The sequence below is a fragment of the Rhopilema esculentum genome, chromosome 9 (assembly GCF_057945365.1).
Source record: "Rhopilema esculentum isolate cy_ngs chromosome 9, ASM5794536v1, whole genome shotgun sequence".
NCBI lineage: Eukaryota > Metazoa > Cnidaria > Scyphozoa > Rhizostomeae > Rhizostomatidae > Rhopilema > Rhopilema esculentum.
This window is the reverse complement of record NC_142823.1, coordinates 5,005,021-5,273,233: the sequence shown is the minus strand read 5'-3', so window position 1 is coordinate 5,273,233 and position 268,213 is coordinate 5,005,021. Positions and strand designations below refer to the sequence as shown.

The 268,213-nt window shown below is 37.2% G+C and overlaps 21 protein-coding genes across 32 annotated transcripts; 9 read left to right on the top strand and 12 right to left on the bottom strand.

The window, feature by feature from the left end:
* Positions 1-3,439: 3,439 nt before the first annotated feature.
* Positions 3,440-15,871, bottom strand: LOC135689285 (protein phosphatase 1 regulatory subunit 42). Of its 2 annotated transcripts, none has more exons than XM_089109883.1 (6): positions 14,949-15,871; positions 13,295-13,461; positions 12,692-12,830; positions 11,930-12,164; positions 10,365-10,701; positions 3,440-5,564 (listed from the first exon to the last, which is right to left on the bottom strand). In XM_089109883.1, the coding sequence occupies exons 1-5, from the start codon at positions 15,078-15,080 to the stop codon at positions 10,379-10,381; spliced, it is 996 nt and encodes a 331-aa protein (XP_088966009.1). In that variant the 5' UTR covers positions 15,081-15,871; the 3' UTR covers positions 3,440-5,564; positions 10,365-10,378. The 2 variants fall into 2 exon arrangements, with proteins under 2 accessions (XP_088966009.1, XP_065062535.2); XM_065206463.2 differs by lacking the exon at positions 3,440-5,564 and adding an exon at positions 8,380-9,693 and having other exon boundaries at positions 14,949-15,870.
* A 1,220-nt stretch (positions 15,872-17,091) lies between these two features.
* Positions 17,092-22,647, top strand: LOC135688976 (uncharacterized). Its single transcript, XM_065206057.2, has 6 exons — positions 17,092-17,340; positions 19,098-19,316; positions 20,102-20,293; positions 20,573-20,791; positions 21,227-21,523; positions 22,189-22,647. The coding sequence occupies exons 1-6, from the start codon at positions 17,229-17,231 to the stop codon at positions 22,488-22,490; spliced, it is 1,341 nt and encodes a 446-aa protein (XP_065062129.2). The 5' UTR covers positions 17,092-17,228; the 3' UTR covers positions 22,491-22,647.
* Positions 22,648-23,308: 661 nt separating this feature from the next.
* On the bottom strand, positions 23,309-28,541 carry LOC135688978 (uncharacterized). The gene is made up of 4 exons (XM_065206060.2): positions 26,454-28,541; positions 25,575-25,676; positions 24,955-25,079; positions 23,309-23,795 (listed from the first exon to the last, which is right to left on the bottom strand). The coding sequence occupies exons 1-3, from the start codon at positions 26,660-26,662 to the stop codon at positions 24,962-24,964; spliced, it is 429 nt and encodes a 142-aa protein (XP_065062132.1). The 5' UTR covers positions 26,663-28,541; the 3' UTR covers positions 23,309-23,795; positions 24,955-24,961.
* Positions 28,542-28,687: 146 nt separating this feature from the next.
* On the bottom strand, positions 28,688-32,607 carry LOC135688977 (uncharacterized). Its single transcript, XM_065206059.2, has 2 exons — positions 32,452-32,607; positions 28,688-29,300 (listed from the first exon to the last, which is right to left on the bottom strand). The coding sequence occupies exons 1-2, from the start codon at positions 32,535-32,537 to the stop codon at positions 28,883-28,885; spliced, it is 504 nt and encodes a 167-aa protein (XP_065062131.2). The 5' UTR covers positions 32,538-32,607; the 3' UTR covers positions 28,688-28,882.
* A 17,950-nt stretch (positions 32,608-50,557) lies between these two features.
* On the top strand, positions 50,558-57,773 carry LOC135688970 (uncharacterized). The gene is made up of 4 exons (XM_089109878.1): positions 50,558-50,753; positions 53,109-53,306; positions 54,344-54,505; positions 56,699-57,773. The coding sequence occupies exons 1-4, from the start codon at positions 50,580-50,582 to the stop codon at positions 56,891-56,893; spliced, it is 729 nt and encodes a 242-aa protein (XP_088966004.1). The 5' UTR covers positions 50,558-50,579; the 3' UTR covers positions 56,894-57,773.
* Positions 57,774-58,142: 369 nt separating this feature from the next.
* On the bottom strand, positions 58,143-61,039 carry LOC135688974 (uncharacterized). The gene is made up of 5 exons (XM_065206054.2): positions 60,947-61,039; positions 60,142-60,227; positions 59,794-60,036; positions 59,018-59,047; positions 58,143-58,504 (listed from the first exon to the last, which is right to left on the bottom strand). The coding sequence occupies exons 2-5, from the start codon at positions 60,212-60,214 to the stop codon at positions 58,458-58,460; spliced, it is 393 nt and encodes a 130-aa protein (XP_065062126.2). The 5' UTR covers positions 60,215-60,227; positions 60,947-61,039; the 3' UTR covers positions 58,143-58,457.
* A 17,321-nt stretch (positions 61,040-78,360) lies between these two features.
* Positions 78,361-110,635, bottom strand: LOC135688971 (uncharacterized). 3 transcript variants are annotated; one of them, XR_016143989.1, is made up of 7 exons: positions 110,101-110,348; positions 108,818-108,972; positions 108,300-108,399; positions 106,885-107,020; positions 106,022-106,192; positions 83,034-83,170; positions 78,361-78,576 (listed from the first exon to the last, which is right to left on the bottom strand). XR_016143989.1 is itself a non-coding variant. In XM_065206048.2 (6 exons), exons 2-6 carry the CDS (start codon positions 108,928-108,930, stop codon positions 83,127-83,129), a joined length of 564 nt encoding a protein of 187 aa, XP_065062120.2. In that variant the 5' UTR covers positions 108,931-108,972; positions 110,398-110,635; the 3' UTR covers positions 83,034-83,126. The 3 variants fall into 3 exon arrangements, 2 of the variants coding, with proteins under 2 accessions (XP_065062120.2, XP_065062121.2); XM_065206048.2 differs by lacking the exons at positions 78,361-78,576; positions 110,101-110,348 and adding an exon at positions 110,398-110,635; XM_065206049.2 differs by lacking the exons at positions 78,361-78,576; positions 83,034-83,170 and adding an exon at positions 103,713-105,236 and having other exon boundaries at positions 110,101-110,345.
* On the top strand, positions 78,547-86,812 carry LOC135688965 (purine nucleoside phosphorylase LACC1). The gene is made up of 6 exons (XM_065206039.2): positions 78,547-78,845; positions 81,571-81,768; positions 82,910-83,257; positions 83,397-83,549; positions 84,260-84,561; positions 85,814-86,812. Exons 1-6 carry the CDS (start codon positions 78,672-78,674, stop codon positions 85,956-85,958), a joined length of 1,320 nt encoding a protein of 439 aa, XP_065062111.2. The 5' UTR covers positions 78,547-78,671; the 3' UTR covers positions 85,959-86,812.
* On the top strand, positions 91,750-103,467 carry LOC135688968 (uncharacterized). The gene is made up of 7 exons (XM_065206044.2): positions 91,750-91,885; positions 96,273-96,372; positions 97,107-97,299; positions 99,452-99,595; positions 101,149-101,307; positions 102,386-102,553; positions 103,169-103,467. Exons 2-7 carry the CDS (start codon positions 96,280-96,282, stop codon positions 103,357-103,359), a joined length of 948 nt encoding a protein of 315 aa, XP_065062116.2. The 5' UTR covers positions 91,750-91,885; positions 96,273-96,279; the 3' UTR covers positions 103,360-103,467.
* Positions 110,636-114,173: 3,538 nt separating the features above from the next.
* LOC135688962 (uncharacterized) lies at positions 114,174-123,217 on the bottom strand. 2 transcript variants are annotated; one of them, XM_065206036.2, is made up of 9 exons: positions 123,067-123,217; positions 121,365-121,764; positions 120,660-120,873; positions 120,114-120,542; positions 117,308-117,452; positions 116,644-116,712; positions 116,039-116,255; positions 115,199-115,298; positions 114,174-114,432 (listed from the first exon to the last, which is right to left on the bottom strand). In XM_065206036.2, the coding sequence occupies exons 2-9, from the start codon at positions 121,733-121,735 to the stop codon at positions 114,391-114,393; spliced, it is 1,587 nt and encodes a 528-aa protein (XP_065062108.1). In that variant the 5' UTR covers positions 121,736-121,764; positions 123,067-123,217; the 3' UTR covers positions 114,174-114,390. The 2 variants fall into 2 exon arrangements, with proteins under 2 accessions (XP_065062108.1, XP_065062109.1); XM_065206037.2 differs by lacking the exon at positions 115,199-115,298.
* Positions 123,218-125,456: 2,239 nt separating this feature from the next.
* LOC135688967 (uncharacterized) lies at positions 125,457-130,586 on the bottom strand. The gene is made up of 3 exons (XM_065206043.2): positions 130,390-130,586; positions 128,251-129,279; positions 125,457-125,775 (listed from the first exon to the last, which is right to left on the bottom strand). Exons 2-3 carry the CDS (start codon positions 129,250-129,252, stop codon positions 125,767-125,769), a joined length of 1,011 nt encoding a protein of 336 aa, XP_065062115.2. The 5' UTR covers positions 129,253-129,279; positions 130,390-130,586; the 3' UTR covers positions 125,457-125,766.
* A 3,651-nt stretch (positions 130,587-134,237) lies between these two features.
* Positions 134,238-139,352, top strand: LOC135688966 (uncharacterized). Its single transcript, XM_089109935.1, has 7 exons — positions 134,238-134,364; positions 134,654-134,836; positions 135,574-135,756; positions 136,404-136,586; positions 137,315-137,497; positions 138,529-138,702; positions 139,122-139,352. The coding sequence occupies exons 1-7, from the start codon at positions 134,248-134,250 to the stop codon at positions 139,275-139,277; spliced, it is 1,179 nt and encodes a 392-aa protein (XP_088966061.1). The 5' UTR covers positions 134,238-134,247; the 3' UTR covers positions 139,278-139,352.
* Positions 134,255-173,639, bottom strand: LOC135688973 (mitochondrial fission 1 protein). 4 transcript variants are annotated; one of them, XM_065206052.2, is made up of 6 exons: positions 173,541-173,639; positions 172,596-172,728; positions 166,959-167,029; positions 165,935-166,040; positions 165,190-165,318; positions 134,255-134,872 (listed from the first exon to the last, which is right to left on the bottom strand). In XM_065206052.2, the coding sequence occupies exons 1-5, from the start codon at positions 173,583-173,585 to the stop codon at positions 165,215-165,217; spliced, it is 459 nt and encodes a 152-aa protein (XP_065062124.2). In that variant the 5' UTR covers positions 173,586-173,639; the 3' UTR covers positions 134,255-134,872; positions 165,190-165,214. The 4 variants fall into 4 exon arrangements, with proteins under 4 accessions (XP_065062124.2, XP_065062125.2, XP_065062123.2 ...); XM_065206053.2 differs by having other exon boundaries at positions 134,255-134,869; XM_065206051.2 differs by lacking the exon at positions 134,255-134,872 and adding an exon at positions 162,764-163,708.
* Positions 139,274-162,615, bottom strand: LOC135688958 (uncharacterized). Of its 2 annotated transcripts, XM_089109934.1 has the most exons (6): positions 159,196-162,615; positions 148,154-148,226; positions 147,917-147,964; positions 146,527-146,909; positions 144,034-144,222; positions 139,274-143,038 (listed from the first exon to the last, which is right to left on the bottom strand). In XM_089109934.1, exons 4-6 carry the CDS (start codon positions 146,792-146,794, stop codon positions 141,690-141,692), a joined length of 1,806 nt encoding a protein of 601 aa, XP_088966060.1. In that variant the 5' UTR covers positions 146,795-146,909; positions 147,917-147,964; positions 148,154-148,226; positions 159,196-162,615; the 3' UTR covers positions 139,274-141,689. The 2 variants fall into 2 exon arrangements, with proteins under 2 accessions (XP_088966060.1, XP_065062100.2); XM_065206028.2 differs by lacking the exon at positions 148,154-148,226.
* A 1,119-nt stretch (positions 173,640-174,758) lies between the features above and the next one.
* LOC135688964 (uncharacterized) lies at positions 174,759-185,978 on the bottom strand. Its single transcript, XM_065206038.2, has 7 exons — positions 185,836-185,978; positions 184,683-184,878; positions 183,450-183,550; positions 181,443-182,228; positions 180,036-180,104; positions 179,049-179,135; positions 174,759-176,229 (listed from the first exon to the last, which is right to left on the bottom strand). The coding sequence occupies exons 2-7, from the start codon at positions 184,867-184,869 to the stop codon at positions 176,131-176,133; spliced, it is 1,329 nt and encodes a 442-aa protein (XP_065062110.2). The 5' UTR covers positions 184,870-184,878; positions 185,836-185,978; the 3' UTR covers positions 174,759-176,130.
* Positions 185,979-188,158: 2,180 nt separating this feature from the next.
* On the bottom strand, positions 188,159-198,759 carry LOC135688960 (uncharacterized). Its single transcript, XM_065206034.2, has 8 exons — positions 198,538-198,759; positions 194,990-195,230; positions 194,251-194,570; positions 193,167-193,400; positions 192,608-192,775; positions 191,840-192,154; positions 190,766-191,023; positions 188,159-189,458 (listed from the first exon to the last, which is right to left on the bottom strand). Exons 1-8 carry the CDS (start codon positions 198,590-198,592, stop codon positions 189,337-189,339), a joined length of 1,713 nt encoding a protein of 570 aa, XP_065062106.2. The 5' UTR covers positions 198,593-198,759; the 3' UTR covers positions 188,159-189,336.
* Positions 198,760-202,974: 4,215 nt separating this feature from the next.
* Positions 202,975-218,203, bottom strand: LOC135688961 (uncharacterized). Of its 2 annotated transcripts, XM_089110016.1 has the most exons (9): positions 218,005-218,203; positions 214,518-214,758; positions 211,503-211,525; positions 211,206-211,472; positions 210,121-210,354; positions 209,571-209,738; positions 206,664-206,978; positions 206,005-206,262; positions 202,975-205,604 (listed from the first exon to the last, which is right to left on the bottom strand). In XM_089110016.1, the coding sequence occupies exons 1-9, from the start codon at positions 218,057-218,059 to the stop codon at positions 205,483-205,485; spliced, it is 1,683 nt and encodes a 560-aa protein (XP_088966142.1). In that variant the 5' UTR covers positions 218,060-218,203; the 3' UTR covers positions 202,975-205,482. The 2 variants fall into 2 exon arrangements, with proteins under 2 accessions (XP_088966142.1, XP_065062107.2); XM_065206035.2 differs by having other exon boundaries at positions 202,976-205,604; positions 211,206-211,525; positions 218,005-218,202.
* Positions 218,204-221,889: 3,686 nt separating this feature from the next.
* LOC135689059 (ficolin-3) lies at positions 221,890-231,177 on the top strand. 3 transcript variants are annotated; one of them, XM_065206164.2, is made up of 4 exons: positions 221,890-222,341; positions 228,242-228,399; positions 229,850-230,139; positions 230,634-231,177. In XM_065206164.2, exons 1-4 carry the CDS (start codon positions 222,334-222,336, stop codon positions 230,955-230,957), a joined length of 780 nt encoding a protein of 259 aa, XP_065062236.2. In that variant the 5' UTR covers positions 221,890-222,333; the 3' UTR covers positions 230,958-231,177. The 3 variants fall into 3 exon arrangements, with proteins under 3 accessions (XP_065062236.2, XP_088966227.1, XP_065062233.2); XM_089110101.1 differs by having other exon boundaries at positions 221,892-222,341; positions 228,214-228,399; XM_065206161.2 differs by lacking the exon at positions 221,890-222,341 and having other exon boundaries at positions 228,009-228,399.
* A 5,668-nt stretch (positions 231,178-236,845) lies between these two features.
* Positions 236,846-239,991, top strand: LOC148959563 (ficolin-3-like). Its single transcript, XM_089110102.1, has 3 exons — positions 236,846-237,191; positions 238,642-238,931; positions 239,426-239,991. Exons 1-3 carry the CDS (start codon positions 236,954-236,956, stop codon positions 239,747-239,749), a joined length of 852 nt encoding a protein of 283 aa, XP_088966228.1. The 5' UTR covers positions 236,846-236,953; the 3' UTR covers positions 239,750-239,991.
* Positions 239,992-245,549: 5,558 nt separating this feature from the next.
* On the top strand, positions 245,550-248,668 carry LOC148959562 (ficolin-3-like). Its single transcript, XM_089110148.1, has 3 exons — positions 245,550-245,968; positions 247,411-247,700; positions 248,195-248,668. The coding sequence occupies exons 1-3, from the start codon at positions 245,731-245,733 to the stop codon at positions 248,516-248,518; spliced, it is 852 nt and encodes a 283-aa protein (XP_088966274.1). The 5' UTR covers positions 245,550-245,730; the 3' UTR covers positions 248,519-248,668.
* Positions 248,669-252,587: 3,919 nt separating this feature from the next.
* On the top strand, positions 252,588-267,462 carry LOC135688734 (DNA primase large subunit). The gene is made up of 18 exons (XM_065205696.2): positions 252,588-252,802; positions 253,237-253,355; positions 254,035-254,162; positions 254,482-254,529; positions 255,076-255,148; positions 255,494-255,589; positions 256,056-256,112; positions 256,518-256,598; positions 256,861-256,928; positions 258,029-258,107; positions 258,679-258,786; positions 259,542-259,616; positions 261,617-261,693; positions 262,456-262,505; positions 263,378-263,460; positions 265,451-265,519; positions 265,906-266,015; positions 267,315-267,462. Exons 1-18 carry the CDS (start codon positions 252,631-252,633, stop codon positions 267,460-267,462), a joined length of 1,641 nt encoding a protein of 546 aa, XP_065061768.2. The 5' UTR covers positions 252,588-252,630.
* The last annotated feature ends 751 nt before the right edge of the window (positions 267,463-268,213 follow it).

The window sequence follows — 268,213 nt, the reverse complement described above, 5'->3', positions numbered from 1 at the left end:
GAAATATTTTCAATAGCCTTTTTTTATAGCTATCTCTTCCTGTTCCCACCGGTGTGACGCTCTGTCTTATTCCAATTTTTTCACGATTGGCCGCAGCAAACCTTGAATTCAGCCTCAACTTGCTAATAATTTTGTAATAGAGGATACTTAGGACAATCAGGGCCACCAAACAGCTCACGGCAATTGTTATTGAAGCTAGTCTAGGTAAGCGGTAAAATGCACTCGGAAAGCCTGTCCCAAAGCCGATAATGACAGAAAATAGGCATTCAATGATAATTCTTCTCACCGTTTTTGATCTATTTCCTGTCCTGAAATCCAGCGGATGAACAACAGCATTGTATCTGTTATACGCCATTTCCACGTTTGCCACTTGCTGCAGCATTATCAAAGAGATTAGAAAAGAAATTAAAAACGGCTCCAAAAATTTCAGCTCATTCTCGTAAGAGAAAAAGATTTTTGTCGCATCTCGTGACAATAGTGCAACGGACGCTGCAAGGTTTATAAGTCCGAAATATGCAAGGACGATGTTCATCGAGCGGTTGAAAGACTTTCTTTTGAAGACAACCACAACCATGATAGTATTCAACACAACTGCAATTAAACCAAGAGTTAATATTGGTAATCTGCAAAGCGGAAAGTTTTGCATCATGATTCAGTTCAGTAGATGATACAATATCATAACAATTTAGCAACTAATTTGTGATAGCAAGATGATCAGATAAAATGACTCGCAACTGACATTATAGAAGTAAAAGTTAAAAGTGATGTCTTGGCCGTAACAGTATCTCGTTGTGTCTGTCAGATTGGGAAAACAAGACCACGTTAAAGCAAGTTGTTCACGTGGTTAGCGTCCTTACTTTTAAAGCAGATGGTAACAGTTTGAAATTCAGGCCCACATGGCAGTTAATAGGTATCCAATGGCAACACTGGGTGACAATGCCTGTCATTGTTTCCAGCAGCGTTACAGACTCTTGCTAATAAGGGATGTGTTCATCAACTTTTTCATAGTGTTCTAACAATCTTGAAAACGTTGAATGTGAAATGTTTGAATGTTGGCAAGCTCGAATGTTGGAATGTGTTTTCTAAAAACCTTGATAACTACATGCTGACAAGTACATTGATATTTAATTTGAATTAATCGATACTAGAAATTATCGTATAGGAAGGTGCTATAGTGCTAAGGCTAAATTTCTTCTATTCACATTCCAACATTCCAATATTCCAGCATTCCAACATTCCAGCATTCCAGCATTCCAGCATTCCAGCATTCAAACATTCCATGTTTTTGTAAAAGTAAGTACATCTTAAAAATGCAGCGTGTTTATAGATATTCATGGGTATCAGCTCTTTCACGTCATTATTGTCTATCAAATCAAGTCACGGCTTTGCTTACTTCCCTGTTGGCTAACCCACTGACAGTGTTATAATTCTTCGGATCTTCCTCCAAGATCAACGATTGGCCTTTTCCCTTGCAAATACAGTCTGTTGGGATATATGTTGACGACATGGTCATCTCCCTCTTTCCAACAAGCACTGATGACGTTTCTTTGATCTGTTTCTGCGTTTGGGGCTGAAGTACAGAATTAGAAAATTAACTTCAACAGAGCTGCAAGAACTGAAACGAAGAGCACACACGCTATCTTTGCTCTTTCTTTTAACCACGAGCTTGTCTAATGTAGCTTGCGTGCTGACTCTCCAAATTAGAGAAAATGTAAAGTCTGCGTAATGACGCTTCTTCTCTTGTCCTCAGAACCTTTACGAACTTCGTAGACACGTAGGGTTCTCGTCCCTTAATTCTACGTGTTAGATACGCCCACAAGGGCTCAAAGAAAATACGAGAGATATTTATCTAATAATTGAAGAGGACTGTATATATATTCAAAAACAACGAGAATCTTATAATCTAACAAAACTAACAAACAAAATCAGCAACGAATAATTAATGTAAGCGTCCAAGAATGTAAGAGAATCTTTATTCCGAATTTCTGTGAATATCACGATTCCATGAATAAACTGAAAGATTTCACCTGGTTTTGTGTCCTTGTACGGGAAACCTTTATCTTGAGAGTTCTTCTTAGAGTTTCTTCGAAAGGAGCGATTTCTTAGAGTTTCTTCGAAAAGAGCGATTTCTTAGAGTTCTTCGAAAGGAGCGATGGTTCTTTGAGAGTCGATTTCGAACGAGAGCGAGAGTTCATTCCTTTTTCTTACTAGGTGTTGACACCTACTTCCACCTTCCACAACAAAACAAAAAGCCCAGAAGAAAACAAACGACACTTCAAAAAATAAACAAAAGAAACAAAACGAGGTTGGGGGACATTTCCGCACAGAACCTCTGCAGAATCGTCTTTGTCTCCCAAAATGTTATCTTTGACATGACGGCTTCAAATTGAATTCTTGGTTTTTTCTTCACAAAAAAGCTGGCAAGGATACTAACAGAATAACGGTAACATGTCTCGCATAATCATACTGATTATTGACTCAACGGGCAAAGACATCCCAAAAGACATGCGACGAAAAAGTAATCGTTATGATTCGTTCCTTATAATCGTGGAAAGACATATCATTGGCTAAAAAGACAATGATATTTGGATAAGGCAATAGTCTTGCAAAATGAGAGGATTCGAGAAAATCTGCGCCGATGGCTTAACATTTCATCAAATTTGTAGAATCGTGACTGGAAAATATTTTAAAGTTTACCTGAGAGGGAGGGGGTAACTTCAATAGACTGAGGAGGGTTGTGCCATTTTGAAATATGAAAATACTCCCTAAAAGTTATAAATTATCCAAAAAAACCTACCCCAGAATTGAGATATGATGTGAAATGCATGCTCTTAATTTTAATTTAAGTTTGCAAAAATCCAACAACTCAATCAAGTGAATGAAAACATTTTATCTGTCTTAAAAAAAGATACCAAAAAATTTAAGGTCATGCTAAAATCAACCCCAAAATTGATAACCGCACCAAAATCCATACCCCAAAAATTTACTTTTGTTCTTGAAAAATGGTACCCCAAAAATGGCACACTATGTACGAGTGTACCAAAAATGGCATCCCCCCCTCCTCTGAGAAAATTTACCGAATTATTGAGAAACAAGATGGTGATTCCCTTCAGGTTTTATGACACTACGGAAAAGTAAATGCAATAAAACACAAAACAACATTTTGTATCACAAGTCAGTCTTGGGAGCACCACATCTATTGCATTAGTGGTTCCTCTTCTTCCACTTATGCTTCGTTTGGGCCATCATTTAGTTAGCAGTACAACTTTTGCTCCTTCTAGCTGGACGATCTCAAACGAGGCTAAAATGTTAGCGCCTAGCTTTGCTTTTCGTAACAGAGCTCAACTCGCTCGATAGCATATCACCAGGGTATCCAATATGTTTTCGTCACGGGAATCGTGACATGGTCGAAGACAGGTGGTAGGAGATAGGAGATTTAAATACGCCTCTTCGATAGTAAATTCTGATTAGTCTTTTGATAAAAATATTTCATCACCGCGGCAGATAAAATCTTCAATATAGATAGCTACCTCCCCTTTGATGATATATGCATTAAATAAATGAATCTTTCTAAAGTAAAATCACCTACAGTCTTTGTGCTTTCACGAAAACAAGATTTTGAGCGTCATCAAGACCTGATAATTGAACTTCTCATTTTCTTCCCATTTCGATATACGTTGATTGCCTCGTGACACCGATCCATATCGATTGGCTTCATCAAAATAGTTTGTCTCTTGATACATGTTAACTTAAAGGGTTTTGCAGTTATCATTCTTTGAGAGAGTTCTAGCTGTATTTCGAGGAACCACCTGCTCATATTCTGTTCTCAAGTTTTTCACGGTTTGAATCTTTTTTATTGAATATGTGCACTGTGTTACATTTAAGAGGGTTTGGCAAAATTTGAAAAGCGAGTGATGTAATTTCAGGTCAGAGTGTGTCGATTCAATTCAATTCTATCCAATTCAATATCAACATGCGTAAATTTGAAGCGGCAGCGACGTTGATCCAACTTTTTGTAATGTTCTATAAAAGATAGTTGAGAAGCCAGATCTAGTCCTCTCGATCAAATTTCAGAAAAATTTTTCCGCAAAATACCTTAGAGAAATCTTAAGTCAATTTTACGACGAGAATCGGACAAATATCTAAAAAAATTTTTTTGATCATTTGAAGGTATCGTACAATCCGCAACAAAATGAGGGCCCTCCTGCGAAATATATTTAGCTTACAAATATCCAAATGGCTATAACAAGTAACATCAAAAGGTTTAGAGATGACTTTTCACTAAAATATGCTCTTTTTCCTAAACATTATCAATAATTGCCAAAGCAGAAATTATCTATGTTGAAAGGAGAACCAGTGAAATATTTGCTTGAAAATATTGATAGGACTAACTATAAAAAAGTTTTACTAGGGACTGACTTGTGAATTACCGTTAAGACAAACTTCTTGGATGTCTACGACTATTCTTTGTCCTTCTTGATTTTAGAGAATAGGTGAAATGTCTCGGTCAGATATTTTTGGTGCTGCACAGGCCTAATGGCCAGAGGCCATTTTGTGGTATGTTGCAATAGTTTATTTTAAACATACATATTATATTTTCTTAACCAAAAGAATTAATAATAAAAAATAAGCAGTGTAACACACAAAATAGAATTTGGTTGAAATAGGGCTAAAGAATTATTACGCAAGTTGAAAACAAAAGGTGTTCTCTGCTATTGTTTTGTGAGTTTGTAAGTTCACTACAATAGCCCCCTCCTTAGAATGTGAGCGGAGCAAAACAGGCGATTCAAACTCGTTGAGTACTAATAACCAAAGCGGTCTGGGAAATGTACAAATTTTTATCCAACAGGTAGTGAGCAAAACAATGAGGTAAAAGAGATCTTACAGTCTTAGTTGCTCACTTTTCTAATCAAGGTTCAATTTTTGAGAAACATGTGTTGACTGGAGGGGCAACAAGGGTATTATCTTGGGGTATTATCATTACTGATACTGACTATCCTTTGCATCGTAACTATTAATCCTCAAGAAGATGAAGCAACTTGAAAAACATCAGTTCAACACGAATGGGATTTCTTGGCATTTCATTGACTTATCATAGAAATAGAAAATACGACTAAATGAATCAGGTGATTAAGTAGCTTGCCAATAAGTGATGTAATAATAGCAATTATAAAGTAAAATAACAGAAAAAAGGAGATTTGCAAGTGCGGAATCTTTGCAGGAGTGAAAACCAGGACAGTCTCTAGAAAAAGCACCAAATCTTCTATAGTCATGCAAGGGCTATCTCTCGCCTTCTGCCACCTAGAGTGGAGACTTTGAAGATTTAAATTTCCTCGAGGGAATGGAGCTCTGATTTTCATCATAAGGAAAAAGAGTAATTGCTTTGCCAATAACACACAATGAAGCATTTTTCATCTGTCTATCTGATTCACCAGGAGATGCTCCAGCCTGTTCATCTACCTCGGGTTTGTTTTCTTGTAAAATTAGGCCATCCTCGTACCGAACAAACTTAAAAGATTCGTGGACATCATCAAATGAGGGTGTATCATTCATTTCTTTGATTGCTGCAACGAGAGGTTCGCCAAGTTAGCAGTTGATTGCGATAACAGAAGTCGAAACATATCCTATAACTTCCCATTATACGTGATTTTTCATCCCAAGAAGTATGAAAAGACTATAGAGACTGAAATCATGTGCCTTGGAGCTATGTAGCAAATATTCGAAAAGACTCTACTCTAAGACTATTTACTTTTCTCCTACATTACACTTTTACACTTTTCATTTTAAACAATCTTTTGGTGGTACAAAACTTGTAAATGGCTTTGAAAAAAGCAAACATTTAGTAAACTAAAGCTTTTCGTCTGACACTCTTCAGAGTTTAAAACGTCAGAACATAGATCGAAAACTCTACGCTAAGAAATATATATACCCAGTTGTGGATCGAAATAGGCCAATCAGAAACACGAGCACATGACTGTAAAGGTTGACCAATCAGTGCCGCTTGCCTATTAGAATGTTACCAATGGAGTCCTAAGGTGAAAACGAACTCCTTTTGTCTACACAGTAGCGGTTTTTTCGTGCTTATGTAGATAGATTCTAAAACTGCTAGGTGGAACGACGATCGGGCTTTACCAATAATCCGAAACATGTCGCCATTATAGTTTTTTGCACAATCTGGGTTTTCTAGCAAATGCTGCCCGATAGCAGAATCGCAGGTTTTATTAGTAATTTTGGATTTGCAAGACCGAGGTGGCTGTTCTCTTTGGGGATGTGTTTTGTTTCTAATATTAGATGGAACGTGTTGTTTTATCCTATCCTCCAATCTTTGGGTGGTGCGTCCTACAGCCCAAAGCCGTATTTGTTCAAGATCTCTATTCAATTCATCAGCGCCAACAAGCTCGTTTTCAATCATTGAGAACAATGAAGTATCATCTGCAAAGAGTTTGACCTCACAATTTAGATTGTCACAGATATCATTTATATAAACCATAAAAAGAAAAGAGGACCAAGCAAAGACCCTTGGGGTACTCCTGCGACAACTCTTTGTTTCCGATTTGTTAAAAAATCCTTAATATGTGCGAGCATATCACCAGATACTCAATTGCATCTAAGTTTGTGGATAAGTCCTTCATGCCATACTTTATCGAATGTCATCGATAAGTCAAGGAATACTGCACGTGTTTCTTTACTTGGTATATCATCAAACGCGCAATAGATCTTATGTGTTTTGCTTAGCAATTGATTTATGGTGGAGTCACCAGGTGGAAAACCCGATTGGTTGGACGTTAATAACTGGTTTCACACAAATTATAGTAGATTACAACAAAAAGTTGTTTCTCAAATATCCTTCTTCATCAAAGAAATTGGACGATAGTTGTTCTTGCAGTGGCCACTTCCCTTTTTATGAATTGGACCAACATTTGCTTTCTTCCATGAAGAAGGATGGATTCCAGTCTCTAAGCCCTTTTCGAAAATCAGGCGGGTCAACGACTGCATCATCGCATAACTTAATCATAGCAACAGAAATGTCATCACACCCATGGGATTTACTGGAAACTTGAGCTCGAATGTGGTTTAATGCTTTTACCCTATTGATGTCAAAGTGCTGCAAAGTTTGGGCAGAACTTGCTACTAAACTGGGGAGTCTACTTGGTGTTCCTGCTGTACAACACTGTGCGGCAAAGTAGTCATTCAACTCAATTGCTTTTGTTTCAAAGCTCACCACAAAAAGCCCATTTTCAAGTAAAGGAGGAATAGTGGGAAGTTTTTTATTACCAGTTAGCCTGTTTAGTGAAGCCCATAATGTTTTAGTGCTAGTATAAAGGCCGGAGGGTTTACTTCCTAATTTTCGATAGTAATTTTCTTCAGGATTAGCAATTAATTTTGAAGTTGATTTACGAACTGCTTTTACGTTATCCCAGTTTTCTACCCTTCTACCTCTTTGCATTAACTTCTTATAAACTCTATACTTACGCTTAATTGTGTTTTCCACTTCATTTGATATCCAAGGTGGGTCTTTATCATGACTCAGGGTCACTTTATTGGGTGTGTTTTCTTTCTACTTCTACTTCTACATCGATACTGAGCAGGACCGAGTTTCGGTATAATGCTCAGAGTGCAAGAAATAAGTGTTGCAAAGACTTTGAACGTAGACTTTGTGACTACTAGTTGTGGGCGATTTCTGCGAAGGAGCAGAAATGAAAGGAGTTTTTTCAAAGGCCAGAGCTGCATGTCAAAACGACCTCTTCTGTGAAGGAGCAGAGATGAAAGGAGTTCTTCCAAGGGCCAGGGCTCCATGTCAGAACGAAGGCTTGAAGCAAGTCAAATTCGAAACAAGTTGTGAACGAAAACAAAATTATTTTGTTCATATCTTTCTTTTGATCGCGTCATCCTTGCTAGGTAGTAGCAAATCAATTCAATTTCCGGTCAGGAAATACAAATGTGGGTCGCTAAAGTGCAGACTAGTTAAAAATACATATAAATAACCAATAGGAGTTTTAAAAACCAATGAGTGATAATAAACCTACCTCTACTGTTCATGTATGTTTCATCCCAGCAGGGATCAAACGAACTAGTTTTCCTGATGAGAAAACACGACATTGCCTGACCCATTTTAAAAACTATCTCCGTCTTTCACTCGATCTTTCACATGTAATGTCTAAACAGTCCTAAAATTCGGCAGCAAATGCTTTGTAACGTCGAAACACAGCGCTAACTTGAATTCGATAAATGCGTTCGAAAATGCTATTGGCGACATCTAATCGAACTCGATAACAGGGAAGTTACGGCAACTGGTAACAAAACGAGCTCAAACTTAACTATCTCCAAAAATCTAAAGCCCAAAGGCTACAGGGAAGGCAAATACACAGAAAACAAGGATACAACGATTTATTTCCTCTTTTTCTACTAATTCAGTCGATTTCAGCCATAGCGTTTTCATGAATAAATGTTTAGGTGATTACAACAACATTTCACATTTACTATGTACATCTATTGACAAGCGAACATTTAAAATAATAATCTTCAGATTATGAAAAAAGGTATACCTTAATGCTATACTACCCAATAGCTCTAGAAGTTCAAACATACGGTGAAAACTCGAGGTGAAAACTTGCGGTGCAAACTCACAGTGCAAACTCATGATGCAAACTCACGGTACAAACTCTTACGGTGCAAATTCACTGTGCAAAGTCACTTTGAAAATTCGGGGTGCATAGCTTGTTAAAAACCTCAAGAGAAAAGACCTTTTGGGATATACTTTTTGCATATTTCGATGGCATTGGTTTGCGTTTAATATTTGGGAGAATCATTAAACGATGAGCTACGAAAGAGTTTAATATTTCACAAAAATTTAATTCACGGAACGGTGGGAGAAACATTCTTTCGTAGCAAACTTAGCTTTTTGAAGGATTGCGGCAAAAAGAATGTATTAGAGAAGAATTCACTATAAGAGACGATTTGACGTGTAAGCTTTCTCCTCCTGACTGATAATACATCTTGCGTCGTAAGTACGCGCCACAACATAGCAACAGCGAAGTGTTCACAATTTATGAAACTTTTTCGAAAAATTCGTCAGTTATACAGAGGTGACCATTTTCGGAAACTATATAGGGTATGAACCGTAGGAAAAATGAGAAGAAACAGTTTGAAATCAGTGGCTCTATATTACTATGGACTGATTTCATCACATAACTCCTGCAATGTGGGGAACGCTTTTATTCTGTAGTTGATGTATTTGATATAATTATGTACACTTGCTAGATGACTACATTTAACTGCTACAAAACCACCTTAGAAATTTAGATACAAGCAGGTCTTAAAGTGCTTTCAGAACGCTTGTTATCTTTCTAGGTAAAAAATCATTACACTTAGGCCGTTTGTCTCAATTTTGCCACTGTCTTCTTAGATATCTCCAATGTTCATAGGACAGTTTCACTGATTGATTTGAATGATAAAAACCACAATAAATTGAATTCTGTTTGCTCTTTTAAGATTACAAACGGTGCGATGCCGTAAACTATCCTCCATTAAAAAACCTACCGAGTTTTTTTATTAGCAAACTGGTTTCGATAAGCGATGGCTAATAGTTTATGCGTCCGGATTTGCATGGGAAAAGGCAATCCAATTCCTTTAGATTTTTGTGAAGTTCTTCTGCTTGAATTTGGAATTTGGAATTACCAGTTATCGTTGTCCCTTGAAACAAATATAACATATCTGTTGATATTTGGCTAATTGACAACCTGTTATACTTATAAATTCCTAGATTGCATTCAGTAGAGCATAATATGCTTTTTTACATTGTATTAGTCTTTGACTCATAAGCCAGTTGATGACAGGCTACAAAAAACTGACAAAGTACTCCCTGTCACTTCAGGTAGTGGAGTGCTATATGATATCAAAATACGGGAAATGTGTCTTTGGATTAGAGGAAGTACCTTTTCATTACTTTTGATGATACTCAACGAAATGAGTGAGTGTCAAAGAGCTAGATCCAGTTTGTCTGCCTACAGAGGCGAGAAGCAACAGTGCTATAAATCACTCCATCTGAGCAACACAAGTATGGTATATGGATAAAAGAAAACGCCATAAAAGGTGAAATAGAATGTAAATTTCAATGTAAATTTCAATGTAAATTTCAATGTCAATTTCAATGTAAATTTCAATGTAAATTTCAATGTCAATTTCAATGTCATGTCATGTCATGTCATGTCATGTCGTGTCATGAAATGACATGTTCCGTTCCTGCACGCTCTTTTGCTTAACATTCCTATATAGAAAAGGAAATATCATTTTAAAAAGATTAAGAATGACAATTTAACATTTTCGGTATGACGCAGACATACGATTTGACAAAAACTGCATACCTTTTATGCTAAATCTATCTTGCTGTCACTGTATCTGTGCCTAATGGTATACCCTTGCGCTCTGAAGCCTTTGCTAATAAGCTTGCAAATTGCTTGTTTTGCTTCGAATACGGACCTGGATGGCGGACAACAAATGACCCTTCAGTTGTAAGACCCTTGCTTTCCAAGGAGGCTTGCATTGTCAAACGTGGAAGGCCATGCTCTGTGTCGGCCACTCCATCAGCCTCAGAGTCATGCCTGCTTTCTTTCCGTTTTATTCTTTTCATATCTTTATTCGCTTGCCAGCTTTGTAAAAACAATCTCGTTGCCTCATTGACCTCTTTTCCATCAAGCATTACTAAGGAGAAAATATATCGTACACCAGCTTATGCTAAACACTGTTAATTGACAAATCTATTTATCAAAATATCTACTTACTTTCAAAGTTACATTAGCTTAATCTCATAAATCGAAAAATCGCTCATCCATTTATCAACAGCGGTAATTCTAACTACCACCGGTGCGATGAAAAAATTTGGCTAATTGTTCTACTCAGAATTACTTTGAAGATTTGTAATGTATTTATGCGAGAAACGTTGCAGACAGGGCCGGTATGCCAAGGCATTATATTACTTCTTTGAACATTAACTGTCGATAAATTGATCACAATACATCACGATTTATCTTTTAAATGACATAATCTTCGCCGTTTTCATAATTATATGCTTTATTGAAACGGGGGTCCACTTAACTGCAATTGCCAAATACCAAAGTGGCTTAATCCACCTGTCAATGAACTACTGACCAATCAACAAGCGTCTGAGAGGTATCATTTTACTTGATTGACAAGTTGTTAATTGAAACATGGCTTATAGATTCATTGCTAACAATGAGCCATTGCGCTACGCAAGCATCCCATAATGCATTTTTAGACAGTCTGAAATCAATTTTGGTTAATCCGTAGAAGTTTACTGCCATACACCAATTCGACTTACGACCTCGTTTTGGAAATTTCTCCAAACTTTTTTAAGTTCAGATTTGGTTTTATCGTCATAATTTTAGGCGGGATACCATTTTTCATATTGTTTGAGCTTGTATTTTAGATTTTACCAAGAAATGAAGTTTGGAAACTTGTAAGGGATTTGACCGCAAAAATCGTTTCGGGGGGCAACTTTACCCCCCTAGTCGCCAATCACGGTCAAATCTCTTATATAGTTTTTATCTTTATGTCGTCATAAAATCAATATCGTGAGCAATATCATAATGAAAACTTACAAGTAGACTAAAATCATTGCTGTCAATCCGAATCTGAGGTCAAAAATTTTGTACAAAAGAATTTTTCAAAATGAGGCCGTAAGTCGAATTGGTGTATTGTTTGGATCGTCGCCACGCTCGCAAAGGCCCATTGTTAGCAATGAGTCTTTAAGCAACTTTAAATATGTCTATGGCGTATAAATTGGCCAGATATTCAATTACGTATGCTTTATCCATAGATGGTTGTGGCGACACCTTTCATCCATGAATGTCGTGATACTAACAATGATAGAAGCACGCAGGCAAAAAAGATAAAAAGTTTCAAAACATACCCAGTCGTCGAGACATAAGGATGATTTTGTCTCGGTATTTTTTCTTGTGACAAAATGGATTTCCAGTAAGTTCCAGTTTCGACAGAGTAGGCCAGGATCGAACAGCACAAGAAAGGTCATAAAGATCTGTTAGGTTGTTATGAGATGCAAAGAACTGGGTTATTCTGCCAAGGGGTGAAAGTTCAGATACTTCAGTGAGGTTGTTTCCGGATACATTTAGTACTGTCAATGATTTCTAGGAAAACATTAAACTTATTAGTTAGGTCAAGTGAAACCACATTTCAAAAGGCTTCTGATAACATCAAGCTTCTAATAAATGTTTTCAAAATTGCTTATATGCCACTGAAGGAAAATTTTCAGTAGCAGAAAAGTGACATATAATTTCAATACAGGGAAAATAGTCTGTGTTTAAAAAAATTTATGTTGAGATCCAATAACTTGATCTCACAGCACACAAAAAACAAACTCAACATAATATTATATTTGTTTGGCCACCCAACTTAATTTTTCAGTGATTATAAGAGCATTTGCTGAATAATAAAAAATTTTCACAGGTTCATCAAAATTATCTATCCTTCTTTGCAATGTTGTGCATTGCTCTATGAAATGCTCTTAGTCATTTTTCCTTGTTACAACACAGCAACAAAAAAGCAACTCAATAAAAATGAAATAATTGAGTGAATCTGTGAATTACTACAGAATGGGTATACCACACAGAGGTGAGAAAATAAGCTGATTATAACAAAGTATCACAAGACTTACAGACAATGATTCAATTGTCCTTGGATCAAACAGCAATGATTCCCCAGGGGGCAAATGTTGGTTCTCTACATGAAGTTCTGATAAGCTTTCAACCTTTTCTAAGCCTTCAACAACTGATATTGAATTGCTTCCAAGGTACCTGCAAATAGATGATCACAGAAAGTAAAGGAATAGCACAAAAACACAGGAGTATATCATCCATTTCAAATTTCTAAAAAATTGGTTGGCTGTATACAACCTTCCGAGAAATTAGTGGAAAATAAATATATATATATTCAGCATAAATCCAAAACTTCATTTTGTTTCCTATACAACATAAAAATAGTTTTTCAAGATCAGTAAAATCTTTTAGTTGGATGACAAAAGCCATCTTACAGTGGGCATAATAGAAATAGAGTGTCTTTATGTATGACTTCATTGGCAAACTTTACTTTTAATTGTGATTCTCAACACCATACTTGCATGGAAGATCAACATATGTCAATGATCGTAGAATAAAAAATTTACATGTAATTGTCAATGTCACTACCCTATTGGTACTCTATTTGGATTATATGAAAATAATTAATTGAAGTGAGATTTAGAAACATTAATGCCACATACAATTTTGAAAGTCTCGTAAGCCCATTTAGGCCACTGATTCTGGTTAATTGGTTCTTCTGGAGATAAAGATGCGTAAGATTTGAGGTTGATGAAAGGTTCTTGATCAGCTTGATATTGTTATCATATAGATATAAAACACTGAGGTTTTTGCATACTTCAAGATTTACCTGTTGAAAAAAGGAAACATTGGGATTAATAGATCAAGCATTACTTTGAAGCACGTAACTGACAAAGCAAATAATATGTACAATCTATGTGACATAGTAATCACTATGTGTGCATTTATTTGTAAAATCTTAAGGTATTCATTCTAAAGTACCAAAAAACCTTTAGCTGTAGGATCACAGCTACATATATACATATTTCCACAACCACAACAAGCTTCATAGGATTGCAGTACCAATATACTAAAGTACACTGTAATATGAAGCAGTGAGTCGTGATATAAGGAAATGGTATACCAAGACCTGGGGTCAAATGATTTTTGAGGTGTAATACTATTAGTGGACCTACAATTGGTCAAATGAAGATTTCCCATACTGATATTGAAAACTTTCCATCAGTAGCCAGTTGTAAAGCCTGATTCCCACTGCCTCAAGAAGAAATAATGGAGAATGTCATATTATGACATGCGGAGTAGAGAAGGTGGATATATCAAACATAAAGGTGCATACTAGAGAAGATAGAAAAACTTAAATGGCAAAGAGAAGGCCATGAATAGGTACAAAGAAATAGGAAAAGAGAATAGCCAGAAGACCACAGCTAGGTAGGCCAAAATGAAGATAACAATAATATGACAGCACCCTTCTTGGTGGGCATCAATTGGATGAGAAAAGCATAAGATTCAAAGTTAAGGAGAGAGATGTGGTAAAATGCAAGCAATTTACCACTTATTCAACAGAAAGTAAATTGTGGACTCTTGTTCAATTGAACCTTTCTTAGAAAATTATGTTATAAAGAATCATGTTTTATTTAGCTTAAAATTTGATATTTTGACATAATTTGGTGGTTGCTATTGGTGAAGGTATCTTCATGTTTGATACCGCCTTCAGTTGACAATTTATTCAAGGGAGCCATTATTTGTTTCCCAACTGCAAGGTTTACAGTACGAGTCTTGGAAATTCTCCGGCCTTTCTACACATAAACTGTCTGAAAAAAATGAAAATAGTTCCTTGAGGGTTTGCTTATCTATTTCAAAAATTTGACAGGTGTTGTACATATTGACATGGTCTCTACAATTTTTACAAGCCACAATTTGTTTATTACCCAGATAACATACATTGTTTAGCTATTCTACAAACATTAGGTTTAACCTGTAAACTATACCTGTTGCCTAGATATGGTAGATTTATTTTTGGTAAAACTACAGCCCCCTGCCAACACTTCATCCCTTACAATTATAACAATAGGTCTACTTCACAGAACACAGGTGATAACATTATGGGTTGTATGTTCTATAAAGTATGCTATCTGAACCGCTCTCATATACCGGAATAATATTCTTGTAATGAACATTTCAAAAGAGACAATATTTCAGGCTATCAATGAGTTCCTAACCTATCATTTTTCAGATACATTCTAGCGAAGCCCAAACCGAATTCTGGCCTAAAGTTGAGCTACTGCTAAAGTTCGAATTCTACAAAATCATACTTACAATTTCATCGATATTTTTTTCTTGACAATATATGTGGGTTAATCTTCGCAAAAACTGGAAGTCGTTTTCATAGTTCTGCTTTTTTGAATGGCTTCCGTGACGAATAATCAGTTCAGAGGTTATTTTGACCATCTTTGCTGGTAGGGTTCATGTCACGTTAATACTCATGTTTATGTCCTCCATTGATTGTCATAGCGATTAACCATCTTACTTTGGTCTCGTTTCTGTCTGGCCTATGAAGTGAATAGAGAATAGACGCTTGATTAAGCGCGTCTTGTTTCTTGTTTCAAATCCAACGCATCGCGACGCGCCTTATTCGAGACATCTGGCAACGCGTCTTGCATGACATGAGCGCAAAACGCCTTTCTAAAATGTGAGGCGACTTTGGAATGCAACTTGAAGCGTCTTCTACGAAATGCAACGCAACGTTCCTTGCATCAAATGTGACGTGACACGAATTGCAGACAAAAATTTGCATTTTGCATTCTTAATGGTTCTGCAACTATGGAGTAATGAGACTAAGCGGACAGTTAAAGTTTTACAACCAGCCTATTAATAATTGCTATGAATTCGTAAATCCAAACATTTAGTAATGACAAGGCCATGTAATACCCGCTTTCATGGAGAATTTTGTCAACATTTTGCTTAAACTTAGATCCTTTGATTGTTAAAAACCCAGCTGTATAATTGGAACAGATCCATGCAATTATTTTATTTTATACTTCCCCCCTCTCAAGTACTTGATTATGGTATTGGGAAAAATCTACTATCTGTCCTGAGCACAAACACTCCCCCCCAGCCTTACTCTAGTGCAGGCGTTCCTTGGCGACGCGTCTTGTCAGATTTTTTTCATAAGATTGCAAATGTTATACGCCATTAAAGTTTTCGTGAAATGCTACAGAAAAACGCAGTAAATAATTCAAAAATCATTTTTAAGATTTCAAACGTACCTTTTCTTACATCTTAGATTGTTATAATTCAAATTTTTTATATATAGTCCCCTTTTAATTTTTTTATAAATAATCCCCTTATTAATAGACAATCTTTAGTACAACTTTAAACCTACACGTCTTCTTCATTTAAGTGGCATGGAAATAAGAAGCCAGTAACAACCCGATAATCATTTGTATTTCGATTTTAAACGCAAAAAAACCCCCATACCCTTGCAAAAATTGCTTCATTCAGGGAACATGCTCTAGGCTCGATCGATACAAGAGAAAAAATTTCTCACATCAGGTGTAAAGTCGGTTAAAACGTTGCATAGAGGGATCTAATTTCAGTAGGCAGTTTCCTGCTGGCATGAAATAGCTTAGGGATATATATTTAGCATTTCTATTTCTTCATTGTAAAAAGAATGCAAAATTGATTTTGTACTCTACTCTTGCATTGGCCGACGCTCATTACTTGTACTCTTCTCTTAATCTCTTAATACCCAATCAATACGATTTGAATGTTGGGTAGACACGAAGACTATCAAAGAGAAACGCAGCGAGGTATCTTGCTTAGACAGCATCAAGAACTTAGATAGTCTCAAAGTGCTGTGGCGAAGCCAGTCAAAAATAGTCGGTCCTGCCGCATGAACAGGGCCACGCCCTTATTAAATAGGAGACGCCCATGAACAAAAACACTTTTTGCAGATGTACAATCGTTTGAAAAAGTTAGGAAACAAAATATGCCACCAGAAAAGACTGTTTCCACTCAAACACCTACTGTATCATCAGTGGAAAACCTGATTACACAGAGGCACATCTTACATGGGGTGCAAAGAGGTGTGATACCCCTTCAGGTTTTATGATTTTCCCGGCCTCCACACACAACCCCGCAATTTTCGCCACTGCAGTTGAACCTCAAGATTGTTAGTTGGACCATAGCATCGATTGATGGTAGATTAAGCAGGAACAACATTTTCCTCATTGATAAATTTTACTTTTCTTGATTCTTTACCGTCAGGTCTGAGAGGTCAAAATGCATCATAGCAGACAGTAAAAGGAAGATTGCAAGCAAGGAAGTTATAGTTGCTTCGAACAAAAACATCTACGTCAAAATTTATCATATGTTATCGCTTGAAATGAACCAGTCCGACGGGTATGCATGATTTATGCACAGTAATTGTATTTGTGCATAATTCATTCAGATTGATTGACCCGTGGAGATCAGCAAGTAGCCCTTTCTTGAGCAAGTCTTTTATGCGCTTGGATTCGAGGCCGAAATTTGTTATCAATAAGATTTTAAAGGATATAAATAATGGAGCAAAAATAATGAAAACGAAGAGAATAAATTATGGAAGTTTTCCAAAATCTGTTAATCGTTTTCATGCTCATGTTAATCTTATTTGATTTGCAACTGCATGGATACCGCATTGGAAAACTGCGGGAAGGAGAATACTTCAAAGGTATGTTGATTTTACAGTTAGCGAGGAAACGAATCGACTGTGTTTATGGGACTTCGAGAGTGTTTATATGGTCTCTGATCGCTTGAAAAGCTTTTAAGAATCTTTGCTGTCACGCCGAAAACAAGCTAAATTCATTAAATTGTACAACCGTCACCAATTGTACAACTCATAAAAACAGCCCCTTTTAAGTTGAACTGCAGAATTCGTCTATTTAAAAGTAGAAAGTTGTTCCCGACTTTTTCTCATCCCATCATTGTTACCCTTAAGATAATCACGTGTTATTACAATGCTATTGCTTTTCATACTTGATTCGTTTTAACCGTTGGCCTTGACATAACTTATGCTAATGTATGACTGATTTGTCTTCTACGTGAGTAAATTGTTGCCAAAATCACAGGTGTATGGTGGTTCCAGGTGATTTGACTTATCCATAGTTATCTGTGTTATTCTATAATTCATACAACAGTATCATAAATTTATCTTCTATCAGTATCAACCTTTTTTTCAAATAGATATGGTAGATAGAATAGATTTCAGTGGGCTATAATATCATCAGCCAACTGTCATTTATATAGATTGAAACAAACCCAAGACAGAAATTGCACTGTAAGAGCCTGTGCAAAAAGAATGAAGTATATCGCTTAAAGAGAGTACAGTCTAATAAAAGGTGATACAGTTATCACAGATACAAATAGCTCTAGGTAGGTCTTGCCAGAAATGCAAAAGCGTCATAGCTTCAACAGCAAATGACATTGAATTTGCAAATCTTCTTGACGCCTGACCAAAGGTATCTGAAAACGATTTCCATTCGCTCAACAAATCTTAGAAGAGCAAACCAGCAATGAATTTGGCTTAGCGACTTTGATCATATTTAAATTAGTTTCCATGTCATGTTGTCAATGGTCATTTTGTAAATTTTTGTTTTAGGGATTAATAGAATAAGTGGAATAAAATAGAAGCTTCGAAAAATTGAGTTTGGTTCGCTCAAATTCAGCACGGCTCCTCCTGCTCGCATCTAACATGACGTTTTCTGCCTATAGTTCGCCGCTGACCTAAATCATGCACAGATTTGCATAGAGATCTGCTAAATGATTTTAATCACACTCAGAACCCCCCCCCCCCCCTTTGACGAAGAATCGATGGCACCATTTGCACTCATCACCTAAAAGACTTCAGTAAAATTTCTCTTTTTTCTTTGATTTCCCTTTTCAAGGGACTACACTGCCTAAGAACAAAGTGACACCACAAATTCACATTCTTTTACCCTTCCTGTGATTAACTCTCTCACAAAAGAATGGTTTATTATTCACAAGTATACACGTTTTCTAATTTATAAGAAACTTCAATCAGCACTAATGCTAAAAGCTTCTTAATTTGGCATCAAAATTTTGGAGTTTTAGTACTAAAAGCTTCTTAGTTGGTTTTTTATTTTGGGACCTAAAATTGTCTTATCGTTTCAAAGTCGAATATTTTTGGAAGAATATAAATGCAAATCGTCACGAAAAACCACGCAGGAAAAATCCAAAGTATATTTTCCAAAAAAACATTAACAGAAACAATTACCAGAAGGCTCTTTTTTTAAAAAAATTGAAATTTTAAAGTATCTTGATTTTTCTTGAACCTAAAAGTAAAGTCTTTTAAATTTTTTGGTATCCCAGTACTAGTTTCTCCTTATAAATAAAAAACGTGCATTTTACTCTAAAGACAGAACTCCGTGAAAAAAGTTTATGTCGACACAAAGTTTTAATCTCTTACAGACATAAAGCGTGATGAAATACCTGACCCACAATGGACAAGACAGGGAAATGGAAAAATGTACTCAATGACAGCAGCAAAAAATGGATTTTACGAAAACAGTGATATCTGTGAAAGTGCAGGGGGCTATCTAGCAACAGTGACAAACGTGGTTGATCAAGAGTCACTGAATGGCTTTATCAAGAAATCAAACTCCCCAAATGAACAGTTTTTCTGGATAGGTAAGTTTGTTGGTCTTTGTTATGCCTCCTTTTATCCATGGTATTCTTGTGTTGGGGGAGTGTTAAAAGCGATGTAAATGTCACGTTACTAAATGGGAAAAGTAGGTCACATCATTATGAATAAAAATCATGAAAGCGTTAACAGGGTACCTTCCAGTTGGTGACTTGAACAACGAGAACAAGCGACAAAAGGGTATTGGTGAGAACAGGACAGGAAAGAGAAAAGAGGAATTGGGTAACACACAACAAGGTTGTAGTGGTGGGGAGGAATAGTTGGGAGTAAGGGTAGGGGAGGATTACGACAGCTTATATTGGAAAAGATTGCTAGATTTCCATGACTATGGAGCCTAGAAAGGTATAACAGACAAAACATGCAGGGCCGTCGCTAAAGGAGGGGCGCGATACACAGAATCCGGTGGACACCTAACTTATCCTGTGGTTCTTCCTTCCTACACACCTGTAAAAACATTCCATTGCAAAATGAGGAATTTTTTGCCATCTTTAGGTGCTTTGTCGGCAAATTTTCAAGCCTGTCGTAAAAAAGGATGGCTCACCCAATTCATTAGCAAATGGGATCTTGAAATCCCCCTAAAGCAAGCACAATAGCTAGCGACGGCCCCGGAAGCATTTTCAATGTAATAAGCTGCCTTCATATCAATCTCTTATAATTCGCCCTCTTTATATCAAATGTAGAGAAATTCGCAACATTACAGCATTCTTAACAAGCTATTAAGTTCCAGCACGTTATTCCTACCCTTCTAAACATACGTCTGCATTTTTGTTAGGTCTTAATGTAGAAGGCTCAAACCAATGGATATGGCACAAAACCAAGCTACTTGTAATGAACTTCATGAACTGGTCACCAAGACAACCAGCAAATAACAATGCTTTGCAAGATTGTGGTGCAGCAGGACAGGACGGTACTTGGTTTTCAGTGGAATGTGACGAAAAGCATTTTGGGATTTGCGAAAAAGTCGGTGGGTGCATTTTTCGATATTTCGATGTTTAAAGCAAGTGAAGTATTTAATGCTGATGATGATAATGACTTATGACAATTGATAATGGTCGGTGATGATAATGATCATGATGAGATGATAATTAATCATCATCATCATCATAGCTGCTGTTTGGGGGATGGTGATTGTGTGTTGATGATTGTGATGCTCATTTTGGTTTTTGATTAATTATTAGTAGGATGATGCCAAATTCCCTTTTATAGTATTTGTCTTCCATAACGCTGGCGCAATGTTTTTCAGATCAGAAATCGGCGAATGCACTGACACCCACAACGAGACCAATCACTGATACTACCGCTTCTACAACTGCAAAGCCAAAGCCAGTAACAGCCTCTCCTAACGAGGCACCTGTCTCACAGGGAAATAAGCCTTCAAAGGAAATGAAAGAAGGGAGCTTTGAAAAGCACCCAAAGTTGGAGAAATCTGGAGAAGCTGAGAAAGAGAAATTCAATAACGGTGGTAAGTTTGGCATCTGATTTGGATGTTTGTTTTACATGTACTCAGACAGTCGTTTCTAATAAGGATGAGGGTGGGGGCGAAAATTGGAAATAGATTGGCTTGACAGAAATTCGTTACCATAGAGAGTGCGACCTTTCACTAGGAAAAAATCAATCGATGAATGAGTAAGTCAGCGTTTTACCATACCCTCGCCTGCATCGTTAAAGCAAATCGTTTCGTTACATGGCTTTCGAAATGTACAGTGGAAAGTTTTGTCTGATTTTAAGTTATGTCTTTCTCTTTACACCTTCAACTTGCATGCTTCATATCTTCCCTTGCCTTTCTTTTTAAACACGCACTTTCAAATCACCCACAAAATCTATTACAAAACATACATATGGTTGGTTAGAAAAGCCATCATTTTTCAAAGCGATTTCCACTATCTTCCTATTCCAGAACGTTGCAACCTGATAAAGTTTATTAACAATTACGGAAAGCCAGTGACCATCACGAGGAGTGTCAGAAGTCAGGAAAAGAAGCAATTTGTGATTGAAGGAAAGATGTACAAACTGAACACAGTGTTTCAAAAAGTACAGAATATCGTCCGGATGGAGCCCGTTGTTTATTCAGCAAAAGATGCTAAGAAGGATTCAAATCTTTTGCTGGACGGAAAAGACTCATTCACTTTAATGCCCGGAGATTGTGATGGCGAATTCGTTGAAGTCGAAATTTCTTCACCGGCAAAACCAGAAGGTAAAGTATGCCAAAATTTGGCTTTTCTAAGTAGGAACAGTAGAGAATATTGTTGACTTGGAAGGGGATGAAAATATAATACACTGCATGGCTATAAACAAGTTTTGGATACTATAGTCGGTTGACCCCCCCCCCCCCTTACTCCTTCCAATTAGTGAAGGCATGTGACCAAAACTGCAAATTAAACAACATGGTAAACTAAACAAGAAATAGAGGCGTTGGAATTTTTCAAAAGACATTGCCTCTGCGTAAGTGTACCAACAATCATAGCAAGATTATAGTTTTGGACAGAATATCAGCAAACATAAAATGCACTGTTTGTTTCTTTCTTCCTTTGCTTTTGATTTACATATGCCCTTTAAAAATACCTACCATCTTCAATTTCAAAGCTTTTGTGTACGTAAGTATTGCGTTAAGAACTTCCCACAATGGCAATGAAATCCTATATCGTATCTCAAATTATAGGCAAGCTCTATGACAACAAACATAATCCATTCTCTTTTGCATATAATATGAAATATATGCCAATGAATATCGAACGGAGTTTCATATGGAAAGGAAATATAAGAAAAAAAGTAAGAAAACTGCAATTAAGAGTTTCAACCCTGATAAAGATGGAAGGTAGCAAAATATCATTGTATAATCAAATTGCTTTGATCGTAAAGGGATAATATTACATGACAAAATGGAACATAAAGAAGACGAAAAAGTACCAAATGAAGAAAGTGGATTGAAAGAAGTAAAGCCTGCAACTGAAGTTCCCGACAAGAAGTCAACATGCAACGTCGAAACATTTGGGGGAAATTCTGAAAATTCCTGTTGTCACTTCCCCTTCAAATACGATGGAAGGATGTACCATGACTGCACATCAGTTAGAAAGAGGCATCTATGGTGTGGTACCACTAGAGACTACGACAGGGATGCACTATGGGGCTTTTGTTGTTTGGAGGGCGAATGCACGTCATAAAACTATCCTTCACACGAACAATCTAAACGAAACAAAACAAATTAATTCACATATATTTTACAAAGCACGATATATAGTTTAACTTGAAATTGTATATAGATGATATTTTTTAGTTTATAAAGAGCAGAATAAGTTGCATCATCAGCATAGTTAAAAATTTATTTCTCTTTCTTGGTATGATCCATTTATTATATCCAAGATATCCACGAATTTTATTGGATGGTAATTAAAATTAGATACAATTCAATAAGTTGTTTTACTTAGAAATAGAAAAAAACTCATGGGTGGTTTCAAAAAACAAATAGTATTTATGCATATTACCGGGGGTAGCAGAATCCACAAAACTGCTACTTTTCATCACATAATCTGGAAACATGTTTTATGTTCCCGTCAAATGAGCAGTTTTTTCATGACATGCCCAATAGCAGAAGGTAACCATAGATGTCATTTATTTGTGCAATAAAGAACTAATGTCTTTTTAAAACAGTACAAAAAGACAACCACAGCTTGTCAGAAATCAGCAGATATCTTTCGAATCCACTCCACATATTCGTCGAAACCCGACGTCTGCCAGAATCTCTACAACAACCAAAAGAATCAAAAATCCGTAATCCATGTACAAAAATACTGCCAATCCGTGAATCCGCAGACCCCTACACTTTCCCATTACAAAGATAGCTGTAATGTCTCCTCTCTTGTTGGCAAATGTCACGTCAGTAAACCAACATTTGATAGATCATGACAAAGACAATCATAGGACCTTGTGCTTGATTAGCAAACTTAAGTCCATATGCAATTTAGTCAATATGAAAACATCATTTATTCAATAACTTGTATGTCATAAAAAGTTAACCATATGTCCATCTTTACTATTCGCTAATTTCAATTCACATGGTAAACTTTAAGCCATTTTTCAAAAAACTTGACAAATGGAGCTTAAATCGGTAGTCCATAGAACTGCCTTATCAAGAAGAATCAAAGATACAGTGAAACCTCTAATAACAGTCACCTCTGTGCAAGACTACTTTCTGATCTGCAGCCAGTTGGTTTACTGTTACATTGTAAGCCAGTTGGATTATTTTATATAACTTTGAAACATATGTAATAAGTAAAGCAAGTGTATCATCGAGTCACTCTCAATGGAGAACATTGCTTTAATCACCCCCTATCCATAGTGGTCACCTCTAAGGGCCTGTTTACATGGAGACAAGCTTTCCGGGTAGCAGAGTTTCCTGGCAATACAGGCTCAATCAACTGCCAGTGTTTACATCTAGCTGGGAAACTTGAGCAGGCAGGATGAAATTTCTGCAAAAAAGGAAGTAATATGTGTTTGGCGCTATGCAAAGATGGGAAAAGAAAGTTTTGCATCAGGATGATTCCAGCAAAAATTTCCAAGAATTTGAAACCGATCTTGATGATAGAAAAAAACTTATGTTTTATTCTGCTGTTATTTCATCTGCAATGAATTTGTGCTCATTTTTGGTTTAATGAAAAGCAAATTATGATTTTTTAAAAAAGCCTTTTGCTGAAAAGAAACAAGACCATCAGAAAACTAAAGAGATACAAAAAATGCCAGATTGTTGAGAAAAATGCTACACATGGTACCAAACGTGCAGACAATTTTATCCTGCTTAGGCAGAAAACTCTGCAATTTACATTTACATGTTGGCCCGTAAACTCAGCTGGGCGCGATCCTGCCTCTGTTTCCATGTACAGAGGCCTTAAAACAACAGCCGCTAAGCTTGGTCATGAAAGATTTTGCTATTAAAGGTTCCACTGTATATGTAAAATAAATAACCTCTAGAAGTTAATTTGATTCTAATTATACTTCTAATTACAGTTGCTAAAAATTTCAAACATATTGCAAACATAATCCAATAGGGCTAACTGTCACTACAATAACCAATCAGTGGTGATTAGATGCATTGGGACAGAATAAGGTAAACAAGATTATGCATTATGTCTTTATTGCAAGGAATGATGCTTTATGACTCAGGAACATTTTTCAAAGATGTAAGAGGTATTTGATAGTTGGATATAACTCTTCTCAAACATAACTGATGCTAATATTGGGTTACTATATGAAATGATGTGGGAAAAGCAACGCAGGTACTATGGAGCTGGGAGCTATAGCATATAAAGAACTCTTAACTTGACCACCTCTTTTGATCTGGATTTAGCCCCCCCCCCCGCACACTTTTGTCAAGAGTATAACTTACCAACAAGATATATATGAAGAAAACCATAGGTACTATTTTGCAAACTGTTAGAATATCTACCATCTTTGCATGGGAAATAAGATTTCACATGTGATATTATTAAACTTTATCAAAAACATTAAACAAATAAAACCTGGAATTCCCACAAAGAAATAATTATGAATAGTAATAAGCCTAATCAAAAGCCCTATTGAATTTGAAGCAAATTAAAAAACAGTTAAGATTACTCTGAAAATTAAGGAAACCTGCATTCTATGTTTTTCTAACTCCATATTTTTTCTTCATTTCATCTAATTTCTTTTGTCTGCTTTGTCTTCGAACTTCAGCATCACCTCTGCTAGAGGGCCTGACCATGGGCTCCTCCATTGGTCTAAAAAATAAAGGCAAGTGTAGAAAAGGCAAGTGTAGAAAAGGACCTTGTTTTGACTCAGTTCTCATTATTTCCAATTCCAACAAATGGGATTTATCTTGAATAAATATTGAAAACAAATGGGTTTTAAATTGAACCAATATTGAAAACCTATCAAAGAATGTAGGTGTTAATTGATGAATCAGGGTAAAAAAAGAAAAGTAAAGGGACAGGTTTATTGGATGTAATCTGTTTATAATTGTTGATGGGACACAAAATAAACTGAAAAGTGGGAAAGTGCGCTGTGGGAGCACCAGGATGAAAAGGATCAGTGTGCATTATGCTATTCATTCATTAAAGAGTGCTTATAGCACTTCACATATTTGACAAGGAAAAATCCAGGAAATCACTGCAGGCAAATTTGAAGCAGTCTTCCAGTATTATTTTGTCAATTTAAAATCTGTCAAGCTATATATCTGTGAATGCTACACAAACTGAAATAAGCAAAACAATTACCTTGACACTTCACTTTGAGCTAATGGCTCATTGTCATCGTAAGATACTTCAGGTGGTGCCAGCTCTCCAACATACTTATCGTTTTCAAAGATGCCTTCAGTTCTAAAAGATCACAGGTTGGGATGAGCATTAATGAAAGCAAGGTGACTATTTCCTTTGTTTAGGATGAGTAAAGTCAACTATACCTATAATGGAAAAAATTAGTTTTACATACAGTGCGGTGAACCATTCGCATTATGATTTTGCTTTGCATTTTCATGTCCGTTCATTGTTCACACAGAATAACCATTGTTATACCAATTTTAATACTATTTGTTGTTTCCATGGATATGAGTTATTATTGATCATCTAGATGAACCAAATGTTAAAAATGCAGATTTTTTAAACTTTCATTCACTTTTGAAACAGCTTTTTACAAGACCTTGCATTGTGCTCATTCATTTTAGGGAATGCCTTCTATGAGGGGTACTTCAATCTTGCAAATAGCGTACAAGATTTTTCCTAAAAAAAGGATTTCTGGGGATTTTCATATAAAATAATAGGATTTTCACAAAAAAGGTGTACGAGATTTTATTGGAGTAATTTGCCCCTCGGCTTTCTATGTGCAAGCTTCACTAGAATAATCATTTGGCATCAGAATTTGGCATGCAGCAATTCAATGAATTTTCGCGCGCACCATCAGCCTAGGTTGAATTCCAAACATTGGAATTGAATGATTCGGCATAACTAGCCTATAATTCAATTTGCCTAATACAAGCAGCTATTTACGATGACAACACTATATACCATACATTGAAAGTTTGTACCAAACGTTAGAATCCCTTAGCAAAAATATCAACAAAATAACAACAAATATCACAAGTAAAGAAAAACACATACACTTCTCCGTTGCTAAAGGTATATTTTCCATAACCATGTTTTTTGTTTCTTTTCCACATTCCATCATAGGTATCTCCAGTGTCATAATAATACTGCCCTCTTCCATGCCTTTGCCCTAGGCAATTTCTTTCTCCAATATACTTACCAAACTCAATGTAATCATCTTCTCCTTCTGTCTTTTTCTCTTGCTTCGGACAGATACATCCCATGTTCTTCTAGAATTTTTTGAATTAGGCCAGTTCGGAAAACAGTTCTAAGTCCACATTTGCAATAGGAAAAGCTGTTAAAGTGTTTTCAGGTAAAGGATTTTACACGTCTAAGCAACTGCAGTGTCTTCAACAAATTTAAATTGTGTATTTTTTATGCTTACCAGTGAAAATTACCCCTTCAGTTGCAGCAAAATATTTTCGTTGAACATCATCCCTACTATGCGCATGCGTTCCTGTCAACAGTTCTCAGAACAAACTACTTCCTCTTTTCGATCAAAAATGGACTGGGAATAGTTCCGAAACGTGACGTCATATAAAATATTTACCCATATTTCCAAATTTTTAAAGGAACACCAAAATGTACCTCTACAATTGCAAAATCCTTTATATATGTTGAAAATTGACCGAAATAAAGCAAGCGAGATAACTAATGGATTGACCTACTTGACTTACATGACTTAGATGCATTATTCCGAGGTGATATTCGCACACTTTTCGTCAAAACATTTTCTCCATTTCTTTTACATCTTTTTCCAAAGTTCGGATCGGTTTTCCAGTATCCTCACCTATTTGGTCAACTAATCTTTTGGGAGGTCTTCCACGGGGGCGACGACTTGGAAAATTGTCTTGTATGACCGGTAAACACGGCTTTCACCTCTTCTTCTGATCACATGACCAATCCAGTTCAGCCTGCGTTTCTTCATCAGATTTAAGATGTCATTTTCCATACCAAGATTTCTTCTTAAAGTTTCACATTCGAAAAATTACATATAGAGGATTGGAAATTTGGTACTTGGCGACTCCACAGAGAAAATCAGTAAAGATACTGCGAATAAAATCACCATTCTTCAGCAATATCATGTGCATAACTTGCTATACGGGTTAGACAAACTCTAAGGCAAAAACGCAAGAAAATTTTACTAAAATCGAACGAGCTACTAAATTATTGCACTTCTACGAGGGTGACTTGTGGTCTTTTCGCAAACCCATAAAGACAATTTTACAAAATTCAGACTGGAAATGTCGGTTAATTTTTTCGCACAAAGATGGAAATTTTCATACAAAAAATAATCGCCAAAAGTGCTCTTCTAGCCTCCGTTTGTACTTTTTGCATATCGAAAACGAGTTTTATACAACATTGCAAATAGAAAGGCATAGTCTTGCACGAGCATACGAACGATATACTGAGGCACTGTCAATTGCCGGGGACTTGCTGTTCTAAAATTGAGGGGCCTAAAATTTTCGACCACATCCTAAAAATTGTAACTTTTCCTGACCACACCCATTACATAGTTGGAATACTTTAAATGTTTATCAATGCAACTGGTAGTTACTGTTTGAAAAGCAAAAAGCAGATCTTAAATCGTGTTAATGATCTTGTTAAAATATAATAATAGCGCCAACAAGAGCAAAAAGTATTAGCAGATGTATCAGAAACTTGATTGCACAAGATGACACAAAAATGGTCAACAGAAGTATGTGACTTGCTGATATTAGGAAATTAGCAAAAAATCCTTGGGTGTTACTTAAGTCGCACTTAAAACTTGATGGGCATGGCTTATGTGGCTAGGTTAGATTGATTAGGATGGAGGGGGAAACATGTTGTCCCCACTGTTGAAAAAAGCACGCGGATGAATGTTCTATCAAGCTACAATCTTGGACACAGCTGTTGAGACAAACCCCATAGCCCGTGTCGGATAGGGATGCATGTATAGTCCAATACTCACAACCGACCCCATTTAAGGTTGGCGTGTATGAACTTTAATAGCAGAGATATCAACATTAAAGTAGGGGAAAGGGAATTGAAATCTAAACAAAAACAGTCCAAACATTTAGCTGCTAAAATATTTTCTTAATGCAACCAGGACTAAAACGGGAATATAAAGTTATCTGACTTAATGCCTTGTGTGATTTCTCTTTGCACAATAATGGAAAGACTTCCGACGCTGTCTCTTGTCTCGCACAGTCTCTATATTTAATATTTTCAACAGCAATGAGAATGGAAATAAAAATTCAATACCGTAACAGTCAAGAATTTCAAGATTTCATTAGCATATTACAAGTTAAAGTTGTAGCTTTTTACATAGCAAATAAAGAAAACACACGGGGTAATTCATCATACATAATAATCTCCAAACAAGTTTTTGTTTGTAACGCAATGCAACACAAGATTTTTCGTACGAGATACTTTGCTGTTTATACTTTGGGTGCATCCTTCTGTTATCCATACATCATTTCAGCCATGGCAGACATTGGTTTTGGCAAAGACAAAACCTGTTCCAAATAGTCAGCCAAATCACTCGATTCAGTGTCGAAGTAATCCTCTGGACTGCAAGCAGACCCATTCCTAAACTCCATGCTACAGGATCTATGAATGGTTTTTCCTTTTATATTTGAGCCACCTGATTCTTCCAGATTTTTCTCCGGCTCTTTGTCAGTAGCAGAAGTTCTTTTGATGGTTCTCTTTTTAGATATTTCAGGTAACATTTTTACAGGTACTTTAAGCTTGCTCTCCTTTAGCAAAGATTTCGGTCCAGTTTTTCTTGTTTTATGTAAGGCGACGTCAACTAAATTTTCGCTTTTTAAAGGTCTAAGGTGATTTCTGCTTTCTCGTTTACATCCATTTTGGTGTCCTTTCCTAAAAAATAAAAAAAGTATTTCAAGTAAGTAAACACCTACTTGTTTTAATCAAATGGAGATCTAACTTAGAAAATTACAATACCTATACATATTGATGGTACCTAAAATAAAATTTGCGACAAGATTTAGAATGCGCAAAAGCCACGTGAGCAGATGTATATTCTAGAAATGGCTTGGATGGATCTCGCTAAGAATAGATAAAGAAACGCTTGGAAACAATAATGTACCACGTTAAAAGGAGGTATCTTCCTTTAATGATGATTGCTTCTGCAGAGCTCTCAAGTTCCCTTATATTTAAGTGGAATTATTTATAACAAAGATAAGAGAAATACTTATATAGTGGAAACTTTTTTTTTATACACAGCCTAAAAAGTACATTTTACAAGAACAGGATTACAAAGACGATGCCAATGGGAGCACGATGCCAATGGGAGCATAGCTGGTTCGATCAAAAGACAAAGAGGCTACAACTTGAAAAGAAGATAAAATTTGGACAAGATTTTGGTGTGGTCTTTAGTGCTGTTTCTACATTACTATACATTTAATGCTAAAAGATAGATAGAGAAGGATGAAATGCTAGATAAGCTAAACTATTGTGGTATTTTCTGGTGCTACAAGAAACGCTCTGATGTATGAATGAATTTTAGCGTTGGTTCCCAAATTATTTTATTTTCATTATGTGAAAATCTTGTGTCACCATACAACATAATATGCACAAGGGTTTGATTTGACAGGTTTGAAATGCTATTTAGTTGAAGTATCTCGTTAATCGAGCCAAGGAGATCACACCTTTGATCATCATATGCATGGCAATGCAGCAAGAAGTGTTCAGTATCCTCAATTCCGCCGTTAACTAGGCACATAGGATTGACTGTGTCCTGAAAGTTATGACTGAATTTGTGTGAATTTAGTTTACTGAGGCCTACGCGTAGCTGAGTGAGAATGGCATCATAACTTTCATAAAGAGGCTTAAGAGAGCAGAGCGGATAAGAGTAGATATTCTATTTTTGAATAAGCTGACTGTAGGCGATTCTCTGATCTCAGAGGCAAGGCTATTCCATTCTTGTAAACAATTTGGGTAGAAGCTTGACTGGAAGCACTCTTTGACTTGACTGAAAGGGTAAAATTTGTCAATACACAGGCACTGTTATCAATAAGGGGACTGTTTTGAAAATTAAAGAAAAATAAACTATTAATGTACACTGTAAAAGCCTAAAAATGTCCTTCAATTATGCCCTATAATAACCCTGTAGTGGGACCCTTTTGTGACTTCTGTTATGACTGTTGGAATGTGCAATGAAGCTTTATGCCTTTCATATCATTAATATGACTAACTTTTTACCATTTGAGGCAATTTTTACTAGCAATTGCAGTCCTTAACAAACCTCTGTTTATCTGGTTAAATATCATCATCAATTCATATTCTTTATTATATATACTCTGATTCTGGACAAAAATGAATGATTTTGATTGATGTTGTTTGAAGGCTTCCAGATTTCTTGCCAATTATCTGAGATTTATTTGTTAAAGGGAAATTTTCCCCTAGCTATTTAAGGGAAAACTTTATATTTCAATGCTTTATGCAAACGAGGATGGCTCAGTTGTTAGAAGCGCTGACTACAGACACAAGGGTCAGTGGTTCGAGTCCCTGACATGACCAAATTTTCACCCAGAGTGGGGAGAGTAGCCAGCTCTCTGTAACAACAACTACTGCATACCAGCCCGAGTTTAGCACCAAGAAAGCAAATCAACTTAGGTTATATATGTTCATAGTGTTTTCATGGTTCTTGGTGATTGTAAACAATTCAGAATTATAGAAATATACTCTCAACATGGCCTCTGAGGATTCTTGTCTTTACTTGACTCTATATTTTCTCACTTTCAAAGATATATTTTAGTTGATTATAGGCATTTTTGAAAGAATTTTTCCTCCGTTTGTACTATTCCGAGTTTCACCTAGACTTGCTAGATACTTACACTCTCTTACTATTCCATACTCCTCAGTTTTGTGTTGATAACAATCAGGTTCTTATCTTCAAGGAGAAAATATATCACTTTTTTGCACAAAGATGCACTAAGAAACTTCTGGCGGGAATTTTAAACATTATTTTTGAAAGCTACACCGTCAAATACATATATATCCAAAAAATGGTAGTTAACCAGTGAAAATCGTTCAGAATTTGCATTTGAAATTTTAATGACATCATACTCTTTTGTTATAGGTATTGTTCTAGGAAAGAAAAGGTTCAGGTGAAGTCTATATTCTGGCAATCTAATGTTTTACTTTACCTTGGATATTTTTTTGGGGTCATGCAAACCATGACAGCTCTGAAAATATATGATTTTCAACACCCCCTTCCCCAGTTACCAGTGTTTCACCAGCTTTTTGATCCCTTTCGGACTCTTGGATTAGAATGACTATCGAGACAGAGCTTTGGCTTACCCATTTTAATTTTACAAACAACTATATTATATATTTTTTACTAAATCTAATGAATAAAACTAATGTAGAGGTTACCTCACAGACAGTATATTATCTGAAACTTTATTAAACTTAAAATGAAAGCAAGTTTTTGTAGCTTTGTTTGTTATTCAAATTATTTAAGAATGTTCTACATGCATACATATACAAATACACACATGCATTACGGAATTTCCAACGGTAACATGCATATTCTTGTCAATAAACCCCTGTTTTTGGACATGCAGAATTCGAATATTCGACCAGAAAAAACCACCTGAGCCTTCTTGGTCATAAAATAGCCATTTAAAGGAAAAATTCTCCTGAACGGGAGAAAAGATGTGAGCTGCCAATGATTTGAATTCTCCCGAACAGGAGACATTTCTACCGAACGGGAGACTTCTACCGTTCGGGAGACAAAACGCTTCTATCCCTAGCTGATAAAACAGAAGGCAGTCAAAAAATAAAGTCTTTTTTAGCGCTCAACTGTTCATGAATGGAGGCCAATGAAGTTTAGATTATTAAAGAGTGTATGTGGGATGTAATGTAAAGAATAAAGTTACTGGCATCACAGTTTTGATTTCAATATCTTGCGACTGGTATGGGCCTATGGAGGGCTCGCCCTCACGTTGATGATAAAAGATCAGAAAAAAATGTTTTGTACTGAAAATATTGACAACAATAATACCTCTCTACTGCTTCAAATTTAAGATCTTTGATTTTCCCAAAGATTTCTTCGAAAGCTTCTTCAACTCCGCGCCCAGCTTCCATCATTCCTGCTTTGTTTTCAACTCATCCTACAAAAATCTGCGCCATCATTGTGTGACGTCATGAATGTGGTTGTCAGTTTCATAATGTGGTTGCGTTGCTGCTTCTTGTTCTGGGTTGTCATGGGAATTATGACAATAAAAACACTAGCATCCTATCCTTTGATTCTTTTTGCACCAAGTTGCGAATGCAGCAAAAGCATTATCATGTCATAGAATCGTATGTTGGATCCTACAAACGCTCAGTTTTTATCATAAAAAACTTGCTATAAAAAGAGAGAAACCCAAAAACGATGAAACCTTGATACTGGAAGCAATATTGTTGAATAATGCTATTTGAAACTAATTAGAAATCCCTAAAACAAAGAGCACAACAAAGTTTGGAAAAACGGACAGATTGACTTTTAGATTGATAAATATGGCTATAATAGCCTAAAATTTTCGAATAAGTCGAGTTCCGATGAGAAGCATGTAGGTCAAATCACCAGGGACGGATTTAAGCAACGATGATGGGGGGAGGGTGTTACGCACTAATTGGATTTTGGTGCCACACCCTTCAGGTCCAGTGGCGATTTTATGGGGGGGGCCAAGGGGGCCACGGCCCCCCAGAAATATTCTTTGCCCCTGGTTTTGCCCCTCCAGTTTTTTCAAAAGTTTCTATTAAAAATTCAATGTTTTCTGCCAAAGCTGTTCAATCGTTTTTTCATTTTGTTAGGGTTGCTCTCTTTACTTTCCTCAATGCTATCTTTATTGCATTTAACAAACTAGGGGCCCCGATAAGCGTTTTGGTTTGTAACCGAGGTGGACATTTAAAAAATTTGGGCTCCTTTCTAATAAGTTACCAAGTTAAAACCAAGTATTACCAAGAGTCATTACCAAAATGTTAGTGAAACCTCTGCTTGGATCAAAAGAAAGCTGAGTTTTTGCTTGCTTAGAACTGCAGTAATTTGTATAAGAGGTTCTAGGTCCCGACAACATGTTGTCCCTATTGGTGAAATGTGTGACATTGACACTAGAAACAATTTATCTAGCTTCACAATTTACAATTTATCTCTAATTTATCAATCTATATATTAATTAAAAATATTATGTTTGTTACTTAATTGTATGTTCATTTAATTTTGTAAACCGGCAGCCTATCGGTATATAAACAGTGCTGAATTCATATATATTAATTATATTCTTCCTTAAAAAAGTGTTTCCAAGTATTCTGTAGTTACCAAGAAAAACTTATTCTTGACAATCATTTAAATTCTATATTTGCTATATATTATCACGAAGATCCACCTTCTTGCGGTGGGGTGCGCAGGGTCAGCCCAATACCATCCCAGTATACCTTGGTAATCTACTATTGCTTATTGGAATTAGTATGACTTAAAATTCTGTGTAACAGAATGGATTGCTTGATCTCATGGAGGTTGGATATAAGACATACCTATTATGGAAAAATTTTACCAATCAACCTCATAAAGCTATTAGATTTTTATTTTATAGAAGTTTAGTTCTTCTGTTGAAAATCATGATCATGATGCATTATTGTTAAACAGATCAAACTCAGTAGAGTATCAGAACAAAGTTACTTTTAGTCAAATAACAAAAGGTCCCAAACCTTTAGGGGCCCCCAGCAACAATGCCGTACTTATCTATGGGGAGCTAAGAACCGGTACCTTGTAGCTAGCTAATTTGAGCCACCACGCCACTGCTTTACATTCTACTAGTTCCCAAAGTAGTAGCTAGCGTTGGCTCGTATAACTGAAAGTTTGGCCCCCGGTTAGCCCCCCCCCCCGATTTTTAAGGCTAGAATCGCCACTGCAGGTCACTGTAAAATTATGGAAACGTTTTTGTTACTACATATCACCAAAAAGTGATTTTTACCGAATGGAAGAAAATTTACCGAAGGACACAGGCATATTGGGTGGGATGTCGCACCCCCTATGCCCCCGCTAAATCCATCCCTACAAATCACACCTAATCGTCACTCAGCAATTTCAGTGTGTTAAAAATGTTTCTGCTCATATTTATTCTTATTTGTTCACATTACTAAAGATGCAAGATAATCAATGATATAGAAGCGCCTAAGGCGCTAGATGTCTAATTTGGGTCATGCTACGTATTGCCGAGTGAGGCAAATTTGTTAACTTTCGCCATTTTAAATAGTGGCAAAAAGCAAGCTGCAATAGGGTAGGGAAAATTGCTTGTTTTAATGAATGATTTTCTCGTGGCTCACAATTATTTCAGTGCCTTTTCTGATGCAGGTAGTTAGAGGAGATATAAATCAACAACACATAACAATTTTTTGGGGTTTTTAAAGAGAATTTTAAAAATTATGGTTCTTTTAGTTAACGCAGTTACTGGGGGAATATGGCAGTGGCTTGTCGTGTTTTTATGAGTTGAAAAAGTATGTGTTTGCAATTTTTATCTTCAAATAGATAAGAAAAACTTTTTAAGTCTATTACCTAATAATATAGACCATTTTAGATATATAATTCTTGAACTTTTCTGTCTGTCATTTAGAACCTAATATGGCATGAGTAGGACAAGGACAGTGCGAATGTTTTATATTTAATTTGTCAAATTGAATTTGTAGAAAAGAAATTTGATATGAATCAAATTTCTTTCCTCTTGGTAAGGCTAAATTAGAAATCTTTGTCGTGAAAGTGTACCCCCGAAGGTATTTTATAGGCCTAAAGATACGGGGAGGGACGCATTGTGTTGAAGAATAATTACAAGCAACGAGTGTGGTCAGGGGCGGTCTGGCCCGGGTGGCAAAGCGGCGATCGGCCCTGTGTACAAAAAATTTACGGGCCTTTCCGCGTTGGAGAAAATTTTTTAACTTAATGTCAAATACTCAATGCCCTAGACTGATTATATTGCGATTAAAGTCCCAATACATGCGCTTCAAACCACCCAAACCCTGGTTTCCGTTTTTTCAGCCATGTGTTCAATCTAACGTGTACCCTGGGTCCCAGAGCCACAAAATTTCGAGCGCGTAAACAGAATGCCAAGCAGAGAAGCGAAAGAACGTACTCTTATCTTCTATTTCCGCTCTCTAATTGTCAGAGACAGTGCTGTGGGAACGAAATTCATATTGGGGGGGGGGGGGCGGCTGCTCATTGTATTTATTTCCACTTAGTACACTGTTATACAGGACATAAGACTTAGGCTGCACTTATTGGGAGGGGGGCTTCAGTAAATGAAAATAACGTAACATTCAAAACAGGAAATTCAGAAGAGAGATGACAAGGGGTCGTCACTATCATCTGGTTACAGAGATCTGTATCAGGATTTAACAATGCTAAGAAGATTTGTTGACACAAAGAGGCAAAAGAGCGTTAAGAGCCTTTTTTCAAGATTTCAAGTTCATAGAATGTCAGAATTGCTGGCATTTGCAAATTGCTACCAGCAGCTTATCGATCAAGTGAAAACAACAACTGGTGGAAATAGAGACCCTGAAAACAGATGTTCTCAAGAAACAAGCTCTTAGAGAAGAAACATATGGAGAGGAAAACTGTGACTTTCAAGGTGGGGATTCACAAAGAGAGAAAGGACCCCAAAGTCGACATCGATACCCTTTATCAAAAGGGTAAAAGCTTGCCAACTATGCACACCCTGCGCATTCAAAACTTTGTACCGATGCTCATTTTTATTTTTTTATATATTTATATCTTTTATCATATATAACAATTCTATAAGAATATGAGCATCAAAACTGGTCAAAAATTGAGATCAAATTAGGAACAAGCTAAGGCTGAGTTACTGTTTAATGCAAATTTGAAGAACATTTTATCCCAAAACGAGGATTTTTAGCCATGTGTGGTTGCTTTTCGGTGAATATTCAATCTTGTCGTCAAATGAAGGCTGGCTCACTCACTTTGTTGGCAAATAATGCCTGAAAACCTCCCGAGAAGCTAGCAATCGCACCGCTTACACCCTATTAATTTAAGAGCAAATTAAGGACAATCCACCCTCGGATTTTTGTGAAAATTAAGAACAGTCAGCCTGAACCTAATTATTAGTGATTATTGAATACAACATGCACTAATAAAAAATTAGTAAAACAACATAATAATAAAATTAGTGAATACAACATGCACCTAGCAGCATACCCTTCCTTCTACAACGCGTATAAATGCTTGATGACACTTAGCTGCACCCAAGTTTCCTTTGACAGATTATTCAGCGCTACTAATAATTTCAAAAGAAGAGAAAACTTTCCACTTGATTACGAGCAAGTCATTGGCCAATTTGCTGATTCATTTGCACTTCTTCGAAAAGAGTTGAAACTCTGAGAATTTAAATAAGTTTTGATCTTGATTCTTAACTCTACATGGGATTTTAAAGCCTGTTTACACGAGAGGAAAGGTATGGATCCAATTGGGTCCGAATTTACGAATTAAAGTCGATATACTGCTGCTGTTTAGCGTATTGCTTTATTATCAATTTTTATTGAATCAATCGTATTCTAAGCCACATTGTTAGTGGGTTTTGGCTCAATTTTCCCCGCCACGCCCTAAACCGGGCCCTTAAGTTTTCTAGCCACCCTGCGATTTTGACGCCAGACCGCCCCTGGTTTCGAAGCTGCTTATATCTTGGCCATAGTGCTGGATCTCTCTCAGCCCGTCTCTTAATATGGTCTCTCGCACATCAAATTCTTGATGCTTGGAGAAATCCATGGTACATGTGCATGCCCCGTCTTAGCGGTCCTTTTTTTCAATGGGGCATGCACATCCAAGACAGCGAGAAAGAGATCGTAGAAATTGCTAGCCATCCTATTAGGGTCATCCGATCTACATGACATAGCCATCTCCCAGTCAATACTACGCAAGTCATTAAGGAAAGAGTCACGGTCATAATTTTTCAAACTGCGTGACTCTGTCTTAAATTTCACATCATTGACATGAACTCTAGCGTTTAATTTTCTAATACTGTATGTCATATAGTGGTCTGTAATACCGATTTTTACGACCGATACATTACAGAGGTTGTTGGATCTGTTTGAAGCAAGGTGATCTATTAACTAAAAAGTTTTATTAGGCTCTTTATCTTTATCTTAGTTAAGTTAAGACCCCGTTTACACTGTCCCGTGCAAATTTGGAACCGTGACAAAACTGTCGCGGATCGCCCTTCCGTTTACACTAGCACTGTGAAACCTTGACGATTTTGCTCTGCTATCCGGAACAGTTTTGACCCTGCTTGAAAGAGAACAAATTTTGTACCATCACGGTTCCGTTTTTGAACGGGACAGTGTAAACACCTATCCGAGATGATTTTATCACAGATTTACAAAGAGGTTTATTTGTATGGCTGTTTCAGGTAATCGAGGCTTTGATTGTGGCTTAACTACGTTGTCAAATTCTGAAGAAAACGAAACTCTGAAGAAAAGACGACCACAGAAAAGGCTTGTATTGTTTTCCAGTCCAAGCCTTGATTGGACTTTGCAGTTTTGTAGTCTAAAATAACACTGAAAATTAAAGCCACCTTGTCGCTCGTCCAAGTAAAGTACCATTAAATTAAGGTCGTACCGGTACCGTGTAAACGGAACCGCTAAACGGAACAATTTGGAACCGCGGCAGTGTAAACACTTGCGAACCGTAACGGTACAAAATTGTCCCGGGACAGTGTAAACGGGGTCTAAGTGAGCTTCTGCTAGATGCCCAAGGCATGATAGGGCAACTGATAAATTATTACTGAATGTTTTATCTTTGACAAGATCAATTTACGAAATTTACAGCAATGCTGACATCTACAGGAGATGTTTTGTTTTTGGTTCTGGGAATTTCGATTTGTTTTAACTTTTGATTAGAGAGTCTTTCCGGTGGTTATACGAGAATTACAATACATGAACTCTTTATCGAACTGACGAGGAAAATTCACATTTTTTGAACAAAGCAGGAATCTGGAATAGCCGCAAATAGACATTTTCGCATGATTAGGTAATATCTGAACGTTCCCATACCCAACTGCCAACGCATCGATAATCTTATCCAGATACAACCATTCTGAATGGAAAGAACATAGAATTGTACTCAGTTAATGCTTCAAAAGTGAGAACCATCTCAGCTATTCGATATCAGGCATTTGAAATAATTCGCATTAGTCATAAGTGAAGAAATTAATTTGCGCTGGTCATAAGTCTTGGTTAATCACAAGTCTTGGGCGTTTTTGAAGATTTCGGAAAACCATTCAATAAATTATACAATTACGAGAAGTTAGCAGAAACTGGTGGAAATTTGATACATCATTGGTGTAGTTTTTCTCAATTAAATGGTGGAGCTAAACTAAACTGTAAAATCTATGACGCCGAAACCACAACCAGGGCGAACTTTTTATGGAAACGTTCTTTTCAGAGGTCAATTGACGGTTTTAATCAATTTTAGTTCTGTGCGAATATTTATAAATATAACTCGAAGCAAGGGCGTAGCGGGAAATTTCGCCGTGTCCTGGTGGGCCGGTGGAGAAGGAAAACTGTGGATAATTTTTCGCAGGTAGAAAGGCCAAAATTTGGTGTATCCTACAAAGCAGTGAGAGATCAGGAGCGGTAAAAATGTAAGTGGAAAGAAACGTAACGTTCGGCAGAAAACCTTTCAAAATTGTTTTAGTGTTGACTCAATCCGGGCAGACTCACAATTGCGTTTGGAAACCAAGTTTAAACCCACTTTCCGTTTAGAATACAAATTGAACAGAATTTATCCTGGGTGAACTCAACACAGGTTGAACCCGGGTAGGTTTTGTAGTGTAAACCGGGCTTTCGATTGGAAATAATTTCACTTGCTTTCATTATTTAGCGTCGGAGTTCAAGTAAATTTTGTTCTACTTTTCCGAGCTATTTTGAACATTATTTCTTCCTTGTATTCCTATTGTAATTTTCTAAATGTATTATCAGTCATTCTATCAGTTCAATTTTGCGTAGACAGAATATGCTCAATGCATTCTAAACAACAGGTTACACCATTCAATCTTTTCCTCTCTTGGGTACAGTTATATTTTAGCTGCAAGTCAGCGCTGTGAATCATTTTTCTCTTATCGCAGTAGCTGCCTAAAAAATTCACCATATCTTTGAAACGCGTTCAGATTTGTAAGAGTTATTAGTTTCTATAGACTAAATTTTCTTGATTACTTAGATAAAACATGAATGAAAACTATGGACGAAAATTTGCATAAAAAGAAGCATAAATAAAGGAGATTCCTGGGAATTCGGAGCCTGGAGAAATCCCGAACTAGGCAGGCTTAAGAAGGTACCTTTCAGACTTGTTTTAGTGTTCCCAACTTTTTAAAAATAAAATTTTCGCAACTTTAGATCTGCAAAATTTTTTTAGAAAAAAGAAAATTATGCTTTTTTGCATTGCTCTACTTTTCAAATGAATGTACAGCGAGGAGCCAGGGGGAGCGTGAGAAGTGACGTCATTGGCAACATAATAGAGGGGTCTAGAGAGATGGTGACACAGGGGGGCAGGGGGCCTATAAATCTCTAAATTATAGGTGATATCATTCATGTATGACCCTGTCATGAATGTCAAATGCCTTGTCTTATAGGTACGCTGATTAACGAAGTTCCTATATTTAATTTTGGTTTTGTTGTTGCGAATGCTGTCGTTTTTATGTCTGATTTAACGTGCAGAAAACACGGAGCCAGCAAGAGACGATATTGCGTGACCGTTGCGTCTTGATGAATTTACTGACTGACTTAAATACAAGGCGTATACAAATAAAAACGAGGGGACGCTACAAATGTGTTGTTTATTACGTTACGTGGATACGAAGACAATGGGAAGTGTTAATGACAGAGACACAATGGAGGACATGATTACGTTTAGACAATGGTCACTACAGTCTACGCTATACTATCGAACCTTGTTTCAGCCTGGGTAGGGGGTTGAGTGAACCCAAGTAGCATTTTCTGTAGTGCGAACACAAAGTTACCTAGCCAAGGTTGATCTGGGATGATTTTGCCCGGGCAGGCTATGTTGACTCGGCCTATGTTGACTCGGCCTATGTTGACTCGGCCTATGTTGACTCGGCCTATGTTGACTCGGCCTATGTTGACTCGGCCTATGTTGACTCGGCCTATGTTGACTCGGCCTATGTTGACTCGGCCTATGTTGACTCGGCCTATGTTGACTCGGCCTATGTTGACTCGGCCTATGTTGACTCGGCCCGGGCTGACTCGGCCCGGGCTGACTCGGCCCGGGCTGACTCGGCCCGGGCTGACTCGGCCCGGGCTGACTCGGCCCGGGCTGACTCGGCCCGGGCTGACTCGGCCCGGGCTGACTCGGCCCGGGCTGACTCGGCCCGGGCTGACTCGGCCCGGGCTGACTCGGCCCGGGCTGACTCGGCCCGGGCTGACTCGGCCCGGGCTGACTCGGCCCGGGCTGACTCGGCCCGGGCTGACTCGGCCCGGGCTGACTCGGCCCGGGCTGACTCGGCCCGGGCTGACTCGGCCCGGGCTGACTCGGCCCGGGCTGACTCGGCCCGGGCTGACTCGGCCCGGGCTGACTCGGCCCGGGCTGACTCGGCCCGGGCTGACTCGGCCCGGGCTGACTCGGCCCGGGCTGACTCGGCCCGGGCTGACTCGGCCCGGGCTGACTCGGCCCGGGCTGACTCGGCCCGGGCTGACTCGGCCCGGGCTGACTCGGCCCGGGCTGACTCGGCCCGGGCTGACTCGGCCCGGGCTGACTCGGCCCGGGCTGACTCGGCCCGGGCTGACTCGGCCCGGGCTGACTCGGCCCGGGCTGACTCGGCCCGGGCTGACTCGGCCCGGGCTGACTCGGCCCGGGCTGACTCGGCCCGGGCTGACTCGGCCCGGGCTGACTCGGCCCGGGCTGACTCGGCCCGGGCTGACTCGGCCCGGGCTGACTCGGCCCGGGCTGACTCGGCCCGGGCTGACTCGGCCCGGGCTGACTCGGCCCGGGCTGACTCGGCCCGGGCTGACTCGGCCCGGGCTGACTCGGCCCGGGCTGACTCGGCCCGGGCTGACTCGGCCCGGGCTGACTCGGCCCGGGCTGACTCGGCCCGGGCTGACTCGGCCCGGGCTGACTCGGCCCGGGCTGACTCGGCCCGGGCTGACTCGGCCCGGGCTGACTCGGCCCGGGCTGACTCGGCCCGGGCTGACTCGGCCCGGGCTGACTCGGCCCGGGCTGACTCGGCCCGGGCTGACTCGGCCCGGGCTGACTCGGCCCGGGCTGACTCGGCCCGGGCTGACTCGGCCCGGGCTGACTCGGCCCGGGCTGACTCGGCCCGGGCTGACTCGGCCCGGGCTGACTCGGCCCGGGCTGACTCGGCCCGGGCTGACTCGGCCCGGGCTGACTCGGCCCGGGCTGACTCGGCCCGGGCTGACTCGGCCCGGGCTGACTCGGCCCGGGCTGACTCGGCCCGGGCTGACTCGGCCCGGGCTGACTCGGCCCGGGCTGACTCGGCCCGGGCTGACTCGGCCCGGGCTGACTCGGCCCGGGCTGACTCGGCCCGGGCTGACTCGGCCCGGGCTGACTCGGCCCGGGCTGACTCGGCCCGGGCTGACTCGGCCCGGGCTGACTCGGCCCGGGCTGACTCGGCCCGGGCTGACTCGGCCCGGGCTGACTCGGCCCGGGCTGACTCGGCCCGGGCTGACTCGGCCCGGGCTGACTCGGCCCGGGCTGACTCGGCCCGGGCTGACTCGGCCCGGGCTGACTCGGCCCGGGCTGACTCGGCCCGGGCTGACTCGGCCCGGGCTGACTCGGCCCGGGCTGACTCGGCCCGGGCTGACTCGGCCCGGGCTGACTCGGCCCGGGCTGACTCGGCCCGGGCTGACTCGGCCCGGGCTGACTCGGCCCGGGCTGACTCGGCCCGGGCTGACTCGGCCCGGGCTGACTCGGCCCGGGCTGACTCGGCCCGGGCTGACTCGGCCCGGGCTGACTCGGCCCGGGCTGACTCGGCCCGGGCTGACTCGGCCCGGGCTGACTCGGCCCGGGCTGACTCGGCCCGGGCTGACTCGGCCCGGGCTGACTCGGCCCGGGCTGACTCGGCCCGGGCTGACTCGGCCCGGGCTGACTCGGCCCGGGCTGACTCGGCCCGGGCTGACTCGGCCCGGGCTGACTCGGCCCGGGCTGACTCGGCCCGGGCTGACTCGGCCCGGGCTGACTCGGCGGTTTGAAATAATGTCTTGTTAATGCGAAAGAGGGTTGATCCCGGTTAACTTTTCTACTGCGCATGCGGAATAAGGTTGCGATTGGAAAAAAGTGCCAATTTTTCTGCTTCTTGTCGCACAGCTTGTGCTTTCTATCAGACTTAAGGTTACGGAAAACGTTTTCTAGACGAAACCATATCTCGATTTCTCCACTTTTTAGAGCCGAACTTTTAAGGCACACAATTATAACCATGTTTGAAACTAGCAGAAGTTTTGAAAATGCAAAAAATTCCATGTAAACGGAATTTTCCATAACTTTTTTATCAAAACTACTAGTTGAGGTCTGAAAATCTCTTGACTGGTTGAGCTGTTTATCGTTGCTTTGCGGTTGTGGACGCACGTCTTATTTACAATATCGCATAGCACATCCAGTATCCAATCTATGAGTGTTTTCATTCAAACAGGCTTATTCATCTTAAAGCTTCAAGTGACTTGACCCGGATTTCACTTTGGTTTACGAGTGTACCTTGCAAGTTCAATTAGTAAAATTCCGTTTTTTACGGACTTACAACTTGAAAATGGCTTTGAAAAAAGCAAACATTTAGTAAACTAAAGCTTTTCGTCTGACACTCTTCAGAGTTTAAAACATCAGAAATAGAACGAAAACTCTACGTTAGGAAATATATACACTCCCCTCACAAAAGTATTGCACCACCTCGAAGGAGGGAAAATGGCGCAAGAATTATCGAAAGCTATTGTTGTGCGAATTGATTGTGTTTAAGTGGCGAATGGGAGTGTGTCGGAAGTGAAACAACCACCAATCAAAACTTTAATCTTTTAAGAAAACTTTTTTTAAAATAACAGTTTCAAAACGTCTTTTAACAGTTTCAAGTTTTAATATTTTGACAGGAGCTATGAACTTTGAAACCGCTTTATGCCTTCTTGAATTGGTTGCATATAATTGGGCAACGTATTATTGTGGAATTTCATTACAAACTTGAAGAATTCTTTTAATTAACGATTTTTTTGTTCTTCAAGAACCTTTTAAATCATGGTTCGTAATGTTTTTGATACGAAGCCAAAAATTTTCAACGATGTACAAATCTGGACTTGAACGACGCCACGGAAAAGCTTGAAATCTTCTTGTTCGGAAATAAATCGTTGTAAAAATGGTTTTCCTTTACGCAGGTGAATTTTTATTTTATATTTGTGTAAGACCCACATAATTTTTTATTTGGAAGAATTTTGAGCTTCAAAACATTGCTCAGCGTCAAGTTGCATGTCTTTTACTGTACCTTGGTGTAAACATGGTGAAATAAAACAGACAAAATCGCTACCCCTGTAATGTCAATTTTTTTTATTAAGCCACTTCTCGGTTTATTGCTACTGAAGCACTCTTGAGAAACCTTTTTTGATTTATTGAAACTGTTGTGTGGCTGCATCTAACATGGTCAACAATTTTTCAAAAACTAAAGACCACTTCCCTGTAAAAATACTGTAGGGACTCGCATCTCATTTGACAAATTTTCTCCCTTCGGCGTAGTCTACACTTTTTCAAACAATAATGTTTTTGCGTAAAATTTACATTTCTAACTAAGTATTATATGGCCTCAGTAAAATTTGCAAACTTTTCCCGCCGAAATTTGCTATAAAATATGCCTATTTCACCCAATTCATGCATTCAAATGTTTTGCATTGTAAAAATATTGACAAAAAGTGCCGCCATTTTGAACAAGGTGGTGCAATACTTTTGTGAGGGGAGTGTATACCCAGTTGTGGATCGAAATAGGCCAATCAGAAACACAAGCACATGACTGTTGAGGTTGACCAATCAGTGCCGCTGGCCTATTGAGAATGTTACCAATAGAGTCCTAAGGTAAAAACGTACTCCTTACAACTCCTCTACATACAGGTACGAAAAAGCTATTTTGTAACCAAGGAACTAATCGAATGGCTCAAAAATTTTCACACGGCCAGGACAGATGTCGGGTAAGCAAAGTATGTCTCAAATTTGTTTAGCTGGGAATCAGTTTACTGCAAACTATGTCATAATTCAATTAAACTAGGGATTATACTTTAAAAAATTAACGAATTAATTAACCACGTTTCTAGCATAGCCTGTTATCAAATTAGTATATTTATGTCATAATTCATTCTTAAAATCTCATGCAATGTCTGACGGAATGGGGTTTTATATTGCAAGAAAAACGGGGGCTTGTCTCCCCGGAAAAATATTTTAAATCACGCCATTTGGAAATTCAGAAAATGCTGAAATTTAATGTTCTTTCTTTTCACAATTTGCTTTGGGAAGAGGATTCTTAGTCAAATTGACTGTATTTGAAACTCTGAAAGGGTGGCAAAAGATTTAGGTGTCAAATGATGTAAAGTGGTTTGCAGATTTTGAAAGTTAGACTAAAGCCCAAAGCCTAAAGCCATTTTTCAGTTAGCGCGACACTATCTTCTAAAATTTTACATAGAAAGCAACCTCCTTTCCAGCGTAGGAGACAAGATTATTTTCGATTAAACACACAATCTTCTGAAATTTAGCAAAATAATGACTTCATTCTCATCAAACGGTAATTTATGAATTTTTGAAAGTTTTAAAGCGTTTCTTTGAAAAAATAAAGAAGGGGTCTAGCTCCTACTAGCCTAGTATGATGCCCGTACAATTATGCGTAATTACGGTCAGGCATTGAACATGTGCTTATAAAACTATTGACTTTTCAGAAAAATATCTGACAACATCATTTGGAAAAATGGGTTCTAAGGGATTCTCATGCCGAGGGGCAAATCACTCCAAGAAAATCTCGTACACCTTTGGTGGAAATCATATTGTTTTATCTGAAAATCCTCGGAAATCCTTTTGTTTTAGGGAAAATCTCATACGCTATTTCCAAGAGTGAATTGCCCCTCGCCTCATGCCACCACTCATACCATAATTTTGCAGATTTATGGGCTCCTTCTGTATGAGAAAGACATGGTAAAAAACAAAAAGACTCTCTCAAGAAAAACACAGATATTATTCAATAATGAAAATTTTTTAAGTTTGAGGAAAGATTGGAATATTTTAATAAGTTATTTTCAAAACATACGGCCTCATCTTCCATTAATACTTGTAGGTTCATATTTTCCAGGCTCTTTCTGTAGAATTCCAGGTTTGAGGTGTTTCTGCCAAGTTCCAAACAAGGAGAGGGGGGTACGGCTGGTCATTAGTCAGGGGATAAAAAGCCCCGTTTGTCACTAGACACGATATTTGAATAAAGTTGAACAAAATTTCTTTTTAGTACAAAACGCAGGAGTTTTAGCGCTTCAAATACAAAATCAAGATGCTTTTGAGTTTTCAGTTGAAATGCAAGATTAAATTGCCTGTCACAGGACATCAATACTGCACATTTTTAAGAAATTTTCAATACTGCACATTTATAATCATTTTTTATAGGAAATTTTGTTGTTGTAATCAGTGCGAACCCCTGCAAACCCCAGGTATCTTAGCCATGCAAGTGTAGCGAGGAAATGGCCCGAATTTTGAACACGTGTATAGGCCATGACGGAGAAATCACAAACAGATAGACGATAATATACACAATCGATAATAACATTTCAAAACAGCAACAAAACAAACAGAAGCTACAAAGCCTGAAAAGAAACATAGTCATTTATCTCTTGTAAACGGAGTCACTATGTCATGTTTTGTCTGGACAGTAAAACAAAAAAGTTTTATTAGGCTCTTTATCTTTCTTTTAGTTAAGTTAAGACCCCGTTTACACTGTCCCGTGCAAATTTGGAGCCATGACAAAACTGTCGCGGTTCGCCCTTCCGTTTACACTAGCACTGTGGAACCGTGACGATTTTGCTCTGCTATCCGGAACAGTTTTGACTCTGCTTTGAAAGCGAACGAATTTTTGTACCGTCGCGGTTCCGTTTTTGAACGGGACAATGTAAACACCTATCCGAGACGATTTTGTCACGGATTCACAAAGAGGTCTTTTGTATGGCTGTTTCAGGTAATCGAGGCTTTGATTGTGGCGTAGCTACGTTGTCAAATTCTGAAGAAAAAACAATTCTGAAGAAAAGACGACCACAGAAAAGGCTTTTACTGTTTCCCAGTTCAAGCCTTGATTGGACTTTGCAGTTTTGTAGTCTAAAATAACACTGAAAATTAAAGCCACCTTGTCGTTCGTCCAAGTAAAGTACCATTAAATTAAGGTCGTACCGGTACAGTGTAAACGGAACCGCTAAACGGAAACATTTGGAACCGCGACAGTGTAAACAGTTGCGAACCGTAACGGTACAAAATTGTCCCGGGATAGTGTAAATGGGGTCTAAGTGGATTCTGCTAGATGTCCAGAGCATCAAAGAGCAACTGATAAATTATTACTGAATGTTTTATCTTCGACAAGATCAAATTACGAAATTTACAGCAATGCTGACATTTACAGGAGATGTTTTGTTTTTGGTTCTGGGAATTTCGATTTGTTTTAAGTTTTGATAAGAGAGTCTTTCCGGTGGTTATACGAGAATTACAATACATGAACTCAATATCGAACTGACGAGGAAAATTCACATTTTTTGAACAAAGCAGGAATCTGGAATAGCCGCAAAAAGACATTTTCACAAATCCCAAAATTCAATACTGCATATTTTGGAAATCAATACTCTACGTTTTTAAATTATTACTGAACAAAATGTGTAATACTGCACAAAATAGGCCCTAATAAACCAAAATAGGCCCTGGAAAGAGCATTATCATTCAAGAAAGGAACATGCACAAATTACATAACAAAATATAGGCATTACTGGAAAATCCTCTTTCCCCTAAATTATCATCTAATTTGCATTATTTATTGATCATTATGACCGTAAACATTTGTGTGAACCCCATCCCTCCATCTTTGATTAAGGTAATATGTGAACGTTCCCATACCCAACTGCCAACGCATCGATAATCTTATCCAGATACAACCATTCTGAATGGAAAGAACATATGATTGTATTCAGTTAATGCTTCAAAAGTGAGAACCATCTCAGCTATTCGATATCAGGCATTTGAAATAATTCGCATTAGTCATAAGTGAAGAAACTAATTTGTGCTGGTCATAAGTCTTGGTTAACCACAAGTCTTGGGCGTTTTTGAAGATTTGGGAAAACTATTCGATAAATTGTACAATTATGAAGAATTGGCAAAAAACTGGTGGAAATTTGATACATCATTGATACAGTTTTTCTCAATTTAATGATGAAGCTAACTAAGGCCCAGTTCATACGCCGCATTTCTGCCGCAGTGAATTAAAGTGACAAGGCTGAAAAAGTTCAAGTGTCAATTAAATGCGGCAGAAATACGGCGTCTGAAACCAAACAAGAATTTACTAATTTAATGCGGCACAAATGCCGCAGCTCTGCCGCATTTAAATATTAACTTCGGCAGAAATTCGGGTTGGTTTCAGACGCCGCATTCCTGCCGAAGCGAATTAGAGGAAATTTGTGATTAATCTTGATTTTGAATGATTGAAGAGTGATTAAATTACAACACGCATGCGTGTATACTTGTGGTGCCAAAATTCCATTAGTTTCCTTGTTGGTTGAAATGGCTGGGTTCCGAACAAAACTCCCATCGTTTTTACGTGGAAATCAAGAATTAGAGGATAGCGACAGCCTATCAGATCAAAGTTACCCAGAAGGCCAAATAGTTACAGAAAATCATGCTTTTATTCAGCTCCTCAATGTTATGGGGGAAATTTTTAGCAACAAAATTTCCCCAACGGCGCTCTACAATGATGCAAGAAACTTCGTTTACAATCTTGCAAACAGTGGATGTACCTAAACCCGTCAGTTCAGCAATGTTATGCAGATAGTCTCCTCTTGCAAGTCTGTAAAGACAAACAGCCAGACGTGCTGCCGGGGAAACAGGATTCTCTGCAGAAGTTTCTTTCTCCAAACCATCTTTAATTTTGCCAAGAATAAATGCGAAAGTGGCCTTTGTTGCTCTGAATTTTTTTTTAAAACGTGTACCACCAGAACAACTCCAAATATTCTCCCACCATCCATGGATCCTCTGTTTTCTCCTGCATGTTCGAAGTAAAGGCCTACAGAGATTCCGATTGTTTGTCATCAACAATATTATTTGAAACCACATCATTGATAGTAACTGCCGTCGACGCAAAATAGTCAGAAAAAAATGTTTCAAAATTCTTTCGACTAGTACGCTTTCTTCGACTTTTGGCACTCATGTTGTTTGTGAGGGCAAAAAGAATTTCTATGAATTTGTTTGTTGGCGCCATTTTTGGCCATTTTTGTTGTCAGGAAGAATAACGCACAGAAGCGCTGCGCAGGACATCAATCGCGTGGTCTGGGACCGCATTAAATGCGACGATTTTAATTCGGCGTCTGAAACAAAATCCTAATTTCGGAGAACTATTGCCGCACTACTGCCGCCTTTAATTGTATTTAATTCGCTGCGGCAGAAATGCGGCGTATGAACTGGGTCTGAGCTGTAAAACCTATGACGCCGAAACCATAACAACGGCGAACATTTTATGCAAACGTTCTTTCGAGAGGTCAATTGATGGTTGTAATCAATTTTAGTTAAGTTTTTTGAAAAATATAATTCGAAGCAAGGGCGTACCGGGAAATTTTGAAGTGTCCTGGTAGCAGTGTGACCAGACCTCAATTTTGGAATTATGCCAAATTTGTCATAAAATTATGCTAGATTTGCGAAAATTATGCTAAATTTCAAATCAAGGTAACCCTGCTTGAGAAAGAGGCATGCTCAGAATATCAAAAGTGGCCAGAGTTGCCTTTTGACCTTTTTGACCATTCCTCTAAAAGACAGTGTACTCAAAATTGCCATCTTTTGAACACAAAAAGACAATTTAGATCAATGGTTTTGACATCAAAATTTCTCAACCCCTTTTGCTGTCATAAATTGATTTGGCCGAAGAAGCAGAAGTTGTAGAATCTGGCAGCATGTTGCAAAAAACCACAAAAATGCAAAGGAAAATAAATTTTTGGCATAGATAACATTCAAATTTTTTTAGAATGATTTCAAAATTACAAAAAAAGAAACATGAAACAAAGTGAAAGAGAACAGACAATGCAAGATAAAATTAAGTGAAAGCTTTTGTAACATACAAAGCAAAATTTTGATTACACTATCACTCTCCACAAGTAGCAAAAATTCAGCTTTTTTGTGTACTGCATTTAGCTGGCTGAATTTGGCTGCCAACCAGAAAAAAAATTTGTTGCCAACCGTTACAAACATTTGGCTAAACCCTGAAAGTGGAAAGTCACACATTTTGGTGTAAAGTGTTTGCATTTGGTGGTGATAGACAACGGATCAATAGAAACAACAATCACAATTATGCCAAAGTTATTCTAGATTCCTAATTACGCTAGATTTTATTCTAAATGACAATTTTTGGCCAATATTATTCTAAAAGCATTATAGGGGTGGTGCGAGAAGTGGCGTCATTGGCAATATAATAGAGGGGTTCAGAGAGGTGGTGACACAGGGGGCAGGGGGCCTAAAAATCTTGAAATTATAGGTGATATCATTTATGTATGACCCTGTCGTGAATGTCAAATGTTTTGTCTACACTATACTATCGAACCTTGTTTCAGCCTGGGTAGGGGGTAGAGTGAACCCAAGTAATATTTTCTGTAGTGCGAACACAAAGTTACCTAGCCAAGGTTGATCTGGGCTGACTCGGCCCGGGCACACTCGGCCGGGGCTTACTCGGCCCGAGTATTGGTTTCTATAAAAAATTAGTGAATACAGCATGCACCTAGCAGCATACCCTTCCCTCTACAGCGCGTATAAATGCTTGATGAGACTTGGCTGCACCCAAGTTTCCTTTGAAAGATTATTCAGCGCTACCGACATCTCTATATCCATCGGCGCTTCTATATCACTGAAGATAATCATAATCCACGGAAGCGAGGTTGTTGCCAAAAATGGCGGAGGACGGAAGTTCGGGGTCGGCCTATGACCAAATTTGTTTTTCAGGGGAAAGTAACTGCCAACTATTCAGAGCACATTTTCTGAAACCTGATATGTGTACATCTTGCATGAAAGAGATTGGAAAACATACGAGAGATGCTGTGGAGTCGGAGGAAATTGTTCTTCGGGTAGGCTGGGAAGATGTTTTAATCTGTACGTTTATTAGGCGTTGTTGGCATAGAAGAAAACAGAAAGGGAAAAAAGTGAACTGCATTCTTTTAGTTTTATGAATCTGGGAGGCAAGCCCACTCTCAGAGAATGACTACATTGCCAAATACACCAGTTGTCAAGGGGAATGGGAAGCGAATCGTTCTATACAAGAGGGTATCAACCGAAATTTCTAATATACACTAAGCAGGGGCGGATACAGAACAAAAGTTGACGGTCGCGCATAAACACTACCCAGCAGGCGGTCTAGGGGGCCTCCCTCATGGTCAAGGGTAGAGCCCAGCCCCCGGAACCAGAGCAACTATAAAGCTCACAATGTTGATTATTGAAACCACTATAAATAAAAGGAATAATTACGCCTTTTTTCAAGATAGTCATCTTGATTTTTGGTCTAGAATATTATTTTCATGTCTTGTAAGCATTTACTTTCTAACTGCGATTGGTCCCGCTAAGCAAGACTAAGGAGCGGAAGTTGCATCACCAACGAGGTTTGCAGGCAGGAGTTTGAGGGTGGCGACGGGACTGGGGCCCTGAAACGTTCAAATTGTTCAGTCAAACATTTTTCCCTTTTAAAAAGTTTTCCAAATTTTCTAGCAAATCCAAACACACAGTTGAGACAAAATATCTTGAGATTCAGAAGTGTACACTTCCTGTGCACCTCTTCCGTATGGATAAAAAAATTGGGATTCTTCTCCTTCACAACTTTCAACCTCATCCACTTTCTTCTTTTGCCAGCAGTTGTGCGGCACAGTAATTTAACATAGTGTTTACAGACTTTTCATGCCGCACAAATATGTGAAAACTTGAACTTTGATTGGTGAGATTTGGTAAAATATTTGCATAACAAAGAGCCCTGCATATTTGTGCGGCACGGGCGACATGCCTAAAAATCATACTGTTTACGGTCTAGGATGGTCTTTCTATATTGAATCAAATTATGGCATTGTGTGTGAGATCTACCAAGGTTCGGTCCTGTGTTTACTGTGTAAAGAGAGGTGAATGTATTATCTGTAAGGAGAAATAAAAGATTTTGGTAAGCATGATTGCCTTATTGCAAATTGCAATAACTGAAAACTAAATTCTGAAAATCTGACGGTCTTCCGTGCGACCTGTGCGACACCCTGAATCCGCCCCTGACACTAGGGTATCTAAAGTACTGCACTGCACCACCTTGTTCAAAATGGCAGGACTTTTTGTCAACTTTTTGACAATACAAAACATTTGAATGCATTAATTGGGAGAAATAGGCGCATTTTTTAGCAAATTTCGGTGGGGAAAGTTTACAAATTTTGCTGGACCATAGAAAACTTAGTTAGAAAAGTATGAATTTCGCAAGAACATTTTTGTTTGTTAAAATGTAGACCAAGCCGAAAAGAGAAAAATTGTCAAATGAAAAGCAAGTCACTACAAAATATTTACGGGGAATTTGTCTTTAATTTTTGAAAAATGTTGACCATGTTAGATGCAGCCACACAACAGCTGTGAGAAAGCAACAAAGATTTCTCGAAAGTGTTGCAGTAGTAAAGAAACCAAGAATTGGGCAGTCAAAAAAATCGATATCAAGGGGGAGAGAATTTGTCTGTTTTTCATCCTACTGAGTTTACACCAAGGGACAAAAAGAGACATGAAACTCGATGCTGAGCAAGGTTTTGCAGCTCAAAGTCTGTCCAGGGCAAATATAATGATTGTTTTGCACAAATACAAAAGAAAAAGTTACCAGAATAAACAGAAACCATTTTTTTACAAAGATTTAATTCCATACAAAAGAAATTAAAGCTTTGGCCTAGCCAGAATCAAGTCCAATTTTTTACTTCACTAAAAAAGTTTGACTTCAAATGAAAAATGTTACAAACCATGATCCAAAAGATCATCCAAAACACAGAGAATCATTTATTATGAGAATTTTCCAGGCCTAATACAAAATTCCACAAGAATACGTTTTCCAAATATATGGCTCCATTTCAAGCAGGCTTTTAGGGTTTCAAAAGTTTGCAGCTACCCATCAAAACATTGAAACTGTTAAAAGATTGCTACTGTTATTTTTTAAACAAATGCTCTAAATAGATTGAAGTTTTGATTGGTTGATCATTCATGTGCCATTTCTCCTCCTTCAAGGTGGTGTAATACTTTTATTACCCTACTAGTGTATTTTGTGATTTATTAAGACCAAGGTAAGGATTGGTGCTAGTGCTAATGCTCAAGTTCAAGATGTAATCAAAGCACAGTAGCATTTTCAATTCAATTATATGTGGGTAAATTTATAACAATATTTTAGTTTTTTTAGGCCCGGAGTAGTTGATAATTTCCCTTTGCAGGCAGTAGAGCATACACAAAAAGGAACAATAACACCAACCTTAATATTAGAGAGTGATTCAGTTAGAAACCATGGTAAGTTATTTCTTGGAGGATTTAAAGCTGCAATAAATACTGAGTTTCTTAAGAAAGAGAACATAACACATGTGCTCAATGTTGCTGGCAAAGGACTTGGGATCATGTTTGGGCCTAAATATAGGGTAGGTGAAAATTTTTACTATCAAATAAAGCCTGATAAATCCTTAGTAAGAAAATTTCAAATTGTTGTAATTTTTCAGTTTCATTCTACTGTAAGTTGAAATGATGTGGCATCATATTTTTAGACACAATATCTCTTTTCACATCGAAAAGAAAAATTTATGCATTTCAAGGGAAATATATCACACAACTCTAAGAATTTGTTTCCTGGAGAAGATTTATCAGTTAATTTTTTGGTGCCCTATTCACAAGTTTGCCCCCTGTTCTTTTCTGGTGAAGGCATCCTTGTGTTTAAACATTAATTATAATTTAAAAACCAGACCAAAGTTTTAAGCCCGATTGATTATTTGCATTTAGTATTTCATTATAATCATTGATGTCTTCATGCTGTTCTGTTTAGTTAAAAATGTCATGGAGCTAGAAGCCTTTTCATTCTTAAATTGCTGAAACATTTTAGTTTTTGACTAGCTACTGTAGGGAAAGAAACTTATGTGGGGAAAACTTTAATATTTTTTGCATTTTGGCCTAAACTTCCTGAAACCACTTAAAATACAAATTTGGAAAAGTTCGTTCTTGCAAAATATCCAGAGAGGCTACCTAACCTCTTGAAATTTATTATGACAAATGGTTATTTTTACAAATTGTAATATTATTTTTTTTATTTTGTTGGTAGAAAGTAGAAGGAGAATTCAGTTAAATAGAAAAGTTATTGTTATATTGTTATTTTCAAAGCAAAATTAAAACGCAAAGCCCAAAAGTTTACGCTGCCAAAATATCATACTATTTTGCTTTTTGTGCAAAAGTTAATCCCAAAGATCTAAGGATTTTCTCAATTTGCAAAGCTTTGCCCCAGCTTCCCTTTAGGAAATTATTTATAGCTATCTACAAAATAGATTTTCATTTGCTTTTTTATCAAAATCTGCTGGAGAAATACAATGGAAAATCAACATTCATACTACTGTTAACCTAATATCCCTTTCTTGATAAGTGAGGGATGTTCTTTGAAAATACCAAAGCTATTATTTATTGAAATCTACAGGAAATTTCAAGAGAAATGAAAAAGAATCTGAATATAACTGGTCTTGATTTGGATTGGGAAGATTCTATGAAGTATCATATCACAGAAGAAGATTTTAAACAAGCTATTTGTTTCATTCACGAGGGAATGAAAAGTGGATCAGTGTTGGTACATTGTGCCCAGGTATGTTGTATGGATATCAAATGATTTATTATATGCAAGCGAATGCTTGGCACCAACCATTGAAAATATACGCAAACTACAATTCAATGACCGAGCCATGATACGGTGGATATGCAATGTGTAGTTGGAAGATCGCTCCAGCTCTGATTCCTTGCCAAAGAAACTAGGCATCGTTGACATCAGTGGCGGAAATTATGGGGGTTTGGGGGGCGGAATTTATGGGGGATTGCCCCCCATCAGCGATGTCGTTGGAAAATTCGGGCTTTCGTCGGATAATTGACAACCGTTTAATGCGTCAAAATTACTCCAAGAAATCGTTCTGAAAAGGAATTTTAAGCTAATCTAAGGGGCGTAATTGCCATATTTTCTGCTCGCTTCGCTCGCAGGTGATCTGCATTTCCCCTTTTTACCCTAGCGACCTCTATAACCTCTATGTGTCCTTTTTGCAGAATTTGAACATAGCTGATAAAATATTTGCCAGTAATAAATAACCAATCAAACAATATATGACCAAAATCAAACTGCTTATGAATTGTATATTCAATTTCAATTCCGTAAAGATTAGCCGAAATTTCCATCGGATTCTTCCGAATAAAAGTTATTTTCAAGCGTATTTCCCACTGACGAAAACAAGATGAAATGCATAAAATGAACGTACGACTTGTCAAAAGTGTAATCGGTCTACCTCCTTTATCATCAATTGTCTTAAGTGAGATATAGATTTTGATATCAAACTTCTTAAATGGGATTGTTCTTCTTGCTTCTTCATTACGGCGTGGTCAGCAAAGATTTCTAAAGGGTCCTAAAGGGTCCCGTCAAAAAATCATCTATTTTTATCAAAATGTGCAGTTTCTTTTAAATTAGACATAATCCAAGATTTTATCTTGTCGGAAATCGAAGGCCTTGACCCCCTCCCCCCCCCCCCAATATGAAAGCCTGAATTTCCGCCACTGGTTGACATAACATCAGCAGTCCGATACAACAGGTTGCGATGGTATGGACATGTTTTTACATAATGCAGGTAGCATCAGGCAAGTTGCAGACATGATAGTAAACGGTAGGCGTGGTCATGGTAGGCCAAAGAAAAACTGGGCTGACACCATACGTAATGACGGAAAGACATGGAAAATAACACGGAGCTCACAGATCGAAAAGTAATCATAAGTGAAAGCCCTCTAACCATGCAACAAACGTTATTTTTCATCCCTGTTTGGTGTACATTAAGAAGTTGTCAAACGTTATCCGGAAAATTGTAATGGTGCCCGTAGGAAACCCCTCTTTTAAGATGGAAGTAACAAGCGGAGTCATAGCATACTTTACGTCCGACACTCTTAAGAGTGTGAATAACGATTAATGATCAAAGGTAAGCAGAAATTTACATCCAGATGCAGATGCGGTTCCTTGTTTTTTAACCCATCTAGTCTCTCGCCCAGTTAACGAGTCAAAGAGTGAAAACGATCTCTTTCTGCCTACACATGAAAATTATAGGACATTGATGCCCTGAGGAGTGTCGGATGAAAGTACTTTAGTATGCTATGTTTCCGCCTGCCCGTGCTCTCACAAAATGTTGCCGTGCCAAAGGAATATTTGGTTGCACCCCTTTCTAATAGTAGTTGTCTACGAAATGGATTTTGTCTTGCGTATGTGCAGATTTGAAAAGCCATGTTAGTTTTTGTGTGCAGTTGTAAATATAAAATTCTATACTTTTTAAGTTAAATTAATAGAAAACCTGTAAAGGCAAACTTCCCTTTTGATTGAGACGAGCCAGCATCAACAAAAGAGGTTTATTTGCATGGCCAGGGCCGTCGAGAGCCACGCCGGGCCCAGGGGCAGTTCTAATGCTTCGGCCTCTTCCAACCCAAAGCAATAAACGTAAAATGCGTTTAATATGGAATTAAGATGCGCAAAGCTTTCTTTATCTACTTTAAATTTATACTTGTAAAGTATTGTTAAACTTTCCTATAAAATATATGATTTTCAATAAAAACAGTGTGCAAATAGAAACGATTTAATTACCAGCGGCTCCCTCTTCTCGTACGGCCCCAGAGGCAACTGCCCCCCTTCGCACCCTTTCTTAGTGGGCCTGGTCAAACACACGAGCCACCAAAGGAAATTTTTTTCTTTGAGCAAGCCTTAATTGCTATACACTTCATAATAACATTGTATTTATGCTACCAAGTACCTTTTTTCTAGGGCAAATCTCGATCTGGAGCTGCCGTTTCTTCGTACTTGATGGCTACGAGGAAAATGACAACAATTGAGTCGATAGAGTTTATCCAGCAAAAAAGGAAAATGGTGGATCCGAACCCAAATTTTCGGATCCTTCTTATTAAATTTGAAAAAAGTGAAACTCTTCAGGCTTTGCGGGAAGATTTCAGTATGCAGTGATTTAATCTGGATATTTGTCATATTTATGTATCTACTCACGCTTATATTCAAATAAAAAATCTTATATTCTACAAGTTTTAGCTCATATATTTTATATCGATTATGCAACGTAGTTTTAGTTCTTTTTGAGCAAATTAAAGGAAATTTTTGGTATACATTTAAGTAGCCGATATTTTTTAGAATTAACATAGCTATTTCCAATTCCAGTCCCTTGGATTAATTGTCAAGTTAAAAGTTCATTCGGTAAACCGATTTAAGACTATAGTTCATCATTTTCTGTAGATATTTTTAATGATGTAAAAGAAATTTTTTACTGTTTCGTGCTCAGAAATGAAAATCTTTATTAGCTTTTTCTGAAAAGAAAGTCACACAATTTGGCCCCTAAAGATTGAGATACCATCTTTACGCTTTGCCCTCCTAGTTTTTCCTTAAGTGTTCCATTAGAGAGCAATTACAGTCTGCAAAAACAACGAAGTGACATGATAACCTTAGTATAGTACGCAGCCTGGAAGCTATCGTTGACCATATCTAGCCGTTGTACCCAAAATCGGTATCCAGTTTAAATCTGCTGAAAAATCGGTGAGAGATATCCTCTATTTGCCGATGAAATACCCCTTTACATTTTAAGGGAGGTGCCATGCTCCCCAAGCTCCCCATAGATAATTACCAACAGCTGCTAACTGAAGGGCAGTGGAACAAGTTTTTCTAGAAACACGATCTTTTAAAGAAAAGAAGTTTTCAAAGCATTTGGCTGACTGAAGAACACCGTCAAACATCAATATGCGTTTTCTCGGGCACTGAAGAGCCTACCCTGGGTATGTAGAGCCCTGATTGGGGTTAACAGGAAACTAATGAAATTAATACCACTATATAATCAAGCCACTTTTGATCGATTTTTTGAAAGTATTGTTTATAACGATAATGCAGATAAAATTAAAATTAGAATGAAATCGATTGGCAAACAAGACGATTCTGATTGGTTTGTTTTTTGGAATTATATCTTCCTATTGGTTCGTATCTATCTGGTAGAAATGCATGGTCTGGGACTTGAATTTATGGATGTTTTTGGGAACGTGAAGGGTATGAAATTCTCGACTGACAATTAGCCAATAGTAATTTGTACTAAAAATGAAATAGCCAATAGTAATTTGTACTAAAATTGTAACACAACAAACAATTGAAACGCACAATTGAAACGCACATTTGAAACGCACCATTGATGTGCTATTTTCGATCTGAACCTGGATATAAATTTATTTTTGTTTCAAAATTGAACAAATGCATACTGCTATAATAGTGTATTTGTTAGTATCGACGAAAAGTTGACAAAACAGAAAGTAACAATTTTAATGCCATATTGGTGCAATAATAATATCAAATTGTAAAAGGGCTGTTACAAAGTCAACTAAGAGCTGGCCCAATTTCTTTCTATGGCTCAAAGACTACAAAGTTACTTTCAAATTCTTCTTCTGCGAATAATCTTTTTTCTTCGGGTGGCGAACCTTCTGCGTCTACTCGTGATTCTTGTGTTCCTTTGGCGGAAGCCTCTGCGTCTGCGTCAATCTTACAATCTGCGTCTACGTATAGGTCTACGTCCAAGTGTGGGGTGAGCTAAAAGAGGACCTTGAAATGTCACACGGAAATTGGTATAAATCGACATCGGTTGGTTCTTTTTTTAACACCAGGGTAACACTGGCATGTAGACCAAGGGAAAACTTTAATCGGCGCGGCCATTAAAATGGTAATAAGTCAGGCCCGTAGCCACTGGGGAGGCAATGCCCCCCCCCCCTAAAAAAAATTGCGAAAATTGTGTTTGAAGATCTTATAAGCGCAGCTTGATCTGACAGTATTTTGTAAGGCAGGTATAGAAAAAGCTATATTTCTTTCCATTGGCTCCTTTCAAAACAATTTTGAACTACGCAAGACTGAGCACTTTATCATGAGGAAATTTTTGCCATAATTTCTAGCCTACTTTTTTTATCAACTGTGCCAAACTTTGGTGCTTTGGCTGGTGTCATTGTTAATTAGGAGGTTTCATGGCAGGTTCTGGTGAATGAAAATGGATTATTGAAATAATCCGATCATTGAAGCAAATATTCAATTGTTGTGTAATAAAAAACATACCGCTAGTATCCTTTAGTTCAACTTCTTCTTCTAGAAAGAAAAGCACAAAAGATATAATTTCTTAGATATTATTTGTGACTTAATGAAATCACAGATAAACTACTTAAAAAAATTCTTGTACGTTGGTAAACGCCTGCGAAAATAGCCCATATCCATGCAAGCCCCAAAATAGATGACAAGGGCCTTCTTTAACGTACTAACTAGGGGGGGAGGGGTGGGGGCATTTCATCTGCAGACTCGGTGAATCTTTATTTTATAAACAATAGGCTACTGTCTTCCTCTTCATATAAACAAAGGCCTGTCCCTGCATCTAAATGCCCTTCGAGAAAACTATGAAGAAAGACTTTGCAGACGCATCAAATATTACATCAAGCAAAAGCTCGGCGGAATTTTGTACAGTATTGTAAATTTGGCAGATTTTCTTCATTGGTGTGAAAAGAGAGAGCCGGCTGAAAAAGACCACATATCATTATATCATGTTCTGATTTCTTTTCACCTTGTTTCTTTGTGTCTTACTTTAATAGTGATCGGTTATCGTAAGGGCACCTTATCTGATCACACGAATCAATCGCACGAAACTAAAATTGACTTATCAGTGTATAGCAGGGCAGACACGTCGGAACCAGGGGGGGGGGCTGGAGCCCCCCCAATAATTGTTAAACTGTAGTATGTTTCCTTTACAACAGTGTACTGAATGAGATGGAAAACAATGGGCAGCCCCCCCAATATGAATTTCGTTCCGACGGCACTGCAGGGTAAGGTGCATATACAATTACCGTCCATTTCAGCCCCAGGATTTGAGGCGTCACTTTCCTTCAACTCATGTTCTTCCTCAGAATCGGAGAAGCTATTGATGTTTTCTGCATGAGTATCACTCATTGAATCATATTCATCATGTGCCTCGGTTTCGTCCTCTGTCTCAGTTTCATCTTCTGCCTCGTTTACGGTATTTTCATTTAGATTTCCCTCTTCAAGATCGGCTTCTTGGACCTTTGCTTCCTTTGCTTCCACTTCAGTTACTGCAAGGTAAAGTAAAGAGTGTTTCATGCTCTGTCTATCTGGACCATATACTCCGATTAAAAAGAAAGAATTTCGCGATGTTTGTGATTGATAATATTTCTTACCAGTTTCATCTGCACCGAAGGCGAACGCAAAAGTGCCGAGGGCCACAAAAACAAGCAAAGGTACTGCACGCATTTTGGGAAACAATCTATAAAAAAAGTTTAAAGATTAACCAAAGTGAAACTATCATAAAAGAGAAAAGGAGCAGGAGTAGAGAAAAATATTCCCATAAATTATTAATTACGATTTTCTAATCAACTATACTTGAAATGAAATTCGAGTCCAGAAAGGTTCCAGACTGTAATCCGGAGGAAGGTTATTCAAAAATGTAATAGTTCTGTGGAAGGTCAATGAATAACTATCAAACCATACATAATTTTACTTCAATTCCATTTCTAATAAACTCTTGTTCAAAAGATATATAAAAAATTGGGGAAGTCAAAAGGGCAAAATTTCATCCCGATGAAGGTTAAGGCCTTTTCTGAACTCTGAATAAAATGTCCTTTTACAGGAGAGATCTTGGCAGAAACCGTCGCAGTTTATGTGGGCTCAGCGTATCTCACAAATGAACACGAAGGTTATAAGGGTCGGGGTATGGAAGAAGCTGCAACTCGAACATGCTACTAGGACAATGCAAAAGATGCTTCTTTACAGTCACACATGGTTTACAGTCACAAGTTTTCAAGCAACATTTGGTATGACTATAACCGGAGTCTACTGTACTTGTCTTTCGGTTAGAGTTGTTTGCAGGGCAGGCCCGTTCACCAGTTGCAATTTCAAACTATAAAGACTTGAATCAACACAAATTTCGATGAGATGGAATGTCAATCTAAAAAAAATAAGAAATAAATAACAGTGTAGACTTACCACTACCGTCGCCACACGAGCAGCGATCCAACTGAAATAAAGCGGAAGTTTTCCTGTATTTATACGTTTATAGAGAAATAAGCCGTGCATCTCAGTTCAAACCATTCTCAGCGAAAAAGACAGAAGAACCACTCAAGGGAATTTCGAAAAAAAAAAATTTTAGGTATGGTTGGTTTAGAATTTGTGACACTTGTGCCATTTCACGAGCGCCAATCTTCTTCAAGAAACACTTGAATTGAAAAGCAATTTATCCTTGAAGTAGTCTTAAGAGGATCGAAAGTGTTGATATGCATGCTGGTCAAGTCTTTTGTGGATAGCCACGTTTTGTTACTCTCCTGATACCGTGCATAAAATGTAAACAAGTTTAGCAAAAATTCTAATATTTTGAAGAGGAGCCAGTTGTTTGGTGGAGCCTTCACTATCATACCTACCCTTTTGGCTTTCCCCTTTTTTTCTTTTGAAAAACCACTCTTCTACATACTGAAACGTGTATTTTGGAAACAAATTGAATGCTCTGGTTAGGGCCAAATGAAGGCGGGTGCTATTTCTGCTGCAGCCTTGGGCCCGTTCCTAATGTACGCCCTGCTAAAAACAGACGAGAATTTTCCAGAAGCTGTAGACCCAACAGAAGCAACCCTTTGAACGAGCACCCCTTTCGAACGAGCACCCCCTTTGAATGTGCACCCTGTTCAAGTTGATTCCAGATCCCCCTAACGAATAAAACTAACGATTTACTTTGTGGAGTCTTGGAATTATTTGACTTACCTTACTTTAGTTTTAAATTTGCTGTTGCTGTACGAATTAAATCAAGTTTTTCGATGAATATTCATGTTATACAGCATCAACAAGTTTTCTTCATTTCTTAGTCATGGTTTTGCAAACCCCCTCACAATACAGTATCGGGAATCAATTTGAAGAAACGAAAAAATGAATTTCCGCCACTGACCTGAGAAAAGCCAAACCTAGCTAGGTATTAAACTGTCTAGAGTTCTAAATTTCTTATGTCGTCGTGGATCTGTAAAAAACGCTTTAATTTGATTACGTATTCTCCATGTTATCTTTCCTGAAGACAGTGCTTTTCCCTTTGGCCAACAAATGACAGTTCTGTTCTACGCAAGGCAAATCTTTTCAAGGGTCGCGGATTCCCAAAATATTCAAACTGCAGTACATCAGAATTAGTTAGACTCTCCTTTTTGCAGCTTCATGTCGTACCCGTAAATAGAAACGAATCGATAGAACATTGTGAGAGAGGATTGGTGCACAGTCGATATGGGTTTGCACCATGAATGAAGATACGTTCGCGTAGAAAGGCACCCTTTTCTACCATTCCCCCCGTGCCCTCCCTCGGCTTCGGGCTTGCTAAATGAAGAGGGTCTCTTTTTATCAGGCTGCAACCATTGTGGTTTTTCAGGTCTCTGCGATAAATACATTCTAGACGAAAGCATTGGAGTTGACGAAAAAATAGAAGAGCTAGAGATAGAGGTAGCTCATTCTTCTCTTGTCAATGTTCATCTTGACTGCGGACTGTGATGGCCCGAAGGAACAGGTCCACGTAGACTCTGAGAAAGCCCAGAGTTCTTTTCTTTGCCACAAATTGAATGCTTTTCTTGGTACTACAACCCTTTGCAGTGTGATGATTATCAAAAGGCCTACAATTTATCTTTGAATTTTCCGGACGTGACATAACATAACAATACTAAAGAATACTAAAGGGGACACCTTGGGCTCTGGCTCTTTACATTTTTACACTCTAGCTGCCAGAAACGAAACGATTATGCATAAAGTTTATATGATTTTGTATATAGTAATATTTATTGTACCATATCATATTTGTAGGCCGTATGTGAGACAGAAAACTTTGACTCTTCCGACTGTGAAAAGAAGTACAAAACGAAACGAGGATTAGCGCGCCACATTAGGGGAAAACATCCCTTACCCGGACAAGTGGATTTATGCTCAGAGAAACCCGAAATTCACCCATTGGAAATTCGAGTTTACATCAGGTAAGCTGCCAAGAAACTTTCATTGGATCGTTGTTTTACGAACCATTCGGCGACCTTCAGAATGAGAAACACCTCTGACGCCCTCAACACAAAAAAATTGTCTATTTCGTTTAAAAAATTCGAAAATACAAATGGGCTGTCTGAAACTCCCCTGCATATCAGTTACGTTAGCTGAATGATATTTCAAAGAGCACATTAAATGTTACACTGCCAAGGTATCCAGAGCAATTGGTCTTTTAAAGTATGCAAAAAGATTTCTTCCTGTAAATTCCTTGAAAACGCTTTACACTGGCATTGTTCAACCCAGGGCTGTACGAGAGGGGGAGGGGAGGGGGGGGGGGGGGTATGGGAGCTCAGTCTTCCTTATATTCTTTAATGGGCCAAAGTCATTTTCGTTTAGGAGTGCTTACCTTTGGAATAACCTAGATTGCGAAACTAAGAACGCAACATCTCTAGGAAAATTTACAACTTTCCTCTAAAACTTTTTGCTTTGCTGGCTTTGTTTTAATATCATACTTCGGGTTCTTAACTTCAGTATATATATGTGTATATAATAAATCTGACAAGTTTAACAAAATTATGTCAAAGAGTATCAAAAATTGCGAGGGCAGGGTGGGTTAGAAGTGGTTGGGCTAAGAAGTGAAGTAAACAATTGAAATTAAATGAATGAAACATGAAAACGGTCTCCCAGTAATAGCACGTCCCGTAAAGGTGGATGTGGAACTCACCTCCCCCTCAGGCGAAAGAGTGCTTTTGATTTTTAATTTCAAACACTGGGGGGGGGGGGGGGCAATGATCAGAATTTTACGGAATGTTTAAAGTGGAGTCTGTTGTAGTGTAGTGTTTCTCTTGCAAAGAAATGAAGACAAATTTCTCATTTCAGGTTTCTTTTAATGCAAAATTAAAACATACAAAATCGTTATCATTAAAGTAAAAGTTCAAAATGTGCAGTGTCTTTGCAATGTTCACGAACTTGTTTACTTTCCGTAACGGCGTCTTGTACAACGTCTACGGAAGGACCTTCTGCGGTAGAGAATACCGCGTCTACGGAAGATCCCAATCCTGCGCCTGCGGAAGATCCTGCGTCGTCGGTAGACAATCCTGCGCCTGCGGAAGATCCTGCGTCGTCGGTAGACAATCCTGCGTCTACGGAAGATCCTGCGCCTTCGGTAGACTACCCTTCGTCGACGGTAGATCCTGCGCCTTCGGTAGACTACCCTTCGTCGACGGTAGATCCTGCGTCGTCGGTAAACAATCCTTCGTCGACGGAAGATCCTGCGTCGTCGGTAGACAATCCTGCGCCTGCGGAAGATCCTGCGTCGTCGGTAGACAATCCTGCGTCTACGGAAGATCCTGCGCCTTCGGTAGACTACCCTTCGTCGACGGTAGATCCTGCGCCTTCGGTAGACTACCCTTCGTCGACGGAAGATCCTGCGTCGTCGGTAGACAATCCTGCGCCTGCGGAAGATCCTGCGTCGTCGGTAGACAATCCTGCGTCTACGGAAGATCCTGCGCCTTCGGTAGACTACCCTTCGTCGACGGTAGATCCTGCGCCTTCGGTAGACTACCCTTCGTCGACGGTAGATCCTGCGTCGTCGGTAAACAATCCTTCGTCGACGGAAGATCCTGCGCCTTCGGTAGACAATCCTGCGTCGACGGTAGATCCTGCGTCGTCGGTAAACAATCCTTCGTCGACGGTAGATTCTGCGCCTTCGGTAGACTACCCTTCGTCGACGGTAGATCCTGCGTCGTCGGTAAACAATCCTTCGTCGACGCAAGATCCTGCGCCTTCGGTAGACAATCCTGCGTCGACGGTAGATCCTGCGTCGTCGGTAAACAATCCTTCGTCGACGGTAGATCCTGCGCCTTCGGTAGACTACCCTTCGTCGACGGTAGATCCTGCGTCGTCGGTAAACAATCCTGCGTCTACGGTAGATCCTGCGTCGCCGACGGGACCGTCTTCGTCGACTGGCCCTTCTGCGCCTACCTGCAGGTGTGGGGTCAGCTAAAAAAGAATCTTAAAATGTCACACCAAAATTGGTATCAATCAAGATCGGTGGGCTGTGTAAAATTTTCAAAATCAGAGTCTGGTTCTGGTGAGTAAATATGTCTCTTAAGAAAACTGCAAAGGTGAAAAAGAACGGTTGCAAGATTCTCATGCAAGGGTGGCAAGATTGTCGAACAGACAAGATCACTGAAATAAGCATTCAGTTTCCGAGTAATAAAATACTTACCACTGGTGTCCTTTGCTTCCAATTCTCCTTCTTCTAAAAAGCAACACACAATTTATTGGCTTTATATTTTATATGTATAATTTATTGGCTTTGTTCTCGACTTTGTATGATATTATGTTATCAGGGGAGTGGCATGCTCCGACAGGACATGAATGGGGAATTAAAGCGTATCTTCCCTCCACTAGCTTACAGGTCCAGCCTGACCCGACTGGTACCACCTGGCAGGGTTCCCTAGCTCAGGGCTACGAGCGATGGCCAACGGCTAACTCGGCAGGAGACTGGCAAGGAGAGCGGATGAGCTACGACTCCAGGGGTCAACGGCTTCGGGCGGAAGAACTCCTGGAAAGAGGGATGGTGTCTCCTTAAAAACACTGTAGAGGTGGTTCTGGGGGCCCATCTCTACTATTAGCCCCTTAGTTTTATCTATGACCATGACAACAAACCAAAACTCAGATTTTGGGATAGTTGGAGGGTCATGGTAGCCAACCTTCTGATAGAAGTTGGCACCTGATGATGATGATGATGATGATATTTATTACGTCATGAAATCACAGACAAACCATTTAAAAAATATCTATTTTAGGTTGTTAAACGCCTGCGAAAATAGCCCTGCAAGCCGGAGAAAGAGAAACAGGGCCTTCTTTAATGACTACTATGAGTGAATGAACTACTCCCATTTCTGATTGCTTTAGGGAGGAAGTTTGTGCAATCGGGCCAAGTAAACAAATTGACAGTTGAAATATGATAAAACTGAACTTACCCTCCTGCTTTTCTTCCGGGCGTGAGGGATCACTCTCCATTACCTCGTTTTCGTCCTCAGAGTCGGAGTCATTTGCAGGGTCATCGTTGTCTTCCGTGTCGGTTTCATCATTTTCCTCAGCCTCGGTCTTTGCCTCACTTTCGGTAGCCTCCTTTGGATCTGCGTCTTTAGGATCAGCTTCAGTCACCTTAGTTTCCACTTTGGTAACTGCAAGGCAAAATAAAATGTCAGTTACTTGCTCCCTCTTTATTGTTTTGCGACGTTAAGAAAGGAAAGACAACGACTTAATCTTAAACAAATTAAAGAACTACTAACCAGTTTCTTCAGCGCCATTTGCAAATGCGGCGCAGCAAAAGGCCACAAGAACCAGCAAAGTTACTGCACGCATTTTGTGGAAAGATCTACAATCGAATTTAAAGAATTAGAATAAATATAAACAAATTCAATGAATAAAGATCAACAACGAGCATCAAGTCCCTAAAAATGCTGATAAATATACCCTTAACGAAGGAGGATCAAAGTCGCTAAAATACAAAATAAGAAAGTCAAAAGACAAAACATTCGCTGAAATTGAAAACAGATAAAAGAAACTTGAGGGAACCGTTGGGAATAAGAATATCTTCATCCGAAAATAATTTTGTTTAAAGCGATCGTTGAAGATTCAAGACGACAATCCTAATGCAGGGTGGGGCGGAGGGGCCATGGCCCCCAACTTTTTTGGTATGCAATAACATTTCCAAAGAGGCCCTGTTTTAAAGCATTTAATTCAAGTTCGACTTACAGAACTTGGCCCCCTCCACCTTGCAATTTGTGGTATGGGCCCTGTAATGGCTAGGATTTATGAGACTTTTCCGTTCTTGCCTTCGTTTACCTCATATACCTTAGTATCGTTTCTATGGCAACAAATAACAAACTTTGGTTGACCACCTTCAAATCCCATTGGTCTAACAATACAATGCTTTTATGTTATATTTGCAATCGGCAGCGCGGATCAAAGTGGCCGAATAAGCTTACAAAAGTTGCCTTTATACGTTACGGGTCACCTTTCTGTATACGGGAAGTTAAAAATCAAATTTATTCTCCGTGACGAAAAACAATAGAAAGACAATCCAACCGACAATAGAAAACAGCCATTGCGGTTGGATTTGACGAAGAAAAAACGGCTTTGGCACTTCATGGCATTTCAAGAATGGGTGTTTTGTTAAACATGATACGAGAGATCGATTGCCATCCGAACAAGCCGAAAATGGCTTGTGGCCAAGGGGCGGCAAAAGTGATTGGAATGAAACAGTTCTGCTTATTTAAATAAACTTATCTGGTCAAGTGACGAATAACGGTTTTAAATCAAAGTAACGATCAACGAAAACAGTGCTTCTTAAAGAAGACAGCTCGATTACCAAAACCGTGAGCAGTAGAGGTTCCTGTCGTCTTTTCGGTCCACAAATCCAAGTCAAAACTGGGTTGCCGTTAAGGAATTTGCTAATTTTTCCATACAACCAGTACACGTTAAGGGGAGGATTCGTTAACTCCTTTATATAAGAACACGAGCCTCAAAATTGGTCAAAAATTAAGAACAAATTAAGAACAAGCCGAGGCTGAGCTACTGTGAATTGCACTTTTGAACAACGTTTCATCTCAAAAACGAGGATTTTTTTAAATGTGGGTGCGTAAACACTTCTCTAGAGCGTAAAAGCTAGCAATCGCACTTCTAACACCCTATTAATTGAAGAAGAAATTAAGAACAATCCGGCCTCAGGTTTTCGAAAAAATAAAGAACAGTCAGCCTGAACTTAAATTCACTAGTTCTGAAAAAAGATAGCGTAACAAAGAACCTGGCAGGATGTGCAAGAGACCGATCTTGATTACCGTGGAACCTGATCTGAAAACATTATTACTGAAATCCTAGTAAGAATCCATAGCCAAAAACGCACCCATTGCTGGGACTTTAGAAAGCAAATGTGAAGTAGTCAAGAAGTAGAATAACACACTAACATACCTGTACTTCCACTAAAGTGCAGCAACACATCTGAAGTCTACCGCCCAGTCTATTTTATTTATACCATCAATGAGGAATAAATTCCAACCCACACAGTTTCTAATCATTGTCTAAAATTCTATACCACTTTTTCACAATGAGGGGATTACATACAGCAAGACAGTTAGACGATGCCCTTTGTGAAATTGCTTAGAAGACAGGATCTCAGGATCGGTATACAACAAATCAGGGGGTTAACGCTCCCCCGGAACTCTGCTCCTATCTTTTATTTCCGGGCTCGAGTTTATGCGGCTGTGGCTCGGGTGACCAGGGAAGCAGGCAAAAGTGCATATTCGGAAGGGGAGGAAAATGATTTGTTTTTAAATAGTTTTGCACAGCATAGCATGCAGCATCGACCCGTTTTTAATCCGTTTTTGATCCGTTCCCACTAAGTCGGGTTAAATTCATTCGGGGTGAAAAGTTGTAAGAGAAATCAGTATTTGTATCAATAATCCTTCAATTTCTATCATTGTAGGCCAATGGAAGCAACATCGACATTGAGTACTTTGGTTTTTGATTTTTGGCACCATCTCAATTCTTAAACGTTGCTGTTGTTGCAAGTAGATCAGAAGTTATCCGGGTTTCGGCGTTTCCATTAACTTGCGGGTGGGTCAAAAGATACCCGGGTAAAAACTGACCCACTCTGAGACACGTTTTCAAACTTTTCCGTTTTTCAAGTGGGTGCGCGAAAGAGCGCGTTGTATTAACTTTAAATATTGTTTGTTTTTTGAGTCTTTCAGTTTGGTTGCCTAGTAATTTATGTTATATGCTTTTGCACTTTTGACAATAACAAATAGACAGGGGAAACATCATTTTACGTTAGAGATTAATTAAGCACAATGCACTTACACGTATATTGATTGTAATGATTATTAACAAATTTTAATCATACTACAGGTTTTGTCGAGTGTTGATTTAGTTGGATTTGAGTAGGTATAATGTTTAGACGTATTAGAATTTAAGATAAGTGAAAAGAATTATAAAGATGACCTCGCTTGATTGTTGTGTTTCTGCACAGTAGTTGATTAGAACCAGCGGAAGATTTGCGACAGTCGGTTAGTGGGAACACAGAATAGAAAATACGCAGAAGGTGAACTCTACGTCGGCACCTTTGATATTTGCGTGCACAAATCTAGAACAAAGAAACAATAGCTTTGCGCCATAAACTCGTTTTGATTCAGAGGTCTGGAGGACGAATGGCGACCGGCTGGATTAGTTGCTGCGGTGATATAAAGAGTGAATAATGGCTTAAAATTTTACATTTCATTTCATCAATTTTGGAAATTATCTACAAAGGTTAGTATTCTTATTCATTTGAAAGCTAATTCCGGTTTCGCCCAATTTCAGGGCTCGTCAGTGCAGCTAGACGTAAGCCAGACTCAAGGTTTTGGTCTGCGCTGAGAATATAAAGTCACGTAATTTCTCTGCGCAAAAAATCACCAACAGTCTGGGAGGTAAAAAATGGCCAGTACAAATTTTGAATATGTGAAAACAACTAAAATGAATTTTTAGTGGTCAGCTGCAGACCGGACCTTTTTATTGGGATGAAGCAATTACTTATAATAGTGACAGTGTTCAACAAGTATCTCCATTGGTTTCAAGCGCGAAATTTTTATTTCATTAAATTTCCGAAAATAAAAATATTTGTAAATCAAGAAAAATACTTTTTCTGAGAGAGGGCATTTTCCTTTACTGCAGTACTTAGGGAAGCTGTCTACCGTATCCCTGGTAAGGGTGGCTAAAGAGGTAGTTCATGCTTGCCAAAGGCACAACCCCAAGGCTAGCAGATGGTGGAGGCACCTCATATCTCCTTGTTAGACTCATTGGTCTAACCTGCTACCAAAAAGAAGAGAGTGTATATGTACATAAATAATTCATTTTTTTGGAGAGCAAATGCAAAGTTCCAATGCCCTTTTATTTTGGCTAGCAAATGAGTCCTATTAGATAAATTATTTGCAAAGATTTTGAATAAATAGTTTTATAAAAATTTAGAAAGAATGTGTTTTAGAATACGCAAACAAAGAATTATCACATCAGTGGAAGGCAAGAGATGAATGGTTAAGAATGTTAATGACAATTCCTTGCTTGGTCAGAATCGAACTCCAGTTTACGGCATCAAAAGCAATTATGATCATTCCATTGAACAAAGCAACTCACACATATATAATATAAATCTACATTCATAAGGCAAAAGGTTGGCAAGAGGAAAATTATTTCCACAAGGATGCTACCCAATTGGAAGTACTGCTCTTGGTCAGAATCGAACTCCAGTTTACAGCATCAAAAGCAACCTTCTTTTGGTCAAATCGAACTCCAGTTTACAGCATCAAAAACAACCATGATCATTCCAATGAACCAAGAAACTCAATCATTTATAAATATCTACATTAATAGGTCAAAAGGCAGACAAGGGGGTAATTATTTCCACAAGGATGCTACCCAATTGGAAGTACTGCTCTTGGTCAGAATCGAACTCCAGTTTACAGCATCAAAAGCAACCTTCTTTTGGTCAGAATCAAACTCCAGTTTACAGCATCAAAAACAATCATGATCATTCCAATGAACCAAGAAACTCAATCATTTATAAATATCTACATTAATAGGTCAAAAGGCAGACAAGGGGGTATTATTTCCACAAGGATGCTACCCAATTGGAAGTACTGCTCTTGGTCAGAATCAAACTCCAGTTTACAGCATCAAAAGCAACCTTCTTTTGGTCAGAATCAAACTCCAGTTTACAGCATCAAAAGCAACCATGATCATTCTATTGAACTTAAACTTATCTGAATACATTGATATTGATTACAGGAGAACTGGACAGCTCCAAGCTCCAAAGCCATGTTACTTTCTTACTAAGTTAAACTGTTATATTATGAACAACCCATTTATACTAATTTTCAATCTAAAGATGCACCAGTTTAATGTATTTTCTATTCTTTCTCTTTGTTGCTACAAGTTCTCTGTTTATATACTTCAGACAATAATAGATCCTCATTCGAATAAAAAGTTCAATCAAAAATAACTTGTCAAAATTTTCACATGGAACATTCAGGTTTATGGTGGCGAGAATCTCTTTCAGCTCTTTTCCAATCCCAGATGTTTTCTTTATATTGCTGAAATATTCCATGAATGCATCTTCCAATTGCTTGGCATAGGCAAACATATCAGCAGATGGTACAACAAGTCCAGAAAATGTACTGCTAGACTCATAAGCCTTAAACATCATAAATACATTCTGGTTTTCCATTCCATTGTTATTTGAGAGAACAGAACATTTTTCGCATTTGTGCTTGCTGTATGCCTTGCGCAGCAAATAACCAGCAACATATGCCATAGCATTATCTTTGAAAAGTCTGTTTTCAACTTGCTCATTGCTGTAGTCAGTGGAAACAATTTTAAGTGGTTTTTCTACAACAGGAACCTCTGGGAGCTCTCTTATATCTGATAACTGTGCAAGGAGTTCATTTTCATCTTGCTCACAATTGGCAGCCGAGACTGTTAAAAGATTTGTGTGGAACAATTTACGATATGCACTTTTAAATTGGTTTGGGGTTGGATTGTCAGAATTCCCCCCTTGCTGCCTAATAGATCCAAAAAAATTTTCAAGGGGATCTTGGTTAAGCTGTCTTGTAACCAGGAAGGTGACATCATGCTCTTCATTTAATTTATGCCACAATTTTGAAATTGCTTTCAATGTAATGCACCAGCCTTTTAAACACCTTAATTTATTTGTATGGTCTTCTCCTGTTGCTCCATTAACTACTCTTATTGACTGTACAAATCTTATGCCATCTTCCATTTCTTTCAGGTGGGGAGAGGAAGCAGTTAAAGGCCGTCGAGATATTTTACTATCCCTGAAACTTAATGAGTTGCAACAATCAAAGATTGAATCAAATTTAGAAAGAACCTCTGCAGTACCCAAGGCTGTAGATGGCAATCCTTGAAGTGTAACATATGTAAATATCCCAGCAGAAACTGAATGGCTGAATACTTGTGCTGCCAGCTTTACTTTCATTTTTGCAAATTGTGCTGGATTGATATGCTTATCTGTCAACTTAGGGCTAGTTCTTATTGCAAGCTTCTTTTCTTTTTCATAGAATGATTTAACATCTGACCAAGAAGCAGTTTTTCCATCAAAAGTAAAATTGTATTTCAATAAATTGTTCCTTATTGACTTTAACAAATGAGGAGGATCAAAAATGGTAAAGTACTGTTTGCCATGCATTTCAAAATATGGCCTATCTACTGTGACTCCCATAGCATCATAGAAACTTGAAAAATTGGAGCCCTGATCACTTACCACACCAACAACGTTTAAACCAATTGATTCTAACTGCACAAGTGCCTCATCTACAATACTCTCTAATTTAGCACTGCTACAAGCCTCATTCACAAAGTAATATGCCACAGGCTGCTTCCAGTTTTCAAGAACACCACGGGCCATAAATACTAATGAGGAATTAGCAACAAGACTTGATGTCTTACCATCACCAAGAGTTTCAAATCCAATAATAGAGTCCTGAGCTACATTGTAAAAGAGATGGGACTTCAATGACATTTCATCCATGACCAGAGTGCAAATTCTAGCATTGTCAGACATAACTTGAACACGTTGTCTGAGAACATATAATGACTTTTCTGAAAAGCCAACATCTGAAGCAAATCTAGAGACAAGTTTGGTTAATGATGATTTTGAAGGTAAATTAAAAAGCTTAGCAAGAAATCTGTATGCCTTACCACTGATGTGATACAATGTTAAAGCCCAGGCTTTGAAAGCTTCATCATATCGTCTCCCTTTCTTTTTTTTCAAAGAGAGGGTCAGCTGTTTTTTAACAAAATCTAATAAGTTAGGGGAAATTACCCCTTCCAATAGTTGAAATGCCTTATTAACTTTTTGAAGCTTAGTCATTTTCTTTGGAGTTGTAGAACTGTTTTGAATAGAATTATTCAATACACAGATCTTACGCCTCTTTCTTTGTAGCAATTTTCTAAGGTTTTTTTTTCTTGGTGTGTACAAAGAAAGGTCAGCAGATGTTTGACATGACTTTTCTTGAATTGCTTCCATGCATGCATCAGTTGACTCAAGAGGAATTTCTTCTATTGTGGCTTCTTCCTTATCAACTAGGAAATGAATGGAAAACAATCAATGACAAACTGGATGGTTTCCATACAAAGCTTTAGTTTACAATTTTAAAAAGAACAAATACTCAGAAAATGATTCAAAGCATACCTGGAATAGATGTATCACCTTCAGGATTTGCTGAGACCCTACGTCTTTTCTTACTAACGGAGTCTGGAGATTTAAGGGAAAGTCACTAATTAGCCGTATTTTCAAACAATGTTTTTATTTATCAAAACAACTTCAGTATTTCATTCCAGGTCTGGCCTTCAACAAATCTAATTTTTAAGGTGGTAACTGAAAGAAAATTTCTGTATATTAAGATTATAAATCAATGTTTCTTTCTATTTATGTTCAAAAGAATTTACAATAGTCATAATTATTATGATACTACATGGATCTTGGTGGTAGATACCAACCCAACTCAAGGGGGTGTCACTGTAATTTTTTAATAATATTAACAGCAATCAACTTTCAAGTCTCCAAAAAAACTGAAATTCAGTAAGTGTCCCTCTTTGGGAACAATCCACCAATTGAATTGTAATAACTAGATTAAAATGAGAAAATGTAATACTCACAGTCAACTGGATCCGATCGTACCGTTCTTTTCCGCGTGGTAGTGAGAAGTGGTGGTGGGTTTGGTACATCGAATAGGGTTGGTTTTGCGTGTCTTGGTAGTCTTTTACGCTGATTTGTAAATTTGGGGAGGAGATCTGGCTCAAAATGAATGGAACAAATCGAGCAGTTTTTACTCAAGTACTCAGGAGTTTTCTTCATTAAGTCAGCTCGCCGACAATTCTGAAGCCATTCTCTGCAACTGATGAATAAAGTTTAAAAAATTCCTTTTTATTTTGGAAAGTACAAATCACGACAGAATAAAGGGAAATTCCTTTAAAAGTATTTTAAAAATCGATATACAATAAATAACCAGGTTAATAAACATAAGAAAGGAGAATATGCTACTGCTTACTTACCGAGAAGGATCGGACGGAAACCTGAAGAAATTCAGCTCCGGATGAGCAAAATTATTATTCTGACAATTGATGGCAGCGCAATGATACGATTTCTTCGAAGGTTTTTTTGCCGTGTCAGTCATATCGACGAGAGTATTTCGCAACGTGTACTACCTACAGTATGGACAACGTGAAAGAAAATTTTTCTAGTTTATTTAAACTCGATCTCAATCACAGCCTCATTCGCGCGCGCATCCCGTGAAGTTACCGGAGTTCACCTTCTGCGTATTTTCTATTCTGTGGTGGGAACTCGACGCAGAAGCGGAAAACTTTTAACCTGGATATGTTTTAACCCGGGCTAGTGGAAAGGCTGCATTAGGAAACTCAGCTCTATCTAAGCTTCAAAGTAAACAGTCAGCTGTCTATCCAAAGCTAAACAAATGGAAATTTCTATTTGTCATAAAATCACCAAAACCCTCCTTACAATCTTCAATTTCACTCAGCGAGCGCACTCCTACATTATTGTGCCTTATATATCAAATTTAGTTAAACGACATGTGACTTACAAGTGGCAGCGAATGGATGACATATGAAAGGACATTGGAATTGTTACATACAGCATTTGAGGGAGGGGGCACACATTCAAAAGGGGATTTTTTTAGACTGCTTTTTAGGGGGCACTCGACAATAATGTGGTTCATGGAGGGCTCGGTAGCCCAGCCAGGATTATTTTGATGTGTGAGTACATGTTGTACCGTTGTATGTGAACACTTTTGGATTCCTGCCACAAAGTTTCATATTGTTCTTTAACAGTGCTCTTTGCGTCCCTACAATAAAGCCACTGGTGCTTCTCTACTTTGGGAACCAGAGAAACAAAAAAAGCTTTAGCTGTTCAGTTCTTTACAGTTGATTTGAAGTTGTTTCTCTCTAGCATCCAAAGATAGACATCAATAAATCCTGATCCTTCCTCTCGATATAACCACGCCTATTTATTGCTACGCCTGGAAGTGCAGAGGACTGGATTGTCAAGGACTCGAACGCCAGACCCTTTGGACCTGTTTTTTTAAGATCAAACTTGTGAATTTCATATGTTAGGAATCTTGGAATTTTGAATGTAGATACATTTACATAATTAAAACTGAAAGGGTGGAGCAGACCAATCCAGTAATCGTTTTCTATCGTGAAGCCCTGTATCCACTGGATCTTAAATCGCACCAACACCGTTTATTTTCTTTTTGACGGCATTTTAGTTTAATTACATTATTTTTTACGGGCAAGGTGAATTTTCGGATGAGAAAATTGAAACGTTACAATCAGTACTGAGCCTACAGTTTTAAAAAGATAACATCCTGTACTGATCAGAAAAATTTAAAGTGGGAAATTTTCAAGAAACTACAAGTAGAAAGTTAGTTAAATGAAAAATTAAGAATCTTTCAGTACTAGAAATGTTCAACGTTTCTTCTAAAAAACGAATGTATGCTACGCTGCCCCTGCTGTCTGTAAACGTCTTATCATAAGTTGCTACGATAATGCTGCTGTGAAGGCGGAAAACATTACAGAAGCTGCTGCGGAAGAATTTGATCAAAGAAGAGTGTTTCATCTTACGAATCGGGCATATGCACTCGAATCACCCATTCCATTTGTGAAAATCGAAAGGACATTTGACCCTCTGAAAGCTGTTGAAACTTCCTTAAGTCAAAAACAAAGATGAAAGACTCAATTCCATGTGGCTTTTATATCGTTAAAGAGATATTATTGAAAAAATTGATCTGCAGCAAATTAGCTTTAAAAAATGGCAAAATAGAAAAAGAAGAATCACTGCTAATTGACTTTAAGGGATATCATTTTTTATCATTAAATATATATAATACTGGTTATGCTTGGATGTTGCTTTACTTACTACGACCAGTTTAAATGCTCGTGTTACATTAATCCAAACTCAGATTTTTACTTTATCGTCTTTAGTGTTTTTATACTTCAGGCTAATTAATATGAGTAAAATGATGGTTATAATAATGACACTAGAAATCTGTAATTAGGAATATTTCCAAATATTGATTCTGTAGGTACAGTAGATACAAATGTCGAAAAAAAAATACTCAAGTAAAGTTGGAATTTTCATCATTCTACGACCCCCCAAATTAGCGACTTGTTTTCGTCCCTGGGCCTTGCTCTACACAGAACAACGCTGTTTTCATCTAATATCAACCTACTCGTTTTCCTCAAATCACAGCAACAACATTGCTGTGTTGGGGAAAGGCCCAGAGGGGGGAGTACTCCCATTAAGGCCTGACAGTCGATTTGAGGGTCTTACCGAATGGCCCAGTTTTGATAATAACACAACGGCTTAGTTTAGCTTGCGATTTATTAAAAACAATGAACAAGTTTTTATCTTTCCCGAATCAACAACAGTCAATGATGAAGAAATTTGTCAAAGAAGGACCAGGAGCGTACAAAGAAATGGATGCTACCAATGATATAATGTTCGTCCTTTTGCTACCATTTTAGGCAAGGGGCAAATCACTCCAAGAAAATTTCGTAAACATTTTGTGAAAATCCTATTGTTTTATCTGAAAATCCTTGGAAATCCTTTTGTTTAAGGGAAAATCTCGTACGCTATTCGCAAGAGTGAATTGCCCCTCGATTTGAGGGTTACTGTCAGAAAACACTCCCATTTGAGGGTAATTTTTTAACACTTTAGCTCTTACCCTTATGGACCCCCTGCTAGGCCATAATGGGAGTAATCCTCCGGGGGAAGGGGCGAAAAACGAATGGAGTCTCACAATTTATGTGAATAACTTTTGGCTTGTTCGATTTTTATACCATAGTACCTTTATTGTTTACAGCATGCAAGATAATATTCTTTCGTTATTGAAAATTTAGAAAATAAACGCTTGACTAATGACAATTTATTTTGAATTGGTGAGCTCTGTCCGAAAACTGCTTGTTTTTTGTTGCTGGAGTGCCATTATTTTCTAACACATTTTCAAACCCAATTAGCATTTAATTATCCATCTGCTGCACAAGGTCATCGTTAGGTGACAGACGTTCAAAGACGAGGGATACTGGGCGGCAACATCAGAGAGATTCTAGGTATTGAATATTACACCTTGTAATACCGCTACTCCAAGCGCTAAGCCTCGCTCTTACCTGCCTCGTTTGCGCATTTCCTTCGCCCCATTCATCCACTCTCCCAGCGTTAGTCATACTTGTTTGTGCATACTCTTTTACGTCAACTTGCTGTTGGGAACGTGCACTCAACAGTTACGTAATTGCTGCGTTTGTAAGTAAACTAATGACCTTCGTAATTAGTAGCTAGTGTAGGACACGTGTTAGAGTAGATTGCTTGCTGCTCTATTGTCAGCTAATTAGAAGCTTCTAGAAAGTTCTAATGATCGCTGAGGTAGAACTTTTTAGCACGCGTCACGTAGAGTTTAGTCAGTTGCATGTTTCGCAGTGAACAAGTCGATAGAGTCTCAAAACAACACTTGCATCGCACTCTTTGTTGCATTGCGTATACTAGTAGGAACACTTTCACTAAGGAAACCCACCCTCTATTATAGTATTATTTTAAGAACTACACTACGGATTGACTCAGCTTATACATACGTATCTAGACACTTTCCTATTGTTTTTTTAGCTTGTTTTTCCTCTTATGTAGACACCTAAGATTAGCACATTTACATATTTTATTTGTACAAGGAACTAGTTTAACATATATATACATCGTTCTCTACGAATCCTGAGTTAGTTAAGAGTTAGAGCATTGTGAGCACGTACACTTCGCTCTTGTGAAAGGCTTAGTGGTACAAGTCGTACAACGATATACGTTTGAGAAAACTATATCTTTGTTTATTTGTTGTGTCATTCTGAAGTTTTGCCGAACATTTAGCTCGGAACCTGCCGTATTTAGGAACCAATTTACAACCTATTGTTTTTTCTTAGTTACATAATGATACGATATCAATGGATTGTTAGTTGCACCGTAAATCTTCAAATGGCTACCCCCGTAATACCCCTTCAAAATTAGCCTCACATTGGAAGTTCAATTTTTTAACACGCCCCCTTCGAATAAGCACCAATTCCCGAAGTAAAAGTTGCATATAGGCCCCCTCCCCGAATACTCCTACTCCCACCCTGGAAGCAAAAATTTTTATAAGCGACACTCTCAAAAAAGTCCCCAACACAGTAGCATGCCTCCTATACAGGCTACCATGAGGGGCTTATTCGAGATACAACAGAAAGGCACATTATGACTGATGTGACTGCATGGACGAAGTGACCGCCAAAAACATCGAAAAAAAACAATATTTTGGAACACTTTCTATTTTATAACTAACTATATGTAATCAAGCAAAATTGTTAATCGAATGAACTTGAAAATCATGAAATTAGTTTAAAATCTTTCACTTTTCTTGTCGCGACTGGACAGGATATATACAAACTAGTCAGAAGCTTTCACTTCTAGGAAATTGACAGCCTCGTTTTCACTTCCTAACAGCGGAAGTCTGAACCACAGACGGTGTCTAAAGATAGAGGAAACAGATAAAATCAAACTGGGTCGAACTGTGGAAGCAAAGTCTCAGAAGATAGAAGCTATTTTTCGATACATCGAGAGCAGATGGCAGAAGTTTACCATACATGTATAATAGTCCCTTGGACACTGCTTTGTTCAGGTTCAGATGAAGATGTCAACGAAGAACAAGATTTTGCTGCTGCAAAACAGAAGGCGGTGAAGTCCATCGAAGGTGTATTGTGCAGGCTGAAGGCGGATGTTACAAAGACACTCCTACTTGTAAGCATCCCTCATAAGGTGTTTTGAATGTTTAAGGTCCTGTGAGGCGTTTCGTTAGAAAACGGAAAAAGTGAAAGCCAAATTACTTCCTTCTTAGACACCCTTGGTCAGCAAAAACAAGAATGCAATGAACATACGGTTGTAAAAGAGGGGTCAGTGGTCGAGATAAATGCGTCTATAATCGGCCAGTCATTTTGAAATTTGAGTAAACCAGACAAATGCTACTGTGGAATAAGGAAAATACACGGGGGATTCCACTGACCCTATCATTTTCCTCTTCCGAATCAAAGGAGGCTACACTTCTTTGTTTGTGTAGTCATGAAAAGGGAAAAATGCCAAGGAAGCGAAAATGCTTCTGTTGACAGGATCGTGGACAGGAGCAATACAAAACAACAACAAAATACTACTTTAGAAGTGATCCTAAAAAACAGAGTGATAATAAATCAACTCATATTTTCAGCTGGTGTTAAGTGCTCCTTCTTTAAATCAAATCCTAACATTGGAAAACTATCTATTTTAGCTACTCTCTGAGATGGTGCAAACTACCAAATTTAGAATCAAAATTTTATATTTGACTTAAGGATGCAAGCACAAACTTTCCATCAAATATAAACACTAAATGTACCTATTATGAATATTTGTCTTTCTTTAAGAATAGCACAAATACTATTCAGCTCCAAGTTAAGAGGGCAAGTTGCTACAAAGGTTCAAGGTGTGAAACGATTTTGATTTGAGGGGCAATTGCTTAATTGAGAAATAATGCACCTAATTCTACCAAAAGGAAAAGGATTTATAGAGGGAGTCTCAGATACATAATAAAAGGTTTCCTCTAAAGATGTATCAGGTTCAAAAAAAGACCTGCCCCTTGCTTTGAATACGGCTCATAACATGCATGGAAAGAGGAAAGGAAGGCTCATCAAACTTGATTTTCAAATAATAAAGAGGGGTTGATGAAAGGAAAGTATAAAGGAAGTTTTTACTATGCCCCAGAACGCTTTCTGTAATGCTTTTTTTAGGTACTGTCTTTTCTCATAAATAGCCCTCGTGGCTTTGCCAAAATAATGATTTTCCTAAGGGTACATAATTTGAAATAATTTGTGTCGACTTTAGGCACAGAGCAGGGTAGTGAAACTCAAGGCTTGATGCTATCAGTATTCCCCTGAAACACATACAAAACCGCCTTGTCTTTTCAGCTTTCATTTCCTCTATTTCATTTCATTATTTCTACTTATAACTAGCCCAGTTTGTTATCTTGTTGAAAGCATTGCAATAATGCAGACTTTAATATTAAATTTTCTGTTTATGTATGATAGTTATGATGACCAAATTGGGTAGTTATGGCCATACATAAACATATGCTTGAATTGGGTTTTGTTCAATACATATAAATGTTTCTAATTTGGCCATGACTAATACAATGAAGTTTTGCCAATTAATCAAAGTGAGAAACTACAACCACCCACACATACATTATTTATTTGTCTTGGCAGCAGTATCACAAGTTTTAATGATGGCTGCCAACATGGTGCAATACCAGTGAATGAGTCATAGCATAAAAGGATTTTTAATTCTTTGAAATGTCTTTGTGTCACTACACAGTTCTTGACATCATAGCTAACATCAAAGGGAAAAACTCAATAATTTGGGTTACTGATCAAGAAAAATACAGATCCTAGACTTGGGAAAGAGTTTGAGTTAAGGAAAACTACTCCAGATGTTTAAGATATATAGATAAGATTTTTTAGTAACACAGCCTGTTGTTTTTTTGCTGCTAGGTTGAATCACTGCTAGACAAAACATATATCATTATTAATCTGAATAATGAAATAATAAGGAGAGATTGAAATGATTGTGAGTAATGAAATAATAAGGAGAGATACCACCATTTGTGACGTTACAAAAGCAAGAGGAAATAAGTGGATATGTCTTTGCCTCTAGAATTCGCTTGAAGTGGTCGCTGAGACATCAGTAATGGGATTTGGTTGGGGCTAGAGGGATTGAAGTTCTTCATACTTTCTTCCTGATCTTTTAAAAAGATTCTGGACATTTAGAGTAATCCCGTATTAGTTTGTTTGCTGGTTGCTAGAAATGCCAGGTATATCCCAGCACCCTTACTTTTCACCCTTCCCTGTCCCTGATTTGATTTACCTTGACCCTTTGTGTGCCGCTACCCATAGTATAACAATTGTATTATTATCACCTTAGGATAATCTCTACCAGTGCTGTTTAAGAAAAAAGTTACGCACTATATTTTTGACCAATTATTTTTACATAGCAAACTTATTCAACATTCATCAGAAAAATTACGTGCACAAAATTAAACAATGTCATCAATTTGCTGCAAGATCTCATATGGAAACGGCTTTAAAGCACATTATCTTCTATGAGCAGGAGGGGAGAGGGGGTTTGGACTGCTGCCCCCAAGAATGGAAAAGGTAGCAAAAATTGACAGCAAAGTTTTTTGAAGCAAAGTTATCAAATATTACTATATTTTGTCATTCGTATCCTTACGTTCTCAACAAACATTTCTATGTGTAGTAATGACGTCTGTTACGTATTGGACACAGGGGTAAAAGGATTAATTAGAATAAGCAAGCATGCGAGCACGTTAGATGCACATTAGAATTACAGATCTTGTTGTTATTCGAAGAGAGTATTTCTTTCCATATTACTACAACTCACAGTGTTTATACTATGTTTTTAATAAAATAAATCCGAATTTTAGGTGAGTGGCGAAATTACGACTGACCTCAATGCTGTTGCCAATAAATACAACTCCACAATAAAAGGAATGGAAAATACAGAATCTGTTGAAGATATTCTAATTGGCTCAAAGCAAATGATAGACGATTTGAGCGTTAGCACTGTCTATATGGTTATTCCGGATTCACATATGAACTACTGCAAGACAGTTTCGTCTTTTGTACGTACAGTATAGCATTTTTTGTTAATCTGATTTCCCTTGAAGAGGCCATAGAGTATGAGTACTTTGTAATAAGCGGCTTATGATTACTTCCATCTGAGAAAAAAACTTCATATCCAGGGGCGTCTACCCTGGAGGGGCTTCAGGGGCAGCTTCCAGGAGGGGCAGAGGGGGCAAGCAGTGCACTTGAATATTCACTCCTAAGAAAAGATCATAGAATTTCGTAGATAATTGATGTATAGTTTACCCACTCTCTTTATGTTAATTTTCATTAGAAATTCAAAAATATAAAGAAACTGAAGTGAACAATTAGATGATTTACTTTTGATTCTTGTGATTATTATTTTCCTTTTCACACTCTCAATGATTCTGCAATCATGGTGTATTGAGACAAAACGGACAACCAAAGTCTTAAAGCCAGCCCATTTATAATTTAAATGAAAAACATTGAAATGCTTGTTCTAGGTGAATAAAATCAGGAAGATCCCCCCACCTTTTAAAATGTTAACACTTCTATTCACATTTAAATTGTTACATGCTGTATTTTCGGACATTTCGTTACTTGTTAGAGAGACGAACAAGGACGGTCTTGGGCCGCGTAAGCAGGGCCTGGGTCGATTGGAAAACGTAATTTCTGCGCAATTTTTGCTTCTATCGCATTACTCGCACCGATTTACAGATATCCTGCGTTGCAGAGGCTAATTTACAGTGCACAAGAAGAATGTAGCTATTACAGGATATGATTTCAGGAAAACAAAATGATCTCAACATGAAAGCGGCAATAGGAAATTTTGCCTTGCGGAACTTCGCGATTGTGGTACATTATTAGGGTGCCCGCAAAACACGCTCAGAAAACAAAAGGTTAGGATTAGGTAATCGTCAACATATCGCCAGAAATTGTAATCCTTTGTTTCTTTTAAATTATTTATTTCACCTTGGTAATCGTTGATTCACAACAGCCATGATTTATGGATTTTTCTTGTCTTTTCCAACATCTACAGAGGCTGTGCCAAAGAGAGGTAGAGGGGGTAGAGGGCATGGGTCTACACTTTTCATTGCCCCTGCCCTTTATTGCTACTGAAATTGTGATGCTAAAACTGATTCGTTTTCTAAATAAATTCAGATCTCTTTTTTGTTGCAGATTTTCAACACGTTTACATACCAAGTTGGCTTTGAAGCCATAAACGTTGGGTTACCGACAGAAAGTAATGATAAAAACGAGGAATCAGTGTTGAAGAGCATCAGAGAAAAGCTAAAACTCCTACCCTCTAGCGATGGCCTGCCCTTGAAGACGCTGAAAACCATGTTAATACCAAACGATAGATTCTACCATGGTTATACAACCAGGACTGGCGGGGTTAGCACACACCCAACAATGCGGTCTCTGCCATTAGCAATGTCCCTACGAAAGAAAGATACAAGAGTATATATTGAGGAGAATCGGAGACGACTTGCAGAATCAGAGGGCTTCGACGTTCAAAAATTCGAGGTTAGTATATTTCTATTCAGTCCTGACGAAGGTCATTTGTGCCACCGGTCCAGAAAAGAGCCAAGCTGTTGAGAAAAGCTCTTTGTTGTTCTTCTCTCGGGTTTTCCCGCTTAAAAGATAAATGGTTTTGCTATTCTAGAGCGCAAGTGCGGTGCATGGAATTGATGTCTGGGTGATTGGAGATGAGCAACCTGAAAGCTATGACGCAATAGTTACCGATAAACCAGGATACACGATAGCAGCTCCTGGGGCTGATTGCCAGACACTCTTGTTCTGTGACCCCGTAAAGATGGTAAGTCGGCTGTTTATCTCATGTAACTATAATAAGGATTTGGCTCTTTATGCACAAGATATGTTAAACCAATTTCTTTAGGTAATCAACGATTCATAAAGCAAAGTAGTTATCCTCTGTTAATAGATTCAAGTAACTTATGGCAGAATTACATATGGCAGTTATTTGATAGTTGATCAAGGCAATGCAATCGGCTCAGACCTCAACAATAATCCTTTAAGGATGGTTCTATCTTTTTATCAAATCTGCACGGCAAGGTGCCTGTTTTGTTCATCAGTGGCTCAGTTTCCTGACCTAAATTCTTTTCAATAATCTAATCTTTTCTTCTTCTTTTTGCTTATATCCCCTTCATCTAAACGAGGTCCTGTTGAGGAATATTTGAACTTGGCCTCCTTCCCATGAGCCTATAAAGGCCGTTTGACAACAGCAGTGCCAGCCGCTGCGAAGTGCGGTTAAAGCCTTGCTCTGGGGGCCTAGCACAGGATAAAGTATTCGAGGCCACGCCCATTTCATACTCTAGAACCGCCTGTTAATTCCTAGTAGTCCTATTGAGCCAATTTCTGTTCATTTAGACACATTTCAGTGCCCCGACAAATAATTCTTGCTCAAAGAATTTGGTAGATCATATTTTGAGAAATGTGAGGAAGTTTCCCTATGTTGCAACACCCCTCCGGCCTTCCCAGTTAAAATAATTGTACAAACATCCCTAGGTTGTTGGTGCAGCGCATTCAGGCTGGAAAGGTACGATCGATAGAATCCAGCAGAATGTCGTGAGGGTAATGAAGGAAAGGTTTGGCTGCAAGCCATCTGACATTCTAGTCGCCATTGGTCCGTCCATTGGTGTTTGTTGCTACAATGTGGACGAGAATCGCGCAAAGGAATTCATAGATGGAGTTGCTGAAAGTGTTGTGCAAAGAAGAGAAGGCATACCTTACCTTGATCTATGGCAAGCAACAAAGATTTTGCTTGCAGAAGTTGGCGTGAAACCAGAAAATATTAACGGTGGAAACAGGTTTGATCAAATACATTCCAGTTTACAACTACTTCAGGCTTACCATAAGCATGACGTACTACTAACGTATCAAGTATAACGTAAAACAGTTGCGGAAATGGATCATTTTAAGTGGACCAGTAGTCAAAGAACGAAGCGGTGACTGGATCTTATTCTAGTCTTCGCTTTTCTTTTTCCACCTTACCCACCACAGAAGTAGCCTTTAGATCCTAAGACCCTAGAAGATCCTAACTTTAAGATTACACTCAAAATCTAAAATTTCCTGACAAATTTTAATCGGGAGGCTCTTGTCCCATTGCACCCCCAGAATTTAAGTCCCTTTGTGTGATTATGCAGAATACGTACCCTGGGTACCAGGGTCTCAGGAATCCGGGGATAAAGTATTGTAGAAAGCTGAGGTGGCAAATAATTTTATGTGGCTAGTTTCAAACTACATTTCTGAGACTGAGTAATGGAGACTCTGAAACCCAGGGTAGCAGTTTATGGAGCTTTAAATTAACGTAGGGATATACACTAGCCAAATTTGGTCAAGTGACGTTTTGATTATCTTTTCGCTGACTAGGTTTGTCGTTGATCGTTAAAAATAGGTGAATCCATTCGAAGTGATTAGCATCATTATGACTATTATTTTTATATGCATAATGCTTCAAAATGACCGTCACAAACTGAGGGACGTTAGGACGGTCTCCAAACGCTTCCCTGCATGCAGCCACTATGACAGACACCCAGTCGAATAGTAGCTACACGCAGGCTATCAAACATACGTTCCTATCAATGAGCATAAATACATCAGCAACCTGCTTAGAACTTAATATATGAAATTTGAAACTGGTTCACAGCACCAGAGCATGCCCACATTCGTCATCGCTTGCACATCACCCTTCATAATGTCGTATATAGTATACAATGCAACATAACGTATGATCTTTGAACCGAGCGGGGAATGGCCTATTCAAAAATCGGCAACGGCGTTGCAACAAGGCCCCGCTAAAGAAAAGAGCGGAGGGTCCACGCCGCACGCATTGCACTCGTTGTCATCAAGGCATATTGATGAGCTTTGAAAGTTAAGCTTCTCTCTCTATGGTCTTATCCACTTCTCTTTTCAAAGCATGGCTACTGCTTTTGTTCACCAACACATACATAATTGAGGCTACCAATGTAGTTTTATGTCAATATCATTTGAATCCACAACAAATTTTCAAAGAAAACAAGAAATAACAAACTAAGGTTATATAATGAATCATTATTTCAGAAACAATGCTGATGTGGATGGGCTTGGTTCCCAGAAGGTGACCCAGTGCACGTCATGTAACAAAGATAAATTCTTTTCGTACCGAAGAGATGGAGTGCTGTTCGGAAATCAAGTTGGATATATTGGCATCAAGATGAGAAGTTAAATATTGATAACAGGCTGTAATCAGTTTTTCAATGCACACAAGGGAAGAATTTTGCAATTAATCCTAATGATTCACAATTAATCTTTATAAAAGATTTTAAACGACTTTATTTGCCCATGAAAGACAATATAACAGGATACCAAAGAGGCTTTGGGGACAAGGGGACTGACCTCCAGGAACTAACTTGATGGATGCAAGCAAAGTTAAAGAAACGACTCAACCCTCCACCGGAAAAACCTCGACTACCCCCACATTCCAATAAGCCCCCTCCCTCGAAAAAGCTCCCATCCTTAAGTAAATTTCGTGAATAAGCCCCTGCCCTCCAATAAGCCCCCAGGGGCTGAGGTATTACCTCAACAGCAATAGGTTTATCCCAATTTATCTGTATTTTTTGGTATACTGTCCAGCCTTAAACAGAGGAAGAAAATTTACCCCGTTAATATTTTTGGCTGCTTCAAAATAAGCCACTACTTCCAACAAAGCTCTCCCTTCGAATAAGACTGTAATTGCCTTCCTTTAAATTTTTTCATGTATCTTTGAATGTCTTATGGAAATAATTAATTGAGAAGAAATTTAATGTGAAAAATAATCAATGTTTTTTGTCTTCATCCTGATGCTGTATTATATTTCCTTTATAATCGTGTAATGAATGGAAAGCAATACAAAGGCAGCCATCCCCCTACCCTGGGTACCAGACTCAGTACCCGGGGTACCATTCCCCAAATTGGAATTTCGTTCGGATGACACTAAGAAGTCTTCCTAGTTTATCCAGTAGTTGAGAGTTGAAGAAGATTATGCAAAAGAAAGTAATGGAACCGTTTCGCTATTTTGGCAGTTATCATTCTTTTTGGTTTTAGGATGAGATTCATTTTGCTTAAAATGATGGCTATGTCTTTTTTGCGACTGTTCTACTTATTGACAACGCAGCGAATTGACGCAGCGAAGCGACGCAACAAAATGTTGCTAAAAACAGTATTAAAAATTTGGCTAAATTTGACTTCTTTTCGGCATTAACAGCTCCTCCTAGTACAATGCAATAGACCTTTTCAATTAACCGCGTCGAAGGGAACTGGGTCTAGATTTGGGATAAAAAACCGAGCAAAGTTTGCTTCGTTTGCCTTGCCTAGCCTCTGTTTGTTAAGTCTGCAAGCAGGCTACGTTCGCAGACTACCCTAAGAAGTTGAAAATTTAAAAGTTCTAAAAATGGACTTTTGTGACGCCACCTCTTCGGAACTCTCTTTTCTTTCTACGATGAAGCAAAAAACATAGACGAAGTTTATTACTATTCGTCAACTATGGCCCTGAGTCGATAGCCCTTGTCTCTCAATGAATCAGACCTTTTTGATACGGTCCAACCATACCAGTTATTGCAATTTCATAGGACGAACATTGCAATTTCATAGCTTGATGACCTCCGTTTGCCCCTCCTATTGGATTGTCTGGTTTTGATTAAAGGCTTGTCGATAACGAAAGATCTTTTCAACTCTATATCGAAAGATCTGACAAGAATGAAAGAACGTCTGAGTGGATCAATGGGGTTGATGTGCGTGCATCCGTAATGATTTCGACCTTTTTGTATGGGCCAAAGTAGTGCAATTTACAGAAAGCATTAAAGCTGTCTGTACCCACAACCAGTACAAAAAGGTTCAAGTGCACTTAAGAATGCATGTTTTTTCAAGCCAATTAACCACGTCGTGAGGGCACAAAACGGTCTGATAATCGCACGTTTTTAGGCTTTCTAGAAGTGATATTTATTTTTCTATTGTTTTAATCATACTTAGTTTGTTCCTTCCTTCTTGAAAGCAACAGAAAACAATTCAAAATGCACTTATAGTTAGTATTCCAAAGATATGAGGCTTACTTTATATTCTCAGCATACATTACTCATCATATACTCTTTTTTATAAGAACCAGATAATCATTGCAGGGCTGTATCTACTATTGTTCAGCGGGGTTTCATGGCCCTCTCTTACAAATTAATGATTTCCTATCTTTTTTTCTTTCTAATGAACATTCCCTTTTGTTTCTATTGATCTCCAACAATGGTGCCCAATAGTTCTTTCCTACCCATAGCACTTTTTTACATTAATAAGCTTATAAAGCCTTAATTCAACATTTATTTTTAAACAAATACATGGTATCAATTATTTTTTAAGATCATTAAACATTAGTTTTGCACGAAAACTTTTGTAGAACGGTCGATATTCAGATAAAACCTCTCTGTTTTGGTTACTTCAGATTAATTTTTTAAAAACCATTCGTTTTTCATCCAATTTTTCATCTGAGACCATTTTGATCTTCCAATTTTTCTGACAAAGCGAGCTTTCGTGTTCTTATGAAGTGTACTCTTATAAAAAAGAATGTTGGTTATTGTATGATATACTCTCTACGCCGAGGGGTGTACTGAAATTAGCAAATCTTTACTTTAACATTCTGAGCAAGAGCCCCCCTTGTTATTATGATAGCACTACACCACTGCCTACGTCAATGCCTAAAAAGATGCTTAGCCCGATTGTGTAGTTTCTTTGTTGCACTCCTGGACTAAAAGAGGTTTTTTCAGTGTCTAAGCAACAGAAAGAAAATGTTATTAAAAAATCTTGCTGTAAACATCTGTGACAAAATCTTAAAAGATTGCTATTATCACCAGAGTCAAAAAACATTACGGTCGCACGGCCACTGACCGGAGGAAGGTCCACGAAAAACAATAGAAGCTCATATGACACACCCAAGCCACGCCCATTTTCTATTGTTTGTGAGGAAGGTTTGCCTTCTGGGATGTTTTTGTCTGGAGGAAGGTTAACAACTTTTCTGAACTCTGATTATCACCATTTCTTTTTGATGAAATTCAGAGCTGATGTCAATAATATTTTTATTGTCATAAACGTTGGTAAAAAACTTACACCTTATTTGAACTTTATGAAAACTTTTAAATGTTTTCGCAACCAACAGAAATCAAGAAAGCGACAGACAATCTTCAACAAAAAATGAATGAAGCTCTCACATTGCAGGGATTTCACGATTTGTGATGATATCAGATGGTCCCAGTTATTTACAGATTCCTATCAAATTTCATTATTGCACAAAACCCCCTTGTAATTTTCGATCTCGCCGCGCAGCAACTTGACTCTCGATTGGCGATTCCCCTTACAAATTTGCTTACAGTGCGAATATGCCATTTCAATAGAAATCGGAAAGAACGGGGAACTAATCCTCCGCATAATTATCTTCATTTCGTTTGAAAGCTGTTATGCTTAAAAGATATCGAGGCTTAAGAATCTCTGGAATTCTTGACCGAAAAACAACAAGTGTGTTGTGTATTACTTGTGAGACATAATTAATGATGCTAAAGAGTTTCTTGTCTCTCCTACTCACAGCCCTTTGAATGCCCAAGTCGATAATTATCTAGGTAAATGACAGCGACCAAACCATACTTCACCCACGGGTTGTTGACTCGAACAACTGAAGGCAAATTATTTGCTTTTGTACTCCCACAAGGAAAACTGATTGACACATTGCTTCCTTGTACCACTTGTTTTGACGATCGGATTTTTTCCAGCATTCGAATGAAAAATATGATACTCTAGCCTACTACACTCTTTTTTTGTAAGAACCAGTAAATTTAAGTTCAGGCTGACTGTTCTTAATTTCTTCCGAAATCTGAGGCTGGATTGTTCTTAATTTGTTCTTAAATTAAGAGGGTGTAAGCAGTGCAATTGCTAGCTATTTTGCTCTAGGGAGGTGTTCAGGCCTCATTTGCCAACAAAGAGAGCGAGACAACCTTCATTTGCCGAAAAGTTTAAACATTCGCCAAAAAAGGATAAAACTCCTCGTTTTACGTTGTTCAACGTTACGTTTTGCGTGAGATAAAACGTTGTTCAAAATTGCATTTTGCAGTAGCTCAGCCACAGCTTGTTCTTAATTTGTTCTTAACTTTTGCCCAATTTTGAGGCTAGTCTTCTTATAAAATTGTTTTTATAAAAAAGAGAGCATACAAACTTTTTTAAACACTTTACGAGAACACTCAAGCCCGCTTTGCCAGATATAAGAAAAAAATAAGAAAATGCCCAACTTAAGATGGAAAAAGAAAAAGCCTATGAAAAGAACAATATGAAAATTTCTCTCAAGTTAACAGCACAAAGCAGGGATTATCAGCTGGTCAAACGCGCTACGTAAATGCCATACAAGACTGTTTTACGTTGTTTTAAATAGGGGCCTAATTGGGAATTTCCCCACTAGTTTGTATGTCAAAAGATCCCCTGCCCTGTCTTGACAACAAGAGGGGAAATGGTTTTAAGGGGTCCGACGAAAATACGTTTGTAAGGAACCAGATACATATCTTAAAAACAAAATGTGCAGTAGAAGATTAAGTCGAAAGAGAAAAAATTATTTGACCTTCTATGAAATGTCTTTTATTCTGAAACAACCTCATCCCGAAATGAGAAGTCTCTCACCCAGTGGGCCTTTAACCTGGGTATAAGCCCATGGGCCTTTATGCTTAAATGGAGGGCTTAAATGCAGGATAATAGGGTAATACTGCAGAGAATTCAGTCATGTGACTTTTCAGAGTAAACACAACAAGCAGCAAGATAAAATAACAGTTCTATTATTTCATTTTGCTAGAAGGCATAGATTTGTTATGGATAGATAACAATTCTGATTATAAAGCAAATCAAAATATACAAATAAGGGTACGTTTTGTGCTGCAGTATCATGTGTTGGATTGTAAGAACAATAATATCTTTTATATTATTAGATGGCAAATTTATGTTGTTTAAAACCCCTCCCAAAAAGGAACTCTTTTTAGGGGATTACGTAATCCATTTGCCTTGTTTCACGCGACCACGTGTTTTTGAGAAGTGGATGGCCTAAGCCAAAAGATGAATTGAAAATTGATGGCGAAGTTTCTGAGTATTGCTTAAGCGCGTGTTTTATATATGCCCATTCCTGAAATAGGGCAAGGCAGGGGCGCCGAGATGGGGGGTGGTAGGGGCAAAAGGTCCGTGGCCCGTGCTCCGATGGGGCCCGTAATAAAGTAACAAAATCTATTTATAATGCAAAAAAGCTACAATTTCAGATACTAATACGGAATCAACGCCTGTAAGTTTATCACAGAGAAATGTCCACATGTCCTTGATTCATGTAAACAGTCTTTTTGCACATTCTTGTAAAAATCCTTAAAAAACCTTTTCAACAATTGTACCTACAAAGGGCGTTTCCCTTGATCTCCGGGAGCCTGAAGGGCGTGGCAACAGAAAATTTTCTCAAGGGGATCAGTTTTGTGCATCACTCCTGGGCCCGAGCTGCTTTTTGACGGCCCTGGGCCGTGGTAAGAGCACACGAGAATATATCTAAAGCTGAATTGGCCTAATAAAAGGCCCTTTAGGTTCCTCAGCATAAGGCCTAATTTTAGCTTACTTAGTCAGTACTGGGTGTTTTTATCTTACCGGCAGCCCAGGCCTGTGTTTCTTATAAAAGTTTTCATGGAAATAGGTATTTGACTTTCATCAGTGTGTCCCCTTCATTCATAACATGCAAATTTTTAAATAGACTTTGGAAAAATACGCAGTTTTACGTAGCTCAAGGTAACCAGATACATACATCGTCTTGTGCCAACGAACGACAAATGAGATCAACGTGGTTTTAAAGTAATTTCGATACTTTGTTTGGCAACCTGTCCATTTTTAACAAATTTGCAATAACTGGTATTGAAATGTCTACGTAGGTCAAAATTAAACGTTTATTATTCAACAAAATGGTACAAACTTTGATGAGCCTACTTATCAAAAGTCAATATTCTTGACATTTTGCGACTCTGAATCAAAAGTATAAAAGAATCCAAATAGACTCAGCAGCAACGGGTGCTGATGCTTCACTGAGCGATTGCGTCACATTGATCAACAGTTTGGTTGCTTGAAGATCATATCAAGGTAATGATGAAATTATGTCCTTTTGCATGTTCATCCAATAACGTTTGATTCTGTGCTCCAATGAATAATTTTACATAAAGGTGCTACTAGATCCAGAGTAAGTTCTAATTCATATGTTTTCTACATTCGGCCTCCTTATGTCTCGACAATAATTCGAGCATGCATTAATTCGAACAAATTTACTTTCTGCCGAAAGTTTGAATTATTGGCCAATGAATGTGCTTCAAAATCTTGACTAGATAAAAATCTTTATAATTACATACATGGTATACATTTTCAAGGTCCTCCATCCTTTATATACTGGGTGCAGGATGTAATATAGGGAAGCACTGTAGCAAGGCGCTTTTTCCAACCATTTAGGGACACTTGCTTGGGAAGTATTAAATATTTAATTATAAAAGGCTAGAGGGGCTATTTGAGGTATGCAGTCAACGCTTGGATTTATTACACCGGTTTAAATTTTGCGAACAATTGTTTCTCATAGGAAGGATTTGATCTCCTTTCGTTTTGGGGGTAAACTCGTACAGTCTAAAGACAAACCGGTTCTTGGAAATTACTAAACTGCGTGTAGAGAGGCAAAGTGGTGACGTCATAAAAATCTTTTACTTAAATTTTTAGATTTTGTACACACAACTTGAAAAAAATAATATATTTCAAAGTATGCAAAATTAGTTAGATCTGTTATGGGCTGCCTTAGAAAGGCCACCTGACTACAGGCTCCCCCCCCCTCCATAAAACCTAATTTGGTCCTGATTCTTAAATTTTATAAACCAGGCTACTACGCTCCTCCGCTTCACCGCTTAACGTACCAAGGGTCTAGCCAAGCAAAAATAACATTGATCCATTACCAAACTTACCGACAATAACATTAATCCATTAGTTAACTTCAAACCTTTAATCGGTCATATTTTAGGGAATCCGAAACAGATTTAATTGATTCTACCATATTTGGATATATTTCACCGAGTCCTTTTTGATTATGCGGTCAAATTGAAAAATAATTAAAATATATGTTTATGATAGCATTGCCAATCTTTCACTCGCTTCTGCGTATCAGTTTGCTTTTATCCATGATAATTTTACATTCATCTAAGTAAATATATCAGCTGTGTAAAAACAAATTTCCAATAAGCAAACAACACTGCAGCGAAACATCCCAAGAACAATGCAAAGGCCAAGAAGGACTTTGTGATTGAATTTCACCCAGTTGGACAGGCTTTTCGAGCGGTTTAAAAAGGAGGTTTGCGTGGGGTTTTTTGTCCTGTGTACACAGAAAAACGGCTTGCGAAAGTCGACCTAAATTAGAAACACTTGTTTGGATAACAGACTTAAAAGGCTGCCTTGCTGAGTATCTTCTTTACACATGCATGTTTACCTTTGAATCAAAACCTCTTTGAAATTTCCGCTTTTATAATACTCTGGGTACCAGAGCCGCAAAATTTAAAAAATAAGCAGCTCTCTCATTATTTTTTGCTGCCGTTAAATTTTTGCGGCTCTGGTACCCAGGGTACTTTTATAAGTTTATTAGCGCCCATCCACATTTCCACATTTCCCTTATCCATATTTCCATGTTTGCATAATTCCATATTTGCGTAATCCACTCTTTCAAAACATGAGAAAATGAATTATTCTCTAAGCATAACATCTACTAATACCAATATGTTGTCAAATATTTGTAGAGGATACAAGTTTAAGATGTCTCAATAATCTGAATAAAGAGTAAAAAAACAATTTGAACAATATACGATAGATTCTGAGATGATCTCTATTTACCAGTCTTTCAGAAACACACAGGGTTTGAAAATAGCACGGAAGGGCGGGAACATGTCATGCTAAAAAGCTTTTCAGCCGAAAATAGCCAGAGCATAAACGTCGGATAATGTCTAAAGGTAAGCTGCAATTGGTCAAAAAGGAACCAATTAAACGCGCTATTTTTCCTTTTAAGTCACCTTCGATCCACACCTCGATACAAATTTTTTCCCTCTCGAGTAACTTCGATTCACCCCTGCATACAAATTTTTTCCTCTTCCAAGGCACTTCGATTCACCCCTGTATACAATATTTTTCCTCTTCCAAGTCACTTCGATTCACCCCTGCATACAAATTTTTTCCTCTTCCAAGTCTCTTCGATTCACCCCTGTAAACAAATTTTTTCCTCTCGAGTTAATTCGATTCACCCCTGTATACAATATTTTTCCCTCTCGAGTTACTTCGACTCACCCTGTATACAAATTTTTTCCTCTTCCAAGTCACTTCGATTCACCCCTGTAAACAAATTTTTTCCTCTTCCAAGTCACTTCGATTCACCCCTGTAAACAAATTTTTTCCTCTTCCAAGTCACTTCGATTCACCCCTGTAAACAAATTTTTTCCTCTCGAGTTAATTCGATTCACCCCTGTATACAATATTTTTCCCTCTCGAGTTACTTCGACTCACCCTGTATACAAATTTTTTCCTCTTCCAAGTCACTTCGATTCACCCCTGTAAACAAATTTTTTCCTCTTCCAAGTCACTTCGATTCACCCCTGTAAACAAATTTTTTCCTCTCGAGTTAATTCGATTCACCCTTGTATACAATATTTTTCCCTCTCGAGTTACTTCGACTCACCCTGTATACAAATTTTTTCCTCTTCCAAGTCACTTCGATTCACCCCTGTAAACAAATTTTTTCCTCTTTCAAGTCACTTCGATTCACCCCTGTAAACAAATTTTTTCCTCTTCCAAGTCAATTCGATTCACCCCTGTAAACAAATTTTTTCCTCTCGAGTTAATTCGATTGACCCCTGTATACAATTTTTTTCCCTTTCGAGTCACCTTCGATCCACATCTGAGTATAAATTTTCCTTGGATTTTGTCCGACCTAAGACTCTGACGAGGGTCGGACGTAAAATACTTAACTATGACATTTTTCCGCCTTACGTGCTACCCATAGTTTCGCGCGTCTAGCAAGTATTACTGTTAATCGGAGTAATGAAATCGAAGATAATATAATAAGATTTGGTTTTTACAGCACTGAAGACGATCATGGATCAGAAAAGAGTCAATCTAAGTGTAACCTAAAATACATCTTTAAAGCTTTCATTTAATATAATAAGATTTGGTTCTTACAGTAGTTTTTACTGCTTTTTGTTTTAAGATATGTATATATATGGTTTATCAAATGAAAATAACTGTCTGCAGGTGCAGCATAAATAAAGCGACCCCTCAAGATTCTTTTTCCTTTGTGAAATAGAGGCACACCTTAGAGAGCAACAATAACTCTTCAAGGCCGTGTTACATGGAGCATTTGTCATTATATACTCGTCAGATATCAATATTATCAAAAAAGGTGGATATTTTCTGCGTAACTGATGCTTCTGCGATGCAGCATTGCAACACGTGCTTCTGCGTAATTATTGCATATATAGTGCTGCGAAGATGGAAAATAGATTATAGTCAACAAAAGAACATTCAACTTTAATGTTAAGCCCTGGTCAAACGATCCAACTTTTCACCCAACATTTCGCCTAACATTTTTCTTTTATGCTGGAATGTGACCCAACGATGGTGGTCAAACTACCAAGGCTTTATCTAATGAAAATCTGATGATAAAATCTGTAACCGGGATTTTATGAATAATAAAAAAATTATTTCCCAGCAAGTCTCCTTCGCAATATCACCATTGAAACGAGGCTTCATTGTAGCCAAATGACCCAATTCAGGACACCTTAGTTCGCTATTTAAGGACCACCGATTATATAACCATGATTTCAAGACTTCGCTCAAGTCCAACTTGTTTTCAAAAACTCCAAAAGTTCTTTGACTGAAGCATTTAACTCAGCTTTCCATAGTTAACGAGAAAAATCACGATCTTAATCTTGCTATTCTGTTTAACAATCTAGACATCATTGGACGAGACTTTCCTGCAGTCAAAAGATAGTGACCTCATTTCAGTTTCATTTCTAAGGACCCCGGATGCCTTTGTTACTGATAAGGAACCCTTAGACAACGGACAAAAATGTTGAACCAAAACTCTTTCCCTTTAACGGAAAACGAATTTCCAATGTTTTCGCTTTATCAACATTAACTGTTGTATTAATTGTCTGAATCTATTTATAATATGTATAGTATCTAAAATTCTTGCTTCGTCCCGGATGAAATAAATGAAAGGATAAACCGAACCGAACAAGAAATCAATTGGGAAGAAAAACAGTTAGTGGTTAATAAAAATTGATGTAGCTATATAGATACAAAAATCATAATTCACAGACTAAATTGCAGTGCTCAACTTTCTGTCAGTTGACAGGGAATATTCTTTTTGTACCACCGACAGAGGTCCAGTTTGGTGCTTACTAACTGACGGCCCTTTGCTTCTAACGTAGTAAATTAAAATAAATTTCAATTTTAGATACAACATGAACGCACTTGTTACAACACTTGCCATTGTTCTCATGGCCTGCGTTGCATCAAACGCCGTACCTGACTGCGGAGGAAATATTCCAATGCAAGTACGTGTGCTATTCTAACAGTAGTTTATTCTATAACTCGTATTATTGGAGGATTTATTATAGAAACAGTTCTAAAGCAAAACGAATGTAAAAGAGATTCAGATATACTTATTGAATGCATATAAGGTTTGGAGAATCAGAAGTGTCATGCATCTTTTGACTTTGAAAGTTTTTAAAATACTTTCGAAAAACCTGACATGAAAACTTTTATATGAAAAATATATATGGGTCGAATACATAATACAAATATGAGCTATAATAATAAACACTTTGGTTCTACACCCTTGGGGTTTTAACAAGTCAAGAAACGTTCAATGTTTTGAAACCTTCTTATAAAAAGTCATTTACTAACTAAATTTGAATCCCTTTTTAGAGTGCAGAGGGGGTGTGTCTTTTCAACCAAAAGACCAAACAATTAAACCAGACGTACATGATCATATATGTCACATCGAGAAACGAATTTCTGTGTCTAAACAGAAGCAATTTCTTAACTTTAATTTGAAATCAGAAATTGCATAATTAAGAAATTATGACGTGAAGAAAAGCACCCCTGTAAAGCACAAAGTTACCCGCAAGAATATCTTGAAAAGTTATCGGATTTTGATTTCACTGATTTTTTCACTGATTTTACAATTAAGATATTCACAGTATTACAACAATCAGTTTCATCAATGTATTCTACGTTTTAACAACTCTACATGATTAATCTCAAAACTTTATTTTCCACGCTCTAGTTATGCACCCAGTTGAAGAACATCGAAGATCGATTAGGCCATCTTGTTCTGAGCTCTACATCTTTAATAACAAGGGCCGTCGAAGATGCAGCGAACAGAAACGCTGTTTTGTTTTCAAAGACAGTTCAAATTTTAAGAAACGCGACGAAGAACAGACCGATGAACGAAACTGAATTCATGAAAATACTTAACGGTAAGTACAAAAACGTTAACGCTGCCTCCAAAAAGCATGTTTTCTAGGTCTATGTCCATTAGCGAGGGCTATTCTTCTGGACTCTATTCGATAATTCAGCAAAATACAATCTGTCTACATATGATCTTGCTTCTACAAGCAGCCCTCTACTAGCCTCTATCTCACTATTGCCTCATTTTAAAGGACGTCACAACGGCGAACAAGGCAAGTTGGAAGTTGTCAATACTGCATTGAAATACCAAATACGGTCCATTTGACGACAGCAAGAGCCATCAACACCCACACACAAAATATCATTTAATTTACCTCCTAAATCAACAAATTTTACAATTAAGAAAAATTTTCTATTTCTATTATCTCAAAATCTGTTATTTCGACTTTTCAGTTTTCAATAAACATCCTGCACTGCTGGAAGAGCCCAAGGGGTGCACTTCTTCTTTCTATTTCCTCTGCACGTGCATTTTGACGCTTTTGTCTGCTTCTAAATCTTGACTCCAAGGAAGCTATTGAAGATCGGCCTTCCCTGCTGTCTTATTCACAACATTTGTTTTCCAATTGGCGTTGTCTTTAGTAGGATTTGTTTTAACCTGGTGAATTTTGCTGACGAATGAGATATACACGTTATTTTTCTATAAGAAACTTGGATCAGCACTAAGCACTGACAATTTCTTAGTCTGGCATCCAAATTTTGGTGTTTTAGTACTCAAAGAATCTTAACTGCTTTCATATTTTCGGGACATATATTTCCTAATTGTTTTGAGGTTGAACATTTTGGAAGAATATAAAGGCACATTGTCACGAAAAAACGCATGCAGATCAAAATCCAAAGTATCTTTTCCAAAGAAAAATAAACAAAGTAAAAACTTTTGGACTGGAAATTTGGAAATTTTACAGTTCCTTAATTCTCCTTGATCCTAGTAATAAAGCTTCTTCAACTTTTAGACATCCTAGCAACATTTCTTATAAACCTTTTTCTTATCAATAAAAAACGTGTATTTATTTCAATACTACATGCATAGTATCGTTTCCTAATTGCTGCCTGATGATGGTATCCGGGCTGCAACTTCGAAGCGTCTTGTTCTTCACACTAAAGGCCGATTTCCATTTGACATTTTTTGTGCGCGCGGGTGTATCGCCCAAATCTGAGCATGCGTAGTTGAAATCAAGTGGTCCCGATTTTGCGTTCGCTGTGAGCGCCAGAGAGTTGATAGGGTTTCAACCTTTTTGTGCGCTCGGCCACTTGACAGCAGCACTTAGCTACGCATGCTCAGATTTATGCGCTACCCCGCGCACAACAAATGTCAAATGGAAGTCGGCTTCAAAGTAGTTCGGGCACTATAACAGGCGTTTGGAGACGACCCTGTATAGATCCGATCTGGACCGGATCGCTTTTAAATGGTTAAATCTGTTCCAGATCGGATCTTCCTTTATTGATTATTGTATGTTATAAACAATTTTCAAAATGCGCATGTGTGAAGCATGTGGATCGCATCTGGGCCCAATCCTGTGTAAACGTAATGCTATTTTACCTGATCTTATCCAAAACCCAGAGAAATTGAGAGCAAAGCTCAGAGAAGCAAAAGTTCTATTCTACGCACCAATCCGTTTTCTAAAAAGCAGATATCTATCGCAAAACATCATAATCAATAGGCTTTGTTTATATCTATATAAGTTGACTTTTAATTTTGTGCAAAAATTTATACTTGCATCTTGTAAAGAAACTCATGTTGCCTATCTTCAAGAATTCAAATCTGCATCATACGCTTCTATATGAGAACTTTTAATGTACAAAGCCAGGCCAAAAATTTTCTTGCCCACATTCTGTGAGCTAAAATTTTAGAACAGGGCCTCCTACGAAGGAGGCCGGGAGGCATGCCCCCCCCGCATTGTTGCAATACTCAAAATCTTTTGCTATGGGTGTTAAATTTTACTTTGTCACCCTCCACTTTCTGACTTGTGTCGGAGCCCATGTAGAAAAAATTGCATGTTTTGCAAAAAGATAAATAATTACCTTATTTTCAATAAAAAAGTTTGTCCTGCAAAATAACCGTCTCTTGCATTTTTCTATATATGTATCCCAGCGTGAAAAGAACTTTGACATTTATCATAACAATGAAAATATTAAATACTATCTTTTCTCTTTCTTGTAAAGACTTGCAAAAAACTTTTGAAGATGCAGAGAAAGCGAGAAGAAAAATTTCCTCTCAAGCAACCAAACACGTTGGAGATGCAGCAGAAGGATTTGTCGGCGTAGTGCAGAAGATTTTAAAGACGGCAGTTGATGAAGATCACAGCAGTAAGTATAAAAGATCAACAGTTGCAAAATATTTGGTGGGGGCTTTTGGCAAAAGACCATTCCAGTGTACTATGCATTTCTGCATGGGCTGAAACGCGTATCCGTTTTGCGACTTGCAGTGTAATGGTGGATGTGCAGGGCCTAGCTGCGAATGGCCTGAAGCGCATTTGCGTTAGACGGGACACATAGGTTTATATACCTCTCAAATAGAGACCAAGACATTGAGACGGAAAATTGAGCACATTCAGCCTCCGTGTTCTTAACTATAGGTTGAATCGCTCTGTATAAAAAGACTGAACTTCGATTCGTATTGATTACATGGATCTACAAAATTAGAATAAGGGGAACTTATAATGCTTTTGGTGTTTTTGTTAAAACTGAGAGATATAGTCTAATGACCATGGATTCAAACTTTTAATCTTTAAGTAATGAGATATCGAAAAATTTCCACCAGGGCCTTTAAATTGTTTGTTGTTACGTGAGAAGGAATATAAAACAAGGTTGGGGTAAATTACACACAAAAAGAACTGTTACATACGGTAATGGTAGTTGAACCTTATGATTCCAGCCAAACTTTTAACTCATCTATTTATAATAATGGCCATCAAAGAAAACAGGAATTGGGGCCACCGAGAGGTTTTGGAGACCCTGGGGTAGAACCAAAGACGAGTGGAGCGAGAAGGAAATGTTTGCGACCACGTCTTTCGGATTAGCTTGGAAAATTCCATAACATTTCTTGCAATGATTTTCTTGCAACCGTTAAAAACATTTACTATTTTTAGACACACTTTTGCTACGTTTGATTAATTCGTTTCTTTAAATGGAATTCAAAACTATATGACGCCCCCTAGACCTAGAGGCCCTGGGGCAACGTAATTTGAAACTTGCTATTCATCGATAACAAAAGTATCAATTATCTGGAAATGGGAGAGATAAATAACCAGTAAATTCGAAGGGCTTCTCGCGGTGAATGGGCCAGAACTGAGGTAATGCGGTAGTTTTGGAATTAATGTTATTTTAGGAGATACATTTAATCAAAGGCTAGGCCTGGATTGAAGTAAGTCTAGTTTTTCTCGAAAAAAGGCTACTTATACTTCATTTACACAATTCCAATTGGAAATTTACAAAATCCCAATTGCAAGAAAAATGTTATTTGGTAGGTTAAACAGTGAAAACCCGCATAAAAGAGAATAATTTTTCGGATCCGGCTGTAAAGCTTAGTATAAAAGGAAAATCCTTTAAAATAAGGCTGTTGAGTTTCTTAAAACCATTAGTTTTTGTGAGAAGAGGAAAATATCAGGACTATCAGGAGGAAAATATCCAGCTCTGGAAAGTAATGGCATTTACATAGTTAGACAGAAAGAAAATAGTTTTACAGAGCAGTGTTTGAATTCCAATAACTTGAAAGTTGGGGTGCTAAATAAGCACTTATAAGAAGCTGGAAGAAATTCAGCTTCTTATAATTATTTTTCATTGTGAAGATAGCCTCGATATAAATGGCGCTTAGCAGGAATTTTAGGATATCATTTTAAATTTAATTGTTTTTCTGATAGACTCTACAAAGTTCCAAGAAAAATTGAACAAAATGGTGAAAAGATCATTTGGAACCATAAAGTTTATTACTTTGAAGGCAGTAAACAGAGTTTATGATGGAAACATGCAGGCAGAACAACATGTTGTTCATGTTTTGAAGAAGCTGAAGTTCTCTCATGGTAGGATTGTTTTGCAAATTGAGAGCATAAATAATTAGCATTCATTGAAATCTTAGCTTGGCAAAGGTTTGATCAAATGAACTTGACCGATTTAGTCTCGACTGATTCTTCTTCACCTCCTTACTGAGTCGAGGCTTCCAACTCACTCTTGAACCAATAAATCAAGTTTATAGGTTTTTTTTACCAACACAAGCTTACACACCAGGTCTTAACAGAAAAGACTAAGCATTATTTGTAGCTAAAAAAGCCGTGTATCGAGGTCTTAAAGGAAGAGGCACAGCTGCCTTGATGCTTTGGGAAGGGTTAAAGAAGAAGGTCAGAGTTCGCTGAGCTCGTCTAGACGGATTTTCGACAACAGGGGTATTACTATGTGCAAACTTCATCAGCAATAGTCTATGCGTAATAATTCAATTCTTCGTGAAATTAGATTTAAGGATACAGCCTACAGTCTATCTGACCAGTGCTTTATCGAATACGAAAGATTTTAATAAGTATCGCTAGATAACAATTATTAGACTTCAGTTAATCACGTACATAAGAGTAAGGTTAATAAGAATATTGATGCTAAATATTACTGAAATGTCTAGATAAATCAAGAAAAATAGCAAGGCTCAGACATATATCTATCTGATTTCTGTCTAGGTAATTGTTGAACTTTACCCGAGTTTTTGGCGAAATTTCTGGAACTTATGTACTTCAAATTAATGACAATTAATACACGAAATAAGAATATTCCTAACGTTTTACCCTGGGTACCAGAGCCACAAAAATTCGAGCGCAGAAATAAAAGATAGGAGTGGAGAAGCGGAGGAGCGTCTATCCACCGAGGCTCCACTTGGCTTCTGTCTACGCGCTCGAAATTCTGTCTGTGGCACCCAGGGTAATAACGTTTGATTTTTCTCATCCTGTTTGTTTTACCTATCTTGAGGTATATTTCATGTGTATAGTAACAGGACCTGATGAACAGAATGTGTTTATATATCTGTATATGACCTGTTTTGAACATTTTATCCTGTAGAAACGATCGTTATTGTCAATAATTTGCAAAACATGCACATTAAGGCGTGTATCTTTTCAGCCAGCGAAGCACAGAGACTCGCAACCATCCTTGGCATTGCTCTAAACAGAAAACTGGCAGAAGAGGCGGAGCATGAAATCGAGACTGAGCTTGAAAGGACCACAAATGACCTTATCCAGCTTATCATCAAATCTGACAGTGGAATTTCCAAACGAGACTTCCAGCAATGTAAGGCTTTTTATCCTCTGTACGGAGAATGCTAGATGCATCTGAATGAAACCTCTATTTACGCAAATATCCCGATTCGGGACAACCCAAACCAAAGGACAAATAACTCTTTAACGAGATTAGTTTTAGCGTCTACTTTGCAATGATCTAAAGAAGTAGCCTGCAGGCATCAACCAAAAATCATATTCAAAAAATCTTCTTTACAGTCAATGTTTTGAGAAAGCAAGCCTTAAAACGGAGGACAGAAAGTTGCCTCCGAAATTTCTATTTTAGTGACAATGCTCAAAAGCAGATTCAGACAAAGGAGATCTCCCTACCCATGACAGTTTCCCCGGACTAAGTGTCCGCCATACGGAGGTTTCACTGATGTCACTCATAAAATTAAGGTGAAGAGGAAAAAACTGCCATTTTAAAACTCGAACGTAGAATTTGGCTGGTGCCTTGAAGTGCAAAGGTTCATTAGATCACGATAATATCAACAAACACGTTGGCATAGAATTATAGAGAACTTTTTAAGCATAAAGTCTACTGATAACTACAGAACTTTCTAACTGATCAACATGAACGCTACACAACAGACCAAACCACACTGATTACGTCATATTCATATTTCAGTTTGGACCTATGTGAAGAGCAAGTTGTCGGCATTATCGGGGCTGATGCTACTGAAAGTGAAAGAGGCAGTGGCGCGAATGGCACCCCAAATTTACAAGAAGATTGGAGAAATCGTGAATATTATCATAAACGAGGCTAAACGCGCTTTGGTGGAAATCGCTGGAGAAGTTGTCATGGTAACAGTGCCATGAAAAATCATTGGTTGGATTAGTGGACTGAATATCTACAGAAATCAATCCTTTGTAATCTAACAAAACATATGAGAAAACTATGGCTTTAAAGTGTTATATTCGATCAAATTAGTGTAATTTCTTACTGGGAGTCTTCTTATACATCAAAAAGTAACTTATTTATTTTTATTATTGCAACCAATAGAGGTTGGGATGCAAAAAGATCGTTAAATTGAAAGATCAGCTGCTTATTATAAGGTTTTATCTGCATGGGATCAATAGAAAGAAAGGCGAAATAGAGAAGGGTGACATAGAGAGCAGAACGCAATAGAGAAAGGGCTTGATAGAGACGGGGCTCAATAGAGATGAGGCTTAATAAAGAAGGGGTTGATAGAGACGGGGCTCAATAGAGATGGGGCTTTTTGATAAGCGAAATTTATAATTAATAACTAGATGTGAGCTTTTTTCTGGAAAGGTTACCTCAGCCACAAATTTTCAGTTATACTAATAGCATGAAGAAAATTGTATGACACATATCCACTTTTATAACAGCAACAAATGGGGGTCTGGATTTATAAACTTTCGTTTTGAAAGTGCATGATAAAACTATTTCATAAATAACAAATTGACTTTCTATTGAAGAAATTTGTGTTGCATGATACAGTAGGCCTACCACATTGCATTTTTAACGATGAAAGTTACGAAAATTGAGATTAAGGGAAGAGATACGCTCAGAAAAGGTAAATTTTCAGGCGATGTTTTTATAGACTAAATTCATACAGACACCACTATTATTATCACATGATACCACATGATCCAATAACTTTATGTGCATAACATCATATCTCATACTTCTAGTTCAAAATAACTTATTATAGAAAAAAACATATAAATGGAGAAGTTCAGTTTGTTTGAATATGTTTAACCTTAATTTAGATAAATAATATATTACCATACCTTTATATTACCCATTTTATATGAAAACTAATGAATAATCATTAATAGGTAGGCCTGACTTACAAGACAGAAAACTTGATATGAAATTTAACACCTCGAATCCCCTCCTTTCCCTTGTTAGCACTGTGTTATAAGCCTTTCTGACTTTCTCTAGAATAATTAACTTAAGACCTAAATTTTCTTGCAAACGCAGAACTCCTCTGACTGAAAACCAACTGCTAAAGTCCACATACAGACAACTGTCGTGTTTGTATTCCCCTAAATTACTTCAACCTTTCTTTTAAATTTTTGATGGCCTGGAATCTAGTTCAAACAGTTACGTCATATATGACCATTAAGTGACCAATAAGTTTCTATACAAATCGACTTTTGTATTTAAGATAAATTATAATATATCATATATGTTACATTATCTTTTTATTGAACTGTTTAGACGCTATGTACTAGACATTAAATTGCCTACAAAACATTCCAAAATAACTTGGAACTCTTATCAGAACACTTCGTAACTAGCGTTGAACGTCTGTTTTTCCTAAACAAAATTTTGCCACACTCGATCTTTTCTTTACGTTCTAATTACAAAAGACAGGAAGTTTATATCCACAAAGTTTCATAGCTATAGCATAAAATGATATTGTTTAATGACTGCTTCTACAGTCTCTTGCAGAAAATGGCTAAAAATGTTTATGGATTAATGACAAAAATTAGGCCATGTTTGACATGATCACAACCCGTTAATAAGTCCTCTGATGGTTCCTTTTAGTCCAGACCCCGCAGCTGTTTTAATTTCACTCAAATGCAGCCTTTCCCATGTAGCCGGATCAGTAGGGCCACTCCTTTTGGAACTTGGGATCAGTGAGTCATCTATATTCCATTAATCCGCCTTATATCTTGATTAGCCATGCTTTTATCCATTACGATCTATTTTAGTTCCATGGTATCTAAAAATGTATTTAAAAGATTTAAAATGTTATTGCATTGATTTAAAGTTCATATCATAACAACTTTACAGCTTAAGTAGGTATTTTTATTTATTGTTTAGGTTCGATCCATATTCATTCTTTAATACAATATTACTTTAAAACTTTAATATTTATTTGTTAAGTTAACACAGTAAAAAACTACTTTAACCATTTATCGTTTAATTTCTTTACTCTCACGTATTCCCTAATTATTGAGCATATAAACAACAAAAAGAAAAAAAAAATAATCAATTAAATTGTGGTAATTATAATAGATACAAATAACAAAATGATTGCAAAAGTTACACCCAAGTTTGAAAGATGTTGGAATTAGCTTACAGCCTCTTTTATGATGATGGAAGATATCCTCAAATCACATAATAAGAATTAGGCAGAAAGGTAACACTCTTCGGTTCCTTTATTGTTTTTGAAGCCTGAAGCACACAATAGAAGTTCTGAATTTCCTCTTAACCCCCATCTCAGTCAAGTCTTGTTCTGAGATAAAGCATGCACTAAGATTTTCAGGCTTCACCTGATGTGCAGGAGTCACCCTTCTAACATTAATCTCAAACAGACTAAATGATTGAACAGTTGACTCATAATCGCATCGAGCGTAAAATTCGGAGTAGCAACTTAGAACTGTCCTGTTCTATACACCAAAGGCGTGTATAGCTCTGCCTATACAGCAACGAGCACTTGATGAAAGGGCGGTAAACAGTAATTTTCAGAACATAGCTCCTTTATGATAAATTTGAAGCAAGTACCTTGATCAGGATTCTTGTTCTCTTTCTTCTTCTCTCTTTCTCTTTCGTTATTTGAGTTTATCAGATTCTGGATGGTTGCTGTCTTGTTCCAGTACATCTTTTCTTGTTGATCAATGATTGACTGCGTAAAATGCGGACCAGCTCCAGGTGGTATTTCGTGAGGCTCTACCTCTATAAAGATCAAATGTAAAATTTATTGAAAATTTCTCAAAACCTCCACCCTCGTAATGGTAATAAAAGATTCGAGCTATTAATTTTCAAAGACTTCAGTCCAAATAGTATCAATTTAGTAGCAAAGGGCCATTCAGGTTTTTAATGCCAAAAAAGTCCAGAAAACACATTTATAATATCTATATTTCAGAAGATATAAAGGGTTCTTGGTTAATGATAAGGGACAGTTCTTGGTTGTTTATTAAACTCATTCAACAGGGCAAATTTCCCTATCTCTTTTAACTTTGCTCTACTTTGCCTTCTACCTTACACTCAAATTATTTTCCTGTACCCTTAGTCCTCAAACTGACCACTGTCGTGTTTGTCTTGCCCCTAAATTACTTCAACCTCCCTTTAATAATTTTTGATGGCCTGGAATCTAGTTCAAACAGTTACGTCATATATGACCATTAAGTGACCAAAAAGTTTCTGAAACAAAGGCACTATAAAATAGGCCGTCCATCAAATTAATAATCAAATCCATTAATCAAATTCATAAATTACAAAAACCCAGTACACAGCAGGGGAATCAGCGTAAAAAAACTCCTGAAAAAGTGTACATACAGTCACTTTGCCATAAAAAGACAGCGGACATAATGCATTAAAGTATCTACTTGCTAAACCTAGACAAGCCATAATGTAAAGATACTTACGCATTTCCATGGCACCCTCTGGATCACCATTGCTGACACCCACTGGTTCATAAACATGGAACTCTTGAGGTACCCCATTTACATCATCGAACTGACGAATCATAGTTGATTGCGGATTGTGAAAATAGCAATAAACCTTTGGAAAGCAGGGAAATAAGTTACCCTTTATAAACCTTCCAAGTAAGATAGTAAATACTCTATTTACTTAATTAACACTGGAATAGAATAAACATCAAATTTTCCTAGTCTTAAAATGAACCCCATAGGCCTTTATTCCAGGTCTGGTGTTAGTTTGGGCATTTTTCTATTTCAAATAAAGCATTGAAAATAATATTCTATTGAGATTAAAAAAGGAAATTGACATTGATGTCTAAAATATTAACAGATCAACATCAAAGGGAAATAAGCAGAAGTAACAGAAAGATTTAAATTGGGGAAGTATTAGTCAATTACCATTGCCACAAATCATTACAATAATAATTTAAATATAACCTCAATAAAACATGATTTTGTGCTGTCATGTTATAACACCAAGCTTCAAGTAAACCCCAGACAAAAAAAATAAAATTTTGGAATAACTACTGGAGGCCTTTATTAGAGTAAATACAAATAACATTTAGATATATATTTAGATATAGAAATTTGTCTGTTGATATTTCCATAGAACAGTGCTCAATAGATTTGCACGTAGAGCATAATATAGCATAGAGTTGGAGAAAATAAAACTATATGTTTAATCTCTACAAGCTTTTCTTATGAATAACTCACTCTTCAGGAAATAAATATCTCCAAATCAAGATGAATATCTGCTGAAGTGTGAGCTATTTGTGAAATTGGTTTGTAAAGATTAGCCACTTAGAAAAGTAATGTCAAAAATTTAGTATTCTGCGACAGCCACTTGTTAGATATGGTGCCATGTGCTTGCATCCTTCCAACTGACATTCTATTCTGTGGATGTTGTCCCGTCATCAAGTGTGAGTCAGAATGTAACATTTTCATTGTTGTTCATTCTCTTGTTTGTTTGTTTTTCTTTGTTGGCTTTTCTTTCTTTGAATATTAACTTTAAATTGTAGGTGCTATCCTTGGAGGGTACTTCGATGACCTTGTGTCTATTCCCACCAGGATGGGCACAGTAGTTGTATCATGTAGTATTTAGAGTTTTTTTAAATGATATAAAAAAACTTCTTAGTTGAAAAGGAATTATCAATAAAAACAGGTTGTTATGAAACAAAGCTTCCCTGACTTTCTTTGAAGGGTGTAACCTTTTGTTTAACTCTTCACATGTGAATCACAAGATTTGATAGCCCAAGCGATGTTGTCAAAATTTGCTAATGGACCACTCATGAAGAATTGAATACTGACAAAACAGTACAAACAGCTATTGAATCTTATCTATTGAATCAAATTAGACTCACTTTAAAAATTTGATCCCCTATTTTTATGTCATAATAACCACTTGGTGAACTCTTGTCCCTTTCATAAATGTCTTGGCATTTTGCTGCAGGACCTTCATCACTGCAAAATGATCATATTTCATAATGTTGAAATATTTTGCACAAAATTATTAATATCAACCAAAAAATCAGATGATTATCAATTTAATTGACACTTGAAACAAAAAAATGACTTAAAATATATTTTAAAGTTAAATGTTATCAAAATCATTTTAAAGAGGTTTTCTTCATTTCTGCTTCCATGTAATATACCAACTTTTCTTGTAAAAAATCAGTTTAAATGATACATTTTTAGCCTTGCACATCAATCTATGTACTATGGTGAAAATTGAATTAGAATGTTACTTGAAGAAAATACAAGAATGAAAGGCTTTACCAAGTGCAAAAAGCTACAAACTTTTCAAAAATATACTTAAAGACAAAGGATCAATCATTTAATGAGATACAGATCTGATTTAATAGATTAGAAAAACATATACCTATTAGCATCTCTGGATTTTCTAACTTTTGAATTTTCAAAAGGTGCTGGGAGAACAACATTCACAAAAAGGCAGAGAGATAGTGTTATAAAGATCTTTGGAATTGTGGTCATCCTCTGTACTTAAACAAATCCAATGCAAGGGGACTGTGGTTCCTAAGAAGAAATGAAAGACAGATTTTAAAATCCAAGGAATCAGAGAAAATTAGAAGCCTTCTCTTCACACAAACTCAAACTCAAATGATGCTATCAACTAATCTTCATCAAAATCATTGAAAATACTAAATTATAACAAAATCAATATTAGTGAAGCCTTTTTTGCTAAGGATGCATGACTATTTGTAAACTTTAGCAGATTATGCAAGAAAAAATAAAATCAGTGGCATGACAGCTCACTATTAAGATAAATGCAAAGTCTTACAATATATATTGAAATCACAGCTAAAAAGAACTTAGAAATAGCAAGGCTAAGAAAACCAATAAAAATTGGAGAAGCAACATTTATTTTGTTATGGGACAAGAATAACTAAAAGGTGGACTCTGCACACACAGAAAATGTCATGAGAAAACCAAAGAGAGGAGAAAATCATGCATATTCTCAGTAAGGTAGTACTTTTTCTGAGAAAGAATAAACAAAAAAACCAACAATAGTTAATATGTTTTAAAGTTAGTTTTGTTTCGCAAGTTTCATCTACTGAAACACACTTCATGTAATTACTTTCAGATGAGATGTGTATAAAAGACAATCTCTCTGTGCATGGTATCCAAACATCAGAAAAATTTGAATCTATGAAAATAACCCCTTGTATTTTCACAAAGTATATGCAAGTCTGGAGGCTAAAAAGTAAATAGACTCTGGGTGATACACTGTGTAGTTTTGCTTTGGCCACAATAAGAATGAAATGAAACATAGGTTATAATAGGCAGGAATTCTAAAAACAGAGATAATTAATGCAATGCAAATTCCATAAAAATTGATACTAACTGGTTTTGATTAAAGCACGTAATGCCTTTACCTAAAACATTAATCTACAATATACCTTGCTATTTTTTACTATATCTTGACCAAAGAGCTTAACATTTTAGATGATTTACTTAATCAATATTACACAATTCTTGATATAACAGCACGTTTTGGTCTTTGAGCATAATTTTCCGATTAAAAAGTTGTCAATGTCTTGCACACGCCGACTGTCGTGTTTGAGGTCAATACATTAAAGGCGTATTGGACGATTAAAGGTCTTTTAGGCCTACCACCAACATGAGATAAATCAGTTTACTCACAAAAGTGCTTTCTCGCAAGCTCTGCCTTGAATGGTTTCCTGCTTCAGTAGTAGGCTAATACCTATAGCCCTATTTCATCTAGATTCTATGCTACAGATATTATCAAAACTAAAACTACATGTCCTCCGTCAAGTAGGATCCTACCAAAGCCGGTATATAGGGCCTAAATCCTGCAAGGGTCGGTTAAAGACAAAACAATAAAGATTAATTGGTGTTTAATGCTCATGCAACCCGTTAGAAAACATAATGTTTGTGAAAATAGAAGAGGGCGGCGTAATCAAGCGATAAATTACTGACCTTTAGAATTATTCAGCCATGGATGAAAACCTGTCGCGAAATATTTTCACATTTCTCCCGCGTCTGGAGAACTCTTCATTAGGAGGCTGTTAAAATATGGTTTATCGTTTGCAAACACTGATCTTTTTTTAGAGCTGATCTACTCTCTCTTTCCAGGCCCGTAGCCATGGGGTGGCAATGCCACAATGTTACAGGTCCACATCAGCTGCACAGCTGCCATAGATCAACCTGGCAGACAGCTGGCATTCGTACATTCATTACATACATACGTGTTTATATTAGACAGGTTTCTGCCACCCCGAGAAATTTGCATTAAATTTTTTCAATGATTTTTCGTCGTTTTTATTGGATTGATATGGCAAGCCAACACTAATAAAAAGACTTTTTTGTATTGGAATCTCTTATTTTTAATGCAGGGCTTAAGATAGTGCTTGGTGCTCAAAATATTCTTCCAATGCTAAACAAAAACTTCCCGAGAAAAATTTGAAAATTGTCTCAAAATCATGACCCTGAAGTTTAAGAAGCGATGACCTGGCTGTGACTTGGCTAAAATAGTACCTGAGAGCTAAAATAGCTAAAATACCAGCTAGAAAAGGATCAGGTCAGTGGTATGTTCATTTTTGTAAAATGCATGCTGATTGACATTCTAAAGCCAATATACATAATTGTGAAGGAGCTGCCATCGTCCAATAAAAATCTTGCCACAACACTGACTGCAATTAAAGCAATGAGACAGCACTTTCATTAACGATGCAAAAACTTGACTGAGGACCAATGCTTGAAGATGGCTGCAGATTTTTCACAGTAAATGTATTTAAAGGCAGGGGGCCACAGCCAGTGGCGGACTGGCCCATCGGCCCGTGGGCTCTCTCTAAAATCTGGCAAAAGGGCCCCATCTTTGCAGAAACAGGGCCCCATTTTAGGAATATGAGACCTTACGATGTCCCATTATGAATGATAAACGACAGGGATTACATCAAAACTGAAGTTGAATATAAAGTTATTGAATGTGATTTTAAAAAGGATCGGGTGAAAATATGACTTCTTTAGGTTATGAGAGGTTAACAGGGATTCAGAATTTTTGATATTATGCAATATTATGCAAAGTTGATTTTTCATAGACCCGGTTCAGTTGATATTCATAGAATTAGTTGTAGAGTTCACTTTAATTTTTGCCAGTGGCGAGGGTCGAAGCTAGCAACAAAGTAAGGAGTTGTGAGTCAGTAGCTAACTTTAAAACAAACTCAGCTATAATTATTTAATTTCTCAAGCCATGGCATTAAGATAATGCAATGCGAATGATACTTCAACGGGGACTGCTGAATTTTCTTAAAGATTCTTCTACCGAATAATCTAGTCTTTGCTTACGCTTGACTGTTTAGTGTGAAACATTAACGGGTAAAGGTATTGCCTCATGGAATTTAAAATTGACATAAAAAAGATGTCAAGAAAATGACAAGAATTAGCCAAATTGGACATAATGGACGAATAAACTTCAAGTCGCAAGTGGTTCTCAGAAAAGGAGTCAAAGTTGTTGCAGAAAGGGGACAGGACTGATCACTGGTTTCTTGGAATGCAAAGGAAAGAAATGCAACTTCTGATAGCATTTGATTGAAATGGTTTTCGAAATGATAAACCTTAAAGTTTTGTAAAAAAATATTGTATGTAAGCACGTATTAAGTCTGGAATTTTGGGTAAATCCCTTGATTTCAGAAATATTTTTAGTGTTTTGTTGTTTTTTCAGAACTTTGGCTTTATTTGTCGCTAAACAAGTCTTTTGCATTTTGGATACTTGATAGAAATTTGGACAAGCCAAAAGGGGTTCAATGTATTCCTCATGGAAGCCACACCCTCTGCAAAGCGAATCAGTCTACTTTCCTTTGTAGTTTGCTATTAGGTCCGACATCATTGATTAAAGTTTCAGTAGGGGTAAAGCTTCCTCACACCTCAGATATTCTTTCATTTTAAACTTACTATTATTTGAGGTTGGTTGTTTTATTATTTTTAACTATATTTTAAATGAGAAGGTGTCTTGCGCAAAAATTACTGAAATCCAATTCAGACCGAATTTTCACTATTTAATGTTAAATTTCAATTAAAGTACTCTGCACCCATTTGTCATCAACAGCTCAACTTTGCTATTCCTGCTACATATGTTTTGTTTTTTAGAAATTGATCGATTTTGATAGTGTTCACTTGACCACGCCCCAATTTGCAGACCACACACACCTGGACTCCCCCCCCCCCCTCAGCTTTTCATGGCAGATTAAAAATTCTGAGCCAGTCCACCACTGGCTACGCCCTCTTCCCCCGCAGAAATTTTCTTTGCAGCATTGTTTGGCCCCTACCAGTTTTTTCAAAAAAAAAAATTTTTGAATATTCAATTGTTTCCTCCAAAAACTGTTCCATCGTTTTTTGACTTTCTTAGGGTTGCTCTCTTTATTGCATTTATTTAACAAGCTATGGGTCCTGATAAGCGTTTTGGTTTTTAACCGAGGTGAACATTCATGAAGTTTGTGCTTCTTTCTGTATCTAAATTCTATATTTGTTATATATTATCACGAAGATACACTGAAGTAAGCCCAAACCAAGATTCTCCGCATCCCATTGAAAAACCCTTCTCGCTCTGAAATTCAGCGCAAGGAAATCCCAATACCATCCCATTATACCTTGGCAATTTACAATTGCTTATCGAAATTCTATGATTTGAAATTCTATGTAACAGAATGATTTGCTTGATCTCGTGGAGGTTGGATATAAGAAATAACTATTATGGAAAAATTTTATCAATCAACTTTACAAAGCTATTAGCCTTTTAGATATATTTTTCATTATAGGCATTCGAGAAACATTCTGTCATTTGAAAAAACGTTAAGCAGGTAGAGTTTTCATCACACGAACGTATGGTTAAAGGATGACATGGATAAAGTCTTTTATTTTCACGAGGGTATAAACATAACCCATAGCCTCTGTAGCTAAATAAATACGTGCTTCCTACCGTCATTATCAGAATGTGCATGATATTCAATGCAACCCATATTTTAAACGGTCTTTTCAGGTTTTGCAAGATATCAAAAAGATATATCAGCTGAGATAAATATGTCAGCGTTAATTTCTGTAGGAATTTTTGGCATGACAATGTGAAAAAAGCAAACAGACCTTAATTTATTTTTTAATATTAGTTTCTTTTTCAGTTGCTCTCTTTACTCAATATAGAACTTAATATAGCATATTCTGTCTTCGTTTTGAATTGCCGTTCAGCTGGGTCCAGTATTCTACCGTCGAATTCTGAGCAACTTGACACCTTTTGAAGGTAACAGCACTTCAAATCAAAACACTGTACAGATCTTGAAATCATGAGACACAACTACAATGCCTGCCAAAAGTACTTGGAACACCCACCAATTTACGCTGCATTTGATATCTTTCATTCCTTTCATGAAAAAAAATGCTTCTTCCGCCCCCTTCCCCCTCAAACAATGTTGATGATTTAGAGAAATATCATAAAAGAAGCGCAAAAGAAAGTGCTTCCTAAAATCCTAACCCGTTTGATAGTAAACCAACATTGTTCCGTGGGGGAGAGGGGGATGATTGGTTTTGACCTTGGAAATTGATGTCAGTGTTCCAAGACTTTTGGCAGGCATTGATTATAACCATCCAAAGATTGTTTTCTTTGACACAGCAGTATTTACTACTATCTAGGCCACTAGAAACTAAAGTCATGTAAATACTATTAGAGTAGATAAAAAAACAATAAGGAAGATGAAAAAAGAAGGGGGCAAGAAAGTCAATTATTGTTACAACAAAATATGAGCTGTTAAATATCAATGATCTAATCTTGTCATTAGATTTCTAAGTTTCTTATATAAACAAATTATTCTACCTTTAGTCAACAACTCTAGTCCTGTTCTTTTATGGAAATGTCTTGTTGGTGTCAGTCAAATAGCAAACTAAATACGCGGTCTTTGAGATCATTATCGTGTCATCTCCAAACTAAGAATCCAGTTTTACTTTTCGACTCATGTCGCAGAAGATCTAGAAAGAAAAACAAATATTTCAAAAGTTGATACTTATTAAATTTAAATATATTTTGAATTGATCTTGTTATATGAAATGCATTTAAGTGTAATGTGTGTTTCAAAATGTTGTACCATTGAATTGTATGTCGAACTTTGCAATACTGTTCGAATAAGGCTTATCAATACTTCATGTATTTCATTTTGGTGATAGGAAAAGAAGAAAGGAGGTACGCAAATAATAATGAAAGAGACAATTCCCAAAACAAATGTCACTACAAGAGAGCGAAAACAAAAATATGAAAAAAGGCTTCGAAAAAGTGGAACAAGAGGACAAGATGAAGACATTCGCCACGCACCACTTGGCACAGTACAGTTTAAGACCAGTATTCCATGAGAATATTTGAGAAAACAAATAGAAGAGTAACGAAAGGAAGATCTGGTTTAGCAAATATCCATGAAGTAAACTCCGATAAGATTGGAAAAGACAAATTAATGTTGATGAATTTCATAATTTTGCCGTCATACTTTATATCTTGCCTGGCACGCTGTCACATATTAGCTGTCATATTGTCACAAATTGTCAATGTCCTGTGTCGTTCTTAGTGTCAATAAAAACCAATTTCAGGCGTGACATTATTTATTACTTGCAGTGAATTTTGAACTTACGTTGACATTGCATTTGGAGGATATTGCAAAAACACGAAAAAGTAGAGGGATTTTGTTAGTTATGAGGTCCCATATTCTATGAGGTAATTGGTTGTAGAATGCTGCATACACTGTACCTGTTGTACGCCTGATTTGGTAAGAACCCAATAATATCCACTCCGCGCTGATGGATTGTCATTGATAATTCGGTTACAGGAGCTTGCAGGGTTGTCACGCCTGAAAGTGGTTACGTCGCTGTTACGTCAAAAAACTGTAAGTTTCGTTACGAGGCAAAGGAATCATGGCACAAGGGCCCTTCAGTCGTGGAGATAGACATTTGCTTTTATTAATTTTGATATTTTGACAAAATTATGAGAATTTTGTCAAAATTGCTGTTACATTTTGAAGAAAATGCTGTTTAAGAATGGCTTGGAAAAAGACAAACATTTTGAAACATACTTAAGCTTTTCGTCTGACACTCTTTAGAGTATAAAACATCAGAACATTGATCTAGAACCCTATGCTAGGAAATATATTTACCCAGTATAAAACCCATATATACAAATCCTAAGAATATTTCAAAATGGTTATTTTTCAAAGCCACTTTTAAATCCTGGGCCATTAAAAGATTGCATTAAAAGGCTGTTTGTTGTCATTGTTTGCGGTAAAGTACCATGTCACATTGTTTGACTATGTTATTACAGCTCTGACAATAAAATGTTTTATAGATGTTGGTACAGCAACAAAGTATATCTCATTAACGCCCAACTCAAGTTTACCAGATTTTCAAGGTTTCTCACCTTTGGCAGTGCAAGAAAATATATTTACTAGCATAATGGAAGGATTAGACACATAAATCTCTTTAGCGGAAATCGCAAGTGCAAAATTACACAAATAACCTGAATCTTAGACATTAAGATGACTGATGACCATTAAGGACATAATCGCTTCTAAAAGATAGGGTAGCTATTAATCACCTTCCCACACCCGCTACTTTTACGACACTCTTCTTTTTGCCACTTTCACGCTTCTTCTTTTTCGTTCCCATTGACGATTCAGTGCTTGTCGATGTTTCTGTATTTGAGCCACTACTTGTGTTTGATCCTGCGCTTGATCCTGCTCCTCCCCCTGCACCGGCACCTCCGCCAGATTTTCCTTCGGCGCCGCCTCCAGATTTTGCGCCAGAATCGCCTCCTAAAGCGGTTATATATTACATTGATGATGTTATTACGCCTTTAAGAATATATTCAACCTATAAGATGACTGGACCTCTAAATCTTGATTTCCTCTAGCTGATGATTCTGTTTACACTGACCAAGACAATAACTTAGCATGTAAACATATTCGAAGGAGACCTCAAGAGTTTCAAGGACATAGTTAAAGAAAGTTAATGCATCAAAAGTACAAGAACGTCTTAGGTCAATGCTACAAAGGGCAACATCGAGTAATCAAAATATCATTTTAAATTGCTATATCATAAGAAATATCAATTGTATGATACATATAGTCATTATAACAATATTAACAATATCGATATTGATATTATCAATAATCAGATTGATATTATGAGAAAAATACGCACCAGCGGCACCTGCACTTTCTGATCCTCCTGCTCCTGCGGCGTTACCTTCTACATTGCCCGAAGCATCACCTAACATCAATCCAAAATCAAAATATCGATTACCAAGAGAACATATACCACAGATGTAATATATCACAACATAATATTAACAAGTATTCAATGGACAGAAGTTTAGAAATATCACTGCTATATCCATATCAGACATAACAATTACTGAATGCTACAGCTTTGTATGACCCTTTGTATGCTTGAGCTCTACTTAATTTAATGAACGTGATAAAGCAATAAGATGTTTTCACTAACAGCTTTGTTACCTTAAAGTTTGTAGAAACCGTATCAGATGCAAGGAATTTGCAAGTACCGGTGACAGCAATAGTAAGTGTCTCCTTTATAGGCCTTATAGACTCATTTTGCAGCTTTTTGTGTATGTTTGCAACCTCTTATTAAGCAAAATCTTTGATTCGGTTGCATTTTAATGATAGACTATGTTTTACATCTATAAGATACGTTAAAACAGAAGTAAAGTCATCTCGTTGTCCGTTGGGGAAATTGGGCTTTTCAAGGGTGTATATTCATAAAATGAGATTCAGACTTTCTTTCACTGTCTATGGCTTAAATACCATAAAAAACAATTTAGAAATAATAACTTCTAAATAGTACTGACCCCCTGCATTTGCGTTCGCTCCTCCGCCGGCACCGCCACCAGCACCAGCTCCGCCGCTTGCTTTTCCGGAGGCTCCTCCGCTGGCTGCTGTTCCGGTATTTGTTGATGTTTTGGTCATCGTTCCAGTTTCTGTTGTTGTCTCACTCTGTAAGCAAATATTATCAATTAAGGCCTACAACTTTTACTTTGGTCTTACTCTCTCATGTGTACAGTTTCCGTTTCGACAACGAATATGCCTGCGGAGCGGAACCAGATCTGCTTCCTTTTCTTCTCCTCTTTTTCTTTCCTTCTCCTTGTCCTTCTTTGCTTTCTCTTCATCAAAGCGGGTTCCTAGCCCAAAGATGCCAGGTTTCAAGAACTTTACTCTACATTCACTATGCGCAAACACTACTAGCCTTGTTTTCCTCTTGTTTTAATGTCGTGAAATGCTTTGAAGCAGTTTTAGACAAATGCAGAAAGATTTTGGACTTTTTTAATAGTAAGGATTTTTTTATTGCCAACAATTCATAGAAGAACACACTTGACATTTAAAGTTAAATGTTATAATTATTTCAAATTACGCTAGTTTTACGCTAGTTTACCTGGTTTAGTATAAAATTAGCGATCTTCTTAAAAACTGCGATTAGGAAACCTCAAATTCAGAGATGTCAAAAAAGTTATTCTGACGTTTCATGGCAATAAGTTTTCATTAAAGACTAGTGACATTTTAGTAAGCTAGCAGAAATCATTTGTGTTCTATTAAATAAGAATAAACTATTAATAAACCGGTGATAAACTAACGCATGAAAATGCTTTTGGCTAACAACTTTGTAAATTTGTTCGTTTTACTAAGAAAACTCAGACACTTCATCAAGCAGGAAATGAGTAAAGGTGGAAAATAATCTATTTTTCATATGCAAGTTGAGCACTGCAGAAATCATAGGAATAATGAAAGCTTTTTGCAGCAAGAAACACATCGAAGAAAGTATCTTCGTGTTTCAAATCAATTAAAAAAACAAAAAATTTCACAAGCTTCTCTGCTATAACATATATAAAATGGTAAATTTCAATATTGGAGTATTTTGGGCAAATGAAACTAAACAATACTAATGCAATCTGTATTTTACAAATAAACATTATCATATAATGTAAATGAAACATGATGAGGTTTTCATGACCTGATAGTTAGGCAAAATTAATCCGATACATTTTTCTGATGGTTCAAAACCCACTCAATATTTTCAAGAAACAATTAATTGTATCCCTGAAAGAACTTTTGTAGTGTGGAAAATGGAAGGCACCTCACGTGCATAGCATTGCTGCATGCAAAAACGCTTTAACATACACTGATGATTTTGTCACTTATGACGTCATAGTTCGAGAGATTGCAATAGGCCATTTTAGCCAATTATCAGGGTGGACGGCCCTGAAAATTGCTGAGAAAACCTCATCATGTTGATGGCGAACTCCAATGTCTACACTTGGTACAGATAAGTTTACAGCGTGTCTTGTATGGCAGACTCATTACATCGTCAATCAGCAAATATTTCTGTTTAGTATCGTCTAAAGTAAAACTGGAACTCTTGATAAGAAGATAGCTGATAAAACACCAGCAGATGAAGAAACAACCTATTCGCACAGCATCCTGTTCCAAAGTCTGCTTATAATGTTTCCCCTCTTCCAACTAAATATTCCACGTCTAACATGGTTTTGGGGGGGTATTTATCGACAGCAGCATAACTGAGTGTTAACAGGACACTTAAGGGACATTTTTCTATGAAACTCATCTGTTTGACCATGTAATGAATCTTAGCCCTTTTCGTTTACTAGTCGTTTACAACTTTCGTTACTACATTTCGCATCGTCTTAGTTTCTGTTCAAAATTGTTCGATAGTCCTAGTCCTGGATTGTCCAGTCAATTAGTTCCCCTTCTTTCCATCTCCAGCAGCATTGACTTTCGTGTCTGCTTTTACAGATGCGTTGGACTTATCTTCCTTTTTCTCTGTGGGACACTTTTCCTTTTTAGGACAGTCTTTGTCTTTTTTCTGTTGACAAGGAGACATTGGAGCTCGCCAATCAAATTGCCCGACATTGTGTCTTAACAATGAATTTAAAACCACACAAGTTTTCCGGTTAGCATGGAGGGGTTAACTTGAATTTCGTCTCCTCCTTGAAGAAGAGAAATTATTCCACATTTTGCCATCTATTATCTCAGTCACTGTCTCGAAAATTCAAAATTTTCTCATAACCCAAATTTTGCTAGTTGTTCTAAAATATCACCTATTTTAGCTTTGGCTTGTTCAGTTACCTTTCATCACTAAAAGGAGTGCAATTCGGCAAAGACCAGAGGTTAAATAGCAGATTAATTAAAGCCAAAAGAGACACACAAACAAAATGTGTATGTTGAACAGGCGGAGTGTTAGTTTTATAGATCAAATTCTTGAAGTGCAAGAGTTTAGTCAAATAGTCTCATTCTTTGAAACAAAGAATTTGCTTTATAAATATACTTTTCTTCATCTGTCTGCATCAGCTGAATATTTCAAAAGCCTTCTAAAATCTAAAGCACAGATCTGCTATAAGCAGGGGTTCGGATGTTTTCCTTGTGATGGTAACTTCTTCTTGTACGTTGATGGTGACTGTATTTTACACCCCATATAAATAGGAGGACGAAAAAGCAGACAATTTAGAAGACCACTGTTGAACTAATATCATGCTGCTGGTTGAACCAAGTGCTAACGGCATGCATTCATTTTTATCGGTATGCAGATGACAAACATTGCGAACAAGTTTGCAAAGATAAGAGGTAGTAAAAAAGTCATCAACGTACCTGGGTTTCGACTTCTGTTGTTTCCATTGGTGGTGGGGGAGGTGGGCATGGTGGAGGACAGGGTGGTGGGCATGGGCATGGTGGTGGAGGGGGTGGGCATGGTGGTGGGGGTGGGGGACATGGAGGAGGAGGTGGTGGTGGTGGAGGTGGTGGACATGGTGGTGGGGGTGGGGGACATGGAGGAGGAGGTGGAGGAGGTGGTGGCGGAGGTGGCGGTGGTGGTGGTGGCGGGCAAGGAGGTGGACATGGTGGTGGGGGTGGTGGACATGGTGGTGGTGGACATGGTGGAGGAGGTGGTGGACAAGGTGGTGGAGGTGGTGGGCATGGCGGTGGTGGTGGTGGTGGACAAGGTGGTGGGCATTCATCCTTATCTTTGCCTTCAAGATTTACTTCAGCTGATGACGATGCTTTGACTCCAATATCTCCTTTCTGTCAGAAAATAGCTGCATCAGTATATTTTCAAATATATTGAATCTATTTACTAAATCAAAATAGATTTCAAAAACAAAGGTATCTTGATTTTCGAAAAAGAAGATTCAGTCGTACCTTTGAGCCTTTCTTTGTCCTCTTTTTTGCCTTTTTGTGTTTGTTCCCTTTCGATGGTTTGATTGGCAAAGCCGGTAGTTTTGGCTGTGGAGCATGCGCATCTGGTTTTGCAGCCTGCTTTGGGTTTTGTGGAGCATTTTCTCCTTTCTCTGCAAATGTCAGTGGCACCTTGAGATTATTGCCATTTGGTGCAGTTTCTGTTTGCCAGACGGTTCTACAGATCGAAGAAAGATTTTCTGTGTTAGCAGATGAGGGCTATTGAAATTTTAATCGATGCGTTTAAAATCATACACCTTGCAGGTAAAGCAGCTACGTGCTAAGTATTTGTCCTGGGATTTAACGCATTAGGTAAATTATACTAGCGATATGAATTGATCGAGCAGAAGACGTCAAAGAAGAAAACAGATGGAGAGATACATGTAGATATATCTATACCAAAAGCAAACATGACCTTTCTTGATCTAATCTTGAGAAAAAATAACATATGAGATAATTTGATGCAGGTTTAAAGCAAGGCCCTGGAAAATCAAGCGAGTAGATGTTTTGATCAGGCTTTTGAAAGAAAGTTTTGCAGTTATAGAAGGAGTCTTTAGAAATGACGATTCTCTAGTTGTTTTCCAAGACATTGGTAAAAACTCGATAGAAGCCCTATAAAGATTGTTGTCTTGAACATTCGTGCTCTATCTTAGATTAAAAGTGGCTCACTGTAATTTCTTCTTCTTCTTTTCAGCTGCCTTCTTTTTGTTCTTCAGTGCCTTAGTCGCCTTTGCTGCTTTCGCTGCCTTCGCTGCTTTGGCTTGATCGGCTGCATTCGGTTGCTGCTGATTCACTTGAGGTTGTACTTGTGCCTGCTGCTGGGCAGGAGCAGCATTTGGAGTGGCAGGAACAGCTGCCTCCTTTACTCCCTTGGCTTTATCTTGTGCACCTTTCTCAGGCTTAAATTTATACAAGTCTAACCATTTTTGGTGTTCAGCTTTGTACGCTGCAATGTCTTTTTTCGTCGCTTTCTTTGCTTTGCTGCTCACACTCGCTGCTAAAGCCAGAGCAACCAGCAGGGTCACCACTAAAATCCTCATTTTGAGGCAGAGATTGGTTTCATAGAAACCTAGAAAGAGATAAAACTTATTAAAAGACGTCAATCCCTTCAAAAAATATTATCTTCACCCTCGTGCAATAGCCCCGTGGAATGAGAGGTCGATGAGTTGATAATTCATCGTATCTCCTTAAGACCAAACTTTCCTTACGTAGCCCTGACGTTCGCCATTAACGTAGTTCTCAAGTTTCACTGCTCATTCACTAGGGCTAAGCTTTTTCCTTTAAGCTTTTATACAAACAATTCTCATGAACTGCATAGAGCACGAAAGAGATTCAGGAGAAGAAAAACATTTGATATTTGTATCGATACAATCCTCGAGTTTCACGACTGGGAAAATATAAGCTAATGCCTTGCACTGTGCTCTAGTGTCAGTTGAAATTAGCTAATTTTAAAAGAACAATTAAGAACAGTCATATTGACAAGATTCACGAGCCGATCCACACGTGAGTTTGGCGAGAGCAAGGTATTAGCAGTAGCGGAAACTGCCCTTTTTGAAAAGTGGAGCAAGTTCAAGTTTCTTTGATCGAGCCGCCTTCCCTCTTCTTTTTCCTATACAAAAATTATCTGGTTTTTTGTAATCATGTCGATTGGGGGATAATCACCTTTGTAAACATAAAACACAAGTTCAAGTCTCCAAGATTTGTTCTGGATCCATCGTATAAAGGCACATGGTACTTGCAACTTGAATAAATATTCCTTAAAGAAGTGTTTAGGGCCATTTATTTGTTAGGTTCCTGTCAAAACAGTGACAAAACACGCTATTTTTTCAAAACTTTGATTGCAAATGGGAAAACTTGGAAAACCTGCTACATTCCTCGCGTGAAAGTTCCTTGCCGTTCCAGATAACAAAGGCAGGAGAGTAGAATTAACTTTCTAAAATTACAAGAAATTGCTCCAATATCTATTCCTTGAGCAAGGCTTGAACATAACTTGCTTGTAATGTTCAAGAGAATCTCTTTGAGCTATTCCATTCAGAAGTTTAAATATTGGACCAAAGTCCTTCTTTTTCTTCTGATTTTATCATTGAGTCAAACTAAGGCCGGATATTTGCGTTGCTAATAAATTCTTAATAAACTTTGGTAAAGCTTTATCGCAATTTGTATCCTTGGCCTTCGTTTATTTTGAATTTCATTTCAAAAACATCGATATTGCTACCATAATTTATCTTACACAATGAACACGATGCCCTAAGCCATGAAATTCCATAAACGAAACCTTTTTGGATTTTATGTTACGTTTTATCGAAACAGTAGCAGAAAGGCGTAATATCGTGATTAATCGAAATATATTTACTCAGCTATTACCACCTACCTTGTTAAGATTCTTCTTGTCCTTTTACCGTCAGTGCGATAACAACTTGAAGAAATTCCAAAATCAAAAATTCTGGATTTCAACGATGAGCGCGTCTACAAACTTCCTTGGTGGTTTGCCTTCGGTTTGAGGTTACGATTTGATCGCAATTCAGTTATCGCCATGCTTGAGCTATTCGACAGGTTGCGCGTGACCTTTCAATAACGCAGCAAGCAAAGAATAATCACAATTATCCAAGCTATGTTTGGTGTGTTTTTTCATACAATTGTGCTAAATGTTTGCCTGAATCCTTGGAAAAGAAAAAAAATGAGCAGCGGGCGAAATATGCTTATTTTATGACAAGTTTGCCGAAATTTGCATGCAACTGCAGATTAACGACGATGTTACGCTTGTAAACCTGATCGTAAACAAGAGGGTGATACAATTGATAAAGTCGTGGTCAATATTTTCAACACCAGTAATTGAAAGAATTTTGAAAACAATCCTGAAATTAAGAAAGACATATCTTTGAACTCTGTAACAGCTTTCGCGAATGGGATGAAAATGCAGTCACGTCGACTATTTTTAAGAGCTCGAAAAACAGACTGCTCTAAAATATGTATGGTCAATATTTTCGTTTTGAAGCTAAGCAAATGCTTAACGAAGCATTTTTATAAGGGATATATGGCTACTGTGAAGAGAACGCCTGCAGGAAACAAATCGTACAAAAATAACAACATATGATCGCCTCTCATCTAAGGGAGAACCCCAAGCTGTTTTACTTTTGGAAAGCTTTGCAACAGTGACGGAAATTATGGGGGCTCGGGCCCCCCTAATCAGCGATGTCTTCGGAAAATTCGGGCTTTTGTCGAATAATTGACAACCTTTTAACGGGTTGAAATTACTCGCCGAAATTTTCATCGGATTCTTTCGAATAAAAGTTATTTTCAAACGAATTTCCCACTGACGAAAGCAAGATAAAATGCATGAAATGAACGTACGACTTATCAAAAGTGTAATCGGTCGACCTCTTGTATCATCAATTGTCTTAGATGAGATATCGATCTTGATATAAAAAATCATTAATGGATTGTTCTTTTTGCTACTTAATTATGGTGTGGTCAGGAAAATTTTTCAAAGAGTCCCGTCAAAAATCACTTATTTTTATCAAATGTGCAGTTTCTTTAAAATGAGACATGATCCAAGATGTTATCTTGTTGGAAAATTGTAGGTCTGCCCCCCCACCCCACCCCAAATGAAAGCCTGAATTTCCGCCACTGCTTTGCAAAGCCTGCATTAGCCTTTCCTATTGTATTGTCTGAATCTTTAAGGCAAAATATTTCAAGTCATTTTTCTCAACCAATACATACACAAAGTCTCGCGCGCTTATATTAATTTTTTTGGGAAGTTTGTCTCTTAAGTCCTCTTTAGGAATCGAAAGAATTCTAATGTTTCATAAAAGAAGTCTCTGTTCCAGACTTTTTCTACAACAACAACAATAACAAGCAAGGTATACGTTCTTTTTAAGAAGCAGTATTTCGTGTATGAATACTGTAACCAATAGTGATGATAATTGAGCTGTGTGTATTCTTTTTATTTACTTAATGAATATTTGCAAGGAACGCGAAAGCTTCAGAAATAAAAATGGAACACAGAATATAATTGCTAATGGTCTTTTTCAGTTATTTGCAGTCCATCAAAATCTGCAATCCACTGCTAGTGCTCCTAATTCGTGTGCCGAATTTCATTTCAGTAAAAAAGACGAAAAAGACGAGGCTGGCTTAGAGGTTAGGGTCGAGGGTTTCAGGAACTGTGGCTCGAGGCCCTGACATGGCGGAAATTTTACTTAAGAGTGATGAGAGTTGGAAGGTTTCTGTAATAGAGTAGCAAAGTGACGTCATCTATTTGTGGATTTTTAGAAGACTGACTCCTTTAATCCTCTAAAATTTCTAAGAAATGGTGTTTTGATGACGTCACTTTTCCACTCTTTTCCAGGCGTAGAAATCATCAGGTGTGGTCTAGGTTCTCAGTGTGCTAAAAAGTATCTACAAAAGCTAGGTAGTAGCACATAAAAATTAAATGATGCAAATATGGGCTTTCATTTGAACAGCAGTATTGCACATCAGCAGCTGGATAATATCAGCATTGTAGCGTTGTGCGAATTCAAAGAAAATCATTGTCTTGTGTAACAAGCATCACATTCATGCATGCAAACAGTCAATAAAGAAGTCAAACAATTAAAGTTATTTTCATTGGATACTGTTTGAGTAAGAGCAACTGGTATCAACATTTAAGGCTTATCAAATAACGTAGGAAGTGTTCTGGCTGAGATTTGCATTGCCAGTGTCTGTTCATGTAGGTCGCTTCAAATGGAGGAGATCAAGTTTGAATTCGCAGACAAAAGGGCATACTTAAGTGTGCAATAACCTTATAAAATTGACATATTCCAAATTTTTTTTAAATACATGAAACTTTAGCTTCAATAAGTGAATTATTCATTATTCTTGCCTGATTGTAATTGATACTAAGTTCAGCGACAATCATCGCAGTTTCTTCAGATCTGTCCGTCATACATCTGTTCTTCTATCCAACTATCGTGCTAACTACACAGAGCCATTTATATTACAGCTATTTGTTTGTTTTCTTTCTTCAGCTGCTACAGATGCACTGCACCGTCTTGCTTGGGGTGTAGAGTATCGCAAAATGACACTCCCAGTAAAGCTACCCTTCCTGGAAGAAAAAACAAATCAATTTTGCAGATATGAATGGATTAATTTGAAAAAAGTAGTCTTGCAGCATTAACTATGGACCTGAGAGAAAGAGCTCTGACCTTCTTTTCATTATCATGCCTGCAATCCTTACAAAAATAGTTGGAACACCAACATAATCACAGACTAAAGTTTACAACGCCAGAATTTAACAACTTCTCCAAGTCATTAGCTGTGTTGTTATATTTCCCCCTTCCCGTCTAATGTTTATTCATTCATTAGAAGTATTTATGTGTCTACACTCATTTTTTTATAAGAAACAAAGGTAGATGTTGAGTACTCCAGTTTCTTAATGTTCTGGAAACTTCAATACTCATTGTTTCTTAAGAGTTTCTTAATTATGATATCATGAATGATGTTATGAAATGTTCGTGACTTTTTATCACGTCAAGAGATTCGCTTCGGTTCTGATGCTGTATTTAGATGTGGGAAGTATATTTTTATCCCTTGTGTCTTAAGTTCTAGGCCAACAGTGCAGTTTTGTTCTTGGATTTTACAAAATTTCTTTGTTTTCAGTTTTATCACGATTTAACAGTTTCTTAATTTTTTTGCTTCGAGTACTTGAGTTTCTTAATTTTTTCTGACTGCCCAGTACTCGTTTCTTATAGCCAGTTTCTTATAAAAAAATGAGTGTAATTCTATATATTTATATTTTCACTGCAATGTTGACATCAATTAATATTGTAATCGGGGCTTAACTAGGGGTGTAATTCGAGGAAGGGAAACAACATAAAAATTGCTAAGACAGGTGGTGTAGGTTCCAATAGTTTTGTCAAGGATTTTTAGCCGTATATCCGAAAAACATGAAGAAAATTTCTGTAATCATTTTTACACAAGAAAAGTGATCATTAATAATTTTCACTATCTTATCTTTTTTCAAACAACCTGCCTTAACCAACCTTTGTCAAATAGTTTGATGCGGGTTTGTTATTGTTTAAACTTTTAAAGGACAAGTGACACACTTTTCACCCTATCTTTTCTTTTCATTAACTTATAGATCATCTTTTAGAAGTAAGTTTTTTCTGGTTTGGAACAAAAAATTCTAATCAGGGGGCGCAGGGGGCGAGATTTTGGTTTTTATCACGTGACCCTATGACGTACATTGTGATAACTCAGAATTTTCCTGTAATTGATAGAGAGTTTACGAAACACGACGCGACAGGTCCAGACGAACTGTATTCGTTTACAAGCGTGTTTTAAACGTTAATATTGCACTCTATACCAGTAGCAGCAATAACAAATTATCACAATCTACGTCACGGTGTCACGTGATTCATTTCCCGCCATAATTTCAAATGGGTTTTTAAGTGGGAAAATGAAATCAGAAAGGAAAAATATTTCAACAACACTCTCATCCAGCTTTTTACTTTAAGTTAAAAGCAAAAAAAAATTTGGCGCCAAAAGCGTGTCACTTGTCCTTTAAATAACTCAGAGGGAAATACAAGAGCAAATCGCAGCTGAAAGCCGTCTGTTTTTTTTGACGTCCTGATACTTCTTTCTTGACAAAATGTGTTGACTTTGTGTAAAAGAAAAAAAAGCATACGAAAAAATACAGGACTCTGGAAGTGTCATCAGCTCTAATTTCATATTGAAAATTTCTAGGAGTCTGCTCATAAATCTGAGGGACCTGGCAACGTAACGAATTTTCCCGCTGTACGGAGGTCATTCATATATTACGATTGTACTGTACATCAGGGCCGCGGAGAGGATTCATGGGTCCAGGTCAAGACGAAAGATAAATAGTAAAGCATGCCTAAGGCAGATGTTTCTAGGTGTATAAGGAATGCTCCCCTAGAAATTTTGAAAATGATGGTTGCTTAAATTGCCCTGGTGGCTATTATCGTTGATAAAGAGGGGGGTCAGAGGGGGCAAAAAAGCCATGTAGAGCTAAACTCATCTGGTCTTGTAAGAAAATTAAAAAAAAAATTGTCTATGTTTATCTAATTGCTATGTTTTGATAGAAATAATTTTAAAGCTAAATAAACATAAGAATATCTGAATATATCAGAATATATATTTTTTTCTGTTCCGATGTCGTTATGTTATGATAAATTTCTAAAAAAATTATCAATACTTATTAGAACTTTGTTGGAAAATCCAAGGTTTTAACCCCTGCTATGAATGTTCCTATCTAGGCCCTTGTCTTGTGGCTACTACTGCTGTTTGCTGTTTGATACAATTTGAGCATAACTGATATCCTAACACCATAATGCATAAAAATGAAAATTTCTAAGAAGTTTCAAAAGTTTAAAACTCCATTTAACAATTGGAAGTGCTTTGCTTCATGCACAGTATCAACATCGGCAATAACACAATTATGAGAGATAATCATTGTGCCTAACAGACCGAAATTCTTTCATACAACATGCCTAGAGGTGTCATATCCTCTCCCCATCAAGCTTAGCATTAATAGACATAACCCTTATAAAGTACTCACCATTCTCTCTAATAATGGGATTGTAGGTTTAAGATTATTTTGCACTTGGGTGCCGTTTACACTGGTTTTATTCCCAGACATTTCCTTTACTTGCTTCAATGTTGCTATCACAATTTGCTTTGTAAGATCCCTTATCTTGTTCGCTGCTTTCTTGTCCGAGTCATTCGCAAAATTAGGACTGTTTTCTGGTGCAGTGGCGCCACTTTTACTTGTGTCAACGCCGTCTGATTTTGGCTCGGCTCCGTTAACCAATGAAACGTTATTAGACTGTTCATTATTAGTCTTGTTCTCATTCGTTTCATTACGAATATCTTCTCTCATAAAAGTTAAGGGTATTTTCAGATTATGTGGATTTGGGCTTCCTTCTGGATTCGGCACATACTTTTCTTTCTTTTTCTTGCCTTTCCTTCTCCCGTCTTTCTTCTTTCTTTCCTGCTTTTTATGCTTATTTCCTTTCTTTGCTCCAGATTTAGACTTCCCCTTTTTGTTATTCTTCTTCTTTTTCTTGTCTTTTTTCCTCTTCTTGTCTGTTTTACTTTTTTTCTTTGATGCCTTTTTTCCTTTTTTACTCTTTCTTTTCTTCTTTGCTTCGGTTTTACTTTTTTTCTTATGTTTCATTGACCATGATGTTACGCTTTTAGCATCTCTGTGTTTTGGTTTGATTTTGTTATCTTTTCTAAAACTTTGCTTATCATGGCCTTCTTCCTTTTTTCTGTCATGCTCAACCTCATTATCATCATTGTCAACCTCGTTATCATCATCTTCGTCATCAGCATCATCATCGCCAACATCGTCGTTTTTGTCATCAATCTTTATCTCGTTTTTTGAAACACCATGTGAAATATCTTTGGTAATCTTAGCATCTTTGGAATCAACATCAACAGTTATATGGATCTTTGATCTGTTGCTAAACGAAGCTGATTCCGTTAAAAGGCCGTTAGTTAGTGACATTGCAGAAACATGCAAAATCACTAACAACTTGATCACCATTGTAGAAGTCATGCTGTTCTTAACTCATTTATTTCGTTTCTGAAACCAAACAGAAAACAAAATTAACGGCAGCTTGCATAGTCTAATGAATAGAATTGATGGGGCAAAATAACACATAGGGTGTGGTCATCCTGATTTCTCATTGTTTTTATTCTCTACCAAGAATTTTCTTTTAACGTACTTACTGATGGAGTATTTGCTCTACTAGGCCTCTTTGTTTGTTCTAGCAGTAAGTGGGGAAAGTTTGCTTATGGCCTATATCAAAATAGAGCGACTTTCAAACTATCAGTTGTTCCACGGCTCCATATATTGAATAAATGCTCATAAATGCTTTTACCAACAAATTGTTGGTATCGCATTTTGAAAAGTTAATGATTCTTAATAGAAACCTATTCGGACATAACTAAACTATTTGGAGAATTATTAGGATAAAATTAACTAAACTAATGTATGTAATATTTGCAATTGAGTTGAGTATTAGGCGGTGGTTAAGGGTCTATTTGTTTGTGAATTTTCAATAATTTTCTAGTTGAATGCACAGAAATCTGAAATATTGTTTGGAAGCCTTTTCATTTGAGTCAGTAAATACCGAAGAATTCAAGGCCTAAATCAGAACAATTCTTCACAAACTTATAATGAAATTAATATTTATTTACTGAAAGAACTTGTGACATATTCTAATAATGAGCAATCTTATGTTTATATAAAGGTTTGTTAAATATATAAACTTGCGATTTGATTAACAGACAGAGCTGTACATCCTATGGTGTTTAGAGAAGATCTGCTTTTCAGTTGCAAATGCAAGTTCAATGCTTAATGCAATAATCCATCAACTTATTAACTACTCTCTATATAAACTAATGATATCATAATTAGCAATTTTTTTAGGCATTAAAGAATTAACACTTAGTTAAGCATTTATACAGCTTGCTTCATATCCCTATTTAAAGATCCTTAGAATTCAAATAATGTAGTGAAAATTTCAGCAAACAATTACTTAAAACTTTCTGCCAGTAGCAGAATGCTAAACAGGATACCTAAAGACATTTGATTATTGACCAAACCAATCTATAAATATCATATGGAAATTTCAATAGTTTTTGTCGAGCAAATATGATAATACAAACGATAAATTCTTTCAATACTTACCTTGCATTAGGAGGATATTTGTAATTTCCAGTTTAGTTTAGGAGCGTACGAACACGACTGGCAAACTACTTCGTCTTTATAAAAAAAATAATAAAACGCTACAATGTATAACGATTTATTGTTTGTTTGCTGTCCTCCATCTTTATTTACACGATCAGCTTTCTATTCCGTCAACACAGGTCAAACTGTCGCTGGTGTTCAATTCAGTCCAGGCCTGATAGGAATGTATCTCCACAACCGGCCACCAATATTACCGGCATCTCATGAATAAGTGACCGCATTTCATTGGCTATTTACAATCATATCACTTGCTTCCTCCGATAAGCGCAGCAAACAAAATGTAGTGTCATTATTACCGAATGATTCTAAGTTTGGAAAGTGGCTTTAGAAAGTGCTCTGGATATACCGGTTGCAAGCAACTTCCCTTACAACTGTGCCTTCAGAAAGACGCAAGTTGGAAAGTGGGAGAGCTAAGGCGAAATTTCAGATTCATAGCAAAAAGCACTGAATATGTCGTTGACAATAATGCCCTGGGCATTAATGCTCAGAAGAAAGAGAGCTACAATACCTTAGAACAGGGGATCTTAATTATTTTAAGTGCCGGGCCAGAAAAACATATAGATTTTCTTCGGGGACCAGTTGGTTTTCAACTTTTACATACCTTGTGTTAAAAGGCTGCTCGAAATGAAACTCAGACCTCATTTTTACCAGGCTAAGTTAGTGATAAGATAGGCATGCCTATTATCTCGTGCTTGTCTATTTTATCTACCTTAGCATCAACCCAAAAAATAGTTTTCACAAAGGCTTTGTAACTTTATGTTTCTTGCACCAGGCTGAGTCAAAAAATCGTTCTATGCTATTTTTAGGCAAGAAGGTTAATCGTTCGTTAGTCTCTTGTTGGGTCGGTTTGAAGCGCCTGAAGTCAGCGTATTTAAAAAAAAAGGCCAATATCTTATGTTTGTGGATGAATCTAATAAAGGCCGGATGAATCTAAAAAAATTTTTGGGTTATATTAATCTAGGAATGGCCAGAAATAGCACCTCAAATAGATTTTAACGGGATAAAATTCAAAGCAATATTCTTATGGTTTTCATAAATTGATTCCATAGTTTTATCTGTTGACATGAAAAAGGAAAAGTCTCGCAAGGTTTTAGAATGATCTTTGCATAACAGCGTGTAAGATGGAGAAAAGAAATAAATTAAAAAACAGTTAATTAAACGCTATAAAACGATCAATCGATTAAATAAAGCATTTCTTATTTCGGTACTCTCTTGTGGACCAGTAACTGTCCACGGAAAGCACTTAAAATTTACTACAGAGAAAAGGAAAAAAATCAAAGAGGACAAAAGAAACCAAAGATAAATAGAATTCCAAATGTTAGCAAAAAATATTTTCGAGGTGAAAAGCATTCGGCGGGCCGGATGAAATTTTGCTGCAGGCCGGAGTTTAAGAATGGCTGCCTTAGAATTTTCTAACAAGGAGGGTATCTTTGACACTTAAAGAAATTATAGCGAGAAAAGCTCACTCAAAACATCTTTCAATTCATTTAATCTTAAAACAACTATACTCGCCGAAAGCAATAATAAGCTTACTTTCAAAAGCAGAAAGAAATGCAGGCTAGATATAAAAAACTTGTATCTTTCTGGAAGACGAACAGGTGCAGGAAGAATTCAGTGTGCACAACTTAAGCTTCAGTTTTGTAAATCAGGCAACTTGATTACGCAATCTGATCCAACAAGGTTAGCTTATCTGGGAACTGCTAGCTCTCTTTTGAGCAGGCATAGGGATCATGAGGTGTGGTCACATATAAAAACATAGCTTCTCGGTGTCTTAAAATCGTTTCACAAAAAATAAGTGAATTTAACATTAAACAAAAATTTCAAGGTTACTATTGCATAAGAGAACCATTTTCTCAATACCTCAAGATTCTTTTCTAGCTTACAGATCTTGTCAAAGAAAGCTCTTTCAACACATGACATTAATTGCAAATCTTATGCCTCGATTTTAACTGTGCAAAAGTTCTTTCGATAGAATACTCTGTTTCACATATTTAGAGAATCAAGCGAGAGATGCTTTGTCTTTTTGAAAAAGAAGACGTCTACTGCCTATGAAGAACTGCTTTTGCTAAGGGTAGGCGCTTATAAGAGCTGGGCGCCTATAAGAGCTGGGCGCTTATTTGGTTCCTTTGCGTTTTGCATTGTCATTCGTAAAAATTTACTTCTGACAGAAGAAAATAACAAAACATGGATATAGCAATATTAGATGATATCTGAAAATAAGATTTGCAACACTGATACAACACAAAAACTTTATTATCTAATTACCCAGACTCGCTAGCAGGGGCGGCTTGGGCTGCTGTTATTTCTAAATACGTCTCGAGGAATTTTCTTTTTTAGAATCTTTTTTTATTTCTGAAATCAAAGCCTGAAAATAAATCAAGGCCTTTTACATCTAAAAACCATAGCTTTACTGATTCAAGCCGTACGATTAATGTTCCATTCTCTTTGCTATTAGTTTTGTTTTTTGATTTAAAGGTAGCCGTCTTTGCTCCCAAATAATATTTCACAAAGAAAGATGATTTGCCAGTGGAAGAATTTTCTAACAAAGAAATTTCATGGAAAGAATTCCTCTACAATTTGCATCGATATGTTTTTGGTACATAATGTGCATTTTGAATCAGTGGTCTAGAACTCAATGTTACACATGAGATTGTTTTATTTTTGGTCTTTTTCCGTTAAAATATTCATTTAAAGATCTCTTTCTGTGTTGCAACAATGATAAAAATTTATCTTACTTTTAAAAATAAAAATTAGCCAGCCCAAAATCAAATCAACTTGCATTGGAAATATAATTTGCTAAAAATGAACTTTGGACTAATGACGAGAGTTGTCTACCATAAAATTCGTGCAAATTGTGAAAGATTCTTTGAATTGAAACATACTGAGATACATATAAACAAAAAAGTTTGAATTTGCACTGGCTGAACCAACAAATTGAAAAACTTCTTGATAATATTCATTATTTTACACAAGTGGTCAAATCTCTTGCCAGCAAATTGTGTCTTTATTGTTTGGAAGGCAAACTAATTGGTTTACTAAGCTGTTAATATCGTCTATACATGCTTCATTTATGTGATAAGATCTCAAATGACATGCAAGCCCCAACTCGGCTATAAAAAGGCGCTACCACTCAGCTCACCACATTACTTGTGCAGCTTTGGCAGTCGGTTGGCATTCAATATCCTTGAAAGGTATGTAAAACCAGAGTACTTCTTCGTAATTATGATTTTTTTAGATTTTGCCAGCTTTTTGGCAAATTTTTAAAGGCATATTTACTTAAAATAAAATAGAAATGCATGACAAGTATACTTGGGTACTACTTGGATACTACTTGGGTATCATTTTGTCAGAAATCAGTTTCTACTCCAAGATATTGAAATTATTACTAATTCGTTTTTGTCGTCGTAATTCCGTACATGTCATTATCAACACAACTCTCTACAACGGTCTTAGATACTCTCGCATTAATATCCTTTGCCATTCCATATTGAAAATGGAATGAGCTTTTTTATGTCTTAATTTCTAATTTGTTAAAAAAGTAAGCTTATGGTTTTGAAACATAAGTAACCCTGGCTCACGTCAGAGTATAAAACGACAACTCTAAGCTAGGAAATTTGGAATTAACAGCTCGATTGACATAGCTTCTCAGTGTCCTAACAGCTTTTGGATGCTATGTATAATAAACAAATACAAACAAACATTTTTAAAATCATAATCAATAAACTAGGTAGTTTCTAATTATCTACAATTTTCGTGCTAATGATTCCTTGCTTCTATTCTAGGTGACCAATTTTCAAAATGAAGGCCATTTTGAGCATACTTCTTTTCTCCTTCGTTGTTTACACAACAGCTGAAGAATTGACACTTGTCAGAAGAGATCTTCCAAAGCAGTGCGAGGATGTTCTTGCCGCAGATGTGAGTTGATACCTCAAGGATCATTGTTGCTTCCAATTATACTTAATCCTACACTTTTACCAATCTTGTTTAGGGTATTCCCTTAAATGGTACCATTATACTTCGTTATGCAGAGTGTGGTTGCACAAAAAACTGTATTGAGTCAAAATTTAATTTTCTCGTTTGCATGTTTGAAACGCTTTGTGCCAGGAAGAATAACTTATACATTAGATAAATTTCATATTTTTTACCGATGCTGCGTTGAAAAATTAACAGAAAGTAAAACTCACAACATACGGATCATTTCTAGCTCTGCAACAAACTGAGGGAAATTGCAGCAGCTCTTAAACTCCAAGCTTCCAAGGTCGACGATGCTATTGTTGATGCTGCCATCAAAGGATTGGTTGCTGCTCCAGCAGTTTACAGAGCAGCCAAAGAGTTCTTGAAAAACGAAGTCCTCGACAGGCCATGTGAAGATTTCCTCTCTCCTGCGGTAAGCTATATCTGCCTTGAACATTCGCCATTGCTGCTGTAAAATGAAAAAATACCATTGTTGTGCGAAATGTTTTCTATACGCAATTTATGCTTGATTAAGACTGACCTTAAATTAATGTATGCTCTGAATTTGAAAGCACGGCTTTTTGCAAAATGAATCTGTAGATGCAAAAGCATATTACGCATGCTAATAAAGGATTCGTTATGAACAGAATGAGACATTCACAAAGCCACGATGCGGTATGATGCTTATAGATAAAAATGATTTTTTGCTATCAAGATGATCTTCTGAAAATGTAGACACTTTTTTTGCTAATTTTTGGCCACAGATAGAGAGTAAAAATTCCAAGGAATTATGTATCGAGCAAAGATAAGTTTAGTTTACTTTTTTTACACTATGTAACAGAACAGCTATACACAAAGAGTAGCTGAAAGCATCAAAACAGTGGTACTCCAGTCATTACGAATCCCGTTTATTACAAACTTTTAGATATCTCGTTTTTTTGGAATAAAAGTTTGGCCCTTTAGAGTACCCACTGTGTAACGATCCCACAATATAAGGAGCCCGCGGTATAAGAAACTCCCAGTGTTCCAAACTATTTTCTTGATGCATAAAGAATTTGAGTTGGCCGGATTCCGCTGTAGCTCTAACGAAGGATCAATTGGAAACAAAAATTGATTGCAATATTCTCCTTTCACAATCTTTGGTTATCAGTTTTCGCTACTTCGACTTAGGTATGCACCAAACTTCGTCAAATCGCCGGTGTTTTGAAAATCCAAGCAGCAAAAGTGGAGCAGTTTGTACGAGAGGCAATTGCTGAGGGAATTACCACCGGAACAGAAATTTATGCCAAAGTCGTTGAATTTATGAAGAAAGAAGTTTTGAGCAAGACATGCGATGACTTCCTGGCACCAAGAGTAAGTAAACCAGTTTTTTAACTCCATCTGTTCTATCTGGATCATCATTTGCTAGTGTCTTCGGTAGTACAATACAAATTGGCCAGGAACTGAAATATCCAGCCTTCATCCTAGCCTTCCCGGAGTAAATATATTTGGACTCAGCCCTCTGGTATCTCTTCAGCTTCTCCAGGTCAGCTCAAGATTTTGGTCCAGGGTGAGTCTGGAACAGTACCCATCGTCCTGCTACCTATTAACCAAAACAAGGAGTTGTATAGATATGTTAACTTTCTTCGTTTGAATTGAATTTTGAAGCTTTTGCTTTTTAATCACGGTCATCAACAGTGCGACTGCAGATGTTTCCGGGCTCTCAGATAGAGTTTATATCCGGTCTCGGTTTCAAAATGAAAGTCCTAATGAACTCCTGTTGTAATATCAACTCCTTTAAGATTGAATTTGGCGAATAAATCATGATTATTAATCATATCGTAAGAGACACTATTATAGAGACGCTAAGACTCAGTTTCTGCACACATAAATGATGATTAGACCTGGAATGGCTTACGTATAGATAACGAAAATGCAAGGGGAAAAATTGCGTTTTTTATATGGTATTCGGTTGAGTAATTCTAAGACTTTTTAACACATGAAATTAAACGTTTTCCTAGGTCTGCAATAAGCTGAAGGAAATTGCAGCTAAACTCAAAGTCCAAATTGCAAAGGTCAACGAAATGGTAATTGATGCCGCTATTGCAGGATACCAAAACAGGGATGAGATATACAACAATGTCATCCAGTTCTTGAAAGATGAAGTTCTCTCAAAGACTTGCGAAGATATCCTCGCTGGTGATGTAAGTTCTCTCGTCACATTTGTTTTCAAATAAGTATAGTACGTGCTCGTTGTTAGCCTGCGTCACTGACCACTCTGTGACGCAGAATAGTTCGTTGTGGGATTTATGGCCCTGTGAAGGTGTGCACTAGCTTCTAAATGTCCCTGAAACACGACAATGTACCTTAGAATACATAGCCCCGGAATAGTTGAGCGTATTGCAGAGAAGATGAGATAATTCTGCAAATGCTGAATCGGTAGTGACCACTGATATATAATAGTCTTTTTTTAGATCAGTGGTAGTGACAGGCTACTGTATTCGATATAAAACACGTTTAAGTTACTCACGAGTCCACTACGTCAAACTTACACAAAGAATTCTCGGAATATTTGATTTTGACTTGAATGATTTAGTGATAGGGAGTAAATTTCGGGTTAAATTATGAGTGCACTGCCACGTTCTTTGAAGTATAGGAGTAGAACAAAACCTTTTTCAACGGCGCATATGGAAGACTATGAGATTCACTTAGGTAGCATCAATAGAACATTTTAGGACTGGCTGTCTTTTTCAACACATTTTGCCTAATATCTACAGGCCTCTCCGGCTAAGAGATCAATTTTATTAGTTCTCATGTAGTTATAATCATTACCAACGATTTTCAGGATCGGATTGTCCCTTTTCGGTGAGTCTTTTAATACATTCTATAAGACTTTATAAAACTTTGCATCAACTTTTTGGTCGTTTTTCAGCTCTGTAACAAAATGAAGGCAATTGCAGCAAAACTAAAGTTGACTGCAGCTAAGGTTGACAAAGCAGTTAAGGATGCAGTTCTCAAGGGATACCTCACAACAGCTGCTATCGTCCAGTCAGTCAAGGAATTCTACGAAAACGAGATCGCTAGCAAATCATGCGAAGACTTCCTTCCTGATGCAGTAAGTATTAAATTTATATTTGAAAATTGCAGAGATAGTTCTGTCCCTGACGTCCGAAGCATTTCTTGTGGAAGACGACGAAACGAGTAATCTCGCGACCTTGAGCATGCGCAGCAGTGATTGAGTTTCATGCGTATTCACTATGATTATTAAGACTGGGCTGGCTCTTTTATTAGGAAACTTTCAACTGTTTACCTCCCAATTTATCCGTCTTTTTACCTCAAAGACAGCGACGATATTTCTTAGCGTTTCGCCTTGGTAGCTTCATTGCTGAAGGAACCAAGGATTTGGCAATGCGTAGCCCTCAAGATATCATTGTGACACTGTCTCATATGTATTTTTGCTACTGACAGCAACAGCTTTATGCCTTTTCGAGCAAATATACACTTAAACTTACTAAAGTATACGGCGAAAACTTGAAAATGATGTTAAAGAGGTCTTGGGAATGTCAATGTCTGGTCTTCTACGAAGCGCAAGAAACAGAGACACCTGGCGTACGACCATTGCGCGTGCCACGGCGGGTCAGCACTGACCCATCTGTTCCTGATGATGATGATACACTAAAAGGACACGGGTCCTAAGCCTCATTGGCTTATGCAATACAATTATCTTTCTGTTTAGTACAAAGCAAAGGATCGAGAATGAACTTTGACAGCTTGAATTTTGACGAGAATAAATTTTGAAGTTTGAATGAAAGTTCCTGAAGCAGAAAAGAAAAGTCACGAAACAATAAGATTCCACTCCCAATGTTTTTGCTTTAATAGCCAACTGCTAAGGCGACATAAACCCTTTAACAAACAATGAAATATCTCCATATTTATAACATATTGTCCTCCTTAATTGAAAAAAACTCAACTCAGGCATGTTAAGGCCTATAAAAACAACTAATAAAAAAGAGATGCCACTCAGACGTGCATTTTTTGTTTAACTGTTCAAAGATAATAGAAAACTTGACGAAAATCCATTATATCTTTAGGTAAACGAGATCATCTTGTTTTTATTGCATTAATATGGAATGGGTTTTGTATTAGGTATGCACAGCTGCCAAAGATTTGGCTCAAAAATTCAAGGTTAGCAAGGAAAAAGTTGACAAGGCCGTGAAAGATGCACTGATCAAGGGATACGACAAAGCTCAAGAGATCTTCGATTACGTAAAGGAATACCTGAAGGAAAACATCCAATGTGAAGATCACCTTTCATCTATCGTAAGTAACGCTTTTCTATTGGTTTTGCTGTCAACTACTGCTACCAGCAAAAAATATGTAGAAGGATGGAATACTTTATATCTCATGCCTTGTGATAAACGTTTTGGTTAATGATTAGGTCATCAACATAGTCGAGATACCAGGAGCTGAATAGGAAGAGAGAACTTAGCATCATTTCATGTCTTGTCCTTACTCTATAAGGAATATATTCTTATCTAAATAAAGACACGATTTTTCGTGTTATCTTGAGAGCTAGGAGCAAATGAAGGGATTTAACCAGAAGACAAATCTGAAGCAAATTACAAATTTGATGCTTTTTCGCCGCTAGTTTTATCGCCATTACTGAGCTCTGTTATAACTTCATAGTAAGGAATTATCGTAAAAGCTTCTTTTCTATGCGTTTTGCTTGTCCCTTCTAGTCCTGCTCTATACTGCGAAGGACCGCCAAGTTCCTCGGCGTTCAGCTCCAGAAGGTGGAACAGAAAATCAGGGACCTTGTCAGTCAGGGAATCACAAGAGCCACAGAATTGTACCAGAAGGTCTTGTCATTCATCAGAAACCAGATCCTTGGTTAAACTATTTTCTGATTACGAACTTGATATGAAGATCTACTCATTATATGCTTGAAAAAGATATAATAAATAGCTGCACATTATTTCTTTTTTCTCTTGTTCTGCCAGTTGCAAGGGCCCTGAAGCAGTATTTTATTGTGTCCCCGCTTTGAAAACGGGTTTGGCAATCATTGTAAAAAAAGCTGGAAGGCTGGGCAGGGGTGCTTCTTGTAATTAACGAGCACCCCTTGAAAGAGGTATTCGAGATGCTGGTAATGATAAAAAGGCTTAATATTTTCCGATGAGCTTTGAAAAATAAGGCGATGAGCTATAAAACTTATTTCAAAAGAATGCCTACCCGTCATTCGGTGATTAGAATGCCTGCCTAAATGGTTTTTTAAAAACCATCAGCTTGAGCAGTTTTGGTAGATATCATCGAAGAAAACACACTTTTTAATTTCCTCCATTTTGTAGTCAGCCAATATTTTTCATATGTGGAGAGGTAGCGGTTAAAATCGACTTTAAAAGTAGAAATAGTATTGGCAGTGATTGTAGGATAACTTCAGAGAAATCTTTCAATAAAGAAAGAAAAAGCTGTCCGTTAGAAGCAGAGCTAGTAACGTCTTGCTGTTTAAAAACATGCATCCGTTACACTCTTTTTTTATAAGAACCAGTAAATTTAAGTTCAGGCTGACTGTTCTTAATTTTTTCGAAAATCTGAGGCTGGATTGTTCTTAATTTGTTCTTAAATTAAGAGGGTGTAAGCAGTGCTATTGCTAGCATTTTCGCTCTAAGGAGGTGTTCAGGCCTCATTTGCCAACAAAGTGAGTTTGACAGCCCTAATTTGCTGACAAATTTGAGTATTCATCGAAAAAGCACCCACACATCGCTAAAAATCCTCGATTTTGAGCGAAAACGTTGTTCAAAATTGCATTTTGCAGAAGCTCAGCCTCAGCTTGTTCTTAAGTTTTGACCAGTTTTGAGGCTCGTGTTCTTATAAAATTGTTCTTATAAAAAAAGAGTGTAGTTCTTTAAGCTCTGTGCGCAGAGGAAAGCTCAGTACATTCAACATGTTGAAACGGTGAATTCTTCTTGAATGTCAGCAAAATAAGCACAATTATGGTTCAGCCGCAAACAGCAATGAAACCGCATTATAGGCCTTGCAACGAAAAAGATGCAGGACCAATGCGGGAAATCTTTGCTCTTCTTTTGATTCTTTTCGTCCGCTTTCATACACCTGTCTGCGCGCAGTTGTTTCCTTATCGTTATCATGAATTGTTTACTTCCTTCTGAAGCTATTACCAAGCAGATTATAATAGTCAAAATCATAAAAACAGCAGGAAATGGCGAGAAATTAATATATTTCAAATAGAATGGCCAATTGCAATGACCGATTTCAAAACTAAATGTGTCTAGGTCTTATTATGAAAAAGAATTGATTTTCATTATTTGAACAATATTTTGTTCTAATATTTATCAAAATAAGGCAATTCAAATATAAACATTCATTTTTAATGAAATAAGTACATAATTTCAATCTGAAAAACACCCAATATATATGCGCGAAAATCCATTGCTAGACCAACCATCACTAATTTCCTCGACAAGGAAGATAAAATTTGTATTAAACTTTGGGAAGACATCATTTTCTGTTGATCTGAGGGTTTTTGAAGCGAGCACTTCAAAACATTTAAATTCTTAGATCATTTTATCTTAAGGGAAGAAGTAGGCTGTCTGGGAGAAGAATCTACAAAAGTAGAACTTTCGATGAAAAGTGTACTTGAACGTGATACAAGTTTAAAAATCAGTAAATTCATTTAAATCATCTTGCTTTTGAAAGGAAATCATTGTTTTTAAAACACACATGGCCTAAACTGGGCTCAGTTGGTGTAACTTTGACTCTGGTTCCGTTAATACATGAATGTGTTTCATTCTCTTTAGTATTAAACATGATGACCCTCTTACTAGGAACTTTCAAAGACTATGGCTTTCATTGCTGCCTTACCTATTTGGGAAAAAACATTCTGCCTTGAACTAAGGACGTTAAGACACCAACGGAACATCTGAAATGGAGCAAGAAAAAGAGGAAGGTTGTAGGGAATGTACAGACAACGACTAAAAGAAACGGTAGGCTGGGTGAAATATGCAAAAAAAATTAGGAAATAAAACACCTGTAAAGCTAATTTTATTCAGTTTTAGCCCCCGTATTTTTTCAAAACTCAACCCCAGCGGCTCCAAAGAGGTCCATGAAATGACCGATGCAACAAATCAAAAGAGTCCGATCTAGCAATAGGTTTTAAGTCTGCATATAGCAATATATAAATACAACTTGCAACAGCGATGTTTCTAAACCCTCTATCTTTGTTGCAAACCATCTGCAATAAAGTATACTTATTCGCTACCGAATATTCAATTAACAATGTAAGCAAACATATATCAGGACTCTTTGAAGAATCCCTTTTCTTTACATTTCTTTGCTGCAATATCATTAACAAATGGACTGAGAGGCAGACCTGAATCTGATCTATCTCGCTCTGAGTCTAGTAATCCATTATGAGACAGATGTAAAATGGCGTCTTTTTTGTGATGCGTGTCATCAGACAGGCATACTAGAACAACGTCATTAATTGTATTAATTTCTTCATCACTAGAATGTTTTGAAGTTCCAGGCAGCCTTTTATGCATTTTCTTTTCTGTTTGATTACAATCCATTTCAAATTCATTATCGTTGTATTTATCTATGATTCCATTGCTAACAGACTCAGAGGAGCCGTTATATGTTGTCCGATGACTTGGCTCATTGATCGAAAGACTCCCTCGAATTCCATTATTTACATCCGGACTAACTTTGGGTAAAGATTCGCAATCCAGTTCACCAAACTGTCCTATGCCACTTATCCATTGGCATTCATAATGGTCTTTTGCATTTACTTCATAGTTTGAAAGTTTCCGATCCTTGGTATTACAGACATCTGAAAACTCGTATCGTTTATCATATTCTGAATTCTCTTTCTCAATACTTTGCCAACCATCCGGGGGTTGCCAGTTATAATTGTATCTATATACTTTATCAAGTACATTTATTGGTTCAGCGGTTTCACCCAACAGCCCACAGCTGTCATGGCAAGAACATTTTCTACTAGACGAAGAAAAGGACTCTTTAGTGGATGTGTCACACGAACATGATGAAATCTCTGACACATCATCTTCCAAATCTTTACCAGCCTCTAATCGACAACCAACCTCGTTTGCAAGCTCAGGATCCTCCAAGTTCTCTTCCTTAATTACCAAAGTCTTGATATCTAGTCCATTATTTTGAGTCAAATGTTTCAAATCGTAAAAATTTGTATCCGCCATTTTCCTTCTGACATTCCTACCAGCATCTAGCGCTTTATAATCAACACCTAAACTTTCCTCACTCGCTGATCCATCATAACTACAATCCTCCTTTTTGGTGATTTCTCGAGCGCTGTTTAGAGGAGAACAATCAAACCCATTGTTATTATTACGCCAGTTGACAGGTACGTGTTCGTGTATAATATTTCTTTGATTAAAAGTCACAAATTTCTTTCTGCGATATTCTTCGCTGTCTTTTCTTACCACAGTTTGTCTACGGTTGGGCCCATCGACTGCAGTCAAGCCAGGCAGTTTCCGCACATTTGATGGACTCTCTGGGACCATTAAGCGCCTGGAATCTTTTCCTTGGCTGACATCTTCACTATCAGATACAACAACGCCAATACCTGCTTCATCTTCTACCCAGTCATTTGCAAAACTGCATTCCCCTGCAAAAAAACCAGTTGCAGTTAAAATCTTTTCTAGCGAAAACGTCCAGTTCAGTCTTTTTGTTCGCTCGCGCAAATATGCACGCGTAAAATCTCCTTATCTTATTGGCTTCTCGCAGCTTGTTCACGCGAAGTCACTTTCAGAGTGGAACAGTCTAATACCAAGGCGAGCGAAATTTGCTCTCTGTCCCCAAAGTGATCTTTAAATATGCACGCGCATGGTCGGCCGCTAAATGCGCGGAAACAAAAAAATTGAAGTGGAGGTCGGCCTTCATGCAGGTTCATATTTAAACACAGAAACTTTATCAGCTACCAAGACCAAAAAAGAAAGTAGAGATTAATTTACATATAATGCTGGTCTCTCTAAGAATCGTGCTTCAGGAAAGGATGCTAATTTTGAAGGAATTCCTTTAATTTCTTTGTGAACGTGGTAATCGTGGAGCTAATTCTTATTTGTAATGGGATTTCGTTCCACACCTGTGCACCACAATAGATTCTACTTATAATTAATGTAAGTGCTTAAATTGGGAAAATGAGGCAAGGTAAAATTTGTGAATCACTTTTAATTTCAAATACAGCCCCAAATCGCTTAGAGTAACTTTGTTTCTAAAATGTTGTTACTTTTTTAGCACAGTACCCTCAATACCAGAGCCACATAAATTCGAGGGCTGAAACAGAAGATAGGAGTCAGCAAGACGCTCCTCCGCTTCTCCACTTGGTTTTCTATTCACGCGCGTGAAATTTTGTGGCTCTGGTACCCAGGGTAAGAGTACAGAACTTTTCTAGATTGCTTGTCATCGCAAGACTTTACAGGCACCGCCAAAATCATGACTTGGAAGATTACTCGGGGTTCCAAACTTGTTGGCTCCCTATATGCTGAGTCCCTCATTACTGCGACTTCATAATCTAGTTTGGTATAGTCATAAACGATGCGCTCAAACTATCATCACTGCAGGGTAGATTTATGAAGACTTCAATCGAAAAGGCTTTCTTACCACAAGAGCTGTCATGTCTTGTCATCTTGAAACTACACTCTTCCTTGAATATTTTACTCCCGTCATACCTTCCAAGCGTCAGCTCGTTTCCGCGTAGCCGTATGAAGTGTCCAGCAGTCTGTGAACTTTCAAATGACACATAACCATCGAACCAAAGGTTTGGCATTCTGAAAAAGGCACTGCTTTCCACTAGAAAAAGAAATGGTACAGTTGCAATCGTAGTTTGCGATAAGTGATCACGACTAGATTCAAGGGTGGGTTTGGGCGCCTAAAACTCACCCGGAGCCTATATACCTCCATGGAACAAAACGCTCTTTCAGCGGTAACGTGATCCTTAGATATCGGAACACAATTGTACTGCATCAAATTTTAGCCCCCGCCTTTTAAAGAGGTGAGCATCTTCATCGGAAACCGCCCATGCTAGTGTTTCAAAAGGGGGAATTGTCTAGCAAACTACGGCCATTATTCAGTGTTGCACGTTTCTCAGCTACCCAGAACTTAATGGCCACCAGCTGAAATGATGATAACAGCAATCAGAAAAATCTTATGATAAAAATGCCATAAAAGAGATATACAATGCAAGCGAAGCAAAGCATTTGAAAGTTTCTTTCCTTTTTAAAACATCTATCTTCTTATCAGAACTGAGTCTGGGTTCTCAGAATTTCTCAACTGTTAAACAAGTCTAGCACAAGTCTCTTAAAAGTAATATTATCAAAGAAAAACTAGCGTCATATATTGAATGGGGGAGGGGGCTAAATGCAATAGCATTGGTGACTTGTTTGCAACACGACAGAGGGAGTCTTGATGGGTGGGTTATAAATGAAAAGAAAATACACAGAGTGTAAAATTTTACTACATTCAAAATGATACTACATTACGCTTGAACAAAAACCAAGAAAGGTGTTCTCATGAACTCGATTATTGAGAACATGAAACTTGCTTTTACCATGAAATTGATAAAGGTATTCAATATGTTTTCCAATTGAGGTATTAATTTACGAATGACATTTAGAACATAACTTTGTCGACAATCATATTCAGGGGATTAATTTTCAGGTTCTTTGAACAGGAGAAGCGCTAGAAAAATTCGTCAGGGGGACAGGTTGTCCGGTTGCAGGGTTTTTTAATAAAGGAAGCATAATAACAAATCTGGTGATGTCGTTGGAAAAAAACTACAGATTTGGGAAATAACGTGCATCGTAAAATTCCAGCAGGCGATTAAATTCCTACGCAAATTATTCTATAAATTATGTCCTATAGTTTTTTTAATTCAAGGTTTTTGAGGTCGATTAAGAGTTAAGCTTTCATTGGATAAAACCGCTATAAGAGGCAAAGATCGAAGCTTTGGGGGAAAAGGATCGAAGCATTAATTATTTTAACTTAAAAACAGGCCTGAAGTGACAAATGGCAAAATTGTTTGGTTTTCTTAATTAAACAAAAACTACGTTCACAGCAAATCTTTGCTTAAAAACTAATCATCGATTAAATACTTAATAAGATGAATTGTGATTGGAATGGCTTAATTGGCCATTCAAACAAGATTACAACTTGAAAATTTCTAATTCGAAAATTGGCTTTGTACGTCCATAGACCTTGATTACACTGTCTAAAGTAGAAGGTAAATATCAAACTAGATATTTCTGGGATAATTTCATTTTCTAGCAAATATTCAATGATTATTTGTTTTTGCCTTCAAGGCCGTAGCAGAGAGCTTCGTATGGGTCTTGCCCGAAGATTGTTGTTCCATTGAGATAAAATTGCCAATTTGAGCCTGAAATCGTTACATTCTGCCCGATTGGGCGTGTTGCAGCCTCCCCTAGCCCCTATGTCTCATACGCCTACGATTATCTTGATGGTAAATTTAATTTAATGCATTAGTCAAACACTTCACATTATAAAATTTCGAGAAGCGTTCTCCGAAATATGAAGCAATGGGGGGGGGGGGGGGGGGAGAAAGGGTGTCACTGTACCCTAACATGTACATTTTGATGTTCTAATCTAATTTGGCGATTTTTGAATTCACTTTATGGTTAACTACTAGATTTTTTTCTGCGAGCGTACAGTTGTGTTAATGATCTCAAGAATCATGACATTTACATTATGTTGGGTTAGTGTTCAGGACGCTAATCCATTGCCGTATAGGAATCCTCATATATTGTGATTTTCTCTTTACTTATTTTTGGAAAATACTTGTCTATCATTGTTTCTCTTCAAACAATGACGAATGTTCCTTATTCTAATTAGATCCTTTCCTATTGCCTTCTAAGCATCAAGAAATCAGTTCAAGCTGAAACCTCCCTCTCAAAACATTCTCTCTTCTACCACGAAGTATCTTTCTTCTCAAAGCGCTCTCAATTAATTATAATTCAGCATGTTTGCAGCTCAATATTTTACTCAAAAAGCATCGGTTTCCCATCTTTTAACGAGAACAGGAGACACGTACGAAGTTCTATTAGATTCCAACCTAAAAGGCACATTGTGATATAAACATACCGAAGCCTTGGTCGTCTCTTTTCTTTTCACCAACCAGCTCCAACCCCCTTGCCCGCATCACATGCCCAGGGTAATCCACTAGCTCGAACGTTGTTGTCGGGGGGATAAATGTTAAATTATCCAATAGCTTGAATTTGCTTTTCCCTGTTAACTTCAATCGAAGGTGTCCAACTCTTGATATTTTTCTGATCAGCTCTTTCTCTCTTAAATTCGTAGAATCTTCCAAGTTGATAACATGCTTTCTTCTAAATAAATCTTTAAGCTTCATTTTCAACACAAACAAATAAAATTGATTTTTTTCCAAAAATATTTCCCAGCTTAGTAACAGCCTGTAAAACTTTCTTCTGCAAATGCCAGCTCATAGCATCTTTTGAGCATATAACCTAGAAGAAAATGAAATATATGAGACATATGAACAGCATTAATACCTAAATTTTTTTATTCAATAAATTTACTACAAGACCTGAAAATGGTAAATAAAACAAACAATATATTAACATATTCAGAGAAATGTATTCAAAGTCAAGGCAACCGAATTCACAAATAGAAAATTGATAAAACGTCACGAACAAGATATTGCAGAACCTTTAAATCACATCAGAAAAATCACCTTTACGATTGCTGAGTCACATCATGTACTAAATTTAAGAATTTCCATTAGATATAAATACATAACATTTAGCAATTGGACATAAAGCAACCCAATATCGGTCTCAAGAAACTCTACAATGATCTCTGGAGCGAACTGTTGAAGAACACAACACACATTTAAATATTTGGATGCAATTCACAAACACGCTTAAAGACGGCTCACACTTGTTTGATGTTAACCCCTGTAGCTGTGGAGACTATTTGACAAGCTATAAAACACTTGAAAATCAAAAGTATAGCTGTCTCTATAAAATACCTAGTCATGGAAATAACTTATATCAATTCACTTGACTATAGGGGAATATCTTTCCTAATTTCTTCCCTAAGTGGTTGCTAGGCTAGTTGCTTAATTAATTTCGGTAATCTTAATCAGGGCCTTCGATGAAGGGGGCTAGAGGGGATACTCCTCTAGCTGTACTTCAAAGTAAAGAAACACAGAGGTTGAATATTTTCTCGTCAGTTCTTCCTCCCTCTCTGAATTTCTATCTTGCACCATAGGCCATTTAAATTTTGCTGAAAGCGTAAACTCAAAGTTGTGTCAAAGGATCAAAATTATAAAGCAATTTAAGCTTACGCAGTTCAGTGTTTTTTTAAACTAATTTCGGCTTTTGAAAAAAGAGCCTTAAAATTGGTGTTTTTTAAAATGTTCAATGTTTTTTAAAAAGGAGCTTTATAACTTAACATACTGGGAAGTTCAACCATTTGGATTACAACATTTGATAAAGAAAAGCACACATACCTCACTTAAAAGAATATTTTCACGAATATATTTGTCCTCAGTTTGGTGCTGAAACAAGAGCAAATCCTCAATAAATAAATGTTTTTTTCTACCCAGTCAATTATGCTACATAAAAGCACGAATGATAAAATAAAAAGTCGAATAGAAACATTCATAAAATTTATCAAAGTTAACAGAAGGTATCCTTCGGTTTTTTAGCGTGAATTATGATATTTACTACTCAACGTGACTGCAAACCTTTTCGTTATGACTGGTATCTCAAACTGGAAATACATTATCTTGTTTGCTCGTCAGACAATAGATGTTGCGTCTTATACATCAAATATACATCGATCAATATTGCAAATCGGTAAAAATTAATTTAAATCGCTATTTTGCTAAACGATATGTTCTGCTATCAAACTTGTTTGAAGAAGCTGACTTTGCAGACGATGTCATGAATGAAGTGGCAAAGTCGTGACGTTTTAGCCAAGCACAATTGCTGTTACTAAGAAATAGTGTAAACAAGCGAGAAAAATGAAAACACACAAGAAACAGGTGGATTGAGCATGAATAGAGAACCATTTAAATTGTTACAAAGTTTTGTTTTTATTACCAAGTAAAACACACAATGCTCGCAGAATTGTAGGAAAACCATCAAAGCTTCTCATATTACAAATAAAAAAGAGCAAAGTCCTTTTATTGCGATCTTGAATAAAAACAATGACAGTTGACATCTTGCCATAAGTTTTGAACAGTAGCAATTCCAATAAAACATACGGACAATCAAAACCCACGGTCTCACATCATCATAGATCTTAAACTGTACATATCTTCATTTCATTTTATTTTCTTTAGGTGGATTGCTCAAAATGTTTCGTTAGATAAGCAAAACAAAAGTAAATTATTTTATTGCTTCCATAGGATCAGTCGTCCACGTTTAACTCTATATTTATTCTAACTCTATTCAAATGTAATCATAATATTTAAGCAAATATTGGCTACTCAAGGATATTTTTGTGCCTAGCTGTAAAGATAAAATTTGCTTAGGATGAATAACAACGGCGTTTTTTATATCAAATCATAACAGATAACGGTACTCGATGTAATTGCAATTTTAACAGGTTTGCGCATAAAGAAATTGCCAAGATTAAAAACGCAATTTGAACTTTCTAAAGCTCTTTTTGAAAGACTTAACCTGAAATAAATTTGCAAAAAATCTTATCTGAATAAGTCAATCATAGATGTGATCAAATTGATATTTCGATTGATCATTTTTTATAGAAACGTAAAAAATTCTTAGTTTTTCATTACCGATTTTTGCATCGACTTAAATTGTGGAACGATATCTAAAAGCACCCTTACAAAAAAGCGCCTTCTATTGACAAAGTGATTTCAGTATTTCAACAAAGCTTATTTTACGCGAAGATCCAGTCAATGTAAAAATCTGCAAGTTTCAGAGATCCTTCTTGAATTCAAAAAATGAAAGATCCTAGCTATCGGCGACGTACTCTGTTAAGGGTAAAAACTCTGTTTAATTATGGACAGAACAGAGGCGTACCCGAGGGGGGAATAGGGGGGTCCGGACCCCCCCCACTTTTCTAAATTATGATCCTCGAGATTTGTCCAAAAATGATATAAAACATATTGGGGGGGGGGGGGGGGGTCCAGTATACTGTAAGCTGGTATCAATAACAATTGTAAAATACTTCGCTATGTAACGTAGCTGACATGAATCAAATAATGGGGGGGGGGGAATTTCGCAAAAAGGGCGTTTCCACGCATTTGCGAGTGTCTGAAGGGCGTGGTCAAAAAATCTGGGGGCTCCGCCCCAGACCCCCTCCCCCCTCCCCCCTCCACTGCTGCAGCCCTGGGTACGCCACTGGGACAGAAGGATGAAGCAAGCTGCGAAAATCGTTTCTAAATTTATAACATTAGTAATATTTCCCAATCAATTCTAATAATGCTACATAGCACTTCGAAACGTTTGAATAAAATCGTTCATTACCGTTTATGCTGAATATTACTCTACCGTATACTGAATATGTCCGTAAACATTTGCTTAAACTTTATGTGGTGTTTTCAACTAACAGGGGAAATTATTAAACATGGACAGTCAAATGTTGCTAATATGATAAATAATTAAAAGATTGTCGTTGCTTGCCTTATTCTTATGTATAAATTCAGCTTTTCTCAAAACAACAAAATCCACGTACGCATAGAATTGTTTCTTGTAAAAATGGCAACCACATATTTCTGTGGCCTAGACAAAGTTGAGCAGAAGTGTAGGTAAACTTGGAATAACATGCAACAAGCAATGAAACAAGTAGATGATACTTTTGATACTTCCAAAGCAAAGAAAAGAAAATACGAACGACAGTCTCCTCCTTCAGACTTTTGAAATCCAAAATTCAAAAAGAAGGTTATGTAGATATTGATCACCCTCAAAACCATGTGAATTTATTAAACATAAGACAGACTACACGAAATAATTCTTACGTATTCAAATTGGATTCACTTTCTGTGCAGCATATGTCAACTACTTCTTTACGTAGAAACTCATTCAACTATGCTTTTAAGTATATTACTTATGCTTTTATTGTATCAGTAGCTATGCATAAATGAAATAAAATTTTAAGAAGCTTTAAGTACTCGATTCTCAAGAAAACTCAAAAATTTTCAGTGCTGAAAACTTTGTAAGTTTCTCTTAAAATGAAAAAAATGTAATTAGCATTCAATCATTTTTATTCCACCAACACCAACACAAAATATCAAAACAAAAAAAATAAAATATTAAGCATAACTGACATTTAGTGTGCAGATGTATTCGGAAAGCAAATGAGATCGTTCCTTCCAAACTTGATTGTGACTTGGTAACCAGGATCTGTTCGTACAAAGGAATAATAACACAGAGTTTGCCTTTGGTCGCCATCCTATAAACCTTGATTTCATGCTAAACAAAACATTAGGCATTTTTTGTGCAAGCATACAGATGTCATAATTGTTTATTATCGATCTTTCTTGACGGTGATTTGGTGACGCACGCTAAAAACAAGATGCAACACCTTTCTCTGTGTTTATTTGGCCAGCTTGCTAGAAATTCATGGGAAGAATTTCGGTTGCCAGGAAAACTGAAAGCCTTGTTCAGCCAGCTTTTACGAAAAGCTTCCCGAATTCCAAAGCTCCTACTCTGTTCCTTGGATTGTTGTTAACAAAGTCAACAGTTAATGAAATTCCCATTTGGTTTTGCATTCAATTTGGAAGGGTAAGATAGCCCTGAGATAATCGCATAAATGTGAAAATTTGCTAAAGCAGTATCTCAAATATAAAAAATATTGGAAATTCGACTTTCATTTGGCTGACAAGAAGTAAGCACTTTCTTATAAGGTCGAGCAGCAATTGTTTGCATATAAGAAACGAATAGGCCAACGCCGAATTAAGTTGCAGACTACCTCAACATACGAACTTAACTGCGATTCGATTATCTGCAAGGCAGGGTCAGAAAGGTAGGATGTTTGCGAAGAGCATCTTACCCAGGGCAGCAATCAAGCTTTACAACGAGCGCGCTTTATTATCAATAGTCTTTTAAGTGAATGCCAAAATCAACACCTGGACTGTTATGAATGAAGATTCATTTTGGACAATTTTACAGTTGGTCGTAACTCGTAACCTGCTGCGTTGAATCTTACAGTCTGCTGGTATTAACATCGATACCTTAAAGAGGGATTGCGCTGCTGCACCTTTTTGCTGGTATATAACGTCGGAAAAGAAATCTCCAAAGTCCGTTTCTATTCAAGCAAATCCGTTTGCAAATACAATATGATTGAAATCGGTGATCGGTTCTGGTAAGCGGTGCTCTATCTGCTCCTTTCTCGAACAGGTGATCTAACAATCTTTGACATTAGCCTTTTTCATTGCTCACGCTAGACAAAAGCCTTTTTCATGCTTAAAATGTTTCGTTATACTGGGAGCTTCTTGCATGTCGAGTAAATCGCAACAAATTAGCTGCTCCAGTGAGACGCTTTCCATTAAACAGTAGATACGAGGTTTGCATAATGGTCAGGGTCACCGCCTTTAGTTCAAAGGAGAGCCATTGCTTTCTGTTATGTCAAGCATAGGAAACACTAGGTGTGATCACATCGAAAGCAAAGACCAGGGCACTTTTCTATAAGCATAGCTTCTCGGAGTCCTAAAACTACCTACGGATGCTTGGTAGAAACAAATTCAAATACAAATCATCCATGATTTTCTTCGTATCTATAATTCTTACACAAGCAAAGGAAACTTAAATTTTGATTCGACATAACGGGTTTTTTCAGGTGAAACAGTCTAGCACTACACAAAAAGTAAGCACCCTGATGCGCAATTTTTATCTAGATCGACGATGCAAGGATACTTAAATAACTCGTGAAGACAATTTAACCGAAACGCAACGATTTTCAAGAGATCAGGTCAAAACTCAATTTTGATTGACCATTTTCGGGTTAACCCCGGCAAAACGACTCGAATTTTCCCTCGATTTTTTACTCAACAAGAAATCGAGTGAAAAATCGAGTCGTTTGGCCACCTTGTCGAGCGAGTCGAATGGGGTCTAGTGACGTCGAGTGAAGTTTGATCTTTAGCAAAAAAGTCGTGTGAAAAGGTGTTGTCGAATGAAAATCGAATCATTTGGCCACCTTGTCGAGCAGGTCGAATGGCATCGAATGAGATTGAGTGAAGTTTGATCTTTATCAAAAAAGTCGAGTGAAAAGGTGTTGTCGAATGAAAATCGAATCGTTTGGCCACCTTGTCGAGTGGGTCGAGTGGGCGCGTGCGCAGTTGTCATCTCTTATGCTTAGTTATTTTTAAAAGAGCTAGGGATATAATCAAGAGCGGGGCGGCCAAAAGGGGGCAGGAAAGCATACTACCATGGGGTCTCTAGGTTCAGGGGACCCTTTTAAGTTATGAGTTCCATTTTAAGAATGGAATTAATCAAAAGAAACAAAAGTATGCCTAAAAATAGTAATTTGCTTAAGCGAAATAAAATAATTAGTGATGGTTACTGTCTGAAACGAATGATGCTCGAGCTTGTCAAGTTAATGCAAAAGGACATTTGCATGTAAGATAAGCACGGCAGCCACTTTGCGTTTATTTGTCTTCATTTTGTTGACGTGAGCGAAAAGTTGGGTGAAAAATCGAGCGAAATCTAATCGTTTGGCCAACTAGTTGGACCGACTTTGAAGCAACAAAAAGCTACCTACTGGAGGTCCCGTGACTACTTGAATACAAAGCAAATTATAGAACAGAATGATTGGTAAATCGGCGCGTGGTCTTGATTAAAGTGAATGTATCTCAGGTTTGAATGTCAAGCAGGTCACAAATCGTCACGAATTACGGTTTTGGAATTTAAACAAGAAAATTAATAAATAATATCACTGTATTGCGAAATGACAAGAATTCATGGTTTGCGCTTTTGAAGTGGTCCCGCAGAAGCATACTGGTATTGTAGGATTGAGGTATCAATAGGCAATGGGTCTTCAAGGACCCTAAAATAACTCGAACAATACTGGAGATGTTATTTTATAAAGAAGCGAGGGGTGAGCCTTGAGGAACCCCATTTCAATTTGAACGTCACTCTATCTACTATTTCCACCAAAGTGGAAGTGAAATCTTTTAATCATGTTGAGATATATATGAGCTAAAATCTGCGTCATGAAAAGATCTAAAGTAATTTCAATCATGGCAACATCATTTCAAAATACACTAATATTTAACTTCTGCAAAATTCCAGGAGAGCATTACACATGTTATCGCTAGGGATAGATTTTAGAATTAATATCTTGAACTGAGTGAGAACGCAACAAAAACTCCGTATCTAAAATATCGACTCCTGTAACAGAGTAGATGTATTGGTTTCAATCCTGGTTGCTACCATCATAGTGAAACTAAACGGCCGCAAGTCATACCAAAGCCAGCAAATAGAGAAGGTCGTAGATTAAGATAACATTGAGATTACAAAAAACTGGTTTTTTAAGAAAAGGAGTGTGACAAGACTGTTAAAGGATAGAAAATTGAAGCCGATTGAGCAACTCTAAAGCTTATTTGCCATTTCATTACATAATAGAAGAGGCTGTGCTTAGAGCTCTGCCTGCAGACCCCAACATCTCAATCCTCAATCTGCATCATTCTGAATCTATTTTGGGTCAGACTTCGAGAGAATTGTAGTTAACTGTTAATGACCATAGGGTTGTAATGCTTCTTGCAGTATCGTTTTGTAAATTGTTTTTTGTAATTTGTGAAGTGAACTCTTGTGAGCAAAAATAAAAAAATTGAAAAGCAAACAAATGATAAACCCTTTTTTGCTTTTCAGGCATCGATTAACTTTTCATGGCAGTGGCTAAACTTCAGCGCCGAAAGTTTCCATTTTAAAACATCCTCGCTTCTATTAGCCACAACAACAGGGGCTATGGTTCAAATAATTCGTAAATACCAGCTGAATTTCATCATTTCATTCGTTTTCATATAACCCTGTCCATGTAAACACCATAAAGGTGAAATTTCACCGATTTTATCAGTGAACGGTGTCTAAGATTTGGAAAAAATAGAAATACAGTTTAAGACCGTTAACTTAACGTTTACAGCTCTTTATAAACGGCAACAACCACTCTGTAACATACGAGTTAAATATTATCTTCAATGACATATTATATATGACATTGGTGATGCCAGACAAGTTTAACATACAATCGTGACATGCAATCGTGACCACCACCAGAATCTTGCATTTACAAAAGATCACGGTATATAAGACATTCTTAAAACAACACGTGATTCAAGGGCAGTAGTCCAGTTCTTCTTACAAGATCTCGATTTCCAGACAAAATCCTATCACTTACTTAGGATGGTGCTAGTGTAGCGATTCCATTCATTCTAATTTTTCCTCACCTATCGCCATCCATTTTTACTTTGTTTATTTTACCTACAGTAATTTCTTCACATCACTACCTCATCACTACACTCTACGAACATATCACTATGTCAACATTTCCTCTCTTTTGTTTAGGCCCTCATCAACCCTACACATCTACCTAATCTCAATTCATAAACTATTCACACTGGGCCTAGCCCTTCCTATCCTTTGTTTTCCTTACATCATTCATGTTAATTTTAGATATTCATTTCTGTATATAAGCATGTTAATTTTTATGTTAGTCAGTTCAGTTCACATCAGAGTTACACAGGCAACACACTGTCTCTCTCACTGGCTCCGTGTCCTCTGCACGTAAAATAAGACACGCTGGGTTGGAAATGACACGTTAGTCAAGGATGGTTTTATTAGTGAACGAATCGCACATAACAAGGCTCAATTCTCGCTATACTAAACTAGGTTATACTCTACCAGGACTTCTATTCTGTGCTACCAGCGATGTATTTAATCGAGTTTGAGGATTTTCATGGGAACAATTCAGACTGGATGAATTGCTTTGAAAGTTGATTAGCTGTAAAGAAGTTTTCGAAGTTTTGAATAAAGATACCAAAACGTCAACAAGCAGAGCGCTACATCAATGCCACCAACTAACAAAAACGGGGATGAATAAAAATTAATTATGAAACACTTTCACATCAAAATTTCAAAGATAGTAAATTTTTCAGGTTGTTTGCTAAATGAGAATTTATAAACCAACTGTTTGTAACTTTTTTATCTGATCGTAGATCACTGAGCACCGGTTTTGCAGCTGTAGATTTCTCATAAAAGCTTTTGGTTTTGGAGTTTTTGATCAATGGTAACAAATTGAACACGATTATCATTATGATGATGAAAATGATAAAATAGTTTTAAATGTTGGGTTTGTTAGCAGTAGAAGTAGAATGAATGGTATGTCATGTAATAAATGGCAACTGTCACCTAAATACTCCCCAAAAATGAATTATTGAAAGCTTATGATGGTAATCAAAAGAATCATTCAGGTATTATCAAAAACATCCCAATGTACCAAGCCCAGCGAGCTTTAAACGAGAGATAACAGATAAATAATACAGGTGACAGCAAAATTTGGCCGTGGCTTGTAGAAGATGGGATGTCGTGCTAAAGAGGGAACTTAACATCGACTGGGAACAAAATATCTCAGCTTATAAGGGACGTGTTGAAATGGGATAGGGCGGGTCACTTTCACTATGGAAAGCTTTCACCAGGCTTGTTACACAGGGCTGTGTATATAAACACAAACAACTAAAGCTCTATTCGGGGCAAAAAGGAGAATTTTACTAGCTGAAGAAAAACAACGCTTAAATAATATCTTATTCTAGAAAACCAAGGAAAGGTTGGCAGTTTCCTTTGAGCTCCCTTGACACCCTGCTCTGTCAGTTACTGCTGGCTGAAGTAAGCCTGAGACCAACCACCTAACTTGGCATCACATCTTACTTACGCAGTTAAGGTATGGTACAAATGATTTCCACTTCTAAAACTGCAACATTCTCTGTATGGTTCGAACGACAAATTATATTAAGTTCGGAAAGCACAACAAAGAAAATATATACCCATTTGGGGGTCGAAAAAGGCCAATCAGAAAAACGTGAGCCTATGACCGGTATAGTTAGTCAATCAGTACCGCATGCCTAAAGGAAAATTACCACTGGACTCCAAGAGAAGAATAGCGGTTGCTTTTGGTATATGTTGATCAATTCCAAAACTTACTGGACAACTATACCGGTCACGCACTTGCGTTTTTTATTGTCCTAATTCGATCAGCGACTGGGTATATATTGACAGATAATGTCGTATTTCGTTACGTGAGAGTTAGAGTTAGAACACAGTTAGTATTTTAGCTTCCATTATTTCATTTTCTAAATCATAATGTAAAATAACCACATCATAAATATAGATGTGACCTTATCAAAAGAAATAAACATCATGTTAACAAAACTAAAACCAAAAAAATATCTATAAGGTTAAATTATTGACAATACTATATTAAGTTATATAAATAAGTCATTTATTCATAACTTCATTATTGTGAAGCCGCAGTCATCTAGCATAGCCAAAATACGGGGTACATAGTATTGTGGCAACGGAGTCAAATGGAACAAAAACTCTTATCACAGAAACAAAACAGTTTTTATAATGAATATTGTAGTATAGCTAGGTACACAACCAAAGCTAAGAGATAAGAAAATAACTAAAATTACGGTGAACAAACCACGAACAATAACAAACAGCGAATTTTTAGGTGGCTTTTTGAAATACTTTCCTTCGTCTTCTCTTGTCTCCACTGCAGTTTAGATATGCCCTCGCAGTAGTGCGAATGCCTTACGGATTTAACAAAAAAATAGACTTCGGGACAGTCTAATTTTCGAATGTTCTCGCTTATATAGTTTGCTAAAAATTAAATGTTATCTTCCACGTCGAGAATTCGAAAGAAAGGTAAATTCTTTTCTATATCAATGATAAGGACCTCTTCCAGCTGCAAGTCAAGGAATTCTGTCCGCATTGATTTATAGGCTTTCAATTCTACGAGGAAGTGAAATTTGTCCTCTAGAAATGTTTTTAGTGCGATTGAGTGTCCAAGCTGTCACGTTTTACGTGTTCACTTGGCCTCAAATATTCTATACAGGAAATTGAAATACCCTGCGAAGAAGTAGGAATTTTGAAGGGCCATAAAGCAGCTAAATCTAGGCGTCAAAGACAATGAGGCAATGAGGTCATTTACAGAGCCAAAAAGGCCAAAAAAGTCATTTACATTGCAGCCACATGTCAAAGTCTGTGAGGAAGGCCACTGGAAACATAAGTATGCACCGAAAGGCCTTGTGTTCCTTCTTCTCTGAAGAACGACCACGGAAGCAGAAAAGAGGCTATATAATGGGTTATACTGTATTTCTCTTGGCTCATGGAATGGCGACCCTTGTTTTTGATGACGGGTGAACACTTTCCTGGACTCTTTTATCATATAAATATTATTCCCAGAATTATTTTAGAAAGCCAACATTGATTGCAAACAGAAAAACCTATAAAAGACTACTGAATATAAAATTTGGAGGGAATCTCAAGCTTTACCCTCCACCAAAACATATAATTCAAAAGTGCCCTAAATTCACGTGGTAGCTATAAAGTTAGAAATAATGGTAGCTCTGTATTTTTAACGCCATACAGGCAACTTTTTTCAACATGCCACGATCCCAGTACTCGTGCATTACATATTCTCGGAGATTGTACCTGAAATTTTCCAAATATATTCGTCTTCAGTCGATTTCAGGTGACGTTATGAAGGAAAATACTAGATTCCTACAAGAAGGCACTCTTGTTCAAGCACCTTAAAAATCGTCTTCACCTCAAGTTTAAGAGAAGATACATAGCGCGGACTCTCTGGCCTGTTTTGAAAGAATAATTTATCTTCTATGCAAAGCATCATAATTATTCTCCAGTGAATATCGATCGAAGCTAAGCAAGAAAAAATCGCATATTGGTTGGATCACTATAAACATAACTTTTTTGCAAATAAAGGAGAGAGTTCAGTCATTTCAAAACTATCACTAAATGTAGCTTTGGCTCTTAATACATATCCCTGTTTTTCTCATTGTTGTTAAAAATACACATTCTTAAAATCACGTCTTTGCTATCTCTCCGTTTCAGCGTAGTTAACACCAAGGCAACAAAGAAGCTTTCTAAATTCTCTATGTTTGGAATTTTGAAGTCTCTACTAAAACTAACAACGGTATTGTTTTAGGACTATATCTTATTGCATACTACGAACTTTCAAAGAGCTTTCAGTACCTGAAGTTTCTCATTATTTTCTTTACAAGAAACCGCCGCCACCGTACAAACTCTCGAAGTAGTATTTGTACGTGTTTCAGGTTCATTACGTTCGTATTGCAGTGTGAATTGTGCGGAGCACCTTAGAAGATAGTTTTATTTGTTTTTCATTGTTAACGCCTTGTTTCGGAAAGCGAGAAAAGCGTTTCTCATGTTTTTGAGAAAAGGTGTCGAACATTTACAGCTGCCTTAATAATAACAATTACGACAAAACGCAATTGAACCTTTACTTCTGCATAAGCTGAAGCAAACCTTGCATACGATGGAAATAAACAAAAGACAAGTATATTAATGGTAACTATGTATAGAAAGTAATTATATTAAAATAAAATATCAGTTAAGTATGAGAAGTGATAATATTAACAATGCAATGCGATATAAGTGCTAAATATGGAAAATGATAATAAAAAAGGAGATGTTGGTTAAAAGGAGATAAAGTGTTAAGCATGAAAAATATAAATATAAATTTTAATAAACGTTCAAAGACTGGTGTAAAGAGGTTAAGCAAACGCACCTTACTGAATGCATGGAGCTCCGAAAGCCAGTAGAGGCGTCTTAATGACTTGATGTTTCTTTGAGTAGACGTAGAAGACATCTAATAGTCAAGCTTTGCAGTGATCACATCATCAATATACAGGTGCTGTTTCTGTCTAGTTTTCAATTAACAAACGCAGATGCTCGCAGCAATGACTGTTTTTCAACTCTCTTTGTTTTGTCAATGGCATCTGGAAACCTTTTCGGTGTGCACTGATTACTACCCAGTATGACATCTCAATACAGATATCCCAAAAAATGAAAACAATTTCTGAAGGATTGGTGCCATCATCGTTTTTGTTTAAAGAACACTTTGACTCGCCTGAATCAAATGTGATACAACTTTTTCAGTTGTATTATGCATCAAATGTAAATGTTATTCCCCTTGCAAGCAGGTTGCACCTTTCATAAGCGTATAGCAGCGGCAAACTTATCAATCACTATTCAAGACATGACAAGTCGACACAGCAACGACTGGAAACAATACAAGGAATGTCCCATCATTCCTAGCGGGTGCGGTAGATAAGACTAAGCTTTTGAATAGGGCTAAGATAGGACGTTCTTACACACTTACGACCTGGCATGTCTGGCGGGTGGTTATCTGATGTTAAACCTAAGCTAAAAGGTAAATGTGAAGGAAAAGTCATGATTTTTTAATTAGCCTAATGGATCGACACATTGTGTTTGGTAGAAAGTCGAAGAATATCTTCATCACCATTGTCTATAGCCCTGCCCGGGTGAGATCATTAGCCACAGATAGACAGTATTGAAAATTTTCTTAAAACAGAAAGCTAATTTCAACAACTGCAGTGGTATATAATTAAAATCTACAGACGTGAAAATTGATCTTATCGAATAGATTTGCATGTTCACTTCTAATTTGGTCCAATTTTCCCAGCACATTCACTCTATCCGGGGACAAATTATGGCCAACAAGGTTGCATTAGTTGATGGATGGTGCTAAAAGTCAAAGACATTCTGTTGTCTGAATTTCAGGGTGTCTAGCATGCTAAGAAGGTTCGGATCATGGTGTCGAATCATTTTGAATGTAATCAACTGATACTTTATAGGACTAAGATGATTATAATAATAATGATGATTGATATGCGATCCGGGGAAATTCATGGTCAAGAAGGGAAGTTGCAAGGATTGTTTTACGAGAAAAAGTTTTCCAAAATATTTTGAATGTGTATGATGACGGTCACAGAAAATCTATTCAGCGTGTTTAACAAATCGCGGGGATCCGAATCAGGGTGTGGTATAGCCTGTGTTCCTAGGGGTTCTGGAACACAGGTTGGGTGTGGTGGCGTTTGAAATATATTCAGTTGATAGTAAATAGGGTTACAATAATAATATTGATCAAGATTGGTCATCAGGCTCTTGTAAATGATGGCTGATTAAACATAAATAGCCAATATTATGATCAAAACTACAGTCTTTAATAATACAGGCAATCAAGGTGTTTGCTGGGAATAAATTACGGCGATTATTCATCACAAGAATAAAGCCGCGGCTGTTTGAAGCAAAAATCAGAAGAAAATATTTGGGGCTTTGGCGAGTTTGAAGGCATATTTCTTCTTATTTTTAAATTATTCATGATGTTGGTGATGACGCAGACAACATTGAATAAGGTTAATAAATTATTTCTAAGCCCATAATGGTGGTCAGATTCTTTAATTAGAAATGAAATTTCAAAACCTTTAGCTATTGTTATAAACAATTGTATGTTTTTAGACGAATCCCGCATGTAGTTTTCTTTATTATTCATTTTTTGTCTGACAGACATCAACTATAAATTGCTTTGTTTTCTTAGCGGCTGACGTGTTGGTGTGTTATCGGGGATGGTTGTAAAAGCCGACAAGAAGAAAATAGTGGTACACCGGCAAAAATCCAGGAATGGTTGTGCTCACGTTAAAATGTGCAGCATTTACTTTCGATCCGCATCTCCGTTTACCTTTAGCCAATATCCGAACTCGGAGCGGGGGGCGGGGGGGAGTGGTCCTCCAAAAGCAAGCAAATTTGGCGATAGAAGTCACAATTTACTGATTAAAGTTCTGAAAACTGTGCTTAAACTGACAATTTTGTAAAACCTGGGGGCTTTTACCCCATAAGAACACAATTCCTTAGTATGCGCATTGCTACCCAAAAAATTTCCTGTCAAAAGTTCTTGGAACCCCCAGCTGCTGGGGTTAATTCGAAGAAATAACTGTTCTACTTGAATATCAACTCCATTAGATCAAAGCAATCCTCTTAAGGAGGGGGAGAAGGATGCAGTATAAAATGAATACTTGAATATTCCTATTTGGCATTTGCTGCCAATTTTAAGGACAGTCAGATAATTTTCTTGTAGGGCTACATCTATATTTTCGGATCATATCGATAAAATCTGAAAACCCGCGAATGGATCGCTCTGACGTCATCCTGTTTACACTCTATAAACTTATGCCGCTTTTATTGACTCAGCTTTTGGCTTCATTCATCTTTTACAAAACTTCTAACCGAACAGCAACACAAAAATAAAATAGCTGATAACGTTTCATATCAGTGTGACAGATGTAAGCGCCATCTGATAAAGCAAACTACTTGAATAATATTTTCACATTGAGTCAAGTAATAGATTTTTTTACAGACACTAATAGCTATGACTCACATGTTTAATAAAGATTAATGTCTTTGAATGAGTTTGGTGTTGAGGATGATCTGATCCTAGCGCAGCGATGAAAAAACTTGGCATACGTCCCTCGGAATTAGAGTCGAAGACCAGCGAAAAAGCCAAAGTGGCGCAAACGCATCTTTGAAGCATCTCGGGGCTTCGAAGCTGCTCGTGTTGCAAAGGCGAAATAAAAGCGTCTGAATAGAAAAAAAGAAGTGACTATTGCAGAGCAAAATCGAATCCGTCGTCCACGACGGTCGAACTGACGACGACGACGGTCGAACTGACGACGACGACGGTCGAACTGACGACGACGACGACGACGAATAAGTTAATTGTAGTGCTCTATGCCGTAAAGGTAGAACGGCAAACCTTTTGGCGATTTGAAAAGGACCGTTGTAAGTTCAAATTACGAGTTTCACACAACATGCGATCATCAGGCAACTGTTCTAGCTTGTCTCATCAGAGTCAAGAAAATATTACGGCCTCACGGCTGTGAGCTGGACGTAGGTTTTAAAACGATGCATTAGTTTTTAGGAAAGCCAATCCATAAATTGATATCGACCATTTTATTTGAACTTCATTATTCAGAAACTTTTATTCAAAAGTACAAGCAACAGTTTGACGAAGGCAAATAGACTAAATTTCAGGAGGAGGAAGTTTGAGGCGCATTCTGACCTCCGTGTTTAATAACCGTTATTGATTTCTGTTTGTAGGGGCTCGAAGATATAATTAGCCAAGCTAAGAAAATCCAGTCCATTCAGCTGCATGTTGCCTTCGCTTTATCCGTTGATGGTAGCACTGAGTGAAAGGGCTTTCCTGCGATCCATTAAGTTATCAAGGACAGCTAGTTGTGTCTCGCGCGGCAAAATGAAACAAGCAGATAAAAGAATGCTTACAAATAAAGAAAGATATGAATTAAAAATAGTCTAAATACATTAACATTTGAAAGGTTTAAGATGCATCTGAAAATTACGAAGATCTTATTAAGTGTTCACCGTCTCAATCATTTAGGATGACAATGCTCTAAGAGCTGTTGGTTTATAGTTTCATTAAGACGGAATACAAAACGTATTTGAAAGCAGACCTCAAGTATTCAACTCAATATGACCAAACAGGTGAACAAGAAAACCAGCCTCAGTTTTATTATGACAAAAGCTCATGCATTCAAGTTTAGAACAGCTATGAGGCAGATAAATACTTCATAATACACATTTTATTTCTACAAAAAATCGCTAAATATTAATATATCTAAATGTTAATGAGCAAAACTTTTCGTAAAAAACTTACGATTTGGAAAGTGAGTGAGACATTCTTCTAGCTTTCTAGAACGCCAACAAAGAACTATAGCCTATGTATACCTTTCTATTAGAAACTTTCAAACAGTGGCAGGGGCATGGGGGAGGCATGGGGTACTTTGGAGGTAATAACCCCTCCCCCACTTTTATCAAAACATTGTCCACATATTTTTTATACGTAAGGTAGTTTGCATACGTCATAGGTTTCATTTTTTAATAAAATTTCACGCCTTGAGGAAATTCCCTGGTACAAAGCACTGAAGCGAGGTTAAAGGGCGTGATTTAATTGTTCATGCCCATTACCCTCCCACTCTGCAGTAGCTAGTGCCGCCATTACTTGAAACAATTATCAGAACTGTATGTTTCTTAACAGCTTTAAGATAAGAGTATGCAAAGCTGGTATGCAAGGCTGAAAGGATTCTACGATTAATTCACGAAAGATTACAGGGCTATTTATATGTAAGCATGAAGTGAAATGCGAAGTATTTCTAAGTTGAATGATTGGAAACATTTCACTGCAATATTTGGTAAGATGTCATTACCTGTCAATCAAAAAGAAAGACCCAAGTGTTGTTCATTGGCAAAAAACTTTGTAAAACACAGCTATCATTGTTCTGCCAAGGGACGTTTGAATCCATAGCACAAAAGCAAATTCGTCAATGGTACAGCCAGCGTAATAATTGTAAAAATTTTAGCATGAATTTATATATTTGCAAAAGGGTCATATTAATACTCAACACCATCAATCACATCCGTCAATTCCAAAAACAATGAAAATTATCAAAAATATTTCATAACTATGGATGAAAACCAATTGTTTATTTCTTTTGACCCTAATCTTGAAGAAGATTGTAATATACAGAAGGATCTTCGAATTACTAGTTTTATATTTCTTGATGAGCTGTCAAGTCTTTGTAAATATTTTAAAAGTGGCGTAACGGGTTTAGGGCAGGAAAATCCAAAGACAGACGCCCAAGCGAAATATTCTTAAGTTTTTTATCCAAAAAAGGGGGAAAAGGTCTAATTTTAGTGAGAACGCTTCTGAAGAAGAAATTTGAAAAGATTCCTGAATTAACGCTCAAAGAGCATTAACAAATCATCTATCAATATGTATACCAGGTAGAAAATAAGAAAGAAAATACTTGAAAGAATATTTGCAGTCTTTATGTAGGTTTTGTCTATAGTAAGCTCCGTCTTTGGGGCGAAAGGGTAGAAACAGGTACAAAGTCTCTTTTGCAACCTTTCTTCAGTATATCCAAATGATGGTCAACGCTGTTTTGTCTTAAAGGGAGCCGACGATGTCCTCTGGTTGTGAGCTGACGACAGAAACTTGGTTGCCAAGTAGCCAGTCATATAGAAACTTAACTCGAGGCAGCGGTGCAATTTTTCGATTCTTTCTGTTATAATATATTTTACTCTTTCCAGTTATCTGGCATTGTGAATTATCTTCTGAGGCATATCGAAGTGTAGAAATATCTTCTAGCTTGTGTGGCATGTTGCTTTTCCATTGAGACCCCCATCAAATCAGCAGAGTGCATTGAGCCTGTGTATCTTTGTTTCAACTTCAGCTCAAAAAACAGCTTGCAAGCATTTTGCGCAAAAGATTCGTTTTCGAATAAAGGGCCCGTAGAACCGGAAATTTCGCAGAAATAGGCGATTGGTGCTCCTTTTAAGGGGATTACAATGAACTCTCAGAGTGGAAATATACTCTAACAGGCAGTAGCGAGCTCTAAATAGAGTACCCGATATCAAATACAAGGACCTTTAAAAGTAGCGGATGAAAAGCTTTTAAGGGCTTGATATATAGACACTCAAGGGGTTGAAAATTTTTTCTACGACAAAGTACTCAAGCGACACACAGATACTATGAGGAACCGTTGTCACTCTGATCTAATTTAGAGAAATCAGTAATCATCAACTGCAAGGGAAGGTGGTGTGCCGGAATTAACGATGACCAGGTTACAGCACAAGAATTTTTCCAGACTGACAGCATCATTTGGAGATTGGAATCAAAAGAAATCACCTCGCTAATTTCATTGCAGCTCTCTTTACTTCTTCAGCAATTTGTAACCAAGGATGATAGAGCCTCCGACTATTCCTAGAATTCCACCTACAACTGCTCCTCCGGCTATAGCCACGCCCATTAATCCATCTGTAAGACGAAAGACAAACTATCATAGTCATAAAAAAGCACCACCGACGGGGGTGAGTATTACCCAATGCACACAATTCACTGTCCAGACAACAATACATTAGGTGTTCCTCTCTTTTAAACATACGAAATGTTCTCGTGGGTTCCTCTACTAGTTTGGATGTATCAAAAACTGAAAATTGCAAACCCGAAAATTACAAATAATGTATCTTCATATTAGCTGAGTCTTTTGCACAGTCGTAATGGCCTGAACAAATGCCAGGTAGCATGCATACAATGTCCAGCATCTACCCCCTCTCTTCATTCAAATTCAGCATGCTGCGTATCCAAAGAAAGAAATAAACAATGAACTAAGGGGGAGGATCAATGCAAAAGCTCAATACGATCTATAAAAACTAACAAATTGGTTAACAAGGCCAGTTTCATTCTTTTTGCCCAACTTAAAAAACTACTAAGGTCAATTTTGCAACATTAAAATTATTTAGAAAATTCATGTAAATAGAGTTCTGTAACGGCAAAATGTTTTCTCAATGGTACTAAAACTTGACAGCAGTATTTCATTTCCGCAAAAACAAGATCGATAGTTATCTTAAATTTATTGAACAACATAACTAACCTTTGTTCATTTTTTTGTTGATAAGTTCCTTCATTTCAATTGCTTGGTGGTTGTTAGGTTCAATATTCAAAAGCCGCTGGATACATTTCATCGCAGGCTCCCATTGCTAAAAGCCGATGTTTCATTAGTTAGAACAAAAAAACCAGAACAAGGCTCGAACCGAAAAAGAGGTTAAGGTTAATGGCAGTTTGTTCAGTTGGTAATGCCCTGTTGGTACTGTATGTTGGGGTTACTAATTATACCCAAGGGCCTATACATATACCTATATCACTATGTTTAAAATGGTTTAAATTGCCTGGCTAAACGATAGAATCTGTAAAAGGGGAAGGGACACAATAGGCTAGCCTTCTTGCATTGATTTAGAAACAATTACAAGTACATTGATTTTAAAAACCAGTAAGAATGCCAGACCAGAGTATAGGTATCTTTTCCAACAAGGGACGTTCCTCATATCACCTAAAAACCCTTTCTGGCTTTAGCTGAGATTGTATTGGTTACCTTTTAGGACGAGCTGATTCTAATTGCGATGAAATAGTACAGTTGACATTTCATGCGTATAACACACTTAACTTTCATAAAACGGATACCCTCTACAAGAGGACTGAATTCACTGGTAAAGGTTTCCCTGAGTTTTTAACAAGGCTTCCCCCCCTTTCCCAAGAGACAGCTTTAATTTCTTCCAAATTTTCAAAGATAGTTTGCCATCGAGTTAGTTGCCTGGCTACCAACGAACAGCAAAGGTAACATCGTAGCTTAAAGAACTCATACAATGCACATTACGGGTTGAGACAGTGCTAAAGGACAACTTCAAATGTCGTCTTGGCATCTAAAGAGCACATTCTGGTCATCCTCTTTCGTCTTTTATATGTTGAATTTCAATGTACAGCAAAATTGAGCAAGTGATACAAATCGTTTTGTTGTGGCAGACCAAGACCGTTATTTTGGTAGACACTTCCTATGTTTGATCAAAGACATGAAGGTTGAACATGAACTAGAACTAGACATAAAAAAATGCTTCACATACCCCTAGTTTGTAGTACCCCAATGCCAGGAAAAACAGAAAATCCCGTTGATCGCAACCTCGTGTGCAGAGATCTAGAACCAGATAGAAATGGTTTAGAAGAAAACGAATAGATCTAATAAGTAATAAACAAGTATAAAAAGAGATGACGTTAAAACTAGTAACAAAGCTAGTAATAGTATGAAAACTAGTAACTACAAGCTTTCCTCAGCAAGCACTCCTAACTGTCTCCATTTTAGCCATAAGTCTTGTCAGTAATGAAACATTTGAAATGGTCTAGTCAATCAACTCTTTAGCTAGGCAGCTGTCATAGGTTTCCTTGCAAAATTATCTGCAGACACTGACGAGAAATGTCTGTACTACATTCAATAAGCACATTGCTTCATTACGACTAATTTCAAACGCAACAGAAACATAGGAGATTCATAGGATGGGGTTACTCGCTAAACAGAGAAGCAATCTAGTAAAAAGTTCTTAATGTGTCATATTCAAACAAATTTTATGCATGGTAAAAACCTTTAAAGAACAGCGTTGATCCTAAATCATCTTAAAATAGGTAAAAAAGGAAGTTTGTAAATAATCAAAGCTTTTTCGATCATAAGCCAATTTAAAAACACTCTCCTGCATGCTGTTTATACATCATAAACGAATTTATAATCCCTTTTATGAACAAGAGAGGATCCCTAATCATGGAAACATGTTGCGTAAGCACCTAATGTTTGATGAAGAATTCGACTTAAACTCAAGACAAAGCTGTTTCACCTAAACGGTGAAAATATGCAGAACATAGCAGAATTCAGGCTGTGAATGCTAAGCTAATACTGGTAGAGACGGCCAGTAAGTCTGATGGGAAAGGTGCCACAAACAAACCTGCAAATAGCGAAGCTAACGAGAATTACACATCAAGCGTGACATGCCTCTGTTATCATTACAAAATAAATAGCTTGCAAACTTTGTTGTATTGGTGGCAGGTGTGGGTCATCACAATAAATAATTGACCATATTTTTGGGGATTAGAGCTTTGGAAGTCAACTTTTGCTCATCATCCAATTTTAATTCCTTGATGAATGTAAAATAAAATTAGCTTTCGTCATAAAATTTGGGAATCTTAGCTTAAACAAGAGTTTTTCTACATAAGAAATTCATAATCTTTTTGTAGGTAAGGAGATTTTATCATGTACATAAAATCTACATATATCATCCAAACTTTCTTGTTCATTCCAGAAATTTTGATGCAGTGAAAAACTACTTAACCACTTTATACATCAATTGTAGATGAACAATTGATATCATTACAGTGGGATATGGTAGAAGATTAACAGGTGCCGAGAAAACTTGATCCTAACTTGTTAACTGATTGTGCACCTTCAGGATAATTCATGGTGTCATTTCAGGCTATGTGATCAAACGTCAAAAATTCTAACATTTGTGTATTTTATAACATCACAGACAACTAGTCGTTTTTCAGCCTCATCAGGATCCTGGTTTTTTGTTTGTTTGCTTGCTTGCTTGTTTGTTTCCATCTTATTTCAATTCAAAATTCTCTCTAGCTTCAAACGAAACTAATCTAAATAAGATAACATCATCCTGTTTTGGAGCTCTTGCCATAGTAAAAAAATTCAAAAATATCATGACACTAAAACTGAAAAAGCAAGTTGCTGAGTTGGTAATATTATCCAAAATGAATCATGCCGATGTAGTATTTCATCCTCTTTCATTTTAACTACAAAAACGACTACAGAAGCTGGAGAATGCAGCTGCAAGTTTTGTTCTAGGCCGTTACGTTAAAGAAAAGGATATCATATCATTAGGCTGGTTACCTATGAAAGAGAGACGAGAATGGCACCTTGCGAAGCTGGCTTTTAATTATATGACAGATCATAACAAACCAGCATATATTGATATATCATTAAAAGAAAACAGTAAACATCTGAGATCAAACTCTGCACCATAAACTGCAACTACAACAAATTCTAAAATTATGAGGAACAGTGCAGCTGAAATTTTTAACAAGATGCCAAATGCGATAAGAAATTCAAAAACGAAAGCCGAATTCTCATCAAAATCTAAAGAATATTTTCTTACTGAAGCAAAAAAGAGGCTTTTAGTTTGATTAATAAAGAGAAGAACCTAACTTTTAATTCCAATTTACATTTTATCGAATTTAAACCATTTTAATCTTTACTTTTCATATAGCAACTTTTCATATACATCGTGTAGTATTTAACAACCAGATGAAGAGCCACCCTGTGGAGATACTGGTCACGATTCATTATTATTATTATTATTATTATTATATTATTAAATAGAATATTTAAGATATTAGCAATGTATAATTGTTGTGATTCAAAAGAAAATAATCTAAATTTGAATGTTTGAACTAATAACAATGTATATATGATATGCATATTCAGGTTGATAGCTACTACCGCTGCAAGTTGGCCCATCCCATTGTTTTATCAGTCTTCTAGATGTTTGAATGTTTACAGCTAATTCAATTTCTTCAGGCAAAGCGTTCAAAATCTCTGGCCCTAAGGATAGGCATCTTTGACCCGAAAACAACTTGGTTTGGTCTATGATGAGTTAATTCAGTAATTGATGTGGTCCTTGCTGACCTTGTTGCCCAGGGAGGGGGGGGGGCACTCTTATATATGCTCATTTTGGGGTACCAACCATCAGCCCAAAAAAAAAATTTTTAGCATAGAAATTGACCCAAAAAATAATTTTTCTTGTCTTGCACACCCAAAAAAATAACAAATAAAACCCTGCTCCATATATGATCTTGAGATCATATGCACAGCACAGGAGCAAGTATATTATATTTATCAACGATACACAATTAACATCATCTTATAGTTTCACTTTATTTTCACAATTTATTATAATTCATCGAGGATAACCTTATGGTCTAGCTTTTTAAACCCATGTAATTACAAGGAGGAACCAAACTAAATCATGAAAGAAAGTGGGAAAAGTTTCTTAACTGAATTGACCTCTAATTGCTTGAAGTAGAGTTTCTTCGTTTTCTGGGAGTCGAGAGGCTATGTGAGTTTCTCATCGGTGCTTTCTTACAGAAGTGGGTGTATTTCATGCTTGTATTTATTTTGCTCTATTTCAAACACTTTTCAGCTGCACATAACAGCCCGATTGCCTTTATTTTAATACACCTCCCCATTTTCCTTCAGAAGAGATCTTACTATGTACACCTATGCATTATGAAATTGAAGGATTATCAATGGCAAAAGAATTCAGGGCAAAACCCACAGCACTTCCAAGGATACTTTGGACAGGGAATTTTGGAGCATTTAACTATACCAGCTGTGCGAATGTGACCTTACCTTGTAATTAAGCTCCCTATCGTTTATCCCATTTTTCGTATCCATGGCACTGTGATAAAAATGGGAATGCTCAAAGAAGCAAAGAATAACAATGTATTGATTCCTTGTTTGTATGCTGCCTAAAGCTTGAAATTGTTCACTATTGGCCACAGAAGAACCCTCAAAAAAGAGCCAGTTTATTTCATATTTTCCTTGTTCATTGAAGTTTTACCCCAGGAGCCAGAGTCTGGTACCCAGGGTAGGAAAGTTTTAATAGCATTCTAACGTTTTATGAGACTGACATAACTATAATAATGGATGAGTCAAGAAATCCTCCATGTGTTCTATCAGTACAAAATCAAAACCATGTGATTCGATCACGTTTATTGTAAGCTTTATATGTAGCCTAAAGAAGAATTTGTGGAGTATAAATTTCATTTTGCTGGTTGGTTTAGGGCCTGTTTACACCGGATCGGATCCAAAAATATTTGCTTTTACACGGGACTGGATCCATATGGATCCAAGATGCGTGGATTTGTATGTGCAATCTAATTACAGAATTTTGGCCGCAATTATTCAACCTCAGATGGGAGAAAATAATTGATCCTTTCATCGATTGAAAGCTATTGTCTCTGCCCTCATATTTTTGTTTTTTTGCTTTTCAATTAGATGGTCCTTGGACTTTGTTTACTTTATATTCCAGTACATCTTTCAGCATTAAAGCCGACTCCTCATCAGTCCAACCAAAAAACTTTGCTCTATGGTCCTTTAAAAACTTCTTTATTCACTTTGAAAAAACAGACATTTTGAGAAATAGACTTAATAGCTGAGATTAAACAAAATCGAAAGATTCGAAACAATAAATCTCATGTCTTTTTTGGGTCAAGTCTAGGAATGCAATCTATGAAGTTCCTCAATATGGATATCTTCCCCCTTATTTTGGATCCGTACCTGTTTGGATCAGATCCCAACCGTTTACACGAGACCTTTTTGGGATTGGATCCAAACGAGACCATTTTAAAAACCAATCCAAAACGGGCATGGATAGCTGATCCAAATGGGATCGGATCCGCCAGGTCCCATGTAAACGCAAAGTATATCCGTACCGCTTTGGGTACGGATCCTTTTGGATCCGATCCCGTGTAAATAGGCCCTTAGTTTCACTGCCAACTAAAAGAATTGAGCAAATAACTTGAAAGGGTACAAATTTGCAAACCATTCCTTCAGCTACAAATATGGACACAGAAATCAAATACACAAAACTCTTTTTTGACTCAACCAGTTGTTAGCTTTGTGGGAGTTCCTTATATCATTCTGAATACTCTTATGATTATGAAGTCTTCATCAGTAATCAATAAAAAATAAATGATGTTTAGAGGTAAACCACATTTTTCTCTATTTTTTAAAATTTTTCTCACATTCAAGACCCAACAAATAATTTAGCATTTCATGAACCCAATACCAGTCTAGTAGTGGTACCCGTCTAGTACCATTTTTTTGGAAGTTTGAAATATTTTTGTATTGTATGGTTTTCCTTTTCTCTATGATAAATTAATTAATAGAAAAATGGAAGAGCAGTGGAAAACACCATATCTTAATTCATTGAAAGATTGGCATTGAATAAGCCCTTTATGTACACCATGGTACTAGAATTCATTCATCAAGTACTGCCAAAGTCTCTCTCATTGTCATTTATGACGCAACCTGACGTAAAACCATTTTTCTTTCGACAATCCAACAAAGAAAAAATTGTTCACAGTACTAGATTCCTCCTTCTAGTGATAAAATGCTGCAAGGCCATTTAACCCCTGCAGCTGGCAATATCACATGACATCAAACAAATCGAGCTATTGTATGAAAACCTCTTACCTGCCATTAACAATGGCCAAATAAGCTGTAAAACAAAAAATTTCCAGGGACTACGCCCCTGCACCACCCTTTCTCTAGCTGGTTCACTCTGCTAAAACAGCACCACCTGCACCACCCTTTTTTGCTTAACTAGTGTCAGCCACCACTGGTTAAAAGACTTTGCTGTTTTACCATTTTAAGGCATGTTACTACATTTAATCAAATCCATTCTTAAAATGGTCCCATCACCTGCCCTCTCTCACCAGCCAGGAAACTAGAAACAAATCTGTCTGTAACCAAAGGATATGTGATTATTTGAGAAATGGAACTTATCAAGTTACTTCATGTATTTTTGCACTGCTTCTGAAAGAGTCCCTATAATTTATGCTCACAACCCAAAGATCCAATTGCAGTTATAAGAAACTTCAGCTTATTATGTCATAGAAGAATTTAATGCTGGAAAGACTTCACTCACCTTGAAACAATTCTATTCCCTTTCTTATATCATTTTTATACTTGCTTTTAATTAGACACATTCCATACTGAAATTGTATATCATTTGTCACCATTCCAGCAGTCTCTTCTTTTTCATATCTTTCTTTGAATATCTGTTTTATTTATAAATAAAAATAGCAGTTAGACAGCATGTTGGATTAAAAAACTAGTTCACTGTGAATAGCTTTACAGTTTATTCATTATAAGAAACTGGTTCATAAGAAACCTAGTACTATGATGACTGAACATTATTAGTATGAATGACAACTGAAGAAACTATTACTAGGCATAAGAAAAATTAAGAAACTGTGAAACTTCCATTTAAAAAAGGAACCATTGATGAGTACAAAGTTCTATTAAGAGAATGGCTCTGACAGTTTGTAAACTAATAAAAGGTTTTACAGCAAAAATTGTTTTGTGTTGAACTTTTCATCCTCCTCAATCACTAGTCAAGGTCAAAACCCTTAAGACATTTTTAACTAATATTATTGTCAACTTAAAATCAATATTGTGAGAGTTATCATCATGAAACCTTGCATGTAGACCAAAACTCTGCTACATAATTTTAAAACGAAGTACAAATTTTAAAGTGAAGTAGAAATAAGTTCGAAATATTTTTAAAATGAGGCCTTCTATTGAACTGGTGAATTCCTTGTGTTTTCCAATAAATCACGTACATGCTACAAAGTATTTTTTGTGGCAAGTTGCTGGGCAAAGTGTAAAAGGCAGGTCATATGTTGGTATGTAGCTGTTTGAGAATATTTTATCGAAGGCCTAAATAAAATTCCTTTCCTAAATTGAAGGCCTAAAAGTAAAATTACAATGTAATGAAACTTCACTCGGGACTTGAATTCAGCTGGTTTAATACCTGTTTCGTGATAGAACTGGTGGGCAGGTAACAAAAAGTAAACCACAAATTAACTACCTGTAAATCTTCCTCATCAACGAAATCTTCTGCAAGTGCAGCCATTTTTGAGTAACACTTCACATCAATTCACTTCAATCAAGAAAAAAAGATATAGATTTGTTTCATCATCATCGGTAAATGACGTAATGCTGAGCTAGTGTTCTGCAAATGACGTAATTGGGACGTTGGGAAACTTCTGATAAAAAAGCAATTGCAATATTATGAAATTTCTTAAAACAATTGAAAAATTTGCACTGCAAATGAAGGAGATTAGAATACGGAACGCTACATTCTGCTTTACCCTTTCTAATCCATTTAATGGATATAATAAAGAGCAGGCCCGTAGACACGGGGGGGGGGCAAAAGGGGCAATGCCCCCCATAATTTGCGAAAATTGTGTTTGAAGATCTTATAAGGGCAGCTTAATATGACAGTATTTCTTAAGGCAGGTATAGAAAAAGCTATATTTCTATCCTTGCCTCCCCCCCCCCCCCCAATTCGGTTTAGCTCTCTACAGGCCTGTAAAGAGCCTTGAAGCAGCACTTTAATTTAGAAAGGTTTGATTTCTTCCTCCTATTTTTTATCTCATTCCACATTTTTTCACTTTGTAATTTTCAGACCAGTTTATGTTTTATCTAAGAATTTAACTAGACTTAATAAAAAGCCACATTAATATGCTTCACACGAGCATATGGAAAAATTAAGCCAACTTAAATTATTATGAAAAAAATGATATCAATGCCAATTTATATTGTAATCTGTTAGATTGATTATTATTATGTAAAAGCTTTGTGTTTCGTGAAATGGTTTATGCATTTGCGTGGAAGATGTGGTTCCGTCTCATTCACGTTCTAAAAAAAATGAATTTAAACTTCGCAATTGAAGATAATATTAAGGACAATATCATTTTTATAGTATTAGAGTGTGATGAATATATTATGCAATTTTTAACTTTCAAACCGTAGATCTTAAAATCTTCTTTCTATTTTCGCAAATTTATTGATTCTGTGTGGAACTTTGGAAAGGTTTATATAAACGCAGAAAATTTCGTGAATCCAATGAGGTGGATTTGCTCAACGATACAATTCAATTGGGTCATGAGAACAGTAGGCAGGCAGGCTACACTAGCTGCAATAGGACTTGATCCTAAATACTCGTATATGTTAATTATGTTAATTATGCTATGACCTTCTTCTTGCTTGTATATAGTGTAATCGCTCTCACTACTCAAAAGCTTGTTATATAGCCAGGGGGGGGGGGGGGTCAAATCCAGTTTATAGAAACAGTGAAACTCAATTCAATACTGTGAGAATTTACTTTTAAACTACAACGTAATTTACTGTTAAGACTAGAATATACTGTTGATACTATCGATACTATCGTAAGCCTAATTGACAATATCCATTATTGATAAAAATAAAACTTTTCTGTACATACATGTTAAAATCTAGATTAAATATTACATAATAGTATTTAAAATAAATGAGTCCATCGATGCAATTTGCAATACTTGGAAATAAAGGCAAAAATTAAGGGGTCTCGCGTGTGACACAGTTTCAGACTGTGGAAATTCTAATGATATTAAGCTCAAACGTTTAACGTTGTATCCCTGTGTTGTATGGACATCCTGGCTTGAGTTTCAAAGATAAACCATTTCATAACTTGGACGTGCGACGTAGTATTTTTAGTATATTGGCAATTATGGCTTCGTGAAAAATAAATTTGAAACCATAACGAAAAGAACTTGCAGCAATTAATTGCAAACGATTGAACTTTGAATACAGTGGAGACGTTTGGAACTGAGGTGAGGATTGGTGTAAATCGAAACGTATGGAAACTTCTCTTATTCGCTTCTCGATTCTCTTATTCGAGTCTAAAGTCACTCACGGTATATTTAAATCTACAAATTATTCATTTTCTGCGTCCCCTAAAAGCTTTTACAAATATTGGACACCATATCAACCTGTTTGCCATTTCGTATACCCATAATGATAAAAGGGAGTCCAAGCATATAAAGATGGCTGAAAGCACTTGTGATCGAACTCTAGCCTAGCTAGTGGCGGTTTTAAGGGGGGGGGGTCCAGGGGAGCCATGGCCCCAGGCCCCGCGCTTATGGTAGCCTAAGGGGCCCCACAACTAACAAAAAAGATAGAAATTGTAAAGAAATAGGGCCCCGCAAATTTTTGGTCCCGGGCCCCACAGTCCCTCAAACCGCAGCTTAGCCTATCAGACATCAGAATTTACTTTTGTTGTAGATCAGTTACTCATGTATAGTTAGGGATGTGTTAATGCCTATCGTCTTTGTAAAGTATTTCTTATCGAAGGGGAATATATGTTTAAATTCCATTTAATAATACATGCCATACAATAAAACAGAATTTCAAGGTTCAAAACTTTAACTAGAAGTCCAAAACTAACAAGTCCAAAACTATAACACACGAGGTCGTTTACAATGAAATGCAGATACTATAGTATCTCCTAGCAAAAATAAGACAAATAGTATTCTAACTTATTAAAAATTATACCTAAGAATGTTTCTTCCCTTTGGTAAAAATAGCATTAATGAATTTAGTACATTCGATGTCAGGAAAAGTTTTAATGTTCCCTCCTATTTATTAACAAACTGTAAATAACTTTTACTTTTAACTGCCTGTTGAACCAAGCTCCACCGATGAGATATCTTCTTGTTCTCCGAAGATCCGAAAATCTAGAAAAACAACATATTGTGAAGTCAGTACATTTCACAGCCCACGCCATTTTGGGGGATTCCTTTGGCCCTGCTATTATGCAGCCTTCGTATGTTTGGGGGATCCCTGCTATTATGCTGCCTTTGTATATATACTCGTCCCAGTCTTTTTACGTATTATATTTACGCCATAAATTGTAAGGTTAATCTTTTGAAGTAGTGATGTTACGCTAAAGATACGCTATAAGTTTATGATTGGCTAACAAATTGCCCTTAAATTATAAGTGTATACAGACACGTTTCGTATATATTTAAAGATAAAATCAACGATGTGGAGTCTCATTTACGTCTACGCTCTACTGAAGCTATGTTCAAAATAAAATGTCCTTTGCTGTAATTGCTTCCTTTAAGGGCGTTTAAGGTTCAGCTAGAAATTATCTTTACAACAAAATATCAAAGAGATGAAACAATATCTAACAAAAAGGTAATGAAATGTGTTAATCTTTCAATACAAAGCCAAAACATGAAATGAAGAACATATATCTTAGATAAAAGCACTGATAAAATAGCAAGAAATAAGATAAATATCAACAGACTAAAAATAATGAGAAAAGTTTACTTCTTTGATGCTGACTAACTTTTAAAATTATATTTTTGTTGATGATGCGACTCTATCGTTACATGAAGTACTCGGCGTTTAAGACTGAAGAAGTTGTGTTCTCTACCAATTAATAGAAATACTGAAAATATTATCTAGTCTGTGTCTCTAGTCAATATCGCCTTGCTACAGGTATTGTAAATATCTACTGGTCAGTTTAAGTATATCTTTTCTTCTTAAAGACACTATACCCTGTAAGACGAATATTCAGAGTTAGAAATAGCCCATCGAAATAGCTCAGCCACCGTGCCTTTAACATGTTCGTGTTCAATGTTGATGCTTTTGAGAAAAAGGGAATAGGTGACCAAAAACAAGTTGATTACATAAATGTTTGTACACAATTTGGACTCAAATGTTTTATTCATTAATGCTGCATAAAGAAAAATAAACAAGATTAATCTGATGACGTCAAAGTGTACAATCTCACAATAACATAACAAGAATCTCCCAAAGCAGGGGATGGAGAAAGAATTATTTCTTTGCGCCTCCTGCACAGCAACCAGTTTGAAAACAAAGCAATGTGTGTACAACAGCAAAACATGTTTGCATAAACATCATGACACGATGAAAATCACAAAATAACAAAAAACTCAACCTAGACACCAGAAGGCAGCTCAAAGCTTTTTATGTCTGAATCTGCTGGATAACACATTTTAGTCATTTCTTATAGCTTTTGTTTCTTTTATAAAAAAATTAACATCCGTTTGGGAAAATCATGATAATTTTTAGGCATTCTGATAAGTATGTTCAACCTTCAAAACTATGAAGTATAAATTTTACATGTTAGCATAGGAAAAACCCTGAAAGGCGAAAAAACCTAATAAATAACCGATATTTTGAATGTCAATACGGCCATACGCAGGTAAACAATTTCAGTTTACAATATCATTCAATTCAACGCTCTTTTTCTCCCACAGCCATGAATAAGCCTGGTTTCCACTGCATGATTAGCACGATTACAGCAATTAGAAGTTGAACTTGTCGCCATAATCGTGATAATCGCGCAGTGGAAACCATAAACAAAAGCCAGAAGAATAGTTTATTGAACAAACAAAAGAAGTTGAAAAAGGTGGGAACCATGATGAGGACTAGAGAGAGCCCCCCCCCCCCTTTAAAGTAACACTGACAGTTAAGTGTCTTAAGTGCACAGCTTACAAGAAACATCACACGTTTTTCTTTGTCTTTGTAATCGATAATGTTTATTGTAGCAATGAAAAATGCTCAACCACTAAAATCAACAGTTCCGTATTTGAAATTTATAATATGATCTTGTCAGGGTTACTCATACTTTGGGATCTGACTAACCAAATGCAAATTGGATCTTCGGCTCGGAGGTTATAGTCGTGACCATTGTGATGGGCAGTTGAAGGTCCATAATTTGTCAGGGTACTTGATTTGTCGGGTGCAAAATTTGTTGGCAACAGGATTTGTCAGCAACATGATTATGAATTGTCGGCTATATGATTTGTCGGGTACAAGATTGGTCGGTTACGTGATTTGTCAAGCGTAACAATCAGCAATTTCTCACAAAAGATCCCAGAAATCTTCAGTTTATGTAGCTGAGGGCCACCTTTGCGCTGACATAGTAGAATCGTTAAGATCCATAGTAGAACCTAATATCCACATTCAGAGCATAACGAGAGAAAACACAGCATACTACAATGTGGGTCTCTTGCAATTTGAAAAAAACACCTCATGAAACATTTAGCTTAAATAATTCTCAAAACTAACACGAAATAATTTTCAATTTGCAGGCACGTATTCGGCACAGTGAATTTGGGAGCAATTTTCTGAAGATTTTCGGCATCAGGATCAGGTAGATAATTCTTTGACGCAAAGATTTGTCGCAGAGCAGTCGTCTGATTGACTTTGGTGCTGGAGGAAAGACATGGCGCCGCATTTTGGATTTTTAAGTTATAATGTTATCTAGTGACAAAAAGCTCTTTAAGGAATCACTATCTGATCATTTTCACGTAGTCATTCTAAAGATTGTTCAATGGGAAATGTAGAATCAAAAATACTTTATCTAATTTGGCGCAAGAAAAATTTGGCCACGGTTCATCATACGCGGCGCACAGTCACCGCCAGATTCACCCTTGCGTATACTTGGTTTTTACGCTGTCACAGACGAATTTTCCCAATAACAAAGTAAGCAATGAAAATAGATTTATAAACTACCAACCTTGTCTTCACGATGACCAAAATCCCCAAACGTATCGCTAACTTTTTGCATAGTATCTGTGTGCAGTTTCCTTCTTCGCATAATGACCTTTGGAAAAAAAGAATATTTCTTAGAAAAGGATAAAAGTTCTTGGAAAAGACTGAGATTTCTATGGGAAAGATTCTATTGACATAAATCGGTACAAGAGCCAGATTGGCCATTAGAAAACAAGCCAATCAGAAAACGAGCAATGACCGGGGCCAATCACTTTACTAGCCAGAGATCAGGCGCGGATGGAACTTAGACGGTGCGGAAAGGCAAGAATCCGAGCCCCTCTCGAGATCCAAGCCTCGTCCAAGTCTATCACTTGACACAAGCTTTGAGAACACTGTCTGATACCTAAACTCAGATACTAAAGTCTGATACTAAACTTCTGGTCACTTCAGCTTTGCCTGACAAATCGCTCTAGTCAAACAGGCCATTGAACTGACTCCTCCTATTAAAAACAACTTCAAAGATCATTCAATCGTCATTCCAATGTATTTTTTGCAATATTACCAACCTCTCAATTAAAAAGATTGACAACTTCTAGGCAAATTCTGACGATCTTACGATTACTAGTCTTATCAAAATACAAGGTATTGGATTTTTAATGTTATCTCATCATTATCTCAAAACTAATTTTACATTGAGTAGATTGACTCAAAACCTCCGGAAAAAACTTTATCTGCTTATTCGAAATCAGGTAGTATTTCTGAGTGTCTAGATCACAACATGTCGCTGGATTGGTCAAGTTTTGATCGGCTGTTCATTTGCCCAATCAAATTCACCGATTGATGACACGTGATACCTGACAAATATAAAAATCATCCAGTGCTCATAGATGAAAATCTCCGACTTCACTTTTCATAACAATTAAAGGTTATAGCTTTATAACTTGCAAAATTATACTTCCGTCAATGAAACAGAACAATAACAAACCGCTTTCTACAATATAAAGCCTCTTACGTCAAAATCTTGAAATTCAGCCTTGGGTGATTCATTGTGCACTGGTGACATCGCTTTCTTACTGGATATCTATGAAAGAAAAGAAAATATGACATCATTTTGGAGTTGGGTTGAATCAAACATTAGTAAGATAGTGAAATTGTTCCTGTTCATTATATTTTTCTTCGGTCTTACATTTCTCAACTCACACGGTTTAAGGTTTACAATATCCACTAGGGTATCAAAAGTACTGCACCACCTCGAAGGAGGAGAAATGGCGCATGAATGATCGAAAGCTATTGTTACATTTAAAAATTTCTAACCTATCTATGGCGTCAGCAAAATTTTCAAACTTTTCCCAACGAAATCTACTATGAAATACGCCTATTTCACCTAATTCATGCATCCAAATGTTTTGTATTGTCAAAAAATTGACAAAAAGTGTCGCCATTTTCAGCAAGGTGCTGCAATACTTTTGATACCCTAGCGTATACTATATTATATTTGAAGCAATAATTAATTGAATTTCAAACCACCTTTAATTGCCAAGCGACTTAAAAAGGAAGACTTTCTTGTGATGCATTTCAAAGCTTTGAAAACCACAAATACCTCACGATCTCTTGTTTCGGAGCTATTAACATAAGTATAAACTAAAACTTAGGACCATTTGATAAGCTGTGTTTTAATGGAACAAGAGATGCTTTTTTCTTCCACTCTGTTAATAGTTACAAGCAAAAAGACCTGATTGAAATATCACCATATTTTCACTAAAATCTAGATCAAAACAAGAGAACCGATGGGAAAACTGGCCTCATTTGTAGGGTTTGAACTAATACGGCATGATCACTCAATTTTCATGTGATGATGGCATCCGTCGGTCACAATTTGCTATGTATGGAAACACTGTTCTGTTAATCAGTACGAGCTGAGTTCATATGACCAGTTCCAGGACAACCAATAGCATCACAGCACGAAAATCACGACCCAGCGGATTTGGGAACGTTTGGGTATGCCCGATCCTCTTATCATGACTCAATGCCTTTAAGATTTCCAATATTTCTGAAGACTGTCTTGAGAGAAACTAGGACACTAACCACACACAATAAACTCACCTAAAACTTGAAAATGGCTTTGAGAAAAGCAAACATCTAGTAAACTAAAGCTTTTCGTCTGACGATCTTCAGAGTTTAAAACGTCAGAACATAGACCGAAACATGTTTTGACGATCTATGTTCTGACGTTTTAAACTCTGAAGATCGTCAGACGAAAAGCTTTAGTTTACTAGATGTTTGATTTTTTCAAAGCCATTTTCAAGTTTTGTACCACGAAACGATTGTTCACCTAAAACTCGAGCTACTCTTCCATTTCTATCGTTCTATATAAACCTTCTATTAATCCTAACTATAAACCTATAATAGTCCTACTCACCTTTAATTTGCCCACTGCTCGATCCTCTGCTTTTGCATTTTCTTCTTTCTGTACCCCTGTGCCTATAACTGCTGTCTCCATTTGGTGCCGTTCTCCTCCTTCAAGGTTACCAGACAATTTCAAGTCGAGAGAGTCCCATGAATCACTCCTACTCCGTTTATGATCTTCAGAACACCTGTCAGCTGTGTCGCTACTTACAACTGACCCAACATTTCCCGGTGCAACTTTAACTGTCGCTTCATAGTTGCTGTATACTGCTCTTTTCCCTGACTGCCCATTCAGATTATTTACATTGCGATCAAACGTTTTCGTTAAAGTTACATCTTTTTTAGAGGTATATCTAGATTTTCCTGCATCACCGCTCCCTGTATTTGATACCTTTCCATAGCCATTGTCCGTTGATATTTCTTCTTTCTTTTGTAACATATTTCCAATAAGATCAGAAATATAACCGGCGTTGTTACTAGCCTCTCTGGGAGTACCATCCACAACATGTTCGCCACTGTGCATTGCCGATTCACCATAAGAGTTTCTTGCCTCAATAATAGGTTCGTCAGTTAAAGTCTGTTGCCCCTTCTTATGCTTCGTGATAAATCTGCCTTTCTCTTCATTTTTGAAAGAGTCCGCTCTTTTAATAATCGTCGCATTCTTCACAGTATCTCCATCAGCAACGTCTCCAACTGACTCAACAAAGCTTTTGACTCTTTGTACTTTAGACCTTCCCTTTCCAGCTTCAGTGTCAATTTCTCCAATGCCATCATATGACGGATTCGCACTAAACAAAACCTTTGGAGAGAAAATAAGACATTAAGACATTGTCTTTTGGGCATTAAGATACGATGCCATCGATTGTATAAAAATGGCTTTGATAAAATGCTATAGCAACAAAAATCCTTGTGAACCGTCAAAGGGCTATCGCTTTGCTACAGGTTAGGCATGCTCTTTACAAGAGCGGCCAGAAAGTAGAATAAGAGCATAGTTCAAGGGATAAAAGCAATTAATTTTTTATGGTATTTTGGAAACACTAAGTATGATGAGGCGACTTCAAGGGGTACAGATGGCTATGTCCATCTGTTTGTTTGGGTAAAATTTTTGACAGAAAAGGTATTTGAAGGTAACTATTTCTACGTAGCATAAGCTGGCAACTAAGAACACTGAGGATTTATGCTTATAAAAAATAAGGAAGTTTGGTGGCATATAGCCAGAAGTCTAGGAAATATCTTTTGTGGCCATGCCTGTGGGATACTGGAAAACGCCCTTTTTGAAAACTAGTTGCTTCCTGAGTTATATAATTGGCTTACTGAGTTACAGAGGTTGTTCCTTCATTCATTTATGATTAGAAAATATGCTTAGGGCGACTGAAAAACTAATTCATTGAGATAGCTAGAAGACTTGCAAAATGAAATTTGTAGTGGATGGTCTGAGGGAAAAGTGAGGCTTAATCATTTGCTTCCCATTCAATGCCCTATTGAAATTAAACCATCTAAAGTTTCAGTTAGCAGGGAAATTTCACTTCAAGGTGTGAGGATGGCTCAATGGTTAGGGCTCGAAGACTGCAGATCCATGCAGGGGCGGATCCAGAGCAAATTTGAAGGAGGGGCAGTTGGTTGTGGGGGCGCTGAAAAATTTTCGGAAATTGGTGACGAGTGTATGCTGTATACCAAAATTTCAGACCCTAACTAACTAAGTCTCAAAAACTTTTCACCTGATTCTCATACTTCAAAAGGGGTGTAAAATTTACAAAAAGAGGCACCAGACTTGCTTCAACTTGGTGAGGGAGGGGCAACTGCCCCCAGGTCTCTTCAATTCAAGCATAGGAGCCACAAGGTATGGTCAAGCGAGAGAAAGGACAAAGACCTTGCTTGACAAGCATAGGAATCAAGTGGTGTGGCCACATTGAGGGAAAGGACCAAGACACTCCTCAATAAGCATAGATTTCAGTGTCTTTAACCTGCCTTTGAAAGCTAGGTAGCAGGAAATACAAATTGCAAAGATGAAATTTCTTACCTCATTCACTTTTTCTTCATTTATGAAGGCTTCAGTTTGCAATGAGCCATCAACAGCCTTCCATGAGGTATCATTCAAAATGTCATCTAAGGATTGTTCAGCTGAAATGTTGTCAATCATAACGTTATTAGCTACAACAAACTTTAAGATAGTAAACTTTTATAGCAAAAACCAGACTGATACAAAAGTGGCTAAAGCAGTCTGTTTATCAACTGATTGGCCAATATTGATTTATAGAATGGTTAAGCCACTTAAGCATTGTCGAGTGCCTTTAACTAATACACTCCAGATGCACTCTAACATAAAAATCTTACTTTGTTCACCAGAATAAAGAGAAAAGATAACACGGAAAATATAAAATGGACAAAACCTGTCTACATGATCATTCTATTTACTTTTCATTAAAAATCGCTCTAGCCAGAGCACCTGGAATGAATGATAAACATTTTCAAATTTACTTGAGGGTGTCTAAACAGCAACAGAAGTATTTTCAACTGCTGTCATATCCATGATGATCTTATGCTAATATTCTTAACACTGTACTGTAAAGAACTTTTCAGGAATAAAGCTTCCTCTGCAGAATCATTATAATTATCATAAAAGAATATCAGTCTCCTTTTTTGAATGGAAGTCAGAGTGATATTTAACAAAGACAGGGGCTTGCAGCTTCCACTTGAATTCATCATCTGTACCCAGTAAAATCTCAGATAAAAACTGAACATGACTCTTGCTTGACCTGATGCACCTTAAGAAACCATCAAAAACATGTTCTAAAATATTTCAACATTTCTTTTATCTAAAAGCTTGAGCAAATCCCTGCTAAAAGCCTACTAGCTTATGCCAAAAACTTTTAAGCAACAAGGCAGTGGGCTTGAAAACCTTTTCGTCCTCTCAGTGTCCTGGACAATTTTTAAAAATCTTATTGCATCTATTACTCTTTAACATTGTATCGTCAATTAATGTCAATAATCAGCACGTATTCATTTAATTGTTCAAATATTTTGTTGAATTCCACAAATTTAAATAAAAGTTGAATTCATCAGACTATTTATTGCAGAGTTAGGTAAATATTTGAAAAAAATTGCTCCTGATAAAGCTGACCCCTTTGCTAGAAATAGAATTAGTTAAAACATAAAATGTAAGAGAATAGTTAGATAATATGTTAACATAAACATGTTTGAATTGTGGGTTTCAGTTTACGAATTCAGCAAATGGAAATAACTTTCAACCAACCATCAAGTATGTTAGATTCTGTTATTTCTTCATAAATTAAGCCTTTGCCTCCATTTGGTAACATTTCAACCTTTACATTAATTTTGCCTGGGTTGATGTCAGGTGAATCTCCATCTTTTTTATCAAGTTCACCTTGCCATCTGATGTCTTTTAGGAACAGGAAGATCCATGTTAAAAAGTGCAGCATATTGATGATCTGAAACCATTCAATGAGTGTAGTATGAAACATCAACAACCAGTGTTTAGCTTAATACTCTAAATAACTTTGGACAATGATGTGAGTATCAGTTTGAAACTGGCATAGGATATAAATACAGAATAATTTTGTAAAGGGCTTCATGATCCTTGTACACAAAATTAAACCCATTGAAGTATAAGGATGGAATGAAAGGTTATTAAACAAATGAAAGAAATTGAAAGCTAGCAAAAGTAGAAATCAGATGCTGTTGCACAACCCTTTTCCTGGTCGTAAACAAGAGAAGAAAGATTGGGCTTGGGAAAAGTCAGATGCCAACCACAGCAATGCAAAATATTCTTTCTTTTCGGGCGCTATTGAATTTATTAGTTAGTTTCTTACAACTACGATGAAATAGAAATTTAATTTTGATTGACCTAAGGCTATGTTGATGTTTGGTTTTGATCAAGAGCTGTGGGTTGTGCCAAGATTTGTGCTTTGATTTATAATCCCTGGCTCAAAAAACCCACAACTATGCTTTGAAACTCGGCCAAAAAGCTATGAACTGTGCGACATAAATTTACATAGAATATAAACTTCGACAGGATTGTACAAACGTCAATGATTTGTGTAATATGTACACCAAATGTGTTTGCATATTGTCAAGAGTTCTGATATTGCTCACTTAACTTATTTGACCGTTATTATTTGCCTATTTGATGTGAGAAATAAGAGCTTTACAAACTCTAGAATACACTAACTGTCCAAGTAAATTTCTAGTACGTTTTATCAACAAATATCAACTGATTACACATTTATTTACTTTAGGTCCCCGCCCTTTTATAATAAGCAACGTTACTAAATGAAAGAAACAATGGCGATCAAGCCGAGATTTGTAGTTTAACACTCAAGATAAATTCGCCACAGGGGTCGATTAAAAAATGTATGTAGCAAGGAGTTCAATTCAAATTCATTTACCTTGGATTAATGTCTCTTTGCTGCCATGATTAATTTGGAAGTTTTTCCAAAGAAAGCCGGCGATGCCAGGCTACAAAAACATTCCCTTCAAGAACGTAAACATTTCTCCTCCACAGAAGTGAGAAGTAGAATTAAGCTTCAAAGTCCCCTGTTACCAGTTGGTTTTTGTGTAGTGCTAGGGGACTCAGGGGGGCTGAGTCCCCTTGTAAATGCCAAAAAATAGCCAATTTCTACTTTTGCTATTGTTTTTCGCAGCGTTTTGCGCAAGAGCCCCCCTTGTTATTTTAATAGCACTGCATCCCTGCCCTTACGTATATTACTGTTAAGAGCTGGCTCCAAGGTCTGGGCGAAAAAAACACTAAAAATTGATCCACAAGAAGCGCTGTAATAAAATTTCAAAATCTCCCGTCCAGTTCTTAGTAGGATAACTTTTCAGTTTCGATCAAATTCGATGAGAATATCTCGGGATATGAGTAATTTTTGGCAAAGTACTTATTGGTAATCGAATACGATTTTGAATCAACCTGTACGTAACCAAAAGTTAGCCATGGGTGCTCTCTTCGTTTAAAATTGGCCTGTAATTATCGCAAAAATGAGTTCTAAAGAAACCAGAAATGCAAACCACAGACTTGTCTTTTTACTTTGAGGCTGGTGTTAACAGTACCATTGATAAGGGGGTAGCCGGGGCCCAGGTGTCAAGAAGGGTCCGCAAAAGACTGGCTAATGATTGCCTCTGCGCCACTACTTCTGCGAAAGGACCCGTGTTGTGTTATAGCCCCAGGGGCCTGGGTGTTCAGGATATGATAAACGAGTTAAGGGGCCCAAAATCTGTATGATATATCAGTCCATACAAAATGGAAAGTCTGTTCATTAACATTTGATGCTGTCTATACTTTTTTCAAGTAATGCTTATGTCTTCCTGTCACAGAATTCAGTTGTCAAACGCCAAATGAGGCTATGATACCCACAACAGAGGTGGAAATTCATATTTCAAGTGGGAGGCAGGGGGACAAAAACCTCCAAAAACAAGCAAATTTTCCGACAAATGACAAAACTTACAACGGCGTTTCACAACGTCTTGAAAGGACTCACCTGGGAACCAGAGCCTTGGTGAAAGAGATGGCCGGACAGTGGTCTGACGTACCCACTCTTTCATCGATCAATCTTTCACTGAGGCTCTGGCAACCATGGAATAAAAGAACAAAAACGCCAATAACGGTGCTTTACCTGACAATTTAGCTCTCGCCCCAACATCTCCACTAGGGGCTCTGGCCCTCACATCTCCGCATTTTCCGCCTTTGACCAAAAATACCTTACTTGCAACAACGTACGAAAGTGGTGCATAGGGGGTACGCGCCCCCACTTTTCAGAAAAGTAAGTGCATATTTGCAACTTACGGACATGCCCCATTCAAAGTGCTTTCTGTTTTTATTCTTATTTGCTTTGTTTTCCATGAACGAACATTAATACACCAATTCGACTTAGGACCTCGTTTTGGAAATTTCTCCAAATCTAATTTTACGACTTTTAAGTTCAGATTTGGTTTTATCGCCATAATTTTAGGCCATATACAATTTTTTATACTGTTTGTGCTTGTATTTTAGATCTTACGGAGAAACGAAGTTTGAAATCTTGTAAGGGATTTGACCGCAATAATCATTCCGGGTGAAACTTTACACCCCTAGTTGCCAATCACGGTCAAATCCCTTATAAAATGTTTTTTTGAGTCGTCATAAAATCATAAAATCTGAAGTAAAAAACAATATACAACAGAATTAGACGAATTTTTCAAAATGAGGTCGAATTGGTGTATTCGTGTGTGGAGTGGTAAGATGAGGGTTTGTAGTAATTATTCTCAAACCATCGTGTGTCTTCCATTGTATCACTGTGATTGATACTTTATATTGTCTCACAGTAACAACACTATTGTAGCGTCCCCTCGTTCTGTGTGTATACACCTTGTATTGTGATCTATTCGGTCAATAAATCCATCAAGACGTATAATAGTCTCTTGCTGGCTCCGACAACAGCACGCTTCTAAAAGAACTTGAAGTTTAAATACAGAAATCTTCATCAGCCAGCGTTCCTATATTTAAACATTAAAGAGCAACCAATTGATATTTTTTGTTTTAGTTTTTAAGACATCATATGCAAAAGGCTGCTCCTTGTTGTTTTCATAGTTTTTTGTTCCTTTTTTTCCAAACACGGACACTTATACCAACATCACAGTGAGTTTTTGCGGTTCAAAAGAAATGTTTTTCAATTTTAAAAGTATTTCTATCCTCTCCTCAACATACAAAACGTTCTAAAAAATACAAAACGATAAGCAAAGACATATTTCATCTTTTGCATTATAAATATAACAATTGTAAATATCTGCCAGCAGAAAACTCGCCTAAACAGTACTAAAAAATCATAGCAATTAGAAGGCCTATAAACTTAAACTAAAAACGAGATTACCATTTTTGGTGGTACTCTGAAACCGCTATCCCCTACTTATCATTTTTGCAACTAAAATAAAAACACCAAATGCTTTTTAATGTGACATTTCATGTGACTGCTAGATAGAGAAATTAAGCAAAGAGACACAAGGAACACCCCTAAAATTGGACATTTCGCAAAGTCACCAAGACCCTGTTTAAACAAGCGAAAGTGGCTCAGTTCTCTTTAGATCCAATCTAAACGGGATCGGATCAAATCTTAACGGGATCAGATCAAAGCCTAACTGGATTGGATTAAAGCCTAACTTGATCGAATTCATTCCAAATTGGATCGGATCCAATCCAAACAGGATCGGATCCAATCCAAACATGATCGGATCCAAGCTTAACTGGATTGGAACCAATCCAAACAGGATCGGATCCAATCCGAACAGGATCGGATCCAAGCCTATCTGAATCGGAACAAATTCCAACTGGATCAGCTCCATAGTCTTGTGCCGGTGTTTACACGGAAACGGGTCCATTTGGATTTAAATATTGATGCAGTTCACTAACTCGGCTCAGTGATGATCAAAGAATTAAGAGCGTGAAAGTTCCTTATTGAAAATAATGGGCATGATATTTTATGACTTAAAAATAATGTTTTAATCATACCTAGTTCTGATACCAGATTCAAACAGGGATAAAATAAGAAAGATGACAAAAGAGAGTTTTCTTTAATCGTTCCGAATGAAAAACGAATCACACAAAATACAACTTTCACTCTCTTTTCTATGCAACGCGGAAAACTATTGCCTTTGAATCTGACCGTTTACATGGGAGCCTCAGTGGATCAAGTCTAAATGAAAACGATTACGTAGCAAATCCAAACGCGAGATTATAAAATCCACACTGGATCAGATAAAGCCGTTCTCGTGTAAACACAAGCAGATCCGTATCAGCTTGGGATCCTACCCAAATGGAACATTTTGCTTTCGCGTATACAGGGTTCAATTCAAAAAAGTCCTAACACTTAGTGAGATGCAGTGACACATTACTAAGTTTTGCAAAGTAAATGACATCAGTCATCGTCTCTTTCATTCCTCATTTGTTCTTTGAGCAATGTAAACGCTGACTTTGGCATTTCATCTTTTGATTCTGCATCTTCGCTGCATGAAGGTTGTTCTGGATGGTTTGGTTCTCCTGAAAGAGAAACCATAGATCACATCTCATACTGAAAATTAGTAAATGCTCGTCCCAGTGAACTGTAAGCAATAAAGTAAACCCCCTGCCCGATATGCCTGTACGATAAGTGTTGCATACGTACTAGTCTATAGCCTCGTTTATATGTTATGTTCTGTTCTGTTTTATTTACCTCGTATTTAGAGGAATTAGATGAGAAGATCATAGAGAGTTCGCATTAATTTTATTACACTGTTTTGCCAAGGACCAGTTGAAGTGTTTTTTATTGTTGCATCCCTAAACAAGGGAGGGACGCTTATTCAAACAGATAGTCACCTAGCATTGACGCTACTTCAAAGAAGCATTACCTTTGGCAAAATTGTTTTTGTGTCTTATAACGATAATATGCCAAGAACTCATATTTCATTAAACTCTTTGGCCAACATGCCTTGTGCTTTAGAGTAGGTAAAAACAAGGAAGTTGTAAAAAATCTTCGTAAAGGTATCATGGTGAGGCTACCATTAAATGAGTGACAAAGAAAATTCTACCGAAAAGGCGCTGATTAAAGATTTGAGCCCCGTTTTTAAGATGTTTCTTTAAGGTTATAAATATCTGCTATCAGACTGCATTGAAATACTTATTAACTATAATAGAATCATGTTACTTCGAAGTAAAATAAGGGTTGATACAGTAAAGGCAACAGTGCACGTGAATTAAAAATTTGACGTAACCCCTGGTTTGGGAAAATGCCCATTTTTGGTAAACGCAGCAGGTATTCGCCGTTAACCCAAAGTTTTGTCATTACCAATAAGTTACGGAGAAGCAGTACTATCTAGTACCACAGCATCTTGTGTGTCCATGACCGCTGGCGCGTCATCATTCCAAAGGTCTGTGCGACACAGGCAAAGGCGTACATACAGTAAGAGCTGTCAATAGTATGCAAATAAAGAGTGTGGAAAAACTGAAAAATAAAGTGGTACTAGATCGACTACAACCACGTAGCTGTAGGTGTCGGCTAATGAGGGCAAACTCGAGCAAGAACCATACATGAGGAAGGCAGGCTTTAAAACAAGAAAACAGATATATAACAAACAGATATATTTGGACAAAATCAAGGTCATGGAATTCTAAATATGCCAAATTTTCAAAATATCATTTGGAAAAACTGTAGCCAGAGGGGGCAAGCTGTTGTCAAAATTTTAACTTTGCACAGCCCCCCCCCTCTCCGTGCCCCCCTGTAGCTACGTGGCTGATAGATTAGTAATGTTAATACCACTACGCGCCGCCACTGAGCGCTAACCTAAGTAACAAGTAACCGTTGTACTTACCCACATCCGTACCGGCCGGTATAACACGTTCCAGAAATTTGTCATACTTAACACTCACACAATGGCCCTGATTGCTTGAATTCACAAAGTCTGTTGTCTTAAAAGGGGCGTCTAGCAATTTGGATACGTTCTTCGGGAAGTATGCAAATTGACAAGCAGGGCCTTTCATCTGCCACCGATACCAGATATTATCGAGCAAACCGTGATGAAGAAAGAATTCAGGCGCATTAGCCGCGTAATTCGACGACATCTGACCACCTACAATATATGCATAAAAATATTGGTTAACAAATTTTCTTTCAAAAACGGTTCATTCAAAAATTTAATAGTTTCTTGCACCTTCCCTTGGCTGGAAAATTTCTTGAAAAAATATAACCAAAAAAAATATTACGGAAATCTTGCCGAACAGCAACATATTGTCATTCCCGTGGAGAAGAGACATCCCAAACACCCATAGCTTCGGTTGTGTTCAGCAACCTCGTTCTGATAACGAATGGTCTAATGGACGCACGATTTTTCGAATATTTGAATTTGTCGGCAATTCCTTAGAAGAAACGAAAGCTACAACCCTTGATAATTACAACGTACAATTATTTTAATAAAAATCTATATTAATATCATATAAATGAATACAAAGATGAATATATATTCGTTTTAAAGATGAATATATACATATAAAAATATATGAATCTTCAAGAGAAACACTCTCATGTAAACGTTTCGACCGAAGTCTTCATCAGTAAATGATGATTGATTGCTGATGAAGACTTCGGTTCACTCTTGGTCGAAATCGAGCTCCCGTTTGCTGCTTCAAAAACCCCCGCTCATTCCACTGAGCCAAACGGCCCAATGAAATGAGAGATGAATCTCCGAAGCCAACACTGGAGATCTTCTGTTTCGGCTAAAAGCCTTCATCAGAGCCATTTAAAGCATATATATATATAATCATAAGGCAAATGCTGACAGGAGGAAAATTCTTTCCATAAGGGTGCTGCCCAATTGTATCGATCTATATAAATATAAATATTCATCTTTAAAACGGACAGAACGATTGAATATAAAACAGGACTGTACCGATTTCGTTGTGCAAGTCATTGTGGTAGTCTTCCCTCACAGCATTGTCAAAGCGTTTGAAATCTGTGCATGGAAATCCAATCGTCCTCAAAACATTAGCAACGTTGGGGCATTCACTATTGAAACTCCTCCGTAAACATCGTTTGTAATGCGTGCTATCAGAGACAGGAGTTTGGCATTGGCCGGTTACATCCTTTATTGCGCTCAAAACATCCTCTATCTTTTCAGGTGCCGGATGGGACCACCCTGATTCGTTGAAGGGGCCGGTTTGAACGCAATACTGCCTAGATTCTTTGCCGTCACCTCCAAAACCGTCTAGAAAAAAGACAAGGTGGAGTTTGTTATCCATACAGAAGTGGTGGGGTCAATGGGGTATGAGGGGGTAATTAACCTCCCCCATTTTTGTCAAAACATGGTCCACGTGTTTTCTCTAGAAATTGATAAAAAGCGATAGGTAGGGATGAATATATTTTCGCCTTAGGAAAATTCACCTGGAGCAAAGTACTGAAACGAGACAAAAGAGGCGTGGTCTCACTGACCACACCCATTACCCTCCCACTCTGCAGTAGCTGGCGACGCCACTGCTAAGAAGGTAGAACATTCAACACAAACTACGAGATCTGGAGAGGAGAAAATTTCCATCATCAGTGAGCAAAAATGGTTTGAATAAAAACTGTTTTTGACAGTCTTCCTCCATAAAACTGCTGCAGCAATCATAATGTGCACAAAACTCGTTTTAGTTCACAACTAACTTTTAAGAACACTTACATTCATCATTCGTCCAGATGTGCACTCCAACTTTCCAAGCAACTGGGCTCCAGTAACTCCAGTCCCAAAAAGGGACAGTGATTCTGCAATCAACTTCCCGCATCAAATTCTCAAATTGGTAAACGTACCAGCGATGCCATGGGAAGAACTGATACCGCTTGTGAATACCTTCCGAAAAATGGAAGCAATTAGTATTTTTGACAACTTTTTAAAACATACCGCTCTTTTATTATTTAGTAAGCAAAAGACCACAAAATAATAGGAATGGTACTGCAATTGTTAATGAGCACAGTGATCACATGACATCCGTCAAGGAGCGGCTGTCATGTAAACCGGACGGCCAGGAAGACTAATTAGTACGGTACCGCGTAAACGTAACCAATTTTCATTCGCTCGAATATTCATTCGGTACCGTGTAAACAGGGTCTTAATTAGAATACGAAGGTCTTCAAATGAAAAGAAATATATTTTTACTGAACTAGTTCAAACCTGAATGAATATTATGATTGATGTTTAGAGAAGTATTGGCCCTATTTATAAAAAAACACATGTTCCTTACCTAACCAAAAAAGATTTGCGTGTTTCCGGATAAATTTTATAAATCTCGATTTCAGTGGCTCCACAGTTGTTATTTTGAAGTAGGCCTGCAAGTATCGTTTTTTCTCCTCGTCTGTAAATGTTGTAAATTCTCGTCTGACTCGTTGACAATTTTTCATAAAACCATTAGAGCATTGGCATTCACGATTGCACTCGTCAAGTATCGTTCCACTTTTTTTGCACTTAGTATAAGGCTCTACAAAAAAGCATACTTTATCCATACTCGAGTTTAACTTCAATAGGCAGAGGACGAGGATGTGCCTTTTTGAAAAATGAAAACATACCTTAGAATTTCTAAATTTTCCAAAAGCCCTATCACAAAACTTGGAAACAAAATGAAACGGATACCCTTGAATTTGATTCAAATTTTCCAAAATCCCTCAATCAAGAAAATGAAAACATATTACCCTTCTTCTATAAATAATACCCTAGAATTTGACAAGAGATCGATTCCAAAATTTATGACCATGTTTGGTTTTACTAAAGTCGATACCTCAACATTCATTTTCCACTTGTTAAAGGTACTCCGAAAAATGGCCCATCCCGCACCAGTGTATGTGGAAGTTATCCCCGATTACCCATACTGTTTTTTCAACAATTTAAACTTAGCCATTTTGATTCAACATCGTGTCACAAAGAATGAACTGCAGTGGTGTAGGGGCTTTTCTGTTCACTTTAAAAAGAAAGGGATTGCAAAACTCTTAAAACCTAAAAGCAAGCAAAAGTCAACATTGTCTTCATCCTTTCGCTGTTAGGAAATGATTCAATTTTGGTGCCACACCCTTTCAGAGGACTAGAAAACGATGGGAACGCCCTTCTAAAAATCGAGTTTTCAACTTCAAGATAAAGAAAATAAGAAGTAAACTTTTGCATTATTTCGTTACTACTGACTATCAAAAATGCTTTTAACCGAATCAAGACAAAATTTACCGAAGGTCACAAAAATATTGGCAGGGGATGTCATACCCCTAAACTCCCTGGTTAATCCGTAATAAGCATAAATGGTAGACTTTTGATAGTATTTACACAAACTAGAAAAAACAGACCTTTCCGATGAGCCAGCTTGAAAATAACATTTTTGTGTGTTTTTCTGTCATTTTTCAGCCTGTTAAAATCATCTCTGCCAGAAATGCTTGCAATCGCACGAAGTTCCTTGAAATCTGGATTTTTCCCGACCGCCAACACTTGAATTTTAACGCCAAGCTTTTTCAAAGTCTTCAGGCTTTCATCAGGATACTTTCCCTCGTTGAATTTCCCGTCTGATATCAAATAGATTTCTTTATCTTTTGCGAATCCTTGGTAAGAGTTGAACAGGTAGACAGCTTTGCGCAGAGCAGCATCAATATTTGTCCTTCCCTTTCTTGGTCTACAGATGAATAAGAGGATTGCTAATAACCACCTTTGAAAAACTTTTAGGAAATGACTTGTGTGGAACATAAAAAACTAAGCATTTGAATGTTCTTGAACGTTTTCCCAGTTCTCCAAGAAACTGAAAGGCTTGGTCGCAGAAATTTGTTTTTTTAGAGGGGGGGGGAGCAGTTTGATGCATCAGTCCAAGGCCCGAGCTGGCTCTCATAATTATACTGAGAAAAATGTTATAAATATTAAAAACCATTGTATTAGTTTGGATCCAGTCCTCTTATCATCAGCCAAAGCACTGACGACACCCCACGTTGGGCGCCATATGTTGTTAAGACAAAATTTTGGTCCCAACCAATTACCTAGGCTTTTAACAATTACAACAACACGTAACTGTGACAGCGAGTATAGCTAGTGCATATATACCTTCTTTGAATTTTCTTGAGTCTCTTTAGTACGCATTCTCTGTTCACATATTGTTCGAAATTAAACTCGATCTTTGCTTCTGAGGCGAATGTAACCATTGCTACTCGAACAGAGCTTGGTGATATGCTTAGATGATTGACAAGGTTTTTCAGGAAATTAATGTCATGACTGTAAGTATTTCTTGAAATGCTTTTAGAGCAGTCCAGTATTATGACTAGGTCCTTCCTTGGGGATGATGTTGCTGCAAGTCAAAGAAACAACGAAGTAGTAAACAACAGAATAAAGAGAGTGATTGTTCAATAAAATATATGAAAACATGCTGAAAAAAGTCATTGGGATCTACAAAGGTCCATAACTGTCGTTTATATAGTATTCCAGGGACTGTAGAAAATGAGGAAATTTTACAAATTATGAATTATATGAATTATATGTTCGAAACTATGTACCCCGTTGCACTGCTAACTTCTAATGATAACTAGTTGCGTAAAGTAGACTTCATGTTACTAAATGAACGAAAACCCAGAGTTTTGCATTTGCACGGATCAATGTCTATTAGAAGTGCACTACTTGACCTTAGTGTCATCCTAAAGGTGTGTCACGCCATCATCTCTTTAAAAGAGGCTGTCGCCTTTCCAGTTAAACATTTGAATATCCGTAAGATAATCTTGTCCATGAAAGGTCAAGCAGAACAAGCATGGTCACATTTTGACTATCCATACCGAGGGGCAAATCTCTCTAAACAATCTTCCACGCTTTTGGGGAAAAGTCTTTTTTTCGAGAAAAATCTCCTAAAGAAATAAAAAATTTAAAATTGCAAACATTTTGAAACATACTAAAGCTTTCGTCTGACCTTCTACAGAGTAAAAAAAATACCCAATCAGTAACGTGGGCACATGACTTTAAGGGTTTTCCAATCAGTGTCGCTGCCTTTTTGATTTCATCGAATGTCATTTTCACATATTATTCCGAGTTTCTCTCGTATGGTTTCGATTTTTTTGCACAAAGAACTGGCCAAATTCATCAACTAATGCGAAGGATCTTGAAATCCGGGAGAGGACTACACTTTCTACACCTGCTAAGTAAGCAAGACTTCAAAAACCACCTTTTGATCTCCAGCACAGCCATAGGCAAGATTTACAAACACTCTGCGCTGTGCTTTTCCATTTTTCATTTGTTTTCCCAACCCGAATACTACCAGCCCCTTTCCACCAGGGAAATGAAGATAGTTATCATATAAGCCACAAAAAAGGGTACTCCATAAACACTTTCCTTTTCCATTGTGACATGTTCCTAAGGGGGAGAGAGGGTGGATAAATTTGCTTTTGAAAGCTAACGTTAGGGTTCCAAGACTTTTTGCAGTGATTGTAGGAAAATTTGCAACTCAATCATGATCGCCAGGTCTCAAAATTTACCCAAGCCAAACCGTGCCTCTAAAAATTCCAAAATAAGCCAAATATGTAAACGAGGTTATAGAGCAATAGAACGCGAAGAAATGAAAATGAGGCTCTTTGGAAAATTTGTGTTCTAGTGATCCAAAGTTGGTGGTCAATCGATCCAACATTCAGGTTAACACGATCATATTCATATAATTTTTTATAATACAAAGGAAACCTGAAGGTTTGAAAGAAAATGATTGTAAAAAGACGGAAGGCTCGGCTCCGTGTAACCCTCATGCCGAATTTTGGAAAACTTTCGTCAAAATGCACCGCTCCTTAAGTTTAGAAGAGATTACACATAAAAAATATGTTCAATTAAATTGGTAACATAATTTCCTGTTGAAAATGAATTAAAATCTTATGACGAAACGAAAAAAGTTCTCTTGGTCTCCACCATCTCTTGGTGGCGGAACGAAAAAGCTAGGTTTTCAATATTTTCAACAATAAATTATGTTATCAATCTAATTGCACAGGTGGAGCGTTTTCGTTCCTTTGAATAGGAAGAGTTCGGCGTTTTTGAGAAAAAAAAGAATTATTATTGACCGTACCCCCCAGCAATCATTGCTGATTCACAGGGAACAGGGAATCCCCTACCTTTCTGAACAAGACTCGACACTTAGTTGTGGGAGCTTTGTTTTGTGTTTACCGGGTCCATAGTGGTTGGTTTACTTTATTGAATAACCACAGAAAACAATTGGCAATAACCCCGATATTAAATGAAAACGGATAAAGATAAGTTGCCGAATACATGAATATAATCATCTGTTAGTTTTATTGGTTTCTTTACTTCTTTTTCGTGTTTGAAAGTTCGACACGTCAGGTACATACATTTGACATGAGCGACGGCTCCGGCCCAACATCGCTCAGAACAAGGCAGGGAATATCAAACAAAGTGTGCCATGAATGTGGGAGAAGGTTTGCCATGAATATGAAACAAAGTGTGGCGTGAATATGAAACAAGTGTGCCGTGAATGTGTGAGAAAGTTTATCTGAAAAAGAATGTTTGCTGTGGATATCATGAATATGTGCCGTGACCCTTGTGGGCCACCGTAAAAAATGCCAAAGAATAGTTAATAAACTACTAGAAAAGCCTCTTGTATGGTTTTAGCCACTCCCCCGCTTTATTAGACCCCCCACTTTTCTCAACGCTCCGCGGTGCCTCTATATTTTGTAAGGTGCGTACCATAGTTAACAAAGTACATCTTGAAGGGTCCTCGAAATTAAAGAAGCGTGACAAATTAGTATTTAACTGATCAGTGGGAAGAAAGCCAAGGTGTACGCTTGAGTCTTCGTTTATTTTTTTTTACATCACGTTTTACGTGCGCCAAAAAATATTTTATTTGCTGTTTGTACGCCGAAAATAAAATATTGTCACGAGCCTCATGGCAATTGCTATTATTTAAAAAGCAACAGTAACAAACAAAGCAAAACTATTAATAAAACCAAGAATGGCCGGTCAGTCAGTCAAAATATTCTGAGTCGTTAAAACAAAAACAAGTCAATTCAAGGCGGAAGCAATTTGTATTCACGACAGCGATGAGATCAGTGGACAAGAACCGGCAAAGACTGGCCCTGTTCTTAATCTCTTAGTTATGTTTGAATTTTTTGCAAAAATCGCAGATCATTACATACTGCTTAATCCAGAAGTAAACTGCCATTATTTATAACAGCTATCTGTGACAATCTGTGAAAGTCACACACGAAAGTCACCGATTCGAAAAAGTTTGAATTTTTACCATCTTCGACCAGTGGTGCAGTGCTTTAAATAAAAAATGGGCGCTCTTAAAAATGTTGAAAACAATATGTTAAGAGCCCCCATTTGGGCCCCCTAGCACTACAATCTTGTCTACGAAAGTTTGCTATGTTCTGAGTCAGTACGGAAACCCAATCACAAAAATTGAAAACCAGCCTTTCTGTTAGTGTTACTTCATAAGTCATTAATGCTGTATTACAAAGTTTCAATAGCGGCCAACCCTGATCAATCAGGACAAGGCCTACGGTAAAGAAGAAGAAGAGACAAAGCTTTGATAGCAACATATTTAACAGGTAAATTCTTCCTGTTTCAAGGTTATGCTACAAAATAAGTAATACTTTCGCAGTGATTGGACTTACCATTACATAACAGGAGCAGACAAACGTGATAGCAGAAAAGGAATCGCCAAAACATTCTGCGCCAACATTAAATTGATGAAAGCTTAGAAAAAGACTCGTATCATGCCTGCAAATTCTCAAGCTCCTTCTCAACTTTTCTTCAGTAAAGATTTTCGCCCGTGTTTTAGCGGACAAATCCCCAAATAAATTGAAAGTGGCTTGAATGTCCAAAGTCAATAGAAGAGTGACAAAGGACAGACAAAAGGAGCAAATTCAGCAATCAGACTTTTCCGGGGGTATAGTTTGCAGCGGCAGTACCTGTCTGTGACAGAGCTTCATGTTTTCATTTTCACCATATTATTAACACACAAACATCACTACAAGATTGTCATTCAACAACAACACAATAACTCTCCCCTTTGATTACAACAAAAGGGTTTATACCATTTACAATGCGCATGTGCAATTACAACAATAGAGTGATAAATAAACAAAGTATTGATCCTACTACAGTCACCCCTTTCTTAATAGAAAAATGCAACTTTTTTCAACAGGTTAAAATTATGAAGTTAAAAGACCATAAGTAACATAAATATACACACTGAGTCAAATAGACAACGATCATAGAGATGATAACAATATCTTAGAGAATACACGCTTTTTTATAAGGAACCACTTTATAAGGAACCTGCATGTAGAAGGCCGAAATATTTGAAGAACTTATACTTCTAAAAACGAAATCCCTAAGGAACTTTCCGATTTGAAAATTTTTTATAACTGCAAGTATCAGGAACTAAAAAGCCGGTTCAATTCATTTGCAGCCAATACTCGCATAGATTGTTTGCTATTCGTGTGTCAAGTGCTTCACTGAGTAGTTTCTGCATATGCTGTCTTGCCCCTCACTCCATTAAGTGTGAAGGCTTATTTAGTTAAAACAAATTAAGGAACTTTTGGTACTACAACTTGATGATTTGAGGTCTACGAATAAGGAACTTTTGGAACTGAGGTAGGTTCCTTAAAAAAAGTGGTAACTCCATATTTACAGAAATAGTTAACGTACCACCATGTAAAGCACCATTTAGTTCGTCAGGTAGGGGTATGCTAACTAACTCACGTAAACGACCATGTCTAGCAAGAACAAGAATTTCCCTAGCGGAAGGGTAATGGGTGTACACATGCTTACAAGCTTGAGAGGAATTGGCAGATTTGGAAGGTAGAGATGATAAGTATTTGGCAAATTCGTATGCAATGGTGGCTAGATCAGGATCGATGGGAACGTGAAAACCTGATGATGAAGAAGTTTCCGATTCAACTAGTGCGTCTTCAGGTAAACGCAAATCATGGCGTTCTGGATCAGGCACGACCACCAGTTTTTCTATGTTGACAGGGCGTGGCAGAGGTTGACCAGAAGGAAAAGGGCGCAGATTGAGTAAATCAGAACGATTATAAGGATGACCAGTGACAAGAAAAGGGCCATCAAAACGGCGCAAATGGCGGGTGGATTGACCAATGTCTTTAGATGAAAGGTCTTTGCTCATGTAAACTATTTTACCATCGGGAATGGAAATATGACGAGAGATCTCGCGCTGATGGCGATGTAAATAAGCTTAAATGGCTTTGAGCTGAGAATAAGCATCTCTTATGCGAGAAACAAGATGATGAGCATAATGATCAGCTGTTGCTGGCAGATTTAACGAGACAAGTTCAGAGGATGGTGCATCGCGACTAAATACTAGGAAAAATGGCGTGATATCTGAGGAACCTGGAATTAGCGATGTATTATGTGCATAGACGGCAGGTTGAAAATAATCTTCCCAAAGATGTTGAACTTTTTCACGATAGATACCAAAGACACTATTAAGGAATCGGTGGACACGTTCAGTAGAACCATTTGATCTAGGGCGATATCCAGAGGTAAAGACCTGTTTCATAGAAAGCAATGCGGTAATGCGATGTAAAATAGCATTTAGAAATTCACCACAACGGTCACTCTGAAGGACAGATGGAAAACCAAAAGGCAGAAAGACTTCTGTCAATAAGGCACGAGCATAGTCGTGACACTCTAATCTGGTACTGCAATGACACGAAGAAAGTTGGAGAAAGGGCAAAGAATGGTTAAAAATCATTTATTACCAGAATGTGATGTAGGAAGTTCACCTACGTAATCTATACCCAAGATTCGTGAACGCTTCTTTCCAAAAATGAGGCCACCAATATCGCTTTTGTTGGAGCAGTGTGAACACTTACCGTATTCAAATCGTACACATTTGAAAACGGATAAATGTGAACGGACAGCGTTTTCATCAACGAAAACGGAGCGAAACGAATACGGAGTAGTGTCGACGTAGCAGCCTCCCGCCGGGCCGTATGTCTAATTTGCAATAATTAGTTACAATCGCATGGCACATCCAACAGGCTTATTAATCTTTAAGCTTTAAATGACTTGACTCAGATCTCATTTTTCATTTTATCATATTTTTACACAGAAACCCTATCAGCTATCTAGTTAAAAAAAGAAAAGATTAATTTATATATGATGCTGGTCTTCCTAGGGGTCGTGCTTCGGGAAAGGATGCTAATTTTGCAGGAATTCCTTTAATTTTTATTTTGAACGTGGTTTCGTGGAGCTCATTCTTATCTGTAATGGAATCTCGTTCCACGTCTGTGCACCACAATAGAAAAAACTCCTTTTGGAGAATTCTAGGTTTTGCCTTGGGATGTCTAGGTGAAGGCAATTTCTTGTTGAATAGTTAGATATTTGGGATCTTGTGACAAGTTTACCTTTCAAATTGTCAGGGCAGAGACCATTTATTATTTTGTAGATCATTACTGCCCTGTCAAATTTTCTCAAATTCGAGACCGAAAGCCAATTGCAGCTCCACCCGTCCTTTAATCTTGAGCCTTCTATTAGCGTGCGCGCTCTGTTTTGTAAACGCTGAAGATGATCGAGCTTTGTGTTTGACAATTTGCCCCATAAATTATCACCTTATAGACCTGATCCAGTTGCGATTGCGGGAGTATGTTCTTTAGTTTCCACAAAGACGAGAGTGCATTTTTTATTTTACCTTTAAGGTTTTATATTGCTCATTCCATATCAGGTTTTCGTCGACCGTAATTCCTAGGAACTTTATCTGTTGAGCTCGTTTGATTGGCTCTCCATTTATATTTACTTCTAGTGGGCCAAGGATACGGTTGGTTTGTCGTTTATGACCAATAACCATATATTCTGTTTTTTCAGTATTCAAACTAAGCTTATTCTGACGTAACCATTCTGCAAATTGTCGATCTCAGCTTTTAGATCATTACAGAGATCGTAGATATCTTCAGCAGAAGGTATTATTCAGGATTACACTGTGGTTTACGAATGTACGATCAGTAAAATCCCGTTTTCTCTGGACTTACAATTCTTCTACATATAGGTATGAAAAAGCTATTTTGCACCCAAGGAACAAACCGAATGGCTCAAAATTTTGCACACGGCCGGGAAAGATATCGGGTAACAAAAGCGTGTCTCAAAATTTTTGCATTTGCTCTGGTCCGTCTTTTATCGCCAAATACAGCTATGAGAGCGAAGGACAATTGCTTTCCAATTTTTGACAGGGTTTTGATTCAAGGAGAGGAAGAATTTGAAAAACCTGCGACACACTTTGGTAGCTTGGGAACTGCGCTTCCTGCTGATATACGGTAAGTCAGGTTTTGTTGTCTCAAACGCAAGGGTGCAAAATAGCTTTTGAAGGTGGCACTCTCTTTTAAGCATTAAATTTGCCTGGAAAATATAATTTTATTTCAACATGGCTGGAATCACCACATTCTTATTTTGATATGGCTGGAATCACCACATTCTTGTGCATCGAATGATGTGTAGTTTAATCGGATTCCGATAATAGCTTGGCTTTTAGGGAGAAAAAAAAGTATCGTGTCAAAAACGTTTACCATAACCTTAAATCAACTGCCATCCACAGCAATGCAGAATATTTTTACAGCAATAATACTAAATTAGCGCCTAAAAAATTTGGCCAGCATCAATCAGCACAGGTTTTTTAGAATTTTTTAAGGGCATTTCTTAAGAATTTTTGAATAACGGGGAAATTTTCAAAAGGGCCCACGCTTAAAGACCCCGCTTACTTCAGAATCCTGGCTTGTTTCAAGGGCTAGATGGGTTGTTTCTAGAGCCGCGGAGAGGGAGGCAAGGGGAAACAAATTGCCCTAAGGCGAAGACAGGGTCGCACTAACATTCTTAGGGCCCTCAGGCCCAAGAATAGACAAGGCCTCCCTTTTAAAAAGTCTGAACATTTTATTTGTAGAAGCCGAGAAGAAAATATTTCATGAGTTATTGAAGAATTAATGGAAATCTTAAAGCTTTGTTTCTGTAGCTACAAAAACTCAATTGATGATTCGAATAAATACATTTATTACAATGTATATAAAAAAATGAATTTTTCTCGATCTTCTATTGATTTGTATGTGTCCTTAATGTCTCGACTTACTCATACCCGAGGCGGCACTTGATGCTACAGAAGCCAATATGAGTGATGCCAGTTCGCTGGAAAATTCACTCTTTGAAGCAAATTTACCTATGTGTTGCCTCTCTGCCTACGAACAGATAATGAAATAGTATAAAACCAGTCTTGAATTATCTTCGAAGTAACTGCCCCTTGCCCAAGACCGCTATGCACGGCCATGTCTGCGACATTGTATTTACGATGCATTGATTGTTTGAATTTTTAATGATACCCAGTTCAGTAGTTACCAACAGGGAATATAGTTTTCTTGTCTGTAGAATCTTCCTCTAAAAATTCGCTAGCCAGGAATATTACACCAACCCTTATTATCATGAATTAATTGAGACTGATCATTCCATGAATCTTTCTAAAAACTCTATCATACCTCTCCCACCTTGTGGAGACAATGATCTTCGTAAATAAGAAACCCTATGAAACATCCGAAAATTTCTTGAGGCCGCACTTTTTTTGTGGGCTCCCGGCGTGGGCCCTGGGCCAGGAGATCAAGGGGGACTCACAAAGTAATTAATTTTGTTTTAAAATGGAATCGGTGGCTCGGTGGCCCTGGTTGTTTCTCACATATTGCATAAAATTATTTGGTTAATATGTGTTCTTACACTTGCACTGTCCTTATGCACTTGCAGTAATGGAACTATTTGGCCAAAACATCACGTTAATATAAAAGAGAACATTCTTTTTCTATTTACCAGAACTTTTGCCACAACCAGAACACCTGCATATGTAAAACTTGTAAAACTGTTATTCAGTGAACTTGGAAAGTATTCATAGTTTGCAGATATGGAGAAATCAATTTTGAAATAGCTTAGCCTCCATACTTTTCCGAAAATTTCGACAAGGGGGCTGCATCTTGTTTATATCTTCTACTCAACAATTCTAAAAAATACAAAACGATAAGCAAAGACATATTTCTTTTTTTGCATTATAAATATAACAATTGTAAATATCTGCCTGCAGAAAACTCACCTAAATAGTTTTAAAAAATCATAGCAATTAGAAGGCCTATAAACTCAAACTAAAAACGAGATTAGCATTTTTGGTGGTACTCTGAATCCGCTATCCCCTACTTATCATTTTTGCAACTAAAATAAAAACACCAAATGCTTTTTAATGTGACATTTAATGTGACTGCTAGATAGAGAAATTAAGCAAAGAGACTCAAGGAACACCCCTTAAATTGGGCATTTCGCAAAGTCATTAAGACCCTGTTTAAACAAGCGAAAGTGGCTCAGTTCTTTTTAGGTCCAATCTAAACGGGATCGGATCAAATCTTAAAGGGATCAGATCAAAGCCTAACTGGATCGGATCAAAGCCTAACTGGATCAGATCCATTCCAAACAGGATCGGATCAAATCCTAACGGGATCGGATGAAATCCTAACGGGATCGGATCAAAGCCTAACTGGATCGGATCCATTCCGAACGGGATCGGAACCCATCCTGACGGGATGGAAACCAATCCAAACTGGACTGCATCCAATTTAAGCAGGATCGGATCAAAGCCTAACTGGATCGGAACCCATCCCATCGGGCCCGATCCACGCTTAACTGGATCGGATCCAATCCAAATGGGATCAGATCCATGCCTATCTGGATCGGAACGAATTCTTACTCGATCGGAACCTCGGGGGGTAAACTATGCCTAATTTTGGACGGGGACGTGCCATTTTGGCCAAAATTTTGGGCCCATAATTCCGTGAATGTCCGAAAAATGTGACCAAAAATTCCGCAAACATGATGAAAAAATATACACATAATTCTGCAGAGCAAATAAAATATTTAAAGCACATAAAAATCATCAACCAAATCATAAACCAACCAAATTTGAAGCATATAAAAATCATTAATATTACACATATTTTATACTTTTATTTCTAATAGGAAATTCAATTTGTTAATGCTAAACCTCCCCCCTAATAATTTTGCAATGTTACCCCAAAATGGTACCCATAATTCTGCATGTTTCTTCAAATGGTACCCACAGTTCAGCACGTAATTCAAAAACTGATACCGATAATTCCGCCCGCATTTTATAGAAAAACAGTACCCCTAAGTAATGGCACGTCACCGTACCTTTAAACATGTTAAGGTACCCCCCCCCCCCCCCCCCGAGATCGGAACCCATCCAGATGGGATCGGCCTCATAGTCTTGCGCTGGTGTTTACACGGAAACGGGTCCATCTTGATTGAAATAATGATGCAGTTACACCAACTCCGCTCAGTGATGATCAAAGATCTAAGAGCATGCAAATCCAAACGCGAGATTATAAAATCCACACTGGATCAGATAAAGCCGTTCTCGTGTAAACACAAGCAGATCCGTATCAGCTTGGGATCCTACCCAAATGGAACATTTTGCTTTCGCGTATACAGGGTTCAATTCAAAAAAGTCCTAACACTTAGTGAGATGCAGTGATACATTACTAAGTTTTGCAAAGTAAAAGACATCAGTCATCGTCTTTTTCATTCCTCATTTGTTCTTTGAGCAATGTAAACGCTGACTTTGGCATTTCATCTTTTGATTTTGCATCTTTGAAGCACAGATACGAATCTGGGAGGGATGGTTTTCCTGAAAGAGAATCCATAGAACACATCACAAACAGAGAATTAGTAAATGCTCGTCCGAGTGTACTGTAAGCAATCAAGTAAACTCCCTGCTCGATAAGTGTTATGTACAAGCAAACGTACTAGTCTATAGCCTCGTTTATATGTTATGTTCTGTTCTGTTTTACTAACCTCGTATTTAGGGGAATCAGATGAGAAGATCATAGAGAGTTTGCATCAATTTTATTACACTGTTTTACCAAGGACCAGTTGAAGTGTTTTTTATTGTTGCATCCCTAAACAAGGGAGGGACGCTCATTCAAATATCTAGGTAGACTAGTGGTACTAGATAGACTAGTACTGTTAGTACCACTACGCGCCGCCACTGAGCGCTAACCTAAATAACAAGTAACCGTTGTACTTACCCACATCCGCACCAACCGGAATGACACGGTCCAGAAATTTGTCATACTTAACACTCACACAATGGCCTTGATTGCTTGAATTCACAAAGTCTGTTGTCATAAAAGGGGCGTCTAGCAATTTGGATACGTTCTTCGGGAAGTATGCAAATTGACAAGCAGGGCCTTTCATCTGCCACCGATACCAGATATTATCGAGCAAACCGTGATGAAGAAAGAATTCAGGCGCATTAGCCGCGTATTCCGACGACATCTGACCACCTACAATATATGCATAAAAATATTGGTTAACAAATTTTCTTTCAAAAACGGTTCATTCAAAAATTTAATAGTTTCTTGCACCTTTCCTTGGCTGGAAAATTTCTTGAAAAAATATAACCAAAAAAAATATTACGGAAATCTTGCCGAACATCAACATATTGTCATTCCTGTAGAGAAGAGACATCCCAAACACCCATAGCTTCGGTTGTGTTCAGCAACCTCGTTCTGATAACGAATGGTCTATTGGACACACGATTTTTCGAATATTTGAATTTGTCGGCAATTCCTTCGAAGAAACGAAAGCCACAACTCTTGATAATTACAACGTACAATTGTTCAATATATATTTATTATTCATCTTTAAAAGGAACATAGCGATAGAATATAAAACAGAACTTTACCGATTTGATTGTGCAGGTCATTATGATAGGTTTCCCTCACAGTATAGTCAAAGCGTTTGAAATCTGTGCATGGAATTCCAATCGTCTGCAAGACATGAGCAACGTTGGGGCATACTTTGTTAAAGCTCCTCCGTAAACATCGTTTGTAATGCGTGCTATTAGAGACAGGAGTTTGGCATTGGCCGGTTACTTCCATTATTGAGCTCATAACACGCTTTACCTTTTCAGTTGCCGGATGAGACCACGCTGATTCGTTGAAGGGGCCGGTTTGAACGCAGTACTGCCTAGATTCTTTGCCGTCACCTCCAAAACCGTCTAGAAAAAAGACAAGGTGGAGTCTGTTATGCATACAACCTTTAAAACCCTGCTACATTCGCTAATAAATTACTCGGACAAAGCCAATGGTCGGATAAGTTATTTTCTATTTTTTATTTTTTTTATTCTCATAAAAATTTACAACGACAACAATTACAATACAAAAGCCTAGGGAGCATGGAAATGCATAACAACCCTAAGACTTACACTTAACATAGAGACACAAATATTACAATAATAAGCTACAAAAGTGATTGGAGTCGTGTCGCCCATCGTTCCAATAGCGTTGCAGATATGACAAACACTCACAAAAAGCTATTTTAAAAGAAGATATCAAGTCTACCTATGTTCCTTGCTAATCAAACAAATTTGCGCCCAGACATGATGAGCGACACCACTCCAATCGTAAAAGGAATTAGTTATGATAATAATAATAATAATTCATTAATTTACAGTAGGCGTCTTTTACAATAGTAGCTAAAAGATAAGATGATTAAAGCCTACCATTTATAGGAATAAAATGATAATATTATACAGTGATATAAAAGCTATTTAAAGAAATAAATTAAAATACCTAGGATCTGATTAGATAAATAGTTGAAAATAATCATGTTAGATAATTCATGTCAACAACCCGACCTGTGCTACAAAGGTTCTATACAGCCTGCAGTTGCAATTATCCTTCCATTGTTTGATCTTTACTTTAAAGGTATTAAGAGTATTTAGGTTTTTCAAGTTTTCTGGTAGATTGTTCCAAAGTTTACATCCTAAATAGGACAAGCTTTCGATTCCATGAGTGATGGTTCGAATTTTTGGGATTTTCATTAATTTACTATTTCTAAGGTGGTAGTAGCTACTCTAAAAGTTGTAGCTTGGATTGAGTTTATGTACAGTTTTGTAGATCTCAATCATTAGCATCTGCAGGTTTCTTTTGCGTAGGGACACACAGTTGTTTTCAATCAGGAGAGTATCAAAATCTGACACATTGTTTTTGCATGCGATACGCAGTGCCTTTTCATGTATATGGTTTGTCTTATTATTTAGGCTTTTGTCACAGAACATCCATACAAGTGGGCAATAGCTAAATTGGGATAGAATAAATGCCCTCATTGTTTGTTTAAGTTGTTCTGTGCTTAAGTAGCATGAAATGCGGGAGAGGGCGTGTAGTTTTTGACTGGCCTTTTTACACAGTTTTTTTATGAGTGGCTTGAAGCCCCGTTCACACGGGAACACAATCGTTCCGTTCCGTTCTTCTCCGTTCCGAAAAGCGTAACGCTCAGGGGTTGTGTTCACACGGGAACGCTTCAAATGACATCATCTCTAATTTTTCAATTACATGCGAGGGGTTAGTGTCGCTCGCATAGAGAGTTGTGGCATCTGCATAGTTGCATACCTCTATGTCTGGTACAAACATAAGCAGATCGTTAATGTAAATATTAAATAAGAGAAGGTATAAAGAGAGTATATAAATTAGATTCGCTCCATTTTTTTGTTCTTTTTTGCCGGTTACTTTAGGGAAGAAGCATAAAGCAAATCCCTGACAAGGGAAAGGAAGGAGGAATTGAGTGGGAGAGAGAGGAAATATAGATATTTTCTTCACTTTTGTATTGAAAAAAGACAGGTTATAAGATTCAGGAAGATGGCAGGAAGATGGCAGGAAGATGGCAGGAAGATGGCAGGAAGTAGCAGGAAGATGGCAGGAAGTAGCAGGAAGATGGTAGGAAGATGGTAGGAAGATGGCAGGAAGTAGCAGGAAGATGGCAGGAAGATGGCAGGAAGATGGCAGGAAGATGGTAGGAAGATGGCAGGAAGATGGCAGGAAGGTGGCAGGGAGATGGCAGGAAGATGGCAGGAAGATGACAGGAAGATGACAGGAAGATGGCAGGAAGATGGCAGGAAAATGACAGGAAGATGGCAGGAAGATGGCAGGAAGATGACAGGATGATGGCAGGAAGATGACAGGAAGATGGCAGGAAGTAGCAGGAAGATGGCAGGAAGATGGCAGGAAGATGGCAGGAAGTTGGCAGGAAGTAGCACGAAGATGGCAGGAAGTAGCAGGAAGATGGCAGGAAGATGACAGGAAGATGACAGGAAGATGGCAGGAAGATGACAGGAAGATGACAGGAAGATGGCAGGAAGATGGCAGGAAGATGACAGGAAGATGGCAGGGAGATGGCAGGAAGATGGCAGGAAGATGACAGGAAGATGACAGGAAGATGGCAGGAAGATGGCAGGAAGATGACAGGAAGATGGCAGGAAGATGACAGGAAGATGACAGGAAGATGGCAGGAAGATGGCAGGAAGATGACAGGAAGATGACAGGAAGATGGCAGGAAGATGGCAGGAAGATGACAGGAAGATGACAGGAAGATGACAGGAAGATGACAGGAAGATGACAGGAAGATGACAGGAAGATGGTAGAACATTCAACACAGTCTATGAGATCTGGAGAGGAAACATTTCCATCATCAGTGAGTAAAAATGGTTTGGATAAAAACTGTTTTGGGCAGTCTTCCTCCATAAAACTGCTGCAGCAATCATAATGTGCACACAACTCGTTTTAGTTCACAACTAACTTTTAAGAACACTTACATTCGTCATTCGTCCAGATGTGCACTCCAACTTTCCAAGCAACTGGGCTCCAGTAACTCCAGTCCCAAAAAGGGACAGTGATTCTGCAATCAACTTCCCGCATCAAATTCTCAAATTGGTAAACGTACCAACGATGCCAGGGGAAGAACTGATACCGCTTGTGAATACCTTTTGAAAAATGAAAGCATTTAGTATTTTTGACAACATTTTAAAACATACTTGTATTATTTACAAAGCAAAAAAGCCACAAAATAATAAGAATGGTACTGCAATTGTTAATGCGCACAGTGATCACATGACATCCGTCAAGGAGCGGCTGTCATGTAAACGGGACGGCCAGGAAGACTAATTAGTACGGTACCGCGTAAACGTTACTAATTTTCATTCATTCAGTACCGTGTAAACAGGGTCTTAATAATAATACAAAGGTCATTTAATGACAAGAAATATATTTTTACTGAACTAGTTCAAACCTGAATGAATTTTATGATTGATGTTTAGAGAAGTATTGTCCTCAAATATTAAAAACTCATGACGCAATGTTGCTTACCTGACCAAAAATAAACTGCGTGTTTCCGGATAAATTTTATAAATCTCGATTTCAGTGGCTCCACAGTTGTTATTTTGAAGTAGGCCTGCAAGTATCGTTTTTTCTCCTCGTCTGTAAATGTTGTAAATTCTCGTCTGACTCGTTGACAATTTTTCATAAAACCATTAGAGCATTGGCATTCACGATTGCACTCGTCAAGTATCGTTCCACTTTTTTTGCACTTAGTATAAGGCTCTACAAAAAAGCATACTTTATCCATACTCGAGTTTAACTTCAATAGGCAGAGGACGAGGATGTGCCTTTTTGAAAAATGAAAACATACCTTAGAATTTCTAAATTTTCCAAAAGCCCTATCACAAAACTTGGAAACAAAATGAAACGGATACCCTTGAATTTGATTCAAATTTTCCAAAATCCCTCAATCAAGAAAATGAAAACATATTACCCTTCTTCTATAAATAATACCCTAGAATTTGACAAGAGATCGATTCCAAAATTTATGACCATGTTTGGTTTTACTAAAGTCGATACCTCAACATTCATTTTCCACTTGTTAAAGGTACTCCGAAAAATGGCCCATCCCGCACCAGTGTATGTGGAAGTTATCCCCGATTACCCATACTGTTTTTTCAACAATTTAAACTTAGCCATTTTGATTCAACATCGTGTCACAAAGAATGAACTGCAGTGGTGTAGGGGCTTTTCTGTTCATTTTCAAAAGAAAGGGATTGCAAAACTCTTAAAACCTAAAAGCAAGCAAAAGTCAACATTGTCTTCATCCTTTCGCTGTTAGAAAATGATTCAATTTTGGTGCCACACCCTTTCAGAGGACTAGAAAACGATGGGAACGCCCTTCTAAAAATCGAGTTTTCAACTTCAAGATAAAGAAAATAAGAAGTAAACTTTTGCATTATTTCGTTACTACTGACTATCAAAAATGCTTTTAACCGAATCAAGACAAAATTTACCGAAGGTCACTAAAATATTGGCGGGGGATGTCATACCCCTAAACTCCCTGGTTAATCCGTAATAAGCATAAATGGTAGACTTTTGATAGTATTTACGCAAACTAGAAAAAAACAAACCTCTCCGATGAGCCAGCTTGAAAATAATATTTTTATGTGTTTTTCTATCATTTTTCAGCCTGTTAAAATCATCTCTGCCAGAAATGCTTGCAATCGCACGAAGTTCCTTGAAATCTGGATTTTTCCCGACAGCCAACACTTGAATTTTAACGCCAAGCTTTTTTAAAGTCTTCAGGCTTTCATCAGGATACTTTCCCTCGTTGAATTTCCCGTCTGATATCAAATAGATTTCTTTATCTTTTGCGAATCCTTGGTAGGAGTTGAACAGGTAGACAGCTTTGCGCAGAGCAGCATCAATATTTGTCCTTCCCTTTCTTGGTCTACAGATGAACAAGAGGATTGTTAATAACCACCTTTGAAAAACTTTTAGAAAATGGCTTGTCTGGAACAAAAAAACCAAGCATTTGCATGTTGGACGTATTGGGTATCGAGAACATTGCGAGTATTTGGGAGCATTGGCAACTTTTCAGGGGGTATTTATAAGAATAAAGCCTACAATACTTTAGAAAACCACAAGGATGCTGAGATGTGCTAATTTTAAAGAATAATAAAAATATCTTTTTTGCTATATCAAAACCCTTCTTAACACCGACCCATTCATTTACTGCCTGTTTGATATCAAATCGAAAAATTTAGCTGAACCAAATCGAATATCGCGAGAACTCAGTTACAGTGCAAAATTGCTATGTCTTGCTAATCGCTCACGTTGCCCGAGCTGCGTGGGATTTTACTTGGCAATACCTACCATCAGGAGCGTCGAAAGGGGTTAAGGAGGAGCAAAAGTTCGGAGCCACAGCCCTGATTGGGCCCGTTGCGATCTTACACCTTGTTAATATCAGATTGTTAAAAGATCTATTAACAACACAGAAAACTTCTCCGTTTAGTTACAATTATGGAATCAAGAATCACCTTGCAACATACCACTTTTTTTTCTTATTATCTTTGATGCACTGAACAACGATTGTTAAAAACCATCTCAAGATCTCACGCTAAATTTAAATGATTTTTGCACAAACTAGATACTATGGGTGTACCGAGGTAAAGTGTGGAAATGTTTTTGAGGAACCCGTCAAATTTTTGGCTTGTCGATAAAAGTTCAGATTTCATAGAAATATTGAGAGGGTGCAAGGAATTTCAATGAAAAGAAACGCTAGAAAGAAAAAGCTGAAAGATTTTGTCCCAATCTGAAAAAAATTATGTTGCATAAGCTAAAGTATTTAACAACGACACAAGAAAATCGATTAAAACCATCAAATAGCCTTCAGACTGTCGATAATTATTGAAGAGAAAGCTTGCGTTATTGAAAAATTGCTTCAAAAAGTGCATTTTCCAGCAAACTGGAAGCAAAAATTAAAAAGCTTCTCCCCTTGGTGCCGCTTCGAAAAGTGTACTTATATCCTGGGTTTGTTCCGATATTTAGATCTAAAGGGTTGGAAGGTCTGATGATAATATGTAAATAGATGCTGTGAATCGACACAATGTATTGTAGAGGACGGTTTTCAATCCGGCAAGTTCGTAGTAAAGCTAGACAGGCCTGCATCGCAACGGCCTGGGGCCATATTTTGAAGAAAGTTTATAGGTATTGTCAATGGCGGCGCCAGCCACTAAGCTCTGGGGGGAGGGGGGGACAAACCAAACAAGTTAAGCCACACCCTTTTAACCGCCAGAAAATGCTCTTTTACCAACAGGGAACGCCAATTTCACCCGAAGGGAACGCCTATGATTAACTTTTGTTTGAAAATTGGCAATTTGAAAATCATAGGATTACATCACAAAAAGTTCGGTGTCAAAATATTACCCCTCCTCCAAAATTTTCTCATCGAATCTAGACGAAATATAAAAATCGATTCTGCTGAGAACTGGGGCAGGATGTGTCCCCCCCAGTCCCCCCCCTTGTAGCGCTGCTACTGGGTATTGTACAGGATTTTCTATGAGTCTATAGCGATGTTGTAAATATTTGGCTGCATTTTCCGACCATCCTTCTTTCCGACCAGAACGTCTTCTTTGCATTTTTTTGCCGCCAACGATGGCGACCGCCTTCGATAAACTCCTGAACGATCTTACCGCCCCCTCCCTACCCCTAAACTCTCTCAATAGTAATGTTCCTGATTATCATTGTTGTGCAATTTGATGATACAGCCGCTACAACAATACTCAAAAATACTGTCAAGTTTTACAAAGACTTACATAGATCAGACTTACAACAGATAGAGAGATATAGATCAGCGTGCTTCCGAACTCTTGTACTTTTCTGCACATTTCCATTACCTTGAAGTAAAATTAAAAGATATGTGTGGCGCCATGTTGACTCTTTGCCCCCCCCCCCCCCCGCGACTTCATTCCCAGCACGCCACTGAGCAGTGTACTGGAACTCTGTCCTACAGAGGAAACCCTTCTCCTACTAGAGTAAATATCTCTCCTTGTAAACAGGCGCTTAGCGGTGCTTATTCTCAGCTTCAGAACATTTCGACTTGTGTTTTGTACTCCACTGACCGGATTATCGCTAAGACGGAAATCACATTTATCTACTTGGATTCCATTCACGGAAAGAGAGCCTCTACTATTTAAAAGAATTTCAAAATTCATAAGTGCAGAATTTGATGTATCTAGGTCACGGCAAATTTGTTGTGTGGCCGTGGGCAACAGGGCTTTGCGGTAAATCATACGCAAATCGTTTTAAATTGGATCTAACAAAGAATTTCGACGGAAAAGGGGTCAAAAAGCTGAAGTTATAGGAACTTCAAGCTTTGCTTTGGATATTCTAACAGTATCCAGCTTTTAATTGAAATAGGTAATAAGGTTCGTCTTCTCCAATGAACATTTCATAATTGTGCTATTCCTTTTTATGTCATTTTTAAAAAGCAAGGTCAAAGTAGGAAACTTTGATGATCATGGGGACAAAGGAAAAGCTGTTGAGATGACAGAGACGAAAGAGAAGTAGTTTCGGATGATTTGGACAGAAACAAACGAAACTAAGTTGAAGATAATGATAACGGAGACAAAGATAGGTAGTCGCCGATGGCGTTAGTAATGACAATAAAGATTTTGATGATTGCGACAATCACTGGAGTAAAAAATGATCCTTTGCTATCCTTTGCTACTTCATAAACATACTGAAAAATTTTGCAAATATTAGAAAGCTTTGCATTGGTTTAGACCCAGTCCTCTTATCGTCAGCCACAGCATTGACGACTCCCCAAGTTGGGCGCCATGTGTTGTTAAGACAAGATTTTGGTCCAAACAATTATCTAGGCTTTCAATAATTACAACAACAAGTAACTGTGACAGCGAGTATAGCTAGTGCATATATACCTTCTTTGAATTTTCTTGAGTCTCTTTAGTACGCATTCTCTGTTCACATATTGTTCGAAATTAAACTCGATCTTTGCTTTTGAGGCGAATGTAACCATTGCTACTCTAACAGAGCTTGGTGATATGCTTAGATGATTGACAAGGTTTTTCAGGAAATTAATGTCATGACTGAAAGTATTTCTTGAAATGCTTTTAGAGCAGTCCAGTATTATGACTAGGTCCTTCCTTGGGGATGATGTTGCTGCAAGTCAAAGAAACAACGAAGTAGTAAACAACAGAATAAAGAGAGTGATTGTTCAATAAAATATATGAAAACATGCTGAAAAAAGTCATGGGCATCTACAAAGGTCCATAACAAAAAACACCTCAACGAGAGGAAGGCAAGAAACAAAGAACGCAAATACATAAAAGTTTTAATTAAGCCCTGGTCAATCGATCCAACATTTCACCCAACATTTCGCCCAACCTTTTTCTTTTCTGTTGGATTGTGATCGCACGTTGCTGGTCAAACGATTCAACATTTCACCCAACATTGTAAAACAATAGAATTGTTGAATATCGGCTGCCAACATTTTTGACCTCAGTCAAATTTCACCCAACAACGAAAATGACGATGTTGGATGACCCAACATGGTGGTCAAACGATCCAACATTTCGCCCAACATCATGTTGGGTTGTTTGGTGAAATGGGTGAAATATTGTATCGTTTGACCGAGGCGTTATACTTCACACATCATGTTTTAAGGCCGGTTAACACGATCATATGCAGGTTATATTTCGATGACATTTTTTATGATTACAAAAGGAACCTGAAGGTCTGAAAGAAAGTGATCGATATTTTTGGTTATGATATCCAAACAAGTTTTGTGGTGCTTCCAGATTTGTGTAATTTGGATTGAAAAAATCCAAACTGGCAAACATAATTACACATGAAACGAGAGGACGCTAACAAATGTTGTTGATTAGGTTACTGTGGATACAAGGACAAATGCAAGGTGTTAATGACAATGTGACAAGGAGGACATAATTACGATATGACAATGGTCACTTCAATGTATGCAATGTGCATCACTGTGATGAGGTTAGCCTTTTCGCAGATTACGACCCTTTGCAGGGACCGCGGAGCAGGGGAGGCCACTTTTTGCCAAAAATGCCAAAAATTAGTCGATAAACTACCAGAAAAGCCGCTCTTTATACGGTTTTAGCCCCCTCCCACTTTTTTAGACCCCCCACTTTTCTCAACGCTCCGCGGTGCCTGCTTTGTAAGGTAACGACCCTATACTTTGATGAGGCTCAAGGCGCTTACCATCGTTAACAAAGTACTCCATCTTGAAGACAGTATGTCGCGCTGTTTATTGTTTGTTGAATTTCGAGGATCCTCGAAATTAAAGAAGCGTGACAAATCAGTACAGTATTCTCTCCAATTAACGGACACTCTAAAAGGCGGACACTTCTGATTAGCGGACAAATTTTTTTCCTCGATCGTTTTCTGCTCAAAGTCTCATAAAAATTTTTCTAAAAAGCGGACACTGAATTAGCGAACACTCAAATAAACGGACAAAATTTTTTGCACAAAATAGTCAATTTGGCTTTTTTCTTTCCAATTAGCGGACAGTACAACAAATTTAGGAGCCAGGGAACAAAAAAATGAGACAAATGAATATTTGTTCAAATATTTGTTTCAAACACTTTGATACTTGACAATCTAGCTGGCTTTGCGCTGCTTCGAGTTTCATTACAGCCCAGTTTACTAACTTTTTTGTCCATGAAAGTGTTGTGTTGCGCTGAATTTGGTTATTTTTCCTTTTTTTAGTGTCTAAGTTCAACCCGATAGCCACTAATTACCCTGACTACACTACACCTTTTAAATACAAAACTAGGGTCTATTTTCAACTTTGGGACTTACATTGCAAAACTTTCCAAAAGGCGGACACTTCTAATTAGCGGACACCTTGCTCTGGTCCCGACGGTATCTGCCAATTGGAGAGGATACTGTATTTAACTAATCGATAGGAAGTAAGCTAAGGTGTACGCTGGAGTCTTGATTTATTTTTTTCATGCTCGCTTTTCATCTTATCTTCATTTACAAAAAGTTTTGCGTGCGCCAAAAAATATTTTATTTGTTTATACGCCGAAGATCTGCGGGCCTAAGTACATCGAATGCACTCTGGGAGGTAGGAGACCTCCTTTGTTAGGAAATGGAAACGCACTGGTATAGAAATTTAATTCTTTGTTTCGGTAAACCAAGGTATGGCGTGACACACTGCCTTTTATGAAAAAACCATGACACTTGCGTATCTCTGTTTGAATACATCAAAACAACAGCGAAACAACAGGTCATAAACCTTCGACAATCAAAAGCCAGAGCTACCAATAATGGTATCAGATCATTAAGTTTTCAAGGGCCTCAAATCTGGAATTCACTCTCGGAATCAATAAAGACAGCACAAAATTCTAGACAATTTAAGAATTCGATCAAAATTTGGTTCCTTGAAAATAAGTGCGCATACTCGTTTTGCTGTGAATGAACTGTCTTTTGCAATCCTTGAAATTGCTTCATGTTAGTCTTAGTTAGTGTATATTCACTATTGTAAAAACTAACATTAAATAATCTACAACACAATACAATACAATCACTTAGCGTCTCTTTACTGGGCTTAGCGATAAGAAATTGTACAGTATTCACAATAGAGAGTCAAATAAAATATTGTCACGAGCCTCATGGCAATTGCTATTATATAAAAAGCAACAGTAACAAACAAAGCAAAACCATAAGCATTTATGTAGCATAAAAGAATAAGCCAGACTTTAATAAAACTAAGAATGGCCGGTCAGTCAGTCAAAATATTCTGAGTCGTTTAAAACAAAAACAAGTCAATTCAAGGAGGAAGCAATTTATATTCACGACAGCGATGAGATCAGTGGACGAGAACCGGCAAAGACTGGCCCTTTTCTTAATCTCTTAGTTGTGTTTGAATTTTTTTGCAAGAATCGCAGATCAATACATACTGCTTAATCCAAAAGTAAACTGCCATTATTTATAACAGCTATTTGTGACAATCTGTGAAAGTCACACACGAAAGTCACCGATTCGAAAAAGTTTGAATTTTAACCATCTTCGACCAGAGGTGCAGTGCTTTAAATAAAAAATGGGCGCTCTTAAAAATGTTGAAAAACAATATGTTAAGAGCCCCCATTTGGGCCCCCTAGCACTACAATCTTGTCTACGAAAGTTTGCTATGTTCTGAGTCAGTACGGAAACCCAATCACAAAAATTGAAAACCATCCTTTACACTGTTACTTCATAAGTCATTAATGCTGTATTACAAAGTTTCAATAGCGGCCAACCCTGATCAATCAGGACAAGGCCTACGGTAAAGTAGAAGAAGAGACAAAGCTTTGATAGCAACAAATTTAACAGGTAAAGTCTTCCTGTTCCAAGGTTATGCTACAAAATAAGTAATACTTTCGCAGTGATTGGACTTACCAGTACATAATACGAGCAGACAAACGTGATAGCAGAAAAGGAATCGCCAAAACATTCTGCGCCAACATTAAATTGATGAAAGCTTAGAAAAAGACTCGTATCATGTCTGCAAATTCTCAAGCTCCTTCTCAACTTTTCTTCAGTAAAGATTTTCGTTCGTGTTTCAGCGGTCCAATCACCATACGAACGGGAAGTATGTATGCCGAAGGTCAAAAAAAGAATGACAAAGAACAGACAAAAGGAGAAAATTAAACAACCAGACTCTGGCGGGGTTATAGTTTGCAGGGGGAGTACTTGTCCACTTGTATGGGGTACACTGCTATTTTTGAACAGGCACCGCGGACGCAAAGCAGGGGGAGCCCCCATCATGCAAGCTATCATGAAATGAACCACCAGTTAACCCTGTTTTCATTCGGTCATAGCCCCCCTTCCAACACTTTTAGACCCCCGACATCGTGGATGTTTTTCGTAAAAGTTTTACAAGAGAGCTTGAATTCTAAATTAACTATTTTAGCACGCTTTTACCTGTCAATTGCCAAGTGTTTGGCTTTAGCAAATGCCCTAATTAGGGTTACCAGGTATCTAGCTGAATCACGCAATCTCGCCTAAAAGAATTGCAAATCACGCTTTTATGACATTGGAAATTAGATTTCACGATCACGCCCGAAGAATCTCTCTGAATTTTAACAAAAGGGGCTGAGCTGCACTGCCCCCTTCCACAACACCACTTCTATAGCGTTAACTATACTCATCAACTTTGTCTTTCTCACCAATTAAATCTTGATCAACAGCTCCCAGAACACTTTATTTTTGATCTACAGCAGCAAACATAATCGTCTTGGTAGATTACATCAGGGTTGCTTTTAATTTCCACTACAAGAGGCTGATGTGGTAACATGTTTCTTACCGTTCCATTGTCGCTTTTACCTGACAGTGTGCTGCCTCACTGCTGCACCCATTTGCTGCTGCCCATTCTCTAATTGCATTTTTATCCATTTCATATATATATATATATATATATATATATATATATATATATATATATATATATATATATATATATATATATATATATATATATATATATATATATATCATAGATTGAAGAAAGTAAAACTACATGGTTTATCTCTACAAGCCTGTTTCGTGAGTAACTCACTCTTCAGGAGATGTTGATATACTGGAATATTCCTCGAATAAATAGATAATACGGTACAGAAGGTGTTACATAATGTGTGAGGTTATACAAAAGGTGAATTAGAGGCGGTACATAAAGGGATTTAGGTGTTACATAATAGTGTAAATATTTATAAGTTTTATAAATATAAATATATATTTTCAGCAAATAATTACCAATTTGTATTGATATATAGATGCTATATTAGAAAAAATCATCAATTTAGAGTTGCATCAAAGATAATCGTACTGATGGACATATGAAAATAATTCTAAAGAGCATCGAGTCGATGACGTATTTGTTTATAAACTGAAAGATAAATTAAAATGCAAAAAGTTTGGGGCCATTAATGTAGTATATCGCCGATTCGTTGGGTAATATTCAATAGCTATCTAATACGAACAATATTCAATAGCTATCTTATACGAACAATATTCAATAGCTATCTTATACGAACAATATTCAATAGCTATCTAATACGGACAATATTCAATAGCTATCTAATACAAACAATATTCAATAGCTATCTAATACAAACAATATTTAATAGCTATCTAATACGGACAATATTCAATAGCTATCCAATACGAGCAGTTTCTTCATCTTGAACTTTTAACAAAATCTTTTCTACTAAAAGATCTTCGATCATGACAATATTCTGTATGTAGCTTTTTGTTGGCAGGGCCATCGGCATTGGAATCTCTTAATACTGGAGACATTTATTTGGTCTGGTACCTGAAACCAAGACTTTCTGTTGGTAAAAAAGTAATCATTCCATTTCGAAATTCGCTTGCAGCAATCATTTTCACGCAATCACGCCAGAGTGAGGCGAATTCACAGATCACGTGCGAATGTCTACTCACACATTCACGCATAATAGAAGTTTGTTTCACGAATTCTCGCATCGGAAAAACGCTGATCGTGCAATCACGCCAAAATACCTCGTCCCTCTAATTCTTACTAACATTCTGGCTACGTAGGACGCACAACCCAAAGATTGGGGGATAGGATAAAACAGCATGTTCCTTCCAACATACGAAACAAAACTGCCCCTCAAAGAGAACAGCCTCCTCGATCTTGTAGGTCTAGAAACACTGTTAAAACAAGTGATTCTGCCATTGGTCAACATCTTTTAGACAACCCAGATTGTGCAAAACTCTATAATGACGACATGTTTCGGATAATTGGCAGAGCCCGGTCGTCCTTCCATCTAGCAGTTTTGGAGTCAATCTACATAAAAACGAAAAAGGCGCCATTGTGTAGACAAAAGAAGTTCGTTTTCTCTCTTGGACTCCATTGGTAATTTTTCTTTAGGCTCGCGGCACTGATTGGTCAACTATACCGGTCTTGTGCTTGCGTTTTTCTGATTGGCCTATTTCGATTCACAACTGGGTATATATTTTCCATCATGTTTTTTCGGAACCTATTCTGACGTTTTATGCTATGAGGAGTGTCAGACGAAAAAGCTTTTAGTATGTCGTAAAATGTTTGCTTTTTTCAAAGCCATTTTCAAATTCGTAATAAATAAGTAACTAAAATAAGTAAAATTTGAAAATGTTTTCGTTGATTGAAAATTTTGAAATAATTGACTAAAAATAAATTGCTTGTACAGATAGGCATATACAGTTGTAATACATACTGGAAACATAATTGATTCAAATTATTTAAAAAAAATAAAATTATTTTGTTACAACATGGATAGGTCTGATGCACGGGAGATAAGGTCTTGAATCAATTTGTTTTGAATATCAGAGGGGACCCCTGACATTTTGCCAGTACAATACAATCTGATTCAACGAGTACAAAAGCTCCCAGTAATTACCATTGTTTAAGCAGGCGTCCTTTCCATGGGAAACTCTGAATTGTATGGTAGTTCCTGTTAAGGCAAGATGACGAACTGCTGAAATTAAATTTAAACAAGCCCTTTTTTTCGTGCACACTCCTTCTCCCATCCATTTGAATTATCCTGGTACAAAAAAACGAAGATTCTCTCTCGGCAGCGGCGGCAAACTTCTTCTACTGTTTATAATAGGCCTTTGAATATGACTTCCTTTGCTCTCTGCAGTCTAAAAGAAAACTATATGAATGTCAGGTTTCTCGCGATGTCTGTGATATTCCTGACTTGAACAGCAAATAGGACCAACAGAACGACCCTGAAGAATTTGATTTCCATAAATACCACTCGTCTTGAAACGATCGATTCTTGTATAAATCAAGTGAAGACAGTGTAGGGCCGAAGAAAATCAACAAATTATACCGAATCAAATTATACAGAAAATCAACAATCTATCAGCAGAATCATGATGTCTTCGTTACAGTTAGTTTAATCCATGATATCAAAATAGTTATTTTTCCCAAGGAAAGCCTGACTATGGCTTGAGTGAAAATTCTTTGTGACCTTTGACCACGGCGCAGAAAATCAACAAATTATACCGAAACATAGGGCTTCCAAAGTCTAGGTCCTGCCTTCATGAATGAGCAGGACCTGAGGCATGTATAGTATGCCTGCCTGAGGTCCTGGCATTTCTGAAGGGCAGGAATGCCATTGTTTTCTTCTATAGTGAGGCAAGATCAAAAACAGGGCTACGAGGCGTTTGCCCATTGTTGGACAGGACCAAACTTAGGGTTTAGTCCTGCTTACGAGTATTGGGCAGGACTGACCACAGGGCTAAATTTTTGACGATATCAACTTACGAACGGGATACTCGAAATTTCATTCCAGTCACCGTGTCTCAAAATTGAAAAAAGGCACAGCCACGAAGTATAAGTGTAGAAAAAGACAAGAAATGCCTTTGAATCAGGCATATAATGATTTAATAAAGTGAATATATTTTTAAAATTGTTATCTTTTGAAATTTGTGGTCCTGCCCGGCAGGATAAGCAAGACCTTTGGCTTCGCCACTAGGTCAAAGAAGGAAGCATACTTTCTTTCGCCATCAAGTCAGACGTGATGCATGGACGAAGGCTTTAATGCAAGGAAATTGTGAGGTTAGCAGGAATCGGGGAAGGCCGGAGTGGATATGACAGAATGATATCAAGGATTGGAGCAACCTCAAAGGTGCGGAATGTTACCATCTGGCACTGGACAGAAACAAATGGCGTGCGAGTGTTAAGAATTGGGTGCACCAATGGCCTAACTGGCTACGGTCCTGATGATAATGTACGTATGCATGTCAAATGACTTTAACAGAGTTGATCAAGATAAAAAGTAGAGTTCAAAAAAAACTTTTATAGTGAGACTTTTTGTTAACACTAAAGCAAGAAACGTTCAAACTTGAAAGACTCACAATTTTTTTAAAAGCCTATTAACTTTGCGAGCGCCACTGGAAAAACACCTAAAGAAACTTGATAAATTGAAGGGCGTGGTGTGCTTTTCTCAGGCGTGTAACAGTCAGAAGAAAAATGAATCATAACATAACATTTTACTTCGATAACAAAAGCTTCCTCACTCCAACGTGTGACGTGTTCGGTGTCCAAAGATGACATCTTGTTAATATCTTAATATGTTAATCGTATAAGCAATATCTTAAAAACAACAGCTTTGAATAAAGGAAACAATCAGCCTTTTCAAGATGAATAATGATAAGTTTTATCGATGCAAAGGAAATCTTGATGACGATGAATACTAAGATTGGGGCAAGCAATGAACAAAAACACCATGCAGATCTCATGACAACATCAACATCTTGCAAATATTAGATTTGGGCATTTCTTTAAATTTGTTTTTTTTTACAAATAAGAACATTATAGCACAATGGTAACCTTTAGGCTGAAGCACGAGTAATTGGATAATTTTTCTCATAAAGATGATGAAGAAACAAATCTCCGAGCTAATGTACCCAACTGAAAACAAGAAACCTTACAACACTCTAGTAAATGGGAAGCAAGATATTGATTCCTTAGAAACAACTAAACTATAAGGGTTTTGCATATTGGCCTAATTCAGAAACCTTTTAAAAAGCATCTGAACATTGAAATACCTTGCTTGGAAAAGAACTCTGCCTCCTTTCTCGATAACGAGCTAAAGTCGCCTTTTACCTAATTAAATCTAAAACTAGTACCATAATTGATTGATCCCCACCCCCTGATAAAAATTAGCAGAAGACGGAAAATTGCTTACGACTCTATCTGTCTGCACCAAGGTAACGAATGAATAGCAAAGAACAGACAATTATTGCCGACAAAACAAACCTAAATTGATTTTTCAAACCTAAATTCCATAAGAAATGCTACAACTTGAATTCATTTTTCGCTTAGGTTGCAAGAATTGTTGTTACTAAGCGTTAACGCCACCAATAAACAATAAAAGTATACGTAATGAAAGATAACGGTCGCACCATAAAACTACTCCGCAATGATTGCCTAATATTAGTGAGTAAATACGAAACTCAGTTCTGAAAATCTGACGGTCTTCCGTGCGACTTGTGCGACATTCTGTGTCTACCCCTTGAGGCAACCCGGTTTGAGCCAGTCTGGGTTGAGCCAGGCTGGGTTGAGCCAGTCCGGGTTGAGCCAGCCCGGGTTGAGCTAGTCTGGGTTGAGCCAGCTCGGGTTGAGCAAGCCTGAATTGAACCACCTCCTCCCTCCCCCTCCCCTGGCTGCACCAACCTTGGTTTAATCCACCTCCGTATCTGGGTTACATGCAGTTTTGCGCTTACACTACAAAGAGTCTTAATTGTGATCACTCTACCCAGATTCAGCCACAGAATAGATAAATATTCTTTAATTCAACCTAGGTTCCATTGTATACTGAAAACAAGGCGTTAGTCCTCGGTTTCAAAGATCTTGAGGTCATGTTCGTTAGCCGATTATGATCTAGTAACGAGGACACCACAACAAACGTGCTAAAATTGGCACAAAAACTATAGCAAGAAAACGAAGATGAGGTCGCTAGTGGAGCAAAAATTATAACGAGGATGCAACGCGAGCTTAAAGAGGCACCAACACAAACTTTCGACCCCTGAAAATTGCAAAAAGATTTTGGTCATATGAAGTAAGGGCAAAAGTGCTACTGAACAATGGTTTTACATTCTTTGTATCACATACATGTTGCGAGAAACAAGCAAGAGAAGCTAATACGGTGAATTTTCTGTAACCTAGTTTTCTACGGTCCGATGGTCACCAACAAAAATTCGATTGATCACGTGTTATCTGAAAATAATCATATGGCTGCTTACTTCGATAAAATCATAAAGGTTACACAAGACCGGTTCCAAAAAGATCCGTATCAATTTGAGTTCACTTTCTCCTGTTCACACGAGACCGTCTCCAAAAAAGTTCACTCACGCTTTCTGTTCACACGAGACCTGAACTCAAGATCGTTTGTGAAAGAAAGCTCAAACACTCGAGTCGAAGGCCCCTATTACCGTGACAACAAAAGGTGCAAAATTCGCTTCGCTTTCGTTTTATTTCTAAATTTACTCCACCAGGTTTCTGTTCTCCAAGGCAGTGGCAGATTTAAGGGGGGGGGGGGGGGGGACTAGAGGCAGTTGCCTATTCTCTTCTCTTATGTCGCTTATAGATATCTATTGTTGGTGTACATTTAAAAATTTTGTTATTTCAAAGGATCTTTGGTGAGTGATCCTTCATATTAACGGGCAGTTTATCGATGCACCCCGGGTCTCTGGAAAGAGCATAAAGTAAATTTGTCAGAATTTCAAAATGGTTTATCCACTTTTAGCAATCCGCGGTGAGGTTCTTACATTTTTTATCTCAACATTCTTAATCATTATTCTGAGAAATATACTTCTTAAGACTGTCAGATAAAAATATTAGGATATTACCTTTTTCAAAGCCATTTTGAATCTTGCGCTACCATATAATTGTTTGTAGGATTAAAATGCATATGACTTAGTCATAGACTAACGAAAATTTAGAGACATAAGATATAATAAATTTCATATGTATGGATAAAATAAGATTAAGATAAAATCTAATCTTGGTAGAATGAAGAAAAGCCGCGCAACAGCAATTTTTCCCCATGAATGAAAATATTGTCGACGTCGAGGTCGTTGTAAAATAGAGAAAAATAGCATTCAAAACTCACATTTTTTGAGCTACAAATTGGCAGGGAGTCTCAATGGAAATTCATCAATCAGAAACAAGCATGCAATTGCGAATTGCTGGGTCACCTCCACCCACCTTCATTAAAGTCAATGAGCTTGTTAATCAGAGATTTCCAGTCACTTGCACCTTAACCGTTTAATTAGCACCTAATGCAGTATATGTTTCTGCAGCCCTAGATAAGCTTTTTACTTTTGCTTCATCAAAGAGTCTCTAAATCCGTAACCCTTTCTTTCACTAGTTCTCTAACTTTACATCACCACACAAGCTTCCGTATTTCGGAACATCGGTTCTAATATACCTGATAGATTTCTGGGGCATTTGTTTGCATTGCTAATGCCGTGTCTTCCAGCCTGTTGGTTGGCTAATTCTGTTTCATTACATTCATCCAGCTATAATCGATTCACTTTGTTTTATGCCTTTGTTGGAACTCGGTTTAAGCATAAAATTACTATATAACTATGAAAAAATCTAAAAATAATGGAAAATTTAACTAATAATTCACTCCAGCCTACCAGATTTCCTTACAGAAAATAAAACGGTCGATTCACATATTCCAAATTCCAGTGGTATGCTTTTCTCAGGCGTGTATCAGTCCCAGACTGGAAACTTTGTTGCGCGCCCGCAATATATTGCCCGCGCACACATCTGCCCGCTTTTGCATATTGGCCGCGCAAAATCCCCTAGATCCCTAGACAATAGCATTTAACATTATTAACAATAAAAATAACTAAGAGTGCATGATTTCAGGCGCGCAGTCTCAAATTTTCAAAATAAACTTGCCCGCGCAAGAAGCAAAGTTTCCAGTCTGGTATCAGTCAGAAGAAAAACGAATCATAACATAAAATATTTTCTTTGATAACGAAAGCCTCCTCGATTTGCCCAAGACCAGGTTTATATGTTCTTAGGGCTTTTTATCACTGCTGGAAAGTAGCTCACTATATCAACTTCAGCAGTTTTGCTATAAAAATCCTACTTGCTTGATTTGAGCACCACATTCATTCCACATGCCCAACGTGTGGCGTGTTCGGTGTCCGAAGATGACGTCTTGTCTATTTGCCTCTGATCTTCAACTAACTTTAATTTCCAAATAACATCATTAATAAAGGTATAAGCAATCGATTTATCACGTGATATCTGAAAATAATCATTTGGCTGCTTACTTCGACAAAATAAAAAAAATGACATAGACAATAAAGAATTAAATTAGTAAAAAATAAAGTTTCGAACTGCTCTCAACCATCCTCTTTCAGGGCTACTAGGTATTAGCCTTGGGGGGGGGGGGATATTCCCATCTAAGCCTGTGTGGAGGATCAAGTGAATGACCCTGCGCTGTACAAACGCCTCGTCCCTCTAATAGAAACGAAACTCCAGAAAGGTTCCCGGTTCCTTGTTAAAAAATATATGAAAAGACAAAAGCTAAAAAGCACTGCGAATTTTCTATTTATTTACATATGAAAAGCCTCCTTGATACTGCGAACTTTACATTAAAACAACATATTCCATGAGTGAGATTATTTCTAGCGGTAGCGTTCATCCTGCGAGTCGTGTCTCTACTTGTCTGTCTTTTACTTCGATCAGTTGAATTGCATGTCATCAACCACATGACCAAATCGATTTCCTTCAGCCTGACAAGAGGTTCCAGTCGGTTAGAGGTCTTACCAAATGGCTACCAACTGGCCCAGTTTCGATAGATAACAGAACGGCTTAGTTTAGATTGCGATTTATTACAAATAATTCTCTAGATATCTCTAGGTATCTCTAGAAAACAAGATATTCTCTAGGTATCTCTAGAAAAATTGGCAAAGTTTCCTGGTAGTTTTTCGTCCATCATCTTTGATCCCACTACCTGACTGAATATAATAGTTCAGCACAAAGTGTAGGGGCTATTGCCCTCCAGCCACCGGCTCCGGCATGACTTTGTTCATGGCAATTATTTCTAGAAATGGTAGTGGAATTTTTGCTACGATGCTGAACTGTAGATACCGTCGGTGTATAGCAATGACGACCGGACATCACAGTGACACATTTTTCACCCCTAAGTGACGTGATAACTGATCATTTATTTTGATTATGTGTGATACAGTTGGGGAATAGTTTTGGACATGTTTGGGCACCCTTTGTTCGTTTCACTAAACAGCATTTGCACATTGCAGAGGCGTCTTGTTAATCAAATTCTTGAAAGTGGCAAACGGTATATTGTTAAACGTGGTATACTTTGATTCAAGATTTTATTGTGAAATATTTCTCCAGACAACAATTATTTCATTTCTTAAAATGAAAAAAAAATTAATTTTCTGTGAAATTTGAAAGGAAAATATATTTTCATGTGATTTGTTATTCTGGCCCCTTCCTATTTTCATGAGCCCAATTTTAAACTGGGCAAAATAATCAGATTTCCCTACTTACAATCGAAACGTCTAAAATAAAATTCCATAAATTCCGAAAAATCCTACAGATTTCAGAGCAAGAAATTTGAATAAGCTGGAGGGAAGCTGCGAATCCTTTCCAATCGGTCACTAAGTGAATTTGAATCACAAAACTAAACGAGGGTAATATCTGCGTATGTCTTTAAATAGAATGTCAAGTTGACCGTCATAATTATTGTTCTCCTATCCACCACTTATCATGCCAATCAACCATCACAGTCCAAGCTTTTCCCTTTAGTTACCAGTTTTGTTCTCTATCTTTGGTTAGACACAGCAAAAGTCTAGTTTAATTGAAGCCGAACATAGTTATTTTTAGGGAACAGTGTGAATTATGGAAAAGAACCCATTAAGAGCTTTGGATAAAACTTGCTTTATGACTAGGTATTATTTAAGGGCTAAAAAAGGTTTTTTTCAGCTGTGACACGAGAAAAGTATTTAAGTCAGGTAAAAATGTCAAAGATTTACTTCTGTGTGTAAGCAGATGGAAGATGGCCTCCATAAGTGCTTTAAAGTTTCTAAAATTTTTGCTGTTGCTTGCAGTGCTTAACATCGTATCATCGAAATATAGATCCGCTTTCTACAAACAAGTTGGTAATACTACCGACGATGCAGCACTGGACCTTACCAAATTCCACGGCTGTAGCATGGATGATGATTGTGACGTAGTCACTGTGGTAAATAAAGAGGGAAACGAGTCTGCTCTAGTCTACAAAAAAGTCCAGCAAAGTATGTATCATACCACCCTACTGCATTCACTAGTGTTTTCTTACCCCATTTTGGGCTTGAGCGGGGCATTTTTAAGGCAACGAATGCCTAGTTGTTAGGACAGTGTTAAAAGGTGAGACTTATTAAAGGCGTAGAGACCTGTGTTATTAACTTATTATGTTACAATATGCTTAATTCTAATTAGGCAGTAGGATTCTTCTATTCAACAAGAAAATTTGCTGAATAATTTTGGGGCTAAGGAAAACAAAACTATATTTTTACTCGCTATAATGTAAAATGTCGTTGAAATAGTTATATCAAATCTCCGAAATTGTGCTAAAATTCACCTGCGAGGTTATAAAAATATTTTGCTACATCAAATTAGCAGTAATTCTAAAAAAATCACTGAATCAAACCTGCAAGTTGTACAGAATTTTATTTCAATATGAACGGTAGTCCTAGGAATGTGTTCTAAACATGTTTGCAATGTTTCGAGACCTCACTACAATGTTAGTGGTTCTCTTGAAATATCGATAAGATATTTCTAAAATTGTACAAAATTTCACTACAATGTCAGTGGCAATGGCATTGCTAGGAAAATCCCTCAAATTGTATTAAATTTCACTGCAATGTTTCTGGCGACAACGGAATTTTTAGAATTTTAAAATTCTCACCCCATTGCCTGAAGAGACATTACAAAATTAATCTAAATTTGCAATATCAATTGAATTTGTTGCCAAATGTAAATCGGCTATATTCCCTACCAAATCACTGCAAATTGCTTTTGCTCTAAAACAATGGACCAGGCCATACAAACAGTAATCGATTAGCAAAACCAATGTCTTTTGCCTGTCATACCTTGCCGAGTTTTAAACAGATTTCACCTTTGCAAGTTATAGGTGTAAAATTGTAAATTTATGCAAAAAGACTTTTTGATGACGTCACTTGGACACTACTCTGCAGAATTTTACTGCGATACCAGTAGCAGTCCTTTGCTTGCCAACAATTATTACAACATCTGTGGCAGACCTTGGAATATCACCAGAACCTTCCTTCAGTTCTACAGAATTCTACTAAAATATCACTGGTAGTCCTCTACGAAAATTCTCTACGATATCAATGGTAGTCCATTGAGGTCATCAATTAAATAACACCTACAATTCTATCAAATTTCAGCACAATATTAACGTCAATTTTAATTTTTCAAATGTCCTTATAATTTTACCAGGCATATTTTGATAGGCCTGGAAAATAGGACGAGATCTATCAGCCATAATGTTAGTAATTACGTAATATTTCGAGGATCTAGTACGTCCGATTCTGAATCAATATGTAAAAATACATATGTTTAGATTCCAGAATATCACTACAATGTTATTGCTTATCCTGCAGAATATCATTGAATTGTCACCGGCATTTCTGTGAAATCTCGACACATTTTCACTTGTTTTCTTTTCTCTTTGTTAATCAGCTTACAGTACATGCAATGAAATACGCGAAGCTGGCTGGAGAAAAAGTGATATTTACGATTTAACCTTGCCAAACGGAGAAATGTTGAGGGTGTACTGTGATATGGTGACAGCTGACCAAGGATGGATACTCATGCAACAGAAAACGGACAACGATACTAGCTTTTCAAGGAGCTGGGATGAATATAAGGCCGGCTTCGGTGATTTCAAAACCAATTTTTGGATTGGCCTCACCAACCTGCATCTTTTTACACGAACAAAGCCCCGGAAAATACTGTTTGAAGGAAATATGGTTCAGTATTTCTTATACAATATTTGCTTTAGATGTTGAGAATGTGAAATTTGCTTCCATTTTTATAAAAGAACTTGACCCACTTGTGTAATGCTTTACCGTAAGAAGGTATGAGATCACCCTAAAATATTCGTGATAATACTGCAAGACTCCAGTTAAATATTCATAATACACAAAATACCAGTAACATTATGATAAGCTACGTTTCGATACTAAAGGTAGTATTGAAAGTATCACTTAAATATTGCTGGCAATATTGTGGGAATATTTAATTAGCATATAATTTTTCAACCGCACGTATTCATATCGAATTCGGTCGTTACATGAGTTATCAAATTTTTAGCATTCGAAAATTTCCACTCAGATAAGTGAATTTAAATTCATTGAATACATGTGAACAGAAAGTCTTTCCACAAGTGAAAATGCACAGATTCAAATTGTCTATTTAAGTGTGGAAAGGGCCTATCTAACATACTTTGTTTTTCTTTTAAAAGATCAATGGTAACAGTTTTATTGCAATCTACAATGGAATGTCAATCGGTGACGAGAGTCAAAATTTTCTTTTAAAAACTGGTCGGTTTGTCGAAGAGATATCGACAGCTTACGACAGTTTCACTTCTTGCAATGGTGCGCCGTTTACGACGTTTGATCGAGATAATGACAATGACGATTCGAATTGCGCTGAAACATACAAAGGAGGCTGGTGGTACAAGGGTGGCGAAGCATATTGCACTTACTGTTCTTTCAATACTGACAATGAGCCAAAGTGGATTGGACTCAAGTCGAAAGTAGTTTTGATAAGAATCCTGGTTGGATAGGGAAGAAAACGGGACTATGGCGGGCATTTAAAAAAGCTGGCTACTTAAAGCTTAAGAATTTTATTGTATATTAAGATATCTTTTAGAGAAGGAGAACTGAGGAATTCAGTGCTGTGTTAATAAGACTTTTTTTTGTTCATCGTTTTCAAAACTTTGTTTTAAACTTACCTTAATATAAAATTGTAGAATACATTGCTCATCATAAAGCTTTTGAAATAGAGACCTAGTGCATGTATATTTCTTCAGGAACATATATATATCTTCAATGGCAAAGAGTTATAGTAACGATATCAAGTAGCAAGTATTGTCGTGGCTCCCATCCTGTTTTCTTTGACTTTCCATCGCTGATGCTACTTCGAATCTTATTTAACGTGCAGAGAACACGGAGCCAGTGAGAGAGACAGTGTGTTGCCTGTATAACTCTTGTCTGAACTGAACTGAACTGAACTTACATACAAATTAACATACTTTCATACAGAAATTAAATTGCTGAATAAGGATGAGTTAGGATGATATAATGATGATGTAATAGAGAAGGAAATATCTAGACTTGGGTAGAAGTAAGCATGACTTAAAAGTTTCTAGTTTGATTACAACAAATATCATTTGGAAGGGATGTGCATTCTATCAAAGTTTTTATGGTGTTCCAGGACTTGGATAAACATTGCCACATGAAAAATCTGACGTATGTTAAGGGGCCAAACCAACGATAACTTTTTTATGCGCGATATTTATTTTCTACCAAAGAAAAAAGTTGTATATAGGGGCCATTCACATAGTAAGTACGCAGGACAGGGGGAGGGGAGCAAGGACTGAGATACCGGAGGGCCAAGGCCCCCAAAAAACTTAAGTAGCATAGTTAAACTACTTTTATTTTGTAAAATATGACTGTTGTTACACTTTTATTAGGGCTGCCCCCCCCCCCCCTCAAACAAAAAGCTGTATCTTTGTCTTTGGAGGGGAACAAGTCAAAAACGTATGTTTGCGTACAAAGGGGAAGGGGGCTGGTCTGGATACTGGATTGACGTTGTATATAAAAAGTCACGTTTGTTTGTTTTGTCATTCAAAAAGTTTGATATGAAAGGCAAAGTTTAGGCTACTAAAGCAAAAAAGTTGCATCTTTTATCTTGCTGAAAATGCATATTCTAGTAAAAGCTGCCTTTTTACGACACTAAAAAGGAACCACATCTTGGGCTTTTATTTGTTGAAAAAGGAGTATTTTTACGAATTTACATCAGGCACTTTGACTTTTCTTAAATAGCCTCTTAAACACGTGTCAAGAATGGAATCGATGTGAATAAAAAATCACTGTGGTGTGGACAGGAGTTTGTTTTCACCCTTGGACTCCAAAAGTAATACCTTTTATCGGTAGTTGGCACTAACTGTTGCCTATTCTCTTCTCTTATGTCGCTTATAGATATCTATTGTTGGTGTACATTTAAAAATTTTGTTATTTCAAAGGATCTTTGGTGAGTGATCCTTCATATTAACGGGCAGTTTATCGATGCACCCCGGGTCTCTGGAAAGAGCATAAAGTAAATTTGTCAGAATTTCAAAATGGTTTATCCACTTTTAGCAATCCGCGGTGAGGTTCTTACATTTTTTATCTCAACATTCTTAATCATTATTCTGAGAAATATACTTCTTAAGACTGTCAGATAAAAATATTAGGATATTACCTTTTTCAAAGCCATTTTGAATCTTGCGCTACCATATAATTGTTTGTAGGATTAAAATGCATATGACTTAGTCATAGACTAACGAAAATTTAGAGACATAAGATATAATAAATTTCATATGTATGGATAAAATAAGATTAAGATAAAATCTAATCTTGGTAGAATGAAGAAAAGCCGCGCAACAGCAATTTTTCCCCATGAATGAAAATATTGTCGACGTCGAGGTCGTTGTAAAATAGAGAAAAATAGCATTCAAAACTCACATTTTTTGAGCTACAAATTGGCAGGGAGTCTCAATGGAAATTCATCAATCAGAAACAAGCATGCAATTGCGAATTGCTGGGTCACCTCCACCCACCTTCATTAAAGTCAATGAGCTTGTTAATCAGAGATTTCCAGTCACTTGCACCTTAACCGTTTAATTAGCACCTAATGCAGTATATGTTTCTGCAGCCCTAGATAAGCTTTTTACTTTTGCTTCATCAAAGAGTCTCTAAATCCGTAACCCTTTCTTTCACTAGTTCTCTAACTTTACATCACCACACAAGCTTCCGTATTTCGGAACATCGGTTCTAATATACCTGATAGATTTCTGGGGCATTTGTTTGCATTGCTAATGCCGTGTCTTCCAGCCTGTTGGTTGGCTAATTCTGTTTCATTACATTCATCCAGCTATAATCGATTCACTTTGTTTTATGCCTTTGTTGGAACTCGGTTTAAGCATAAAATTACTATATAACTATGAAAAAATCTAAAAATAATGGAAAATTTAACTAATAATTCACTCCAGCCTACCAGATTTCCTTACAGAAAATAAAACGGTCGATTCACATATTCCAAATTCCAGTGGTATGCTTTTCTCAGGCGTGTATCAGTCCCAGACTGGAAACTTTGTTGCGCGCCCGCAATATATTGCCCGCGCACACATCTGCCCGCTTTTGCATATTGGCCGCGCAAAATCCCCTAGATCCCTAGACAATAGCATTTAACATTATTAACAATAAAAATAACTAAGAGTGCATGATTTCAGGCGCGCAGTCTCAAATTTTCAAAATAAACTTGCCCGCGCAAGAAGCAAAGTTTCCAGTCTGGTATCAGTCAGAAGAAAAACGAATCATAACATAAAATATTTTCTTTGATAACGAAAGCCTCCTCGATTTGCCCAATGCCAGGTTTATATGTTCTTAGGGCTTTTTATCACTGCTGGAAAGTAGCTCACTATATCAACTTCAGCAGTTTTGCTATAAAAATCCTACTTGCTTGATTTGAGCACCACATTCATTCCACATGCCCATCGTGTGGCGTGTTCGGTGTCCGAAGATGACGTCTTGTCTATTTGCCTCTGATCTTCAACTAACTTTAATTTCCAAATAACATCATTAATAAAGGTATAAGCAATCATTAGTAAATTAACACATGTATATGAAACGATACAGATGGAGACAGAAAACCTAGCTTGTTACAAAGACATCGGGCAGGATAGATAATATAACATACACATAGCACAACCGATTTGGCTCCAAGTCCAACTTGGTGCCAATATCACAAACGTAAGGAAACTTCTTAAGGAAATTTATTAAGTGGAAATCCTGCATTAATATCTATGATAGTAGATGTTGATATGGTAATTTTGTGCTCGACAAACGTGCTAAAGCTGGCACAAAAACGATAGCAAAAAAACGAAAATGAGCTCGCTAGTGGAGCAAAAATTATAACGAGGATGCAACGCGAGCTTGCTTAAAGAGACACCAACGCAAACTTTCGACCCCTGAAAATTGCAAAAAGATTTTGGTTATATAAAGTAAGGGCAAAAGTGCTACTGAACAATGGTTTTACATTCTTTGTATCACATACATGTTGCGAGAAACAAGCAAGAGAAACTAATACGGTGAATTTTCTGTAACCTAGTTTTCTACGGTCCGATGGTCACCAACAAAAATTCGATTGATCACGTGTTATCTGAAAATAATCATATGGCTGCTTACTTCGATAAAATCATAAAGGTTACACAAGACCGGTTCCAAAAAGATCCGTATCAATTTGAGTTCACTTTCTCCTGTTCACACGAGACCGTCTCCAAAAAAGTTCACTTACGCTTTCTGTTCACACGAGACCTGAACTCAAGATCGTTTGTGAAAGAAAGCTCAAACACTCGAGTCGAAGGCCCCTATTACCGTGACAACAAAAGTGAAAAGGTGCAAAATTCGCTTCGCTTTCGTTTTATTTCTAAATTTACTCCACCAGGTTTCTGTTCTCCAAGGCAGTGGCAGATTTAAGAGGGGGGGGAGGGGACTAGAGGCAGTTGCCCTTTCCTCGCTTAGTTGAACCAAGTCTGGAACCCCTCTTTGGAAATGGTTCGGCCAAATTCGCTTCGCTTTCGTTTTATTTCTAAAGTTACTCCACCAGGTTTCTGCTCTCACAGGCCTCGTTCAGATGGTTCTTCTCTTCTATTTCTTTTCAATTCTCAGCTTGCGCAAAACGATCTCATATCGTTTGGAGCTCTGCTCTGCTAACGCAACCAACCTGCTTTGTCGAGTTCAATGAACCTTTGACATTACGGTTGCGAACAAAAAACCACTGCTGACTGCTGCAGGGAGTGCATATAAAACTGACATCAAATTCAACGTTATTTTAAACGATTTTTCCATGATTAGAGCGTACTTGTTTCTTGGCGATTGTCACGATGATGCGTAAAAAGGGCGCCAAAGCGTACAAAAGAAAATGCTTCCTCTTACTATAGCCTCCGTCACCGGAGAATATACCCTCGTTACGGTAGAGTACTAAAAAATATCCAGTTTCGAGTTTTTACACGAGACCAAGTGAGACTGGCTCCAAATGAGTGCGCTTTCGTAGGTGAACTCAAATAAGTACGGCTAGGTGATATCAAATTAGTACGGTTAGGCAGGTGGATCTTTTTGGAACCGGTCTCGTGTAAACAGGGTCATAGGCAATAAAGAATTAAATTAGTAAAAAATAAAGTTTCGAACTGCTCTCAACCAACCTTTTCCAGAGCTACTAGGTATTAGCCTTGGGGGGGGGGGGGGGGTATTCCCATCTAGGCCTGACAAGAGGGTCCAGTCGGTTAGAGGTCTTACCAAATGGCTACCAACTGGCCCAGTTTCGATAGATTACACAACTACTTAGTTTAGATTGCGATTTATTACAAATAATGAACAAGATTTTCTCTAGATATCTCTAGAAAAATTGGCAAAGTTTCCTGGTAGTTTTTCGTCCATCATCTTTGATCCCACTACCTGACTGAATATAACAGTTCAGCAAAAAGTGTAGGGGCTATTGCCCTCCAGCCACCGGCTCCGGCATGACTTTGTTTATGGCAATTTTTTCTAGAAATGGTAGTGGAATTTTTGCTACGATGCTGAACTATAGATACCGTCGGTGTATAGCAATGACGACCGGACATCACAGTGACACATTTTTCTCCCCTAAGTGACGTGATAACTGATCATTTATTTTGATTATGTGTGATACAGTTGGGGAATAGTTTTGGACATGTTTGGGCACCCTTTGTTCGTTTCACTAAACAGCATTTGCACATTGCAGAGGCGTCTTGTTAATCAAATTCTTGAAAGTGGCAAACGGTATATTGTTAAACGTGGTATACTTTGATTCAAGATTTTATTGTGAAATATTTCTCCAAACAACAATTATTCCATTTCTTTAAATGAAAAAAAATTAATTTTCTGTGAAATTTGAAAGCAAAATATATTTCCATGTGATTTTTTATTCTGGCCCCTTCCTATTTTCATGAGCCCAATTTTAGACCGGGCAAAATAATCAGATTTCCCTACTTACAATCGAAACGTCTAAAATAAAATTCCATAAATTCCGAAAAATCCTACAGATTTCAGAGCAAGAAATTTGAATAAGCTGGAGGGAACCTGTGAATCCTTTCCAATCGGTCACTAAGTGAATTTGAATCACAAAACTAAACGAGGGTAATATCTGCGTATGTCTTTAAATAGAATGTCAAGTTGACCGTCATAATTATTGTTCTCCTATCCACCACTTATCATGCCAATCAACCATCACAGTCCAAGCTTTTCCCTTTAGTTTCCAGTTTTCCCTTCTTTGGTTAGACACAGCAAAAGTCTAGTTTGATTGAAGCCGAACATAGCTTTTTTTAGGGAACAGTGTGAATTATGGAAAAGAACCCAGTAAGAGCTTTGGATAAAACTTGCTTTATGACTAGGTATTATTTAAGGGCTAAAAAAGGTTTTTTTCAGCTGTGACACGAGAAAAGTATTTAAGTCAGGTAAAAATGTCAAAGATTTACTTCTGTGTGTAAGCAGATGGAAGATGGCCTCCATAAGTGCTTTAAAGTTTCTAAAATTTTTGCTGTTGCTTGCAGTGCTTAACATCGTATCATCGAAATATAGATCCGCTTTCTACAAACAAGTTGGTAATACTACCGACGATGCAGCACTGGACCTTACCAAATTCCACGGCTGCAGCATGGATGATGATTGTGACGTAGTCACTGTGCCAAATAAAGAGGGAAACGAGTCTGCTCTAGTCTACAAAAAAGTCCAGCAAAGTATGTATCATACCACCCTACTGCAGTCACTATTTTTTTCTTACCCCATTTTGGGCTTGAGCGGGGCATTTTTAAGGCAACGAATGACTAGTTGTTAGGACAGTGTTAAAAGGTGAGACTTATTAAAGGCGTAGAGACCTGTGTTATTAACTTATTATGTTACAATATGCTTAATTCTAATTAGGCAGTAGGATTCTTCTATTCAACAAGAAAATTTGCTGAATAATTTTGGGGCTAAGGAAAACAAAACTATATTTTTACTCGCTATAATGTAAAATGTCGTTGAAATAGTTATATCAAATCTCCGAAATTGTGCTAAAATTCACCTGCGAGGTTATAAAAATATTTTGCTACATCAAATTAGCAGTAATTCTAAAAAAATCACTGAATCAAACCTGCAAGTTGTACAGAATTTTATTTCAATATGAACGGTAGTCCTAGGAATGTGTTCTAAACATGTTTGCAATGTTTCGAGACCTCACTACAATGTTAGTGGTTCTCTTGAAATATCGATAAGATATTTCTACAATTGTACAAAATTTCACTACAATGACAGTGGCAATGGCATTGCTAGGAAAATCCCGCAAATTGTATTAAATTTCACTGCAATGTTTCTGGCGACAACGGAATTTTTAGAATTTTAAAATTCTCACCCCATTGCCTGAAGAGACATTACAAAATTAATCTAAATTTGCAATATCAATTGAATTTGTTGCCAAATGTAAATCGGCTATATTCCCTACCAAATCACTGCAAATTGCTTTTGCTCTAAAACAATGGACCAGGCCATACAAACAGTAATCGATTAGCGAAACCAATGTCTTTTGCCTGTCATACCTTGCCGAGTTTTAAACAGATTTCACCTTTGCAAGTTATAGGTGTAAAATTGTAAATTTATGCAAAAAGACTTTTTGATGACGTCACTTGGACACTACTCTGCAGAATTTTACTGCGATACCAGTAGCAGTCCTTTGCTTGCCAACAATTATTACAACATCTGTGGCAGACCTTGGAATATCACCAGAACCTTCCTTCAGTTCTACAGAATTCTACTAAAATATCACTGGTAGTCCTCTACGAAAATTCTCTACGATATCAATGGTAGTCCATTGAGGTCATCAATTAAATAACACCTACAATTCTATCAAATTTCAGCACAATATTAACGTCAATTTTAATTTTTCAAATGTCCTTATAATTTTACCAGGCATATTTTGATAGGCCTGGAAAATAGGACGAGATCTATCAGCCATAATGTTAGTAATTACGTAATATTTCGAGGATCTAGTACGTCCGATTCTGAATCAATATGTAAAAATACATATGTTTAGATTCCAGAATATCACTACAATGTTATTGCTTATCCTGCAGAATATCATTGAATTGTCACCGGCATTTCTGTGAAATCTCGACACATTTTCACTTGTTTTCTTTTCTCTTTGTTAATCAGCTTACAGTACATGCAATGAAATACGCGAAGCTGGCTGGAGAAAAAGTGATATTTACGATTTAACCTTGCCAAACGGAGAAATGTTGAGGGTGTACTGTGATATGGTGACAGCTGACCAAGGATGGATACTCATGCAACAGAAAACGGACAACGATACTAGCTTTTCAAGGAGCTGGGATGAATATAAGGCCGGCTTCGGTGATTTCAAAACCAATTTTTGGACTGGCCTCACCAACCTGCATCTTTATACACGAACAAAGCCCCGGAAAATACTGTTTGAAGGAAATATGGTTCAGTATTTCTTATACAATATTTGCTTTAGATGTTGAGAATGTGAAATTTGCTTCCATTTTTATAAAAGAACTTGACCCACTTGTGTAATGCTTTACCGTAAGAAGGTATGAGATCACCCTAAAATATTCGTGATAATACTGCAAGACTCCAGTTCAATATTCATAATACACAAAATACCAGTAACATTATGATAAGCTACGTCTCGATACTAAAGGTAGTATTGAAAGTATCACTTAAATATTGCTGGCAATATTGTGGGAATATTTAATTAGCATATAATTTTTCAACCGCACGTATTCATATCGAATTCGGTCGTTACATGAGTTATCAAATTTTTAGCATTCGAAAATTTCCACTCTGATAAGTGAATTTAAATTCATTGAATACATGTGAACAGAAAGTCTATCCACAAGTGAAAATGCACAGATTCAAATTGTCTATTTAAGTGTGGAAAGGGCCTATCTAACATACTTTGTTTTTCTTTTAAAAGATCAATGGTAACAGTTTTATTGCAATCTACAATGGAATGTCAATCGGTGACGAGAGTCAAAATTTTCTTTTAAAAACTGGTCGGTTTGTCGAAGAGATATCGACAGCTTACGACAGTTTCACTTCTTGCAATGGTGCGCCGTTTACGACGTTTGATCGAGATAATGACAATGACGATTCGAATTGCGCTGAAACATACAAAGGAGGCTGGTGGTACAAGGGTGGCGAAGCATATTGCACTTACTGTTCTTTCAATACAGACAATGAGCCAAAGTGGATTGGACTCAAGTCGAAAGTAGTTTTGATAAGAATCCTGGTTGGATAGGGAAGAAAACGGGACTATGGCGGGCATTTAAAAAAGCTGGCTACTCAAAGCTTAAGAATTTTATTGTATATTAAGATATCTTTTAGAGAAGGAGAACTGAGGAATTCAGTGCTGTGTTAATAAGACTTTTTTTTGTTCATCGTTTTCAAAACTTTGTTTTAAACTTACCTTAATATAAAATTGTAGAATACATTGCTCATCATAAAGCTTTTGAAATAGAGACCTAGTGCATGTATATCTTCAATGGCAAAGAGTTATAGTAACGATATCAAGTAGCAAGTATTGTCGTGGCTCCCATCCTGTTTTCTTTGACTTTCCATCGCTGATGCTACTTCGAATCTTATTTAACGTGCAGAGAACACGGAGCCAGTGAGAGAGACAGTGTGTTGCCTGTATAACTCTTGTCTGAACTGAACTGAACTGAACTTACATACAAATTAACATACTTTTATACAGAAATGAAATTCCTGAATAAGGATCAGTTAAGATGATGTAATGATGATGTAATAGAGAAGGAAATATCTAGACTTGGGCAGAAGTAAGCATGACTTAAAAGTTTCTAGTTTGGTTACAACAAATATCATTTGGAAGGGATGTGCATTCTATCAAAGTTTTTATGGTGTTCCAGGACTTGGATAAACATTGCCACATGAAAAATCTGACGTATGTTAAGGGGCCAAACCAACGATAACTTTTTTATGCGCGATATTTATTTTCTACCAAAGAAAAAAGTTGTATATAGGGGCCATTCACATAGTAAGTACGCAGGACAGGGGGAGGGGAGCAAGGACTGAGATACCGGAGGGCCAAGGCCCCCAAAAAACTTAAGTAGCATAGTTAAACTACTTTTATTTTGTAAAATATGACTGTTGTTACACTTTTATCAGGGCTGCCCCCCCCCCCCCCCCTCAAACAAAAAGCTGTATCTTTGTCTTTGGAGGGGAACAAGTCAAAAACGTATGTTTGCGTACAAAGGGGAAGGGGGCTGGTTTGGATACTGAATTGACGTTGTATATAAAAAGTCACGTTTGTTTGTTTTGTCATTCAAAAAGTTTGATATGAAAGGCAAAGTTTAGGCTACTAAAGCAAAAAAGTTGCATCTTTCATCTTGCTGAAAATGCATATTCTAGTAAAAGCTGCCTTTTTACGACACTAAAAAGGAACCACATCTTGGGCTTTTATTTGTTGAAAAAGGAGTATTTTTACGAATTTACATCAGGCACTTTGACTTTTCTTAAATAGCCTCTTAAACACGTGTCAAGAATGGAATCGATGTGAATAAAAAATCACTGTGGTGTGGACAGGAGTTTGTTTTCACCCTTGGACTCCAAAAGTAATACCTTTTATCGGTAGTTGGCACTAACTGTTGCCTATTCTCTTCTCTTATGTCGCTTATAGATATCTATTGTTGGTGTACATTTAAAAATTTTGTTATTTCAAAGGATCTTTGGTGAGTGATCCTTCATATTAACGGGCAGTTTATCGATGCACCCCGGGTCTCTGGAAAGAGCATAAAGTAAATTTGTCAGAATTTCAAAATGGTTTATCCACTTTTAGCAATCCGCGGTGAGGTTCTTACATTTTTTATCTCAACATTCTTAATCATTATTCTGAGAAATATACTTCTTAAGACTGTCAGATAAAAATATTAGGATATTACCTTTTTCAAAGCCATTTTGAATCTTGCGCTACCATATAATTGTTTGTAGGATTAAAATGCATATGACTTAGTCATAGACTAACGAAAATTTAGAGACATAAGATATAATAAATTTCATATGTATGGATAAAATAAGATTAAGATAAAATCTAATCTTGGTAGAATGAAGAAAAGCCGCGCAACAGCAATTTTTCCCCATGAATGAAAATATTGTCGACGTCGAGGTCGTTGTAAAATAGAGAAAAATAGCATTCAAAACTCACATTTTTTGAGCTACAAATTGGCAGGGAGTCTCAATGGAAATTCATCAATCAGAAACAAGCATGCAATTGCGAATTGCTGGGTCACCTCCACCCACCTTCATTAAAGTCAATGAGCTTGTTAATCAGAGATTTCCAGTCACTTGCACCTTAACCGTTTAATTAGCACCTAATGCAGTATATGTTTCTGCAGCCCTAGATAAGCTTTTTACTTTTGCTTCATCAAAGAGTCTCTAAATCCGTAACCCTTTCTTTCACTAGTTCTCTAACTTTACATCACCACACAAGCTTCCGTATTTCGGAACATCGGTTCTAATATACCTGATAGATTTCTGGGGCATTTGTTTGCATTGCTAATGCCGTGTCTTCCAGCCTGTTGGTTGGCTAATTCTGTTTCATTACATTCATCCAGCTATAATCGATTCACTTTGTTTTATGCCTTTGTTGGAACTCGGTTTAAGCATAAAATTACTATATAACTATGAAAAAATCTAAAAATAATGGAAAATTTAACTAATAATTCACTCCAGCCTACCAGATTTCCTTACAGAAAATAAAACGGTCGATTCACATATTCCAAATTCCAGTGGTATGCTTTTCTCAGGCGTGTATCAGTCCCAGACTGGAAACTTTGTTGCGCGCCCGCAATATATTGCCCGCGCACACATCTGCCCGCTTTTGCATATTGGCCGCGCAAAATCCCCTAGATCCCTAGACAATAGCATTTAACATTATTAACAATAAAAATAACTAAGAGTGCATGATTTCAGGCGCGCAGTCTCAAATTTTCAAAATAAACTTGCCCGCGCAAGAAGCAAAGTTTCCAGTCTGGTATCAGTCAGAAGAAAAACGAATCATAACATAAAATATTTTCTTTGATAACGAAAGCCTCCTCGATTTGCCCAAGACCAGGTTTATATGTTCTTAGGGCTTTTTATCACTGCTGGAAAGTAGCTCACTATATCAACTTCAGCAGTTTTGCTATAAAAATCCTACTTGCTTGATTTGAGCACCACATTCATTCCACATGCCCAACGTGTGGCGTGTTCGGTGTCCGAAGATGACGTCTTGTCTATTTGCCTCTGATCTTCAACTAACTTTAATTTCCAAATAACATCATTAATAAAGGTATAAGCAATCATTAGTAAATTTACACATGTATATGAAACGATACAGATGGAGACAGAAAACCTAGCTTGTTACAAAGACATCGGGCAGGATAGATAATATAACATACACATAGCACAACCGATTTGGCTCCAAGTCCAACTTGGTGCCAATATCACAAACGTAAGGAAACTTCTTAAGGAAATTTATTAAGTGGAAATCCTGCATTAATATCTATGATAGTAGATGTTGATATGATAATTTTGTGCTCGACAAACGTGCTAAAGCTGGCACAAAAACGATAGCAAAAAAAACGAAAATGAGCTCGCTAGTGGAGCAAAAATTATAACGAGGATGCAACGCGAGCTTGCTTAAAGAGACACCAACGCAAACTTTCGACCCCTGAAAATTGCAAAAAGATTTTGGTTATATAAAGTAAGGGCAAAAGTGCTACTGAACAATGGTTTTACATTCTTTGTATCACATACATGTTGCGAGAAACAAGCAAGAGAAACTAATACGGTGAATTTTCTGTAACCTAGTTTTCTACGGTCCGATGGTCACCAACAAAAATTCGATTGATCACGTGTTATCTGAAAATAATCATATGGCTGCTTACTTCGATAAAATCATAAAGGTTACACAAGACCGGTTCCAAAAAGATCCGTATCAATTTGAGTTCACTTTCTCCTGTTCACACGAGACCGTCTCCAAAAAAGTTCACTTACGCTTTCTGTTCACACGAGACCTGAACTCAAGATCGTTTGTGAAAGAAAGCTCAAACACTCGAGTCGAAGGCCCCTATTACCGTGACAACAAAAGTGAAAAGGTGCAAAATTCGCTTCGCTTTCGTTTTATTTCTAAATTTACTCCACCAGGTTTCTGTTCTCCAAGGCAGTGGCAGATTTAAGAGGGGGGGGGGGGAGGGGACTAGAGGCAGTTGCCCTTTCCTCGCTTAGTTGAACCAAGTCTGGAACCCCTCTTTGGAAATGGTTCGGCCAAATTCGCTTCGCTTTCGTTTTATTTCTAAAGTTACTCCACCAGGTTTCTGCTCTCACAGGCCTCGTTCAGATGGTTCTTCTCTTCTATTTCTTTTCAATTCTCAGCTTGCGCAAAACGATCTCATATCGTTTGGAGCTCTGCTCTGCTAACGCAACCAACCTGCTTTGTCGAGTTCAATGAACCTTTGACATTACGGTTGCGAACAAAAAACCACTGCTGACTGCTGCAGGGAGTGCATATAAAACTGACATCAAATTCAACGTTATTTTAAACGATTTTTCCATGATTAGAGCGTACTTGTTTCTTGGCGATTGTCACGATGATGCGTAAAAAGGGCGCCAAAGCGTACAAAAGAAAATGCTTCCTCTTACTATAGCCTCCGTCACCGGAGAATATACCCTCGTTACGGTAAAGTACTAAAAAATATCCAGTTTCGAGTGTTTACACGAGACCAAGTGAGACTGGCTGCAAATGAGTGCGCTTTCGTAGGTGAACTCAAATAAGTACGGCTAGGTGATCTCAAATTAGTACAGTTAGGCAGGTGGATCTTTTTGGAACCGGTCTCGTGTAAACAGGGTCATAGGCAATAAAGAATTAAATTAGTAAAAAATAAAGTTTCGAACTGCTCTCAACCAACCTTTTCCAGAGCTACTAGGTATTAGCCTTGGGGGGGGGGGGTATTCCCATCTAGGTCTGACAAGAGGGTCCAGTCGGTTAGAGGTCTTACCAAATGGCTACCAACTGGCCCAGTTTCGATAGATTACACAACTACTTAGTTTAGATTGCGATTTATTACAAATAATGAACAAGATTTTCTCTAGATATCTCTAGAAAAATTGGCAAAGTTTCCTGGTAGTTTTTCGTCCATCATCTTTGATCCCACTACCTGACTGAATATAACAGTTCAGCAAAAAGTGTAGGGGCTATTGCCCTCCAGCCACCGGCTCCGGCATGACTTTGTTTATGGCAATTATTTCTAGAAATGGTAGTGGAATTTTTGCTACGATGCTGAACTATAGATACCGTCGGTGTATAGCAATGACGATCGGACATCACAGTGACACATTTTTCACCCCTAAGTGACGTGATAACTGATCATTTATTTTGATTATGTGTGATACAGTTGGGGAATAGTTTTGGACATGTTTGGGCACCCTTTGTTCGTTTCACTAAACAGCATTTGCACATTGCAGAGGCGTCTTGTTAATCAAATTCTTGAAAGTGGCAAACGGTATATTGTTAAACGTGGTATACTTTGATTCAAGATTTTATTGTGAAATATTTCTCCAAACAACAATTATTCCATTTCTTTAAATGAAAAAAAAAAATTTTCTGTGAAATTTGAAAGCAAAATATATTTCCATGTGATTTTTTATTCTGGCCCCTTCCTATTTTCATGAGCCCAATTTTAAACTGGGCAAAATAATCAGATTTCCCTACTTACAATCGAAACGTCTAAAATAAAATTCCATAAATTCCGAAAAATCCTACAGATTTCAGAGCAAGAAATTTGAATAAGCTGGAGGGAACCTGTGAATCCTTTCCAATCGGTCACTAAGTGAATTTGAATCACAAAACTAAACGAGGGTAACATCTGCGTATGTCTTTAAATAGAATGTCAAGTTGACCGTCATAATTATTGTTCTCCTATCCACCACTTATCATGCCAATCAACCATCACAGTCCAAGCTTTTCCCTTTAGTTACCAGTTTTGTTCTCTATCTTTGGTTAGACACAGCAAAAGTCTAGTTTAATTGAAGCCGAACATAGTTATTTTTAGGGAACAGTGTGAATTATGGAAAAGAACCCATTAAGAGCTTTGGATAAAACTTGCTTTATGACTAGGTATTATTTAAGGGCTAAAAAAGGTTTTTTTCAGCTGTGACACGAGAAAAGTATTTAAGTCAGGTAAAAATGTCAAAGATTTACTTCTGTGTGTAAGCAGATGGAAGATGGCCTCCATAAGTGCTTTAAAGTTTCTAAAATTTTTGCTGTTGCTTGCAGTGCTTAACATCGTATCATCGAAATATAGATCCGCTTTCTACAAACAAGTTGGTAATACTACCGACGATGCAGCACTGGACCTTACCAAATTCCACGGCTGCAGCATGGATGATGATTGTGACGTAGTCACTGTGCCAAATAAAGAGGGAAACGAGTCTGCTCTAGTCTACAAAAAAGTCCAGCAAAGTATGTATCATACCACCCTACTGCAGTCACTATTTTTTTCTTACCCCATTTTGGGCTTGAGCGGGGCATTTTTAAGGCAACGAATGACTAGTTGTTAGGACAGTGTTAAAAGGTGAGACTTATTAAAGGCGTAGAGACCTGTGTTATTATGTTACAATATGCTTAATTCTAATTAGGCAGTAGGATTCTTCTATTCAACAAGAAAATTTGCTGAATAATTTTGGGGCTAAGGAAAACAAAACTATATTTTTACTCGCTATAATGTAAAATGTCGTTGAAATAGTTATATCAAATCTCCGAAATTGTGCTAAAATTCACCTGCGAGGTTATAAAAATATTTTGCTACATCAAATTAGCAGTAATTCTAAAAAAATCACTGAATCAAACCTGCAAGTTGTACAGAATTTTATTTCAATATGAACGGTAGTCCTAGGAATGTGTTCTAAACATGTTTGCAATGTTTCGAGACCTCACTACAATGTTAGTGGTTCTCTTGAAATATCGATAAGATATTTCTAAAATTGTACAAAATTTCACTACAATGTCAGTGGCAATGGCATTGCTAGGAAAATCCCTCAAATTGTATTAAATTTCACTGCAATGTTTCTGGCGACAACGGAATTTTTAGAATTTTAAAATTCTCACCCCATTGCCTGAAGAGACATTGCAAAATTAATCTAAATTTGCAATATCAATTGAATTTGTTGCCAAATGTAAATCGGCTATATTCCCTACCAAATCACTGCAAATTGCTTTTGCTCTAAAACAATGGACCAGGCCATACAAACAGTAATCGATTAGCAAAACCAATGTCTTTTGCCTGTCATACCTTGCCGAGTTTTAAACAGATTTCACCTTTGCAAGTTATAGGTGTAAAATTGTAAATTTATGCAAAAAGACTTTTTGATGACGTCACTTGGACACTACTCTGCAGAATTTTACTGCGATACCAGTAGCAGTCCTTTGCTTGCCAACAATTATTACAACATCTGTGGCAGACCTTGGAATATCACCAGAACCTTCCTTCAGTTCTACAGAATTCTACTAAAATATCACTGGTAGTCCTCTACGAAAATTCTCTACGATATCAATGGTAGTCCATTGAGGTCATCAATTAAATAACACCTACAATTCTATCAAATTTCAGCACAATATTAACGTCAATTTTAATTTTTCAAATGTCCTTATAATTTTACCAGGCATATTTTGATAGGCCTGGAAAATAGGACGAGATCTATCAGCCATAATGTTAGTAATTACGTAATATTTCGAGGATCTAGTACGTCCGATTCTGAATCAATATGTAAAAATACATATGTTTAGATTCCAGAATATCACTACAATGTTATTGCTTATCCTGCAGAATATCATTGAATTGTCACCGGCATTTCTGTGAAATCTCGACACATTTTCACTTGTTTTCTTTTCTCTTTGTTAATCAGCTTACAGTACATGCAATGAAATACGCGAAGCTGGCTGGAGAAAAAGTGATATTTACGATTTAACCTTGCCAAACGGAGAAATGTTGAGGGTGTACTGTGATATGGTGACAGCTGACCAAGGATGGATACTCATGCAACAGAAAACGGACAACGATACTAGCTTTTCAAGGAGCTGGGATGAATATAAGGCCGGCTTCGGTGATTTCAAAACCAATTTTTGGATTGGCCTCACCAACCTGCATCTTTATACACGAACAAAGCCCCGGAAAATACTGTTTGAAGGAAATATGGTTCAGTATTTCTTATACAATATTTGCTTTAGATGTTGAGAATGTGAAATTTGCTTCCATTTTTATAAAAGAACTTGACCCACTTGTGTAATGCTTTACCGTAAGAAGGTATGAGATCACCCTAAAATATTCGTGATAATACTGCAAGACTCCAGTTAAATATTCATAATACACAAAATACCAGTAACATTATGATAAGCTACGTCTCGATACTAAAGGTAGTATTGAAAGTATCACTTAAATATTGCTGGCAATATTGTGGGAATATTTAATTAGCATATAATTTTTCAACCGCACGTATTCATATCGAATTCGGTCGTTACATGAGTTATCAAATTTTTAGCATTCGAAAATTTCCACTCTGATAAGTGAATTTAAATTCATTGAATACATGTGAAAAGAAAGTCTATCCACAAGTGAAAATGCACAGATTCAAATTGTCTATTTAAGTGTGGAAAGGGCCTATCTAACATACTTTGTTTTTCTTTTAAAAGATCAATGGTAACAGTTTTATTGCAATCTACAATGGAATGTCAATCGGTGACGAGAGTCAAAATTTTCTTTTAAAAACTGGTCGGTTTGTCGAAGAGATATCGACAGCTTACGACAGTTTCACTTCTTGCAATGGTGCGCCGTTTACGACGTTTGATCGAGATAATGACAATGACGATTCGAATTGCGCTGAAACATACAAAGGAGGCTGGTGGTACAAGGGTGGCGAAGCATATTGCACTTACTGTTCTTTCAATACAGACAATGAGCCAAAGTGGATTGGACTCAAGTCGAAAGTAGTTTTGATAAGAATCCTGGTTGGATAGGGAAGAAAACGGGACTATGGCGGGCATTTAAAAAAGCTGGCTACTCAAAGCTTAAGAATTTTATTGTATATTAAGATATCTTTTAGAGAAGGAGAACTGAGGAATTCAGTGCTGTGTTAATAAGACTTTTTTTTGTTCATCGTTTTCAAAACTTTGTTTTAAACTTACCTTAATATAAAATTGCAGAATACATTGCTCATCATAAAGCTTTTGAAATAGAGACCTAGTGCATGTATATCTTCAATGGCAAAGAGTTATAGTAACGATATCAAGTAGCAAGTATTGTCGTGGCTCCCATCCTGTTTTCTTTGACTTTCCATAGCTGATGCTACTTCGAATCTTATTTAACGTGCAGAGAACACGGAGCCAGTGAGAGAGACAGTGTGCTGCCTGTATAACTCTTGTCTGAACTGAACTGAACTGAACTTACATACAAATTAACATACTTTTATACAGAAATTAAATTGCTGAATAAGGATCAGTTAAGATGATGTAATGATGATGTAATAGAGAAGGAAATATCTAGACTTGGGCAGAAGTAAGCATGACTTAAAAGTTTCTAGTTTGGTTACAACAAATATCATTTGGAAGGGATGTGCATTCTATCAAAGTTTTTATGGTGTTCCAGGACTTGGATAAACATTGCCACATGAAAAATCTGACGTATGTTAAGGGGCCAAACCAACGATAACTTTTTTATGCGCGATATTTATTTTCTACCAAAGAAAAAAGTTGTATATAGGGGCCATTCACATAGTAAGTACGCAGGACAGGGGGAGGGGAGCAAGGACTGAGATACCGGAGGGCCAAGGCCCCCAAAAAACTTAAGTAGCATAGTTAAACTACTTTTATTTTGTAAAATATGACTGTTGTTACACTTTTATCAGGGCTGCCCCCCCCCCCCCCCCTCAAACAAAAAGCTGTATCTTTGTCTTTGGAGGGGAACAAGTCAAAAACGTATGTTTGCGTACAAAGGAGAAGGGGGCTGGTCTGGATACTGGATTGACGTTGTATATAAAAAGTCACGTTTGTTTGTTTTGTCATTCAAAAAGTTTGATATGAAAGGCAAAGTTTAGGCTACTAAAGCAAAAAAGTTGCATCTTTCATCTTGCTGAAAATGCATATTCTAGTAAAAGCTGCCTTTTTACGACACTAAAAAGGAACCACATCTTGGGCTTTTATTTGTTGAAAAAGAAGTATTTTTACGAATTTACATTAGGCACTTTGATTTTTCTTAAATAGCCTCTTAAACACGTGTCAAGAATGGAATCGATGTGAATGAAAAATCACTGTGGTGTGGACAGGAGTTTGTTTTCACCCTTGGACTCCAAAAGTAATACCTTTTATCGGTAGTTGGCACTAACTGTTGCCTATTCTCTTCTCTTATGTCGCTTATAGATATCTATTGTTGGTGTACATTTAAAAATTTTGTTATTTCAAAGGATCTTTGGTGAGTGATCCTTCATATTAACGGGCAGTTTATCGATGCACCCCGGGTCTCTGGAAAGAGCATAAAGTAAATTTGTCAGAATTTCAAAATGGTTTATCCACTTTTAGCAATCCGCGGTGAGGTTCTTACATTTTTTATCTCAACATTCTTAATCATTATTCTGAGAAATATACTTCTTAAGACTGTCAGATAAAAATATTAGGATATTACCTTTTTCAAAGCCATTTTGAATCTTGCGCTACCATATAATTGTTTGCAGAATTAAAATGCATATGACTTAGTCATAGACTAACGAAAATTTAGAGACATAAGATATAATAAATTTCATATGTATGGATAAAATAAGATTAAGATAAAATCTAATCTTGGTAGAATGAAGAATAGCCGCGCAACAGCAATTTTTCCCCATGAATGAAAATATCGTCGACGTCGAGGTCGTTGTAAAATGGTAAAACTCACACATCTTTGAGCTATAACTTGGCAGGGAGTCTCAAAGTTAAGTCATCAATCAGAAACAAGCCTGCAATTGCGAATTGCTGGGTCACCTCCACCCTTCTTCGTTAAAGTCAATGAGCTTGTTAATCAGAGATTTCCAGTCACTTGCACCTTAACCGTTTAATTAGCACCTAATGCAGTATATGTTTCTGCAGCCCTAGATAAGCTTTTTACTTTTGCTTCATCAACGTGTCTCTAAATCCATTACCCTTTCTTTCACTAGTTCTCTAACTTTAAATCACCACACAAGCTTCCGTATTTCGGAACATCGGTTCTAATATACCTGATAGATTTCTGGGACATTTGTTTGCATTGCTAATGCCGTGTCTTCCAGCCTGTTGGTTGGCTAATTCTGTTTCATTACATTCATCCAGCTATATTCGATTCACTTTGTTTTATGCCTTTGTTGGAACTCGGTTTTAGCATGAAATTTGTAAAAACTGCTTTTGTGGATACTCTTCGGGAAAATCCAGCATTTCACGCTAATAAGCAATGGACAGAAAAGAAACAAAACAGCTGGGAGCATTACAATATAAATGTGAAAAAGTCTAAAAATAATGTAAAATTTAACTAATAATTCACTCTAGCGTACCAGGCTTCCTTACAGTAAATATAACGGTCGATTCACATATTCCAAATTTTGAAAGCGTTCTATGGTTCTCGGATGTTTTTGGTCTATGATATTTTGAGGCAATGATTTGATGCGATTTCTGTGTGTTATATGACAAAATATATTTAGGTAACTTAGTACCTTTATTGATTTTAAAACCATAATTAAAACACACATACATGATCATAATTTTGTAAGAATATATCATGATTCTGCTTGTGTATTTTCAATTATGAATCTTGGAAGATTAAAGCACTTAGGAGCAAAGGGGGTAGCACTTGGGAGCAAAGAAGATAACACTTGGGGGCAGAGGGGCAGTCCCAAAATATTTTGGAAGACAGCTGTCCTTTGTTCTAAAACAATGCACAAATGTGACATCATCTTGACAAAACAAAAGGCTTGTCGTCCAATATTTCACCAAGTGTCCCCAAAGGGCCAGCCAAAAAATGTTAACAAACAAATGGTTGTGGAACTTTAGATCAAATAAATGCATCGCTTTATACCGAGCGATAGAATCCGCAAGAAAGGACGCGGACGTGGTAGCAAAATTTACTTTAAAAGAAGCGGGAATGATCAAATTTGCACTTTAACAAAATTTTATTGTAAGGGGACCAAGCTAATGGCACCAAAACAATCTGGTAAAATACCTGATAGAAGGCGAGTCACCATCTTATCAGCAAGCCTGCGCCATAAACAGTTGCAAGGAGAGAACAGCATGGAAAGAGCATTCCCAACAGGCACGATAAGGCCTACCAAAAGCACTTGAATGCATTCACATGAGACAATGGAAAGGCCTTCGTGCAAAATCCAATCTCCAGAACTCGTAAATGGCAGCAGCACACAGGACTTGAAAAATAACATAGGCACGCATGAGCGAGTTAACCTGTAGGATGCTAGAACTTAGGGGCTTAGTACGGATCTTACTTAGAATATTATTACTACAAATTTGATGCCTTTGGTTTAACAGTAATTTACTTTCTGAACAAGTTAACCTGTATAAATATGAAAGATTATTATTATTATGTTAACACCAAAATATGAATTGCACTATTTAATTCAATGAGAACCCCGACAGCAAATAGAATAAAACCCCTAAATAAAATCCATTTTTCATTTTCATTTCATTTTTTTTATTTCATTTCATTAAACATTCTCAGCAGTTAATTACAATAATGCTTAGTGAATAAAATATCACCATTATACAAATTGAAAAAATACAGTCTATTTCAATTTGATTCAAGTCGCGGTTCACCTTTCGGAATCTCGAAATTAGGCCATATAATAATTCATACATTACTGCTAACCTTGATGTGCTTGGTCAAAGGTGGCCTTAGCCGTACTCACCATCTTAAAGGGGTCGCCATGGTTTTATCAGTATACACCCTCTTCAAATGAGTGAAATTCAACCATAAAAGGATGTAAAATAATTCGTAAAATATTATATACCTACCAAAAATCTGAAGCCATTTCTTGCCTTTGGTGTGATTCAAATATTGCGCCATCGCCTCATTCTTATATCGAGGCCTATAATATTGCGCGGGAAAAGGTTTAGTTAAAATGGCGACTTTTCGTGGGAGGACAAAAAGAGCAAAGCTTGAAGTCAGAGGCGAACATGGCATTGTTAATGTTGCCGAACGGTATCGGCATTGTTTGCAAATTTATAATAAACCACCTACAGAGGAACTTTCCCTTGAGGAATTCGAACAGTTTGCAGTTGAACGGCTGAAAGGTTAGGCCTACTATTTTTCAAAGTTTTGTATTTGTAATAAACGCTTTATTTGTCATATAAAATGCATAATAAATTATGTTTTATATTCAACACACCTTCTCTATTCATTACCTTTGTTGTATGTGAGATGGTTTATTCGTTCAAAGTAAAATCTACCCATCAAATGATTATGAAAATTAATCCATCATCGGCCATCGCCATTGGATTTTTTTGCAAACAAGAACAGTACCTACTCCAGTTTCAATAACGTTGCACTAAAAAAACAAACAAGAAGTTTACAGCGTTTTGATAGTTTTATCTTAATATGTCCTAATGTTTATTGTTTATTGAACCGAGAGTGGTCACTGTTTATCATCATTATATGTATGATTTGTTGATGTGTTGATTTGATAAATTGTCTGTCAGTGATAAATAACGATAATTCTTCAATTCAGTTCTCAGAGAGATTGAAAACTTTGGTATTCGCTTTAAAAGAGACAGTGATGAATATAACAAAAGAATGAAAGATCTTTTGAAAGGTTTTCTCCCTGCCGATTTCTTAGAAGGAAGTGAGGTGATTGCATAAATTATTATAGTTTATTATGGTTGACACATTGATCCCATTGATCAACACTGTAATTGAAACTATAGTGAGTTTGATTTTCAAATTCACAGCACCATTTCCTAATTTATTGGTTATACCTAAGGATAGTTTGGAGGTATGCGACTCCTACATTGAAAGTCAATAAATAATGGTTGTCAGCCTTCAGTCATTTATGTGCAAAAATAAAAGTTTTTACACCTAAACATGATTCAAAACTACAAATTGATTATAAACCTTTAAGGGATGAAAATTGCAGGTTACCAGTCTGTCATAAAATGCTTGATACTGTGTAGGCACAGCTGTAAATGCTATCTGGTGTATAGAACAGGCAGTTCTAAGTTGCTACTCCTCATTTCATGCTTAAAGTAATCATCAGGCAACTATTCAAGATCCTGTTCTATAAACCAAAATGCATAAACCTTTTAGAGAAACGTTTTAAAGGAAATTCTAGGAGAGGTATGCAAGATTGCCTGTGGCCAATGTTTGATATTTTGTATCTTTTGCCAATATGATTTTTGAATAGTCCATTATTTTAGCATTAATAATATCACAGGTGTCTTTAAATAAGGATGCATTGACAGCTTTGATAAAGTAATTTTTGTTTAACCAAGTGTTGCTGTTTTATATTCGACTGTTTCTTTATATGCAGAAACGACTTTTGCATGAATCAGGAGATTATTCTGATGCAAAAAGAAAAGGCAAAGAAGAAGAAAGGCTACAAAACAGGAGAAAAGATCACATCTCACACTTTATACTGAGGCTTGCCTTTTCAAGAACGTATGGGGCTCAAAATATTCTGCTTCCTAATCATTGTTTGTTCCTAATGAAACCTGTTGAGGTGCTTCTGATCTACATTATTCCATAACCTGTTGTTGAATGCCCCTTAATGTATATATGTGTAGGACAATGAAACTGCTACATTTTAGCAACTAGTCTATTTTAGCAAATGAAACTGCTACAAACTAGTCTCATCATGCAGTTGAGATACCCTGGAATTATTTAAGTGCCAGCCAATTGAAAGAGATATGTTATTATTGAAAGAGATATATGTGTTGGCAATAATTATTCATCTGAATGATTCTTTTTTTTTCTAAAGGGAAGATTTACGAAGATGGTTTCTAAATCAAGAAATAGAGCTGTTCAGGTAATGTTTTTTAATTCTTCTTTTCTGTTGATGATGAGTTAAATTCAGTATATAATTTAAATTATGTGCTCAAACTGCACAGTATTATTTAGTTTATTCATTGGAATCATATTTTATTGATTGTTGAAAGAAAAATTAACTGTTGCTCTTTTCATTTGCAGTTCTCTTGTCATTATATTTTTAATCCTAACCTAGGGACATATGTTCCCAACATTAAGAGCTTTTAATACCTCCAGTGTAAATATTTTTCGCTGTCAATGAATTTTTATAATATTCAATAACACTAGATGTGCTTGAACTTTTGTTTTTAGGCAAGATACTTAAGGTCACATCAGATTCTACAGTTTTATCTGAGAGATTGAACATCAAAGTGTTGCCAAACATCAGAGTTTCGAAACATCAAAGTGTTGCCAAACATCAGAGTTTCAAAACAAAATGTTGAAGGCCAAAGGCCACCTGTAAAAGTGGATTTTTGTATTTGTGTTGGACTATGAGAGTCAAGTTAGATTCAACTGCTAATTACAGACAATTATTTTCCTTCCTCAGATATCGCTTTCAGCAAGAGCCGTCAGATGAAGTTGATAGATTTCTGCAGATGAATAATTTGCATTACCAAACAGTATGGGATACTTTTGTCTTGTTTTGCTGTAACAGCGTTATTGTAGTTTTTGTAGGATTAGTTAAGTTTTAACAAGGTTTGCTTTTCCTTTGTTGCTTATAAAACATTCATAGTATTTTTGGGTTGCATTTAATAAAAGAAGCATGGAACAAAATTTTGGATGGTTAGCTTTCTAAAGAAAAACCTTACACTTTCCACAAACTTTCTACAGACTTTCAATACCTTTTCCTTATAACAATGCTTACAGAATTAGATCTTGCTTGTACGGAAGAGAAGATGTAAGATTTTTATTTCTTTAAGAATTTAAATTTTTAGAATTGATAAGTTCAATCTTTATGATAACAGATTTCAGAAGAAGAAAAGAGGGAGAATTGTGAACAACTCAGAGACTCAGGATTTGACCTTTCTAACGAAAAAGTCATGAATACTGATTACTATAAGGTAGGTATATCAAATAAACAGTTAATCCTTACCTTCAGCCAAGGGATAAAGACAAGTGAGGGATTGTTTTTGTTAGGGTACATTGTTTTCAAAATTCCTTCACTATTCTCCTCAGAAAGGAGGTGTTTTATTCTGCCAGGCAAGAAACACTTCTTTTTGAAGCAAAACTAGTAACCTTCTGTTGAAGTCAGTTTGGTGCATAAATGTTATGATATTGAATGAGTCGATACAATACTAAGTTATATTTCAAGAGTAAAGGTATTAAAGATATGACAAGCGACCCGCTGATATATCAAATGAGTACTCTATTTCACAGTATGGGAGAATAGTTTGTGAGTGTTTGCTAAATGCATTTTTGGCTAAAGTCCAGGAATTTCAGCTTTGAATTCATAATATGCTGTGTCAGTTAAAAGCAACTTCTGGTAAAGTTTACCAAAATGGTTGCAAAATATTTTTGTTTCTCCAGGTCTATTTCACAGAAGCAATTGACCTCATAAAGGGAAGGAAGGTTTACCTAGCCAAGGTATATCGCGGAAGACATCTTTTATCATTTACATTTATGTTAGCATTTTAGTTTGAAATCCATATGATGGGAAAAGCATTGTGTAATTTTTTCATGGTTTCATGGTCTTAGAAGCTTGAGGTTGGCACAAAAAAAGGAAATATAGCATAATAAAGCAGTTTTTGTTCAACACTTTTTAAAGTATAAACATCAGATAAGGACCTGAAGTCAGCACCAATGAAAAAAGCAATCAAACATGCCCTCTTCCTTTCACAGTTCTTTTGGTCCTGCCATCTTCATACTTTGCAGTAGTTAAAACCTATTTGTTAAAAGTTTCTTAAGATCAGTAAATCTTTTTTTTGCTCAAACATTTCCATAAATTTGTATTTCTTTTTTAAGTAATTGATGGTTTCTTCGCTTTTGCAGGGATTTGCATACATACCAAGAGGGGAGTTAGTCTCCATCATTTTGAATGAATACCGAAGTCAGCTTTCAAAAGCTCTTGTTGTAAGCTGATCATGTTTTCTTTTAACCATACAAATCATATTGAAAAAGCTCTTTTTGCTATAGATATTAAGACAAAGACTTGTTTCAGTTGAAGCCCTAGAATTACAGCGGTCCTCCGTTTTCATAGGTAGCTGAACTGTAATCATTATTTTTGAAAATTGTTTCCAGTTTCTTTTGTGGTCAACTTTATTAGTCTATCAGTTGGGTGAATTTAATTTTATTTTGACCATTTTAACTGTTAACTGTTTGACTAAATTTGTAGATAACTAGCCGACAGCTGCCGTATTTACAAGAAAATGAAAGACTGCTGCCAATGTTAAAAAATCTAAGGTAAAATCTCCTTCTTCTTGCTTTTATCCTCTCAGTTAAATGCTCCACTGTTCAACCATGTTGTAGTAATCAATTCTATCTGTTCTTCCGCTGCTCTTATTCCTCTCCTTCTTCTTCATCATCTCAAACTTCTTCTCCTTTTTCTCCTTCTTCTTCTTTTTCTCCTTTTTCTTCTTATTCTTCTCTTTCTTCTTCTACTTCCTTCTTCTCCTTCTTCTTCTACTTCCTTCTTCTCCTTCTTCTACTTCCTTCTTCTCCTTCCTCTACTTTCTTCTTCTCCTTCTTCTACTTCCTTCTTCATCTTCTTCTACTCCCTTCTTCTCCTTCTTCTACTTCCTTCTTCACCTTCTTCTACTTCCTTCTCATCCTTCTCTGCTCCTTCTTCTACTTCTTTCTTCTCCTTCTCTTTCCCCCCTTCTTCTTTTTCTTCTCCTTCTTCACCTTCTTTTAGTTCCTTCTTCTCCAACTTCTTCTTCAACTTCTTCTCCAACTTCTTCTCCAACTTCTTCTCCAACTTCTTCTCCAACTTCTTCTCCAACTTCTTCTCCAACTTCTTCTCCAACTTCTTCTCCAACTTCTTCTCCAACTTCTTCTCCAACTTCGACATTCTCTTGTCAATACCCAAACAACAAGTGAATAGCCACTTTAAACATGTTTTTAAATATCATAAGAAATAAGAAAGCATCATATCTTGACCATCACTTTTATTTCATCATATATTTAGGATCAATCATCCTTTTTTATTACATTCAGTTTACAACATTCTCTTTATCTCCTTCATTCACTAACCTTTATTCTTTCACTAAATATCTGCACCATACCTTACTATCTCCCTACTTGGGTGGGCGTTTTTAGTTTCCCATGATATTATTCGAATTCGGTGGAGAATGCAGTTGCCTCCAAATCCCCCATAATTCCCGTCTTTGGCACAAAAGTGAATAACTTTGTAGTGGCCAGGTAAAGAATTTGACTGTTCTCGTGTTAAATCCTCCTTGGCATTTTCTTCCCACACAATTAAGTGTGTTCATTTTCTGCAAATGAAATAACAATCATTTAATAGAAGTGAAACTTTCTTTTTGAAACAAGTATATTTGTTACAGCACTGCATATATTGGGGATTCCTACACAACACGCAATCCTACAAATGGTGATAAAGTCACGCTTGATCAACTTGATTCGGTAAGAGTTCCTCGCATTCTTCTGACTGGCCTATGCCTTGTTATCATTTAAAGCAGCATTTTGCTTTCAACCCAAGCAGTTGACTTCATAACAGAAAATGTGCACAGTTTATTGCCTTTCAGGCTTTTCAGGCTGTTGCAGCTATTTGTTCGATTCAATTAAAAAATAGAACGGAGATTAATTTCATAAAAGGGTCATTGCTTAGTTCTAAGAATCTGAAAAGTCTTCGATACGGTTTAAAAATCTCCTGTATATACGTTGTCGGTGCTACCTAACGGGCATTAATTTGTGCATTTTTAATGTTCCCAAAGCTCATTAGTGCCTACCTATTAGAGTGAGTGTCAAAAGGGTGTCCCAATTGATACTAAATGTGCCAGTGTTGGATGCCTAATACGCATACCGTAACTATTTGTCCAACATATATCATAGAGCTATCATTTTAATGTAAAAGGATATTTGCCAACAAACAAGATGGGCCTAGCTTCGAAAGAAAACGCTGTAAACTGACCTGGAAAGTAAACTTCGATAATGCATTGACTATTCTCTACTAGCCGTTTTATTTTATTTTTAGCTTGCCAAGATTTCATACCCATTATGCATGCGACAACTGCATGAAACGTTGAGGCAGCAGCATCATCTAAGGCACTTTGCAAGATTGCAGTTCGGATTGTTCCTCAAGGTATGTCGTTTGAATAAACCTAAAAGCCTCGCTCATCAAAGTAGTTGCATGAAGAGGTGGTATTCAACATCACGCGTTGCTGTTCAGTGCAAAAAGGCTGTAGGTATACTTGCTTTTGAGTTCTTGGAAGAAACTTGGAGCTCTTACTGAGAAAGTAACAAGGGAAATATGAAGGTCACAGAGTATTCTCTCTTTCTTCATATATCTTATGTTTAGGCATTTCTAATGAAATATCTGGCATTGTCTTGTGTCAACAAGTTGATTGATGTCAGCTCTAATGGAATAGTTGATTTGACAACTAGGGTCAGAAAGCTGAGCCCTGTATTTTTTTGACATGCTTAATTTAAGAAAAAAGTGTTTACAGCGGTACGTGCTAACGAAGTAACTCACGCATCTTCTTTGTCACACCCTCTTCCTTCGTTACATACACCTGATTAAAGCGGAGCAAATCGACTTCTGAACGTGCCAATCGACTTATGATCACAGCAGACCATCCTTTACTATCTTTTACTGTTCTGAACTATACTTTTCTAATTTTGTTTCGAAACATCTTAAATAGAAATACATGCCCTGCTACTTTTTGCGAATTTTTTTTCCAACATGTAACTAGCATATATACAAGACTTCTCGTCTCCATTTGTTAAAATCATTTTCAAATCTTTTTTCGGCTATTATCTGAACTTAAAGCAAGAATGCTGAAAGGAAAAAAAAATCTATTCCCAATGTTTGATCTACCAAATGTCTGCTGTTTTAAGGGCATTGGTTTAACTCTGGAAGAAGCGTTAATATTTTGGCGGACAGAGTTTACAAAAGTGATGGATGTTGATAAGGTACGCATTTTCTGTTTTTTAAGAATGCCTTGCATTTTTTAAGCGACGATATTCAATTTTTAGCCACGTTATCAAGCATATTAACTCAGAGCAGGACAGTCATACAGCCAATCCTACTCTCTCCGTGCTTCCTAGACTCTTATAACCCAATACTAAAATCATCTAACTTGATCTTACCTCGCTCTATTCCCTCCCTAGGGCTTTCCTATAAGCTCACGTTGGCTATATTTGTTTTAGTCTTTCCCTAACATAACCAACTGCAAAAGGGCTGTTACTCCTTTAAGTAGAGAGCCGCTACATCTGCGTGGAATTTGCTAAATAAGAGACTGGATGGTTAAGTTTATAGCTCAAGTTCCTTTACTTGTCAATGGCCAATTGATGGAAGTCCATGGTTTAAGAAAGATTGAGCGATATGACTAGCCTCTGGCCAACTACTATCTATAAACCAAATCATTTGGTCTCAATTCGAAAGAAATAATTTAACGAAACAGGATTGGCTTTTTTGTTGCAAAACTTAATGTCCTAGCAAAGCTCATGATCCCTTGAGTTGGTCTAGTGCGGCCCAACAGCCTGGGACAAAGCAACACACATGATGGGCGTTAAATCCTATTACAAGCGATCATATTGATGATGTAATTATGTTTTCGAACATCTAGGGAACACTATAAGTGTAGTTCAAGCGGTATACATTGTTTGCAGAAGTGTAATTAAAGTTTCAAACCCCAACTTAAATGTGCAAAGCACGAGTTAAACATTGAGCTTTTTGTCTTGTTTAACATCCCAAATTTTTGAGTCTGATGCGTTCTGTGTCAAGCTTTCTATAGAAAATAATCAGAATTAAACCATTTAAATAATTCTTTCATTGATTCTTTCTATTGGGACAGTATCCATACCTTTTCTGATAGAGAATTGTGCCTTCTAGCCGTATTTTACTGTTTTAATCGAGTAGTTGATTTAATTGAATGGATTTTCAGCTGTCATTTTATAAGTTATTTTTACAGTAATCGCTCATTGTTACTGGTACATTGTTAACCATATAGCTATTTCTGGCTGAGCTTGCTATTGAAACCTCTGTATGACCTTTTGACATGCTTAGGCCCTGAAAATCCTCAGCTAGGTCAGCATGCCCTCAAATCATAAAGAGCTACAAAAATGATAAATCATACACGTGAATAGTGAACGCCCCAAGTCTGGAGACAGACTATGTACAAACACAAGTCTGGAGACTGTGGAAGCCTCGTAATTGATGTGCCCTCTTTCTAGATATCGATTTCATAGTTTTTTGGAATATTTTCTGAAGCAACAAGGTTTCTTCTTTTTTTCCTCAAGACTTCTTTACTTTATAGAGTAGGGTTTTGTTGTTCAGGGTCGTTTCACTTGATTTGCTTGCTATTCATTTAGGTATAGGTATTAATTTAGGTGTTAAGGATTTAGGTATTAATGATTTTGGTATTAATATCATTTAGGTATTAATGCCCTTAGGTTTTCCTCTATCTTTTCTTTCTTCTATTCTACCTGGTTTTAAATGCATAATATTTACTCCATAGTCTTAAAAATATCATCCTGATACTTTGCTCATTTCATAAATTTCAAAGAAAGCTGCCTAACCTTTGTCTAATCGTAATCGGATCTTTTTAATCGAACTTTTCAATACACAATGTCCAATCTATTCCGAAAAGTTCGGGAAGACTGAGAGGTGAGATAAAGAAGAAGAGGTAAAGATGGTTATAGATTTCGGATGTAAGCATGTTCAAATGCTATCCAACCTGCCAGCTCTTGGGCTGGGAGATGGGATAATTTTTCTTGTATTAACATGCATACTGTCACGTGATCAGTTGACCTTGATCGTTACTGCATAAAAACAATAACTGAACAGTTCTACTTTTCACATTTCGTGGTCATGGTTCGTTTTCAACGGCCGTTTACATCAGCTTTTTTGATTAGATAATTGTTTTTTTTTCAAAATAAAATTTTCCTGATAAGATTCTGTTTTCTGGCAGTTTGATAAACAGTACGCGTACAACATACGTCACAGTTTTGGAAAAGAGGGAAAACGAGCTTCATATACCCCTTACAGGTAGGACTTTGAGCGAGCAAAGAGTATATTGTAACGGATAAGTTAAGTGAGTTGAATTATGCCAGATGTTCAGCCATATAAGAAGAAGCCTGCAGAAAGACGAGGGGCCATAGGTGTACGTGGTTAGAGACCAAGTTGTGGACACAGCTGCTCAATTCGTAGAGCGTGGATTTAAAAGGAACGTTTTGCCAGCATGCCCACATGGCTATTGTATTGCACCCCTTCAAAAGAATAAAAAATTGCAGAATCTAAAAGCATGGGGAGACAACATTGGCTAGAAAATACCGTTGCTCATTATATATCTATGTTCTAAAATGGGAATTTCACGATGCGATAAGAATTTCGTTATAGAATTAGAAACGGTGGGGATTGGGTCAAACTTTGTTTCATTACATCTTGGATTGTGTAACACGGTCTATAAGTTCAGTGCTATCAATTGAACAAAAAGAGTTTGAATCTTTTTCAAAATTTAGAAATGTTTTTGCTTTCAAGCATTATCAAACTCAGTTGCTACAGGCCAATACCCCCCTGATTCTATTTCGAGAAATGTTGTCCCTTATCAATAAATATTGCCCCATGTTCAAAAGCTGTGATATTGTGTATATTCCTAGCTGCTGCTTCCTAAATTCATGACGCTTTCAATCTATTGATTTAGATGTAAGCTAAAGTGGAGTTTTAAGCTACATTTATATCAAATTTTGTGCAATAAATCAATTGATTTTAATTTGATGTTTTTGAAATGTCAATGTTTTGCTATTGTAGCTGTATGAAAGTCATCACTGGTAATCAGCCGGGACCTGGTGACTCTCACGGTGTGTTTCTTCTTTTGAATTGCTCTCTTTTAATATCCTATCCTATCCTATCCATTTCTATCCATCCTATCCTATCCTATCCTATCCTACCCTATCCTATTCTATCCTATTCTATCCTATCCTATCCTATCCTATCCTATTCTATCCTATCCTATTCTATCCTATTCTATCCTATCCTATCCTATCCTATCCTATTTTATCCTATCCTATCCTATCCTATCCTATCCTATCCTATCCTATCCTATCCTATCCTATCCTATCCTATCCTATCCTATCCTATCCTATCCTATCCTATCCTATCCTATCCTATCCTATATACCACCAGGAACTTTAAAATACACTGCTAGCGTAATCAGGTATCTATGTTCAACGGAAGCCCGTTAAAGTCACCCAGTCTTTTCAAACGTTTACATACGAATTGATTCAAAGCACCTCGATAAAGTTAAGATGTTTTAAGTACAAATCTGTAGCACATACCAGCAAAGGTAAATAATGTATTGAAATCGATGGCCAAAGCTGAAAGTTCATCGTAACGTGTATTGCAATATTATAGACAGTGGCGACCGCCCCCCCCCCCCCAATACTTTAGAGGACAAAGGTCTTTTGTTCTAGAACAATGGGACATGTGACGTCATCTTATTAAAACAATAGGCTTGCCCCCCAATATTTGATCAAGTGTCCGCCCCTGATTATAGACCCATTATAGACAAGACCTCAATAAATATTTTATCTTTCAATGTATTCAATGTAACATTTTGCATAAAACATTAATATTTAGATCTTGTGGACATTTTCTGCTTTAACTTTAGTTATTTTATAAGTGTGTTTCGTTTGTTTTGATGTTTTGATCAAGGTGAAACTTTTAATTTTAGGTTGCCCTTTCAAACATAGCGATCCTGAGATTTTAGCGAAAAAGTTACAAATGTACAAAGTATCCAAAGATGGTATTGATGAGGCAAGTGTAGTATTCTCAAATGTTTTTATCTACTGTGCTGCTGATCCAGTCATAAATTCCCGTTTTATGAATTGAGATACCTTACTAGCAGATCTTTTTCTGAAAATATAACGAGAGTCATCGACATTACGCAGACTGACTGGTTCAAGAGTGACGTCATTTGGTTTCCGTCAAAGAGTGAGCAACCTAGTTAGCAATCCCATTTCATTTCATGCTAGGCCACAGAAAGTAAACTTAATACATTTCATAGCACGCTCTTCAACGAGGAAATCCTGTTATTTCTTCTTATCGTGAAAATATTCCGGGTTTAAGAAAAGTTTCAAGATAACAACGTAATTCCACGAGGGTATTTTATAACGAGGTGAGCCGCTCAATTTAACCTGGTTGGAAGTTTGTCAACTTCACCTGGTCGTTGCGTATATAAAATATCCATTTTTTTGCTCCCATGCAAAAACTGAAATTCTTAACCCCTAGAAATTCAGGAAAATTTGAAAGCACGAGATACGTAACCGAAATGCTCAACTCAAAATCAGATGCCAAAAATTTTGTGCCCGTGGCCCTTGGCTCTCAGTTGTTGATGGAGAGCAAAGTTAATGTCCTTAAAGACAGTCGAAAGGTACTAAAAAGGCTTAACCCATCTGCCAATCAATAAGAGTGCAAGTTGTATCAAGCTCACTCATTGGGCAATTGTTGATTGACAGCTGGCTTAAAGGCAATCTGTCTCGTTGTGGATTGATTAACGAGAACAATAGCTGGAACAATAGCCTAAACACAATTCCAGCGCTCCGCCATATTTTTTACAATGCGATAAATTAAAAGGGGACTGGAAACAATAAATAATCCCTTTGTTCTTATAATCAATCAACGTCATGATAGATTGCCTTTAAGCCATTTCAGTATCCTTCGATTGCCTTTAAATCATATCCTTGTCGACGCTTGAAACTGAGGCTTGAGATTTGTTCAACGGGAGGCGATATTGTTATAGTGAAGCTCAAAAAACCTAAGATCAATTACACTAGCCTTCAATCTGTTCTGCACTCTCTACGATGTCTTCACGATGCAAGTTGAGAAGATATCAGTCCAATCGATGAATTTTATCAGATGTCCGACTCAGAAATCAAAATTTCGCTCTAGAAATGCGCCTACAATATGTTTTATAATTAATACTTTCTTCTTCCCTGCTATGTTAAAAGCTTCTAATTTCCTTCGTGCTCACTAGTTGAGCAGCGATCTAACAAAGAACCTCAACTGAAAACGTGTTGTAAACCAATGTAAGGCTGAAATCTGTTCGCAATGATCGAGATCTCAAAACACCTGTGAACTTGTGGAATGTAAATAAACAAATTTTCACTATGCCTCGCAGGATGGTTTGAGCCAATTGAACTGACATCTAAGTAGCACGTGATAGATCTGATCCAATAGGATTATTCTAGTACAAGCTTTTCAAAATATATTTGAGATTTTGTACTTTAAAAAGAGGTTAACATATGCCTGGCACCGTTGGTGCTGATATTTTCCTAAAAATTAAATCATTTAAACCTAACCTTGGATTTCTCAATCAGTGATTAATTTAGATTGTCATATTTTTTCTTGGTCCAAAAGGTAATTTAGGCGTTCTTACGTTATGTAGCTTTCGGACAGCTACCTGATACCCTTGCTAGATCCGAGTGGCTATTCTGTCCTTCGTTAATTGCCAATTCAAGAGATCTTGAAATATTAAATGACAGTAAACGTAGGCATAATTTCTTATTTACATTTCATTGAATTATTTTTTTCCTGATTTCCATAGTTTATCGTAATAATTAAAGATTAGTTCCTTGAAACGGGTTATATAAGGTTATATATATATCTCTTTCTTACCCTACTCTGTTAATTAACTTTGCTTTGAAACTAATCATTGATTTAGCTTAGTGCCCATCTTGCCTATAAACATTTAATGAAACATATACATCGTACTTGCACGTGCTTACTCTGTGATATCATTTTTTAGATTATAAATTTGGTTAAGGGACAGCACTATCAAGTTGCATGCGTGAAATACTTCGAGATTTCTCACAAGGTATTCAATATGTTTCTTGAACACACTTAGCAATTATTATCATTATTTATAGCAAGATTTATTTTTCAATGTAAGAGGCTCGAGTTCTTACAATCAAAGATTGGCCTATTTCGATCCACAACTGGTATATTTTTTCCATCGTGATCTTTTAGACCCTTATTCTGACGTTTTGTTCTCTGAGGAGTGTCAAACGAAAAATATTTAAATAGTATGTTGTGAAATGTTTGCTTTTTTCAAAACCATTTTCAAATACAAATTTCTATGGATATTGACGCTCACCAAAACTATAAAAAGTACCCTTATAAAAAGGTGTGTATTTCGAATCCTCCTTTGCAGCGATGACATCTATTAGTGATTTGTCAAGGCAATATCATATTATCTTGTAGGTTTCAGAGGGATCGCATATGAGCATCAACCATCCAAATGGTTACTTTGACGAAAGTGTCAAGGTCTTGAAGAATATCAAAACTGGAGAGAAAAATGAAATTCAGACAAGGTTAGTTGAAATGAAGTTCAGATTATAACATTGATATGTTCATGAATAATTATATCTTTCTATTTTTATTTGCGTTAATTTAAACAAAATGCTCAACAAAGGAGAAATTAAAGAGCAGGAGAAAAATTAAGGAAACGGAGGAAAAATCAAAGCATTAAAAAGTCTAAAACAGTTTTAAAATTTTTCTGCAAAAGGGAGACGTTTAGTAAATCCAGCCTCGGTACCCAATTTAGAGACTGAACAATAATTGAAGGCGTCGTATTTTTCCCATGGGCAGATCAAGATTGTAAAATGGAAGTAATTTTATTGAAACGGTGTCAATATTGTGTTAAAGATGTTAATGATAAAATCCAATCTTAACAATTTACAAGTAATGCAACCAAACCAAGTCCGATCTATGGGAATCTCCACCACTTAAAACACCTTGTTTCATTTTCCGCTTCTTAAATAAACAAAATACCCCGCTTTTTGCCTCATTGAAAAGCTGCGATGTGGAGGGCTCAAGCCCAAGCGTAGTTACAACCTTTTGTCATAACCATTACACCACATGGAAATAAGAGCAAAGAAAATCGTAATAACTTACAAGGCATCTGTTCATAAAAACATATTTATTCATGTTCCCATTCATAAGGCTTAACAAATAAAAATGAAGATAAAATCTAAACTCTACACTACGAGAGGGAGTTAATGTGTTAATGGATTCACATTTAAGATTGAATGTTTGTTTACGTAATCGGTCTACGAACAACAAGAAGATATAAGTAATAATTAATATAATGAGTAAAATTTAGCAAAACAGCAAAAGAAACAAACATCACAACAATAGATTCCATCTGCTTTACAGGAAGTGACATACATTTTTTTAATGCTTAAAGAAGTTTTTTCTTCTTAACAAACTTCGAAGCTACCAACCTAGTCTTGAAATGGCATAGCACCTATGGCTAAAAGATTCCAAGGCAATTGTTACGAAGCACGAAAAGAAGATGTTTAGAAAGTTTTGTGCAAAGGATTTCAGAAATTAAACAAAGTTCCTACCCTGGTCAAAACTTTTACTTTCTGTAGAAAGCTTACACGTTTTTCGTGTTTTTTCTATTTTCTAAGAATTAAAAACTTTAAAAACGAATATTCGAACAATTAAAGTTCGGACAATAAAAGTTTCGGACAATATTTCATTGCATAAAAAATCATGTTGTGATTCACAATGCATTCTGATGACACTGTGTAGCTTCTGAGGTCGCAGCTTCGGTTTTGATGTACCTTCTAAAAACGTGTACAAACCAGACATCCTTTATGTTGCAGGGCTACCCCTTCCTACACAGTTCAACGAGAGTGGACTGCAAACGGACAGAGTAAACCAACGCAAGTAAAACCTGAGCCAGCAACGATCGATGATGATGCGGACTTGCTAAATGATGATTTTGATATGGAAGGTCTCGATGACATGTGAAACAAAAAACCTTGTTCCAAAGGTACTTTTAAATATACTTCTGTATACTGTAATCTACCAAGAAACTCCAATGCCTATGTGTATTTGTTTATTGATTCTGAATCTGCGTGGGGTTTTTGATTTCACCCTCGATAGATTCAGTGGCAAAGATTGCCTTCAGATGTAATAGGCCAAGCTGGATCTTTAAATTCTGAGACAAATTTTTTTTAGTAGGTATATATATACTTCAAACAACATCAGTGTAACACCTACAGAAACGGTGTAACAAGAATGTAACTTACTGTTTGCAATTGTACTTGATACACAAAAGTTGATAAAACCAGAGATAGATTTATCGACATGAAGCGAGTATTTCCTTACAGACTTTTTTTCACCAGCGTCAAATCTTATCAGGTATTAGCACCCCGATCTTCGAAACCAATAAAAGTAGCTCCTCTCTAAAACGAAATAACCTTCAAAATATCACTAGCAGTGCTTGGATCTCTCTGCCCATTTTATCCTGCAGTCATTCGTAAACACGGAGACAGAATGTTTGTATTCTAATATATTTGTATGATGACTATGAGCTCTGCTCAACAAGCAATCCACTGACTTCATTAATGCACGTGGAAATACAGTGTCACTCGAATTCATACTCTGCCCTTATTTGAATCTTTAGCGTCTTACCTCTCGCCTCATCAATAGTAAATGATCATATTTTGCATTACTTTAGCTAAAATTTGCCGCCGAAAAAGTAGAATACTGTGAAATT

What these genes read in the sequence shown, in the direction of transcription:
- LOC135688960 (XM_065206034.2), bottom strand. Translation starts at nt 198,592, where the DNA reads ATGTTTTGGCGATTCCTTTTCTGCTATCACGTTTGTCTGCTCCTGTTA. An exon ending in CAAGCTGGCTCATCGGAAAG is followed by an intron (nt 193,401 to 194,250) that starts GTCTGTTTTTTC and finishes GCTTTTTTGTAG; the next exon opens with AGCCTTATACTAAGTGCAAA. An exon ending in CATCTGGACGAATGATGAAT is followed by an intron (nt 192,155 to 192,607) that starts GTAAGTGTTCTT and finishes TCTTTTTTCTAG; the next exon opens with ACGGTTTTGGAGGTGACGGC.
- LOC148959562 (XM_089110148.1), top strand. Translation starts at nt 245,731, where the DNA reads ATGGCCTCCATAAGTGCTTTAAAGTTTCTAAAATTTTTGCTGTTGCTT. An exon ending in CTACAAAAAAGTCCAGCAAA is followed by an intron (nt 245,969 to 247,410) that starts GTATGTATCATA and finishes TTTGTTAATCAG; the next exon opens with CTTACAGTACATGCAATGAA. An exon ending in TACTGTTTGAAGGAAATATG is followed by an intron (nt 247,701 to 248,194) that starts GTTCAGTATTTC and finishes TTCTTTTAAAAG; the next exon opens with ATCAATGGTAACAGTTTTAT.
- LOC135688961 (XM_065206035.2), bottom strand. Translation starts at nt 218,059, where the DNA reads ATGTTTTGGCGATTCCTTTTCTGCTATCACGTTTGTCTGCTCGTATTA. An exon ending in CGCAGTTTATTTTTGGTCAG is followed by an intron (nt 209,739 to 210,120) that starts GTAAGCAACATT and finishes ATTTTTCAAAAG; the next exon opens with GTATTCACAAGCGGTATCAG. An exon ending in CATCTGGACGAATGACGAAT is followed by an intron (nt 206,979 to 209,570) that starts GTAAGTGTTCTT and finishes TCTTTTTTCTAG; the next exon opens with ACGGTTTTGGAGGTGACGGC.
- LOC135688971 (XM_065206048.2), bottom strand. Translation starts at nt 108,930, where the DNA reads ATGACCACAATTCCAAAGATCTTTATAACACTATCTCTCTGCCTTTTT. An exon ending in AGAGGGTGCCATGGAAATGC is followed by an intron (nt 106,193 to 106,884) that starts GTAAGTATCTTT and finishes TGATCTTTATAG; the next exon opens with AGGTAGAGCCTCACGAAATA. An exon ending in GAACAAGAATCCTGATCAAG is followed by an intron (nt 83,171 to 106,021) that starts GTACTTGCTTCA and finishes TTTCTTTCGTAG; the next exon opens with GGACATTGCTAATGGCAGAG.
- LOC135688967 (XM_065206043.2), bottom strand. Translation starts at nt 129,252, where the DNA reads ATGACTTCTACAATGGTGATCAAGTTGTTAGTGATTTTGCATGTTTCT.
- LOC135688978 (XM_065206060.2), bottom strand. Translation starts at nt 26,662, where the DNA reads ATGGGATGTATCTGTCCGAAGCAAGAGAAAAAGACAGAAGGAGAAGAT. An exon ending in ACCTTTAGCAACGGAGAAGT is followed by an intron (nt 25,677 to 26,453) that starts GTATGTGTTTTT and finishes GTGATCTTTTAG; the next exon opens with AACTGAAGGCATCTTTGAAA. An exon ending in GCTCAAAGTGAAGTGTCAAG is followed by an intron (nt 25,080 to 25,574) that starts GTAATTGTTTTG and finishes TTTATTTTTTAG; the next exon opens with ACCAATGGAGGAGCCCATGG.
- LOC135688974 (XM_065206054.2), bottom strand. Translation starts at nt 60,214, where the DNA reads ATGCGTGCAGTACCTTTGCTTGTTTTTGTGGCCCTCGGCACTTTTGCG. An exon ending in CTTCGGTGCAGATGAAACTG is followed by an intron (nt 60,037 to 60,141) that starts GTAAGAAATATT and finishes TTTACCTTGCAG; the next exon opens with TAACTGAAGTGGAAGCAAAG. An exon ending in TGAACTAAAGGATACTAGCG is followed by an intron (nt 58,505 to 59,017) that starts GTATGTTTTTTA and finishes GTCCTCTTTTAG; the next exon opens with CTCACCCCACACTTGGACGT.
- LOC135689285 (XM_089109883.1), bottom strand. Translation starts at nt 15,080, where the DNA reads ATGGTCAAAATAACCTCTGAACTGATTATTCGTCACGGAAGCCATTCA. An exon ending in GGACAATTGAATCATTGTCT is followed by an intron (nt 12,165 to 12,691) that starts GTAAGTCTTGTG and finishes ATGTTTTCCTAG; the next exon opens with AAATCATTGACAGTACTAAA. An exon ending in CCTTATGTCTCGACGACTGG is followed by an intron (nt 10,702 to 11,929) that starts GTATGTTTTGAA and finishes TTTTCTCCTTAG; the next exon opens with TAATGCTTGATGGAAAAGAG.
- LOC135688734 (XM_065205696.2), top strand. Translation starts at nt 252,631, where the DNA reads ATGGCGACTTTTCGTGGGAGGACAAAAAGAGCAAAGCTTGAAGTCAGA. An exon ending in TGCAGTTGAACGGCTGAAAG is followed by an intron (nt 252,803 to 253,236) that starts GTTAGGCCTACT and finishes TCTTCAATTCAG; the next exon opens with TTCTCAGAGAGATTGAAAAC. An exon ending in AAAAATGAAATTCAGACAAG is followed by an intron (nt 266,016 to 267,314) that starts GTTAGTTGAAAT and finishes TTTATGTTGCAG; the next exon opens with GGCTACCCCTTCCTACACAG.
- LOC135688965 (XM_065206039.2), top strand. Translation starts at nt 78,672, where the DNA reads ATGGCAGAAGTTTACCATACATGTATAATAGTCCCTTGGACACTGCTT. An exon ending in TTACAAAGACACTCCTACTT is followed by an intron (nt 78,846 to 81,570) that starts GTAAGCATCCCT and finishes TCCGAATTTTAG; the next exon opens with GTGAGTGGCGAAATTACGAC. An exon ending in TCGACGTTCAAAAATTCGAG is followed by an intron (nt 83,258 to 83,396) that starts GTTAGTATATTT and finishes TTGCTATTCTAG; the next exon opens with AGCGCAAGTGCGGTGCATGG.
- LOC135688966 (XM_089109935.1), top strand. Translation starts at nt 134,248, where the DNA reads ATGAAGGCCATTTTGAGCATACTTCTTTTCTCCTTCGTTGTTTACACA. An exon ending in AAGATATCCTCGCTGGTGAT is followed by an intron (nt 136,587 to 137,314) that starts GTAAGTTCTCTC and finishes GTCGTTTTTCAG; the next exon opens with CTCTGTAACAAAATGAAGGC. An exon ending in AAGATCACCTTTCATCTATC is followed by an intron (nt 138,703 to 139,121) that starts GTAAGTAACGCT and finishes TGTCCCTTCTAG; the next exon opens with TCCTGCTCTATACTGCGAAG.
- LOC135688977 (XM_065206059.2), bottom strand. Translation starts at nt 32,537, where the DNA reads ATGATGGAAGCTGGGCGCGGAGTTGAAGAAGCTTTCGAAGAAATCTTT. An exon ending in AAATTTGAAGCAGTAGAGAG is followed by an intron (nt 29,301 to 32,451) that starts GTATTATTGTTG and finishes TTTATTTTTTAG; the next exon opens with GAAAGGACACCAAAATGGAT.
- LOC135688964 (XM_065206038.2), bottom strand. Translation starts at nt 184,869, where the DNA reads ATGCTGCACTTTTTAACATGGATCTTCCTGTTCCTAAAAGACATCAGA. An exon ending in GAGCAGTGGGCAAATTAAAG is followed by an intron (nt 180,105 to 181,442) that starts GTGAGTAGGACT and finishes TTTCTTTCATAG; the next exon opens with ATATCCAGTAAGAAAGCGAT. An exon ending in TTGGTCATCGTGAAGACAAG is followed by an intron (nt 176,230 to 179,048) that starts GTTGGTAGTTTA and finishes TTGTTTTTCTAG; the next exon opens with ATTTTCGGATCTTCGGAGAA.
- LOC135689059 (XM_065206161.2), top strand. Translation starts at nt 228,162, where the DNA reads ATGGCCTCCATAAGTGCTTTAAAGTTTCTAAAATTTTTGCTGTTGCTT. An exon ending in CTACAAAAAAGTCCAGCAAA is followed by an intron (nt 228,400 to 229,849) that starts GTATGTATCATA and finishes TTTGTTAATCAG; the next exon opens with CTTACAGTACATGCAATGAA. An exon ending in TACTGTTTGAAGGAAATATG is followed by an intron (nt 230,140 to 230,633) that starts GTTCAGTATTTC and finishes TTCTTTTAAAAG; the next exon opens with ATCAATGGTAACAGTTTTAT.
- LOC135688968 (XM_065206044.2), top strand. Translation starts at nt 96,280, where the DNA reads ATGAACGCACTTGTTACAACACTTGCCATTGTTCTCATGGCCTGCGTT. An exon ending in ATTCATGAAAATACTTAACG is followed by an intron (nt 97,300 to 99,451) that starts GTAAGTACAAAA and finishes TTTCTTGTAAAG; the next exon opens with ACTTGCAAAAAACTTTTGAA. An exon ending in GAAGCTGAAGTTCTCTCATG is followed by an intron (nt 101,308 to 102,385) that starts GTAGGATTGTTT and finishes GTATCTTTTCAG; the next exon opens with CCAGCGAAGCACAGAGACTC.
- LOC148959563 (XM_089110102.1), top strand. Translation starts at nt 236,954, where the DNA reads ATGGCCTCCATAAGTGCTTTAAAGTTTCTAAAATTTTTGCTGTTGCTT. An exon ending in CTACAAAAAAGTCCAGCAAA is followed by an intron (nt 237,192 to 238,641) that starts GTATGTATCATA and finishes TTTGTTAATCAG; the next exon opens with CTTACAGTACATGCAATGAA. An exon ending in TACTGTTTGAAGGAAATATG is followed by an intron (nt 238,932 to 239,425) that starts GTTCAGTATTTC and finishes TTCTTTTAAAAG; the next exon opens with ATCAATGGTAACAGTTTTAT.
- LOC135688976 (XM_065206057.2), top strand. Translation starts at nt 17,229, where the DNA reads ATGGAAGTTTTCCAAAATCTGTTAATCGTTTTCATGCTCATGTTAATC. An exon ending in TGAACAGTTTTTCTGGATAG is followed by an intron (nt 19,317 to 20,101) that starts GTAAGTTTGTTG and finishes CATTTTTGTTAG; the next exon opens with GTCTTAATGTAGAAGGCTCA. An exon ending in TTCACCGGCAAAACCAGAAG is followed by an intron (nt 21,524 to 22,188) that starts GTAAAGTATGCC and finishes TTGATCGTAAAG; the next exon opens with GGATAATATTACATGACAAA.
- LOC135688973 (XM_065206052.2), bottom strand. Translation starts at nt 173,585, where the DNA reads ATGGCTGCACTTGCAGAAGATTTCGTTGATGAGGAAGATTTACAG. An exon ending in TTGATGAGGAAGATTTACAG is followed by an intron (nt 172,729 to 173,540) that starts GTAGTTAATTTG and finishes TAAATAAAACAG; the next exon opens with ATATTCAAAGAAAGATATGA. An exon ending in TGGGGTACTACAAACTAGGG is followed by an intron (nt 166,041 to 166,958) that starts GTATGTGAAGCA and finishes ATCGGCTTTTAG; the next exon opens with CAATGGGAGCCTGCGATGAA.
- LOC135688958 (XM_089109934.1), bottom strand. Translation starts at nt 146,794, where the DNA reads ATGAAGCTTAAAGATTTATTTAGAAGAAAGCATGTTATCAACTTGGAA. An exon ending in AAGAGACGACCAAGGCTTCG is followed by an intron (nt 144,223 to 146,526) that starts GTATGTTTATAT and finishes TTCTTTTTCTAG; the next exon opens with TGGAAAGCAGTGCCTTTTTC. An exon ending in AAGACATGACAGCTCTTGTG is followed by an intron (nt 143,039 to 144,033) that starts GTAAGAAAGCCT and finishes GTTTTTTTGCAG; the next exon opens with GGGAATGCAGTTTTGCAAAT.
- LOC135688962 (XM_065206036.2), bottom strand. Translation starts at nt 121,735, where the DNA reads ATGAGGATTTTAGTGGTGACCCTGCTGGTTGCTCTGGCTTTAGCAGCG. An exon ending in AGCGAACGCAAATGCAGGGG is followed by an intron (nt 116,713 to 117,307) that starts GTCAGTACTATT and finishes GATTGATGTTAG; the next exon opens with GTGATGCTTCGGGCAATGTA. An exon ending in AGAAAGTGCAGGTGCCGCTG is followed by an intron (nt 116,256 to 116,643) that starts GTGCGTATTTTT and finishes TAACCGCTTTAG; the next exon opens with GAGGCGATTCTGGCGCAAAA.
- LOC135688970 (XM_089109878.1), top strand. Translation starts at nt 50,580, where the DNA reads ATGGCGGAGGACGGAAGTTCGGGGTCGGCCTATGACCAAATTTGTTTT. An exon ending in CGGAGGAAATTGTTCTTCGG is followed by an intron (nt 50,754 to 53,108) that starts GTAGGCTGGGAA and finishes TTCCCTTTGCAG; the next exon opens with GCAGTAGAGCATACACAAAA. An exon ending in TGTTTGGGCCTAAATATAGG is followed by an intron (nt 53,307 to 54,343) that starts GTAGGTGAAAAT and finishes TGAAATCTACAG; the next exon opens with GAAATTTCAAGAGAAATGAA.